This window comes from Mobula hypostoma, chromosome 4 (assembly GCF_963921235.1).
Source record: "Mobula hypostoma chromosome 4, sMobHyp1.1, whole genome shotgun sequence".
In the NCBI taxonomy this organism is placed as follows: Eukaryota; Metazoa; Chordata; class Chondrichthyes; order Myliobatiformes; family Myliobatidae; genus Mobula; species Mobula hypostoma.
In genome coordinates this window covers 177178526-177466883 of record NC_086100.1, presented here as the reverse complement: position 1 = coordinate 177466883, position 288358 = coordinate 177178526, and the positions used below count along the sequence as shown (strand labels likewise).

The 288358-nt window shown below is 41.9% G+C and overlaps 4 protein-coding genes across 13 annotated transcripts in view; 2 read left to right on the top strand and 2 right to left on the bottom strand.

The window, feature by feature from the left end:
* Nucleotides 1-4389, top strand: part of cd8a (CD8a molecule) — a 14969-nt gene extending 10580 nt beyond the window's left edge. For both annotated transcript variants that reach the window (XM_063045116.1, XM_063045117.1), the window contains one exon: nucleotides 3264-4389. In XM_063045116.1, coding sequence (XP_062901186.1) covers nucleotides 3264-3315 — 52 coding nt within the window. In that variant the 3' untranslated portion in view covers nucleotides 3316-4389. The remainder of the gene's footprint in view (nucleotides 1-3263) is intronic.
* A 41750-nt stretch (nucleotides 4390-46139) lies between these two features.
* Nucleotides 46140-116864, bottom strand: LOC134345814 (E3 ubiquitin-protein ligase RMND5A). 3 transcript variants are annotated; one of them, XM_063047074.1, is made up of 10 exons: nucleotides 116490-116858; nucleotides 97461-97603; nucleotides 81101-81196; nucleotides 77259-77393; nucleotides 70886-70986; nucleotides 70281-70447; nucleotides 68131-68296; nucleotides 60799-60901; nucleotides 59733-59887; nucleotides 46140-46969 (listed from the first exon to the last, which is right to left on the bottom strand). In XM_063047074.1, exons 1-10 carry the CDS (start codon nucleotides 116629-116631, stop codon nucleotides 46906-46908), a joined length of 1272 nt encoding a protein of 423 aa, XP_062903144.1. In that variant the 5' UTR covers nucleotides 116632-116858; the 3' UTR covers nucleotides 46140-46905. The 3 variants fall into 3 exon arrangements, with proteins under 3 accessions (XP_062903144.1, XP_062903145.1, XP_062903146.1); XM_063047075.1 differs by lacking the exon at nucleotides 81101-81196 and having other exon boundaries at nucleotides 116490-116859; XM_063047076.1 differs by lacking the exons at nucleotides 46140-46969; nucleotides 59733-59887; nucleotides 60799-60901 and adding an exon at nucleotides 60952-61386 and having other exon boundaries at nucleotides 116490-116864.
* Nucleotides 101656-190565, top strand: rnf103 (ring finger protein 103). Of its 6 annotated transcripts, XM_063047073.1 has the most exons (7): nucleotides 135632-136132; nucleotides 143574-143713; nucleotides 170377-170437; nucleotides 183966-184145; nucleotides 187862-187983; nucleotides 189027-189141; nucleotides 189657-190565. In XM_063047073.1, exons 1-7 carry the CDS (start codon nucleotides 135907-135909, stop codon nucleotides 189797-189799), a joined length of 987 nt encoding a protein of 328 aa, XP_062903143.1. In that variant the 5' UTR covers nucleotides 135632-135906; the 3' UTR covers nucleotides 189800-190565. The 6 variants fall into 6 exon arrangements, with proteins under 6 accessions (XP_062903140.1, XP_062903139.1, XP_062903138.1 ...); XM_063047071.1 differs by lacking the exons at nucleotides 135632-136132; nucleotides 143574-143713 and adding an exon at nucleotides 159056-159161 and having other exon boundaries at nucleotides 189657-190562; XM_063047069.1 differs by lacking the exons at nucleotides 135632-136132; nucleotides 170377-170437; nucleotides 183966-184145; ... (1 more) ...; nucleotides 189027-189141; nucleotides 189657-190565 and adding exons at nucleotides 102409-102770; nucleotides 127973-128112; nucleotides 145882-145997; nucleotides 148721-151126.
* A 390-nt stretch (nucleotides 190566-190955) lies between these two features.
* LOC134345811 (lysine-specific demethylase 3A-like) lies at nucleotides 190956-281338 on the bottom strand. Of its 2 annotated transcripts, none has more exons than XM_063047066.1 (25): nucleotides 281207-281338; nucleotides 274190-274333; nucleotides 266428-266541; nucleotides 262924-263029; nucleotides 258684-258808; nucleotides 256803-256899; nucleotides 254618-255156; nucleotides 242853-242989; nucleotides 239613-240328; nucleotides 237265-237466; nucleotides 233998-234212; nucleotides 231389-231541; nucleotides 229768-229860; nucleotides 227353-227486; nucleotides 224206-224401; nucleotides 215554-215735; nucleotides 211241-211507; nucleotides 206826-206997; nucleotides 202741-202831; nucleotides 201149-201279; nucleotides 200455-200574; nucleotides 199155-199294; nucleotides 198236-198412; nucleotides 195649-195783; nucleotides 190956-194339 (listed from the first exon to the last, which is right to left on the bottom strand). In XM_063047066.1, the coding sequence occupies exons 3-25, from the start codon at nucleotides 266464-266466 to the stop codon at nucleotides 194253-194255; spliced, it is 4254 nt and encodes a 1417-aa protein (XP_062903136.1). In that variant the 5' UTR covers nucleotides 266467-266541; nucleotides 274190-274333; nucleotides 281207-281338; the 3' UTR covers nucleotides 190956-194252. The 2 variants fall into 2 exon arrangements, with proteins under 2 accessions (XP_062903136.1, XP_062903135.1); XM_063047065.1 differs by lacking the exon at nucleotides 281207-281338 and adding an exon at nucleotides 280748-281111.
* Between the last annotated feature and the right edge of the window lie 7020 nt (nucleotides 281339-288358).

Below are 288358 nucleotides of genomic sequence, written 5' to 3'. Positions count from 1 at the left end.
TTTATTTATATACACACATTCTTTCTCTCTCTCTCCTTTTTCTCCCTCTGTCCCTCTGACTATACCCCTTGCCCATCCTCTGGTTTTCCCCCCCTCCACCTTTTCCTTCTCCCTGGGCCTCCTGTCCCATGATCCTCTCATATCCCTTTTGCCAATCAACTATCCAGCTCTTGGCTCCATCCCTCCCCCTCCTGTCTTCTCCTATCATTTTGGATCTCCCCCTCCCCCTCCCACTTTCAAATCTCTTACTGGCTCTTCCTTCAGTTGGTCCTGATGAAGGGTCTCGGCCTGAAACGTCGACTGTACCTCTTCCTAGAGATGCTGCCTGGCCTGCTGCGTTCACCAGCAACTTTGATGACAATGGAGTAAGGAGTTTCAGGCAGGACACTATGAAACTTCAATTAAAACTTAGAACATGTACTGGAACAGACTCTTCAGCCTCCAGTGTTGTCCTGAACTAAGCAAATTAGTAACCAAATGCCCGGCCAGTTTCTCCAATTTAACTCATTCCATGGAGAGAACTCCACTTCTCTTTCATCATCTGCTTCTCCTCCTCCAACCAACTCAAGAGTTCAGTTTACCTATTCTGTATGTCCTAACATTCTCAAATGGTTTGCAGTTCGGATATTTGTGGAAAACCCCTTGTGAAAGTCCATTTTGGCCACATCCACTGGATTTCCCCCAGTCATCATTGTCCGTCAGCTCACAGAGATTTTTAGCTGCAGCCTACCTTTCTGAGATACGCATTGTACGTTTGAAATTGTGTGCTCTTCATTCTCACATTATTTGCTGTTAATCTTTAATTAAGTATTTGAATATTTTTCCGACAATAAGATGTTTAAATAGCCTGATTGTGACCACTCATGCTTTTTTTGATGCAACAGTTGTCCTCAGTTTCTGGAGTGGAAGGTAGCAAACTAGTAGCTTCCTCGAGCTGTATTGCATTTCCCATATTTTCTTATGACGTAGAAGGTGTTTGAACCTTTACCGGCTTTGAGAAATTCCTTTAATCCCATTCCCAAACTTATTTCCCTGTCATCTACTTTTGCTTGAAACTTTTCCAGATTCTTCTATATCAGGGAAATTTTAATTAGCTAGTTTAACTACCAACCAGACTCCTTTGAGGTGTGGCAGAAAAAAAAACTGGAGCGTCCAGGCAAACCAATGTTAGTATTCATTTCAAGAGGACTGGAATACAAAAGCAAGGATGCAATGCTGAAGCTTTGTAAGGCATTGCTCAAACTGCATTTGAAGTATTGTGACCAGTTTTGGATCCTTTCCTCAGAAGGATGTGTTGGCATTGGAGAAGGTCCAGAGGAGCTTTATGAGAGTGATTCCAGTTATCCTATGAGGAGCATTTGATGGCTCTGGGCCTGTACTCTCTGGAGTTTAGAAGAATGAAGGGAGATTTAATTGAAAACCATTGAGTATTGAAAGACCAATATAGAGTTAATGTGCAGAGGATGTTTCCTATAGTGGAACAGTCTAGGACCAGATGGCACAGCCTCTGAATAGAAGGATGTACAGTTAGGACTGTGATGAGGGGGAATTTCTTTAGTCAGGGGGTAGCGAATCTGTGGAATTCACTGATACAAACAGCTGTGGAGTTCAAGCCATTGGGTATATTTAAAGTGGAGGTTCTTAGGTTTTTAATTAGTAAGGGCATCAAAGTTTATGGAGAGAATGCAGGAGAACGGGGTTGAGAGGGATAATAAATCAACTATGATTGAGTTGCGGAGAAGGCTTAATGGGCCAAATGGCCTAATTCTAGCCCTATGTCTTATGGTCCTATGATCACTGGGAGAAAAAGCAAAGCCCACAGAGTAAGCCAGCAGAAAAACCCTGGTCACTGGAGATTCAGACAATGGCACTACCTGTCGCACCACTGTTCCAGCCATCGTCTGATCTCTTTCAGAGCAGAGCAAGTTAACTTCAGTAGCAATCACCCTGATGGCCTGACTATTTGGGTTTAGAGAAGAAAGGGTCTCCAAAATAGGAAAGTAGATTCCCTTGCATCAGTGGAGTTCTAAAACAGTAGAAATCAGTAATAAAAACAATATGCTGAAACTGTGAAATAAGAAGAGAAAATGTTGGAAATGCTCAGCTAGTGGAACAGTACCTGTGGAGAGAGAATAAGGATAAATCTTTCAGATACAGGACCCACAGATGCTGCCTGAAATGTCAATTGTTTCCAGTCTTTATTCCAACAGGTGTTAGTACTTCCAAGAGTTGGTCAGGGGATGGGAGTGAATTCCATGGGAAATATTGGCTCTGAAGTTTTAAAACTTTTAACCGTCATATTATGATAACGCTAAGATTTATATTATTATGTAAGGCATTGTTATTATCATAACGCTGGTAAACATCCAAAAAATGACAATTTGGGCCAATTTTAGCAGAACTTTCATAGTATAGAACATAGAACAGCACAGGAACAGGGTCTTCGTCGATATCTGTACTTATCACGATACCAATTTAAACCAATCCCGTCCGCCAGTACGATATACCTTCATCCATGGCCTGTACAAGGCATATCTCTGTGCCGCCATTCAGCGGGGAACTAATCGGACCGGATACATAAAGGCTCCTTACGCCTGTCCGATTTTAGTCTCTGCGCAAATCAATGTTACTTATAATGTTTTAGTGTTTAATAGGAGCGTTCACCTCGGACATGTGTTTGCTTAACCAACAGTATTAATGGATGACGCGGATGCACTGATAAACTTCAAAGTGGCGGTCCCAGATTTTTGTTTGGGGGAATTTCAGTGCTGTCTCTGTTCTTGTCGTGGCATTTGTGGAATAGCAATAAAACGTACGATTATGTAAATTGGAGTGTAAACCCAGCCTTCAGTTTTGCAAATATAAATTAGTAGTAAGAATGTATGTTCGTTCCAGCAGTGTGTTGACATGGCTCTTACAATTAGGGCAAATCTGCGCCTGGTGATCATTATTTTCCGCTCTTTCTGAAAACAGCATTTTAGAATACAGTAACATAACTAATTTGAGTCATGAGGCTTAGCGGAGATAGTTGACTATGGGCCTAAGGTTTCCTTAGCCCTGTATCACTGATTACGGCGATGATTCAACCTGTTTTGCTTCTTGGGCGACCAAAATGATCAAATTCCTTTAGATGAGAACCATTTTCTAGGACATTAAAGAGACTCGATTCAGGGTCAGTCACCCTTTAGTGCGGCTCGGTCAATGTTTCTGGACGACAGTACAAATTTACAATTTTTTAAAAGATGTTATTCTCCCTGTTGAAGGTTAATTCCGGAAAATATGTGCAGCGTGGATGGAATCATCTCTCCAATTTAGTACACGGGACTGCGTTGGATTGAGCGTGCGACCGATGGAGATCTCCTCATCCGGACTTGCCATATGCACATCGTTCATTGGTTTCCCTTTTCGTTCTGTTTAAGGTTCCTCCAGCTAAAGGACACTAATGCTTGTTCCATGAATATGCCAATAAGTGGGCCAATGGTCAGTACTATTGGTTTCCCTGAAAAGTGCTTAAGAAGGAATGGTTATAGAATATGAAGCTGTATTTCCTTTCAGATTCGTTTTATTTTTTATAATTATGAGAAATCCCTGGCTAAAATGTAAATATATCATTTCAGCTATTGGCGCTGAACAAACTCTAGCATTGTATATTCTGGCACCCGGTGGGGCTGGGCATTTCATACTCAATGGACCGCGTCTTGATCATGAGGTGAGTCCGACATTGAGTCCTCAAGTAACAAAACCCTCATTTTTAAAATGAAGTTGTACTAACACGTGGCCAAAATAATTGCTCTGCGGTACTTTTTTATTTGGCACTTTAGAGAGCGGGGTCTGTGAATTGGCTCGAGGAACGGAGGGGCTGAGCACAGAGATCTGCAAAGTCGACGTTTGCTATAATTTCCCCTCTGGCCCCGAAGTTGCCTCTTGACAGTGAAGAGGTCAGTCCTGTGGAGAGTTGATGGGGGTCGGGATATCAGAACTTGTGAGTTTCTGTAGACGGGTTTCTAGTCCCAGCCATTTCGTTCACATCTTTGTAACAAACTGGATTGAATCAGTTTTGCGCGAGGGGCACCGGCCCGCTGAATAGGCTTGGATCAAACAAGATCCGGCAAAATTCAGACGGCGAGATAGCACCTGGTTGCGTCTCGATATTATTATTGTGTAATTATTTCAATACAGCATAACGCCACATTTTAGAAACCGTTCTTTTTGCCAGGGCTTGCACGTTGTTTAATAATCGTTTTGATGATTCGTTAACATGTGACCTGAGAAATCCCATTATTTCGCCGCATCCCGAGCTGTTCGTTCTCGGTGCTTGCCGATTCTTGTCTTCTGGCTAATTTGAAATGAGTTAGGATGTAGCTGTTGAGATAATAAACCGTTCAGTAAACCGCACCCTGTGTCGTCATGGTTTTTTGGCGCCTACAAACCGCACCAGGTGACTGGCAGGGCGCACGTTGCAGTAGCTCTCGCCGGCCCTGTAAACCTTTCTTTTGTTTTTGTACACTATCAGAGGTATATAAACCAGCTGGAATCGAAAACAACCGGCGCCACTGCCATTTACAACAAACACGTGGGGCAGACAAGGTTTTAATTCACCAGTTTAAAATAACCAAGGACCTTCGAGGAGCGTTTGATGGCTCTGGGCCCGTGCTCGCTGGAAGAATGATGGAGGATCACATTGAAACTTACCGAATTTTGAAATGTCCAGATAGAGTGGACGTGGAGAGGATGTTTCTTATAGTGGGGGAGTTCAGGACTTAGAGGGCAGAGCCTCGGAGCAGAAGGAAGTCCCTTTAGGACGGAGATGAGGAGGAATTTCTTTAGCCAGAGGATGGTGAATCTGTGGAATTCATCGGCACAGGTGGTTGGGTGGTTGTAGAGGGCAAGTCAATGGGTATATTTAAAGCGGAGGTTGATGAGTTCTTGATTAGTAAAGGTGCCAGAGGTTACTGAGAGAAGGCAGGAGGATAATAAATCAGCCAGGATGGGACAGCAGAGCAGAGAATGGCTTAATTCTGCTCCTATGTCTTATGGTCTTCATGCACATCCAAAAGCAGCACAAAACCACTTCTCTCTCCATATGTTACCCTCGTACCTCAACCACCAGTCAGTGAGAGGAGCTTGGTACATTCACTCACCACCGATGCCCAGCGCTACTGGGGCTCCAGACTTCATCACAGCCTTGGCCCCACACATGGACCAAACAACTGAGTTCCAGAGATAAGTGACAGTGACTGCCCTTGACATCAAGGTAGGGTTGGACCAACTGGATTCGAGTAGTTCAGTTCTTCCAAAAACAGAATATTTGAGGGGAGAACTTCAGATCAGTCAGTCTTTGGATGGTGGTAGGAAAGCAACTGGAAAAAAGATTTTGAGGGAGATCAAAAGCACCTGAACCTGGTGGTGTGGGACCTAAGGTTCAGGAACTGTTGTTATCCTACAACCATCAGGGTCCTGAACCACCAGTGATAACTTCATTCACTTCAAATATGAACTGACTCCACAACCTATGGACTCACTTTCAAGGATTCTACACAACTCACGTTATCAACATTATTTATTTACTTCTTTGTTATTTGACTTTTTTTTGCACATTGTTATTTATGATTGGAAATAGGTATTCACTCCCCTATTCCACAAATTATCCCACCAGATAGTTTCCTGTAACTTGGCAATGTCTCGTTGTAGCTTCTCATCCCTTTGCTGTAGAAGGTAGTAAAGGTTATGCACTGGTCCAATCCTCAGAAATCAGGCAGAGGTTACGGGGTATCATAATTCCTTGGTGCGTTATCCTGGTTTGTAGCATTGGGAATCACTGCATCCCATTGGAAAAAAACAGCTTTATTTGTCACATGTACATCTAAACATTGAAACGTACATTGAAATTCATCATTTGTGTCAGCGACCAACACAGTCCGAGAACGTGCTGGGGGCAGCCTGCAAGTGTTGCTATTCTTCTGGTGCCCAACATAGCATGCCTGCAACTTACTAGCCCGAACCCGTACATCATCAGAATGTGGGAGCAAACCCACACGGTCACAGGATGAACATACAGACTCTTTCCCGACAGCGGTGGAATTGAATAGGGATCTCGGGTGCTGTAAAGCATTGCACTAACCCAACATGCTACCGTACATCCTATTGCTATCTGTCCACGAATTCCAGAATCAGAATCTGGTTTATTATCTGGCGTACCCTTGAAGGAAGTATTGGGCTAAAGCACAGACTTCCAAAGGGCACTGCATCCTCACTATGCAAGAAAGGTTCAGAAGGTTATTGCACAATATCTTCCTTTCCTCACTATGCTTGTCATACTAAATCTCCATAAAGCTACAAAGAATAAGTGAGATAGCCACCTTCCCTAGACTGCACCTGCTTAATGGCATCTATAACATTATACCCCACGTATAAAGCTGAATAGACAACATGGTGCTCTTCCCTCACTGTCCCAGTATTCCCTAAGCCATTGGTGCATGGTTTAGAATGATAGGTATTGCCACTACTATCTCCATAAGAAACACTTTACATTAGCCAACATTGGTAGAGCATAATACACCAGTCCCCAGTGTTGGCAACTGATCAGACTGTTGGGGTCTGAGGTCAATCATTGCTGATCCACAAGGTAACCCCCCCCCCCCCACCTTCACAGCGGAGCAGCCTCTGGATTTTCCAAGTCTATTCAACCTTGTGAAGCAGGTATAATTTTTCGCTGTGTTTGTTCAGAAGTTATCTATTTCATGGAGTGTCCTTGCAGAATCCCCCAAAAGTCAGCAACAGCACAATCCAATTTACCCATTTCCCAGCATTCCAGGGCCCTCCTGTGGAGGCGTGACCGTTGGCCTGTTTTGGTCAGACAAACCCACCCTCACAGCGCTCGGTCCTCTCTGCTTCTGGGGCAGGAGAGCTGGAGTGGCTTCAGAAACCCAAAGGCATGTCTTAGCCATCCAGTAAGGACCAATCTGATTCCTGGCCAGCTGTTGGCTTCTTTTATATCCCTGTATTTCCTTCCATTTCCCTTCCTGCATCATCCTTTCAAAAAGGCATGAAGTTTTACCAAGTGTAAACAGGCCCTTTGGTCCAAGTCGTCTATGCTGACCAAGTTGCCAACCTGAGCTGGTCCCATTTGGCCCATCTCCGTCCAAATCAGGGGTTCCCAACTTGGGGTCCACAGACCCCTTGGTTAATGGTAGGAGTCCATGACATAAAAAAGGTTCAGGACCCCTTTCTAAATCTTTCCTATCCATCTACCTGTCTAAATGTTGCTTAAACATTCTGATTGTACCCACCTCTACCACTTCCTCTGGCAGTTCCTTCAAAATACTTGCCATCCTCTTTGTGATAAAGTTGCCCCTCGGGTCCCTTTTAAACCCTTTCCCTCTCACCTTAAACCCTGCCCTCTTATTTCAGACACCCCGGGTTGGAGGGAAGCCCCAGAAACCTTTGGGGTTCTGAAGCCACTCCAGCTCTCCTGCCCCAGAAGCAGAGAGGACCAAGCGCTGTGAGGGTGGGTTTGTTCTGCCCAGGCTGAGCTTGCTCCAGAGCTCCTCATCAGCAATGGAGGCAGGAGCTCCCTCAGCAGATCCAAAAGTAAGCCCTAGGTACCTGAGAACAATGAACAGGTGGCCTACATACACTGGCTGGGAGAAAGAGGCCCCTTCAGCCCCTGCTCTTCATTGCCGAAATATGCAGAGAATTTCAGGGCAGACGCATCCACAAGTATTGCTGGCTTCTAAGGCAGAATGTGGAACAGGAGCATAAAGGCCCTTGTTTTTTGATTAGAACCTGTTCAATATGTCTAGTTGTTTTGCTTCATTGAATATTGCTGGTTCAAACTTCTTGAGTCGCCCTTGCAGAGGTGATGGTAGAGGTAAATAGATTAGGGTTCTTAGTTAGACACATGGATGTATGAAAATGGAGAGCGACCTAAGAACGAAGGGTTAGATTGATCTTGGAGTAGGTTAAAAGATCAGCACAATATCATGGGCCAAAGGGCCTGTATTGTACAGTCCTGTTCTATGTTCTGTGTTCTGTGAAAAACGCAGAGCTGCGGACCATGTTGGGCAGGTCAGGTTGTGCTAATGGAAAAAGGGAAACTTTGCCTATTGCACAGGTGGACTGTCCAGTTCTGATACTGGCAGAGCAAGCGGGTTAGCTGAAATTGATATTGAATCCAGAAGACTGAAGTATGCCCAGATGGGTGATGAAGTTTTCCTCAAGCCTACATTTGGCTTTGTTGTAACAGGAAGCTCAGGGTCACTCCTGCACACCAAATGTAAGTGCTCTGGAAAATGGTCACCTAATATGGGTTTTATTTCTCCAGTGTAGAGGAGACCACTTTGTGAACACCAAATGCAGTACACTAGACTTGGGAGAAATGCAAGTAAATCTCCTTGTTACCTATTGTTTAATATGCTCTTGCACTCTTGAACTTATTTCTTCCTGACTTGACTCCGTTCATTCTCCGCCAGTCCAGAGTCTAAAACAGATAAACTGGGTCGTAAGGTGACTGCAGTCTGCTCCCATGAGATTGGCTCTTCTTCTGACACCCCAAACCCTTTCCAGCATCTCCAAGGAACTTGCCACCACCCACAGCAATCAGTCTTTCACCTCTACTAAACACTCACTCTTCCCACTATCTGCATGCACTTGCTGTGCAGTTACTGTCAACAAAGGGGGGGGGGGACACACAGAAGTTCTTCAAGGTTTCTTTAATAACACCTCCCAAGTGCAGGAATGACATTGCTAATCAGGGATAGCAAGCAAGAACACCTCCACTGTGAGCTCCTCTCAAGGTTCATTTTACCCAATATAGAATTGTATCATTCTGTCTCCATCATCTCTGGATCTGGTCCAGAAACTATTGATTTATCAGGGATGTGCTGGTGCTAGGGTTGTGGTAATTCAGGAAGATAGCTCATCTGCAAAGGTGCTATCAGCAAAGTCCATAAAATAAACAAAAACTTTACATTTATTTCCTTGAAGAATTACTTATACAACTACAGGTAAGAGCATCTGTTTCTTGAAACCATAATGGTGAACCCCAAGAACTGTTTTTTAAAATAGAACTACTGTTAGTCAACAGAAGGCAAGGGTGTAAGGCTCACTTGTCTGTGGGAAGACTAGCACTTTGATGTGCAAAACATTTCATTCTATAAAGCCAAGATTAGGCTAGAAATGAGTTTCTTGATCGTTAGGTACAACTCTATAGTTTGTGGTTGTGCAGCAGTGCACAATGTGTTTGCATGGAACTGAAGAGAGACCTGCAGAAAGTGTGTATTGTTTAGTCAAAGTTAGGCATTGACTGCAAAAGTTTTGTTTGAAGTATGAATTCATTTTCACAATTTATAGGGCTTGTGTGTCGCTAACCTGATACATTTTGTTTTTTGTGAGTTCGGCATGAAAAGAATTAAGTGTTAAGACTTTGTATACTTTTTCACTTCGAGCTCTCAGAAGCATTCTACATCAGTAATTTGGTACTTCTCTAGGCCATCAAAGCGACTTCCACTACACTTAGAAAAGAATTTTCTGCTAAACAAATGAATGCTATTTGCATTTCCACTCCAGCCTGTCAAGGGCTGTTTACTTCTTAAATGCATTCAAAATGTGACTTACACAGCCTTCTGTGATAGAGAATTCCAAACATTCACCACCCTCTCTCAGTGAAGAAATTGCTCCTCATTTCATCCTTAAACATCTTACCCAGTATCCTGTATTGTTAACACTCCAGCCATGGGAAAAACCTTCATCAATTATTGTCCATCTATCCCTGTCAGAATTTTGAGAGGTTCAGTGAAGTGCCTTCTCGTCCTTCTAAACTCAAGTGACTACAGGTCATCAATTTAATCTCTCCTCATACAACATTCCTGCTATCCCATAATCTGTCCAAGATATTATTGCAGTATCCCCTGTGAGAAATGCACTCATTGGCCACTTAATTAGATAGACCTGCTGGTTAAGGCAAATATTTAATTAGCCAATCATGCGGCAGCAACTCAATGCATAAAAACATGCAGACATGGTCAAGTGGTTCAGTTGTTGTTCAGACCAAACATCAGAATGGGGAAGAAATGTGACCTAAGTGACTGATGGTGGAATGGTTGTTGGTCCCAGAGTATCTCAGAAACTGCTGAGCTCCTGGGATTTTCATGCACAGCAGTCTCTAGAGCTTACAGCAAGTGGTATGAAAAGCAAAAAAAAAAAATCCATTGAGTGGCAGTTCTGTATGCAAAAATGCCTTGTTAATGAGCGAGATCAGAAGAGAATGGCCAGACTTGTTCAAGCTGACAGGAAGGTTACAGTAACTCAAATAACCTTGTGTAACAACAGTGGTGTGCAGAAGAATAGACCGCATGTTGAAGCTTGAAGCAGGTGGGCTGCAGCAGCAGAAGAGCATGTGTGTCCTCCTCTCCTCCTTTTATTTTTCGTCTTTATCCTCCTCTCTGCACACTTTCCTCCTCTTCTTCAAATATATAACAGAGAACAGTACAGCACAAGAACAAGCCCTGTGGGCACAGTGTCTGCACTAATAAGACCATAAGACATAGGAGCAGAATTAGACCATTTGGCCCATCGAGTCTGCGCTGCCATTCAATCATGAAGAAGAAGAAAAAGAAGAAAGCCCTTATCTCTGAGTGGAGTCATCGGGGTGCCGTCATGACGGCGTTTTTTTAGCAGGCTTTCTTATTTTTACGAGACTGAGTTGCTAGCTTGACATTAACCCAGCACGATGGAAAGCATGCAAGGGAGCCGGCTGGATTCGAACTCGGGAACCTTCGCTCCGATGTCCGGCGCTGATGCCACTATGCCACCAGATGGCACATTCAATCATGGCTGATCCCTTTCTTTTCTCCTCCTCAACCCCATTTCCCAGCCTTCTCCCCGTAACCTTTGATGCCATGTTCAATCAAGAACCTATCAATCTCTGCCTTAAATACACCAAACGGCCTGGCTGCCACAGCTGCATGTGGCAACGAAATCTACAAATTCGCCACCCTCTGGCTAAAGAAATTTCTCTGCATCTCTTTTTTGAAAGGGCGCCCCTCTATCCTGAGGCTGTGCCCTCTTGTCATAGACTCTCCCAGTATCTACTCTGTCTAGGCCTTTCAACATTCAAAAGGTTTCAATGAGATTCCCCCGCCCACAATCCTTCTGAATTCCAGCAAGTACAGACCCAGAGCTATCAAATGTTCCTCATACAATAACCCTTTCCTAGCTAGAATCATCCTTGTGAACCTCCTCTGGACCCTCTCCAAAGCCAGCACATCTCTTCTAAGATGAACCCAAAACTATTCATAATACTCAAGATGAGGCCTCATCAGAGCCTTATAAAGCCTCAGCGTAACATCCCTGCTCTTGTATTCTAGACCTCTTGAAATATTGCACTTCCCTTCCTCACCACTGACTCAACCTGCAAGTTAACCTTTAGGGTGTTCTGCACAAGGACTTCCAAGTCCCTTTGCACCTAAAACTTTTGGATTTTGATGCCAATTTACACTAATCACATCTGCCTGCAAAAGGTCCATATCCTTCAATTCCTTACTTTTCATGTGATATGTATCTATTTCTTAAATGTAGCTATCATTTCTGTTTCTATCCCTTTGCCCGATAGCTTGTTCCAAGCACTTACCACTTTCTGTGTAAAAACAAACTTGCATTGTAAATCTCCATTAAGCTTCCCCACTCTCTTGGGTGGTGGGGTGGAGCTACATCTCTGCCAAAGGAGGTGTAAGACGCTCCTTCCCTCCACTCGCTTGCTGGTCACCATTGGGCAAGGTGTAGCATCTGCTTAGATCATCTCCGATCAGGGTCAGAGGAAACCATGGGAGCAGGAGGTGAATGGTTGCATGAGCAGCTGGTGCATATAACAAGTCCTGGTTACATGACCACTGACGCCAGGCAGACAATCTCTGAAGAGTATTGATAATGGCTGGGGTCACCCATATTGCAAAGACACTGCCCAGAAGAAGGCAAAGGCAATTTTTTTCTGCAGAAGAAATTTGCCAGGAACAATCATGATCATGGAAAGACCTCTGTCTCTGATGCTCTAATGAAAGCAATTCAATTTTTTCCAATCTCTCCTTGTAGCTAGTGCTTTCCAATTCAGACAACATCCTGGTGGACCTCTTCTGCAGTCTTCCTGTAATCCGTCCTGTAATGTGACAACCAAGATTGCACAAAAAATTCCAAAGGTGGTATAACCAAAATGTTATGTAGCCGCAAATTGATTTGCCAACTTTTATACTCGATGCCCCTACCAAAGGTGGCAAAACTTTGCATCCCTTGTGCTGTCATTTTCAGGAAGCTCTAGACATGTAATCAAGACCTCTCTGTAAATCAATGCTCCTATGCATCCTACCATTTACTTTCTTCTTGTATTTGACCTACCAAAGTGAACCACCTTGCACTTGTGCAAATTAAACTCTATCTGCTACTTCTCCACCCATATCTGCAGCTTATCTTTATCCTACTGTATCCCCGGACAATCTCTCATATCATCTGCAATTCTGTGTCCTCTGCAAATTTGCAATTAGACCACCTTTTCATCCAAGTCATTAGAAGTTACAGAGATCCCAGCATCAATCCTTGTGAAATACCACTGGTCACAGACCTCTAGTTCGAATAACCCTCATCAAGCACCTTCACTCCATCGGCAAAAAACAGGATCTCCTGGTGGCTAACCATTTTAAGGCCAATCGCCATTCCCATTCTGACAGGTCAGTCCATGATCACAATGAGGCCATTGTCAGGTTGGAGAAGCAACACAGATTATCTTGGCTGAATAGCCTCCAACCAGATGCCATGAACAGCGACATCCCTAATTTAAGGTAACTTGCCCCTCCAGCCCCTCTTTCTTCTTTCATTCCTCATTCTTGCTTCTCTCTCATCTCTTCACTGTACCTGGCCATCGCCTCCCTCTGCCACCCCTCATCCTTCCCTTTCTCCCATGGTCCACTACCCTCTATTATCAGATTCCTTCTCCAACCCTTTACATTTTCCACCTATCACCTCCCAGATTCTCACTTCACCCCCTCCTACATCCACCCACCTTCACCTATCACCTTTCCCTCCTCACACCTTCTTATACTGGCTATGTTCCTCTTTCTTTCTAGTCCTGATGAATGGTTTCAGCCTGAAATGCTCACTCTTTAATACAATCCATAGATGCTGCCTGACCTGCAGTGCTACTCCAGCATTTTGTGTTTTATTCCTCCACACTACCTGCCGTCTTTCTTAGAGCACAGCAATTTTGAGCCCAATATAGTAAAGACACTAGATTCCATGTGACTTGATCTTCTGGATCATCCTACCATGAGAGATATTGTCAAAATCTTTACTGAAGACCATGTAGACAACATCCTCTATACTACCCTCAACAATCACTTCTGTTAGCTCCTCAAAAAAAAATCAAGATTCAATATTATTTATTGTCATTGCTTACAAGTGTAAAAGAAAACGAATAATTGTCACTCTGGAGCACCAAAAAACCCACTAAAGATATAGAACACAGTAATAATAAAATTAATAAAAACACAATAAATAGAAATACAGAACATACCTCATATACATAGATTGATTGTATATCCACAAAGTGGTAATAGGCACAGGAGTGCATGCATTTTCCCACCATTTAGAAAATAGTCAACCCTTTCATTTCTTCAGCCGATGTACATGACCATACACTTCCCAACACAAAGTTTGGCAGCTTTGGGCCTGTATTCACTAGAATTTAGAAGAATGCTTGGGGATCTCATCGAAACCTACTGAATATTGAAAGGACTAGATAGGATGGATGTGGAGAGTACGTTTCGTATGGTGGGCGTATCCAGAACTAGAGGGCATAGCTTCAAAATTGAGAGGCAACCCCTTCAAACAGAGAATGATAAGTCTGTGGAATGCTCTGCCACAGACTGCGGTGGAGGCCAAGTCTGTGTGTATATTTAAGGCAGAAGTTGATTGTTCACTGATCAGTCAGGGCATCAAAGGATCTGGTGAAAAGGCAAGTGTATGGGTTTGGCTGGGAGCCGGGATCAGCCATGATGGAATGGTGGAGCAGATTCGATGGGATGAACAGCCTAATTCTGCTCCTATATCCTATGGTCTTATCGTATTCTATCTGCCACTTCTTTGCCCATTCTCCCAATCTGTCTAAGACCTTCTGTAGCCTCTCTTAGCCCTCAAATCTACCTGCTCCTCCACACATCTTCATACCATCTGCAAAACTTTGCAACAAAGCCATCAATTCCGTCATCCAAATTATTGACATTTAAAGTAGAAAGAAGAGGTCCCAACACAGACCCTATGCAACACCTCTAGTTAGGAGGCAGCCAACCAGAAAAGGCTCCTTTTATTCTCACTCTTTGCCTCTTGTCAATCAGCCCCTGCTTTAGCCATACTAAAATGCTATAATATCATGGTCTCGTAACTTGTTAAGCAGCCTCAATTGTAGCACCTTATCAAAGGCCCTCTGAAAGTCTAAGTACACAACAACTGATTCTCCTTTGTCTACCCTGCTTGTTATTTTTTCAAAGAATTCCAACAGATTTATCAGGCAGGATTTTCCCTTGAGGAAACCATGCTGAGTACAGCTATTTTATCATGGACCTCCAAGTACCTGAAACCACATCCTTAACAATCAACTCCAACATCTTCCCAACCGCTAAGGTCAGACTATCTGGCCTATAATTTCCTTTCTTCTGCCTCTCTCCCGTCCTGAAAAGTCAAGAGGCATTTGCAATTTTCCAGTTTTCCAGAACCATTCCAGAATCTAATGATCCTTGAAAGATCACTACTAATGCCTCCACAATCTCTTCAGCCACCTCTTTCAGAACCCTGCGATGTAGTCCATCTGGTCTAGGTGACTTATCTACCTTCAAACCTTTCAGTTTCCCAAGAAATGTCTCCTAGTAATTGCAAATTCACACACTTCTGTCCACTGACTGTCTCAAACTTCGGGGATAGACAATAGACAATAGGTGCAGGAGTAGGCCATTCAGCCCTTTGAGCCAGCACCACCATTCACTGTGATCATGGCTGATCATCCCCTTTCCTGCCTTCTCCCCATATCCCTTCACTCCGCTATCTTTAAGAGCTCTATCTAACTCTTTTTTGAAAGAATCCAGAGAATTGGCCTCCTCTGCCTTCTGAGGCAGAGCATTCCACTGAACCAGAACCCTCTGTGTGAAAAAGTTTTTCCTCAACTCCGTTCTAAATTGTCTACCCCTTATTCTTAAACTGTGGCCCTGGTTCTGGAATCCCCCAACATCGGGAACATGTTTCCTGCTTCTAGCATGTCCAATCCCTTAATAATCTTATAAGCTTCAATCAGATCCCCTCTCATCCTTCTAAATTCCAGTGTATACAACCCCAGTCATTCCAATCTTTCAACATATGACAGTCCCGCCATCCCGGGAAATAACCTCGTGAACCTATGCTGCACTCCCTCAATAGCTAGAATGTCCTTCTTCACATCTGGAGACCAAAATTGTACACAATATTCCAGGTTGTTCTCACCAGGGCCCTGCACAACTGCAGAAGGACCTCTTTGCTCCTATACTCAATTCCCCTTGTTATGAAGGCCAGCACGCCATTAGCTTTCTTCACTGCCTGCTGTACCTGCATGCTTACTTTCAGTGACTGATGAACAAGGACACCGAGATCTCGTTGTACTTCCCCTTTTCCTAACTTGACACCATTCAGATAGTAATCTGCCTTCCTGTTCTTGCCACCAAAGTGGATAACCTCACATTTATCCACATTAAACTGCATCTGCCATGCATCTGCCCACTCACCCAACCTGTCCACGTCACCCTGCATTCTCATAACATCCTCCTCACATTTCACACTGCCACCCAGCTTTGTGTCCTCTGCAAATTTGCTAATACTGCTAGAGTCTTCCATAGTGAAGATAAATGCAAAATACTTACTCAGTTCATCCACCATTTCCTTGTCTCCAATTATCACCTCTCCAGCATCATTTTCCCACTCTCCAATATCCACTCTCACCTCTCTTTTACACTTTATGATTCTGAAGAAACTTCTGATATCCTGTTTAATGTTATTGGCTAGCTCACTTTTCTCTTCAATCTTTACTATATGAATTACTTTACAGTTGCCTCCTGCTGGTTTTTAAAAGCTTCCCAATCCTCTAACTTCCCACTAATTTTTGCCCTATTATATGCCCTCTTGTTGGCTTTTATGTTGACTTTGACTTCTCTTGTTAGCCATAGTTGTGCTATCTTGCTTTTAGAATAATTCTTCCTCTTTGGGATGCATGTATCCTGTGCCTTCTGAATTGCTTACAAAAATTTCAGCCATTGCTGCTCTGTCATCATCCTTGACAGCACGCTTTTCCAACCAATTCTGGCCATCTCCTCTCTCTCTCATGCCTCTGTAATTCCCTATACTTCACTGTATTACCGATATTATACATCTGAGTTTAGCTTCTCCCTCTCAATTTTCAGGGTGAATTCAATCATATGATCACTGGCCCATAAGAGTTTCTTGATCTTATCAATTCTGGTTTATTGCACAACACCCAATCCAGAATAGGTGATCCCCTAGTGGACTCAACTACAGGTTGCTCTAATAAGCCATCTCGTCAGCATTCTAGAAATTTCCGCCTCTTGGGATCCAACACCAACCCGATTTTTCCGATCTACTCGGCCTTTTTTCCTTGGAGCGACAGAGGATGAGAGGTGACCTGATAGAGGTGTATAAGATGATGAGAGGCATTGATCGTGTGGATAGTCAGAGGCTTCTTCCCAGGACTGAAGTGGCACCAGAGGGCACAGTTTTAAGGTGTTTGGAAGTAGGTACAGAGGAGATGTCAGGGGTAAGTTTTTTTACGCAGAGAGTGGCAAGTGCATGGAATGGGCTGCCAGCATCGGTGGTGGAGGCAGATACAATAGGGTCTTTTAGGGCACTCCTGGATAGGTACATAGAGCTCAGAAAAATAGAGGTCTATGAGTAACCCTAGGTAATTTCTAAGGTAAGTACATGTTCGGCACAGCTTTGTGGGCCAAAGGGCCTGTATTGTGCTGTAGGTTTTCTATGTTTCTATATTGAAGTCCCCCATGACTATTGTAACACGACCCTTTTGGCATGTATTTTCTATCTCCTGTTGTAATTTGTAAACCACATCCTTTCTACTTTTAAGGTTTGGTATACAACTCCCATCAGGTTTTTTTACCCTTGCAGTCCCTTAGCTCTATCCATAATGATTCAACACTTTCCAAACCTAACACCTCTTTCTAATGATTTGATTTCACTTTTTACCAACAGAGCAATGCCACCCCATCTGCCTTCCTGCCTGTCCTTTTGATACAGTGTGTATCCTTGGACATTAAACTACCAGCTATTATCTTCTTTTAGCCCTGATTCAGTAATGCCTACAACATCATACATGCCAATCTGTAACTATGCCAAAAGTTCATCTACATTATCCTGAATACTGTGCGCATTCAAATATAACACCTTCAGTCCTGTATTCAGACTTTTCAATTTTGTCTGTCTTTTATGATGCATTTCATCCTGTTTACTGTAATTTTGCCCTATCATCAACCTCTCCTTGCTAGGAGTCTCAGTACACATTGCCTCTGTTTGTAACCCAACCACCTCATCTTCAGCCCTATCACTCCGGTTCCAATCCCCCTGACAAATTAGTGTAAACCCACCTGAACATCTAGCGAACCTGCCCTCAAGGATATTAGACCCCCTCCAGTTCAGGTGTAACCCGTCCCTTTTGTACAAGTCATATCTTCCCCAGAAGAGATCGCAATGATCCATAAATCTAACCCCCTGTCCCCTGCACCAGTTCCTTAGCCATGCATTCACCTGCCAGATCATCGTATTCTTACCCTCACTGGCACATGGCACAGGCAGCAGTCCAGAGATTACTAACCTGAAGGTCCTGTTTATCAGCTTCATTCCTAGCTCCATAAAATCTCTCTTCAGGACCTCCTCTCCTTGTCTACCTATCTCATTGGTACCAAGATGCACCAAGACTTCTGGCTGTTCTCCCTCACTCTTGAGAAGGGCATGAACCCAGTCTGAAACATACCTGACCCTGGCACCTGGGAGGCAACATACCATCCAGGTGCCCAAGAAGAATAATGTGAGCTGCCTTAATGGCTATCGCCCGGTGGCACTCACATCTACAGTGTTGAAATACTTTGAGAGGTTGGTCATGACTAGACTGAACTCTTGTCTCAGCAAGGACCTGGACCCATTGCAATGTGCCTACCGACACAATAGGTCAATGGCAGACACAATCTCAATGGCTCTTCACACAGCCTAAGACCACCTGGAGAATACAAACACCCATGTCAGGATGCAGTTCATCGACTATAGCTCAGCATTTAACACCATCATTCCCACAATCCTGACTGAGATGTTACAGAACCTGGGCCTCTGCACCTCCCTCTGCAATTGGATCCTTGACTTCCTAACTGGAAGACCACAGTCTGTGTGGATTGGTGATAACATATCCTCCTCGCTGATGATCAACACTGGTGCACCTCAGGGGTGTGTGCTTAGCCCACTGCTCTACTCTCTATATACACATGACTCTGTGGCTGGGCATAGCTCAAATACCATCTGTAAACTTGCTGATGATACAACCATTGTTGGTAGAACTTCAGATGGTAACGAGAGGGCGTACAGGAGTGAGATATGCCAACTAATGGAATAGTGGCACAGCAACACCATGGCACTCAACATCAGTAAGGCAAAAGAGCTGATTGTAGACTTCAGGAAGGGTAAGACGAAGGAACACATACCAATCCTCAGAGAGATCAGAAGTGGAAAGAGTGAGCAGTTTCAAGTTCCTGGGTGTAAAAATCTCCGGGGACCTAACCTGGTCCCAACATATCGATGCAGTTATAAAGAAGGTAAGACAGCAACTATACGTCATTAGGAATTTGAAGAGATTTGGTATGTCAACAAATACACTCAAAAACTTCTATGGTTGTACTGAGGAGAGCATTCTGACAGGCTGCATCACCGTCTGGTATGGAGGGGCTAATGCACAGGACTGAAAGAAGCTGCAGAAGGTTGTAAATCTAATCAGCTCCATCTTGGGCACTAGTCTACAAAGTACCCAGGACATCTTCAGGGAGCGGTGTCTCAGAAAGGCAGCTTCCATTATTAAGGACCTCCAGCACCCAGGGCATGCCCTTTTCTCACTGTTACCATCGGGTAGGAGATACAGAAGCCTGAAGGCACACACTCAGTGATCAGGAACAGCTCCATCCCCTTGACCATCAGATTCCTAAATGAACATTGAACCCATGAACACTACCTCACTTTTTAATATATATTATTTCTGTTTTTTGCATGATTTTTAATCTATTCAATATACGTATACAGTAATTGATTGACTTATTTATTTATTATTATTTTTCTTCTTCTATATTATGTATTGCATTGAACTGCTGCTGCTAAGTTAACAAATTTCAGGTTGCATGCCGGTGATAATAAACCTGATTCTGACTCTGATTCTGAGGTGTCTCTATCACGCCCACAGAACCTCGTCTCTGTTCCTCTGACTAAGGAACCTCCTATTAACACTGCGGTCCTCTTCACCTCTCTTCTCTTCTGAGCCACAGCACCAGACTCAGGTGTGGCTCCCCTCTGTAGGTCATCCCCCTCAATATATTTAAGTTGTATATCTACTGTACTGGCTGTGCATTTCCTCTTCTTCTCCTGACAGTCACCCAGTCACCTAGGAAGCAAAAATGATGACTGGGTTTCATTCCCTTTTCATGGGAATGTACCTATGTTGCACATCGGAGGGAATGAAAGATTGTTCTGTTCCATATTTGACCAAGACATGGCTTATTTCCAGCATGCCAGATGCAATGATCAGACCCTATGGTTTCAGATGGACCGCACTGCTGATTCAGAAAAGGCAATAGGTGGAAGTGTGTATTTCATGAAAATCTCAGTGGCCCTCCAATGTGGTGGTTTTGTCGCACTCGTGTTCCCCTGACCTTGAACATCTAATGGTCAAATGCTGTGCATTCTATTTAGTTAGGGAGTTCTCCTCCATAATCCTGAGCACAGTTCACATACCACCAGTGGCAGACCATAATCAAGTGCTTGAAATGCTGCATGAAGCTGTCTCCAAACAAGAAACCGTCCATCCAGATGCATTTCAAATCACAGTTGGGGACTTCAGACTGGCTTGTTTGAAGAAAACGCTGCCCAATTACGATCAGAGATTCCTCAGGCAACATCTTCCAGAAGGTCAATCATTCCAGTTTTTCTATGTCTTCTACTTATTCTTTATCGGAATTTTGATTGTAGAACTGGTGAAGCCTGTGACTTGCAATTTGAGCGAATGAGCTAGCACTCTGCTGTCCCTGAGAAAACTCCAGATGAGAAATGCAAGCATGAGCTACCATGTAGAGAAGCTCAAAGATGAGATGAGGGGCAATATTCGACTACATTTTTTGCAGGTTAAAGCACTGAGGAAAATTGAAACATTGATGGAAATGCGGAAGAGAGCGAGCGGTTTTCGGAGGGGCCGCTGGGTTCGAGTCGCTGCCCTCAGAGAGGCCACTGGTTCGTGAATCACTGCCCTTGGATGGGCTGCTGGGTCCCGATGCTCTCAGATACTATCGAAATTCTGAAATTTATAGATTAGCTCTCCTATCTCATTGTCATTTTCATCAAAACAATCTTTGTTTTTCCTGGTCTTGTATCCAATGATGTTTTTACCAGTATCAAGGACAATGGTCTTCAGTGTGGTCTAGTGTGCTTCATTGTCCTCCATATACTGCATTGGAGTTAGGAGTCTTTCAGAAAGGGCAGCCTAGTGATGTTGTACCTTCGCTCTGTCTTTTAGGCTCTCGATGTTGAACCTGGGACGTCCCAGCTTCTTATGCACTGTTATGGGTCCACAGTTTTGATTCCTGTGGATGTCACGTGATATTAGTTTCATTTACTAAGTGTGATATATCTATAGTCTTGTTTTGCTGGAAGCTTGTAGTTTCAATTCCTGGGGGCACCACGTGGATTACTGGGAATCCATGACTTTGCTTCTGTGAGAGTCACGTGATGACATTTCCCGGACAGTATAAAAAGAGTTGCAGTCGTTTAGTGGGCAGTCGCTCATCAGAGAGTCACTCAGTAAGGAGTCATTAAGGAATCAACGGGAAGGGAGAGTGACAGTGAAAACTGCAGGCTTCGAACGAACCCAAAGGATTTGGTCAGCTGGCAGCACTCTGTGCATTTCGAATGTGACTGACATTTCGTATAATCCATACGTGGATTGTGGCACACACTTTTGGTAAACCCCTGCATGGTCTCGGGTGTTGTGTGGTGATCATTTTGGTGAAAGGGACATTCCCTGTCAGTTACTCTGTGAAATCTCGCTCTTCTTGGACTCTTCGAAAAAGGTACTTCACTGCTGCAAACTCTAGTAACTGTTTCTTCAAGATCGCCTCTCCACTGTATTGCAAATCTCCAAGATCGTCTCTTCATTGCATGGTGGATATACAAGTCTCTCCTCTCACTTATTTCATGAATCACCTGGACTTTCTAAACTGCCACTCTAAGACTGTGTTTGAGTAAGACTTTGTTAAGAATTGTTTCTAAGTTTGACTGTTTGGGAACTAACAGTTACTTTTACTTTTCTATATTCCTAAAAGTTCCGTTCATTTTTCTATATTTCTGCGTAAATGTTAATAAATTTGGTTGTTTTGCATTAACTCCCTGACTTCATTCTACATCTATTGTTGCTGGTCCGTAACAGCACTCTACTCTTCTACATAATTTTGATGGTCATTTGTGAGTGACTAAACCGATGGTCTGTCCAGCCAACATCAGCACTGATCACGGCTCTTGTATTCCTTATGTCTCTCCAATCCCTCCTCCGAACAACGACATAATCTATAAGATGCCAAGTCTTTGAATAGGGATGCATCCACAAAGGTTTTGCCTTATGTTTCTGGCAGAACAGGGTGTTGGTGATGGCCAGACCATGTTCAGCACACTTGGAAAGTATGAGCACTCCACTGGAGTTGATGTTGCCAACACCTTCCTTCCCAATTGTGCCTTTCCAAGAGTCGCTGTCCCTGCTAACTCTAGCATTAAAGTCTCCAAGAAGAATGACCCTAGGTTCCTTGGGAATATCTGATAGTATGCGGTCTAGGTCAGTGTAGAATCTCTCCTTAACATCGTCTGGTGAGTCTCGGGTTGGAACGTAGGCACTCGCAGCTGTAGCTGAATCTTCCTCTATAAGCTTCCGGAACCAGTTCATACGCTTGCAGTATATGCGCTTCACAATATCATAATCAAGTGCTTGTTCAGCAGTTAAAGCTGTATAAACTTGTTGTGCTTTACCTTTAGTTATGCTTTGTAACAGCACTGGCTATTTTTCTTTCAGCCACTCTGAAATCTGAGCCACTGTCTCAAAATGCTGGAAGTATTTATCAACTTCTGCCTCATTAAATGAAGGAGCCAGTTTAACTTCCTGACTAGCAACAAACAGTTTCCTAGAACCAGAAGCTTGATTCTCGGACCTTAATTTTGCTATCACTAGCTCAAATTCCCTCTGTTTACCTGCTGCTCTAGCTTCAAATTCCCTCAGTTTATCTGCTGCTCTAGCTTCAAATTCCCTCAGTTTATCTGCTGCTCTAGCTTCAAATTCCCTCCGTTTATCTGCTGTTCTTTCGGCTACCTCTGCCTTATATTGCTCTAAGTCAGCTTTGAATTGTTTTTGTTTTAACTCAGCTTCTACTCTAAGCTTCTCTCACGCTACCTGTTCCAGGTGTAAGTGGATCGCTTCTTTACTTACAGGGAACCTATTTAACTCTGCTTCATCAAAAACTCCCGAATTTATATAGTGTTCCATGATTTTCCTCTAAATTACTGGCTTAGTTGTAACCGTCGATATTCCTTTAAGGTCCAACCTTCTAGCAATCTCTAATACATCACCCTTTTTCACTTTCGCTAATGCTGCCAGGGTAGGCGATGCCAGAAAGTTGTCAATATGCATTGCTGCTGATTACCACACACACCAATCAAACAAAGAGGAATCGAGTATATCCCTTTTTCAAATCAGATCGATAATTAAACAAGCACTTCAGCTCAAAATCGGAACAAATCACAGACGAGCCCCCAATTTCTGTTACAAAGCAGCAGCAATGAATATAGAATTGAGTCAGGATTTTTATAAACAAACCACAATATTTATTAACCTCTACTCAAAACATAGAAAAGTAAACAAACAATGAACTTAACCAGAAGTTAACAGCTATATGGCAATTTAACAAACAGCCAAACTCTGGAACAGTTCTTAAAGTGGTAAATTCAAAAGTCCAAGTGATTTACGACGTATGCAAGAAGAGAGGAAGACTTCCTGAAGCAATCATTTAAGCGATTTCTTTGAAGAAATGACGTTTCTGCCGATGCAGAGTACAGCCGAGAAATACCCTCTCTGAGGCGATCACGAAGAAATAAAGTTTCTTAAAATAACTGACCATTCAAGGGAGTGATCATCGCACAAACTTCCCAGCCTTTCAGGGGTTAATTCAAACGTGTGTGCCACTATTCCCGAATGACTCCAAAATGTCAGTTATGTCAAAGATGAACCAGACATCATTGACTTTGCTCAAATCCTTTTGCCTCAGGTAATGCAGGTAATGCCTTCACTCTCCGATCCTAGACTGTAAAGGTAAAACGAAGGTGCAACAAACAAAAACCGGCAGCGATTGGCGAAACTGCTGGCAACAACGTATTTGCACCTTAAAATAGAAATTAAAACTGCGTCACACTTTGGCGGGCTTCCTTAAATACCGTAGGGAACATGCCATCACGTGACATAACATTACCCCACGGTCACAAGGCAATTACATCATCCTACTCACAAGACCATTACATCATCCCACTGACCTAAGGTCAAACTGTGAGCATGTAACATTATTTATTATTTGTCTTTCTTTATGTATTTACACAGTTTGTTCTCATTTGCTCACTGGTTGAATGCCCAAATTGGTGCAGTCTTTCATTGATTATAGACCATAAGGCACAGGAGCAGAATTAGGCCATTCAGTCCATCGAGTCTGCTCTACCATTCCATCATGGCTGATCCCGGATCCCACTCAACCCCATACACTAGCCTTCCCGCAATACCCTTTGATGCCCTGTTCAATCAGGAAGCTATCAACTTCCGCTTTAAATATATCCATGGACTTAGCCTCCACCGCAGTCTGTGAAATTTACAGAGAATGGTGCGAAAGACATCCTGTGAGTGGCAGTTCTGTGGACGAAATCACCTCTTTAATGAGAGAGGTCAGAGGAGAATGGCTAGACTGGTGCAAGCTGACAGTAATATTATAGTTATTATTCTATTATAGATTTATTGAGTATGCCCACAAGAAAATAAATCTCAAGGTTATATATGGTGATATGTATATATGTACTTTTGAACTTTAAATTTGAACTACTAATATTTTCAAAACCTGCCTTTTTTTAATATGTTATGGTTTATTTATTGTTTAACTTAGCCTGCCTAAGTTATTCATTTTGCTCTGAATTCTACTGTCTCAAAGCTAAACTTAATCTTACCAATGCATTTTCTTGACATTGCCTTCCTAAGAACTGGGTGTAGCAGTCATAAACATAAGAAATTCTGCAGATGCTGGAAATCCAGAGCAACCCACATATAATTCTGGAGGAGCTCAGGTGGTCGATAAGCATCTATGGAAATGAAGAAACAGTCAGTGTTTTAGGCCGAGACCCTTGTTCAGGAATGCTTACTTCATTGTACTTACTTACTGCCCGTTATGCCTCTGGTGTTTAGGGCAGCAATGAAGGTCTTTCATCTCTGGTGGCGTTTAGGGCTTCCTTCATTGTGCCAGTAGCTTCCTCTCAGCTTTCACTACTGTCAGCCATGTAAACCCTGGATGGAGACTCAGGAATACCATTGCACTCAGATGTAGAAGGATTCTTCATTGCTGTTACCATAACAATTTTGATTTACCAGTCAGGGTTGTTAGCCCTGAGCTGAACCCCTGAAACTGGAAGACCAGTGCACCACTCTTAGTCTAGATTCTACCTTTTAACCTGTTTGGTATGGGTGACCCTACCAAGGCATAAAGCCCTGACTCCAGCAAATGCTGCTCTCTGGCTCTTTGAGGCCCGTAAGCCTGCAAACCAAGACAAGGTTGTGATCCTCTAGTGGGTTGTTTCAAAGTATTGGGGGCATAATAACTTAAAATAAGAAACAGGAGCAGGAGTAGGCCATCAGGCCTGCTTTGCTATTTAATAAGATCATGGCTGATCTGGCCATGGACTCATCTCCACCTACCTGTAGTTTCCCCATAACCCTTAATTCTCCTTCTATGCAAAAATCTATCCAACCTTGTCTAAAGTATATTTACTGAGGTAGCCTACACTACTTCATCGGGCAGAGAATTCCACACTTTCACCACTCTCTGGGAAAAGCAGTTCCTCCCCATCTCCGTCCTAAATCTACTCCCCCAAATCTTGAGGCGATGTCCCCTAGTTCTAGTTATTATTGGGGAGAGTGCTTAGCTAGTGATTCTTTAGAAGCAGAGTCACTGATTGCATTTGAGTGAGACGTGAAGAAGGGCACTTGAATTATTGAAGCATTAAAGACTAAGGGCCCTCTGCTGAAAGGTGGGTTGGAGTAGATGTAATGGATCCAATGGCCTGTTTCCATATTGTGTGGCTCAATGACTGAGAAGTAATCTGCTTTGTTCAGTTTGTCCAAGTCACTGGAAGTGTGTAACTAAATTGATGATTATAATAAAGGTCTTATTCTGCTTCAGCTTTGGTGAAATATTTTTTGTTTGCTAACATTTAAACATTTATTGCAGAACATGCAGAGCAGGCCAGGCAAGATCCATGGCAGAGAATAAAATTCTAAAACTTGCAGACGTTGGAGATTGAAAAGCAAACAATTGTGGGCGCAAAGTGTGAAGAGACACTCAACAAGCCAGGCAGCACCTGTGGAAAGAGAAAGTCAAATTCTTGTCGAGTAATGTTTCAAGTCAAGGACCATTTTTCAGAACTGGAAATGAGAGAAAATAAGTTTTAAATTGCGGAGATGTGGAAGGAATGAAAAGGGAAGCAAAGGGTTAATGAGGACCCACATCACATGGGTCTCCGTGTTAATATTACCATCAAGAAGATACAGGAATCTGAACACCACATTGTTTTAGGACCACCACCCTTCCCCCCACCATCAGGTTTCTAAATAGTCCATGAACTCATAAACTCTATTGTCCTATTTTACTTTTGCACTATTTGTTTTTTTTTGTAACATTGTATTTTTTATTCATGCCCTGTACTGCTGCCACCAAACAACAAACTTCATGACCTATGTCCGTGGTAATAAGTCATGATGAAGGGCCTTGGCCCAAAACATCGCCTGTTTATTCCTTGCCTGCCGGACCTGCTGAGATCCTCCAGCATTTTGTGTGTGTTGTTCTGGATATCTGGCACCTGCAGAGTTGCTTGTGCCTATGATAATAAACCTGATTCTGGTTCTGACAAAAGGAATATCAGTGATAGGGTGAGACTCGGATTGCCACGGGGATAGATCATCAACCCATGGATTATTGTGGACAGTTGGAGGGAAAATTTGAATAAAAACTATGGGATGAGGGTAGTTAGAGAGTGAACTATATAGACAAAAGAACATGAAGTGCAGGGTTATCAGACATACCCAGCAGGTCAGACTGTCGAAGTGAAAGGAGATAAATGGAGCCAATATTATAGATAGCTGACTTACAGCAGGAATGAGCAACTTTGGTACACACAGAGAAAGTGTGTTACCTGAAGTAGCAGAATTTGATATTGAGTCTGGAAGACTGCAATGTGTCCATATGAGCAGCTGTCCCTCAAGCTTACACAGGGCATAGTATTAAAGTACAGAATGCATTAGCAGTTAATAGTCTGAAGGCAGACTGGGACTTTCCACTTTGGCCTGTTTTGTTGGCTCCCTGCAGCTGCAAATGAAACATGCCATCTGTGAAAGCTACTTGATTCCTTTTATTAAAAGAAATCTTTGAAAAAGCCAATGACGGGAGCATAAATATTTCTTGCTGCTAGATTTTCTTTGCAGTCCTCCACCCCTAGATTATGTTACAGATTGGCTCTATCAAGGATCAGATCTGACCGCAGAACCTAGTGCCTGGTCTTTTTAGATGCAACAGCTTTCAAGCTTGATCTTTCTGACGTGTCAGAAACCCACATACTGGCGTCCCCAGTTTAGTTCATAAACAGGTTGCACTGTCCCTTATCATTCAGAGAGCTGCAATGAAACAAAGAAATTGGCTCAAACGTGGTTATATAGTTCCTGTGCTCCGTGATCACACGAACAAAAGAATGTCAGCAGGAGTAGGTCACTAAATGAATGGTAAGAACATGGCAGAAGTAATGTGAAAATGCAAACTTAATTATTTCTAAATGGTGAGAGGTTAAGTCTTGTTGAAGCTTAACGGGTCCTTGGTGTTCTTGCAGACAAGGTCAGTGAAAGCTGAAAATTGTGAAGGCAAATAGTATGCTGGTCTTTGTTTCAGGAAGATTTGAAGTACACAAAGTGAAGATAAAAACAAGTGCTGGAAAACCCAGCTGGTCAGGCAGCATCAGCAGGAAGAATTAACGTTTCATGTGTAAGATCCTTGGAACATTCTGATGGTCCTGAAACATTTGCTCTATTCATTTTTCCAGAGCTGCAGCCTGACATCCCAAGCATTCCCAGTAGTCTCACTTTTTGTTTGAGGTTTCCAGCAATCACATTGTTTTTTCTTAATGACATTTTGATGATATTTATGGCTTCAATACAATGAAGCAACCTCCAAGAGAACCAGAACCTTGTCATGGTTTGGAGGCCTATGTGCCTCAATGACCTGGAGAGCTGTGTGAGTCAGGGCCTTGTGCTTTGGGCTCTTGGTAGGGTCATCCATCCCAAACAGGTCAAAGGGTAGAAGCCAGACTAAGAGTGGTCCACCAGCCCTCCAGGTTTGGTGGGGGGGGGGGGTTGGTGTTCAGTTTAGGACTAACAACTCTGACTGGTTACGGAAACAGCAATGAAGAATCCTTCAAAATCTAATGTGATGGTATTCCTGAGTCTCCGCCTGGAATTTGCATGACCAATAGTTGTGAAAACCAAGCTACTGACAGGATGAAAGAAGCCCTGAATACCTCCAAAGATGGAGGACCTTCATTGCTGCCTTAAACACCAGTGACCTAGCGGGCTGTAGAGAGAGATTACAGGAGTGACAACATCTTACTACAGGCCTTGGTGACACTGCACCTGGACACGTGCGTGGTTTTGGACTTCTCATCTGGAAAGGATATACCTGCTCGAGAATGAGTACAACAAAGATTCATTGATCTGGTCCAAAAATGCCAGGTTTACTATCTGAGAAGCAATCGGGTCTACTTGGCCTGTGTTCATATGTGTTTAATAAAATAAGTGGTGATCTCATTATAATTTACAAACCTCTTATGGGACTCAATAGGGTGTTTGTAGAAAGGGTGTTTCTCCTGGCTAAGGAATCTAGGACCAAGGTTTACGGTCTTAGGGTAGGAATATGATATTTGGGACTGAGAGTAAAGGACATTTCTTCATTCAAAGGGCAGATTATCTTTTCTCTGGCTGTTGAGGAATCTGAGTCATTGAGTTCATTCAAAACAAATGAATGATTTATTTCTGGAAATTTAAGAGAATCGAGGGTTAAGGAGCTAGTGCAGGAAAACAGTGACACATTAAAAGATTAGCTAGGATTTTGATGGATGGCTGAGATATCTCGAAGGGCTAAATGGCCCACTCCTGCTTCTTATATTCTTGAAGTTCCCTTTAAAGTCTATCTCATGAACAACTGGGCACAACTTGGGAGTAAGGCTGTCGTAGTTGAGTCAGTCTGACAAAGCCTTACTCATAGAATCATAAAATACAGTCTCCTCCATCACAGTCAATAAGAATGACATGTCCCACTGACAGGAAAAGCTGAATGGGGAGCTGTTGAGTGTGACAGGAAAGTGCCCCTCAAATCTGAAATATCAAAGTTCAAAGTGAATTTAGTATCAAAATATGTATATGTCAGCATATGCTACCTTGAAATTCATTTTCTTGTGGGCATTCATAGTAGAATAAACTACAATAGAGTCAATGAAAAACAACACACAAAGACTGATAAGCAACCAATATGCAAAAGACAAACTTCAAATATACATATATATATATATATATATATACATACCTATACATATACGTACACACACACACACACATATATCAAATGATAACAGATAAATAAAAAATAAATAATACTGAGAACATGAGCCCTTGCAAGTGAGTCCATAGGTGGTAGAATCAGTTTAGTGTTGAGGTGAGTGAAGGTAATCATGCTGGTTATGTATGGAGACTGATGGATAAAGGGTAAAGTAGTGCTGATAAAAAGTATTCACCCCCCCTTGGAAGTTTTCAAGTTTTATTATTTTACAACATTAAATCACAGTGGATTTAATTTGGCTTTTAGACACTGATCAACAGAAAAAGATTCTTTCATATCAAGGTGAAAACAGATCTCTACAAAGTGATCTAAAGTAATTACAAATATAAAACACAAAATAATAGATTGCATAAGTATTCACCCCTTTAATATGACACACCAAATCATCACTGGTGCAGCCAATTGGTTTCAGAAGCCACATAATTAGTTGAATGGAGTCAAGGTGTTTCAATTGATTGTAGTAAAAATACACCTGTATCTGGAAGATCCAATGTCTGGTGAGTCAGTATCCTAGCAAAAACTTACATCATGAAGACAAACAAGCACTCCAAGCAATTCTGCAGAAAGGTTATTGAAAAGCACAAGTCCAAAAATGAATACAAGAAAGTTTCCAAATCACTGAATATCCCTTGGACTACAGTTAAGTCAATCATCAAGAAATGGAAGGAATATGGCACATCTGTAAACCAGACTAGAGCAGGCTGTACTCAAGTACTGAGTGACTGTGCAAGAAGGGGATGAGTGGGGGAGACCACCAAGAGACTGATGACAACTCTGAAGGCATTACAAGCTTCAGTAGCTGAGATGGGAGAGACTGTGCTTACAACAATTGTTGCCCGAGTTCTTCACCAGTCACAGCTTTATGGGAGAGTGGTAAAGGGAAAGCCACTGTTGGGGGAAAAAAGACTCACATGAAATCTCGGCTAGAGTTTGCCAGAAGGCATGTGGGATACACTGAAGTCAGCTGGAAGAAGGTTCTTAAGCTTTTTGGCCATCAGACTAAACAATATGTTTGGCGTAAGCCAAACACTGCACATCATCAAAAACACACCGTTCCTACTGTGAAGCATGGTGCTGTGGGGATGCTTCATTGCAGTAGGCCCTTAAATGCTTGTGAAGGTAGAGGGTAAAATTAATGCAGCAAAACACAGGGAAATCCTGAAGAAAAATGCAGTCCTCAAGAGAATTGCAATTTGGGAGATTTATTTTCCAGCAAGACAATGACCCCAAGCATAAAGCCAAAGCTACACAGGAATGTCTTAAATACAACAAAGTTAATGTCCTGGAGTGGCCAAGTCAGAGTCCAGACCTCAACCCAATCGAGAATTTGTGGCTGGACTTGAAAAGGGCTGTTCGCTCATAATCCCCATGCAATCTGACAGAGCTTGAGCAGTTTTGTAAAGAAGAATGGGGGAAAAATTGCAGTGTCCAGACGTGCAAAGTTGATAGAGACCTATCCACACAGACTCAAGGCTGTAATTGCTGCCAAAGGTGCATCCACTAAATACTGACTTGGAAGGGGTGAGTAATTATGCAATCAATTATTGATTAATAATTGTAATAAATTTAGAACAATTTGTAAAAATTTCTTTTCACTTTGACCAAAAGAGTCTGTCTGTTGATCAGTGTCAAAAAAGCCAAATTAAATCCACTGTGATTAAATGTTGTAAAACAATAAAACATGAAAACTTCCAAGGGGGTGAATACTTTTTTTAAACAGGCATTGTACCTGTTCCTGAACCTGGTGCTATAGGACCAAATGCTTCAATATCTCCTTCCCGATGGCAACCATGAGAAGAGAGCATGGTGTGGATGGTGGGAGTCCTTGATAATGGATGCTGCTTTCCTTTGACAGTGCTCCTTGTAGGTGTGCCCAGTGGTGGGAAGGGCTTTCCCTGTGATAGCTTGGGCTGTATCCACCACTTTTTGTAGCCTTTTCCATTCTTATGCATTGTTGTTTCCATACCAAAGCGTGAAGCAACTAGTTAGGATACTCTTCATTGTGCATTTATAGAAGTTTGTCTAACTTTTAAATGACTTGCTGAATCTGCATGAACTTCTAAGAAAGTAGAGGCACTGCTATTCCTTCTTTGTAATGGCACTCACATGCTGGTCCCAGGAGAGGTCCTCTGAAATCATAACACCAAAGAATTTAAAATTACTGACCCTCTCCACCTCAGATCCCCTGATGATCATTGATTCTACACCTCATGTAGTCTCATGGCATCAGACCTAACATGAGTAAATTCTCCTCCTCCTGATTACTACTCCCCTCAGCTGATGAACCCGTGCTCTGCCAGGTAGAACAACAGTGAGGGAAGCACTGGAAGTAAGCACAGAGTGCACGCTGGGACAGGCTTTCGAAGCCCAGCACCAAAAAATGGCTTAGAAATGCTGACTGATGTGACTGAATCTTGAGGGACCCCAGGTTCCAGAGTGGGTCTGCAGGTAACGAATGAGCCAATGTGTGGAATAGCCCATCTGATCTGGTCCTCAACAATCTATCTGTTGCAGATGCAACTATTAGTGTTGGCAAGAGTGACCATTCATGTAAAGCAAAGTCCAATGATCACACAAAGACTGCCTCTATTGTGTTATCTAACACTTCAATCAGCTCAAAACAAATCTGGCCATCAAAGGTGCTCCAGAAGTGAAAAATCAGATTATAAATATTCTAAGCAGTAAAAACTTATTTCCATTCTTCCAAATTCAATCAAGTACAGGCCCAGAGCTATTAAACAATCTCACTTTAACAGTTTCATTCCTAGGCTCATTCTCATGAACCTTCTCTGGCCCCTCTCCAATATTAGCACATCCTTTCTTGGATATGGGACCCAAAAATGCATTATAAAACCTCAGCATTACATCCTTGCACTTGTATTCTAGCCCTCTTGAAATGAATGTCAAAACTGCATTTGCCTTCCTTACTACTGTCTCAGTATGCAAGTTAACCTTCAGGCAGTGCTACACAAAGTCTCCCAAGTCCCTTTGCCCTTCTGATTTCTGAATTTTCTTCCTGGTTGAAAAATATTCTGTCTTTATTCCTTCTACCAAAGTTTCTAACCATACAACCCCCTACACTGTATTCCATAATGAATACTGTATTTGTAATACATACAAAGTCAGGAATCTAAAGGTTGAGCATGGTGGGGTTAGTGTTCTGAGCTGTGTATATTTCAATGCAATTATTGTAGGAAAGGCAGATGAGCTTAAGGCACCTAGAATTATGACATTATAGCCATTAGTGAGACTTGGCTGCAGGAGGGGTAGAATTGGCAGCTTAATGTTCTGGAATTCTGTTGTTTTGGACATGATAGAGTGGGATGGATTTTTAAAAAAAGGAGGGGTGGAATTACTAGTCAGGGGAAAAAATCATGGCAGTGCTGAGACAGGACAGACTGGAGAGCTCGCCCACTGAGGTTTCATGGGTAGAACTGAGGAATAAGAAAGGAATGACCATGTTAATGGGATTATATTACCAAAAAATCAGGGGAATCTCGGAGCAAGTTTGTACAGACATTGCAGACTGTTGCAAGAAACATAAGGTTGTGATGGTGGGTGATTTTAACTTTCCACATATTGATTGGAATTCGCAGACTACAAAAGGGCTAAATGGAATAGAGTTTGTCAAGTGTTTCCCTTATCAGTATAGATTTCCCAAATAGAGGGAGTGCAATACTAAACCTACCATTGGGGAATGAGACTCAACTGGCAACAGAAGGGAACACTTTGAATCTAGTGATCATAATGCCATTAATTTCAATAAAATTATGGAGATTAATAGGTCTGGTCCTTAGGTTGAGATTCTAAGTTGGAGAAAGAGCAATTCTGATGGTATCAGAAAGGATCTGGCAAGTGTGAATTGGGACAGATTGGTTTCAGGAAATGGTGTACTTGGTAAGTGAGAGGTCTTGAAAAGTGAAATTTTGAGAATACAGGGTTTGTATTTTTCCTAACAGAATAGAAGGCAAGGATAATAGGTTTAGGAAACTTTGGCTTTTAGAAGATTGAGTCACTGGTTAAGAAGGGGGTACATATCAAGTGTAGGCAAGAAGGAACAAATGAAGTATTTGTGGAGTACAAGCACACTTAATAAGGAAATTAGCAGGGCTAAAAGAAGGCATGAAGTTGCTCTAGCAGACAAGGTGAAAGAATCTTAAGGGCTTCTACAGATATATTAAGAGAAAAGGACAAAATTGGTCCTCATGAAGAGTAGTGTGGTCATCTATGCACGGAGTTCAAAGAGATGGGAGAGATCTTTAATGGATTTCTTGCATCTGTTTTACTTGGGAGATGGACACAGACTCCATAGAAGTGAGGCACTACAGTAGAGAGGTCATGGATCATATACAAATTATAGAGGAGATGTTTGCTGTCTTGAAGGCAAATTAAAGTGAATAAATCTTCAGAGCCTGACAAAGTGTTCCCTTGGACCTCATGGGGAAGCTAGTGCAGAAATTGCATGGGCCCTAGCAGGGATAATAGCAACAGGTGAGGTGAGGGAAGATTGGAGGATAGCTAATATTGATCTGTTGTTTTAAGAAAGTGTCTTAAGATAAACCAGAATATTATAGGTCAGTGAGCCTGACATCAGTAATGGACAAGTTATTGGAAGGTATTTTAAGGAACTGGATATGCATGTATTTGGATAGACAGGGACTGATTAGGAATAGTCAACATAGCTTTGTGCATGGTAGGTCATTTCTAACCAAAATACAATTTTTCAAGGAAGATACCAGGAAAGTTGATGAAGGTAAGGCAATGGATGTTGACTACATGGACTTTGTCAAGGTCCCACATGGGGAGAGGGGTAGGTTGGTCAAGAAGGTTCAATTGTTTGGTATTCAGGATGAGGTAGTAATTGGACTAGGCATTGGCTCTGCTGGAGAAGTCAAAGAGTGGGAGTAAATAGTTACCTCTCAGACTGAAGCATTGGGCACATTGGTCTTCATAAATCAAAGGGATGTTATGTTGAAGTTCTATAAGATATTGGTGAGGCCTAATTTGGAGTATTGTGAGCAGTTCTGCTCACCTACCTACAGGAAAGATATCAATAAGATTGAAAAAGTACAGAGAAAATTTACAAGAATGATACCAGGACTTGAGGATCTGAGTTATAGAGAAAGGTGAATAGATTAGAACTTTATCCCCTGGAGCATAGGAGAATGAGGAGAGATTTGATAGAGCTATACAAGCTTAAGATGGGTATAGGTAGGGTAATTGCAAGCTGGCTAGTACTAGAGGTCATGGGTTAATCATGACAGCTGAAAGTTTAAGGAGAACATGAGATGGAACTTCCTCACTCAGGGTGGTAAGAATGTGGAACAAGCTGCCGGTGGAAATGGTAAATTTGGGTTTGATTTCCTTAATCTGATCTGTCAATGATATTTCATGGCCCCTCTTTAACCTCCTAGTTTGCCTTCCTTCTACTATAAAGTTCCCATAACAGGAGTCTAATAGTTTAAAGGTGATCCAAAGATATTTTTCACTCATAGGGCAGATGGAATCTGGAGCACATTGCCTGAAGGGGTGATGTAGACAGGTAATCTCACAGGATAGAAGAACTATATGGTCAAATACTTTAATTGCCTTGGTATCGACTATGGACCAATGCAGGAAAAAGGGAATAACATTAGGTACTTGATAGTAAATATAGATATGGTGGCCTGATAAGACTTTTTGTGGTATATGACTGAATATTATTAAGTGCATTTAAGTACTGCATCTACCCTGATGAAATTTGAACTCTAATATTTGAACTGTTAATTGCAGTCCTCTGCATTTGATTCTAATTTAACCACATCAATCTTAAAACAACTAGAATTAATTCTAGTATCTTTATTTAAGAAAAAACGTAAATCTACAACATAGAGGATTTGGTTAAGAAAAAGGGAAGTATATGGGAGGTATAGAGTACTGAAAATTCATTATGTTCTTCTGGTATCATGCCTCTCAAATTTTGTATACCTTTATCACGGCTGCTCATCTTCCTCCACTTCAGGGAAAACAAATCCAACCTATCAAGTCTCTCTTTATAAATTGTTTGTTCCTGGAAACACCATGATGAATTTCCTCTGCACTCTTTCCAGTGCTATAACGCCCTTACATGTGTCAATTGGAACTATACACACAATTTCAGATGTGACCTGGACCAATAATTTGTATACTTGTACCATAATCTCCTTGCTCTATACTCCAGCTATAGACTATGATTAGCGTATATGCTCCTTAACCAATTTATCTATCTGTGCTGCCACCTTCAGGAATAATTATATTTTTACACCAAAGTTCCTCCTTTCTACTGTATTCCATCAAGCTGCACCATTCATTGTGTATGCCCTACCTTTAACCTAGTCCATTCAAAGTGCATTTTATCAGGAGTAAATTACATCTCGCATTGATCTATCTTCACATATTTAAAATAATTTCCTGTAGTTTAAGACCAAACTATCAACACCACCAATTTCCATGTCATCTGCAAACTTATTCATCATGCCGCCTTTATTCACATCAAAATTGTTAGCATAAACAAAACAAACAGCAAAGGTCCCTACCACCAATTTCCAACTCCTGGAAACCACTGGCCCCTGACAGCTTAAAGTGGAAATGGTCTTGGGAATCAAGGCCACCATAGAAGTCCCATGTAACAGAGGAAGGAGCACTCCATTTTGAAAACTATTCATCACCTGACCCTTCAGTTACTTCCAGTCCCATCTGTGGGAAGAGTCTGCTATTCCAATTAGGCTTTGTTAGCCACCTCAGAAGACAGAAAACCAGAATAGAAAAAAGTTGTTGTTAATGGCAAAGAACTGCTTAATAAAGATGATTAATGCCATTGGATTGCATGGATTCATGGCAAGTTTATCACTACCCAGTTGTGTTCTAAGTGGAATGGTCACACCTTACTAAATATGCCCCGGTTATAAATCTGCATCTTAACAATAATTACCAATTCTGCACAAAGGTGATTAGTATGCCACCACCTGGATGAACTTGTCACATTTTCCTGTGGAACTATCAATTTGCAGGTATCTAATATAGATTGTGACCAATCTACAACTTAGGGTAGCATTAACTGTCCTTAATAGTTTATAAGATCTGGCATCTCTTTGTGAATTCTTTTAGAAAAGCTGTTTGAATACAGTTGAGGCACTGCAGTATGCAAATCAAAAATTAACAGGTTAGTCACAGTATCTTGGTGACACCATCTATTGGAGTGACAAAATGAAAGATCTGCTTCATCTATGTCCATACATCGATACTGTGCCTGTTATTCAATTCATTCAACATGTGAAATCACATGGATAATAGATTTCCTGTTGATAAGTTAAGGGCAAGCTTTTGACCCTGTTGCTATTGCAAATGCAACCAGTTTTGAATTTGGAAAAGAGAATGGCATATGATTTTTAAAAAAATACTCAGCTGCTATAATGAACCATGACAAAAGCATTGCCTCAAATATTGCAGCAATACTGTGATTTCAAATTTGTCATTTCTGAGAAAGTTAAGACTGGTTCAATTAAGATATTCACTGATATACTTAACTACATGCTTTAGAAATTAAGAATTTGAAAAAACTATCAATTCCGGTTGACAGCGTTGGAATGTTTTTAGTGCTGACTGTGAATCTGAATTCATTCTTATGAATTCGATAATATGTAAATCCAAAACAGACTAGAAATGGAACATTTGGATGATCTAATAAGGATTAAGATATCTTTTATCTGGATGCAAAATTAATCTGGGCAGTGTTAAGACAATGGATTTGTAATAAAGACAGATGAGAAAAAGTTTACAGAAGTGAAATATTTTCTTTGTACTGTATTTCATTACACCCTTCAATTAATATAATCAAGTGTGATTTTTCAATTTTCATTCTAAATATCCATAGTATGTGCATCACAAAAAAATCATTTGAAGTGCTGTGCAGTTTCAGGTACTGTAAAAAATTTTCTGCTCAGAGCAATGGTTGGTCTGTGCAGCTGGGTTTTTTTTAAAAAAAAGACAGAATGGTGCACACAAACCTCCTCAGCTTTACAGAAAATGTGATCTTTTTAAGATACCTTCCTTGATAAATTTAATTGAAAAGCAAACCCTTCTATTATTTATAAGCATATGAGATTGGGTACTCACTGGATATTATTTCAACACAAATGCTCACTTCTGCTAAGATTAAACAGTAGAACATTGCTGCTTTGCATATCTTTGTGAAATTTCCACTTTTGTTTTGCCTGGTACAGAAACTGTCTGCGATTACTCTATCAACAAGTAACATTATTTAAGCATTTCAAAGAAGTCAATGATGAACTTCAGAATACAAAACAAACTCAATAGTTTCTTCTGAGAATTTTGTCAGAGTTTTTAGTTTGGCATAGTACACTGCTTAAGCAATAAGACACTGTGAAAATTAGGTCCACTAAAATTTAAAACTTGATAGTTTCAGCTGGCTGCGTTATTAACACTGCATTTACATTGTAATTGTGGAGTTGTTATGAAAGCAATTTGCACTGAGGAATTGAGGAACATAAGCAGAACACTGCAAGTATTCAATAAGGTAATAGTTGATACATAACATCAACATGTAATTGCCTTTTCCTCCATATCCTTTAATAGCTTTGATCAATAAAAATCTGTAATTTCACACAGAATCTGAAATAAGTGTAAATGCATTGTAAAATCAGGTAAAAAGCAATGTGGGGAAAATCAGAGACAATACGCCCTTAGTCCATTCGATCACCTGGGCAATTAGTAAGCCTGATGAACATCAATGTAAGTGCATACGTGGTAAAATGTCTTTTCCCCTCTTGAACCTTTAAATTACTGATCTTTGGGAGAGTATACTACATAAATGTTTTTTCCAGCTTTGTGTAGCTATCCAAAAATAGTAAATGGAAACAAGAGCAAAGAATCACAAAATAGAACCTTTGTTACAGTCAAACAAATGGTGATCTTGACCTCTGTTGGTGCATCATAGCACTTACTGTATTCCATCCACAAAATAAACGGCAGTTATTCACCAGGGCTACTTCTGAATGTAAAACCATCACCAGCATCTCTTCACCCTTCAGATACACCATCCTGACTTGGAAACATATAGTCATTCTTTCATCATGACTGTGCCTAATACCCATAGTAGTTCAAAGGTTCATTTATTATCAAAGTATACAACTCTGAAATTCTTCTCCAGATAGCCATGAAACCACGAAAGAACAGCAGCACGATCATCAGCCCCCTAATCCCTCTTCCCTGCACCAAAAAAACCCAGAAATGTAACAGGCACATAGACTCCCAAATTCCCCCTCCCCTGCACATAAAAAAACTGAGAAATATCAGGCGGAAAACGCAGAATATAAAACAACTACAAGACTGAAAACAAAAGTCTATTGTCCAAGTCCATATCTGAAACACAGAAAACCTGGGTAACATTTTCCGGGCACAGCAGCAGATCTTTCCCTCTCCACAGTGAGCGATCCCACTAGCAATCAAAAAGCAATCTCACCAGTGATCAAAAGGCAGTCTCCCGTCTCTGGCAGCAGAGTGATTTCCCCCAGCGATTTTAAAAAGGCAGGCAGCCAGCGCTAACATTCCATATTAGCCTCAATATTTCTTTTTTTTTGTAATTTATTTTTTATTGAATTTCATCATCAAACATTTCCATAAGCTGTATTTCAGATATTGTACATATATCATATTTGTCACAAATCTCCACATAATATTTATCTGAGGTATACACTTATAGAAAGGAGAGGAAAGAAAGAACAATCGAAAGAAGAAAACTATGTACAGAGTAGGGAGTGATTTTTTTTTACAACATATTCATTGACTTGTGAGAATAAAATCAGGCCTGTGAGGTGTTATGTAGTTAAACCATTTTTTCCAGTATGAATAAAGTTGTTCCAACTTATGATTAACAGATGCTGTTATCTTCTCCATTTTGTAAATGTCCACTGTAATTTCCATCCATACATTTAAAGTTGGGCTCTCCTGTGATAACCATTTCCTGGTAAGGGTCTTTTTACCAGCCACCAGCAGCACATTCATTAAATATTTATCTCTTTTCAACCATTCTTGAGGTATATACCCAAAATATATGGTCTTACTCTCTAAGGGTATTTCACATTTAAAGATGTCTTGTGGGGCATTATGTATCCCACTCCAACAGACTTTGATAACTGGCCATTCCCAGAAAATATGATAATGATTTGCATTTTGATTTCCACAATTTATCCAACAAACAGGGGGGTTAGTATCATAATGGGATTTCTGAGAGGGTGTGAGAAAATATCTTATCAAGTGCTTCCACCCAAACTCCCTCCATTTCTGTGAACTGGTATACTTCCATTGATACCTCCATATTATTGTTCAGTCTTCCTCAGATATTATTATCCCTCCTTCCTTCTTCTATTTTGTTTTAATGTATGAAGTTGAATGTGTTTGAAGATTTGACAAACCCTTATACACGCTTGAAATTATTCTACTACTGTTGTCTGAATTATATGCTTTTCTAAATAGCTCTATCAGACATGTACTTGCCTTGGTTACATTTTTAACTGTCCTATTAACATACTGTCACATCTGTAAATACCGGTAAAAGTCTTGTTTCTCTAATAAGTGTTTCTCTTTGAGCATTTCAAAACAGAACAATATTCCTTCTTTCATGATATTGCAAATAGCTGTTATTCCTTTAGCTGTCCAGTCCTTAAATCTAGCATCCAGTTTATTTGGCGTAAAATCCGAGTCATATGCACACCATTTAAGAATTGCAAATTTCTCTCTAGTTTATGTTCTTTTATAATAGTTTCCCATATTTTAAGAGTCCATTTCACCCACAGGTTGTCAATATTATTTATGTAACTTTGTAGGTTGTTATCAGCCAAAATTGCCTGTATGGGGATGGAGAGTATCCTCTCCTCAATGTTTTTCCATTGAGCGCCATATGATGGGTTGCACCAGCATATCACGGCTCTCAACTGTGCTGCAAAATAATGATCTCTAAGAGAAGGAAGGCCCCATCCCCCCCTTTTCTTTGGCTAATTGCAAAGTTTTGAGATGAACCCTCGGCCTTTTACCTTGCCATATATATCATGATAGCATCTTGTTCCATTCATTGAATTGATTTTGGTTCATCTCTATTGGTAGGGTTTGAAAGAGATATAGTAGTCTGGGCAGTATATTCATTTTAATGGATTCAATCCTTGAACTGAGACCAAGAAAAGGAATTGGGTTCCATCTTGTTATATCTTAATTTTTTTATAAATAGGCTGATAATTGCATTCTGATAATTTTGCCAAATCTTTTGGCATAATGATGCCCAAATATTTGATGGACTCTGTTTGCCATGCCCAAGGATATCTACTTTCAATTTCTCTTGGTGGGCTATAGTTATATGAAAGTAGTTGGGTTTTATCTATGTTGATCTTGTATCCTGATAATTGGCCATATTGTTCAAAGGATTGCATCAATTTAGGAAAAGAGTCTGTTGGTTGCCCTAGATAGATCAAAACGTCATCCGCGTCACAGGCCAGTTTATGCTGTCCATTTAATAGTAATTCCCCTGATATCTTCATTTTGTCTGATGTATTGAGCTAATGGTTCCAGATATAATGCGAAAAGTAGTGGTGACCATGCACAACCCTGTCTGGTGCCCCTTTCTAGGGTAAAATTATTAGATAAATATCCATTGATTTTAATCCTGGCAGTAGGATTGCCCTATAGTGCCTGTATAGTTTTAATAATTGTTTCATGTAGACCAAATCTATGTAAAACTGTGTAAAGAAAATTCCAATTAACTGAATCAAATGCCTTTTCAGCATCCACACTTATCACTATTGCTTCAATTTCATTTTTTACATGATCCATAATGTGAAGTGTCCTCCTATATTGTCTTTTGTTTGGCATTGTTTATTCACAGGAAGGTGTCAATTTCGGTTATGCTTCTCCCTGGAACTTTGGAATATAGAGTTTTGTAGAACATTTCAAAGCTTCTTGAATTTCACTTAGCTTATTTTTTTTATCACTTTTGTTCTTGGATCCCTAATTCTATGAATTGTATTTTCTGCTTATCTTTTTTTCAGTTTCCACGCCAGTATTTTCATAGATTTAGATCCACTTTTATAGTATCTCTGTTTCAGAAACATTAAATTTTTTCTAATTCCTTGTGTAACCAAACTATTAATTTCATTCCTTTTTAAAAAAAATTTCCTTGTGTATCCTGTGCCAAACTCAATTTGTGTTCTTTTTCTAGTTCCTTCAGCTTATTTTGTAATTCCTCTAATGTTTTATTCCTTATTTTTTTCTTGTATAAGATATCGCTATAATTTTCCCTCTTAAGACAGCCTTCAGCATATCCCATAGAATGGGAGGTGAAACCTCTCCATTATCATTGAATTCTAAGTAAAGACCAATTTCTTTTTTAATTTGTTCCTTAAAATAGGGATCATTGAGTAGACTTGCATTTAGTTTCCAAATAGTATTCTTTGGTTGTAGGTCAAAATCAACAGAGAAATATATAGGTGCATGGTCACTTACATCTATTGTCCCAATTCCACAGGTGATTATTTTGTCTCTATCTTTTCCAAATGTTATGAAATAGTCTATTCTTGTATATACGGAATGGGGGCAGAATAATGAGTAATCCCTTCTGTCGGGGAAAAGGTCCCTCCATGTATCAATTAGACCAACATCCTCAAAAAGAGTGTTAATTTGCGTATGTAAGGACTTTGTTTCATAAGTTTTTCTATTGGAAAAGTCTAACTTTGGTTGTAATTGTAAATTAAATCTCCCCCACATATCAAGAGACTTTCTGTTTCCGTTACCATAATATTAGTAATTTTCCGGAAGAAACTAATATCACTTCCAGGGGGTGCGTATATATTCAATAAAGTAACTGGATTTCCATCTATATTCCCCCTTACCAGAATATATCTGCCCTCCTCATCTCCCATTTTGAATACTTTTTCAAAATTTAGCTTGCTTGAGATGAGAATAGCAACTCCTCTTCCATGTCCTGATTTATATGAGGAGAAAAACAAATTAGTGAAGCCCATTCTCTTTAATTTTCCATGCTCATTATCACTTAAATGAGTTTCCTGTAAATATACTACATGGGTTTGTTCTTTTTTCATTTTTGATAAAATTTTATTGCGCTTGACTGGATTCAACAGCCCATTGACATTAAAAGAAATGAATTTTACTTTGTCCTTAGCCATGTCTCTAGATGATCCTGGGTTAAGCCAGAAGGAACGTCTAGCCATGGGGGTAGCTCCTCCTACCTGCGAGTTGAGGCCCCCCGCTGCGGTACCTATAAAAGTAAGTTTAAAAAAAATCTATGTCCATTACACAGAAATGATTTCCGTGTATTCCTCCCATGAATATATTCTCATTTAGGTGGGAAAAGGAATGAATGAATGAAATTTTAAAAATTGAGTAATATAAAATCCACATTATAATACGTACTTCTCGAGATAGGTATATCACTGTCTATTTTTGCTTCCGTTTAGTTTATCGGCACTTTTAATGTTAGCCAAACCTTATAGCTCCTCTGGAGGAGGTGAGGGCTGCCCTCAGAGAACTCAGCCTCTTCCTAATATTCTTCTCTCGTCCTGCTCCCTCGGTTCTCTTACTATTTCCCAAGCAGATCGGGATAACTGCTCAGCCAGACTTTCCCTTGGTTTGACCACGCTAATGGGCAGTCCTCTGTTCTTCATGTCTGTAGTCGCCTCTTCCACCGTCTGATTAGTCGTATCCCTTCTTGGTAAAATACCCTCAGTTTAGCGGGATACGGGGTTTGGAATTTAATCTTTTCTTGCTTTAATATTCGTTTTGCTTCGGAATATTCCTTCTTTTTCTGTAGGACTGCCGAGGGGGCGGGGGGTAGTCATGTTCGAAGTATATTAACTTCCCGTTCCAAAAAACCCTCCTCTTACTCCAGGCCCTTTGTAGAATCTCTGCCTTGCTCTTGAATTGAAGGGAACTAAGTACTACTGAGCGCGGCTTACTTTCTCTGTCCCCGGGAGGCCGCCGGACAAGCGAACGATGCGCCCTCTCGATTTCAATCTCCATAGTCGAGGGAATCTCCAGCGCTTCCCGCAGCAGCTTTTCTACAAAGTCTATCATCAACAATCCCTCTGCTCCTTCGGGAACATTATAAATCCTGATATATTTCCGTCGCAATCTTCTGTCTGTCTGTATCTTGTTTTACGGCGGTTGGCATCCAGCTTAATGGTGCATTACCGCCACCCTCTGCTCCAGAATGTGCACTAGACATACATTCTAAATCCCTTCACCCAATCACACACACACACAAACCTACACTTCACCCTCCCATCTTTGACCATCCTAGTATCCTATTCCTGTTTATTCGTCATATTCTATAAAAAACCCCTGTTCCCCTTAAAAACGCCAAAAATACCCGGACTTGTGCTCTCTCACCCATGCCCAGCAACCCTTTTAATGTGAATTCCTGCATCCCCAACTCCCTTAATTTATTTCTCATCATCTCTCTCTGTATCCCATACTTCCTGCAACACAAAACTACATGTTCTACTGACTCCTCTTCCTGACATTCCTCACATAATTCCTGGGATGGCAGGTCTTTCATATGAAGAAAGACTGGATGAACTGGGCTTGTACTCGTTGGAATTTAGAAGATTGAGGGGGGATCTGATTGAAACGTATAAGATCCTAAAGGGATTGGACAGGCTAGATGCGGGAAGATTGTTCCCGATGTTGGGGAGGTCTAGAACGAGGGGTCACAGTTTGAGGATAGAGGGGAAGCCTTTTAGGACCGAGGTTAGGAAAAACTTCTTCACACAGAGAGTGGTGAATCTGTGGAATTCTCTGCCACAGCAAACTGTTGAGGCCAGTTCATTAGCTATGTTTAAAAGGAAGTTAGATATGGCCCTTGTGGCTACAGGGGTCAGGGGGTATGGAGGGAAGGCTGGGTTCTGAGTTGGATGATCAGCCATGATCATAATAAATGGCGGTGCAGGCTCGAAGGGCCGAATGGCCTACTCCTGCACCTATTTTCTATGTTTCTAAATCCTGTCTGGTGTTTCCCTATCATTTTCAATGTTTTGTTTAATGCACAATGCCCCAGCCTTAACCTAGTCCACACAATTTCCTCTCTTCTGTTTCCATTACCTACCCTAGTAACTGCAACACTCTTTTGTATTTGATATAAATGCCTCCCTTTCCCCTCCCTGTCCCATCTTTCTTGCCACATTCGGTTGACTTTTTCCCAGATTACACACTTAACCTCTGCTTTACTGATACTAATGTGCATTTCCACATTTTCTTTCTTTAATGCCCTCTTTGCCAACTAAGCAATTTATTTTCCTGTTGATTTAATATTACTTAGTATCTGTTCCACGTTTTGCACACAATCTTCCATCTTCTCAATTAGTCTCTGCCACCGCTATTTTCTGATTGACGTTGGCGAGCTCTGACTTGATATCATTGAGTTGCTGTTTTATATCTTTTTGGACTTCCCTTATCTTCTCCAAAATCCTTATCATATTTGCCGCTTCACCTGCACGAGACGAGGCCCAGCGTCAGCCTCGCCACCACGCGCACGTTTAGGAGAGCTGCTCGTTGCACCTCCCTCTCTTCTATAGGCTTCGCAGTGATGTTTTTTTAAATCTCCATTCTTTTTCCCCATTCTTGCCCCCCTTATCAATTCAGATATTTTCAAACGATCTCATATTTGATGGAGTAACGGGCCAAAATATGCGTTTTTTCCAGAGGAGCTATTGATTTAAGCTGCCATTCTGAACGATAAGGTCACTGGAACCTCTCGCCTCAATGTTTCAATCTCCCTTGTCAGTTTAATCAGTGAGCGACAGAAGCTTTAATTGACAAAATGGAGTTGAACATTGGTTTGCATCCCGTCCTGCAGCCTTCTCGCTATAAGATTGCTGCACGCTGCCTCTGCCTCCTGGAATCCTTACTGACACTGCAGAGCACTAAAAACCCGAATAATCTCCAAACTGTAACTCACAGGCTCCAACAGTTCTAGGATCACATTCAAAATTTTAAAAAAACATAAAAGAAATGAAATACATGTTTTCATGATCTATTCAGAAGATACCAACTAAAGGTGCATTGTACACAGGTGCCATCTTGACCGAAAGTCACCAATAGTTCAAGCTAGATCACCATCATCTTAAGGTCACTAAGAGAAAGGCTTGCCTTAATGAACCCATTTCCACCAAATGAAATGCATTTTTTGCCCTTCAAAACATATCTGGGAAGGATGAAGCAATCATGTCTTTTAAATCAAAGTATAGATTTGAGAATCTTGTACTAGTTATTTATCCTGAATACTGGCAAGCTGATATTCTGGAAGTTCAAGGAACAGATATGAAACAAAATTCTTGGAGTTGGATGAACTTTGCTCATAAGCTAATTCCTAGTTAACATGAAATTTATCCAGAAAGACTGGACAAAAGTAGTTTTAATTAAAATTGCACCAGTATTCTTGAGTTGTGTTCCTTTACTAATATTAAAATTACATAAATTCTATTATTGAGAAAATTGGTGATCTAAACTAAAAATGCTATTTTTGCATCCAAGATATTTGGCATTTAATGCATAATGACAATATACAACTTGAATAACAGCAGTGATCTGCAACAAGGATGATGGATCAGGAGAAAACTTGTTAAATTTCACAAGTATCAGAATTATACAAGCATTTCAGAACTCCTTTCCAAAGTGCATTCTTTAGTATTACTTTATAATGAAGCAGAATGAATATATTCAACAGTAGTAATTAAAATTAAATTTCACCCTTCATTTAATACAACACAAATTAGACAACTCTTCAACAGAAGATGGTCTTCAACTCAGTGACAAAATAAATAAATGTTTGGTATACAATTTGTGTTTAATAAGATTTTTCAATTTTATAATTATGTATTGGACATGGTACCATACATGTAACTAAATTGTCTACATGAAGCAAAAATCATACACGCCTATCCTTCATGCACCAATTCTTCCCCCATGCCAATACTTTACTAATCCACATTCTATGCAAATGCTGTTTAAATTTACAAAAAACTTAAATAAACCCTGGGAGCTTAATATATGCTCAGTCAACATTTGAGCTGAGCTTTACGTCAAATTTTGACCAAAAGAAGTGAAAATATATCAAAGCTACCTAGTCAAACCAACATAGAAAGGTATGCAAACATTACCAGTAGTTATTGTCTACTCATAGTCAGTTTTTCTATATTTTTAAAGAGTAAAAGATCACATTGATAACTTTAAAAAAAATCAAATTTAACTCATATAATGACAATATTATGAAGAGTCATATCAAATGCATTGCTCATTTGTGATTACATATTCTTTTAAGTTAAAAAAATGCTCTGCTAGTATTCTCAATATAAAATAACTGCATGAAATGGTGACTGCTGGTGTATCCACTTGATCAAATATCAAGATCAAGTTCAAAAGCCCTATTGCAACTAATTTATATCCAGTAGTTTTCCTTTTTTCTCCTTCTCAAATACACACCGGCATGTAAACACCGCTCTACAATTTAGTAAGCATTAGTCCAACAGAACAATAAACTGCTGCAGTTTGCACTGCCCGAAATTTCAAAGCCACTTCTCAAATCACAGTATCTTTAAAAGAAAATCTGCTTGGCATCTGCTGGTGCTTGCTCCATTGGACAGTATGGGCATTTTAACCTAGGAAGTAAACACATTGACAGTTCATTAGTAAAATCAGTTGAAGAAAATGTTAATCAAATTAACATGCAATAACCCAAAAAGCACAAATTTGATCATCTCACCCCATTCATATTGCAACAAACTCATTCTGAAATGAAATATTATTTATAGAGTAATATTTCATTTTCACACTAAACAGTGAAAAACTTGGGGAACAGTGCACTATGTGGTTTATCAAATGCATTGCCTTCCATCATATCTATGGCCCAAATTCAGTCAGGATCAAAGAACAGCAGTAAGCAACACTCATCTATTGATTCAGTCAGCGCTCTACAAAATTTTGATCTTGCTGCAAAAGACTGATTGCTTCAATGTTATTCCTCATCCAGAATAATGCTGAAAAATAGGATACAATTTTAGCCCTTATTCTCTAGTTTAATCCTACTATTACATGCTTAACAAAGCATAATACTCGATCATCAGAGCACAAAGCTGTCACGTAACAAAATGAAACAAAGATTAAAGCAATCAAAGATCCTTTTCATTATTCATTTTGAGATCTGGCATCACTTGCAATAGAAGTGTTATTGTCCATCCCTAATTGTTGTTAAATCAGAATTAGATTTATTATCATTGGCATGTGATGTGAAATTTGATAACTTAGCAGTGGTTCAATGCAATACATAATATAGGAGAGAAAAAAATATATCAATTACAGTATACGTATATTGAATAGATTAAAAATGTGCAAAAAACAGAAATACTGTACATTAAAAAAGTGAGGTAGTGTGCAAGGGTTCAATGTCCATTTAGGAATCCTGTGGCAGAGGGGAAGAAGTCGAGGATCCAATTGCAGAGGGAGGTACAGAGGCCCGGGTTCTGCAACTTCTCAATCAGGTTTGTGGGAATGATGGTATTAAAGGCGGGAGGAGAAGATGGCGGCGTGCCTGCGCGTGCACAACCCTCAGGTGAAAAACGATATACCTGTTAAATAGGGGCCGTGGACAATTCTGAATTGATAGAGAATAGACGTGAAAGCACAGAGGAACATCTAGAGAAATTTCTGAAACGCTCGTTTGCTGCTGTCGTTACTGTGTGGTCAGGAATCTTTCGGAGGGTAGGCCTCAAAATCCCCGGCCTTGCCTGCTTTTGGTGACCAAGAAGGAGGTCGAATCGTTCGGACAGAGATGGCGCTCAGTACTCGGTGTCGGAGAGCTGATCAGAGCTCGAAGTTTTCCGATGACTCAAGAGTCGGATTGTGGTCAGCATGGCAGGGAGAGTTTTTCTTCCTTCTCCCGTCTGCACGAGATGTGGGACATTTGAGAGACTTTGAACTTTACTGTGCTCATGGACTTCTTCATCAAGTTATAGTATTGTTGCACTGTTGTAACTATATGTTATAATTATGTGGTTTTGTCAGCTTTTTCAGTCTTGGTCTGTCCTGTGTTTTGTGCTATCACACCGGAGGAAATACTGTATAATTTCTTAATGCATGCATTACTAAATGACAATAAAAGAGGACTACGTGTCTTCATAATCTAAAATGCTGAGCTATAGTCGATGAACAGCATCCTGACATAGGTGTTTGTGTTGTCCAGGTGGTCTAAAGCCTTGTGAAGGGCCTATTATGGTGTTGACCTATTATGGTGATAGGCAATTTGCAATGGGTCCAAGTCCTTGCTGAGGCAGGAGTTCCGTCTAGTCAAGACCAACCTCTCAAAGCACTTCGTCACTATAGATGTGAGTGCTACCCGGCTATAGTCATTAAGGCAGCTCACATTATTCATCTTAGGCACTGGTATAATTGTTGCCTTTTTGAAGCAAGTGGGAACTCCCGCCCATAGCAGTGAGAGGTTGAAAATGTCCTTGAATGTTCCCGCTAGTTGGTTGACACAGGTTTCCAGAGCCTTACCAGGTACACCCATCGGGACCCTCCGCCTTGCGAGGGTTCACTCTCTTTAAAGACAGCCTAACATCGGCCTCTGAGACAGAGATCACAGGGCAGTGAGATGCTTTCTTGAACCATTGTAGCTCTTCTGAAGGTTTTCTCTCAGTGCTTCTGGGTAAAGTTACAGGATTTAAACCCAATGGCATTTTCATTCCAATGCCCACATAATGGTGGAGGAACTCAGCAGGTCAGAGAGCCCCTAGCATTTTGTGTGTTCCCCAAAATTTTCAGCATATGCAAAATATGTCTTCCTTTTGATGTCCCTTGATTAGATTAAATTATGAGGACACGCAGTCCTCTTTTATTGTCATTTAGTAATGCATGCATTAAGGAATGATACTATATTCCTCCGGTGTGATATCACTGAAATACAGGACAGACCACGACTGAAAAACTAACAAAAACCACATAACTATAACACAGTTACAACAGAGCAATAATACCATAACTTGATGAAGAACAGGCCATGGCACAATAAAAAAGTTTAAAGTCTCTCGAAAGTCCCACATCTCACACAGATGGGAGAAGGAAGAAATCTCTCCCTGCCAAGCCCCGACCACAGTCCAACTCTGAGTCATCCAAAAACTTCGAGCTCTGATCAGCCCTCCGACACTGAGTACTGAGCACCAACTCTGCCGAATGCTTTGACTTCAGCCTTGGTCGCCAGCAGCAGGCAAAGCCGGGGATTTTGGGGCCTTCCCTCTGGAGATTCTCGATTGCACAGTAGCAGCGGCAGCAAACCGGGCATTTCAGAAATTTCTCCAGATGTTCCTCTGCTTCTCACTTCTGTCTCCATCAAATCAGAATCGTGCACGGCATCCTACTTGCAAATACGATATCATTTCACCGGAGAGCTGCGCGCGCTGCCATCCTCTCCTCCTGCCTTCTTGATTTTACAAGAACCCAAGAAAGTCAGACAAGTAGACCACTCCACCATTCAGAATGATCATGGTTGATTTATGCTGGCTTAAGTTCTGTGTTAGTTCCTCATAACCCTCAATTCTTCAATCTTTCAAACATTACAAGAGCCATGTTAACAGATTCCTTGATATCACACTCTGTTAAATTCTACCTTGACCATCCAATTCAGTCACTCATCCCATTTCTGGAATTTAATTTATCTGGTCAGTGTTTGTCCATGGACTGAGCTAATAGTTCAAACAAAGTTACACTCCAGTCCCCTTCTTCAATGTTTTCTCTGGTATGTTGATTACTATTGGCACTGCTTATTGTACTCACACAGAACTTGAGAACTTAATTACATCTACTCCAACTTTGATGTTAACCTGGCCAATCTTTGGCTCTTACTTGCAACACACATCAAAGTTGCTGGTGAACGCAGCAGGCCAAGCAGCATCTGTAGGAAGAGGTGCAGTCGACGTTTCAGGCCAAGACCCTTCGTCAGGACTAACTGAAGGAAGAGTGAGTAAGGGATCTGAAAGTTGGAGGGGGAGGGGGAGATCCAAAATGATAGGAGAAGACAGGAGGGGGAGGGATAGAGCCAAGAGCTGGACAGGTGATAGGCAAAAGGGGATACGAGAGGATCATGGGACAGGAGGTCCGGGAAGAAAGACAAGGGGGGGGGGGGACCCAGAGAATGGGCAAGAGGTATATTCAGAGGGACAGAGGGAGAAAAAGGAGAGTGAGAGAAAGAATGTGTGCATAAAAATAAATAACAGATGGGGTACGAGGGGGAGGTGGGGCCTTAGCGGAAGTTAGAGAAGTCGATGTTCCCTATCACCTGTCCAGCTCTTGGCTCTATCCCTCCCCCTCCTGTCTTCTCCTATCATTTTGGATCTCCCCCTCCCCCTCCAACTTTCAAATCCCTTACTCACTCTTCCTTCAGTTAGTCCTGACGAAGGGTCTCGGCCTGAAACGTCGACTGCACCTCTTCCTACAGATGCTGCCTGGCCTGCTGCGTTCACCAGCAACTTTGATGTGTGTTGCTTGAATTTCCAGCATCTGCAGAATTCCTGTTGTTTGGCTCTTACTTCTTGGATCTTGCTGCTCTGACAAATATCTATTAAAAGCTTACACATTTACAGAATTATCCCAACTATTCCTCCTACCATCCCATCTTCAGTAAGGTCTCCAAACTATTCTCTCAGTTCACATTTGTTCCAATGACTACACTTTCTATACACAGGCCTCTGAAGTGTCTTTCTTCTTCCCAGCTTTTACTCTTCTATATTGATGACGTCCTTGACCATATTTCATCTATTTCCTATGTCTCTGTAGGCCAGACCAGGCAAGGATCAAGGTATCCTGGTCCTTATTCTCCACTTCATCAATCTCCCTCCACAGGTCATCCTTTGCAATTTATGCTATATTCAACATGATTCAACCACCAGACATTTCCCACTTCCCATCATACCCCCTACAAGTGCTTCAGAGATCAGTTAATTTGTAACACCCTAATCTGCTCTTCTGTTAGCTCACCCAAAACCACTTCCCTTCTTATGACACTCTCCCATGCCACTAAAACCTGCCTGTCACTACTTCTATCAATCTGGTACAAAACAGTTTCAATTGCACTTCTTTAAATTTAACGTCCTGTATTTTGGTACTCAGAATGTGATATCTTCTACAACAGAGAAACCAAGCACCATTTTATGAAACAAGTATGCACATTTAGTCCATAAGACCTTAAGATCATAAGATATAGGGGCAGAATTAGGCTAATTGGCCCATTGAGTCTGCTCTGCCATTTCATCATGGCTGATCCATTTTCCCTCTCAGCTCCAATCCCTGCCTTGGCTAATCAAGAATCCATCAACCTTTACCTTATACCCAATGACTTGGCCTCCACAGCCGCATGTGACAATGAATTCCACATATTCAACACTCTGCCTAATATTGACTCAAAGCTTCCTATAACATGTTATTTTAACTCTCTGACCTATCTGTGACTTGCTACATTGTTATAATGGAGCCCAATGCAAGCGTAGGGAACAGTGCTTCTCTGGACTCATTAATGAATTTTACAAATTCAGATAACTCACTTTCTCTCTATTAGAACTGGCCACTTCTATGATACCAACTCAGGTTTACTTTATTCTGTTCCCATTAATACAAGTTAATCTGCTGTGTACATCCCATAGCCCATCACTTTGCAACTTCTATGCTCCTTTGTGTTTTCATCCTGAAATGGCCCTCATTTCATAACTTGCATTGGTTTATTACTGTCATATATACTGAGGTACAGCGAAAAACTTTTCCATGTTATCCATACTGATCATTTTATTACATCAGTGCATTTGAGGTACTACAAGGGAAAACGATAACAGAATGCAAAATAGAGTGTTATAGTTACAGAGAAAGTACATTGCAGGAAGATAATAAGGTGCAAAGCCATGATGAGATGGATTGTGAGGTCAAGAGTCCATGTTATCGTACTAGGGACCACTTAATAGCCTTATAACTGTGGGATAGAAGCTTCCTTGGAGCCTGTCAGTATGTGTTTTTAGGTTTTTCTATCTTCTGCCTGAAGGGAGCGAGGAAGAAGGAGAATGTATGGGGTGGGTTAGATCTTTGTTTCTGTTGGCTGCTTTACCAAGACAGCAAGGAACATAAATGGGAGCTCACGGAGGGGAGGACAGTTTCCATGATGCGCTGAGCTGTGTCTGCCTTTCTAGAGTCGTCTTTTATTCATTTTCTCTCTCTCACTAACAACTCCCATGAACCCATAGCTTGTTACAATACATCATGGTGGCCTGTCTTAAGCTCAGAGATAGCCTTTTTGTCCTGTCTATTCCTTCCACATCCATACTTCAATTTGTTTTGTCACTTTCTCAGATCTGATGAAGGGTCCAGTACCTAAATTATTACCTCATTCTCTTTTTGCATATATCTGCATCTTGGTTTATCCTCATTTATTTTAAGAGTTAACTCAAATTTTTATGAAAAACAATTTATCAACATGTATGGTCTACAATTTTTCCTTAATTTCTTCCTTTTCCTTCTTGACCACACAGTCTAACACAGTTGACCATTTCATCCTCTGCAACTTCTCTACATCATCATTCTTCTCAGATGCCTGCTGGTTCCATTTTTGTCTATACAGTCACAGCCAGAGTAATACCTACAATGACTATTCCTCCCATTACATGCTGCCACCTATCTGATATCAATTGAAAACACAATATACATTTTCACAAAACAACAGGGCATCAAAGCTCTTAATCATTCAATCTATAGACTGTGTGGTTAGGCAGCCTATATCAGATGAGCAGAAATGATGTGAAACTGAAAACTGAGAAAATACTTGATCGATCCCTACCATGAAAGTGTGTTCAATAGATACAAACTCCATCTGAATACCTTGACGCCTTGTATAAAAATGAACAGTCTCTACATGACCTTGGTACAGTATATCTGAATATGAGCCAAATGGTTGACCATGCAATCACTAAACTAGCCCATTTCTATTTCTGTACCATTATCTAAGCCCACATTCATGCTTTTGTTACCTCCAGCCTTTGATCATCTGAGCAAAAGAATTTATGAAGATCAAGACCTAAAGCTCAGTTCTTCTAGGCAGGAATGCCTTCATATGCATTTCTAAAACTATCTACAGCAGCAAAACATTGGAGAGTTACCACTAACCTTAGCTCATCAAAATTCTCCAGCTCCACTCCAAGGCCAACATCTGCAGCAATGAAGTCCTAATTGCACTCAGTTGGCTCCAGAGCATAGGCTACATTGCTTGTATCCCCATCATCAGACTTTATAAAAGACACTATTACATGCTCCACAATATTATAAGATAGACCTGGAAACTATTCAAGGATGCACATAAAACCTCTTACAGGCAGAAAAGTTGTTTCCACCGGTAGGTGAAACTAGAACTAGGGGGGCATAGTATCAAGATTCAGAGGAGTAGATTTTGGCTGAAGATGAGGAGGAACGTCTATTTTCAGAGTGCGGTGAATATATGGAATTCTCTGCCCAGGGAAGCAGTAGCGTCTACCTCATTAAGTATATTTAAAATACAGTTGGATAGATTTTTGCATAAATAGGGACATTAAGGGTTATGGGAAAAAGGAAGGTGAAGCTGATTAGTCCTAATCTAATTGAATGGTAAAGCAGGCTTGATGGGTCAGATGGCCAGCTCCTGCTCCTATTTCTTTTAAAGCAAACCTCTCCAAATACTGCGACTCCAAATGTCATCATCACCTGAAATATAGATTGCCCCTTCGCCTTCATGAATGCTGCTCAACTAGCTGAGTTCCTCCAGCAATTTGCTTTTTGCACAACGTTCTAGCATCTGCAGTCTCTTGTCACCAGTATACTAACTACAATAACATATGGAAAGCCTCAGACCATAGGCATACAAAACACAGGAGTAGAGTTACAGCATTTAGCCATCGAGTCTAATCTGCCACTCCATTATAGCTAATTTATTATGCATCTCAACCCCATACTCCTGTTTTCTCTCAGTAACCTCTGACACCCTAACTAATCATGAACTGATCAACCACCACTCTAAATATACCCAATGACTTGGTTCTACAGGCATCTGAGGCAATGAATTCGATAATCATTACCCTCTGGCTAAAGAAATTCCTCCTCATCTCTGGTCTAAATGGATATCCCTCTATTCTGAGGCTGTGCCCTCTAGTCCTAGACTCCCTCACTATAGGAAACGCCCTCTCCACATCCACTCTAAGCCTTTCAATATTCAATAGGTTTCAATGAGATCCCCCCCCCGCCATCTTGCTCATTCTTCAAAATTCCATTATCAATTTATACACAACCTTGAGATTTGTCTTCTTGCAGGCAGCCACAAACAATAGAACCCATTAAAAAAAACTCACAACAAAGACAGTCAAACACCAAATGTGCGAAAAAAGAACAAATTGCTCAAACGATAAAGAAGGTAAACAAATAACGGTAACCACAGAGTCCCCAAAAAATGAGTTCACATCCACGCAGCCTGTTTAGTGCTGAGGCGAGTGAAGCCAGCCCAGAAGCCCTAAGGCTGCAGGCCACACCTGCAGAGTCAATTCAGCACTGAAGCCAGTAAACCTCACTGAGTAGTGAGCTAAACACCAGTTCGTCCTTCCCTCTTCGCCTTGACGCCTATATCAAGTCGCAAAAATATTACAAATAGTACACAAAATATGAACTGCAGAGTCCATGAAAGTGAGTCCAGAGCTGTAGAGCCCTTTCAGTGCTAAGGTGAGTGAACCCTGTCCGGGAGCCCAGCAACTGTTCCCAAACCTAGTGTTGTGGGATCCAAGACTCCTGTGCCTCCTGCCTGATGGTAGTAGTGAGTAGAGAGGGAGACTGATCAAACGTAGGCAGACAGCGCTGAACACCTGTTCGTTTTCCACTTTCATCCTCTGATTTTAATCATTTTTGATGCTTTAATTGACACAGAGTAATGGAGCTGACCACTGGTTGTCTTCTACCAATAGACCTTGACACAGCATGACCCCCACCCCCCCCCAGCGTCCGTACCTGCATCTCTGAAAGTCTAGTTCACCGAATTCCCCAGTTTCAATTAGATTCTCTCACTCCCCGCCCCCCCCACCCCCGGATTCTTCTAAACTCCAGCAAGTGCAGGCTAGGAACCATCAAGCGCACCTCATACATTAATCCTTTCATTCCTAGAATTCTTTGGAACCTCCATTGGATCCACTTTAATGCCAGCACATCTCTTCTTAGATAAGGGGCCCAAAACAACTCACAGTACTCCAAGTGCAGTCTGACCAATCCCTCAAAAAGCATCAGTATTACATCTTTGCATTTAATATTCTACTCCTCTCTAAATGAACACTAACATTGCATTTGTTTTCTTTACCACCAATTCAACCTTCAATTTACCCTTTTGGAAATCCTGCAAGAGAACTCCCAAGTCCCTTTGCACTTCCGAGTTTTTGAATTTTATCCTCATTTAGAAAATAGTCTATGCCTTTATTCCCCTACCAAAGTGCATGATCATACACTTCCCTATATTCCCATCTGCCACTTCCTTGCACATTCTCCCAATCTGTACAAGTCATTCTGCTTCCTTAACACTATCTGCCCCTCTACCTATCTTCGTATCATCCGCAAACTTGGCCACAAAGCCATAAATTCCATCACCAAAATCATTGACATACAACCTGAAAAGAAGTGGTCCCAATACCAAACCCTGCGGAACACTACTAGTTACCGGCAGCCAACCAGAAAAGGCGCTCTGTATTTCCACACTCTGTCTCCTGCTAATCAGCCAATCTTACATCCATGCTAATATTTTTCCTGAATACAAGAAAATCTGCCGATGCTGGAAATGCAAAGCAACACACGTACAAAATGCTGGAAGAACTCAGCAGGTCAGGCAGCGTCCATGGAAAAGAGTAAACAGTCGATGTCTCAGGCTAAGACCCTTCTTCAGAACTCCTGAAAAAGGCCCGAAGTGTCAACTGTTTACCCTTCCATCAATGCTGCCTGATCTGCTGAGTTGTTTCAACAAATTTTTTGTGTTGCTAATATTTTTCCTGTAATACCATGGGCTTTTATCTTGTTAAACAGGCTCATGTGTGGCACCACGTTAAAGGCCTTCTGAAAATGCAAATAAACAATATCCACGGACTCTCCTTTGTCTATCTGCCTGCTATTTCAAAGCATTCCAAAAGGTTTGTCATGCAAGATTTCCCCTTAAGGAAACCATGCCAACTTTGGCCTATTTTATCATGTGCCTTCAAGTACCCTGAAATCTCATACTTAAAAGTGACTTTTGCATTTTTCCACTCCTCTGGAACCATTCCAGAATCAAGTAATTCTTGAAGATCATTACAAATGCCTCTGCGATCTCTTGATCTACCTCTTTCAGAACCCTAGGGTGTAGTCCATCTGATCCAGGGAGACATATCTATCTTCAGACCTTTCAGCACCTTCTCCTTAATAATAGCAACTACACTCACTACTGCATCCTGACACTCTTGAATTTCTGGCATACTGCTAATGTCTTCCACAATTATGCAAAATACTAAAGTTCTTCCACCATTTCTCTGTCCCACATTACTAACACTCTTGTGTCATTTTCCGGCGGTCCGAAGCAACACATACAATGCACTACTTTCCAAAGGACCCACCCTCTCAGTAGCCGAGTCTGAGATCCCACATTGGTGATAAAACTCACAAGGATGAGTTTTTAGAACTCACATCATTAATCCTGTAGTACTGGGTCAGAAGCATAGAAAACCTACAGCACAATACAGGCCCTTTGGCCCACAGAGCTGTACGAACATGTCCTTACTTTAGAAATTACGTAGGGTTACCCATAGCCCTCTATTTTTCTGAGCTCCATGTACCTGTCCAGGAGTCTCTTAAAAGACCCTATCATATCCACCTCCACCACCGTTGCCAGCAGCCCATTCCACACACTCACCACTCTCTGCGTTTAAAAAAAGAGAAAAACAACAGCAACTTACCCCTGACATCTCCTGTGTACCTACTTCCAAACACCTTAAAACTGTGCCCTCTCATGCTAGCCATTTCAGCACTGGGAAAAAGCCTCTGACTATCCACATGATCAATGCCTCCATCATCTTATACACCTCTGTCAGGTCGCCTTTCATCTTCCGTCGCTCCAAGGAAAAAAGGCTGAGTTCACTCAACCTATTCTCATAAGGCATGCTCCCTAATCCAGGCAACATCCTTGTAAATCTCCTCTGCACCCTTTCTATGGTTTCCACATCCTTCCTATAGTGAGGCAACCAGAACTGAGCATAGTACTCCAAGTGGGGTCTGACCAGGGTCCTATATGGCTGCAACATTACCTCTCGGCTCCTCAATCCCACGACTGATGAGGACCAATGCACTGTATGCTTTCTTAACCACAATACTAATTTTCTTCTGGCACTCTTACACATTTTTATTTATTTAGCAATTCAGTGCAACGTAGGCCCTTCAAGCCATGCCACCCCAGCAACCACTGACAAACCAATTAACCCTGACCTGAACAGTGACAATTTACAATGACCAATTAACCTACCCAGTGAGATGTTGAAGGGTTGAAGGGGTTGGGGGTGGTTTTCGGACCCTTCTGAGGAGGGGTTGCTCGGACTTCCGTCTGGGTGGTCTGCCTGTGTTGCTTTCAGACTGACAATTTTGCAGAAGTTATGTTTTGTGAATTGGGTTCTGCTTTTCTGTCTTTGTCTTGTAAGCTAGTTCTATAAATACTCTTAAGTTGGACAAAGGTTCAATATGACCTTGAAATCCTTGTTTCACCTGCAGGATGTGGTAATGTGGCAATTTAATTATATTCTGTCTAAAAAGTGTGGAACTGTGGTTGAAAAATGAGGAACTACTTCATCGTGCACATGTCTAAGTTTGATGGCTTTTGCTTTTTAAGGTAACCAAGGGGTCTTTGTCTCAAAATACCACTATTGCTGGGCATGTGACTATGGGGGTAGTTAAAAAAAATTGTTTCCTACTATGTGACAAAAAGGGTATAAAAAGACTCCGTGTGCTTGGGGAGAGAGACCACTGGTACCGACCTCGTGTGTGCCCCAGAGGTGCTCTCTCTCCAGTAGCAAGCTACTAATAAAGAAGCAGTTGCTTTATCTTCCATAGTACTGTGTGTTCTTGCATTGGGTAACGGGTAATAATTAGAAATAAGGTTTAACACCAGTACATCTTTGGACTGTGGGAGGAAACCCAATGATCTGGAGAAAACCCACACATTTCATGGGGAGGCTATACAGAGACTCCTTATAGAACTGCGCTTGAATTGAACTCTGTAACATCCTGAGCTAAAATAGTGTGGCACTAACGGATAAGCTACTGTGGTGCACATCTAACCTCAATAAAATTCTATCTAAAATGCCTCTTCCAGTATTGAAAACTGCATTAAGTTACAGTCATTCATCAAATTTGAGCTTAGTGGTCTTCTTAAGGTCCTGGTTAAAATTCAAATTTTTAAAGAATTTTAAACTTTTCTTTCAAATCATTCCATGGCCTCATCTCCTCCAGCTCTACAACCTTCAAAATTTTTGTACTCCAACCCTAGACTCAAGATCATTCCCAAATTTAATTACTCCATTGTTGGTGGAAGAACCTTTCAATGATAAACTTTCCTTCCAAAATGTGCCATCCGTGTCCTCCTTTAAGAATACCCTTAAAATCAAGTTTTCAATCACTGCACTAATTTCATCAAGTGAGGTTCAGTATTTAAAGAAACATCTTTGAAAGCTTTACCATTTTAAATGTTGTTACATTAATGCAAGTTATTGCTAGAACACAATGCAAGTTTCCTTACAGAATTGCTATTCTTTCTGCTGTTCTTGATATGACTATAAAACAATCACCTGTCCAATGTCAGAACCAAAAAATAGCAACTGATAAGATGGAGGAAGCTGCAACTAAAACAAAATAAAATGATGGATAAACATGCAAATATTCCAAAGTGGAGAAGTATAAATTGCACATAAATGTTAAAAAAAAATTAATAGGTATCAATAGCATGAATACAAATATTTCTCCAGTGTGGGATTCACATTTGGAAGGTATGATCTTAACTTTGCAGCTAAGTCATTTAGTAAAATCAGGATTTTCTATTTTCCAGAAAAATCAAACTTTCAACCAAATATCTGAGAAGGCTTGATAACAGATTTTTTTTAAAAACCTGTGTTTAATATAGTTTTGTTCAATAAAATTATTAAATATTATAAATTAACCCAGATAAACAGAGACAATCAATAATTATCTAACATCAAAATATAAGGGACTTGAAATGCTTCCCTCCTTTACAGCAGAGATGCCTTGATAACAATTTGTTTTGGGTGTTCATTTTATTTTAAAGGTTAAACAGAACAGTTTAATGGGATTTCTACCAACACTCACTTGCTTCCATTGATCATTTTGTTTAGAGCATCTCTGGAGATTATGTGGCCACATACAAGTTTCATTGGTGGATTGGATTCTGTAGTCTGTTGTCGAAGAATTGGGCAGGCAAATATTGAGTGATACCAACATTTTTTACCAAGGTCGACTTCAATCTATAATCAGAAAAAGAAAATCATTAATATGACACTGCACAAAAGAAAAAATGTCAATAATTTAGAGTGTTTGGTAGGGTAGGATAAAATGTAAAGCCACACATTGGGCAAACATTCTAAGCAACCTTCATGCCAAACTGAATGAAAGGTAGCTGAAATCTGCTGGGGCACTGTTGTAGTGGCAACCTGTGGGGAAGGAAAACTTGTCTGTGCAAGGGATAAGGTAGCACTTCCTCCCACAAGAACTCACTTGTCTCCTGAACTCAAGCTGAACCCTGCTGGAACATGATTGCTGCGGCTACCTGAGGAGAACTACCCCAAGAAGTATAACTGGGGGCAAACACAACCACTCCACAACTTTAAGAGGGGCTTCACCACCAGACCATGTTGTAAGCAGAATCAGGACAGGAAGAGAAACTAAGGAGCTCTGCAGCAGATACGTGAGCGCCAGATTAGATAAAGTAATTACTTAGATTCCCTTGAGTACCGAATAAAATGACTAGTACACCCTCCTATTTCTCTCATCGCTGTTCTCTGAAATAGCCCAGCAAGCAACTCCATTCGAGGGAAAAAAAGGGAATGGAAAATAGATCCAGACTTGCCAGTGACATATGCATCCCGTGAATGAACATACGAAACAATAATAACAGAAAACCACTGGAGTAATTGGGGGCATGGGGGGGTGGTGGAGGGGATGTGAGGAGTGGGCATGATCAAAGAAAATGTTAAGAGAATATTTGAAAACAGGATTAAAAGGGGCCACATTATCAGGAAACTCTCCTTGTTTCTGGATATCATTTTGGCATTTGACACTAAAGTCAAAGACTTGTGATGAAATGATTATTTGTTAAAAAGCCTGTGTATATCATGGGTTTACATACAAAGTAAAAACAAATATTAGGTGTACTTACTGGCAACTCATCTTTCTGGTTCCATACTCCAGTGCACTGTCTCTGTTCAATGACCGCCTTAATGTTTATGAGAGCTGGCAAAGCAATACACCCTGCTGAAAAACTAAATAAATGATTTTTAAAAGATAAGGATACAATTTAATACAAACATTTAAAATGTACAGTTTACTGCTCATTACTGCTGAAAAAAGTGCATATCATTGATTAAGTTCAATAGTGAATTCAGAAGCAACTTCTTTATATGAAAGTGGATAAAATATAACAATAATACTTCTCAGAACAAATTAGTTCTGAGAGAATCTGAATTAATGACACAACCCTCAAGTCAATAGAAGTATTTGGGGTCCAGCTTCTGAAAGTAGGTAGACAAAGTTTGCATTTTAAACATTACAAGCTTTACTAATCATAGGACATAGAACAACAAATATTGAAAATACATTTAAAACAAGTTTTATACCGATGCTACTGAAATTTCACACATATGAACTAACTCATTTTTTGAGCATTAACATCAATCTGTATTTAGTGGATAATCCAGTCAAACTCAATCTAGGAGTCAAAAAGCCAAGAACTGCAGGTGCTGGAAATCTGAAATGAAAACAGAAAATGGTTATATATTTGATAGATCAGGTCGCATACATGGAGAAAGAAACAGTATTTTTCAGCAGGCTGCAATATGCGATGCAAGGTTTAAAAAGAGCTTGAGTGCTTTTTGTCTCTTTCTTGGCAGATTGCAAACAGCACAAGGCCAATTTTAAAAAAAGGAAGTGTAAGCGAAGCAGCCATTGTTGGAGTGGAGCAGTATTAGAGTGTGCGGCTTTGGCTCAAAAGTCTTGGGCAACAACAGGCTTGGAAAAGCACAAGTGGAGGTTCTAAGTAAGTTCTGGGTAAGTTTTTTTTCCTGTTATTCCATACCAAGTTAGTAGAGAATGGGTCGGAGGTAAATGGGATGCTCTTTGTGTGGCGTGTCAGAACTCCAGGAGACCACCAGTCTCCCTGAAAACCACATCTACACAAAGTGCATCGAGCTGCACCTCGATGATCTTCACCTCATAAGGGAAAATAGGGAGGTGATAGATACAGAGAGGTAGTCACCCCTAAGTTGCAGGAGGCAAGTATCTGGGTGACTGTCAGGACAGGGAAAGGAAATTGGCAGCCAGTGCAGAGTACCCCTGTGGCCATTCCCCTCAATATTAAGTATATCACTTTGGATATCAGACCATAAGACACAGGAGCAGAATTAGGCCATTCAACCAATTGAGTCTGTTCCACCATTTCATCATGGCTAATCTGGATCCCACTCAACCCCATATACAGTACCTGGTTTCTCGCCAAATCCTTTGATGCCCTGACCGATCAGGAAACGATCAACTTCCACCTTAAATATACCCACAGCCTTGGCTTCCACCGCAGTTTGTGGCAGAGCATTCCACAGATTTACTACTCTGGGTAAAAAAAATTCCTCCTTACTCAAAGGTTGCCCCTCAATTTTGAGACTGTGTCTTCAGGTTCTGGATACCCCACCATAGGAAACATTCTCTCCACATCCACCACGTCTAGTCCTATCAATATTCGGTAGGTTTCAATGAGATCCCCTCGCATTCTTCTAAATTCCAGTGATTACAAGCCCCCAAAGCATTATCTCCTTGCTTTTATATTCTAATCCCCTTGAATTCAATACCAACATTGCATTTATCTACTTTACTACATTCTCAATCTGTAAATTAATCTTCTGGGAGTCTTACATGAGGACTCACAAGTCTCTCTGCACCTCTGATGTTTGTATCTTCTCCCCATTTACAGATAATAGTTCACACTATTGTTCCTTTTACCAAAATGCATTATCATACATTTCCCAACACTGTACTCCATCTGCCACATTTTTGCTCTTTCTTCCAATTTGTCTAAGACCTGCTGCAATCAGATTGCTTCCTCAGCACCACCTATCTTCGTATCATCCACAAACTTTGCCACAAAGCCATCAATTCCATTATACAAATCATTGACAGACAACGTGAAAATTAGCAGTACCAATACTGACCCCAGACGAACACCACTAGTCACTTGCAGCCAAACAGAAAGGCCCCTTTTATTCCTACTCGCTGCCTCCTGCCCGTCAGCCATTCCTCTATCCATGCCAGTATCTTTCCTGTAATGCCATAGGATTTTATCTTGTTAAGCAGCCTCATGCGTGGCACCTTATCAAATGCCTTCTGAAAATCCAAGTAAATGACACCCACTGCCTCTCCTTTGTTTACCCTGCCTGTTACTTCCTCGAACTCCATTTCCCTTTACAGAAACCATGCTGACTTTGACTTATTTTTTCATTAGTCTACAAGTACCCCAAAACCTCATCCTTAATAATAGACTCCAACACGTTCTCAACCACTGAGGTTAGGCTAAATGCCCTATAATTTCCTTTCTTTTGTCTTCCTCCCTACTTAAGGAGTGGAGCGGCACTTGCAATCTTCCAGTCCTCCAAGACCATGCCAGAATCAAGTCATTCTTGAAAGATCATGATCAATGCATCCGTTATCTCTTCAGCAACCTCACTCAGGTCTCTGGGATGTTGTTCATCTGGTCCAGGTGACTATCTAGCTTAAGACCATTCAGTTTGCCTAGCACCTTTTCCTCTGTAATAGCAATGGCACTGACTCCTGCTCCCTGACTCTCACGGACCTCTCTCACACTGCTAGAGTCTTCTACAGTGAAGACAGATGCAAAGTACTCATTAAGTTCATCCACCATTTCTTTGTCCCCATTACTGCCTCACCAGCATTAGCTTCCAGTGGTCCAAAATCAACTCACACTTCCCTTTTACTCTTCATATAACTGAAAAACTTTTAGTATCCTGCTTTATATGACTGGCTAGTTTGCCCTCATAATGTAGGTCGCATCCGGAATTTTTCTTGGTAGTGGACGATTTCCTCCCATGCCGTTCTGACATAGTTGGAATTCACATATGAGGCAAGTTACAGCAGTGGTTTGCCATTGCCTTCTGCCGGGTGAGTTTTTTTTTCCCCAAAGAGATCACCAGCTCTTAACCCTGCACAGATGGAAAACGTGCCGGGGGGAGCTGGCTGGGTCTGAACTTGGGAACCTCCGTCCCGCAGTCCAGCGCTGATGCCACTATGCCACCAGCCGGCATTGCCCTCATATTTCATCTTTTCCCTTCTTATAGCTTTATAGTTGCCTTTTGTTGGATTTTAAAAGCTTCCCAGCTTCCCAACCATCCAAATTCCAACTCACTTTTGCTACCTTATGCGCCTTTTACTTGGCTTTTATGCAGTCTTTAACTTCCCTTGTCAGCCATGATTGCCCACTGTTGGTATTGTCGGTTTGGGGTGGGAGGGGTGGGGAGAAGATACCTACCAGAAACCAGGAAGGTGCAGCAACTGGGTGTCCAGCACTGCATCTGGCTCTGTGGTTCACAAGGGAAGAGGAGTGCAGTAGGGACAGGGGATTCCACAATTAAAGGAAGAACCATCCCTGCTGGGCTTTCCTAGTGATGAGCACAATGTGCTTGTTCACTTCAATGTATTGATAATGGTAGTCCCCAGGAATTTGAATGACTCAACCACAGACAGCCTGAACATTAACTTCCAGGGAGGAGGGGGACAGGCAAGGGGCTGTCGGCAGAAGTCAATCCTCATTTCCACTGTCTTGATAACATTAAGTTGTTATGAGCAGATCATACTGCAACTGTCTACTTGCCTTTGATAGCAGGTCACATCATTATTACAGATGAGACCAACTACATTGGTGTGATCTGTGACTCAACTGCTCAGTCTGGTGGATATATATATATATCACACACATATATTCACCAACCCTTTGGAAGTTTTCTTTTTATTATTTTACAACACTGAATTACAGTGGAATTAATTTGGCTTTTTTGACACCGATCAACAGAAAAAGACTCATGTCAAAGTGAAAACAGATCTCTACAAAGTGGTCTAAATTAATTACAAATATAAACACATTAATTACACATATACACACACATATGTAATGCCTTAGTTCATATTTTTTACTGTTATGCTGTATGTATTTCATTTTGTGCTGTTCTGTGCAAACTGCTAGTTTTCAGCTTATGTTTGGGTTATTGTTGAAGATAAGCTATGAGGAGACATGTCTGCCATCCAATTAGGATGGTCGAAATGAAGGGGAGATTTCTCTGGTAATTTTCTTGGGTTTTTTTTGGTTCAAGAGAGATGAAGGGAGAAGACGCCGTAGGATTCGATCCAGAGCGGAACCATGATTCAATGAATCCCAGAGTGAGATCAATTCAGGATCAGTGATTTGGGGAAACAGTGAGCTCCAACTTGTGCACATTAGGCTGTTTCATTAAGCTGGGCCCTTTTTTTTGTTTTCTTTTCTAACCCTTAAGTCAAATTAAGAATTATAAAGCTAAATCTTTTAATTGTATGTATTGTACTGTCTGTTATTTTGTGGTACTCATTTGTAACAGGGTAATGAATCACACAGCATCCACACAAACGGGGTCTGGGGTGGGCTCGCACCTCAATCACACTGTTTGGCGGGGCCGGCGATGGTCTTCCCTACACTTACGCAGCCAAGGAAACCAGAGTGTTTCATATACATTTATACATACGCACATACGTATACATATAGACACACACACACACACACACACACACACACACACACACACACACACACACACACTTCTGAGGCCGACACTGGGAACCATCCAGGTGTCTGGGGTTCAGTTCCCGGTGGCCTGGTAGGGGTCTTGGGCTGGACCCCTCACGCCTACACTACATCTGCCCACAAAAACCTTCAGATGAGAGTAACAAGAACAAGAAGAGTTATGCCAGCTCAGAGGTTGCTCAAATTAACAAGGTCCGTGCCAATGGCTGGGGAACTGGGACCATCTGCTAAGAAACTGGCTACCACAACAAATCATAAGTGTATGAGACAGGACAATATGGAATTAATGGAATGCTACTTTAACAGCAACCCACGTGAAAGAGGATACATCAAGCACATGCAAGGCCACTGGCAACAATGAAGACCGTCGTCCACGTGCACGGAAAAACAACTGGTTACCCAACGATCAAACATTGTCAACTGAGGATTGCTATTACATCTTGAATTGGAAGACATACAATCACAATGCACCGCAGCAACATCACCGTGGAACTGAGCCAATCAGGAAAAATGATTTCAAACCCACCTCCACAACTCACAGGTGGTGCAAAGATAATAGCATCACCTTGCACACGGGAAATGCAAGTTCAAATCTCACCTTGGGACATATCAATCAATGCTGGCTGCTGCAATCAGAGAGAAGATCATAGCTAAACTGCTGACCGTCAATCAAAGAACCAGGCTCCCCAGACGTAGTGATAAAATTGCATCAAACAGCATGCTTGAAGCAGCCAATGAAGCACTACTTACAATTGCAATCTCCAACATAACTGCGACCGATAATCTGATATATGCATCAGCAGTCCTAGAAATGCTGGGGTACAAAATTAAACACAGTGGAGAGTACTATTATAACCTCTGGAGATTGGAAGCCAAGATGAAAACCACAAGGGCAGAAGTCAGCAGACTAACTGAGCTGCAGAAAAATGGGAAGACCAAAGACTCATCTTGGCTACTAACAAAGTACAGAACCGGAGTCTTGGAAACTGCCAAGCAATGGCTAACAGCTCTGACTACGAGACTACAGAGGTACACTAAGGACCCAGAAGCTAGGCGAATAAATGTACTCTTCTCCAAAGAACCAAGAAAAGTACTCGCACAGTTCCAGAGTAACATGCCAGTACCTGAACCAGCCAAAACAGCAAATGAGGAGTACTGGAAGAGAATATGGGAAAAAGAAGCATCACATAACACCATTGTCCAATGGCTAAAAGACCTACAAACAAGCCTCTGCAATCTCCCGGAGGAAAAACCAGTCACCATCATAGCAGTAGATGTCCAGCAACGGGTAGCAAGTATGAAGAATTGACATGATCCACGCCTATTGGCTGAAGAAACTCACAGCATTACATACATGGCTGGCAGTTCAAATGAGCCAGCTACTTGAAGCAGGTTCACACCCTGAATGGCTAACACAAAGAAGGATAATACTCATAATGAAGGATTCTCACAAAGGAGCAACACCATCAAACTACTGGCCTGTCAATAACATGGAAGCTCCTATCAGGCATCATAGTCAGCAAACTGAAGGAATGTGTGTGTAAATTCCTGAGCCCTGCTCAGAGGGGGATTGGTAATGGAACCAGAGGCTTCAAGCACCAACTACTGATAGACAAAACAGTCATGCGAAACTCCAAGACCAGGCAAACCAACCTGAGCACAGATTGGATCAACTATGAGAAAGCACAAGGCTTCATGCCCCACACATGGGATGCCTGTCTCTGTACAAGGTCAGCAAGACACCAAGGACCTTCATCAAGAATTCAATGGGCCATTGGAGGACAATGCTCAAAGTTAACTCAAAGCCAGTAGCACAAGTGACCATCAGATGTGGAATATACCAGGGAGATGCTCTGATGCTCTATCCCCACTGCTGTGGATATGGGTAAAGGTTCAAGAGTGGAGTGACCATCAGCCACCTCCTGTACATGGATGACATCAAGATGTATGCCAGAAATGAGAGAGACATTGATTCACTAATCCACCTGACAAGGGTGTACAGCAGAGACACGGATGTCATTTGAATGGGAAAAGTGCAGCCGGATGGTAGTGAAAAGAGGCAAACTCATCAAAAGGAGTCAAGCTATCTGAAGGCCACATATCAGGACAGCTACAAATACCTGGGGATCCTGCAGCAGGTGCATAGAAGCCACAATGAGGATACAAGGAAAGCTCCAACATCCAAGTACCTCCAAAGAGTGAGACAGGTCCTAAAAAGCCAACTGAATGGGAAGAACAACATCAGAGCCATCAACATATTTGCCCTACCAGTCACAAGATACCCAGCTGCAATGGTGTATTGGCCAAGGAACGAACTGGAAGCTGCTGACATCAAGACCTGGAAACTACTAACAATACATGGAGGATTCCATCCAAAGTTCAACATCAAGCGTAAAGACCAGCATAAAGGAGGACAGGGACTTGGAAGTGTGAAGGCCACAGTCCTGGAAGAACTGCAAAACATCCATGTGTATGTCAGGAAGATGGTCCCCAAGGATGACGGATAGGGATAGGGATAGGGATAGGGATAGGGATAGGGATAGGGATAGGGATAGGGATATCACACATAAACATATACATGCATAAATGGATGAAGGAGATTCTAAATTCTGTCTTGCTTTTTTAGGAATAATCAGTTTTTACAATGTTCATTCATACCTGACACTCAGAGGCGATTCTACCGAAAGACCAAGGAGAGAACAGGCATCCCTGGTGAAGATATCACAGATATCAGCCCACTGGTTAGAATCTAAGAGGTGCACGTAGGGAGAGTTTGCTATTCCCTGCCTCAAGTAGACAAGGCTTCCCATTAACACTTGGATATCTGTAAAAAAGAAAAAAATATCAAAATATATTTCTTAAATAAAAGGGCATAGACCAAAATCAAAAATACTTTTCCAACTTTGTTTCTAATTAAACTTGTACATGCACATCAATTGATTGCAATTTTGTGAAGACACTTTCCTCATTTCTTCTCACTACTCCAATCATTTTGATTGGGGTATACACCATGACTTGAGTGTACATTGGCAATTAACTATATCCTCAGATTTCTAACATTAACAAAAAAATCAGGTGTCAGTTTTTCTTCTGATTTTTTTAAAGCTGCATTAAACTTATCAGGCACATCTGCAATTCAATTCTCAATTCTTGCCAAATTAATAGGTTTTGTCAAGAACAGTGAAACACCATTGCTTCCTTTGTCTTAAAATGGGGAAGACAAAATTATCTACATTTCCTACTGCTTAGAAAAAAATTGCATTGTGTGAAGTAAAAACAGAAAATACTGTAAGCATTGAGTAAGGGGGTGGGGGAGTGAAAGAGATGCTGTATGAAGACAAATACATAATTGGAACTGAAAGGGTGAGAAAACACGTCAATTAAGTGAAATTATGAGGGAGGAGATAGAGAAAATAAAGTCATGGCAGCAACTGGACAGCAGTTGAGAGGGTACAATAGTAAACAAATTGTGAAAGAAAGAGCAATGACAGTGAACAAAGAGGGTAAAGCTTGGTAAGGTTATTTGAAATTGTTAAATTGAATATTAAGTCTGTTATAATATGCACCAGCAGAATATGAAGTTCTGTTCCTTAACTTTCTATTGAGCCTAAGAGGCATTGGAGTGGAAGTAGGATGAAGGTTTAAAATCACAGATCAAGTTCAGGATCACCCTTGCAGACTGAACATAAAGTGATCCGCACAACAATCATCAATCTGTGTTTGGCTTCACCGAAGTAGATGAGTCTGAATTGAGTCCTGAATGCAACACACAAAACTGGAAGAGATCCTACCTGCTCTGCCGCGTAAGACTATTTGGATTGCTGGATTACCACCAGATCATCTCCATCTCCCTCTCTCTACAGATGTGCTTTATTCTTTCAATATACTTTTGTCTCTAAATGTCAGCTTTTAAAGCAATTGTTCATTTGATAACTTTTGTCTGCATCCTGACACAAATATCCCGTTTTCTGCAAACCACCTCTTCTACAATTTAAAACACACCAATTTTGCAGTTTTGAAGGACTCTCGAGATCCAAAATGACAAGGTTGTTTCTCCTCTGCTGATAGTAGTTAATTTGCTGGCTCCATCCAGCATTTTATTTTTGTTTCAGGTTTCCTCATCAGCAGTTTTTTTTTTGCCCACTTCAAGTTAAAGAGCTTGCAGGTACATACTTAAAACATATTTGTATGTTTCTATCTCAACTACAACCATTCAATATTTCCAAAGTTCTTTTGTCAATCTTAAATCTTCCAGACTTTTAAGCTTCAAATTAAGACTATGCTACTTTTATTTTAAGAGACACTAAGCCCATCTCCAAATCCTGATTTATCTACATTGGCTCCAGTTCAGGCATTGGTTGCTTTTTAATTATTCCCATTCTGTTCAATCACCTCCATTTTCAAGCTCCTCCCCTTTTCCAATCCTCCAGCCCACAAGTACTAATTTTTAATGCCTTGTTTCTTTGGCATCTGTGTACTAATACTGGCAATCACACCTTCTATGCCACGGTTTACTAGAATTCCTGCCATACACTTTGACTCACTCCCTCTCCCCCCCTTAAAACCATTTCTAAGTGTCTGGTATCTCTGCAAATGTACACTTAAATCATTCCTCAATGTAAATGTTTATCTGCTAATACCTCAAAGTAATTTAGCTCATATTTTAAATAAATGCAAACTATTGTTTCCAAATATTGTTACTTTGGGCAATTTGAGGCATGAAGAAAGCGTGAAAAAAAAACTGTATTCTCAATGCCAAGCAGTAAAACAGGGTTTTCACAATAATATTTTCTGTCTAACTTGCTTACCTTTCTGGTGATTTAAAGCAAATGGCTGAAAGTTCTTTGCGTATTGAAGTGCTTCCCTCTGATTTTCTGTACCGCCCATTAACAGACTTATAAAAAATAGTCTGTGAAGTTTGAACTCTAGAGAACTGTTCTGTGCCATCAACATCTCACGGTTTGAAACTGCCCATCTTTAAAGCAAAATAAATTTATGTTCATTAGAAATCCTGTATGTAACCATAAAATTTTAGTATTGCAATAAATAAATAAGCTAACAAGTTGCTTCTAATTCAACAGTTTGAGAAAGATTCCCATTCTAATTCTAAAAAGAATCACGAAACAAAATCAGAAAAGCTTTCCAGAAAAAAAACTTAAAAGAACTCAAATATCCTCCAATTTGATTAAATTTGTATTTCCATTTTGAAGAACACATTCAGCTTTTATAATCTCTCAATTTGCTGTGTTTGACTCAGTTACCGAAGACACATGACAATTTGAAATCATGGTCACAATCAAAACCTTACTGCCTTCTGGGAATGCAGCCCTCCACTAAAAGGAAACAGCCAATTCCAAAGACTTGCTTGTGTTCACCATCTATTATAATAATTATGAAATAAAATGAAACTTACTCTAATGCAGGCCTTAGATCTCTTATTCTGAGTGCCTCCAGAATTCGATTTAATTCCACAAAAGGTTCCTTTTGGTTTCCTTCTATACACAAGCCAGCTTCCTAATGGGCAAATAAAGACAGTGTTACTTAGGAGGTAGAATGGCTACCCTGCCACCACTGAGGTCTTGTCACTAAGACAGCAAGCTGTTTACCATACTGCTTACCTATGTTGCACACATCATACATTTTGAATATTTCATTCATCTACTTATGGTAATACTTCATTTTATGTGCTGTGTGTGATATATGCTTTGTGGGCGTACTGTGGTCCGGAGAAATAATGTTTCATTTGATGGTATACGTGTACGGTCAGATGGTAATAAAGTTGAACTTGAACTTGCCAAAAGAATTCTGCACAAATTGCTTGAAAGCAATGAAATTGATGCTAAGTGAACAAAATCTACAGATAAAATCAACTAATAAATCTGTTATGAAAAGATTTAAGAATTCAAGAGATTCTACAAATGCTGGAAATCCAGAATGGCACACACAAAATAAAGGAGGAACTCAGCAAGTCAGACAGTGTCTATAAGAGAGGAATAAAGAGTCAACATATCAGGCTGAGACCCTCCATTCAGATCTTAAAAAAATACCAATTCATCCTACATTTACCAACTACTTAGTAAAAAGACACAAGTAAAAGTGTTATTGTTAAGTGAAGGCAACAATATCCATTGATACTCATTATTTTAGCATCCTAAAGTCTCCTGCACTGCATCTAATTGTATTTGAACAGCATGGCAACTTTTGTACCTTGAATTCCACATTATAAAAATGAAAGTGTGAAAAATAAATATTTAAACAATTATTAGCTAGTTTTCAGATTCTACTGCCCTATTGTACTCTGGAACAATATCTTGAAATATAGGCCCTGCATTGCTATTTTCTTTAAGACCACAAAGGTGGAGCCTTCATAATTATTTTTTATTACCACATGCTAATTCCAATATCTTTAATAGTACTGTACTTACAAAATTGTGATTTTTTTTTTGTTCTGGCTTGATAATCAATACTGAACATAGTACTCTATTCTGAACAGTGCACAAGATATGAACTGCATTTTTGACCCAATCTTCAACATCCCATGCCAGGAACATTAAAATATAGATGACCATTTGGGGTATTTTAGATTTTAAAGCCAAGGTTGCCTCTCATCTCTTAAATGTATTCAAGAAAGCCTGTTGGAATTTTAAACAGCAGAATAAATATTCCCAGTTTCCTAGTCTTCATCACACTACTGCTTCAAGGAAAAAAGTGTTCAAACTGCTAGGGAGTTTACTTCAGTTCAAGACAGTACATTTGTAAAGCACTTAATTGGCTGCAGAGACTGGTGGGATGTCCCAAAGGGGCACCACAGAAGCATAGTGGTTAGTGCGACACTATTGCAGCTCAGGGTGTTCCTGGGTTCAATTCTGATGCTGTTCTGCAAGGAGTCTCTGTACATTCTCCCCGTGGAATGTGTGGGTTTCCTCTCGGGTGCTCCAGTTTTGTCCCCCATACTGGGTAGGTTAACTGGCCATTGTAAATAGTCTCCTAATTAAGTGAGGATTAATCAGGCAGGTTTGTGGGATTGCCAGGGCAGAATGGCTTGAATGGCCAGAAGGGCCTACTCTGTGTTGTATCACTAAATATAACAAAAGTTTAGGTTATTTCTACTTTAATTGATCTGAGAAGGTGTTGCTTAAAACGAATGTTCTTGAGAAAAGTAAGCAAATAAATTTGTTTTCTGATATTTTTATTCCCTAGGAAAGAAATAATAAGGGCGTAATTAGTTTATTACGCTATGCTGAGTGAACAAATTGAAATTTCCACAATGACTACACAAAGCCTGTAAAACAATTTGAAATAGAAGACCATAAGGCATAAGAGCAAAATTAGGCCACTCGACCCAGAGACTGTCCTGTCATTCAATCTACAAATTTGCTGACGATACAACTATTGTTGGTAGAATCTCAGGTGGTGACGAGAGGGCATACAGGGTTGAGATATGCCAACAGGTGGAATGGTCCCACAGCAACAACCTGGCACTCAACGTCAGTAAGACAAAAGAGCTGATTGTGGACTTCAAGAAGGGTAAGATGAAGGAACACGTACCAATCCTCATAAAGGGATCAGAAGTGGAGAGAGTGAGCAGCTTCAAGTTCCTGGGTGTCAAGATCTCTGAGGATCTAACCTGGTCCCAACATATTGATGTAGTCATAAAGGCAGCAAGACAGCCTTTATTAGGAGTTTGAAGCAATTTGACATGTCAACAAATACGCTCAAAAACTTCTGTAGTACCGTGGAGAGCATTCTGACAGGCTGCATCACTGTCTGGTATGGAGGGGCTCCTGTACTGTAGGGGTCCCCAAACTTTTTTGCACTGCGGACTGGTTTAATATTGACGATATTCTTGCGGACCGGCCAACCGGTGGGGGGGGGGGAAGGGTTGTTCAAGCAGGGTTAAACTCACCTCGACATGTCTTTTACAGTTAGGGTTGCCAACTTTCTCACTCCCAAATAAGAAACAAAAGAGCAGTCAAATCCTGACGAAGGGTCCCGGCCCGAAATGTCAACTGTACCTCTTCCTATAGATGCTGCCTGGCCTGCTGCATTCCACCAGCATTGTTTGTGTGTGTTGACAGGATACTTGTGTTTACCCCGAGAAAGACTACCATGACCACGAAGCCTTGCGTGGGCACCTGCGTGCGCATGCGTGACGTGCGCGTACGTGCCGATTTTTTTTCCCCACGGATTAGCTTTGGGTTAATCTTCCCGACTACACTGTACATACATTATTTCTACTTTATATAGGCTGTGTATTTATCATTTCATTACTGCTTTTACTGTATGTTGGAGTTATTTTAGGTTTTGTGTGTTATTTGGTAGGTTTTTTTTTGAGTCTGGGAACGCTCAAAAATTTTCCCGCATAAATTAATGGTAATTGCTTCTTCACTTTATGCCACTTCAACACGAAAGGTTTCATAGGAATGCTCTACCTTAGCGGGGGGGGAATACGGGACAAGGGCAGTCCCGTATGGGACAAACCAATTTAGCTCAATATACCAGATGTCCCGGCAAATACGGGACAGTTGGCAACCCTATGTTCAAGTTCAACAGTGCGTGACAGGGAATGAGGAAAGGTGCAGCTGACTTATATCGTTTCCCCGCGGCCCGGTAGCACATGCTTTGCGGCCCAGTGGTTGGGGACCGCTGCTGTACAGGACCAAAAGAAGCTGCAGAAGATTGTAAATCTAGTCAGCCCCATCTTGGGCACTAGCCTACAAAGTACCCAGGACATCTTTAGGAAGCGGTATCTCAGAAAGGTAGCATCCATTATTAAAGACCTCCAGCATCCAGGGCATGCACTTTTCTCACTGTTACCATCAGGTAGTAGGTACAGAAGCCTGAAGGCACATACTCAGCGATTCAGGAACAGCTTCTTCCCCTCTGCCATCCGATTCCTAAATGGACTTTGAAGCTTTGGACACTACCTCACTTTTTTAATATACAGTATTTCTGTTTTTGCACATTTTTTAATAAACTATTCAATATATGTAAATGACTTCCTTGTTTATTTATTGTTTTATTTTATTTATTATTGTTTTTCTTCTCTCTCTGCTAGATTCTGTACTGCATTGAACTGCTGCTGCTGCTGCTGCTAAGTTAACATGTCACATGCTGTTGGTAACAAACCTGATCCTGATTGTTCTGATGGCTGGTTTATTATCCTTCTTAACCGCATTCTCCTGCCTTTGATACTAATCAAGAACCTATCAATCTACGCTTTAAATATAGAATAGAGTTAAATGTGATTCCTCTTTGGTATATGCTATAATAAAATGGAAGCCTGTAAGACAAAATGGTGTTAGCTTGGAGTGAGGTTGTTTTGAGAAGATACAACTGAACCAGTCCACAGCAATGTTTTGAGAAATTTAAGGGAGTACAAGTCTACAGCCATAATAGTGGAAAATGGTAAAAAAAAGTTTGTTTGGGGAAGGTGAGATCATTGCGTAAGTAACAAATGTATTGGAACGCATTAGTGAAAGGGGTTTGAAGGGTTTAAAAGGGGACAATTCCTTCATGTGAGAAGTGAGAGATAGAATACCTTTAGCTCTCTTACAGCTAGGAGGGCGCTTTTGTTTAAATGGAAAGATGTTTTTTCTCCTACTCATGCTCAATGGTTATTCAACGTTATGTCATGCTTAGATTTAGAGAAGATTTGTTGTTCAATTTCTGAATCTTGTCAAGACTTTCAAACATTGTGGGGACCCTTTCTGAATTATTTTCAAAACTTTCAAAACCCTCAATTCGTTGTTTAAATTCAGATGTTGGCTATTATTAATTTTTTATTGTATGAGAAGGTATTTTACCTTTTTTCTCCTTAATAAACGGTTTCGGTCTTGGTAGGGGTTAGACTCTTTTTGGGTTACAAAATACACGTGGACTAAGATGTTAACTGTCCTGTGCTATTACCAGTGGGATCATCTGTTGATCTGCCACCTGTCTTCAGGAGTTTCGTAATAAATTAGTATATTTCAATATAACTATTGACTAACTTACATGAATACAGGGTAATCAGATTGTAATTATGAACAGATATAATGTAATTGGTAGTTCTTTAAAAATCTTTTTTTGACCTTTTATATACACTTTCTTGTACTCTGTATTCTTCTACGTAGAAACCAATAAAAATATTGAAAAGAAAAAAAAAGGAGTATTGAGAGTAGTTTTAGGCTCTTTATACAAGAAGAGATGTGCTGACAATGGAGAGGGCCCAGAGGAGGTTCACAAGAATGATTCCGCAAATGAACATTGAAAAGCCTGGATAGAATGGATGTGCAGAGGACATTTCTAATAGTGGATGAGTCTAGGACCAGAGGGGGCACACCCTCAAAAGACAGTGACGTCCATTTTGAACAGAGATAAGGAAGAATTTCTTTAGCCAAAGGGTAGTGAATCTGTGGAATTTATTGTCACAGATGGCTGTGGAGGTCAAGCCACTAGGTATATTTAAACGAGAGGTTGATAGGTTCCTGATTAGTAAGGGCAAAGTTACAGAGAGAAGGCAAGGGAATGCAGATAAGAAGGAAAATAAATCAGCCAGGATGAAATGACGGAGCAAACTCAATAGACTGAATGGCCTAATTCTACTCATACATCTTATGGTCTCATGAAAATAACCATTTAAGTCTTACCTTTTCTTTTTATGAAGAGAGAAAAAGAAAGAAGATTGGATGGGCAGGATTTTAAGTAGTAATGTTTTAGGTGGGAACTGTGTTTTGCAAAGAGGCCTTCTACTAATTTCCCCATCCGAACTATTTTGGAGGGAACATGGACATCACTGAATTACTGTGTACCTTATCTTTGCGCTCTACTCCACTAACACTTTCTATTTCTTTGGGCATCTCAGCCGTTTTACCCATCATTTAAAATCCAAATATTCCACCTCCCATTTAAACACAATGAGAATTCTCACCAAAATATCCTCAATGCTTTACACCCTTTAGACCTGGCAACTCTATGTCTTTGAATCTGATTTCCATTCTCAAAGCATTAATCTACCCACAACCCTGAACCCCTCTTTAAGCAAAGTCCAACCATCTTGCTGTTACCACCGCACTCTTAGACCTTTCTCAACGATCCCCACCTTCCTTTTGCAGTTGACAGAAATTTATTTCCACCAATCTGCTGTGACCTACAGTATATTTCTTTCGCTCAGTTATTTGGGGCTTGTGTCCAATAGAATATTATTGCCAAGAGGTCACAGAAAAAAATGGGGTAACACCCCACATCTTTTCACAGTGCTTTTTTTATATGAGGCAGCTGAGGATCTAGAAGTGTGAACAGACTGAATTGATTGATGCAAACGTTTCTGGATTCAACATTGTATATCATTTCCAGTACACAAGTATAAAGGAGAAGAAATAATTGTTACTCTGGATCCGATTCAGCACATAAAAAACATATTAAGGCAAGGAACACAATATAAATATGTAATATAGCTTATATACACAAGTCATGTACATAATTCTATATCCATAAAGCACAAGAGTGTCAGTACATAAGGTGACTGACAGGAGATGATAAAAAGTAGTGGTGGGCAGTGGGTGGAGCTGCTGGGCAGCCATACTGCTTGGGGAAAGCAGAGCATGATAATATAGTTAGCACGTAATGTGAAGGAACAAAGTGCATAGTTGTGCATTAGCTGATTTTCAGATGATTGTGGAGATAATAAAAATTGGCAAGCATAAAGTTCAACCCATTTTGAAATAATTGAATTCAAAGAGCCAATTTAGGAACAGACCCCAATTACACACAAATGCAAACTACAACAGGACCAATTACCTTACCTGACAGAGTTCCTCTGCCACATCAAGCATCCCTTGTCTGAAGAAGTGTTCCACCATCACTTCACTGAGAAGTAGCTGGCTATCAGTTTGCCAGCATCCTTCTATTGCCATTCCACTGATATCAGCTTCAAAATTCTGTTTAAAAAAGGGCAAGTGGGAAAATTAGCTTTCAAAGAGAAATTGTTACTTTACTTTCGTAATTCTGCAATTGCCAGTAAACGTAAATAAGTTCAGCAGGGCAAGTGGGCCGAAAGGCTAGTTTCTGTGCTGTATGGCTCAATGGCAGCTGAAATTACAGTAAATAAATGTAGTTGTTTTCATTTTTAAGACAAAACTCCAATATTCATTTCTACAGGACAGTGTAAGAAAGAACATTTTATGAGCGTCTCTACATCAAATTACAGCATTGTTATATTACAGGCAACAGCTATTCAACTATTGAGTGTGTCCTTATTTTTTTAATATATACATAGACAACCCAACTCAGTATCTTCACTTATACAATTTCCCTTTGAGATCCTTTCAGATGGTACTCAGTGCAAAATACATTTTTCTTCACAAAAGCCCTTGATCTTTTGCCAATTTTGTGTCTGTGTCTTCAGGTCTTACATTACTCCATTAATAGGAACAATTCCCTTTCTATTTATCATATCTAAACCAATCAAGATTTTGTTGCTCCATTGTATCTTCCATTACTTTTCTCTGCTCAAAAACAGAATTTCTAGCTTATGCTTGTAAATGAAATAATATCTAACTAGAAACATTCTAATACATGTTCTCTACACACTTTTTAGGATAGTTACATCTCCCTACAGTAATGCAATCAATTATAAACACAATTCTTCAGTTATGGGCTAATAAAGACATTCTGTTCTTCAATGCAATGTATTAGAGACTACTTTCTCATCATGCCTTCCACCTTTAAAGGATAATTTAATTGTGTGATATAGTGTGTTCGTAAACAAACAGACAGCTGACATGTCTGTACATGCTTCAAGCATATTAGCCTTGCTTTTTTTTTTGCAACTTCCAGAAGTTAACACTGAAGATGTCCAAAATGTAGGCTCCCCAAAAGTGATAATAAATACTAGAGAGATCAACAGAATATCTTTAAAGTTAAAATATTTTCATAAATCGCTATAACCAGACGATGTAAGAAAATCCAGCTTTCAAAATTGAATAAAACTAGCTCAGTATGTTTCTCCTAGTTGCAGTTGTTCTGGAGAGAAATATTTCGGTTAATACTACTGTTAAACGTGAGAAAGATGGAACAGAAATCCTGGTCAAATAAAAACAATTCCTACAAAACAATGCAGTCATATGTTGACAATTCAAAGATTAGTGTGAAAACAAGATATAAAGAGGAATGAAAGTCTGCCAAAGAATGTAGATGGAACAGAAATCTTGATCAAACAAATACAATTCCTACAAGAAAACAATGCAGTCATATATTGACAATTCAAAGACTGGTGAGAAAACAAAATATGAAGAGGAAACAAAGTCTGCAAAAGGATACAGGGTAAATGAAGTATAATGTGGGAAACATGAAGCAATCCACTTTCATAAAAAGTAGACAGTTTTAATAAACTATTAAACAGCAGTGTTCCAAGGTACCAGCGTATCCTCATCCACGGAAAAATGAAACAAGTCATTGAGTCGTTTAGTCAGAAAGTAGAGAAACAGTTCCTTCGACCCATCTCGTCCATGCCAACTAAGGTGTCTACCTGAGCTATTCCCATTGGACTGCATTTAGTCCTTATCTTTCAAAATCTTTCCTATACACAAACATATTTAATGTCTTTTAAATGCACCTGCTTCATCATAAGCTCATTCCACATACCCAGCATCCACTAAAAAACATGTCCCTCAGGTTGTCTCTAAATTTTTGTCCCCCTACCTCCAGTTATCCCTACCTTGAGATGAAGATTATGACCATCCATCTTATCCACGCCACTCATGATTTTCAATACTTATACACTGATCACTGTACTTTGCACAAAGAAAAACAGTCCCAGCCTATCTTGTTGCTTCCTGCAACTCAATGCCTTCAGTCTTGGCAACATTCCTCTGAACCTTCTCTGCACTTTCTCCAGCCCAATCACATTGGTAATTAAAATTAAAATAATCAGGTATGTTTGAGGAGAAGCTATAATTGTATTTATTATAGCCATACCCTCAAACTACTTTCCACACTTCCCAATATATAAAGTAGTCTACAAGAAAAAGTTGAATTGTCTTCAAAATTCAAAGTAAATTATCAAAGTACATATATATCACCATATACAATACTAAGATAAGTTTTCTCACAGGCATACTCAATATATCCAATAACCGTAATAGAATCAATGAGAGACTACATCCAACAGGGCAGACAACCAGTGTGTAAAAGAGAACAAACTGTGCAAATACAAAGAAAAAAAGAAATTAATAATCAATAAAGATCAAGAACATAAGGTGAAGAGTCCCTGAAAGTGAGTCCACTGGTTGTGGGAACAATTAGTTGTGGGGCAAGTGAAGTTATCCCCATTGGTTCAAAACCCCGATGGTTGAGGGATAATAACTGTCCCTGAACCTGGCTGCGTGAGTCCTTTGGCTCCTGTACCTTCTTCCTACAGGCTCAGCAAGAAGAGAGCATCACTTGTGTGGTGGAGATCCCTGATGATGGATGCTGCTTTCCTCTAACAACGCTCCATGTAGATGTGCTCAATGGTGGGGAGGTCTTTACCCATAATGGACTCAGCTGTATCCGCTACTTTTTGTTGGCTTTTCTATTCAAGGGCACTGGTGTTACCACACTAGGTTGTGATGTAGCCAGTCAATAAACTCTTCACCACACACCTATAGTTTGTCAGAGTTTTGGATATTGTGCCGCATCTTCGCAAACTTCTAAGGAAATAGAGGCGCCGCGGGGCTTCCTTTGTAAATGCTGGGCCTAGAACAAGTCCTCTGAAATTATAACACTGAGAAATTTAAAGTTGCTGACCTTCACCTCTGATGAGCACTGGCTCATAGACCTCCAGCTTCCTCCAAAATAAGTCAATAATCAGCTCCACGGTCAGTAGGTCAACAACATACTTCAAACAAACGCAGTGACTAAATAAATTGGAATGCTGGAGGTCAACACAAAAAAAGCCACTTAGCAAAACAAAGATCATTAAGGGCAGATTTTTCCTAGTCATTCCTAAACGATAGGAGGAAAATCTCTTTCAAAACCAGCTTTGCTACTCCAGCATTTTTACATTTTACATGTTAAATTTTATCACTTAAAAACTTGCCTGAATTGCCTGCATTTTAGCGGACAGCAACACCAGAAAGGATAAAGTTTAATTGATCAGACTATATCCAGTACGTACAGTTTTGTTTGTCAATGGAACATTGACAGCTTTGGCGCCAGTCAAAATTACTTGTACTTTAATGGCTGCAAAACACAAACACTGTCAAAAGTGCTAATTTTTTCCAATTAAGATGCGCTGGCTTGCGTTGCATTGGATGCAGTAAGAAATATATTTAGATCTCACACTTGTTCCGAGCATCTAACCCCCAGAAACTTCACAGGAACATGTAAAGCAGTTCAGTACTGTAAAAAAAAACCCAACAAGATTCTGGTATGAAAAATATGTCAGCAATAAAGGATACATTATGTCTGCATCACCTACTAACCTAGCGTATTACAATCTATTAATATATAGTAATTGTACAGTTAAGCAGTTTGAACTGAAAGACAGTTAAATGAACTCATTGGGCTTTAGCAAAATGCCGAACAAACCAATGACAAAATAAGATTTTACAAACTCTCCTACAGAAATAAAACATTTTGGATGGGCTGCGGATAACCAATTTACCTGATTAGTAGCAAAATTCTGTCCCATTCGTGGATAAAAGGAGCTGTATTTGGCATCAAATGTAAGTATAAAGAATGGAGAAACATGCCGAAAGACCTGGAATTAGACAAAAGTAAAAGAGACCAATAAAATGATTTAAGTAGGGTTCTTTGAGTGGGCAGAGTGTGGTAGTAGCAAAAAAAAATTCAAAATAAACATTCATTTTGCATTTAGTTTTTCAAAATATGTACAAATTTAATTCTTCCTTGAGGAATGTATTTGCAGAACTCAATATAGCCTTGTATTATATAAACAACTATCCATTCTTTTTACCAAAATCCAGTTCCTACAACATGTTGGTAAAATAAAGAGCAAGCCTAAATGGATAACCTACACAAAATACTGTGCTAAATTGGCTGATACTAGTTGCACAAGTAAAAAATATCAGACAGATGTACATGTAGATGGGGTGTGGACATTACTGACAAGGCCGATATTAACTGTCAGTCCCTAAAATTAAGACTGAATTAAGATCATGGCCTATCAATATTTTAATATTGACTTTCCTACCAACAAGAAAGTAAGGGGACTGCATAAAAAGGACAGTCAGCCCATCTTACTAACACAATAGCTATGGGGCAAATAAAATTCCAGTTATTTAAAAAAACTGGGATTTAAACAAAAAGAGTCAAGGAGGCATACAACACAGAAACTTTGATGGTAACTTTGGCCCACTGAACCAATGCTGACCATCAAATACCAAATAACACTAATGCTAGTTATTTTATTTTGTATAATAGTGACAGACTAACAATAGATCATTGTTAAAAGATTCAATTCAAATACAGAAAATGCTGTAAACATGCAGCAGGCCAGAGAACATTTGTGGAATGAGAAACATATATGACTCTTCATCAGAAATGGGAAAGAGAAAATAAGTTGTTTTATGTTGCAGGGAGGGTAATGGACATTCCCGTTAGAGCAAGGCCGGGTTGTCAAGGTGCAAGCTTTGATTACTGAACACTAGATGGAAACAGAATCCATTGAAGATGAACAAGACAAAAAAGCAAGTCTGAAATCCCTTCAGCGGAAGGAGCAGAACTTCTTCAAAGTTGGCATTCCTGACATTGAAATCAAATCTGCAGGTGCAGAAAATCTGAAATGGAAAATGATGAAAACACCATCAGCTCAAACAGCATCTGTGGAAGAGTAACAGAGTTAATACTTCTGGTCAAAGATTCTTCATCAGAATTGAAAGTGAGAAAATGAGTTTCAAAAGCTAATTCACTAATGTCCTACCTGAAGAGAAAGCTGCCAAATTTACCCGGTCATACAATGGCAGACCCATAATAATCTAGTTGACTTTCACCTCACTTCAGCAACCATGCACAATCACATGAAAATCATGATGAAACACTAAGAAGACGGGACACACCACCTGCTACTGACCTATTCACGAGATACAGCCATAGTAAAGTTACCATCAGAGCAATCAATCATACAACTTTCTCATTAACATCTGGACATCTGGGTCAAGATTAGGAAAACTATCCCATGGGATAGTCAAAGAAACAGCCAGACATAGAATCATAACTTACGGTCAATATACAGATCAGGTACATCCTGACCCATCTACAGGAGACCATTCAGAGGTCATAACACAAAGATAGATAGGAGCAAATTACACTTAGGACTCCTGAACACTGGCTCTCTAAACTCCATGCAGTTACATGGCATAAACTCAGAGTTACAAGACATGGAAATAGGCTCTTGGGCTAAGATGCTCTTGTCACTAATCGCATTTGCCTGCGTTCATCTCAACCATTCCTATCCATGTACCTGCCCAAGTGTCTTTTAAATATTGTATATATATATGTCTCTATCACCTCTATAGCAGCTCATTCTTTATATCACCTCTATTTATATGAAAAACTTACCCCTCAGATCCCCTTTAATCTTTTCCCTCTCACCTTAAACTTAGGCCTCATATTATTTATAATACGATCTCTATATTATACCTCATTTACACTCACACTAAACCTCATTTGCTCCAGAGAAAACAGTCTCAGCCTATCCAATCTCAAGCCCTCCAAGTAAGGAAAAAATTCTATGAACTTTTTTCTGCATATTAACCCCAGTAGTCTGCATACATCAACATTGCTGAGGTAGAGAACTTCAAGTTCCTGAAGTGAACATTAACAATAGCCTGCCCCAGTGCAATTACGTAGACGTCGTTTCCAGGAAAGCTCATCAGTGCCTCTACTTTCCTCGGGATCTAAAGAAATATGGCATGTCCCTGTTGACCCTTACTAATTTGTATAAATGCACCATAGAAAGCATCTCATCCAGATGCTTAATGGGTTGATATGGCAAATACTCTACACAAGACTGCAAAAAACTGCAGAGAGTTGTGCTGAGTTGTGACATGATAGAAACCAGCCTCCCCTCTATGGACTCTGTCCATAATTCTCACTGCCTCAACTTAGCCAGCATAATCAAAGACACTTCCAATCCCAGACATTCACTCTTCTCCCCTCTCTCATCGGACAGAAGATACAAAAGCCTGATATCTCAATTTAGTTTCTATCCCACTGTTGTATAGTTCCCTAGTTCGACAGGTTAGATTCTCAACATCATAATCTGCACTACTATGATCTTTTACCTTATTTTCCTGCACTGCACTCTCTGTTGCTGTTATACTTTATTCTGCATCGCTACTGTTTTACCTTGTTGTGCCTCTAAGCACTATGCAAAACAAGCTTTTCACTGTAATTTGTACATGTGACAATAATAAACAGATTTCATTTCCAACTACCTATCATTTACAGATATAAATATTGTGTCAGAATATCCTCAACCCATCAATTTGTTGCAACTACCATAATGCAATTAACAACCCACATAATCCAGGATAAAATTGATGAATTCAGTGGCATTTCACCCAGTACCTGGAATATCAACTCCCTATAAACGAGCACACTCTAGCCGCAGTGAAACATAGAAACATAGAAAACCTACAGCACAATACAGGCCCTTCGGCCCACAAAGTTGTGCCAAACATGTCCCTATAGTGTGTACAGCTTATAGCCACTCACCAAGACCACTTTCAAACCCGTGAATGGGCAGCAGTGCATGGGAATATCACTACATGATTGTTCTAATCCAAGTTATACACCATAATGACTTGGAAATATATTGCCATTCTTTTAACTTTTCAGTCCAATTCTTGGATCTCCTTATCTGACAACATTGTTGAGAGTTCCTTCACCTGAATGCTTCCTTTACTAGTTTGAGACATTGGCACATCCCACCTTTCTGGCAGGCATTTATAGATGGGAAATTCTTGTTGGATTTGTCAGCCACCCACAGATTTCTTAAAATATTTAAAAATCAAATGAATCCAAAAATATAATGAAAGCTTAATGCTCAAAAAACTTCAAAACTTCCTTTTAGGGAAAGCGCCAGAAAATAATTCAGTGCCTCTGGAATTGTACCTTAATAAAGAATGCCATCAGAAAGCAACAAAAAGGACATTCAGTGTGGCCATTTATAAATTAATATGGCATTCCTTTGCTTACATAAAATAAGAAAAGTTAGAAGCAGTTTAAAAATTGTTACAGTAGTGGGCAAAGGAATTTTTTGTTTATACGCTAAAACTGTTAACATTCCTTATATGTTCAATGTTTTAACATATTTTGGAAAACACTTCTGACAAAAATTATACCACAATCAGCAAGTTCTTTAAAATGAGTGTAAGGTCAGTGGTGAAGAGCAGCTTGTACAGGGAAAATGAAAGAGCACTTAAAATAATCCAACAATTTATAAACATTTGGAACTCATAATACATTTCTTCCAACATTAACCTAATAGTCCATTTTGACTTTAATATCAAGTTAGGTCTTGAAAGCTATTATTTATCCAGAAAGATCCTGCCTAATATTTAAAACTAATAGCCCCAGTTTAGCATTTACTTATCACCATCTAATCTCACAGGAGTTAATATTTGTTCCCATATAACCATATAACAATTACAGCACAGAAACAGGCCACCTCGGCCCTTCTAGTCCGTGCCGAACTCTTACTCTCACCTAGTCCCACCAACCTGCACTCAGCCCATAACCCTCCATTCCTTTCCTATCCATGTAGCTATCCAATTTAACTTTAAATGACAACATCCAACCTGCCTCAACCACTTCTGCTGGAAGCTCGTTCCACATAGCTACCACTCTGAGTAAAGAAGTTCCCCCTCATGTTACTCCTAAACTTTTGCCCTTTAACTCTCAACTCACGTCCTCTTGTTTGAATCTCTCCCACTCTCAATGGAAAAAGCCTATCCACATCAACTCTATCTATCCCCCTCATAATTTTAAATACCTCTATCAAGTCCCCTCTTGGAATAAAGACCCAACTTGTTCAACCTTTCTATGTAACTTAGGAGGTGAAACCCAGGTAACATGCTAGTAAATCTTCTCTGTACTCATTCAATTTTGTTGACATCTTTCTATAATTTGGTGACCAGAACTGTACACAATACTCCAAATTTGGCCTTACCAATGCCTTGTACAATTTCAACATTACATCCCAACTCCTATACTCAATGCTCTGATTTATAAAGGCCAGCATACCAAAAGCTTTCTTCACCACCCTATCCACGTGAGATTCCACCTTCAGGGAAGTATGCACCATTATTCCTAGATCCCTCTGTTCTACTACATTCTTCAATGCCCTGCCATTCACCATGTATGTCCTATTTTGATTAGTCCTACCAAAATGTAGCACCTCACATTTATCAGCATTAAACTCCACCTGCCATCTTTCAGCCCACTCTTCTAACTGGCCTAAATCTCTCTGCAAGCTTTGAAAACCTACTTCATTATCCACAACTCCACCTATCTTAGTATCATCTACATACTTACTAATCCAATTTACCACCCCATCATCTAGATCATTAATATATATGACAAACAACACTGGACCCAGTACAAATCTCTGAGGCACACCACTAGACACCGGCCTCGAATCTGGCAAACAGTTATCCACCACTACTTTCTGGCGTCTCCCATCCAGCTACTGCTGAATCCATTTTACTACTTCAATATTAATACCTAACGATTGAACCTTCCTAACCAACCTTCTGTGTGGAACCTTGTCAAAGGCCTTACTGAAATCCATATAGACCAGGGGTCCCCAACCTTTTTTGCACTGTGGACTGGTTTAATATTGACAATATTCTTGTGGACCGGCCGACCCGGGTGGGTGGGGTGGGGTGGGGTGGGGTGGGGTGGGGTGGGGTGTAGAGTTGCCAACGGACAAGAGTAGCAGTCAAATACGTTGTGTTTACACCGAAAAAGACTACAATGACCATGAAGCCTTGGCACGGGCACCGGTATGCATGCGCGTCGTCACCTGCCGATTTTCTTTCCCCTGCAAATCCTTTTTGGCGATTCTGTTTGGGGGGTGGGGGTATTAATCACGACCGGAATATAGGTGATAAGTGGCTAATACGCTCAATTTCGTTTATAAAAGGGTTTATCTAACGAAGTTAATATTAAACACACAGCGCATATTTTCCTCGCATGAATATAGTGATAAGTCAATTATCAGGGGAGCTTGAAGTAAGTGTTGAATGAACTTTCAGTAGAAGTGGCAGAAGCAGGTTCGATATTATCATTTGAAGAAAAATTGTACAGGTATATGGACAGGAAAGGAATGGAGGGTTATGGGCTGAGTGCAGGTCGGCGGGACTAGGTGAGAGTAGCGTTCAGCACAGACTAGAAGGGCAGAGATCGCCTGTTTCCGTGCTGTAATTGTTATATGGTTATATAAGTAAGTCAATAGCATCATAACATTTTAAGTAACGTTTGGATATTAAACACACAGCACATATTTTCCCCATATGAACATATAAAATCAGTGCAACACACCAATATCGCTGAATCAGTGGGAGCCCTGGGCTTGTTTCCCGGCAACGAGACGGTCCCATTGAGGGATGATGAGAAACAGCGATACTCAAAGGGGGTTCCTTATGTCCAGTCTATTCCGCAATTTAGTTTTCCTTGCATTCATTGCAGAAAACTCCGCTTCTCAGAAAAATGTTGGAAATGGAAGCAACGTTTTCAGTGCTTTTGTGGCTATCTCAGGATACTTAGCCTTGACTTTGATCCAGAATGCCAACAAAGATGTTATGTCAAACATACTTCTCAGCCTGCCGTCATTTGCAAGCTCGAGGAGTTGATCTCTTTCCCGCACTGACAAGGATGACGCGCGGGTAATGACCTTGTATGCGTAATGGCTCAACAGTGGCCGTGACTGGGAATGAGGAAAGGTCCAGCTGACTCCTATCGGCAAATCATATCATTTCCTCCCGGCCCGGTAGCACATGCTTTGCGGCCCGGTGGTTGGCGACCGCTGATATAGACAACATCCACCACTTTATCCTCGTCAACTTTCCTAGTAACCTCTTCAAAAAAATTCAATGAGATTTGTCAAACATGACCTTCCACGCACAAATCCATGTTGACTGTTCCTAATCAGACCCTGTCTATCCAGATAACTATATATACCATCTCTAAGAATACTTTCCATCAATTTACCCACCACTGACGTCAAACTCACAGGCCGATAATTGCCAGGTTTACGCTTAGAACCCTTTTTAAACAATGGAACAACATGAGCAATACACCAATCCTCCGGCACAATCCCCGTTTCTAATGACATTTGAAATATTTCTGTCACAGCCCCCGCTATTTCCACACTAACTTCCCTCAAGGTCCTAGGGAATATCCTGTCAGGACCCGGCGACTTATCCACTTTTATATTCCTTAAAAGCACCAGCACTTCCTCTTCTTTAATCGTCATAGTTTCCATAACTACCCTACTTGTTTCCCTTACCTTACACAATTCAATATCCTTCTCCTTAGTGAATACCGAAGAAAAGAAATTGTTCAAAATTTCCCCCATCTCTTTTGGTTCCGCACATAGCCATCCACTCTGATTCTCTAAGGGACCAATTTTATCCCTCACTATCCTTTTGCTATTAATATAACAGTAGAAACCCTTTGGATTTATTTTCACCTTACTTGCCAAAGCAACCTCATATCTTCTTTTAGCTTTTTTAATTTCTTTCTTAAGATTCTTTTTACATTCTTTATATTCCTCGAGCACCTCATTTACTCCAAGCTGCCTATATTTATTGTAGATCGCTCTCTTTTTCCAAACCAAGTTTCCAATATCCCTTGAAAACCACAGCTCTCTCAAACTTTTAACCTTTCCTTTCAACCTAACAGGAACATAAAGATTCTGTATCCTCAAAATTTCACCTTTACATGACCTCCATTTCTCTATTACATCCTTCCCATAAAAAAAATTGTCCCAATCCACTCCTTCTAAATCCTTTCGCATCTCCTCAAAGTTAGCCTTTCTCCAATCAAAAATCTCAACCCTGGGTCCAGTCCTATCCTTCTCCATAATTATCTTGAAACTAATGGCTTTGTGATCACTGGACCCGAAGTGCTCCCCAACACATACCTCCGTCACCTGACCTATCTCATTCCCTAATAGGAGATCCAACACTTCCCCTTCTCTAGTTGGTACCTCTATGCATTGCTGCAAAAACCAATCTTGCACGCATTTTACAAACTCCAAACCATCCAGCCCTTTTACAGAATGGGTTTCCCAGTCCATGTGTGGAAAATTAAAATCTCCCACGATCACAACCTTGTGCTTACTACAAATATCTGCTATCTCCTTACAAATTTGCTCCTTTAATTCTCGCTCCCCATTAGGTGGTCTATAATACACCCCTATAAGCGTTACTACACCTTTCCCATTTCTCAATTCCACCCAAATAGCCTCCCTAGACGAGTCCTCTAATCTATCCTGCCAAAGCACCGCTGTAATATTTTCTCTGACAAGCAATGCAACACCTCCCCCTCCTGCCCCTCCAATTTTATCACACCTGAAGCAACAAAATCCAGGAATATTTAGTTGCCAATCACACCCCTCCTGCAACCACGTTTCATTAATAGCTACAACATCATATTTCCAGGTATCAATCCATGCTCTAAGCTCATCCACCTTTCTTACAATGCTCCTACCATTAAAATAGATGCATTTAAGAAACTCTCCACCTCTGACTCTCTGTTTATCCCTGATGGTGCAAACAACTTTATCTTTTTCTTCCTTCTCCCCTACATCTTCGGTTTGAGTGCTCCCGTTCTCTGTCCCCTGCCTATCCTCCCTTACACACTGTCTACTAGCTTTCTCTATTTGTGAACCAACCTCCTCTCTCCTATTCTCTTCAATTTGATTCCCACTCCCCAACCATTCTAGTTTAAAGTCTCCCCAGTAGCCTTCGCAAATCTCCCCGCCAAGATATTGGTCCCCCTAGGATTCAAGTGCAACCCGTCCTTTTTGTACAGGTCACACCTGTGCCAAAAGAGGTCCCAATGATCCAGAAAGTTGAATCCCTGCTCCCGCTCCAATCCCTCAGCTGCGCATTTATCCTCCACCTCATTCCATTCCTACTCTCACTGTCGCATGGCACAGGCAGTAATCCCGAGATGACTACCTTTGCGGTCCTTCTTCTCAACTCCCTTCCTAACTCCCTATATTCTCCTTTCAGGACCTCTTCCCTTTTCCTACCGATGTCAATGGCACCTATATGTACCACGACCTCTGGCTCCTCACCCTTCCACTTCAGGATATCTTGGACGCGATCAGAAACATCCCAAACCCTGGCACCAGGGAGGCAAACTGTCATCCGGGTCTCCTGACTGCGTCTATAGAATTGCCTATCTGACCCCCTAACTATCGAGTCCCCTATTACTACTGCCCTCCTCTTCCTTTCCCTACCCTTCTGAGCTACAGGGCCGGACTCTATGCCAGAGGCACGGCCACTGTTGCTTCCCCCAGGTAAGCTGCCCCCCCCCCAAACAGTACTCAAACAGGAGTACTTATTGTCAAGGGGCACAGCCACTGAGGTACTCTCTAGTACCTGACACTTCCCCTTCCCCCTCCTAACCGTGGCCCCAGTGTGACCACCTGCCTGTAACTCCTCTCTATCAACTCCTCACTCTCCCTGACTAGACAAAGGTCATCGAGCTGCAGCTCCAGTTCCCTAAGACGGTCCTTTAGGAGTTGCAGCTCAGCGCACCTGATGCAGATGTGGATGTCCGGGAGGCTAGGAGACTCCAGGACCTCCCACATCTGACACAGAGAACAGCAAGCTGCCCTCACACTCATACTTCCCCCTTTCCTCAAATAACAGGGAAAATTGAAAACCAAACCTACTTTGCCTTGCCCGTTTCCACCTAAGCCCGTTGAGCCAAAGCCCTTAAGCCTTCACTCTGCTCCTGGCTCACTCCGCAGCCCGCAAAACAACGCTGCCCATTGTATACGGCTGTGTTCCTTTTAAATCTTCCGCGTTTCACTGCCCGATGTCACATGCCTGTGCAGTCCCACCTCTCTTAACTCCGATGAGAAAAAGAAAAAAATCAAAATGGCTTCCGCCGCACGCCCGCTCCGATTCTCAGACTTCCTTCTCTGAATTAAACCTGAATCAGGATTTCTGACCTTTTAAATTTTCCACACCTCACTGCCCGATGTCACACACCTGCGCAGTCCCGCCTCTCTTAACTCCGATGTGAAAAAGAAAAAATCAAAATGGCTTCTGCCATACTCCCACTCCGATTCTCAGACTTCCTTCTCCGAATTCGTTTCATGCCCTTGATAGAAACTAGGACCTCATGGGTGATGATACAACTACAGCTAATTTCAAGGTAGAAATGTCCAGCTGTGTCATTCCATTGGGCGAGCAGCCACTGCAGAAGTCATCAGAGTTCTTTTCAACAGCCAGAGCTAAAAACCTGATCCCTAAATCAGTGAGAGTGCCATCCAACTAGAGGCACAGAGGATATGAACTTAACTGCACAACTAGAATTGAACACTACATTCCAAGTGTGGTTGAACCAGAGGTTTATAGAGCTGCAATATTGAACTTGTGGCTCGTGAACTCAATTCCAACTAATTTAGGACAACATACCATACACCTTCTTGATTTTGTTATCAATTTGCATGGCAACTTTGAGGGATATATGGATGTGAACCTCAAGACCCCTCTGTTTCTCCACATTATTAAGAAACCTGCCATTAACCTTGTGCCCTGCCTTCCAAAGTGTATCACTTCACACTTTTCTGGATTGAACTCCATCTGCCACTTCTCAGCCCAGCTGTGCAACCCACCAATGTCCTGCTGTAACATACGACAGCCTTCTACATTATCCACAACACCACAACCTCCATGTAATCGGCAAACTTACTAACCTACCCTTCCCTTCCACTTACTCATCCAAGTCATTTATAAAAATTACAAAGAGCCAGCTTCCCAGAACAGATCCCTGCGGAATATCACTGGATCACATACTTTCATCCAGTACCATGCTCTGCCTTCTACAGACAAGCCAATTGTGAATCCATGCAGCCAATTTTCCATTGATCCCATGCCTCATGACACTCTGAATAAGCCCACCATAGGGAACACATTACTAAAATCCACATACACTACATCACCTGCTCGACCTTCATCAATGTGTTTTATCACTTCCTCAAAAAAAGTCAATCAGGCTCATGAGGCACGACCTGTCCCTCACAAGGTCATGCTGGCTATCCCTAACTATGCTTCTCCAAATGCTTGTTAGTCTTGTCTCTAAGAATCCTCTCCAACAGCCTTGTCCACTGCTGATGCAAGACTCACTGATCTATGATTCCCAGGATTATTCGTATTACCGCTCCTGACAAAGAAATAAAATTTGCCATTCTTTCTTGACACACTAACGAATTCTGCCCCATCTAATCCTCTTGCACCAAGGAGGTGCCAATCAGTATTAGAGAAGTTGATAACACCCATGACAACAACCCTATTACTCTATTATTTTTCCAGTTTTCCAAAATCTGCCTGCTGATCTGCTCCTCAGTTTCCCTACTGCTATTGGGGGGGGGGAAGAGGGGGGGGGGAAGAGGGGGGGGAAGAGGGGGGGGGGAAGAGGGGGGGAAGAGGGGGGGGGAAGAGGGGGGGGAAGAGGGGGGGGAAGAGGGGGGGGAAGAGGGGGGGGAAGAGGGGGGGGAAGAGGGGGGGGAAGAGGGGGGGAAGAGGGGGGCTACAGAATATTTCAGGCAAGAGTGATTGCTCCCTTCCTGTCTTTGACTTCCACCCACACTGACTCAGTAGACAATCCCTCTAGAACGCCCTCCCTTTCTGTATCTATGATATTCCTGATTAGCAATGCTACTATCTTTTACCTTGTTCCCTGTCCTTTCTGAAACTTTTGTACCCTAGTACATCCAGTAGCCATCCCTGCCCTGTGACAGCTAAGTCTCTGTAATGGCCCCAATATTGTAGGTCCATATACTGATACATGCTCTAAATTCATCACCATTGCTCCTGATATTCTTACTTTAAACACATTTCAATCTATACAACTGACTGCATTTATGCCCTACCCACTACCTACCCTTCCTCTCAGTCTCTCCAGTCTAGGGGTTCCTAATCTGGGATACACAGACCCCTCAATTAATGGTAAGGCTCCAAGAAATAAAAAAGGTTGGGAACCCCTGCTCGACCTTTACACCAACTGCTCCATCACCTGACCTATCATACAATATTAAACAATAGATCAACAAGAGAATCAATTCTAATGAAACTAGTTTCAATAAGGCTGCATCATTACCCCAAAACTTTCATTACTCATTTTCATCAAAATACTGCCAACAAATTTCAAGCAGGAATACAGCCAAATTTTAAAAATAATGGGGAATAGTTCAAACTGAAGTGACCAAAGTAACCAAAGGCACTCACAAATTTCCAAAGATGTGGAGAGTATTCTAATTGGCTGCATCACCATCTGGTATGGGGGTGGAGGGGAAGATCACTGCACAGGATCGAAATAAGCTGCAGAAAATTGTAAACTCATTCACACCGTCATGGACACTAGCCTCCCCAGTATTCAGGACACTGTAAAGCAATGATGCCTCAAAAAGGACCCCCATCACTCTTCAGAAATAGCTTCTTCCCCTCTGCGTTCAAATGGCTGAATGGATATTGAAACCATGAATACTACCTCAACTTTTTTTTCCCTCTTTTTGCAGTATGTATGTAACTATTTTATATATTTATTTCTTACTGTAATTTATAGTTTTTATGTATTGCAATGTACTGCTGCAATACATATGATAGCACGGCAGTTAGCATGCTTTACAATACAGGCGAGCCAGGTTCAATTCCTGCTGCTGCCTGTAAGGAGATTGTGTGTTCTCCCATTAACCGTGTGGGTTTTCTCCGGGTGCTATGGTTTCCTCCCACATTCTAAAGACATATTAGTTGGTCGGTTAATTGGTCATTGTAAACTCTCCTGTGATTAGGCCAAGATTAAATTGGAGGATTGCAGGGAGGCGCAGCTCAAAGGGCTGGAAGGCATAAGTCAGGTGTATCAGTATCGCAATGGAATAAAGGGAGTTACAGAGGCATGAGAGAGGAGCTTGCCTAGGTGGATTGGAGGAGGATACTGGCAGGGATGATGGCACAACAGAGATGGTTGAAGTTTCTGGAAATAGTTCAAAAGTGCATGATAGATATGTCCCACAGAGGAAGTTGTTCTCAAATGGCAGGGGTAGGCAACCATGGTTGACAAAGGAAGTTAAGGACTGCATAAAAGCCAAGTAAAGGGCGTATAAGGTAACAAAAGTGAGTGGGATTCTGGCATGGTCCCAGAGGACTGGGAGTTTGCGAATGTCACTCCACACTTTAAGAAGGGAGGAAGGCAAAAAGAGAGGAGATTACAGCCCAGTTAGTCTAACTTCAGTGGTTGGGAAAGTGTTGAACTCTGTTATTAAGGATGAAGTTTTCAGGTACTTGGAGACTAATTATAAAATAAGTCAAAGTCAACATGGTTTCTGTAAAGGTAGATCTTCCCTGACAAATCTGTTGGAGTTCTTTTTACTTACTTTACTGTCGCCAAACAATCGATACTAGAGCGTACAATCATCACAGCGATATTTGATTCCGCACTTCGTGCTCCCTTGAGCACAAGTCGATAGTAAATATTAAAAATTTAAATTACAAATCATAAATAGAAAATAGAAAAGGGAAAGTAAGGTAGTGCAAAAAACCCGAGAGGCAGGTCCGGATATTTGGAGGGTACGGCCCAGATCCAGGTCAGGATCCATTCAGCAGTCTTATCACAGTTGGAAAGAAGCTGTTCCCAAATCTGGCCATACGAGTCTTCAAGCTCCTGAGCCTTCTCCTGGAGGGAAGAGGGACGAAAAGTGTGTTGGCTGGGTGGGTCGTGTTCTTGATTATCCTGGCAGCACTGCTCCGACAGTGTGCGGTGTAAAGTGAGTTCGAGAACGGAAGATTGGTTTATGTGATGTGCTGGGCCGTGTTCACGATCTTCTTCAGCTTCTTCCGGTCTTGGACAGGACAACTTCCATACCAGATTGTGATGCACCCTAGAAGAATGCTTTCTACATCTATAAAAATTAGTGAATTTTCGAGGAAGTAACCAAGAGGGTGGACAAAGGAGAGGCAGTGGATGTCATTTACTTGGATTTTCAGAAGGCATTTGATAAGGTGCCACACAAGGCTGCTTAACAAGATAAAATCCTATGGCATTACGGGAAAGATACTGGCATGGATAGCGGAATGGCTGACAGGCAGGAGGCAGCAAGTGGGAATAAAAAGGTGGCAAATGCAATGTTGGCATTTATTTCAAGGGAAGTAGAATATAAAAGCAAAGAGATAATGCTGAGCCTTTATAAGACTCTAGTCAGGCTGCACTTGGAGTAGTGTCAACAGTTTTGGGTCCCATATCTCAGAAAGGATGTGTTGTCATTGGAAAGGGTCCAGAGGAGGTTCACAAGGATAATTACTGGGAACGAAAGAGTGAACATATGAAGAGCGTTTGGCAGCTTTGGGCGTGTACTCTCTGGAATTTAAAAGCATGCATGGAGATTTCATTGAAACCTACTGAACGCTGAAAGGACTAGATATGGTGGATGTAGAAGGGATGCTTCCTAGGGTGGGGGTATCCAGAACTAGAGGACGCAGCTTCAAAACTGAGGGGTGACCCTTTAGAACAGAGGTACGGACAATTTTTTTTAAAGACAGAGAATAGTAAATCTGTGGTATGCTCTGCCACAGACTGTGGTGAAGGCCAAGTCCATGCGTATATTTACAGTGGAAGTTGATTGTTTCCTGATCGGTCCGGGCATCAAAGGATATGGTGAGAAGGCAGGGTTGAGTGGGATCCGAGATCAGCCATGATGGAATGGTGGAGCAGGCTCGATGGGCTGAATGGCTTAATTCTGCTCCAAAGTCTTGTGGTCTTATAGTCTTATGGCTTGCTCCATGCAAATAAATAAACAACAACAAATTTCATGATATATGCTGGTGACAATAAACCTGATTCTAATTTAAAAACAATATCACCCAATCCTCAGGAGATGAAATACAATATGCAGATGATGTTTTGCACTCGTGCAAGCTCAGAGATATCACTGACTGAAGCAAAGGAGAGGATGGGCCTTATGCTTGACATCTACAGGATGAAAACATCTCATCTTGCACTCCTCAGATAATAGAAATTCACAGATTCACATGGAAAATGTAGGCAGCTACACATATCTCAAGAGCCACCTCATGACAGACGCACATATCAATGTTGAAATTGCTTTCAATGTGTCTGCAAAGCCTTTGATCAATTAAGACAGTATTTAGTACAAAAATCATTATCCGCCAGGTAGTAGTGTCATCAGCCCATCAATGCACCTTTGAGAACTTGGCTACCTACAGAAGATATTATATTTCCATCTAAAGGTTTGGCAGCAAAGCCAAATAAAGTAGTGAATGAAGCCAATATTTTCCAACTTTTGTCACACAAGGGGCCTCTATTGTATCAGGAGGTGAGGTTGATGGCAAAGTCAGCATCTCTTATCAAGCTTCCTTTACAAGGATCGTTTATTTTCTCAGACTAGCCACAGAGACATAAAAAGAAAAGCTAGCAATAGAAGGTGTCAGGTATAAAATACAGTGGATTCTGGTTAGTTTGGACACATGGGAACCAGTGCACTCTGGTCCAGTTAAGTGGCTGTCTCAGTTAGGTAAAGTTTCATGGAAATAGTTAAAACGGTACAAAAAAAAACACAAAATGAGTAAGAAATTAAATATTTAAATGAAATGCAGAACAAATTAGAACACTATCAATACTATAAAAGTGTGTATTAATTCCTAACAGTTATCAGAGGAATTCATCCAGTGTACGCTAGCTCATTCTTTTGATTTAGTGTAAATAAACAAAATCAGTGCATACACCTAGTATAAGTAATGGACTGCCTTCAAACAGAGTTTTGATGATTCCATCCTTCAAATCTTCATTTTTACTGCAACATTCAAGATAACTGTTGATACTTTCAAATTCTTTGTAGTTCCTAAATGAAGTAGTGAAACAGTTTCATTTTCACGTCAAGCATCTCCAAGCCTGAATGCTTGAAGCAGCAGTGAAGAAAGCAGTTCTGAATTGTCTTACTGCATACTTCTCACCAACTATCAATGACAAAAAAAAAATCACTTTTTGAACATAAGCACACTCAACTGAAGCTACTTAAAAACTTTGTAGTGTTTAATGGCAACACAAGTTCGCATGATTGACGTTAGTTAGAAACTATTTAGTAACAATCTCGTCTCAATTAAACAGCATAGTATTGCAGAATAAACAAAGGAAATCTCAGCTATTTTCTAAACTAGTTTTTGTTCTTTAAGAGTTGTCCCAAATAAGCCACTGCCCCAATTAACCAATGACACAAACGGAATCCACTGTATTATGCTCAAAAATAGGGAATGGCAACCTATAATGTGGCCATGGTGAGCAACACAGTGCTGGGAATCTTTAAATGCACTACAAGCAATCATTATCAGCAGTCATGCACATTCCCAGGAAAGGCTCTGCTCTCCCCAGTTCCAGATGTAGAAGGTTACATGGCGATGAAAATGAATTCAGCACATCTGTGTTTTATGAATACAGTTTCTTCTAACTTTTTATTTAAATTATCTGCACGTAATACAGAATTCTGCATAAATATGATTTCTGCTCAATAAAGCAATATAAAAGACTGAGCCAAGAAAGAAATCTTATAGGAAAGAACATTGCCAGGAAATAAATACTAAAAATATTAGAATATGATGATATTACTGGCAATGTAAAAATCAAAACACAAACTCAGCTGTTCTTAAAAACTAGTCATACAGACATAATTTCAGGTAGGTAAACTAAATTCTAACTGAAATTTCTATGACAAAACAATGAACAATCTTCACAAACCATGAACTTACCCGGTCAATGGCTTTCCCGACACGTGAAACACTGCAGTGAATGTCCTTGTGGTCAGAGGCCAGTTTTTGAACTGTGTCCTTTATTCTTTTGCAACACTGAGACAAAACAAGCGATAAGGTCCCCGATAACTCAACATCTTGACCTATACCATAAGGAAAATAAAAAAGAAACAGACATTTCAATTTTTATAAACTGGTAAGCTCATCCATTATTCTTATATTTGTAATTTAGCACTCATATATATGCACTACATATGCTTATCTTCTGAACAACTTCTGGAAGTTAGTGATCAATTATTATATCTAGTGCAAGTTATAGTTTAACAGTTATGTCCAAATTAACTAACTCAATATGCATCACTTCAGTTAATTCTCAAAATGTGAATGTTGGCAACAAAGCTATTACTACTTGTCAATTATAAACCTCTGCCTCAAAGAACCATTGGACATAGGTTTAAAGTAATAAAGTACCGGTAGCAAAAACAATACAAGGCTTTATTTTAAAAACATAGTTAAATAGTTATCTGGAAAACAATGTTTGAAAGGACAGATTTAAATCAAGCCCTTCAAAAAGGTAACTGGAGTGAAGACTAACTGGATGCCTCTTATACATAGACACAACCAGCCTAATGAGTTGAATATTTCCTCCTTTGCTGTTATAATTCTGTGATTCCAGTTGCTCAATGTGGCATTAAGTTCAGAAGCCTTCCTGAACCACTGCAGTCTGTGAAAATATTGATGTAAATGTTCCTACCAAATTGTTAGGTAGAAGTTCATCAGCAAGGCAACAGTAATTATGCAACACACACAAAATGCTGGAGGAACTGAGCAGGTCAGGCAGCATCTATGGAAATAATTACGCTGGAACCATAACCCCACCCCTTCTCCCCATACTCTCAGCCCAACCACACCCACCCCATCCCTTCTCCCCATACCCTCTCACCAACCCCACCCACCCTTTCTCACACTCGGATCTGGGCCATACCCTCCAAATATCCGGACCTGCCTCTCGGTTTTTTTGGAATACCTTACTTTCCATTTTTCTATTTTCTATTTATGATTTATAACTTAAATTTTTAATATTTACTAATTGTAATCCAGGGAGTGGGAAGCGCAGAATCAAATATCGCTGTGATGATTGTACGTTCTAGTATCAATTGTTTGGCAACAATAAAGTACAAAGTATAAAAGATGAAATAGCGGCATATTTGGATAGCAGTGGCAGGATAGGTCCGAGTCAGCATGGATTTACGAAGGGGAAATCATGCTTGACTGATCTTCTGGAATTTTCTGAGAATGTAACTATGAAAATGGACATGGGAAAGCCAGTGGATGTAGTGTACCTGGACTTTCAGAAAGCCTTTGATTAGGTCCCACATTGGAGGTTAGTGTGCAAAATTACAGCAAATGGTATTGGGGGTAGGGTACTGACATGGATAGAAAATTGCTTGGCAGACAGGAAACAAAGAGTAGAGATTAATGGGTCCTTTTCAGAATGGCAGGCAGTGACTAGTGGGGTACCGCAAGGCTCGGTGCTGGGACTGCAGCTATTTACAATATACATTAATGATTTAGATGAAGGGATTAAAAGTAACATTAGCAAATTTGCAGATGACACAAAGCTGGGTGGCAGTGTGAAATGTGAGGAGGATGGTATGAGAATGCAGGGTGACTTGGACAGGTTGGGTGAGTGGGCAGATGCATGGCAGATGCAGTTTAATGTGGATAAATGTAAGGTTATCCACTTTGGTGGCGTGAACAGGAAGGCTGATTACTATCTGAATGGTGTCAAGTTAGGAAAAGGGGAAGTACAACGAGATCTAGGTGTCCTTGTTCATCAGTCACTGAAAGTAAGCATGCAGGTACAGCAGGCAGTGAAGAAAGCTAATAGCATGTTGGCCTCCATAACAAGGGGAGTTGAGTATAGGAGCAAAGAGGTCCTTCTGCAGTTGTACAGGGCCCTGGTGAGACCACACTTGGAGTACTGTGTACAGTTTTGGTCTCCAAATTTGAGGAAGGACATTCTAGCTATTGAGGGAGTGCAGCACAGGTTCACGAGGTTAATTCCCAGGATGGCGGGACTGTCATATGTTGAAAGATTGGAGTGACTGGGGTTGTATACACTGGAATTTAGAAGGATGAGAGGGGATCTGATTGAAACATATAAGATTATTAAGGGATTGGACATGCTAGAGGCAGGAAACATGTTCCCAATGTTGGGGGAGTCCAGAACCAGAGGCCACAGTTTAAGAATAAGGGGTAGACAATTTAGAACGGAGTTCAGGAAAAACTTTTTCCAGACAGAGGGTTGTGGTTCTGTGGAATGCTCTGTCTCAGAAGGCAGTGGAGGCCAATTCTCTGGATTCTTTCAAGAAAGAGTTAGATAGAGCTCTTAAAGATAACGGAGTGAAGGGATATGGGGAGAAGGCAGGAAAAGGGTACTGATTGGGGATGATTAGCCATGATCAGTGAATGGTGGTGCTGGCTCGAAGGGCTGAATGGCCTACTCATGCACCTATTGTCTATTGTCTATTGAAATGAAGAAACAGTCGACATTTCCAGCTGAGACTCTTCTTCAGGACTCATATCCTTCATAATAGTGTGCAACTTTGCAGAGGAACTTGAAAGTGACAGTGTTCCTGTGACCAACTCTCCATATCCTCTACTAATATAGCTGTGAGCACTGTATTGTGGCTGTACGGTACAATACAATGCATGAATACCAAACTTGGATAAACTAAATTATGATATGTTGAACGGCTGGCTTGCATTTCCTTGAGCATAGATGACAGGGAAGTGATATGACTGAGGTGCTGGAGATATTTTTAAAACTTAGACATTAGGGATTTGAGCCAGAATAATCTATTCATAATTTTGTTACCAATGTCGAGGAAAGAATGGTTAAACTCTCTCGTGCTAGATAGCAGTTTTGCTTGATAAGCTTAAGTGAATATTATTGGCCACTTATCTGCTCCAAGCCAGAATGTTGTTTGTCAGTGATAATAATAAACCTGATTCCGACCCTGAAAGCACAAGACAAACCAGAAGCACATTCTGGTTCCCCTCTTAACCCCTGCTCTTCTCTCTAGCCTATCACCTCCCTCTGGTGCCCCTCCTTCCATTTCTTCCGTGATCCACTGTCCTCTCTTATTTTCAGCCCTTTACCTCTTCCATCTTTCACTCCCAGTTTCTCACTTCATCCCCTCCCCTTCCTCCACCCATCCACCTCCCCCTCACCTGGCTTCACTTATCACTTGCCGACTTGTACTGCTTGCCCTCCCTCCATTTTCTTATTCTAGATTCTTCTCTAATCCTGATTTAAGGGATTTAGCCCAAAACATCAACAGTTCATTCCCTTCCACAGATGCTGTGTGATTTGCTGGGTTCCTTCAGCACTTTGTGTATGTACACATGTATACTTTAAGAGCATTTCAGAACTAAAACCTTTATAGAACTATTTGTCTGTGCTTAGAAAATATAGAAATAGCAGTTAAAATGCATCCCAAGAAGGATTATTATAAAATCAGACAATCTTTCTCTTTTCTTCTGTAGAATGGAAATGTGCAGAAAAACTACTATAATTTGTGAACAGGTATTCTTTCAAATTCTCAAGATTTCTTTCTTCAAGACAGCTGGTGAAGCTTCCTTCCAGCTGACTGCACAACTGTGATTAAGGATTTCTTGTGATAAATACACTGTACCAACACACCTAACAAACATAGACGTTGCCTGATCTGCTGAGTTCTTCCAGCATATTGTGTATGTTACTCTGAGCTATGATGTTGTCTCCATTTGAAATAATGTCATAACCTTCCAAACTGGGGGAACTGTTTTAGAATCTAAAAAACTTTTGGTTGGTAATATCCACTGTCTACATTGACATCATCTTAAAAGCCCTATTATGCAAGGTTAGCAGCACCTGGAGGTTAACTATTTTTTAGTTCAATGATTTTCTCCAATACACCCTATCCTCGTTATATGCGTCTTCAGACAATGTGGATTCACAGTTATGCAAGGAACCTATTTCTACCAACTTCTCCTTATATGCGTTCAAGACGCAGTTATGCGAGGAGCACTGCTTTCCCGCCAATACAAGTCACGTGCACATGCCTCACAGTCTCACTGTTGAGACTAAAAGCACCGCTTTCCCACCAATACAAGTCACATGCGCACGCCTCAGTGTCACTCCTGCCAGTCTCGCATTGGTTTTGGCAATGTATGGATGTGCGATCTTGCACTCTTAAACTTTTGTTGTTTTTACCTACGGTGTAGTGATTTTGTGCTATTTAACTATGCCTCCTAAGCGTCTGATGTCAAGTCCTGGGCCATCAGTCAAGCTGCACAGAACGACTTTAACACTTGAAAAAAAGTTAGTAATTATAAACAGGGCGGCGTCAGGTGAAGATAACACAGCTCTGGGACGCCACCCTGTGCAGTTGCGGTCTGATAGCTGAGTTAGGCATCACACCAAAGCAGGTGTTTAATGCAGACGAGACAGGGCTTTTTTGGAAGCGTATGCCGAAATGCATTTTCGTAAGTAAGGATGAAAGAACTGCGTCAGGTTTCAAGGCAGTAAAGGATAGATTGACTTTGCTTTTGTGTTCCAATGCTGAAGGAGACTAAGATGAAGCCTCTCTTAGTTTACCATTCACTAAACCCCCGTGCTCTTAAGGGTTAGAGTAAGAAGCCTCTCAGTGGAGCGCGGAAATCAATTTGGGCGGAGTGTGTGCACACCCTCAAGGGGTTTCCTGCCTTCACTGCAGCTGTCCAGGATTGTGTGGCCCTGGGCTGTAAAGTTGGTGGGGAAGGATTCTCAGATCTCAAGACTGCTGATGTGGTAGAACCCCTGGGTTCTCATGAAGAATTAAGTGTGGATGACCTTCTGCGTTTAACTCAGACAGAAGGTGATAACGATGAAGAAGAAAGTGTCGAGTTGCAGGTGAAGAATTTTACGGTGAAGCAACTGGCTGAACTTAAGGCTGTGGAACACTTGGCACAAATGGTGATGGACTTGGACCCAAGTTTAAAACGGAGTCAGCATTTCAGTTGTTCCCTGCAGTCAAGCCTTCTTCCCTACAAGCAAATTTATGCTGAAAAACAAAATGCCGCCAAGCAAACAACCCTCACCACTTTCTTCAAACCGGTGTCATCTCCTGCTGCCAGCAATTCTGAGAGTTCTGAATCTTCCTTCACCCCTTGCTGTCCTTGATGATCCTGATGACCCACAACCATCCACCTCATCCATGTAAAGCTGCCCAACACCACTGCACAACCACTCATCTCCTGGAGCCAACACACCTGCCACTGTTGGTGAGTACTGTACATCCTAGTATGTTAACTTTCTATAATTTATTACATTGAATATTACCTTAAATTGATGAAATATAATACGAATGTTGCCTTGTGGTACTGCTTTTGTATCGTATTGGTATGAAAATGTGAATAAATTACAGATAAAACATACTTAGGAAGCCCTCCAGAATGCATTCCTATTTTCTCCATTTAAATAATTATTCACATTTATCTTCACACTGACTTTAGACCAGATATTCTTCACTATTTACAGGTTTTCACCTGTGAAGACTAATAATATGATTGTTTAATTTCTCTCTAACTTCTTGTTATAATTTATCCCAGCTCACATCAACTTAAAAAACATATTAAAAAGGACAATTTATGTAATGTTAAGGTGCCCTTGTGTTGAGGACAAATCATGGCGGAAGTGTTGCTGCCTATCTGTATTGATCTGTTGGTCAGGAAGTCAAGGGAGGTGCTGTCTAAGCCTATTTTTATGTTCTCATTGGATTCTACTTTCTCCTTCAGTCATTTTTTTTAAAAACAGAAATTATAGTTTATATTGGACTTCAAAAGTTACACTTGCTCAATGTTAATCATACTTAAGCTCTAAAAGACACATATAAAGGAAAACAATGAAGATCATCTTACTTTTAGAGCTGTCACTGTATATAACAAATGAGCAGCATTTCCCAACCATTAAACATATAGTGGGAAAGAGAGATTACCCTCCTTGCTAAGAGCAGAAAAATAGAGTAGAAACCGATTCAGAAAAAAAAATAAGAAAACAGTTTTTAAAAATGGTCATTAAAGGGATTAAATAGAAGGATGTTCCAGAAATAATAAATCTATTTATTCATTGCGAATCAGTCAGACTGCTATCATTCCATAGGATCTTACAGTAGTTAAGTCAGCAAATACAGAACCACAAAATCTTGCAAGCTTAATTAAGGGTTGCACTATGGTTCACGCTCACTCTTACTGAACCCACACTAGAACAATGGCTGTGTGTAATAATTGATTCGTTATTGTCATCTGTACTGAGATAGTGGAAAAACTTGATGTTGCACACCATCCATGCAGGTCACTCCAAAACATAAGTACATCAAAGTAATGCAAAAGAAAATATAACGTTACCATTACAGGGAAAATGCAGCAAGGGTGGACGAATAAGGTACAAGGGCTATGACAAGGTTGACTGACAGATGAGAGTTCATCAGGTACAAAAGGCGCCATGGTACTGTAGCGGTTAGCGCAATACTATTACAGCTCAGGACATTGGAGTTTGGAGTTCAATCCATGCATGCACAGTAAGGAGTCCCTGTACATTCTCCCAGTGGAATGCGTGGGTTTCTCCGGGCCCTCCGGTTTCTTCCCACAGTCCAAAGAAATACCAGGTAGGTTAATTAATCAATGTAAATTGCCCCGTGATTATGTTAGGGTTAAATCGGGATTGTCAGGGGTTGCTAGAAGGGCCAGAAGGGCTTATTCTGCACTGTATCTCTAAATAAATGAATAAACAGAGTCTGTTCAAGAGTCATAACAGTAAGATAGAAGACGATGTTCTTGAGCCTGGTAGTGTATGTGTGTTTAAGTTGTTTATATTCTGCTCTGGGGTGGGGGGAGGGGTGCAAGAGAGAACGGTTGAGATGGGAGGATCTTTGATTATGATAGCTGCTTTCCCTGAAGCAGTGGGGAGTGTAGATAGTCAATGGAGGGGAGACTAATTTTTGTGGCGGACTAGGCTGGGTCCACAATTTTCTGCACTTTCTTGCTATCTTGGGCAGAGCAGTTGCCTATCTGGATAGGATGCTTTTAATGGTGCATGCATAAAACTTGCTGAGGACCAACAGAAACATGCCAATTCCTTGGTCCTTCATCTTCAGAGGAAGAAGAGACACTGGTGTGCTTTCTTGGCCATAGCATCAATATGGTTGGACCAAGACAAGCCACTGGTGATAACTACTCTAGGAACTTGAAGCTCTCAATTATCTCCACCTCAGAAGCATTGAGACTAGGCCTGTACTCCAGCCTACTTCTTGCAGCCAATAACTAGCTCTTTTGTTTTGCTTACAGTGAGGAAAAGGTTGCTTTCTTGACACTATAACACTAGGCTATCTCCTTAGTGTACTCCATTTTGTGTCTGAGATCCAGCCCACCGATGTGGTGTAATCTACAAACTTATAGATGGAATTAAAACAGAATCTCACCACACAGCAATGAGCATATAGGGAATTAAGAAAGGGGGTGAGAACACAGCCCTGCAGGGTACCAGTGTTGAGGACAATCATGGCGAAGATGCTGCTATTCTTACTAATTGTCGTCTGTTGGCCAGGAAGTAAAGGATCCAGTTGCAGAGAAAGGTGCTGACTCCAAGGTCTAGGAGTTTGGAAATAAGTTTACTTGAAATTACAAAATTGAAGGCAGAGCTTTATCTATAAGAGTAATTCACTGTAGGTCTAGTGGACAGAAAGGACATTTAATAATCATAAGATCATGTAACTTGCACCAAAGTAGTCTAGATACCAGGATTAAAATACTGGAAACAGAATATTTCTCTGAATGCAATAAGTTCATAAAAGATAATTTCTTACACTAGTCCACTGCCATGTAAAAAAATCTGCAGTTCCAATGTAATTAGCATTATTAGCAGCAACCTCAATTACATGATGGCCCAAAGCAATATTATCATAAATTACCCAATCAAAACTTGGAAGTGAACACTTACGTGCACGTGTACATACAAGTTAATTCTGCAGGATGTGAGACAGGAAGAGTTAAGTGAATAAAAGAAAAGAATATTGCAATGGAAACAAGACAGACTGCAGATGTTGCAAATCTAGAGCAACACACATACACACAAAATGCTGATGGAGCTCATCAAGTGGGGCAGTTTATATGGAAATAAATAAATGGTCAACATTTCAGTCTGTTGAGTGTTCATTTCCTTCTATAAATGCTGCCTGATTAGCTGAGATCCAGCATTTCATATGTAGCTCCAGAATCAGAATCAGGTTTATTATCACCAGCATGTGACGTGAAATTTAACTTGGCAGCAGCAGTTCAATGCAATACATAATCTAGCAGAGGAAAAAAAAAATAAAATAATAACAATAAACAAGTAAATCAATTGCGTATATTGAATAGATTAAAAAACATGCAGAAACAGAAATACTTTATATTAAAAAAGTGAGGTAGTGTCCAAAGATTCAATGTCCATTTAGGAATCGGACGGCAAAGGGGAAGAAGCTGTTCCTGAATCACTGAGCATGTGCCTTTAGGCTTCTGTACCTCCTTCCTGATGGTAACAGTGAGAAAAGGGCATGCCCTAGGTGCTAGAGGTCGTTAATAATGGACACTGCCTTTCTGAGACACTGCTCCCTGAAGATGTCCTGGGTACTTTGTAAGCTTGCACCCAAGATGGAGCTGACTAGATTTAAAACCTTCTGCAGCTTCCTTCAGTCCTGCACAGTAGCCCCTCCATACCAGACAGTGATGCAGCCTGTCAGAATGCTCTCCACAGTACAACAATTGAAGTTTTTGAGCATATTTGTTGACACACTAAATTTCTTCAAACTCCTAATAAAGTATAGCCGCTGTCTTGCCTTCTTCATAATTACATCGTTTTGTTGGGACCAGATTAGATCCTCAGAGACCTTGACACCCAGGAACTTGAAGCTGCTCATTCTCTCCACTTCTGATCCCTCTATGAGGATTGGTATGTGTTCCTTCATCCTATCCTTCCTGAAGTCCACAATCAGCCCTTTCGTCTTACTGACGTTGAGTGCCAGGTTGTTGTTGCTGCGGCACCATTCCACTAGTTGGCATAACTCACTCCTGTACGCCCTCTCGTCACCACCTGAGATTCTACCAACAATGGTAGTATCGTCAGCAAATTTATAGATGGTATTTGAGCTATGCCTAGCCACACAGTCATGCGTATATAGAGGGTAGAGCAGTGGGCTAAGCACATACTCCTGAGGTGTACCAGTGTTGATCATCAGCGAGGAGGATATGTTATCACCAATCCGCACAGATTGTGGTCTTCCAGTTAGGAAGTCAAGGATCCAATTACAGAGGGAGGTACAGAGGTCCAGGTTCTGCAACTTGTCAATCAGGATTGTGGGAATGATGGTATTATATGTTGAGCTATAGTCGGAAGAACAGTAGGTGTTTGTGTTGTCCAGGTGGTCTAAAGCCGTGTGGAGAGCCATTGAGAATACATCTGCCGTTGACCTATTGTGGCAATCACAAATTGCAATGGGTCCAGAATCTTGCTGAGGCAGGAGTTTAGTCTGGTCATCACCAACCTCTCAAAGCATTTCATCACTGTCGATGTGAGTGCTACCGGGCGATAGTCATTAAGGCAGCCCAGTTCTTCTTTGGCACTGGTATAATTGTTGCCTTTTTGAAGCAAGTGGGAACTTCTACCCGTAGCAGTGAGAGGTTGAAAATGTCCTTGAATACTCCTGCTAGTTGGTTGGCACAGGTTTTCAGAGCCTTACCAGGTACTCCAACAGGACCTTCCACCTTACAAGTGTTCACTCTCTTTAAAGACAGCCTAACATCAGCCTCTGAGACAAAGATCACAGAGTCATCAGGTGCAGCAGGGATCTTCACAGCTGTAGTTGTGTTCTCTCTTTCAAAGTGTGCACAGAAGGCTTTGAGTTCATCTGGTAGTGAAGCATCACTGCCATTCATGCTACTGGGTTTCGCTTTGTAGGAAGTAATGTCTTGCAGACCCTGCCAGAATTGTCGTGCATCCAATGTTACCTCCAATCTCATTCGAAATTGTCTCTTTGCCCTTGAAATAACCTTCGCAAATCATACCTGGTTTTCTGGTACAGGCCTGGGTTGCCAGACTTGGATACACAAAAAGTTACGATGCTGATCGATCCTATTAAAAGGAGACATTTATGTGGCTGCTTTTTAGTATCATATATCAATGTTACATCAGATATTAAGCCTATCTAATCTCACAGATGAATACAAAGGATCACAATGAAATATTTTGTTGACCTGGGAAGTTTTGCTCTTCAGAAGAATGTTTCTCCCTGAAACATTACTAAAAATGGATATTATCACAATCATATTGTGGTGAATGCAAAAATTGCCACCTGGGTTTTTCACATTATCACAGTGACAACACTTCCAAAGTGCTTCATCAGCTGTGAGAAAGTTTGAAATTTCCAAAAGCTAATGTGTTAAAAGACCAAGTGTTTACAGGTTTCTTTACATTTATAACATTTTCAATCAAATATACCTCAAATTTTTATGTGCTACAATGCAACTGTAGTCATGTTTGGAAAGTCAAACTAGAAGGCAGAGTACAAGGTCAGAGGGAGGTGAATCTGTGGAATATGTTGCCATAGGTAGCTGTGGTGGCCAGGTCATTTGGGTGTATTTAAGGTGGAGGTTGATAGGTTCTTTATTAGTCAGGGCATGAAAGGTTATGGGGAGAAGGTAGGAGAAAGAGATTGACAGAGAAAAGGGATTAACCATAATGTGCAACACACACAAAATGCTGGTGGAACGCAGCAGGCCAGGCAGCATCCACTGGAAGAGGTACAGTCGACGTTTCGGGCGAGACCCTGCGTCAGGACTAACTTAAAGAAGAGATAGTAAGAGAAATGTCGACTGTACCTCTTCCAATGGATGCTGCCTGGCCTGCTGCGTTCCACCAGCATTTTGTGTGTGTTGCTTGAATTTCCAGCATCTGCAGATTTCCTCGTTTGCGTTTTTAAATTCAACCATAATGAAATGGCAGAGCAAACTTGATGGACCAAATGGCCTAATTCTGCTCCTATGTCTTATGGTCCAAGGTTAATAGTAGGATTCTTAACAGTGCAGAAGAACAGAAGGATCTTGAGATCCAAAACCATAGATTCTCCCAAAGCTGCCACACAAGTTCATTTGGGTGATCAAGAGAGCAAATGGGGTACTGGTCTTTATTAGTCAGGAGATTGAGTTCAAGAGACATGAAGTAATGTCAGAATCAGATTTATTAACACTGATGTGCTGTGAAATTTGTTTTGCGGCAGCAGTAGAATGCAAAGCATAAAAAATTTATTAAAAGTTTAACAATAAATATATCAAAAATATATAGTGAAAAAAGACAGCAAAATTATGAGGAAGTGTTCACAGATCATTCAGAAATGTGATGAAGGGGAAGAAGCTGTTCCTAATATTTTGTGTGCATCTTCAGGCTCCTGTACCCCCTCACTGAAGGTAATAATGAGAAAGCATGTCCTGGATGGTGAGTGTCCATAAAGATGAATGATTCTTCCCGAGGAATCACCTCTTGAAGATGTCCTCGATAATGGGGAGGCTACTGCTCATGAAGGAGCTGGTAGAGTCTATAATCCTCTTGCAGCTTTATAAAGCTCTGGATGAACCTGATTTGGAGTACTGTGTTCAGTCCTGTTTGCCTCATTATTGGAAGGATGTGGAAGCCTTAGAGAGGGTGCAGAGGAGATTTACCAGGATAGGTTGAGTGAGCTGAGGCTTTCTCTTTGGAGCAAAGGACGATGAGAGGCATCTGAAGAGACTCGTACGGCCAGATTTGGGAATAGCTTCTTTCCAACTGTGATAAGATTTGTAATCCAGGGAGTGTGAAAGCGCAGAATCAAATATCGCTGTGATGGTTGTACGTTCTAGTACCAATTGTTTGGCGACAATAAAGTATAAAGTATAAGTATATGAGATAAGGGACAGAGTAGACAGCCATCATCTTTCTCCCAGAGCAACAATGGCTAATGTGAGTGACCATACTTTTAAGGTATTTAGAAAGAAGTATGGGGGGGGGGGGGGAATAAATTATCAGAGGTATTTTTATTATATATGAACACAAAGAATGGAAAGTGCATAGCATGCACTGCCGGGCTGGTGGTAGCAGTAGATGCATTAGGGACATGGATAAAAGAAAGATAGGAGGGCTAGGAGGGCTATGTAGGAGGGAAGGATCTTGAAGTAGGTTGAAAGGTCAGCACAAAATTGTGGGCCAAAGGGCTTGTACTGTTTTATGTTCAATGTTGTCAGACACTTACCAATCACAATTTTACACCCATTATACTATGTGTAACTCTGCCATGGATGGTCCCAGGCCCAGCTGTGAAAGGAGGAGGGTTGGGCATGGGGCTAGCAACACCATCCCATAAAAACCCAGAGCTACAAAAACACCAACAGAAGCTCCAAAGACATGAGAGACGAAGGATAGCAAGATGATGTGCTATACCTGGGGATGACTTGAAAGACTAGCGCAGGACAGAGGATTCCTGTGAGCTGCTATCAGTGACCTATGCCCCAGAAGGGGTAATGAGCTTAAGCACGTACACTGTGTCTGAATACAAGGGGTATGGCTATTGTAAACAATGTGACCATGTTGGTAAATAAATTAATTCTACTTCTTACTGGTAATTATGTTCTACCACAGTGCCAAACCTACAGCCCATGAGACCCAACTATGCCATAGAAATCTGACCCTCAAGGGCCAAGTCAGAGTCTCATTTAATCCATATGATCTATAATGGAACATGAAAAACATGAATCACTCTCCAAATTCTAGAAGTCATCTCTCAACAGTGCTTTTTATATTTTCAAAGATGCTGAACCACTTAATAATTTTCCTTATTTAATATTTCACACACTTTCTCCTGAGAAACATCTATTAGCCCCCAATTTTTTTTATTATAAGTAAAGTCAGTTGAAAATAGAATTGTACAGCATAAAATAGGCTCCTTGGCCCACTGCATTTATTCTGACCCCCATGCTTGTCCATAATAATCTGATTTTTCTGCATTAATTCTACAACAAAACTTGTCAACATCCTACATCTCCACATTTAAAATTTGCGTTTAGGTCCCCAAGAGCAACTCTTGCCTTCACAATTCCCCCCACTTTATCTTTATTTACATAAAACGATCTTTGGGTTTTGAACTATTACCCAATACATTTTTCATACTCCTTTAGATTTCCAAATACCATTTATTTTCACTCATATACCTTATATACATTTTGAGCTTTATCTTGTCTTTCATTTTTTTTGCTTTAGCAAAACTATTTGCAGTTTGCCATCAGGGTTTGTCTGACATAGTTGTGCCACTTTTTTATTACTGTGAGGACAAAACCGTTCTGCATTGCTTCAAGACTCAATGACATTAAGTCACATTTTCAACGTTCATTTATTTATTTTCAGCTTCCCATTTCAAAACCTTTATAAGAACATAAGATATAGGAGGAGCAGTAGGCCACCTGGCCTGTCGAACCTGCTCCACCATTCAATAAGATCATGGCTGATCTGGCCATGGACTCATCTCCACCTACCTGCCTTTTCCCCATAACCCTTAGTTCTCCTACTATGCAAAAATCTATCCAACCTTGTCTTAAATATTTTTACTAAGGTAGCCTCCACTGTTTCATTGGGCAGAGTATTCCACAGATTCACCACGCTCTGGAGAAAGCAGTTCCTCTTCATCTCCATCCTAATTCTACTCCCTGAATCTTGAGGCTATGTCCCCTAGTTCTAGTCTCACCTACAAGTGGAAACAACCTTCCTGCCTCTATCTTATCTATCCCCTTCATAATTTTATGTTTCTGCAAGATCTCCTCTCATTCTTCTGAATTCCAGCGAGTACAGTCCCTGGCAACTCAATCTCTCCTCACAGTCTAACCCCCTCATTTCTGGAATCAACCTGGTGAACCTCCTCTGTACTGCCTCCAAAGCCAATATATCCTTCCTTAACTGATACTATAATGTTATGTGAATTGAATTATAATCACTACCACAAAAATGCCCATTCAGTGATGCTCCTTCCATCTGCTTCATTCACCAAAATTAATACCAGAATTACCACCCCCTGTGAATCTTCCACTTCAAGTGTCCCAGTGCTTTGGCATCTGTCATATACACTCAGTAGCCACCTTATTGGGTGCAGCAGAGGAACCCAGTGTGATCATCTGTTGCTGTAGCCAATCCACTTCGAGGTTTGATGTGTTGTGTGTTCAGAGTTTTTAAAAAAAAAGTTAAAAGTCTGTCCCGAGCCTTGTGGCCCATCATGGCCCCTTATGCCTGTTCCTGTGGTGTGAAGCGACTGAGAGTACAAGACTCCCCCCCCAGATAGGATGCCAGTCTATCGCCAGGTTAACCCCCAGCATTGTGACGGTACCCATGGACTGGAGCAGTGTGTGGTTAAGTGCCTTGCTCAAAGACACAATATGCTGCCTTGGCCAAGACTCGAACTCATGACCTTCAGATCGTGTGTTCAGAGATGCTCTTTTTCATACCACTGTTATAATGTGTGGTTATTTGAGTTACTGTCACATTCCTGTCAGTTTGAACCAGCCTGGCCATTCTTCTCTGACCTCTCTCATTAACAAGACCTTTTTTCCCCACTGGATTTTTTTTGTATCTCGCATCATTCTCTGTAAACTCTAGAGACTGCTGTGCATGAAAATGCCGGGAGATCAGCAGTTTCTGAGATAATCAAATCACCCCATCTGGCATTCATTCCACGGTCAAAATCACTTGGATCACATTCTTCTATATTCTGATGCATGGTCTGAACAACCATGTCTACATGCGTTTATTCATTGAGATAGAACATAGAATATTACAGCATAGTACAGGCCCTTCGCCCACAATGTTGTGCCGACCCTCAAACTCTGCCTCCCATATAACCCCCCACCTTAAATTCCTCCATATATCTGTCTAGTAGTCTCTTAAACTTCACTGGTGTATCTGCCTCCACCACTGACTCAGGCAGTGCATTCCACTCACCAACCACTCTCTGAGTAAAAAACCTTCCTTTAATATCCCCCTTGAACTTCCCACCTCTTACCTTAAAGCCATGCCCACTTGTATTGAGCAGTGGTGCTCTGGGGAAGAGGCGCTGGCTATCCACTCTATCTATTCCTCTTATTAGCTTGTACACCTCTATCATGTCTCCTCTCATCCTCCTTCTCTCCAAAGAGTAAAGCCCTAGCTCCCTTAATCTCTGATCATAATGCATACTCTCTAAACCAGGCAGCATCCTGGTAAATCTCCTCTGTACCCTTTCCAATGCTTCCACATCCTTCCTATAGTGAGGTGACCAGAACTGGACACAGTACTCCAAGTGTGGCCTAACCAGAGTTTTATAGAGCTGCATCATTACATCGCGACTCTTAAACTCTATCCCTCGACTTATGAAAGCTAACACCCCATAAGCTTTCTTAACTACCCTATCCACCTGTGAGGCAACTTTCAGGGATCTGTGGACATGTACCCCCAGATCCCTCTGCTCCTCCACACTACTAAGTATCCTGCCATTTACTTTGCACTCTGCCTTGGAGTTTGTCCTTCCAAAGTGTACCACCTCACATTTCTCCGCGTTGAACTCCAACTGCCACTTCTCAGCCCACTTCTGCATCCTATCAATATCTCTCTGCAATCTTCGACAATCCTCTACACTATCTACACCACCACCAACCTTTGTGTCATCTGCAAACTTGCCAACCCAGCCTTCTACCCCTACATCCAGGTCGTTAATAAAAATCACGAAAAGTAGAGGTCCCAGAACAGATCCTTGTGGGACACTAGTCACAACCCTCCAATCTGAATGTACTCCCTCCACCATGACCCTCTGCCTTCTGCAGGCAAGCCAATTCTGAATCCACCTGGCCAAATTTCCCTGGATCCCATGCCTTCTGACTTTCTGAATAAGCCTACCATGTGGAACCTTGTCAAATGCCTTACTAAAATCATGTAGATCACATCCACTGCACTACCCTCATCTATATGCCTGGTCACCTCCTCAAAGAACTCTTATCAATGTTAGACACGATCTTCCCTTCACAAAGCCATGCTGACTGTCCCTGATCAGACCATGATTCTCTAAATGCCCAGAGATCCTATCTCTAAGAATCTTTTCCAACAGCTTTCCCACCACAGACGCAAGGCTCACTGGTCTATAATTACCCGGGCTATCCCGACTACCGTTTTTGAACAAGGGGACAACATTCGCCTCCCTCCAATCCTCCGGTATCATTCCCGTGGACAACGAGGACATAAAGACCCTAGCCAGAGGCTCAGCAATCTCTTCACTCACCGCATGGAGCAGCCTGGGGATATTCAGTCAGGCCCCAGGGACTTATCCATCTTAATGTATTTTATCAACATGCTCCAGAACATTCACCTCACTCATATTGTCCTCACCAACAAGTTCCCTCTCATTGGTGAATATCGAAGAGAAGTATTCATTGAGGACCTCGCTCACTTCCACAGCCTCCAGGCACACCTTCCCACCTTTATCTCTAATCGGTCCTACCTTCACTCCTGTCATCCTTTTCTTCTTCACATAATTGAAGAATGCCTTGGGGTTTTCCTTTACCCTACTCACGCCCCCTTCTTGCTCTTCTCAGCCCCTTCTAGCTGCCACATGATTGGCTGATTAAATATTTACATTAACAAGGAGTACAGGTATACCTAATAAAGTGGCCACCGAGTGTAAATCTATCTCACAAAAGCATAAGGAGTGGGAGTATTTTAGGATCAGCAAAGAATGAAATAAAGGAAAAACAGAAGGTAAAGTTAAAGTAACAAGATCTACTTAAAATGCAGTAAGTCTTTTTAATGCATTCTTTATCGATTATATATTTTGCTGACACTCCAGAAACACCAGTGATGTTGTGGGAATGGAACTAGACTCTCTGACGGTGGTGTCTGAAAGGAGGATGGTCTAAGTTGCATGCCATCTTGGACAATGTCTCCCATCCACTACATAATGTACTGGGTGGGCACAGCAGCACATTCAGCCAGAGACTCATTCCTCCAAGATGCAACACAGAGTGTCATAGGAAGTCATTCCTGCCTGTGGCCATCAAACTTTACAACTCCTCCCTTGGAGGGTCAGACACCCGGAGCCAACAGGCTGGTCCTGGACTTATTTCTTGGCATGATTTACATATTACTATTTAACTATTTATGGTTTTATTACTATTTATTACTTATGGTGCAACTGTAATGAAACCCAATTTCCCCCGGGATCAATAAAGTATGACTATTACTATGACTATGATTATTTTCTTTCTGGATATAAATTACTGATTTAGAATCTCAGTCGCCATGAATAAGCTTCCTTTTCATTCTTTGATCAGTTCCATTCCTCTTCAGTACATCTTTCTTCCCGTTTATAATACTGCCCATGTAGCAGGCTCCCCACGCAGCTGATAAATCCAAAGGAATAGCAGAGACTGATACAGTTTGGTATCACAGGGGGTTGCCAGTCAACGTTGAACTCAATGCAGGACTGCGTTAGGGACTCCAGCTCCAGATTTTTCCCTCAGGTTTTACTCCCAAAGCCTTCACCGTGAGAGGGTATAGCCGCAAGGCAGCAGAGGTTGTCCTTCTCCGAGATGAGGTGAAAACCACAGCTAACGAGATCCATCTGCTCTAAGGTGCCAGTAACCTGCCTTTCTCCTTCTGTCAGTAGAAAAGGTTCCACCAGGCTTAGTAGCTAATGCACATGTGAAGACCAAGAACTGAACTTGGTTGTCAGAGGCTATTTGAGACACATGCCATTTGCAGCATTTAACAGGCAGTGGGAGCTTTCTTATAATATAGTTTTGAAAACATAGTACAATAGGATTGCAAAATCTTAACTCAAATCACTAGACTTTGTATCAAGAAGGTGGCAATCATCATTAAAGAACATCATCATCTGGGGCATATCCTCTTCTCATTGCTACCATCAGCAAGGTGGTACAGGAGTCTGAAGACTCTCACTCAAACTTTTAGGAACAGCTTCTTTCCCTCCACCATCAGATTTTGAAATGGTCCATTCACACTATCTCATTATTTGATTTCTGAACTACTTATTTATTCTTGTAACTTACAGTAATTGTATGCCTGGCACAGTACTGCTGCTGCAAATCAACACATTTTGCAAAATATGAGTGATAATAACCCTGATTCTGATGTCTAAAATCAAAATGTCTAAAAAAATGTCAGTGTAAAGTTAACTACATACTATAAAAAATTCACACTCAGTATGCTATTTCAAAGTGAAAACATTTTAGCAGGTATGAAAAATTATAATCAGTTATACTTCCTATGAAGATCTTAACACTGTTATTGCAGAGATTAAAATTACAATTCAAGTTTTTACAACCTGTAGACTAGTCTCCACATTGGAACAGATGACTTGTCAAGCCTGTAAATGTCATCTTGTAATAAACACACCTTTTCCAATAGGTGCGCCAACGTATAATCAGTGTGCACACATGGGACCACACACACCCTCGCATGAGTGAAATTTTAGATCAGATAATGTGCACGGTAACACCAATAAAACTACAGTATCACTTCAATGGAATATGATGTAAAGTAGCTGTATTACACTCTGTTAAGGTGTGCTATTTGGTCTGCGGATAGTGCCCAGTAAAAAACACAGGCGCGTAAAGGTCTGATGTTCGTGTTTATAACATCACGCACTTATCTCCAGCTGTAGTCGTTAGTCCAGCCATTAAACCTCGTACTGTATTGTAGGGTAATACACATCACGTAGTGTAAAGTTCACACATTGAGCGAAGCTCTGATGAGCTGCCAGCGGTAATGCAATGGGGTCAAGTATACATCGTGGAGCCGAGGTCCCAGCACTATGTTCCTCAGAGTAATGCCAAAGTAAACAGACAGTATATGCATATTACATGTACAGGCCCGTGCTCCGTAAGGTTATCGCCGTGGCGACGTTCACTCACCACCGGTCTGGCTCAGCTCTTGCCTCAGACCGCTCGTGTATTCGATCAGCTCCTCCAGAGTCCGGTCGCAATGTTGCCCGTACGAGGTGAATTTCTGCAGAACTTTATCCAGCTCCCTCTCCACGTTGAGACATTGCTCCATTATAAGGCGACCAAAAGGGAAGGGAGGAAGGAGGGAGGGAGGGAGGGAGGGAGGAGAAAACGGGAGGCGATCGAAGCTCGTCGCCCGACCGGTCACTGGGTCCCAGCCCTGGCTACACCCCCTCCCCCGCCCCGGCCCGGCCTGGCTGCGCCTGCGCCGTTACCGCGATCCGGTCCGAGCGGCGCCGCGCGCCCCGACGCTCGCGACTGTTTTTGTTTTTCTCGAAGCGGCAGCGGCGACTCGCGCAACAGGTGGAACCCAGCAACAGCGCCAAACCGGAGGGGTGGGGGTATGTGCAAGGAACAAAGAAAACCCCTAAACTCCGCTGAATATGGGACAGGTTACCAACAACCTTTGTTTTAAATATTCTTGTACGTGTGAATAACATACTAAGGAGCTACTGTAGACCTAATAACACGTTTCAATTTATAACCGCCCACTGAACCTCCCCCTAGTTTTCCCCCTCCACTAGTGGATAGGACCGGAAATTGCGTACAACATTGGCCAGTGATTAGGGTTATTGAGGAGAAGATAAAACACTAAATTAACAGCGAACCGAGGGTCGATTAGATTGTTTTAGTCTGTTATAGATTTTAGAATATTCATTTAAAGCAGCACTGGCGCTTGTTTAGGTGGCAGGACTCCTTTAACCTTTGACCTGGTCTCACTGATTAATCTCTGTGGGGACGTTTGTTGCAGTTTGGGTCAGTGCTCTTGGTGTCTGGTGCTATATGTTATTAAATTCTGTCTCAAATTATTCCTTCACGTTCGGACTGGCAATGCTAGGAGTGTCCCTGAACTAAAGAGGTCAGTTAGTGAACCACGTTGGGAGGTCAGACAAAAATACAGATCGCTGGAAGAGGTTATCGGGTTAGTCGGCATCCGTGGAGGCAAAAGGGCTGAGAGGGGAAAACGAAAGATTGCCAGGCTTGGGGGGCAAGGATGGGTATGTGGAATAGAGGCTGGTAGGCAATGTACGAGTGATACGCCTCTCGTTGACTCGATAAGCGTGGCAGGTGTCTTTCCACGTAGGACATCAGTGAAGCAGCAAAAGTTTTGCATCAGTGCTATTTTCGTAGTAGCTGTTAAAAAGCGGTACTTTTAAAATCCCCAGTATATTTGCATTTTAGTTCCTCCGCTGCTACAATAGGTTTCAAACTCGTGTATCAAAATCAGTAGTCCAAAACTACAGGTGCTGGTTCACCGTGCTTTTGTACAGCTTGAAAGAAAGAAAAATGTAAATGACAAGCATTGGAAGCAAATCTGTCAAAACTCTAGATTTAATAAAATTTGACTATTTAATTGTATTAATTGATAAGGATAGCTCCGTTTTCATTATGAAATGTCACTTAATTTATAATTAATTTTGCAATGTGGTAAAAGAATAGAAGCAGTTTATCAATTATTGTTTTGCAAGCTGCAATTCAGTTTCTTTCATAGAAAGATGCCAGCATCTTAAATATTAAATTTTGCCAATCTTGGTCCACCAACTAGGCAGATGATTTTGTGTTAGTCCTGGCATGGTCAGTGATGATCCAATTCTCCTGTTATGTCGATGTGGTTTTCTTATATACAGCTGTATTTAATGTATGGTTATGCATTTTGGTAGAAGAAATGAAAGGGTTGACTTTGTACTAAATGGAGAGAAAATGCAAAAATCTGAACCACAAAGGGACTCAGGAGTCCTTGTGCAGGATTCCCTAAAGGTTAATTTGCAGGTTGAGTCTGTGGTGAGGAAGGCAAATGCAATGTTAGCGTTCATTTCAAAAGGACTAGAATATAAAAGCAGGGATGTAATGTTGAGTCGTAATAAAGCAGTGATGAGAACTCACTTGCCCCTTATCATAGAAAGGATGTGCTGAAACTGGAGGCTGAAGTGGTGATAGATTGGACGTATAGAGGTACTTAGACCTAAGGAGCAGGACACAGGAAAATGGTTGACAGTTAGGAAGGGGAAAGAGGTTAAAGAGCCAGTGCAGAGTACCCCTGTGGCATCCCCCTGGACAGCAGGTATATCACTTTGAATGAAGTCACAGTGGTCGGGTCTCTGGCATTGAGTCTGCCTGTGTGACTCCGAAGGGAAGGGGGAGAAGAGGCACACTATAATGATAGGGGATTTGTTGGTTAGGGGAAAGGACAGAAGGTTCTGTGGCTGGGAACAAGATTTTCCAGATGATAGGTTGCCTCCTGGGTGCCAGGGTCCAGGATATCTCGGATTGAGTCCTCGACATTCTTGTGTGGAAGGGTGATCAGCCAGAAGTTGTGGTCCATGTAGATACCAATAACGAGGGTAGGATGAGTGACAAGGTTCTACGTAGGGTGTTAAAAGGCAGAACCTCCAGGGTTGTGAGCTCAGGATTGCTACCCTGGCCATGTGCTAGTGAGGCCAGAACTATGCAGATTATACAGTTTAATATGTGATTAAAGAGTTGGTTTAGGAGGGAGGGCATAAAATTTTTGGATCAGTGGGCTCTCTTCCAGGGAAGGTGGGACCCGTATAGAAGGGATGGTTTACACCTGAACTGGAGGGGTACTAATATCCTAGTAGGAAGGTTTGTTAATGCTGCACAGTGGGGTTTAAACTAGATTTGCAGGGGGATGGAAACTAGAGTGCCAGAACAGGTTGTAGAGAGATTGTGGAGGCAGATGTTGGTAAGACTTCAGACAAAGTTAAGAATCAAAAGGTTGATCTTGGTGTGACTAGTGTCCTGAGCTGCCCATAGTTAAGTGCAAGAAGTATTGTAGGAAAGGTGGATAACAGTGCTGAAGATGAGGTAGCTGGTTTACGAACAGAGACAATGTATAGTGTGGAGAGGATGTTGATAGGGCAAAATTAAAGTCAACAGGATGAGTTGCAACGTAAAAGGTGGACAAAATCAAAAAGGGTGAATACAGGACTGAAGGGATGTATCGGAATGTGCACAGTATACAGAATAAGGTAGATAAACGTGTAGCACAGTTGCAGATTGATAGGTATGATGTTGTAAGCATCACTGAATCATGGCTGAAAGATTATAGCTGGGAGCTTAATGTCCAAGGATACACATTGTATCGAAAGGATAAGCGGGAAGGTAGAGGGGATGGCTTTGCTCTGCTGATTTATAAAAAAATTAACTCAAATCATTAGAAATGGGTGACATGAGGTTGGAAGTTATCATTGTGGATAGAGGTAAGCAACTGCAAGGGTAAAAAGACCCTGACGGGAGTTGTATACAGACCCCCAAACAGTAGTAAGGATGTGTACTCTCCACACGTCAGCCTCTCCACACTACACGTTGTCTCACAGATCTGGATTTTTGCAGATGACATTGTCCTGCTCTCTGACCAGATGGAGGAAGCACAGCAGCTACTGACAAAAGTGGAAATTGAGTGCAATAAAGTTGGACTTCACCTAAATGCTAAAAAGACAGAGTACATGGTGTTTAACTGCGACAAAGGTACTCTCAAGACCGTAAAGAATGTTACCATTAAGAAAGTCTTTGACTACAAGTACCTCGGGTCAAGAATGTTGAGTTCGGAGAAGGACATAGAGATACGGAAGGCGCTGGTGTGGAGGGCTATGAACAACATGAAGGAAATATGGAAGTCAAACCTGACCAGAGGGCTTAAAAAGAGGATCTTCGTAAAGTCCATTCTCGCGTACGTATGTGAGAGGTGGACTCTCATCAAGACTATGTGAAAGTCCCTAGATGGTTGCTGTACACGATTGCTCCAGATGGGTCTTGACGTGAGTTGGCAACAGCACATGATGAATGTCGAGCTCTATGATGACCTACCGATGCTCACCACTAAAATCGAGGCGAGAAGACTGCAACTAGTGGGGCACTGTCTACACCACCCTGAGCTACCTGCCAGCCTAATCATCATATGGGAGCCCAAGCATGGGAGGATGAACCCTGGGCACCCTCCCAAGACTATGGTCAACACGCTCCTAGAAGACAGCGGTGCGGCTAATGTAGATGAACTGAATACACTGATAAGGGAGAGGGAGAAGTGGAGAGTCCGTCATCGTGCCCAACGCCAGCCCCCTAGGCCTGAGTCGACATAGTAAGAGTAGTAGACAATATGCAGGTAGATTGGTGCTGGATTCCAAGAGGAGAAATTTCAATAGTGCCTAGGACAGGGGTAGGCAACCTTAAGCACAAATGATTTTCTAGTATATGTTATTCATTAATTTGAGGCAAAACATGACTAGATGTATTTAAATAGATAATTCCCATATTTTAAGTTTTTATGGCATTTATCTGGCCACTGTCCGCTCATTAATACGTAATCCGGCCCACAGAGGCAAAAAGGTTGCCGACCCCTGGCCTAAGAGAGAGTTTTTTAGAGGAGCTGATGTTGAGCCCACTGGAGGATCAGCTATTCTGGATTCGGTGTTGTGCAATGAACTGGAATTGATTAGAGAGCTCAAGGTAAAAGAACCCCTAGGGCCAAGTGATCATAATATGATTGAATTCACTCTGAAATTTGAGAAGGAGAACCTAAAGTCAGATGGCTCTAGTCCGATATTGACTGGACTTCAGAAGAATGAGGGGTGACCTCATTGAAACCTATCGACTGGTGAAAACCCTTGATAGAGTGGATGTGGGAGAGGATGTTTCCTGTTCTGGGTGAGTCTAAGACCAGAGGACAGAGCTTCAGAATAGAGGGGTATCCTTTGAGAATGGAGATGAGGGGGAATTTCTTTAGCCAGATGATGATGAATCTGGAATTCTGTGCCACAGGCAACTGTTGAGGCCAAGTCTTTATGTATATTTAAGGCAGAAGTTGATAGATTCTTGATTGGTCAGGGCAAGAAGGGATATGGAGAGAAGGCAGGACATGGGGGCGAAGAGGAAAATTGAATTAGCCATGACGAAATAGTGGAGCAGGCTCGATGAGCCAAATGCCTAATTCTGCTCCTGTATCTTACAGTCTAAATGCCAGTTTTTATTTATGCTGTTTTAAAGCTGAACCCTCAAGCCTACCCCCACTATTCAGTATAACCAGCCCCAGCCCTTAATTTACTGTGCTAGTTCCTCATTAGCCCTCAATTCCCTAATCTTTTAGAAGTTTACCTCTTTATCTAGCCTCCATAACTACCCATGGTAGAGAATAATAGATATTCTCTGTGCGCTAGGAAAAGAAATTCCCACGTATATCAGCTATAAATGACCGCTTCCTTCTCTTGTAACTATGTTCTCTTATTCAAGACTCTGCCACTAGTGAGATTCACCTGTCATACCCCCTTAAAGTCTCATATATTTCATTAAGATCACACTGCATTGTTTTAATCTCCAAACAGTAGAAATCCAATTTAGCCGTTTGTAACAAGACCCCCCTCTCACTGTAAGGAAAATAGCCTGGTGAATCTCTTCTAGATTGCCTGCAATGCTGCTAATATTTTCTCAAATAAAACTATCCAGTACAGTACTCCACATAGGTGTAGCCTCAGCAACAGGCTGTGCAATTGTAACAATATTTCTCTATATTTAAACTTGACCCCCCTTGCAATCCAAATTACTTATTCACCTACTTGCTATCGTTTTGTGATACTGACACAAGACCACCTGGGTGCCTCTGTACTTCATCATTTAACGATCAATCCACATTTAAACAATAATAGCTTTTCCACTGACTGAAGTGCATGAACTTGAAAATTTCCCTTTTGTGCCAGGTTTTCACCCACCTGATCAACTTTGATCTATTCCATGGAGCCTAACTATTCTCACTTCCTTTTGGCTTACTTTACTATTGCTGAAACTCTTGGATACAGTTGGTCAGTTGTATAAATAAATAACAGACACAAGACCTAATGCAGATGCTGAAAATCTAGAGCAGTACACACAATGTGCTGGAGGAGCTCAGTAGGTCAGGCAGCAGCTTTGCATAGGAATAAGCATTCGACGTTTCGGGCTGAGACCCTTTAATCAGGACTGGAAAGGAAGCGGGGGTGTAGAAGTGAGAATAAGAAGATGTGGGAGGGAGGAAGAAGTACAAGGTGGCAGGTGATAGGTGAAACTGGGGGGGGGTTGAAGTAAAGAGCTGAGAAATTGATTGGTGGAAGAGTGAAAGGGCTTGAGAAGGGCTAATCTGATAGGAGAGGACAGAAGACCATGGAAGAAAAGAAAGGGGAGAAGCACCAAAGGAAGGTGATGGGCAGGTAAAAAGAGAAGGTGTGAGAGGGAAACAAGAATGGGAAATGGTGAAAGAAAGCGGGGGGGCAATTACATCAGATTGGAGGCTACTGGATGACATATAAGGTGTTGCTCCTCCAACCTAAGTGTGGCCTCATCGTGGCAGTAGAGGAGGCCATAGACTGGCATGTCAGAATGGGAATGGGAAATAGAACTGAAGTAGGGTGGCCACCAGGAAATCCTGTTTTTGTGGCAGACTGAGTGAAAGTGCTCGATGCAACAGTCTCCCAATCTATGTCGGGAGGAGGCCACACCAGGAACACCAGATATAGTAGATGACCCCAACATGCTCATTGGTGGAGTGTTGCCTCACCTGGGAGGACTGTTTGGGGCCTTGAATGGTAGTGAGGGAGGGGGGGTGCAGGCACAGGTGTAAGTGCCAGGAGGAAGATCAGTGGGGAAGGCCAAGTGGACAAGGGAATCATGTAGGGAGCGATCCCTGCGGAAAGCAGAAAGTTGAAAGGAAGGGAAGATGCGCTTGGTGGTGGGATCCCACTGGAGATGGCAGAAATTATGGAGAATTATTTCACGTCACGTGCTAGTGATAATAAACCTGATTCTGGATGCTGAGGCTTATGGGGTGGTAGGTGAGGTCCAGAGGAACCCTATCCCTGGTGTGGTGGGATAAGGGCATATGTATGCGAAATGGGAGAGATGCGGGTGAGGGCACTGTTGATGGTGGAGGAAGGGAAGCCCCTTTCTTTGACAGTGTTTGCAGGTATCTTCGCATTGCAGCAAGGGTGATGCGTAAATCCAGAGGGAGCAGTGGCAGGAGAAAGTCAATCAAATGCAGGTACCTGGGATCCTCATTGGGTTCAAACTGGGAAGCGTGGGTGGCCGTGATAGCAAGTCGGTGTGTGAGCAAATGGTTGAAGAGTCCGAGAGCAGCAGAGACCACAGTGAGGAAGCAGTGAGAAACTGTCTCACTGAACCCCCATTGAAGAGAAGATTTAAACTTCTTTAAGGGTAGGCATGACTCGAAGAGGCCACAGTGGAGCAGTGAATCAGACACAGGGTACTGTGGATACTGGAAATCTAGAGCAATACACACAGTGTGCTGGAGGAGCTCAGCAGGTCAGGCAGGATCTATGAACGGGAGTAAGCAGTTGACATTTTGGGCTGAGACCCTTCATCAGGACTGGGAAGGAAGGAGGAAGAAGTCAGAATTAGAAGGTGGGGGGAGCAGAGGAAGAAGAACAAGGTGGCAGGAGATTGGTGAAATGGGGAGGGGTGAAGTACAGAGCTGGGAAGTTGATTGGTGGAAGAGATAAAGGACTGGAGAAGGGGAAATCCTATAGGAGAGGACAGAAGACCATGGAAGAAAGGGAAGGGGTGGAGCACCAAAGGGAGGTGATGGGCAGGTAAAAAGAGAAGGTGTGAGAAGAAAGCAAAAATGGGGAATGATGGAGAAGGGGGGAGGGCAATTACCAGAAGTTTGAGAAATCGATGTTCGTGCCATCGGGTTGGAGGCTACCCAGACAGAATATAAGGTGTTGGTCCTCCAACCTGAGTATGGTCTCATCGGGGCAGTAAAGGAGGCCATAGACTGACATGTCAGAATGGGAATGGGAAGTAGAACTGAAATGGGTGGCCATCGGGAAATCCTGTTTTTTGTGGTGGACGGAGTGAAGGTGCTCAACAAAATGGTCTCCCAATCTATATGGGGTCTCACCAGTATACAGGAGGCCACACCGGATGCACTGGGTACAGTAGGTGACCCTAACAGACTCACAGATGAAGTGTCGCCTCACCTAGAAGGACTGTTTGGGGCCCTAAGTTATTATTTGGACACTCCATTAATTACATTCTTTCAGCCCGAAAAAGACCCCTGTATTCAGACTATATCTTTGTGGAAAGCAGTCCATAGAACATACAACAGTACAGCCAAACTAATCCCAGCTTCCTTCACGTGATCCTTATTCCGTCAGTTCTTGCATTTTCATGCCTAGCTAAATGTATCAAAGCTATGTGTTAAAACCTTGAAGAATTCCAGCCATGTTGACAGCTCGATTACATAAAGTTTTTATGAATGACTAGCTATTTCTTCCTTGATATATACACTTGATTCTTGCCATTAACTGACATTAAGCTGGGTGCCGGCAATTTCCCACTTATTGTCTCTCTTTCTCTTGAACAAGGAGTCATGATTTGCAATTTTCCAGTCTAACGGTATCCTCCTAGAGCTCGACGAATTCGGAAAAACTTCAATTAATGGCTTTACCATCTCTTATCCATACTGGGTTGGGGGCTAGCCTCTGCAGGCTGGCTCTCCCATTGGTTCTGCTTTCTAGTGTTCACTCCCTGGAAGATAAACTGGATTGTCTTCATCTGCGGCTGCAGGACAAGAGCAACTGCTACATGCTTGTTCTTGCAGAAACATGGCTCCAGGACAACATCCCATGCACCATCAAGCTTCAGGCCATGCCACTCAGGATCTTGTGCTAATGTTATTTGTGACTATCTGTGCTATGGTAACTATATGTGCTAAGTCTGACTGTATCTACCATCTAGGTAGTCTCCAGCCCCTTGGTATGAACATTGAATTCTCCAAGTTCGAGTAATTCCCTCCCCCTCCCTTCCCCTATCCCAGTTTCACTCTGCCCCCTCCCCCAGCTGCCTACTACCTCCCTCATGGTTCCGCCTCCTTCTACTACCCATTGTGTTTTCCCCTATTCCTTCTTCACCTTTCCTGCCTATCACCTCCCTGCTTCCCCTCCCCCACCCCTTTATCTTTCCTCTTACTGGTTTTTCACCTGGAACCTTCCCACCTTCTTTATAGGGCCTCTGCCCCTTCCCCCTTCAGTCCTGACGAAGGGTTCTGGCCCGAAACGTTGACTGATTGTTTCCACGGATGCTGCAGACCTGCTGAGTTCCTCCAGCGTGTTGTGAGTGGTGCTTTGACCCCAGCATCTGCAGAGTATTTTGTGTGTATGTACTGTGTCTTGCAGCTTGGCCCTGAAGGGATGATGTTTTGATTAGCTGTATACACGTGAATGGTCAAATGACAATTCAACTTGAACTAAGGGATTCATGTCTTGTAAAACCCTTGGATACCGGCTGTCAGGTGGCAACTTATCTGCACTTCATCCCACTCTTTTATTTTCCAAAGCTTTGTCCCTCATATTACAAGTTCTCAGTGCTGATTAAAACAAGCCCACCTATCAGCGTCTGGATATTTTCCGTGTTCTTTCTCCATCAATCACTTGATAATTTCATGTTAATTAAGGTTTCTGAAGTTTTCCTTACTATGAGGTATGAAATTAACTTGGTTCTATCTTTTTGCTTATTCTTTCGTGTTGTCTTTGCACACTGATTATTTGCCCTGTTGGTGCAATCTTTCATGGATTCAATTACGCTTATTGGATGTATTGATACCCGCAAGAAGGTGAATCTCAGGGTTTATAAATGGTGACATACATGTACTTTGATAGTAAATTTACTTTGAACTGTCCTATATTTTACTCCACACCCATCCTCATTTAAACCTTAAAAGGGATTAATATACAAAACTTTGTGATTTTCTTGCATTTATTCTGTGATCATCTGATGTGCTCCATTTCTTCACATTTTCCCTTCTATACTAACTTCTCAAACACTACATTTACTACATAACCAATATAAATTATGACACTTCTTAGTAATCTTAACATGTAAACTCTTAGTTACACCTTGCAATCTTTATTCACCCTTTATCTTTTCCCTCATTTTGTTATTCTTCCAGTCCTGTATTCATCACCCTTTCAATTTTGGCCCACTGTCACACTTTAACTCATCCTACTGACTCCATTTGGTCCATTGAGTCTGCTCTGCCATTTCATCATGGCCGAATTCCTTTCCCCTTTCAGCCCCAATCCCCTGCCTTCTCTACCACATCCCTTCATGCCCTGACTAATCAAGAATCTATCAACCTCTGCCTTAAATACTCCAAATGACTTGGCCTCCACAGCTGCCTGTAGCAATGAATTCCACAGATTCACCACTCTCTGGCTAATTAAATTCCTCCTCATCTTCATTACAAATGGACATTCCTGTATTTTGAGGCTGTGCCCTCTGGTCCTAGACTTCCTCATCATAGGAAACATCCTGTCTAAATCCACTCTATCGAGGCCTTTCGATATTCGATTAGGCAAAATGAGGGGAGTTTTACTAAAACCTATCATCTGCCTGTCCTTCCTCACAGTCTCACTACACAATGCATCTTGTTGTATTCCAACTCCCCATCCTTAGCTCTGTCACTCTGGTTCCCATTCCCCACCAAATTAGTTTAAACCCTCCCCAACAGCTCTAGCAAACATATCCAGAAGGATATTGGGCCCCTTATGTTCAGGTGTAACCCATCATTTTTGTTCAGTTTATACCTTCCCCAGAAGAGATCCCAATGATCCAGAAATCTGAAACCTTGCCCTCTGCAACAATTCCCATCAGGCCCTGGCTTGTGTCCCAGCAGCATTGGTCCACAGGTCACGCCTCTTGATCCATAGCCATCTGGAGGCTTGCTCAGCAGCCTCTGACAATCCTAATAGCTCTTTTCTTTGCAAGCCCCTGTAATGCCCTGGAGAGAGTAGGTTCTACACTATGAGCAGCCAGCAACAATATTGGTACATTCAAAAGAAATTAATGTTATAACACAGGAGAAGGATAATTCTGTACAATAATAATATAAGAACAGAAAATATTGGAAACATTCAGCAAGTTCCAACCATTCATTTTCACCACTAATATACCAATCCCTCTGCCTGACCTGGCATGTTTCTAACATTTCCGGTATCTGCAGGTTTTCTGATTTTCATTTACTCCATGCATTGTCTCCTCCCCTTTTAAATGTAGGAAAGATAATTTGCACACATTCAAGTACTACCAGAGGATAACTAGAGAATCTATTTTTTGATGATGTTAATGTGAATAAACAAGGTGTCACTCTTTCAAATGGATGTAAAAGATCTCATTATACTTTTGGAAGAAATGCATGGAAGTTTCTCTTGTATCCTGAATTATATCTCAGAGCTAACACCAATGAAACATATTATTTAGCCATTAGCTCAGTGCTGTGGGATCTTACTAAGTTTATGTAAGAAGAAGAAGAAAGCCCTTAACTCTGAGTGGAGTCATTGGGACACCGCCGTGACGGCGTTTTTTTAAGCAGACTTTCTTATTTTTACGAGGCCGAGTTGCTAGCCCGACGCTCAATCCAGCACGGATGGAAAGTGTGGAAGGGAGCCGGCTGGATTCGAACTTGGGAGCCTTCGCTCCGAAGTCCGGCGCTGATGCCACTATGTCACCAGCCAGCTAAGTTTATGTAAAGGTAGGTGAAATTCTGATAATCTGCTGTTGGAATGCTCAGTAATTAAGGTTTGGCATTTGACTCACCCAGTGCTGATGCCTCAACACCTGGTTCCTGCACTCACTTTAAACTTATAAGTTGTCATCTTTTTTTTTCCAGTCCTGATGAGGGGTCTCGGACTGAAACATCGACTGTTTACTCTTTTTCATGGCCTGCTGAGTTCCTGCAGCATTTTGTGTGTGCTGCTTGGATTTCCAGCATCTGCAGATTTTCTCCTCTAAGTTGAAACCTACCTGGTTCTATTTCTCTGTCTCCCTTTAAATTTACCAGATTTGATTTATTTTGTAAAACTTATATAATACCTTAAAATATGTTGCAGTACTAATTGGAGTAGTCCCAAGGTATCAGGATAACTTTTATTTTATCTGTCCCCCAATTTTAAAAGACAGCACTTCAAAAGCTGGTATTAAATGCTATGGTGCATCCGGAAGCAGTGAAAGCCACTATGTAAAGGCATAAAATATTTATAACCAGTCCCTAGTTTCTCACAGTTATATGAACTATTTCTCATTCCTCCCTGCTTCCTGTAAAGGACTTACACTTGCTAAGAATCCTTTATTCTGATGGTGACACTTCTCAGAAGAGTACTTCTGAGATGACTTTCATTTTCTTTTACAGGTTTCTCTCTTCTTTTGTTGACAGGCTTCTGAACTACCTCGATTTCACACACCTGCTCTTGCCCATCTTCTCCCCACTCAGAGCAAATATAGGGTTCCCCTTGCTCTCAACTTCTACCCCAGTGGCCTTCACAATCCTTGTAAATTTCTGCCCCCTTCAATATGATGCCACCATATTTTACCCTCATCTCCCATTTCAGCATTCCAAAGCACCTATCCCTTCCATGACTCTTTGACTCTGTCTCAGCTATCACCCACTCCCCACTGCACAGGCCTCTACCTCTTCCCTTCCCACCAAACACCCAGCAGTGATTCATTTTAGCGTACTCCATTCAGTGCTGCCATTGCGACTTCTGCATTGGAGAAACGGATGCAGACTAGGTGACTGCCTTACGGAACACTGTCATTCTGTCTGCAGAGTTATCCTGAGCATAATTCTGTCATTTTCATTCTATATCCTACACCACTCTGACCAATTTGTCTTTGGGCTTTTACATCATTTCAGCAAAGTCCAACATAAGCTCAATAAGCAGCATTTGACTTTTTGGGCAGGCATATTAACAGCCCTCCAGGCTCAACACAGAATTCAACAATATCTGATAGCCATTTTGTACCAGATGGTGTTGTGTAGCAGCAAAACCAAGCCAAAGTAATTGCCACTGCTGGCGGATTTGTTATACTTGCATGACATACCCTCACTCCTGTAATGATTGCTCCAAAAGTCAAGGATATGTATTCTGATCCTTTATTAGCAATTAGCAAATGTACAATCTTGAGGTGATGAAAATTAAGTGTACCCAAGTGTAAGCTAAGTATAATTAAGCATAGTTGAGCGGTCAGCAAAAGATATGACATCCGCCAGTCCCCAGCTACTACAAGTTGCCATGAACAAAGCATGAAGACGTAACATATTTCCTTTGCTTTTAGCACGTCCCCACTCGTGACTAATTAATATAATAAACATGCAACACAGAATTTAATGTAGATAGGGAACAAGTACCTAATTATTATACAAGAATAATTACAACTACATGCTACCGGGACACAGGAGACATGAAATCTCAACATTTACACAAATGTCCTCTTTTGGTAAGTGGTCTTCCTTAGATTGCGATCTTCTCCTGACAAATCACCTGGTTCCTCTTCACTGCATTCATGCAAATCTGCCTTGAATTGCTGCTGCCAAAGCTCATCCAAGCACAAAACTGAAGTCTCATTAACTGTCAGCTCTGGCTGAGCCTAGTCTCTTCACCATCATGGTCTCCTTTCAATGGTCCATTAACAGTCCAACCCAGCACTGTTCTGATTGCTTAGGGTATATCATTAACACTGCAAATCACTTGCAATGGCCCCAAGGCCTTAGACACATTCACCCCTATCAGCAGCTCAATTTCTGGCAAATGAATATGCTTCAGGTGAGACCATTCCTAAAAACCTCGAACAAGGAATGTTCCTTTTGTAGACAGGTTTACTCTACTGCATGTAGATGTTAGGCAGTTCACAATAGTTTTCACTATCAAAGCTAGCCACTTCCAATCCTGGAGCAACATAGCTACTCACAACCATAGTGCATGAGAGTATGCATGTTCTTTTTCCTGTCATGTTGAGCTTGTTCATAAGGCTCACAATGCAGAACACTGCTGTAAAGCCTTGATCTACGAAAGCATAAGTAACCACTAACAACAGGAATTCTGCAGATGCTGGAAATTCAAGCAACACACATCAAAGTTGCTGGTGAACGCAGCAGGCCAGGCAGCATCTGTAGGAAGAGGTGCAGTTGACGTTTCAGGCCGAGACCCTTCGTCAGGACTAACTGTAACCACTGTCTTGTTACTCTTCTTAAACTTCACCTGAACTGGAATTACCAGAAGTTTACAATCATGATCACTGGTGAGCCCCATAAGGCTATTAGTTACCAGAGAAGTACTCGTTTGCTTCATTCATGGTTTGTTTCGAATCTGCACCCTTTTCATCAATTCTGGTCTCAATTTTAGCTTCTCTTTCCACAGTAGCCACAGCAGAGGCAAAGTGCTTCCTTTAGCTTGAAGACAAATTTGTGATCTAGTTGTGTTCATACCTTAACTTACTGTTGGTGTTGTAGTATTGTATTTTTTTCCCCAAACACTGGGTATGTAGCAATCTTTACTTGCCTTTCAATAAAATTAGTGACAGTGAAAGTAACCTTATGGTTGTGCCTTTTTTGCAGTTTATAGAACACTGATCTCCATTTTCCCAAAGTTTATCAGGCAATTTATTTACGACAATCCTCATATTAGCTGGCATGTCCAACTCACACACATCCTGTATGTTTTCCATGTCTTCAACAGCCTCTAAGAAAAAGACTGTAATCTCAAAGAGTTGATGTGTGGCCAAGAAAGAGCCTTCATCATTTAGGCTGCAACAGTTTTGTACTCAGCACCAAAATGTTCCTGTAGTAAAGCTTGGGCCTTTAGATATCCTTGCTCTGGGCTGGCCCACCGGCAACTTTTGACAAGCTCTTTAGGGTAACCTCCAGTGAACTGTTCAAGAAAATAGAGACAGTCACCATAATTCATACACTCATCATATATACTCAGAATACATACTCATCATATATATACTGATCCTATATCACATCATATATACTCAGAAGCACCTTGTGCTATTGTATAAGGAGAGTGCCTCCATGGTGCAGGCTGAGAGTGTCATAGGGAACGGACCCAAGTGCAAGACACAGACACTGAAGTACTAGGGACAGGACTAGGATACAGGGCGAGGGCTAGGCCATGGACATGAAAACTGGGAACCCGGAACAGGAGCCCGGAAACCCGGAACCCGGAACAAAAGAGCTAGGAGCCCGGGCTTGGATTCTGAGCCAGAGACTGAACAAGGACCCAGAACCTGGGTCTTGCCTCTGGCTCGGATTCCAGAACTAGGCAAGGACGTGACTTGGCTGGCAGGCAGGACAAGGCCGGAGTCTTCAGACTTGAGGCGAGGCTGGAGACCAGAGACTTGAGGCTTGGGGTCTTAAAGCTTGGCTTGGGGCAAGGCTCAGCTGGAGACTTGGGGTCCTGAAGCTCCTCCTGGGCAGGTCATGGATCTCTACCCGATGGAGGCAAGGGACAGAATCCACCGCAGGGTAATGGCAATCTGTCCTGGCTTACCCAACGGAGGCAAGGAACAGGAAGGGACAGAACCAACTGCAGGGTAACAGCAATCTGGCTTGACTTACCCGACGGAGGCAAGGGACAGGATGGGACAGGACCCACCGCAGGGTAACAGCAATCTGGCCTGGCTTACCCGACGGAGGCAAGGGACAGACCCACCACAGTGTAACGGCAATCTGTCCTGGCTTACCCGACAGAGACAAGGGACAGAACCAACCACAGGGTAACCGCAATCTGGCCTGACTTACCCAACAGAGGCAAGGGGCAGGAAGGGACATAGATACAGGGTGGCTCCAAGACAAGACTTCAGGCGAGGTGAGGTGAGGTGAGAGTTACCAGCAAGACAGAGCAAGGCTTCAGGCGAGGAAACAGAAGGCAGGGGAAGGAAACGAGGAGTAAGGACAAGAACAATCCAGCAGCCACGCCCTGGTCTCTGGAGGTATTTGTGCAGCCAGCCCCAACGAGAATCAGCTGCCTCAATTAGTGCTCAACAGGAACAGAAACATGGTAGACAGGAAAACCTGGAGCAAGGGTCGATGGACCGGACCATGAACCGGAAAGCAGACTTCATGGACCAAACCGTGACAGGGAGTGAACATGCTGAACTACCCCTTGGGGTTCAGACTCATAGCTCATAGACATTTGTTCCTCAAATGTATCCACATAGATATTGAGTACACTGTACTTTTCATGTTCCATCTCAACATAAGAACTCTCACCAGAGAACCATTCAGCTGGAGCAAGTTTAGCAGCCACTGGACTTTAACTTGGGCCATCTTGGCTGCAATTTCTTCCTCCATCTTTGCCCAAAGTTGCTCTTCCTGTTCTTCCAATACGTGTTTCTCCCTCAATATTTGTTGTCTTGCATATAATTCAGCTAAATCAGCCTTCTTTCTAATGTATGGGTCACTCTGCTAGCAATAGAATGTGCTCCACACAAATTAGACAAGCCTGTTCTATGGCTTAACAAATATTTTAATTTCCTCCAGCAATCTGACCTTCAATATTGCATGATAATGAGCAGAATTAGGCCTCTTGGCCCATCAAGTCTGCTCCGCCATTCAATCATAGCTGATCCTTTTCTCCCCCTCCTCAGCCCCATTCCGGGGCCTTCTCCCCGTAACCTTTGATGTCATGTCCAATCAAGAACCTATCAATCGCTGCCTTAAATACAACCAATGACCTGGCCTCTACAGCTGCCTGCAGTAATAAATTCCTCAAGTTCATCACACTCAGGCTAAATAAACTTCTCTTCATCTTTAAATGATGCCCCTCTATCCTGAGGTTGTGCCCTCTTGACCTAGACTCACCCACCATGGGAAACATCCTTTCCATATCTACCTTTCTAGGCCTTTCAACATTCAAAAGGTTTCAACGAGATCCCCCCGATCCTTCTAAATTCCAGCGAGTACAGACCCAGAGCTATCAAATGTTCCTCATATAATAACTCTTTAATTCCCAGAATCATCTTTGTGGACCTCCTCTAAACCCTAACCAATGTCAGCAAAGACTTGAAAAAGCTTTGCTATCTACTTTGATATTGTTTGCTAGATTATGTATTGCATTGAACTACTGCTGCTAAGTTGACAAATTTCACGTCACATGCCGGTGATAATAAAGCTGATTCTGATTCTGATGCTGCTTTCATATTTCATCTTTTCCCTCCTAATGATTCCTTTAGTTGCTCTCTGTAAGTTTTTTTTAAAGCTTCCCAATCCTCTGTCTTCCTGCTAAATTTTGCTTTGTTGTATGCCCTCTCTTGCTTTTACAATAGCTTTGACTTCCCTTGTCGGCCACGGTTGTACTATTCTGCTATTTCAGTATTTCTTTGTTTTTGGAATGCAGCTATCCTCACCTTCCACATTTTTTCAACTCAGCATTTCAACAGAACCAAAGGTTGAACTACTCGGGTAAACACCACTATGCAGCTTTCGGTCCCCAATTGGACAGGCAGTGCCGGCCATTCAAAACTGAGTTTCTAACCCAAACACACAGCATGAACAACAAAAAGTTGTTACTTGCTACAGCTGCTCTAGGCTGCAGTGCATTTAATGTCACAGACACTCCATTTGCTGATGTTCTTTTGGTATAACCGTTCAAAAGGTTTGCTGATGGAATTTAGTGACAAAACCAAACCAAAACAATTGCCCTGCCGGTGACCCTATGGATTTGTTATACGTGCATTATGCACCCTCACTCCTGTAAAGATTGCTCCAAAAGTCGTGGATGTGTATTCCGATCCTTTATTAGCAATTAGCATACATACAATCTTGAAGCAATAACTTTTATGCGTATTGAAGTGTAAGCTAAGTGGAATTAAGTGGTCAGCAAAAGATATGACCTCCGTCGGCCCCCAGCTACTACAAATTGCAATGAACAAAACATGAAGACGTAACTTATTCCTTTTGCTTTTACCACACCCCCATTTGTGTGACTAGTTACCATAATAAACATGCGACCCAGAATAGAAAACAGATAGAGAACAAATGCATGGCTCCTACAAGCAACACACATAAAATGCCTACAGCAGGCCGGACAGCATCCACAGGAAGAAGTACAGTCGACGTTTCGGGCCAAGACCTTTCGTCAGTACTAACTGAAAGAAGAGATAGTAAGAGATTTGAAAGTGGGAGGGGGAGGGGGAGATCTGAAATGATAGGAGAAGACAGGAGGGGGAGGGTTAGAGCTAAGAGCTGGAAAGTTGATTGGCAAAAGGGATACAAGGCTGGAGAAGGGAGAGGATCATGGGACGGGAGGCCTAGAGAGAAAGAAAGGGAGAGGGGAGTGCCAGAGGAAGATGGAGAGCAGGCAAGGAGTTGTTGTGAAAGGGGCAGAGAGAGAAAAAAAAAGGAAAACATAATAGATAAATAAATAAACAAACAAACAAACAAACAAGGGATGGGGTAAGAATGGGAGGAAGAGCATTAACGGAAGTTAGAGAAGTCAATGTTCATGCCATCAGGTTGGAGGCTACCCAGATGGAATATAAGGTGTTGCTCCTCCAACCTGAGTGTGGCTTCATCTTGACAGTAGAGGAGGCCATGGATAAATGTCCTATTCCCATTCCGATATTTCTATCCATGGCCTGCTCTACTGTCAAGATGAAGCCACACTCATGTAATGACCACTATTTCCTCAGTCACCAGAAAATCTGCAGATGCTGGAAATCCAAAACAACAGACGCAGAAATTTCTCTAGTAATAGCATTGAAAGCCAACAGGATGACAGGTTTATGAAATGTGATTCCAGGGCACAAGATGGGTCAAGTGCACTATGTTTCAGTAGGGGATTATTGAGGAAATAGTCACACACACAAAATGCTGGAGGAACTCTGCAGGCCAGGCAGCATCTATGGAAAAGAGCAAGCAGTCGATGTTTCGGGCCGAGCCCCTTCATCGGGTCTGGAATTAAGTCTTGATGAAGGGTCTTGGCCCGAAATGTCGACTGCTTGCTCTTTTCCATAGATGTTGCCTGGCCTGCTGAGTTCCTCCAGCATGTTATGTGTGTTGCAACACTTTCTATTTTATTTAGGTGAATATACAGCTGCGCTGTTGTTCTGTAAACCAGCGTTGAAGGAGTACAATGAGCGTTGCAGCATTGCTCATTGCAGTTGCCCACATCTCCGGTTCTGTCAGCTTCGCTGCGCGTCAGGATTATTATTAACATTTCGTGCAAATGAGCTGGTCACGCATTGTCCGATTAGAGGAGTTGTGCGCAGGCGCCAACTCTTAGGGTGCCGGCGCTGTGTCGATCGCGGCCGCGGAAAATGGTGCTGCGCCGTGGCGAAGGGCGGGCCTGAGCCTTGAGGTGATAAACATCGGCCTGACAACAATAACAAAAGCGAGCGGCGGTCTCCCTTGCTGACAAATTGGAGGGAGAGATACATTATAATTTGGATTGTGACGACGGAAGTATTTCAGATCAGGCTGCAGTCGGACTGAGATGCCGGAGTGCCCCGTTTAACAGCGCAGTCCGTTTCTCCCCGCCCCAAGATGTGGCTCAAGCTGTTCTTCTTGCTCCTCTACTTCCTGGTCCTCTTTGTGCTGGCCCGGTTTTTCGAAGCCATCGTCTGGTACGAGACCGGAGTCTTCGCCACGAAGTTGGTAGACCCTGTGGCGTTGAGCTTCAAGAAGCTGCGGACGATCCTAGAGTGTAGAGGCATCTGCTACGCCGGCCTGCCCGAGAAGAAAGATGTCAGGGAGCTGGTGCAGAAATCAGGTATAAAATATATTCGCCTCCAAAGAGTGTTGATGCAATACCACCCACACGAAAACCTGAGATGTTTTCTTCACAGACACTGACTGACCTGTTTTCAATTATTTTGTTTGTATTAATAATCAGGTGATGGGGTGGGGACAAGTGTATTTTTTAAATCAGTTATACATTCTATCTCCAAGGTATCCATCCACTAGGAATTGATATTTCAAAGACACTTATCATTGGGGGACTTCTATATTATGTCACCTTATTCTGAATTTTTTTTGCTTTATTTCTTAGATTAATGTTGCGACTTGAGGAGTTGCAGGATTTCCAAACCCCTCATGCAGTAGGTTATTTGCAAATTGTTAAAGAGAGGTTATTTTGAAAGTATTTTGCAAATTTGCCTCTGTTTTATAGGAGGAGGAGTTTTGACGTTTCATCCATAGTGACATTCTTGGTTTTAATATATCAATATTTCCCTGTGTTTTTATTAAACATACACTCAGTAGCCACTTTATTAGATACACCTGTATACCTCGTTAATTCAATATCTAATCAGCCAATCCTGTGGCAGCAGCTCAGTGGATAAAAGCTTGCAGACATGGTCAGGAGGGTCTTTTGTTCAGGCCAAACGTCAGAATTGGGAAGAAATGTGATCTAAGTGACTTTGTCTGCGGAATGATTGTTGATGCCAGACAGGGTGGCTTGAGTATCTCCGAGAACAATGGTCTTTAGAGTTTACAGAGAATGGTGCAGAAAGCAAAAATCATCCAGTGAGCAGCACTTCTGTGGGCAAAAATGTCTTGTTAATGAGAATGGCCAGACTGGATCAAGCTGACAGGAAGGCGACAACAACTCAGGTATCCACATGCTGCAGCAGTGGTGTGCAGAAGAGCATCTCTGAACTATCAACGTGTCGAACCTTGAAGTGGATGGGCTGCAGCAGCAGAAGACCATGAACACGCTCTCAGTGGCCACTTTATTAGGTACAGGATGTACTGAATGAAGTGATCACTGAGTGTATATATCAACAACTTTAGAAGAGTCAGACTTAATGGGTGAACTTGAATGTTGATTCACAGAGTAATGTAGAAAGGATATAGGAAGGCCTTTTGGTCAAACTTGACTATGCTGACCATGTTGCCCCACCAAGCCAGAACCATTTGCCTGCATTTGGCCCATATCCCTCTCAACCTTTCCTATCCATGTACTTATGCAATTGTTGCTATTGTACCTGTCTTGACTCCTTCTGGCAGCTTACTGCATACACACACTATCCTCTGCATGAAGAAGTTGCCCCTCAGGTCCCTTCTAAATATTTAATCTTTTATGTTGAACATGACATGATTGCCTTGAAAAATGCACCAATGTTGTGCAGTTAAGAGAAAGTGAACTTCTAATCTGTTTGTCGTATTAAATCAGAAACAGTATAATGTATAATCTATTCAAATACTAGAATGTTTGCATCTGTTACTTATTTAAAGTGCCTTTTTCAGTTTTTCCAAATTTTAAAACATTTAACAGCTAATTTGTGAGCATTCAAACTTGGTTTTCTCATTATTAGTTCCAGGCCTCCAAATTACCTCCACACTAACAGCTGCACAATCACTGTTCCCTAAAGGAAACCATATTGTCTATTTAAATGATAACCTGGTCAAGCAGCTTGTATATAAAAAATGGACAATCAGAAAGGTTATGTTAAAAAATAAAAATGAGAGTAATAGAATAAATATGTTCATATGATTCCTGTATTGGAGTAGACACATTGTCTGCTGGATCTCTATTCTTGGGGAGAACTTTTACTACTTCTAAACAATTAAATTTATTTGAAACATGTGAAAAAGGCAATATCAGATCAGTGTGAATGCAAAGGTTCTGATCAAAATACATTTGAATTTGATAATTGGGAAAGAGTGTTGGCTGAAATCAGGTCTTCTATTGTTGTGCATATTTAGCAATAAAGCATATGGCTAACTCAGTGGGAGTGGATTTAGTCTGATTTCAGCAGGAGTGTACAAGCTTTGCAATGTTGATTTTGAGGGGAAAAAAGTACTTGCATTCACTTTGTGTTTTGCTATATCAGTATACCCAAAGAGCTTTTGGATTGAAGTCACTTTAGTAACAGAAGAAACTCTGCAAGTAACTGTACACAATGAGATCCCATTATTAATAATATCATGATCGACTCTACTGTTGATGATGAATAAATATTAACACACTAGAGATGAAGCTCATTGTAATGTGAGCAGGTGGAAAATTGTAGCAAAATAGGGCAAAACATTGGTGCATTTGTTGATACTGGGATGTGCCACTCTTCTAAAGAGACTTACTTTCAACTATGCAGAACTCCCTTAGAGTGCAGAATGCCGAACCCCTAGACTTCCGTCGTATCTCAGAAGTTGGTCTTTAACCCATAACATTCGGACAAAAGTGCTACACCTAAGTTACTGTTGACAGTTACAAAGTAGCTGTAATGTTTCCAATATTTTTCCTGCAATCCTGTAATCCCTTTTCCCTAGCACCTGTTCAAAATCATATTCCAAATAATTGATATGTATTTTACTTCTAAGGTAATGTTTTGTCAGAAGGAAATAGTTAGGTTACTTAAACTTTTCTATGGGGAAAATATAGTCTTGTGTATAAAAGAAAATTTAAGACCATAAGACGTGGGAACAAATTGGGCTATTCGACCCATCAAGTCTGCTCCTTCATTCCATCCATCATGGCTGATTTATTATCCCTGTCAACCCCATTTTCTCCATAACTTTTGAAGTCTTTGCTAATCAAAAACCTATAAGCCTCTGCTTTAAATATGCCCAGGCAATTGTAACTAGAAATAATGACGAGTTTAGGTTCAGATTGGTTTATTGTTGTATACATGAGGGTACAATTAAATGACTTGCTCCATGAAGGTCACAGTAAACAGTATACATGGTAATAATAAGCACAGTGAGCAGGGCACAGAGAATGAAATGGTGCAAAGTATAGTATTGCAGACTGAGGTGGTGCAAAAAGAAGTACTGTTTTCTTTAGCCTTTTCCTTGCATTTTGAGTACCCTGAAAATGTTTTAAAATTTCAACAATTCTTTCTCAAAATGCAATATTATTGAAACATCCCTTAATGATACTACACCCTATCCTCGTTATATGCAAGGGATATGATCCTCGAAGTTGGCGTATAATGTGAAATTGCATACTGTAATGTGAATAATTATTTAAATGGAGAAAATAGGGATGCGTTCCAGAGGGCTTCCTAAATATGTTTTATCTGTAATTTATTCACATTTTATTCCAATACGACACAAAAGCAGTACTACAAGACAACATTTATATTATATTTAATCCATTTAAGGTAATATTCAATGTAATAGATCATAGAAAGTTAACATCCTAGGGTGTACAGTACTCACCAACAGTGGCAGGTGTGTTCGCTCCAGGAGATGAGTGGTTGTGGTGGTGTCGGGCAGCTTTACACGGATAAGGTGGATGGTTGTGGTCGTCAGGATAATATCAAGCACAGCAAGGGGTGAAGGAAGGCTCACAGAACTCTTAGAATTGCCGGCAGCAGAAGATTACAGTGATTTGCATAAAATGGTGAGGGTTGTTTGCTTGGCAGCATTTTGTTTTAAGTTTGCTTGTAGGGAAGAAGGGTTGATGGCAGGGAACGACTGAAATGCTGACTCCGTTCTAAACTTGGGTCCATGTCCATCGCCATTTGTGCCAAGTGTTCTGACTTCCACCATTCCCTCACCGTTGGTAAACTCCCGGGATTTTCAAAATCGTCTGTTGCTTGCAGCATCTGAGAGATAGTTCGCCGTAAAAAAAAAATGTACGTCTTGAATGTGGATCACACCGGTCGAGTGGTTGAATCAGCGATGTTGTGTTAAGCGGCAGGAAATGCACTGTTATGTTAGGATGAATGCTGGCCAAATGTTTAGGATGGGCTGGCGCATTGTCAAGCAACAAAAAAAACTTTAAAGGGAAGATTCTGTTCTGGGCGGTCGCGTCCCAGAGCTGTGTTACCTTCAGCTGATGCCGCGCTGTTTATAATTTCCAACTTTTTTTCAAGTGTTGAAGCAGTTCTCTGCTGCTCGGCTGACGGCCCAAGACATGACATCGGATACTTAGGAGGCATAGTTAAATATTTCAAGCGCAAAATCACTGCACCGTAGGTAAAACCAACAAAAGTTTAAGATCGTGTATCCACACCTTGCCAAAACCAATGTGAGAGTGGCGGGAGTGAGATTGTGAGGCGCGCGCACCTGACTCGTATTGGCAGGAAGGCAGTGCTCCTCGCATAACTGTGAATTTTGGATGCATATAACGAGGCTTTGGTAGAAATAGGTTCCTTGCATAACTGTGAATCCACATAGTCTGAAGACACATATAACGAGGATAGGGTGTATTCCAAAATTCCTTTTATTGTCATAATAACCATTTGGGTGGGATTTTAGTCCCCGTGTGTTCTTGGTTTTTTCTCTTTGGTGTATTATCGTTGCATTACATTCCATACAAGATTAATTTAAATAATTTGCCTGCTCAAGCTCTACATTCTGAGGAGTGAAAAACTATAAACAGGTTTTCCCATGGCACTCAAGATTCCCAGATATTGGAGGAAATGAACAAGAACATTTTGATTTCCATCTCCATATTAGAATGTGGGAACTGGAAAGAGGTAAATACTGTATTAATCTTGGAAAATGCTGGAATATGCTCACAAAATGAGGCTGAGTATCAAGGGAAACAGTCTCTGACATGACTTGACCTGAAAAACTTTCAGTATTTTCTGTTCAGATTTGCAGAATCTGCATTTTTAAGGGTTAATGTTTGTAGGAGGTATAGTCTAAGGATCGTCATCTTTTCATGGTGGAAAGGGCTGTGAGTTCTGGAGATCTTGAGAGCGATGCCTTCTGAAGTTTATTCATTTGGTGCTTAGCTCTTGGTAGGGTCACCCACAGCAGGAAAGTTGAGGGGGAGGTTCAAAACAAATATTGTTCCAACCAAGACCTCAATAGTGGAGCTGGCGGAAGATGATCCATCACAATGGCAGAGAAGGCAAAGAAAGCCTGCATTATCGTCATGCACTCCATGCCACTGGACCCTTCCCCGATCGGTCAAGGACCGCGTGGTGGCTGCACATGCATCAGCCTCCCCATGTTAAACAAGGTCACTTACAGGTCTTCTCCATTAAGGGAATCTACTCTAACATCCCAGTTATGTAGATCCGGATCAGCATCTACAACCACCTGAGGACCCACTAATAGGCAAACCCTCTGAAGAACATCATACTCAACTAAACTGATTGTATTACTAGTGTGGTAGGGTTTAAAGGTATGGATAGGTAATTCTCTTCATAACATAGTTTGAGGAGCAGGAGTACTTCTCCCTCCCCCATTTGTTAAACCTTGCAGCACCATTACCATATGGTTTCCAAGCCAAAAAGTCATAGAACTGGAATCAGGAAATCCAAGTCAGGATATTTGACTTTCTGCCAAATCACGTTCAGGAAAGTGAAAGAAGAATTTAGACAGGGTAGGAGAGAAAAGGATTATTTACAACATCCTTAAGGGTTAAATGTTCGAAACTCGCCAAAATAATTGTGAGAGATTTGGAATTAAGATTTAAAATACTGTTCACTTGAACAGCGATATAAGCTCTAAATGGACACAAAATGAACTAATTCTCTCCCGCATCTTTAGTGTGTATCTGTAACACCAGCACTAAACCTTTTGCCTTTATATTTACATATGTTAACGTTCTTGCCAGGATACTACAGAGGTGATTTGTGAATGGGCAGAGCAATTCCAAGGGTATCAAGTATTTAATTAGACAGGTACATTCACAGATGTTGCTGTTGAAATTACTGTTTTAATAATTACAAAACTTGTTGGGCACTTGTCTGTGTGTATTTTTTTCAGTGTTTTCCTTTTCAATATTCACATTTATATTTAGAATATCGCAAGAAATTTCTATACTATCAATGGTTATGTAGATACTGCAAACTAGTGACAAGAAAGATTAATTACAGGAAAATGGTTCTCTATAATATATACAATATTTATAAAGATAGACAAGAACAAAGATACACTTTCTATTGAAGATAGCCCAAGATTCATTTTGACATAACAAGGCATCATGATTTCCACTGTTCTCTTTCAGTAACGGTTAAACCATCGACCATCCCTTTGCCTCCACAAATGCTGTGTGACCAACTGAGTTTTTTCAGCAGTGTTTTTCTTTCCACTCCAGATTCTAGCATCTGCAGTCTCTTGTGTCTCCAGTGGTCCTGTAATGTCTTGCAAAGCAAAAGCAAAAATATTAATTTAAATAAAAATCCTAAGCAACTTGAGAACTGATATTGAATGAGTACTGCAGTTTTCCTTTTCTAAAAGTCTTTAGTGATCAGGTGGGTTTTTTATGTTTGCCTATTTGAATCTGGTTACTTTTATTTCACCTATTTTCTCCATTTAAAAAAAAAATTAAGTCCAGCACCTTTAGCAGTTTAGCCAAGTTGTAACATGGAAGTGCTTAGAAATATCTGTTGAATTATTCAAATATTATGATAACTTTGAGTAATGTACAATGTATTAAGCATTAGAAAGATAAAAGGGTGTATGATTTAAACTTTTCATAGACTATCATTCAAATTTCTGTATTCTGTTAATGTATTCAAAATGCAATATTGATAGAAAATTTTGACTGTTTTCATTGATTGTCAGATGACATCTGATGCAAAAAAACAGGGATAGCATGCTTAATGGAAGTTAAATATGAATGTTTTAAATTCAAAAGTTGGAGGTCACAAGGATTCAACTACATAGTTCCTTAAAAGTAGCAGTTTATTAAACAAGAGTTTGAGGCGCTTAGTTTTCTAAGGGAAAGAAAAATTCTAAATGATTTGGCCTAATCAAATTATTTTCTAATTCTGGGTACCCTTCTTTTGGAAGACATTTTAAGCCACCGGAATAATGAAGAAATTTACCACAATAATGCCTCATTGGTAGGAGTATAGAGTCCTGCAGGTAGATAAAACGTTAACCGGACTGCACTCGGAGTATTGTCTACGGTTTTGGTCGCCCCATTTTAGGAGGGATGTGCAGAGTGTGCAGAGAGGTTTACCAGGATGCTGCCAGTATTAGAAAGTATAAGCTATAAGGAAAGGTTGGACAAACTGGATTGTTCTCCCTAGAGTGTCAGAGCCTGTGGGGAAACCTGATAGTTTTTTTTTGGAAGTTGAGAAGCATAGAAACTATAACCAGTCAGAATCTTTTCCTTAGGGTAGAAATATCAAAAGTCAGAAGACATTTTGTTCAGGTTAGAGGGAGAAGTTTAAAGATGATGTGACTGGAAACGATTATGACTGACCTTTCACCTTGATATCACTTTACCATGTTCTGTTATTTCCTTAAAATTTTAAATATTGGTGCTTCTGTACTATTTTCAGTGTATTTTTATTCAGGTGATTTGATGGAGGGCGAGCTTTATTCTGCACTTCGTGAAGAGGAAGCATCAGAATCTACTGCCAGCACTAACTTCAATGGCGAGATGCATTTCTATGAGCAGGTGGAAGACACTAAAGATGGAATATGGCTGGTCCAAGTAATTATTTCTGTATTTTTTTTTCAAAATGCTTTAAGACCTCAATAATATTTTAAACTAGTTATTCTTTTAAAATGTCTGTAATGAAATTTGTAGGAGGGAGATATTTTAACAACAGTAATGATTGCTACTTTAAAAATTATAGTCACAGAACCTGTATGTTCTGTTTTAGTCATAAATGACAGTCATTTTTGCGGCTGAGTTGTCAATGTTAATTGTTCGACAGCATTAAACTCACTACTATATTTGTTGATCTACTTACCTTTTGGAGTTTGTTGTAGTAAGTAGTAAATGCTAACAGCATTTAAGGTATTTTTAGACTATAATTAACACAAATCTAACATTGAGAACTAGTGATAATTGTATTGTAAGGTTCATTTGTTGCTTATCTATTAAAATTCTATTTGGGCTTGAAAAGTGAATATTGATTTCCTGCTGAAAAGGGGGCATGGGAGTCTCTGGTGACATCCAAACCCCAAGCTGTTGATAAATGTTGTGGGATGATTCCTCCCTAGCACTGAGGACATCTTCAAAAGATGATACCTCAAAAAAGCTTCATCCATCATTAAGAATCTCCTTCACCCAGGCCATGCTCTCTTATTACTACCACTTGAGAGGAGTTACAGGACCCTGAAGAGACGCACTTGATGTTTTAGACACAGCTTCTTCCCCACCACTCAGATTTCTGAATGGACAATGAACCAACTCACAAACACTACCTCACTATTTTTGTTGCACTACTTTATTGATTTTAAAATATATTATTGTAGTTTATATTATTTTTCATGTATTTCATTGTACTGCTCCCACAAAACGACAACATTCATGACATAATGTGCTTTGAAAATGTATTCAGCCCCCACCCTTTGTTCACATAAATGAGTATTACAATCTGGGATCTTGTTCAGTTCAATTGAGAATTTTTATTTGTGAATCACATGCTCCTTTTTCCCCCCACAGTAGAGTCCCAAGAAACAAGGAAAAATTGTAAAGAATGAAAATCTAAATGCAAAAACTGACACGTCAGCATTTCAGAAGTACTCACCCTGCCCCCCCTTTGCTCAGTACTTAGTTGAACCACCTCTGCAGCTATTATAGCCAGTAGTCTTTTTGGAGAAGTCTCCATCAGCTTTGCACAATGTGATTTGTCTATTCCTCCTTGCAAAATTGCTGAAGCTCTGCCGAGTTAGTTAGAGAGTGGCAGTCTTGAGGTCTTGCTAGAGCTGTTCGATCTGGTTAAGGTCAGGACTGTGACTGGGCCATCAACTTTTTCATTTGAAGCCACTCCATGGTTGCTCTGGCAGTGTGCTTTGGGTCATTATCCTGCTGAAAGATTAACTTCCTCCCCAGTTTAAGCTTTCTGGCAGATGCTAGCAGGTTTTTGTCCAAGATCTCTGTATTTAGCAGCATTCATCTTCCCATCAATCCTGACCAGGTATCCAGTCCCTGCTGCTGAAAAGCATCCCCACAGCATGATGCAACCTCCATTATACTTTAGGGAGGGTGTTACCTGGCTGATGCACTGTATTAGATTTACACCACACGTTCCACTTGGTGTTGAGGCCAAAATGTTCCACTTTCGTCTCTTTTGACTGCAAGACCTCCTTCCACATCTTTACTGTATCTTTTAAGTGACACTTTGCAAAGTCTTAACGGGCAAGGATATGTTTTTTTTCTTGGTGTGGCATAAATCTTCATACTGTGCATCAGCCAGGTAACACCATCCCTGTTGTAAAGTATGATGGAGGTAGCATCATGCTATGGGGATGCTTTTCAGCAACAGGGACTTGAAATCTGGTCAAGATTAATTGGAAGATGAATGCTACTAAATATGGAGAGGTTCTGGAAAAATGCAGATTGCAGATTTACAGACAATGTTGGAAGTTAGGGTTAAATTGAGAAGATTTTTTGGTTTACAGAAGCACATTGGGCATACTGTTTATAAACTTAATTTGGGTCATAAATCATTTAGCTTGGTGTTTAAAGTCAAGGCATGATCAGGATTACAAACACAATACTGGAAATACTTAGCAGGTCAGGCAGCTTTTGTGGGGAGAGAAACAACCTAAAACATTCCAGGTTCATTAACTTTTGTCAGGGCCGAGAATAATTATTATTCTGAATAATAACTTACTTGTTTTCAAATAACCACTGACATTATTTCACAGGTTGTGGCTAAAGATAAGGATCCTTTATTGGGCAAGGATCAATGGCACAAGATGGTGAAGAAAGTGTCGCAGTTTGGTATACGTACAGGAGCTTTCAATTGTTCCAGTGACCCCAGGTAAGCTTTTTAGAGTACTTTTATTCTAAAACACTTCACAGTATGTGTAGTTAAACTGCAGAAATTGTTCGCTATTGTAGATGGCCTGACCAAACATTTTTTGCGGAATTAGACAGAAACAAATGCTTTTAGTGTATATGCATTATGATATTTACGCAATGATTAAGACCTTTAATAACGAAGAAGGGAAAGTCTTGTATAGAGAGTAAATATTTAAAAGCAGCTCTTTAGTAATAAGCTGTTAGAGGGACCATCTGTCTTGTGAATTTTTTAAAATGATGGACATGTCACAATGCTAGTAATGCCTTTGTTTCTCCCCCACAGAAAGAGCTGTGGCAGCAGCTAAATCATCTTTCACCTCAGCGCACACCTTAGTGTTTGAATAATAGGAACTAATGAATAAAAATTTAATTTTCAGTGCAGTTTAGATGTGTAAACTGTATATACAAGGCATATTCAGCATATCCTTCCATTTTTGTATTATAGCTACAGTTTTAATTATAGATCAAGAGCAAAAGAAATACTGATCAATAGAAGCATTAAATCTAACTCATTTGAAAACTAGAATATGGCTGCTGGCCAGATAAAACATTTTGCATGGTTGTCAAAAGTAAGCAGCATACTTAATAACAAATGGGCACACATCAACATAAATTGCATTCTTCAAGATTGTGGCTTTGCCTTGTAGTACTCTAAGTGTATGAAATAATCAACCTGCTTTTACTAGTCTAGATCTTTGGGTTTATCCCAAGGGGCACTGTTCCTGCATAGTTGAATAAGGGCACCTCACCTCCAGCAGTAGCTTCCCTTCCTTGCCTTTAAGGCAGTAACCTCACAGAGCCAGCTCATCCACATGCACAGCTTGAAGTTTTGTCTCAGTTACAAACACCCTCACTGTCATTGTTCTTCCAGTTTTTGGGTTCACGGTTTGAAATTTGATAAACTTAACGGTAATGTAGGAATAGCATCACCAGTGGGGCTGCAGTGGTTCAGGAAAGTGCCCAAATCACCTTGTGCAGTAGGGGTTAGATTATAAGCTTCACCTAGCCAGTGGCTTCCATCTTCTGAGCAAACACCACTACCTGGCACTTGTCCTGTGGACCACACCAACCTGACTTCACTGAGTCAAAATCCTGGAACTCTGTCCCTGGCAGCATTCTGGGTATGCCCACGTCTTAAAAACCATAGCAGTAAATGAGGGCAGCTCATCATCACCTTCTCAAGGCCATCAGGGATGGGTAATTAAAAGCTGACTCAACATACACAATGCTGGAGGAACTCATCATCTATGAATAGGAATATGTTTTGGGCTGAAATCATCAAGAATCAAAGCACCTGGGCCTTGAATAATTAATAAAAGACGATATTTTCCAAAAAGTATTGTGAAAGTGATTGGATGTGAGGTCAGAGTTAAATGTTAAAAAGAAATTTAAAGATGCCTGTGAAGGGGAGACTTGGAGTGAAATCTGCTGAGGAAGCATAATTGCCAAAAGTAGAGAGATTTAAAATGGGGACTGCACAAGAGGCCAGAATTGGGTGAGTGCCAAAATCTGTGAGGGTGAAAAGAAATTAGGGGTAGTGATACTGCAGTACTTTGAATCATGTGGAGGACTCTGTCAAAGTTCAAGACCATTGGAGGGGCTTAAAATCAAAAGGAAAATATTTGAATTTGTTATCCAAGAGGGAGTCTGTTTTTAGGCTGGAATCGCAAGTGTAAGGGTGAATAAATCCTGGAATTAAATAAGATGCTGAACTAAAGTTTTAATGAGCATGAGTTTCTGCAGGTTTGTCAGTAGGGTGCTGGAATAGTCCTGTTTGATACTGATGAGAGAAAACTGGCTTTTGTCAGCGTACTAGTGGAACCCGTTGTTTCTTTAAGTAATGTCATAGAAAAATCACCCATTTGCTCTCCAGCTCACACATCAGTATGAACTAGTTATTTTGTATCAGCTCTCCATCAGAATGTGTCTCTTTTACTTCCCAAAAGTTTCATCGGATTCTGTCTTTAGTCCAATTTATGTGATAATTTCACTGCTGAACCAACCTTCTACACTCAGTGGCCACTTTATTAGGTACCTCCTGTACCTATTAAAGTAGCTACTGAGTGTATCTTCATGGTCTTCTGTTGTAGCCTTTCTGCTTCAAGGTTTGACGTGTTGTGCATTCACAGGTGCTCTTCTGTACACCACTGTTGTAACACACGGTTATTTGAGTTACTGTTGCCTTCTTGTGAGCCTAACCCAGTCTGGTCATTTGCCTCTGATCTTTTTCATTAACAAGGTGTATTTGCCTACAAAACTGCCACTCACTTTTTAATGTTGTTTTCGTACCATTCTCTCAAAACTCAAGAGATTGTTACGTGGGGAAAATCCCAGGGGATCAGCAGTTTCTGAGATACTCACACCAACAATCATTCCATGGTCAAACTCACTTAGATCACATTTCTTCCCCATTCTAGTGTTCGGTCTGAATAACAAATGAACCTTGAGTATGTCTGCATGCTTTTATGCATTAAGTTGTTGCCACCTGATTGGATATTTGCATTAATAAGCGCGTGTACAGGAGGACCAAATAAAGTGGCCACTGAGTGTAAATATGCAGTGTGGTTCCTGGAAGGGTGTGGCATTTACAGACAACTTGGCTGATAACTTGATGTTTCTCTGTGTGAGGTGTACAGATAATTACAACATGTATTTATATTTAATCTGCATTTTTTCCTACAGATACTGTAGCAAACGAGATTGGTTGAAATCTACACTCATAATGTCCATTCCACAAACCAACACCTCAAAAGGGAAAGTAATGCTTAAAGAGTATCATGGACGAAGGATTGAAGTTGAGCACATTTTTAAATGGATAAACACCCATGTGGCATCTCGGATTAAAACAATCAGAAGTCCCGATCAGTTAATGGAAGAATGGAATAAAAGTGATCGATACCATGTAAAGATATATTTGTTTGCAAGCCTCGACCAGCCACCTGCTTTCTACTCTGTTCTCAGTGTAAAATTTACAGGACGTGTGGAATTCATTTTTGTTGATGTTCAGAAGTGGAACAGTGACAGGCACATGAAGGAGATTGGTATTGATCAATTCCCAGCATATATCGTGAAAACTCCTGAAGGTATCTATAAATATGGAAACAAGACAGGGGAGTTTATATCACATCATGCAATGGATGTATTTCTTCGATCGTTACAGCCTGAAGTAAATGATCTCTTTGTCTTGAGTCTAGTTCTTGTTAATTTAATGGCATGGATGGACTTATTTATAACACAAGGTGCCACAATAAAGCGATTTGTGGTTCTTATAAGCACACTAGGTACTTATAACTCCTTATTAATAATGTCCTGGCTACCCATAATAGGATTTTTGCAGTTACCATATTTGGAAAGCTTTTATGAATATAGTTTAAAGTTTCTGCGGTATGCCAACACAACCACTTTGGCTTCTTGGGTTCGAGCTGATTGGACTTTCTATTCATCTCATCCTGCTCTATTTCTCAGCACATACCTGGGCCATGGTTTGTTAATAGATTACTTTGAGAAAAAGCGAAGACGTAATAATAATGAAGATGAGGTAAATGTGAATAACCTTGAATGGCTGTCAAGCCTGTGGGACTGGTATACAAGCTACTTGTTCCATCCAATTGCTTCATTTCAGCACTATCCTCATAATTTAGATTGGGAGGAAGATCCCGATTTGTTGTTGGAGAGACTCGCATTCCCGGATCTGTGGCTGCATCCATTAATACCAACAGATTACATAAAGAACCTACCAACATGGCGATTTAAAACGATTGCAGGGCATTCTGAAGATGAAGTAAGTGAAAGCTGGCATGAGACTGACAGTGATTCTGAAAGTGAAAGCCATGATGTGTGCAATAAATCAAGGGTAAATGATAGTGAAGAGGCAAGTAGGCTCCAGACACTTGCAGAAGGAAAGGTGCAAACTAGTGAAGAAACTAATACCTGTGAAGTAAATTCTGGCAATGCATGTCGGTGCACACCAAAATCACACAGAAACACAAACATCACTGAAGGTGATGAACCAGATTGGTCTACCTGGCCCAGTAACATGCTCCATTGCTCAGAATGTGTGGTGTGCCTGGAGAATTTTCAGAATGGTTGCTTAATAATGGGACTACCCTGTGGTCATGTGTTCCATCAGCAATGTATTGTGGTCTGGCTGGCAGGAGGACGACACTGTTGCCCTGTATGCAGATGGGCTTCATACAAAAAGAAGCATTGTTTCGTCAGATAAGAACAGTGGCTCAGCGATGTTTTCAACCAATATTTCAGGCTCTTAAATATCTAATACTTAAATATGCATTGTGATGTTTGTTGTTCATGTTTGTGCTTTTATGTGATTTGAATTTAGGTTTTATGTAGAATTTATTTTGAGCTGATCCACAATATAACTACACTACATTTATTAATGAGTCTACTACCAGTCTTGTTAATTTCTGGATGCTTTACAACAATAGCACAATAAATCTTGTTAATTCTGTTTTGGTATGTTCAACCATTAAACTATCACCAAACAGTGAATGTAGAAGACCTCCTGATTTGAGATTTTGTTAGAAGAATATTAAATTTAAAATATTTGTCTTGTTCTAAATAATTTCTTTATCTGGTTGCAGAACATTGGGCGGTATTTCATTACCTAGATCTGGGAACAGCTCATAGCTATTTTGAAGTGCAAATCTTATTCTAAAAGGGCGTCAATAAAAAGATGTATAATCATTCATATTGAAGCATTTTTGCAGACATTTTGAATAGCATTCAAGACATCATTTGAAAATGGAAGAAAAACATGGTTCAATAAAACCATTTCACGCACACAACCATTACTAAGATGCTTAGCACTTTATTCCCAACTTTATTGGATAGTTCATAAACTGAATGTACCTTAAATAGATGTAGCTTGCTGAATCACTGTATTTTGTGCTAGGGAATAATTTTTTTATTCAGATTTTTTTAAATGAAGGCCAAAGTCTCAATACATATAGCACTGAGGTTAAAACAACGAAGTTCATGTAGCAATTGTGTTAGCCATTGAAAAAGCCAAGATTGTCAAAGTGAGATGAAGAAGTAAATATATATTATAGTGTGTATGTATATACAGATATATAGAAATAAAATAAGGACTCGGGGGGGGGGGGGGGGAATAATTGGCCTATGGTGCTGATTTGGATTTGGCAGGAACAGCAATTTCCATAAATAGATCCTTTGGTCCTTGCAGTCTGGAAGTACTTCTACTGCATATTATATTAAACAATAGCAAAATCCCTGGTACTGGATTTGATGATGTTATGTGCAGTGATGTATACTTCTGTCTTTAAAATGGTGAAATTATGCTGTAAGGTCAAAGGGTGAATTATAAGGCAATGAATTGGCTTTTGTATGGAATGCTAATAGCAAACCATTTTCACAACAAGCTGTATTTATTTTCTTTTATTCCTTGTAACAACTGAACAATAAACATTTTCCTTTGAAGGTCTACCTTTTTTGCAAGTTGGCAATGTTTTAAAAGAAAATGAGACTAATAGATCTTTGTTTTAGGCTCAGTCCTTTTGCAAAGAGACTAATTGACTTCCAGTAGACACTCGCCATCATCATCATCATCATCACCAGTATTTGTTGTAACATGGTCCGTGACCACAGCCTTCTCGGTGGTGTCTTTACAAGATGGGTGACCCCTTGTGACATGCACCAGCTGCTCGTAGGACCATCCACCACCTGCTCCCATGGCTTCACATGACCCTGATCAGTGGGCTAAGCAGGTGCTACACCTTACCTAAGGGTGACCAGTAAGCTAGCAGAGGGAAGGAGCGCCTTGCATCTCCTTTGGTAGAGACATATCTCCACATCACCAGCTGTTGTTTCCATTTAAGTGACTATTGATTAAAATTTTAAAACTTGAAAGCTACTTATTAACCCAATTACATTAGGGTAAGCAGTACAAAAAATCTTTAGATGATAAGAAACTACAATTATTCGCAAGGTTTCTGAGTAACAATTGAGGAATCACAATGCAGATAGTAACATATTAACTGGTATTAAGGAACCACTTCACTAAAAGTGCAAATTTTGTGAACTTTCACACAAAAGCAGTAAGTGCAAAGTACCCAGCTCCTTCTCGCCATTGTGTGTCATGTCTAATTTTAAAATCAACAATCTGAAAATATTAATATGGTTTCTTTCTCCTCAGCCTCTAACTGACCTATTCTGTATCACTTTTCTTGGTTTTAATCTCTTCATTGTCTTAAACTTTTAGCTCAGTTTCTCCTTGTCCCTCCATGTCCTTTCACATGAACTGTCTGCCTCTCTAGATCCTTCGAAGTTGCTCCTTGAAACCTACCCTATTTTTTTACCGAACTTTCACACACCTGCAGATTTGGTGAATTTGAGACCTTAAGATCAGAGCACACACTCCCAATGGTGGAATAATTCAAATTGGGGATGACTGAGAGTCTAGAAATGGAGGAACACAGCTATTTCAAGATTGAAGCAATCGGTAAATTCCAATAATATCAAATAGCAAAGTCACGGAAAGAGAATTAAAATACAAAGTTTACAATTTAGACATTGTGACCACTATAGTTCTGTAAACGCAAAGATAATTGAATAGGATTTAGTGCAAGTTGAAGCACGAGTTGGAAGTTGGACAGAAGAGTGTTGGAATGGTTGCTTTGTGATGAGGATTTCAATTGACAGGAAAAGACTTATGAAAATAGAAGTAGGGTTTCCGGAGATTAGTGGTTGCAAGCTTATCCAGTTGTATATGATAGAAAAGCACCAAACTAACCTTTGTTTAAATGTTTCAAGGTCAGGAATGTAGTTGATAATCAGAGAACTAAATTAACAGCAGGGATTGAAAACAGTAGTCTTGGATTGTTTAATGGGGAAAATTTCTGGTTGAAGGAATATTGATGACAAAGTAAAGATAATGGAAAAGAAATGACTGAGATAGATGCAGCATGTATACATATGGATACTGATTGTTTTCAGAGAATGAATGAGCATATGTAAATGAGAAATAGTGTGTGGAGATTGGCTTAACAAATCCTTGGGATGCTGGAGATAATGCATGTTATTGCAGGTAATTATTGATGACATGAGGTATCAGACGTTGGTCTGGTCAGTGGTGAGAGGCTGAATGTGTTTCTCAGTATTTGGGAAGTCAGTATAGCTTTGTCACTGTCATCTGTGATTTGATAACAGCTATTTCTTTGCTCAATTTCAAAGTAAAAACTTGATAATAGTGTAGCAGCTGAAAATAAAACTAAATGATTACCTCTGCTTTTGTGTATACTGTTTGACAGCTGAAGAATTCAGTGAGTCAAAATGCAATGGAATTTCAGGGTTGACTAGAATATAAAAGCAAGGCTGTAATGTTCAGACTTTAAAGCACTGGTGAGGCCTCACTTGGAGTATTTTGAGCAGTTTTGGGCCTCTTATCTTGGAAAGGATGTGCTGAAACTGGAGAGTGTTCAATGGAGGTTCACAAAAATGATTCCAGGATTGAATGGCTTGTCATATGAAGAGTGTTTGATGGCTGTGGGCCTGGATTTACTGGAATTCAAATGAATAAGGGGTGACCTCATTGAAACCTATTGAATAGTGAAAGGCCTTGATAGAGTAGGTGTGGAGAGAACATTTGCTGTGGTGAAAGAATCTAAGATCAGAGAACACAGCCTCAGAATAGAGGGGCATTCTTTTAGAATGGAGATAAGGAGGAATTTCTTTAGCCAGAGAGTGATAATTCTGTAGAATTCTTTGCCACAGGCATTTGTAGAGGCCAAGTCTTTACGCATATTTAAGGCAGAGGTTGATAGATTCTTGATTGGTCAGGGCAGGATGGGATATGGGGAGAAGGCAGGAGGTAGGGGCTGAGAAGAAATGTGGATCAGCCATGGTGAAATGGCACTGAAGTCCTCAACCTTTAACTCTTTGCCTCTGGTGAGACTGTTGCCACTGAGTTCTGGATGATAGGAAGCACAATGGTTGTTTTAGAGTTCCAGAATTTTGACCCAGTAAGGGTGAAGAAATAGCAATATATTTCCAAGTCAGAGTAGTTTGTGGCAACTTTCCAGTTGCTGGTGTTTCCATGCTTTTGCTGACATGCTCTTCTAGCCAGTAGAGGCATTATGGGTTTGGAAAGTGCTGTCTAAGGAGTCTTGCTTGGTTGTTGCAATGCATTCTGTAGGTGGTACACATAGCTGCTACTGTGCATCAATTCTGTATCAAGCAAGCTGCTATATCCTGCATGGTGTCAAACTTCTTGAGAGCTGAAGGTTTACTCATCCAGTTTTGTCATGAAAAATGCAAAATACAGTAAATGCAAGTTTTTTTTACTGAAATAGGTGAAGCTGGGTCCTTAATGTAGAAGTTATTGAACAGAACTTGGATATAAACAAACTAAAGAACAAATATTAAGTGCACTGTGAAGCTAGCAATAGGTTATGCAAGGTAAAAAACTTAAGAAAGCCACTGGGCCTTTCTAGGGTATGGATCAAAGAATATTGAAGAATATGAAAATGGGATGCTTACAAAAATTTCAATGCAACAATGGTTGTAGTTTAATGGCATTATAATGAACAATATTGTATAAATGAAGGTTCTATGAACTCTGTCTTTTTGAATCATTTTAAATGTTAAGATGGATAAGGCTTCAACTCTGTTTTGGACGTCATTTATATGACATCACCTTGACTTCCTATTTCTAGCCAGATTCTGTGCCTGTCTTAATTATTCACTGCTGAAACTAATCTGTGCCTTTGCATATATACCTTGATGATTCTGATAAGCTTACGTTTAATAAGCGTCTGAAAACTTGAGCTCATTCAAGACTTTGCTGCCTAGGTCTTAGCCTACACAAACCCTGTTCATCTATCACTATAACGGTTTATAATGGTGGCAGTGTTGATCTACACTTTCTGCTAATTAAACATCAACTTAGAATCATAGAACACTATAGCACAGAAACAGAACCTAGTTTGTGCCAAACTCTCAATCTGTCCAGTCCCATCAACCTGCTCTGTACCCCTCCCATCATGTACCTATCCAAATTTCTCTTAAATGTTGAAATTAAACCTGCATCTACCACCTCTGTTGGTAGGTAATTTATTTATATCCACTCTCTCACCATCCTCTGATCGAAGAATTTCTCTCAGGTTACCCCGATAAACATTTCATCTTTACTTAAACATTACCCCTCATAATTTTAGGTACCTCTTTCAAATCTCCCCTCATTCTCCTATGCTGTAGGAATTAACTCTTAATTTATTCAATCTATCCCTATAACTCAGATCCTCAAGTCCTGGCAACATCCTTGTAAATTTTCTCTGCGCTCTTTCTATCTTGTTATCTTTCCTGTAGTTAGGAGACTAGAACTGCACACAATACTCCAACTTAGGTCTCACCAATGTCTTATCGTCAGTTTCTAAAGAGTTTGTACATTCTCCCCATGACTGCATTGGTTTCCTCCCGCATCCAGTTTGGTAGGTTGTAAATTGTCCCGTGATTAGGCTACAGGTAAATCAGGGATTGCTGGGTGGCGCTGCTGGAAGATCCTACTTTGTGCTGTAATCAATAAATAAAAATAAAGACTTTAACATACGAGGGGTGATTGATAAGTTCATGGCCTAAGGTAGAAGGAGCCAATTTTAGAAAACCTAGCATATTTATTTTTCAATATAGTCCCCTCCTTCATGTACACACTTAGTCTAGCGGTCGTGGAGCATACAGGTCCCTTCTTAGTAGAAGTGGTCCACAGCAGGGGTGATTGATAAGTTTGTGGCCTTTAACTTCAAACTTTCTGCATTATCACTCAAAGAGTTGAACTGCACATGCGTGTAATGACAGGGTCTTGGACCTCCAGGTCGTCCACAGCAGGGATAATAGATAAGTTCGTGGCCTAAGGTAGAAGGAGATGAGTTATACCGCTCGTTACATGCACGTGCAGTTCAACTCTTTGAGTAAAAATGCAGAAAGTTTGAAGTTTCTCCTCATCTCCTTCCACATTAGGCCACGAACTTACCAATCACCACTGCTGTGGACCACTTCCGGAGGTGCAAGACTCCGACTTCTACAAAGAAGGGACCCGTATGCTCCATGACCACTGGACTAAGTGTGTAAATGTAGGAAAAATAAATGTGCTAGGTTTTGTAAAATTGACACCTTCTACCTCAGGCCACGAACTTATCAATCACTCCTCATAACATCCTCATCCAGTGACACCAGATTGTATGTAGATTGGATCTGTTGTGTACCCAGTGGTCAAGCCATTGTGAAACAGACAGCACAATGACACAACTTCAAGAGTTGCTGCTGCAGAACAACCGAAACCTGGCTTCAATTCTGACCTCTGATGCAGTCTGTGTGGAGTTTGCATACTCTCCTTGGATGGTCTTGTTTCCTCTCACATACCAAGGATGTATGAGGTGTAAATTGCCCCTGGTGTGTCCGTGACTTGTCAAATGGAGAAGTTGATGAGATTGTGAAGAGAATAATGGGTTAGCATAGAATTATAGATGTGTGTTTGAAGGTCAGCACAAACTTAGTGTGCTGAAGAGCCTATTCTGTATCTCTATGATTCAAAGACATAACCTGGAGACATGTTTGGAAACACGGGAGACTACAGATGCTGCAAACTGGAGCAACAGACTCCAGTGGTTGAGTAGCATCTGTGGGGGGAAAGGAACTCTCAGTGTTTTGGGGTCAAAATCCTACATCAGGACTGGGTTGCAGATGCTGCCTGAATTGCTGAGTTCCTCCAGCAAACAATTGTTGCTTTGGAGATGAAGTTTGTGGGCAACCAGTTTATAGAAGGATAACAACCACAAGGATCACAACCCTTTTATGTGGTCAAAACTGCCCTGGGCTGACATTGCTTCCCAAGCAGTAAGAATGATCAACACAGCACCCACTAATTCCACCACTATTTTATTATTTCCCATAGGTCACCTACAATCAACCTATGTATATAAGTTATCTTATGTATTTATATTGTGTGATTATTATTGTGTTTTCTATATTTTTTGATTTTTTTTTGTACTGCATTGGATCTGGAGTAACAAGTATCTCGTTCTCTTTAGGACAGGGGTCCCCAACCTTTTTTGCACTGCGGACCAGTTTATTATTGACAATGTTCTTGCAGACCGGCCGACCCGGCGGAGGTAGGGTTGCCAACGGACAAGAGTAGCAGTCAGATACGTTGTGTTTACCCCGAGAAAGACTACAATGACCATCAAGCGTTGCGCGGGCACCAGTGCGCATGTGTATACGTGCCGATTTTTCCCCTACAAATGGTTCTTGGCGATTCTGTTCGGAGGATGGGGATGGGTGTTAATCACGACCGGAATATAGGTGATAAGTGGCTAGTACACTCAATTTTGTTTCTAAAAGGGTTTATCTAACCAATTTAATAGTAAACACACAGCGCATATTTTTCTCGCGTGAATATAGTGATGTCAATTATCAGGGGAGGACAGGGGAGTATTGAACGAACTTCCAGTAGAAGTGGTAGAGGCAGGTTCGATATTGCCACTTAAAGAAAAATTGGATAGGTATATGGACAGGAAAGGAATGAAAGGTTATGGGCTGAGTGCAGGTCGGTGGGACTAGGTGAGAGTAGCGTTTGGCACGGACTAGAAGGGCAGAGATGGCCCGTTTCCGTGCTGTAATGGTTATGTGGTTATATAACTCACTTATAAGTCAATAACATCATAACATTTTAAGTAACGTTTGGATATTAAACACACAGCACATATTTTCCCTGTATGAACATATAAAATCATTGCAACACACCAATATCACTGAATCAGTGGGAGCCCTGGGCTGAATACTTGTTTCCCTGCAACAAGACGGTGCATCGAAGGGTGATGGGAGACAGCAATACTCGAAGGGGGTTCCTTATGTCCAGTCTATTCAGCAATTTAGTTTTCGTCGCATTCATTGCAGAGATATGTTGGAAATGGAAGCAACATTTTCAGTGCTTTCATGGCTGTCTCAGGATATTTAGCCTTGACTTTGATCCAGAATGCCGGTAGAGATGTTATGTCAAATATACTTTTCAACCCGCCATCATTTGCAAGCTGGAGGAGTTGATCTCTTTCCCGTGCTGACATGGATGACGCGCGGGTAATGACCTTGTGTGCATTCAAGCTCAACAGTGCGCGTGACAGGGAATGAGGAAGGGTGCAGCTGACTCATATTGCCAAATCATATGGTTTCCTCGTGGCCCAGTAGCACATGCTTTGCGGCCTGGTGGTTGGGGACTGCTGCTTTAGGAGGTAAACAATCTTGAATCTTGTATTTCTTTTGGCATTTCCACATGGCCATTGTAACTTTCCACCCTGAGACTTGAGCAGAAGCAGCAACAAACTGCTTGAAGAACTTAGTGGGTGGAGCAGCATCTGTTTGGGGTGAAGGGGAGAAAAGGAACCGTCAATGTTTGGGTCATAAACACAAAATACTCTGCAGATACTGGGGTCAAAGCAACACTCACAACACGCTGGAGGAACTCAGCAGGTCGGGCAGCATCGGTGGAAATGATCAGTCAATGTTTCGGGCCGGAACCCTTCGTCAGGACTGACGAGGGAAGGGGCAGAGGCCCTATAAAGAAGGTCGGGGGAGGGTGGGAAGGAGAAGGCTGGTAGGTTCCAGGTGAAAAACCAGTAAGGGGAAAGATAAAGGGGTGGGGGAGGGTATAGGCAGGAAAGGTGAAGGAAGTATAGGGGAAAACACAATGGGTAGTAGAAGGAGGCGGAACCATGAGGGAGGTGATAGGCAGGTTTGGGTCAAGCCTCTGCATTAGGTATTGCTGATGCTACCCGACCCGTTGAGTTCTTCCCAGCAGAAAGTTTATTGTTCCGATTCCTACCCTTGTATCGCTGTCTGCAGCATCTTCACTAGGAGGAGATGTTAGGAAGGGCCGAGGCAGACAGCGTGATTGGAACCGCAAACACTTCTCTCCCCAAGTCGGCCAGCAGCGCCTCTTGCGGCAGCGGAGCGGAGTGCCAAAGGCGCGGTGAGCTGACGTAACTGCACTGAGAGCCAAGAGGCGGGACGGGGTGGGGCGACAGCGAGCACCTCGGTGACGGCAGCGTCGGCAATGGGGCTGTTCGGTAAATCACAGGAGCGGCCGCCCAAGGATTTGGTAACCAGCGCGCATTTTCCTTTTTAAATATCCGACTGCTGCGCGAGTAATGTACAGCCGACAGTCCATGGGGTTGAGGCAGCGTTTACCAGCCTCGGTTATGCGCCGCACAGCCGCCTTCGGCGAACCGGCGCCCGCCTTCCGCTGTCGCCTATTGGTCCCTTGGAGCAAGGGCTCCTTAGTGATTGGATCACTGGCCTGCCACACGGCGCAGGGAAGGGTGATCTGCCTGCCACACGGCGCCAGTGCTTTAATGTTACTGAAAGTCGGGCCTTCCTTGAGATGCGCTGTGTTGTGCCAGGGCCTTAAGAAATTGGGTTATTATTGTTACATGTACCAGTATTGTATAGTGACAAAACGTCTTTATACTGATCATTTGATTATACAGTACATTGAAGTAGAACAAGGTAAAATAATAGCAGAAGGTAGAATAAAGTACTGTATAACAACTACGAAGAAAATGCAGTGTAGGTAAACAATAAGGTGTGAGGTCATAACCAGATAGATTGTGAAGTCAAGAGTCCATTTTGACGTATCAGAAAATCATTCACTAACTTTATAATAGCAAGGTAGAAGCTGTACTTGAGTCTGTGGTACGCCCGATAAAGGCGGGGGGGGGGGGCGAGGAGAAGAGAGAATATCTGGGTGAGTGGGTTCTATGAATATGCTGGCAGCAAGAATTATAGACAGAGCCCATAAAGGGGAGGCTGCTTTCCCTGATATATTGAGCTGTGTCCATAACTCTGCAGTGTCTTGTGATCACATTCAAGATTGCTTAATGTCGGTAAAATGAGAAACACAATATAATACAATTTAATTTTTTTTAAAAAACCCCAGTGTGCAAAAGTCTTGGGTACATATGTCTCGCTAGGATGCCTAAACTTTTGCACAGAACTGTCTTTCCAGTTACCAGATAGCACTTAATACTACTGAGCAAGCTAAGTATTGATCAGAATCTGATGAAATATCACCAGCATATGTCATGAAATTTGTTAACTTTACATCAGCAGTAAAATGAAATACGTGATAAATAGAGGAAAAAACCTGAGTTATATAGTTAAGTTAAAATAAGTAGGTGCAAAAAAACTAAATAAAATAGTGAGGTCCAATGCCCATTTGTGTTTGTGTGTTTATGTGTGATGTCCCTTGCTCGTGATGAGGACCTCTGACGTCCTTTGGATGTTGTGACTTGCATGTAAGTTTGATTAAAGTGAGGGAGAGTTCCATAGGTCGTCAATCTCACTCTCTCGTCCTAGTCTGTCTGGATCCAGTGGCAAGATGAGAGTCAAGACGACTAGAGATTCCATTTAGGAGTCGGATGGCAGAGGGGAAGCAGCTGTTCCTGAATCTCTGAGTGTGAGCCTTCAGGCTTCTGTACCTTCCTGACGAAAGCAGTGTGAAGAAGGCATGCCCTGGGTTGTGGGGATCCTTAATGATGGACGCTGCCTTCCTAAGGCACTGCTCCTTGAAGATGTCTTGGATACTACGGAAACTAGTACCCATGATTGAGCTGTCTAATTTTACAACTTTCTGCAACTTATTTTGATCTTGTACTGTAGTTCCCCCCCCCCATAACAGATGGTGAGGCCTGTCCGAATGTTTTCAATGGTACATCTGTAGAAGTTTTTTAATGTTTTAGTTAATCTCCTCAAACTTCTAATGAAATATAGCTTCTGTCTTTGAAACTTCCATTTCAGAGGAAGAAATAATAACTGCAATCTCATCATTGAATTCCGGTAAAGCACCCGGTCCGGATGGGTTTACAGTGGAGTTAAAAAATTTTTTTTCCTCCATTCTTTCTTCTAAGTTGTCTAGAATATTCAAGGAAGCAATCAGCTTAGGTAAATTACCACAATCGTTTTATGAAGCCTCTATTTCCTTAATTCTTAAAAAGAATAAAGATCCTACTGATTGTGCATCATACAGACCGATATCTCTTCTGAATGTAGACTCTAAAATTTTTTCAAAAATTCTAGCAACTAGACTGGAGAAGGTGTTACCTCAAATTATTTCTATGGATCAAACCGGATTTATTAAAAATCGCTATTCATCCTTTAATATTAGGAGGTTAATGAATATTGTTTATACCCTCTCACTTACTACCCCGGAATATATTATCTCATTAGATGCCGAGAAAGCCTTTGACAGAGTTGAATGGCCTTATCTATTTAATGTTCTTGAGAAATTTAATTTTAATTTGACATTTATATCTTGGATTAAATTGTTACATTACTCCCCGGTAGCCTCGCTTTGTACAAATAATTATAGATCTCCTTTTTTTCCTCTTTTTCGTGGTACTAGGCAAGGTTGCCCTCTTAGTCCTTTACTAATTAATATTGCTCTTGAACCTTTAGCAATTGCTATTCGTGACTCGCCAAATATTGTTGGTATTACCCGTGGAAACGAAATACATAAATTATCATTATATGCAGATGATTTGTTGTTATACATCTCTAACCCGGAGAAGTCAATTCCTGCTATCCTAGATCTGTTAGCTCAATTTAGTGACTTCTCTGGTTACAAATTGAATCTTAGAGTGAATTATTCCCTTTAAATAAGCATGTACCTATTTATGGACGTTTACCATTTAAATTGGTTACTGATTCATTTATATATTTAGGGATAACAATTACGAAAAAGTATAAAGATTTATTTAAAGCTAATTTTTTACCTTTAATTGATCAGATTAAACTTTTATTTACCAAATGGTCCCCAATCTCTTTGTCTTTGATTGGTCGGATTAATGCTATTAAGATGATCATTTTGCCTAAATTTTTGTATATATTCCAATCGGTTCCAATTTTTATCCCAAAATCTTTTTTTGATAACATAGATTCAAAAATTTCCTCTTATATTTGGCAGAGTAAAAATCCTAGGTTAGATAAAAGGTATCTACAGAAATCTAAAAAGGAGGGGGGGCTTGCCCTCCCGAATTTTAGATTCTATTATTGGGCAATTAATATTCGATACTTAAAATTTTGGTTACAAGATTTGGACGCATCTTTAAACCCTCATTGGGTAAATCTTGAATCTAATTCATTACAAGGGTTCTCCTTGGGTTCGGTTTTAGGAACTTTACTTCCTTTTACTTCTTTTAAATCATATAAACAAATGAACAACCCAATAGTTAAGCATACTTTACGTATATGGTTTCAATTCCGAAGATTTTTTGGGTTTAATCAATTTATTCTAGCAAGTCCTATTATATCAAATTTTCTTTTTCAACCTTCTACGATGGATCAAGCTTACTTTGATTGGAAAACCAAAGGTATAATATCTTTTCGCGATTTATTCTTGGATAACTGTTTTATGTCTTTTGATCAACTCTCTAATAAATATAACTTACCCAGATCTCACTTTTTTAGATATCTACAGATTAGAAACTTTTTAATTACTGTCTCTCCTAATTTTCCACATCCATATCCAATGGACACTTTGGAAAAAATCTTAGATTTAAATCTCTCTCAGAAAAGTGTAGTAGCAATTATATATAATATAATTATGAATCTATGTCCTGATGCTTCTAATAAAATCAAAGCTGACTGGGAAAGAGAACTCGAGATTAATATACCGACTGAAAAATGGGGGAAAATTTCTTCAGTTGGTGAATTCATCCTCTGTATGTGCTAAACACAGGTTGATACAGTTTAAAGTAGTGCACAGGGCTCACATGTCCAAAGATAAATTATCTCGTTATTACTCATATTAATCCAATACGTGACAGATGTCATTCCGAGATAGCTTCTTTAACCCACATGTTCTGGTCATGTCCCTTGTTGGAGAAATATTGGAAAGATATTTTCGATATTATTTCAACGGTCCTAAATATAGACTTACAACCTCATCCAATTACTGCTATCTTTGGACTACCAATGATAGACTTAAATAATTTAACCTCTTCATCACGAAGGATGATTGCATTTCTTACTTTAATAGCTAGAAGGTCCATTTTGTTGAATTGGAAAGAGATCAACCTTCCTACTGTATTTCATTGATTTTCACAAACTATGGTGTGTTTGAATTTGGAGAAAATTAGAAGTGCAGTTTATGACCCTTCTATTAAGTTTGAAAAAACTTGGAGGCCATTCATTCAGCATTTTCATTTGATGTAATTTGATCATTTCCAAACTTGTTTTATCTCCCTGTACTGTTGTTGGAGGGGATTGGAGTCGTCGACACTCAGGTTTTCTTCTTTTCCATTTTTAAGTTGTTAGTTTTGCCCAAGTCTTTTAGGTTAGTTGATTAATTTTGTTTTTCTTTGGGGATGGGGTTTGTTTTTTTTTGTTTTGTTTTTTTTTCTTTTTCATTTTTTTTTCCAGTTTTTTTTTATTTTGTATTATCCATGGTTAGTTCTACATGTTTGGGAGCTTTGTTAATTTCCACTACTTGGTTTTGCAATTAATTTTTTTAAGTGTAACATTACATCTCCTTCTATTTGTATTATGGCTGTGTTCTGTTTCTGTATTTTGAAATTAATAAAAAGATTGAAAAAGAAAGAAAGCTTCTGTCTTGCTGCCGTTATAGTTGCATCAATATGCGGGTCCAGGGTAGGTCCTCAGAGATATTGACACCCAGGAACTTGAAATTGCTCACCCTCTCCACTTCTGATCCTTTTATGATGACGGATCTCTGCCCAAAACTTTTTTTCCATGGATGCTGCCTGGCCTGCTGAGTTTCTCCAGCATTTTGTGTGTTACTTTGGATTTACAGCATCTGCAGATTTTCTTGTGTTTGTTAAGTACTCTTATTTCTATTTCCCAACCACCTTGCTATTTTAATCTATATATAGTCCCGTGCAGAATTCTTAGCCACCGCTATATATATGTGCCTAAGACTTTGAACAGCTCTGTATAAATATGTAAATTAGCGTACATTCATTGTATGTCCGTTAAGTAGTGCTAGGCACAGGAGTGTCAGTACATAAGGTGACTTGTAGGAAATAATAAAGTGGTGGTGGGTCAGTGGGGAGAGGTGTTGATCAGCCTTACTGCTTGGAGAAAGTTACTGTTTTGAGTCTGATGGTCTTGGTCTGGATGACATTTATCCTCTGCCCTGATGGAAGTGGGACAAACAGTCCATGAGCAGGGTGGGGGTGGGAGGATCCTTTATGATGTTACTGGACCTTTTCCGGCACCTTTCCGTATATACGTCCTTGATGGCGGGTAGACCGGTGCCAGTGATGCGTTGAGTAGTTTTGACTACCCGTTGTAGTGCCTTACTGTCCTCCACAGTGCAGTTTCCGTACCGAGCAGTGACACAGCTTGTTAGAATGCTCGCTACTGCGCCTCTGTAGAATGATGTGAGTATAGATGTGCATTGTCTCGAGCAGTTCCCACACCAAGCCATGATGCTTTCAGATAGAATGCTTCCTGTAGTGCAGCTATAAAAGTTGTTAAGGTCTTTTAGAGACATGCCAAATATTTTTAACCTTTTGAGGAAGTAGAGGCATTGGTAAACTTCCTTGGCTGTTTCATCAATGTTGTTGGACCAGGGCAGGCTGTAGGTGATAATTCACTTCTAGGAATGTGAAGCTCTTGACCTCGGCAGTGTTGATGTCAACAGAACACTGGGGTTTATTGTAAAGTAAAATCAAAACTCTAGGTCAAGCAGCATCTGTAGAGGATAAAACAGAATGTTCAGTAAGTGTTTAATATATTTACCAGGTTTGTCATGCATTGGTGTTTAACCTACTGTTGCAGATCTGTGGCATTTTAATGTATTGATTGGTTAATTCCTTTTGGTTGGGAATCAGTTGCAGGACTTCAGTTAGTCCTGATGAAGGATCTCGGCCTGATACGTCGACTGTACCTCTTCCTAGAGATGCTGCCTGGCCTGCTGCGTTCACCAGCAACTTTGATGTGTGTTGCTTCTGTTTAACTGTCAGTTTAGTAATAAATCAGACTGCTTTAGTTTCCATTTTGTTTGTTTTCAATGGTAATGGTGGAACAATCTCACTTGGGTCCTGTATGTTGTTTGCCCTCTTAACAGGATCAGTACAAGTAATGGAAGACTGAGGACAGATTATCTAAAGTTGAATACTGAGGTGTAATAGTTAATGACATCCGAGGAGAGTGAATTGATTGCTTCAGGCATCCCCATCACTATAATAACCATGGCAGCATGGGTTCATGACGGATCAAACCAAGCTAACCTCTTTTTAATAGCAGATGATTCAAAGACTAAGGGACAAAATCGTAAAATTATACAGCATGGAAATGAGTCATTTGGCCCAACTCATCCACGCCAGTCAGCATCCTTCCATTTGGTCTGTATCCTTCTCTGCCTAATTGATTCAAGTGTTTGTTGAAACCAACAACCAAGCTTCAACCTTTCTCTTAGGAGCTTACTGCTCTCTGGGTGAAGAAGGTCCACCATGCATTACCTCTGAAGCTCTTTCTCCTCCCCCCCCCCGCCACCTTGTTCTAAACCTGTGTTCTCTAGTTTTATCTACCTCCGATATAGGGAGAAGTTTAGTATAGTCTACTCCAACTATTACCCTCATAAATTTATATACCTCAGTTGTGTTCCTTCTTACTCTCTTCCACTCAGGGAGAAAAGACCGTCATCTGCAATTTCTCCTCATAACTGAACAGCTCCATCCCAGATAACATCCTGGTGAATCACCTCTCCACTGCCATCATATTCCTCCTATGCACAGTACTCCAGCTGAGGTTTTATAAAGTTGAAGCAGAGCCTCCTTCCTTGTATATTTAATGTCCTAATTAACAGAAGCCAATATCCTGTGTGCCTTTCTAACCGCTTTTTTTCTCCTGCATTGCTGTGCTCAAGCATTTATGGATTTGTACAGCAAGGTCCCTCTGTTCCTTGATCCATCCTGCCATTTATAGTATTCAAGCAACACACATCAAAGTTGCTGGTGAACGCAGCAGGCCAGGCAGCATCTATAGGAAGAGGCGCAGTCGACGTTTCAGGCCGAGACCCTTCGTCAGGACTAACTGAAGGAAGAGTGAGTAAGGGATTTGAAAGCTGGAGGGGGAGGGGGAGATGCAAAATGATAGGAGAAGACAGGAGGGGGAGGGATAGAGCCGAGAGCTGGACAGGTGATAGGCAAAAGGGGATACGAGAGGATCATGGGACAGGAATGCTCCCAAAATATGTTCCTTCACATTGGTCTGTATTGAGCTCCATCTCCATCTCCTCAAAACATTGATATCTCTCTTCAGCATGTGCCTTCTACAATATAAACAAGTCTTTATCATTTGTGCCATCTACTAACTTGCCTCCCACATCCACATTCGAATATTACAAGCAAGAAATCCCAGCATCTATTCCTGTGAGTCACTACTAGTGACAGGCATGCCGTTACATAATCAGCCCTGTACCATCATCGATTACCTCCTCTTGCCAAGCCCATTTTGGATTCGGTATTCCAGTTTGCCCTGGATCCCATGAGCCCTAACCTTTTGAAGCAGTCTCCTATGTGGAATCTGGTGAAGGCCGTGTAAATTTCATCCACTGCTGTGCCTTCACAAAACACCTTGATACCGCTTCACACAATTCAATCAAATAGTCCGACAGGATTTGCCCATGGCAAAAACCTATTGGCTATCTCTGATTAGTCCATGCCTTCACAGATCTGAATCAGGTGCATTATCACTATCTGAGACGACTTGAATTTGTTGTTGTGGTGCTCATTACAGTCATCGTTAGTTGTCCCCCCAGAACTTTTTTCCACTGGTGTTAGATTTACAGATCTATAGTTACAGGCTTTTCTCAGGTGCCTTTGTTGAAAAGAAGTGTGATCCTCCTGTTAATGGTATCTCGGATCCAGTGAAGATTTAAAAAAACTCAGCCAGACCCCCTGCAAGCTCTTTTCTACCCTCCTGCAGCACCTGGGAAAATCTCTTCTAGCTCTGGGTTTCTCTTTCCACAGAGGCTGCGCAACTGACTGGCTGAGATTTTCCAGCGTTTCTGTTTTTGTATCCAGGGCCCTGGCTGCTTTTGGGAGTTAATATAAATTACAGCCCCCGCCCCCCCCGGCACTTCTTGAAGAAGAATGGGAATGTTCTTCTATTTCCTGGCCAATATTTATTGTCCAATTGACATCAAACTTAAAAAAAAGATCTGACATAATTATTTGTACGACTTTGCCATGTTTCACCTGAAAACTGGATCTATTGTTCATAAAACACTTTGGCTTGTAAGTGTTGAGGATTCTGAGGTTGGTAGCTGTGTGCTAGAAATGCAAGTCCGTACTACATGTCTTTCTTCTTGTAAATTCACTAAATAACTTCAAGTAAAGATGAAATGGAGCTTTAAAATAATCTGTTATTTGATGTCATTCCTTGTGATAGAAAGGCTCGACTGGGCTTCAGCTGTTCTGACCTCTGACAGTAGTGGAGCAGTATTCCTGTTACCATCTGTCTAGAATCTGGGTCAGCAATTGTTTCCATTTTGACAGAGTAGCTCATTCTGTCTAGAGTTCCACTAAAAGAGGTCAAATCCTTGGACTTAAACTGCTGTGTTTGGTAACAGAGCATCTCAACGGACATGGCGTGAATTCCTTTCTGGGGCAGAGTACTGTGCAGCCATTTTGCAGTAACACTGTCCCATAAAGGAGGCCTGAAACAGGGAAACAAAATACACTAGCTGATATGGGATCTGGTGACAGAAGGGACTGCAGAGTTAGACAGAACTCAGGCCTGACTCCTCGGTAAGGATATCAGATTGTAGCGATGTTTATCAACCAGAGAAAGTTCATTACCTTGCTTTGAAATGAGGGGATTTAAGAAAAGTTTCAGTGGGTTGGGCCTATATTGTTGGAGGAGTGAGAGGTGTGAAGGTAAGATGCAAGGATACAGACAGATAGCAGAGTTTTTGTTGAGGTGAATGGGCAAAATATTGACTAATGCAGTATAACACAGGAAAATTTGATGTTTATTTTGGAGGGAAAACATTATTTAAATGTAGAAACAAAGGGATTTGGAAGACCTTGTTCATTAAATGCAGGAAGCCGGAACATAAGTGTAGTGTGATGGCGAAGACTAATGGGATGTCAGCTCTTGGGTAGTATTGAAATCTCACTCCAGTTACATAAGGTGTTAGGCCACCTACAGCTCTGCCATTTTCATCACTCTTTTTAAGGAAAGTTGTATTTCATTGGAGTTGGTTCAGAGAAGGTTTACAGCTGTGGGGGGGGCAGTCCCTTAACATTCAGGTCCAGAACCTAATCATTGGATTCTGGAAGAATGAAAGGGGATTTTATTGAAATGTATAATGTTCTTAGGAGGGTAGTTGGGTAAACGCTGAGCTTGGAGAAGTCCAGAACAGAAACCGTGGTCTCAGAATAAGGGTTACCCATTTTAGACTGATGTGAAGGATTTCTTCCCTCTGAGAGAGACAGATGTGAAAAGCTGTTTTGGGGGGTGGGTAATGAGGGCGTAAATATTCAAGATTCTGATTGATTCTTAATCAGTAAGGGAATGGGAATCTATGAAGAACAGCTAAGAAATTGAACTTGTTAGATGAGTTGTCATCCTTTTGAATCATACATTAGCCTGTTTTCTTGTGGCCTTTGCTCTCAATTCATCCATTACAGATGTGTTAAGAGCAGTGACTTGAAATATGAAAATGGTGTGGGAAAAGTCATAGAAATTATCAAGTATGTTTGTTTAAGCAGGAAGAACCATTGACAGTTCAAAATGTTAATTACTGGAATTTGAAGACTAGTCTGGTTATGCATAACTATTGTACTGGGGGTTATTATTAGCTTGAATAGCTTAAAATAGGCTTGTAGAAAAGCCAAAACCTTTCATTCCTTTTCTTACACAAAGCAGATGAAATTTAACACAGGAAGTGTAACGTTGCAGTAACAAGGATGAGAAATCTATTGTTTTTGGGAAGTTTTCTGGGTCTTCTGTGAAGCCAAACTCAAAATAGTGTTTAATTTCTTTGTCACTTCGTTATCCCGCAATATATTTTCTCTTTTTGATGATCTTCATAGAGTGTATTTTCACACAGTTTCATCGCTGTGTTATTGTTGCAAAATATTTACAGATTGGCTGGATCCTCATTAAAACAAAAATCATTCTGGCTGCCCAATATTGCCTAAAAATAGGCTTGTTGATTGAAGTCTTTGGAATAGCAATAAAATAAATATGGAAAAAATAAACATGGATCATGTTTGGGTGAGTGGGCAAACTCATGGCAGATGCAATTTAATGTGGATAAATGTGAAGTTATCCACTTTGGTGGCAAAAATAGGAAAACAGATTATTATCTGAATGGTGGCCGATTAGGAAAAGGGGAGGTGCAACGAGACCTGGGTGTCATTATACACCAGTCATTGAAAGTGGGCATGCAGGTACAGCAGGCGGTGAAAAAGGCGAACGGTATGCTGGCATTTATAGCGAGAGGATTCGAGTACAGGAGCAGGGAGGTACTACTGCAGTTGTACAAGGCCTTGGTGAGACCACACCTGGAGTATTGTGTGCAGTTTTGGTCCCCTAATCTGAGGAAAGACATCTTTGCCATAGAGGGAGTACAAAGAAGGTTCACCAGATTGATTCCTGGGATGGCAGGTCTTTCATATGAAGAAAGACTGGATGAACTGGGCTTGTACTCGTTGGAATTTAGAAGATTGAGGGGGGATCTGATTGAAACGTATAAGATCCTAAAGGGATTGGACAGGCTAGATGCGGGAAGATTGTTCCCGATGTTGGGGAGGTCCAGAACGAGGGGTCACAGTTTGAGGATAGAGGGGAAGCCTTTTAGGACCGAGATTAGGAAAAACTTCTTCACACAGAGAGTGGTGAATCTGTGGAATTCTCTGCCACAGCAAACTGTTGAGGCCAGTTCATTAGCTATGTTTAAAAGGAAGTTAGATATGGCCCTTGTGGCTACAGGGGTCAGGGGGTATGGAGGGAAGGCTGGGTTCTGAGTTGGATGATCAGCCATGATCATAATAAATGGCGGTGCAGGCTCGAAGGGCCGAATGGCCTACTCCTGCACCTATTTTCTATGTTTCTATGTTTCTATGAAGCAAATGGGAAGATACTGGGAAAGGCGTTGAAAAATTTACACTAGTTTTTATGAATTGGAACTTACATGCTAATCTTAATTTTCCACGATTCTGGTGAAGAGTTCTGAAATGTATCAGTTTATTTTTATTTATGTGTTTAAAAATGGATTCTCCATCCCATTAATGCAATATCTGAAACGTGTTAATAATGTTCCAACTTGTTTTTATTATTAGGTCTCAGAATGGTCAATAAAAATAAGAAAGGAAATGAGAGTGATTGACAGACAGATTCGGGGTGAGTAAAAGATTTTTCTGTTTATGCAACAGTGTGGAAATATTTGACGGTATACTACAGAAACCCTGAATAACATTGTGAAAATCCAGGTGTACTTGAGCTGTTTTTCACAGCGATAAGAGTTGGTTAATTAAGAAAGCAGGCAAAATATTATTGCTTATTATAAACACGAGATTCTTCAGATGCTGGAAATCCAGAGCAACACACACAACATACTGGAGGAACTCAGCAGGTCAGGCAGCAGCTATGGAAATGAATAAACAGTTGATGTTTCAGACTTAGACCCTTCTTAAGGAAAGAAGGTGATAGTTGGAAAAGGTAAAGGGCTGGAGAAGTAGGAATCTGATATGAGAGGACAGTGGACCATGGAGAAAGGAAAGAAGGAGGGGCACCAGGGCAGGTGAGGAAATAAGGTAAGAGGCCAGAGTGCAGAATAGAAGAAGAGAGAAGGGAGAGGGGTAAAATTACCAGAAGTTGGAGAAATCAATGTTCATGCCATCAGGTTGGAGGCTACCTGGATGGAATACGAAGTGATGCTTCTCCTTCCTGAGAGTGGCCTCATTGTGGTAAAAGAGGAGCCTGTGGACCGTCATGTCGTAATGGGAATGGGGATAGTAATTAAAATGGCTGGCCACTGGGAAAGTCTGCTTTTTGTGGATGGAGCAGAGCTGCTTGTCAAAGTGGTCTCCTATTTTATGTTGGATGTCACCAATATAGCAGAGGCCACATCAGGAGCACCGGATAAATAGACAACCCCAGCAGGTTCACAGGTGAACACCTGAAGGACTGTTTGAGGCCCTAAATGGAGGTAAGGGAGGAGGTAAATAGGCAAATGTAGCTTAGCTGTCACTTGCAGGAGGAAGGTTGGGTGAGGAGGAACAAATAGACAAGGGAATCACAGAGGGAGCAAACCCTGCTGTAAGAGAGAGTGGGGGAGGAGTTAAAGACGTGTTCAGTGGTAGGATCCCATTGAAGATGGCAGTAGTTGCAGAGAATGATGTGTTGGATGTAGAGACTCATGGGGTGGTAGGTGAGAACAAGAGGAACTCTATCTCTATTAAGGCAATGGGAAGATTCAGTGAGTGTGGATGTCTGGGAAATGGAGGAGATGCGGTTGGGCGCATCATCAATGGTAAATCAATGCTTTTGTTTTTTTTTGCTCGTAGAAGTTAATACAAGATTAGTGAGGTTATGCTTCAGTTGTATAGGTCATTGGTGAGAGCATATCTGGAGTGCTGTCTGTAGTACTGATCTCCTTACTTATTGAAAGTAGTTCAGAGAAAGTTTTATTAAATTGGAAGGTTCTCTTTAGAGGAAGGATTGGATAGAGCATGTTTGTATCCAGGAGTTTAGAAGAGTGAGGGGAATGATTGATATACACAAGATCTTTGACAGGATGGATATGGAAGAGATGTCTGCTGTTGTGGGAGAACCTAGGAGATCGTTTTTTAAAATTAAGTGATCAGTTTTTTTTTGATCAAAGTAATTTTATTAACAGAGAAAAATAGCAGGAACATGTGTTATTATACTACCAACCATTTTATACCAGTTACAAAAAGAAATCCCCACCCCTCAGTAAACAAGAACAAATAGAACCAGCCAGACCAGTCAAAAATAGATACAAAGGCCTAGTGTACATACAAAGATAGAGCACCTTACACATTCAAATAATTTTTTCAGCATATCCAAAGCTTAAAAAAGGTTGCCAAGTGGTGTTAAATCTTGCAGAATGCCTCCTGATCGAATAGCGGATCTTCTCAAATTTTATAAAGTACATGATATTTTTGATCCAATGTCCATATGTTGGAGGGGAAGAGTCTTTCCATTTGCACAAGATGAGCCTTCTGGCAAGAAGTGAACAAAAAATGATGAGATCGGTTTGGAATTTGCTGAGGTTAATATTCTGAGAAGGCACTCCAAATAGTGCTATTGACCAAGATGGGGTAATTAATTGTACAAGAATTTTTGGAAAAGTTCCAAAAATCAAACCCCAGAAATTTACCAGTTTTGGACATGACCAAAACATATGGCAGAGTGTAGCTGGGAATTGTTTACATCTCTCACACATTGGGTCAAGATCTTTATTAACCTTAGCCAATCTAACTTTAGACCAATGACAACGGTGTACAATTTTAAACTGAACAACAACATCTCCCAGACACAGAGGATGAAAAAATTCTATAAATTGTTTTTTGCCATATGTCATCTGGAATTTGTTCCTCAATATCCTCTTCCCATTTATGTTTTAATAAATCCTAATTCTCAGGATTAACTACATTAAGTAGCTCATAGATTTTGCTTACAGATTGTTTCACATCAATTTTGCATTTAAGGACTGAATCTAAGAGCGATGAAGTGGGGGCAGTAGGGAAAGCACTCAAGATAAGAGGCCATAAAACTTCTGAGTTGTAAATATCTATAGAAGTGTGTCCTAGGGATATCAAATTTCTTAACTAGCTGTTCAAAAGGGGCTAAATTGCTGTCAATGTAGAGATTATACAATGAAGTGATACCATGTTTAGACCAAATATCAAACACTGCATCCATTATTGCTGGGGTGAACATGTAATTTTTTGCTACTGGTGCAGCGAGTGAGAGGTTATTAAGTGAAAAATGACGTCTAAATTGGAACCAAATTTTAATGGAGCACATTGCAACTGGATTCAGTGTGAAACTAGATACAAGTTGTGACAGTGGTAGTTTAGCATATATTACCGACGAAGAGGTAAATTGTAAGGATGACTTCTCCATAATCACCCAGCTAGGAGCAGCAATATCATCTCTTGTCCAATATGAAATTGTTCTTATGTTAGCTGACCAGTAGTAAGATAGAAAATTTGGAAGTGCCACCCCCTGTCTCCCCCCCCCCCCATCTTACGAGGCCTCTGTAGTATTTTTTCCTTTACTCTGGGCTGTTCTTTATTCCAAATAAAACTTGAAATTTGACTATTTAGGGTATTGAAGAAAGTCTTTGTTAGAAAAATTGGGAGGCTTTGGGACATGTATAAGAATCTGGGCAGGACAGTCATTTTAATTGTATTAATCCTCCCACTAAAGGAAAGAGATAAAGAATTCCAACGTTCAAATTCCTGTTTAAGATTGGAAAGGAGATGTTGATAGTTGGCTTTATAAAGGTTCTTGTAATTATGTGTTATCCAGACCCCCAAGTATTTAAATTTCCTATAGCTGATTCTAAAGGGGGTCACGGAAAAAGAAATATCCAAACATGTGGTCCCAATTGGCATTAGTTCACTCTTTTGAAAGTTAACTTTATAACCAGATTTTTGACCGAATTTAGTGAGCAATATTGATAGATTTGGGAGACTTTGAGTTGGATCTGAGATATACAATATCATATCATCCGCGTACAGAGACACTCTATGTTCCAAAGCTCCCCTGTGGATGCCTTTGATACTAACCGATGTTCTCAGGGCTACAGCGAGTGGCTCAATTGCCACAGGAAAAAGGAGTGGAGATAAAGGGCATCCCTGTCTTGTGCCACACTGAAGTTCAAAAAAGGACGATATACAGTTATTAGTACGCACTGCTGCCAGTGGGGACGAGTAAAGTACTTCAATCCATGAGGTGAATGTAGAACCAAAACCACATTTTTGGAGAGTATAGAAAAGAAAGTCCCATTTCACCCGGTCAAATGCTTTTTCAGCATCAAGTGAGAGAATAATCTCTGGGGTACTACATGCAGAGGAATCACATAGTATATTTAGAAGACGTCTTATATTAAAAAAAGAGTACCAATTTCTTATAAAAACCTGTTTGATCAGGTGAGATAATTATGGTGGAATCTTCTCCATTCGGTGTGCCAGAACTTTTGCAAGGATTTTGGTATCCGTATTTGAAAGGGAGATTGGTTGGTAGGAACTACATTCAAAGGGGTCTTTGCCCTTTTTCAAAATTAATGAAATAACTGCTTGACGCATTGTGGGAGGTAGGGAGTGGGATAAAGAAGGCTCTTCAAAAACAGATAATAGTAATGGGGAAAGTTGAGTGGAAAACTTTTTTAAAAATGCAGAAGGATATCCATCTGGGTCTGGAGATTTTCCACTCTGCATACTCCTAATTGCTGAGTCTATCTCCAGAGTCGTGATTGCCTTCTTCAGATCAGCAGCTACATATGGATCTATATGTGGAATGTTTAGTTTTTTAACAAAATCATCTAGATCTGATGGGGTGGTGGATGAATCGGAGGAGTACAATGATTGGTAAAAGCTATGGAAGCATGAGTTAATTTCTACATTATCTGTTTGTTTTATGCTCTGTACATCCCATATCTCAGGTATACCGTGACTGGCCGTTTTTTGACGCAGTTGATGGGCTAGCAGCCTCCCTGTTTTTTCTCCATGTTCATAAAACTCACATTGCAACTTGGAGATAAGATATTCAGCCTCTTGAGTTGTTAATAGATTGTATTCGGCCTGAGGCAATAAACGCTGATTGAGCAAAGCAGGTGAGGGCGCTTGGCTATACAGTATCTGATCTGTCAGTTGTTCAATACGTTCAGTCCTTATTTTTCTCCCATGTGCACAGAATGAGGTTATTTGGCCTCTTAAATATGCCTTTAGCGCCTCCCACACAATTGATGGAGACATCCCTGGTGTTTGATTAATTCTCAGAAAAGATTCTATTTCGGAGTAAATATACTTCACAAAACATTCATCTGAAAGGACAGTAGGATTTAGCCTCCAAGGACGGTAACCTGGTTGTGTAGTAGGGATACGTAATATTAAGGTCAGCTGACGATGATGAGATATAACTATGGCTTCATAATCACACTCTGTTACAGAAGAGAGAAGGCTGGTGTCCATAGAAAAAACCTATAGGCGAATAGGAACCGTATACTGGGGAGAAAAAAGAGTAACTCCGAGAGGTAGGGTTACAAAACCGCCATACATCAGGCACTCCATGTGTTTTAAGGAAATGTCTGATAGACTGTGCTGACCTAGAGGCAGGGACATTCCTCGCAGCACTGTGGTCCAAAATTGGAGAGAGGACAATTAAAATCGCCTCCGGGGATGAGCTTATGTGTGACCATGTTTGGCAACTTGGAGAAGAAATCACTAAAAAACATATGGTCATCCCAGTTCGGTGCATAAACATTGGCAAGAATAACGGGCAGCCCATATAGCCGCCCAGTTACAATTAAAAACCGTCCAGCTGGATCAGATTCAACACTCGTTGCCACGGACTGCGTATTTTTACTAAATATTATAGCTGCTCCTCTGGCCTTTGAATTAAAATTAGAGTGAAATACTTGACCAACCCCATCCCCCCTTAGTCAACAATGATCAGAGATATGCAAGTGGGTCTCCTGTAGGAATGCTATATTAGTCTTAAGGTGTTTCAAATGAGTAAATACCTTTTTACTTTTTACAGGGTGATTAAGAGATTTAACATTCCAACTCACTAATTTAACAGAGCAACCGTTTGTCTGAGATGAAATGTTATTATTAACCATATGGAACTGAAGGAATTAGAACATCACATAGGTATCTCCCAATATACATAGATAGAAACAACGATAGGCCTGAGTATGAAACAAAAAGAAATAGTCTGGCAATTTACCTACCTTTATCACCTATACAAACACGGTGAACCCAAAACCCTTTATTACCATATCCACACATTAAGTGTTGACTTGGGTGCCTTCTGAGCTAACTCAGGTTGAGCTCCTGCCCAACCCACTCTAAAATAAGAAACCAGAAAAAAAAGAATATTAACATAGTATGTGTGTATAATATATATATATGTGTGTGTGTATATATATACACACACACACACACACACACACACACACACACACAGCTGGTATTATGAATTTGCTAATTAACGAGAAATGAATCCAATTTGGTTTAAGCATATTGAAGGATTCAAAATTAAACCTAATCTTGAAAAGATTCCCCCCCCCCAAAAAAAAGCTTTAACATCTTGACAGTGACCACAAAGAAAACATATTTCCATGACAAAAAACTCCATGACAAATGACAAAAGACTGGGACAATAATAATACTTTTCCTGGGCACTGCAGAAAACTATCGATTCTGCAACTGTTTATGAATAGCCCATTGGAGTCCCACATGTGAAAAAATGCATTACTGGTCCGTAATCATGTTCTGTGTTTTGCAGCCGTGACGATATACTTTGTTACATAGACCATGGGTTTCTCCAGATCCAGAAATTCTTTCTTCATCCTGTTGTGTGTAATGCAGAGTCGAGCAGGGCAGAGTATACCATATTGGATATCCGGCTGGTCATGCAGCAGTTTCCTGACGTCTGTGAATGCAGCTCGAGCTTTGGCGACCCTTGTGGTGTAGACTGGAAAAATAGCGATGGGTTTCCCATTGTAGTTAAGCGGAGCCTGGTTTCAAGCTCAATGTAAAACATCAACACAGTCCTGATAATAATGTAGTTTAACTATAATTGCACGTGGTTTACCGCTAGATTTTTCTGGTGTGAGACTCCAATTGGAGCGGACGATAAGAATGTTTTTGTCCAGTTTAAGCACCTCTGACAGTAATTTAGAAATGGACTCCGCGGAACTTGACCCGGGCCCCTCAGCTCTGCGGAACTTGACCCGGGTCCCTCAGCAACCTCCAAAATACGGATGTTGTACTTCCGCATTTTTCCCTCCATGTCTTCACATTTATCACTTAAGTCCTTCAGCTCTGACTTCAGGGCGTTTACGATGGTTTGAAGCGATACCATTTCATCTGACCACGAGGATATGCCGTTTTCCATGTCTTTAACATTAGCCTTTACTTGGTCAATCTCAACTTGGGTCCGTGCCTCGTTGTTTGCCAACTCGGTTCTTACTACCTACAACTTGTTTTTCAGGTAGTTTAAATTTTCGGCTAGGGCATTCCCCATTTCGTTTTTCAGGTAGTTGAACTCTTCAGCGAGGGCGTTTTTCAGCTCTGCTCTTATCACCACAGAGATGGCCGTTTTTAGCTCCGAGAGGAGCTGCATCTTTAGGTCTTCCGTATCCATTTCGCCTGAGTTCGTGTGGGGTAGGGTACTTGCGCGGTCAGGGTCAGCACTTAAACGCTGCGCCGGCGAGTCGGTCGTCTTGGTGTTAGTGAGCCCAGTGTATTTATATTTTCAAAGCTTAGATACCATTACCACATGTCAGAGAACAAAGTAACTCTCGCTATATGTACTTAATGACTTACTTACTTATTTTGATAAGATTTGAAAGAAAGCGCTGTTCTAAATATATAACAAAGGTTAGGCAGGAGTCCGGCCAAACACGCCTTGCTCACGTTGTCCCCCGATCAGTCATTTAAGAGTAAAATTAGGTGGGGTTTTTGGAATTCTTTCACCATGGTGTATTCTTATGGCAGATTGCACTTTGATAAACACACGGAAGATAGAAAAATGGAGGGTTATGAGGGGAGGAAGGGTTAGATTGATCATAGAGTAGGTTAAAAGGTTGGCACAATGTTGTGGGCTGAAGGTCCTGTACTGTGCTGTAATCTTTGATATCCAGAAGTACATAGGTACTAAATAAGCAAGGGTGAAAGGTTACCAAGGGTACAAAGAAATGCCGATTGAGATGATCTTATTAAATGGTGGAGGAGAGCTGAGAGGCTGATGAGCCTGTATTTGTCCCTAATTCATGATTATATATGTTAAGTAGAAGCTTGTGCTCTAAAGAGAATTAGCAGTTTCCTTTTCTTCAAAGTGATGCTCTGAAGAAGCCAGCAATCAGAATGTAAGCACAAGAAATAGGAGAGACAGTAGGTGGAACAAACACAAAGTTTACTTTGCCTTGAGCATTTTTCTAATTAATCCTCATACTACATCAGTGCCAGAAATACTAGTTCTGAGTATTCTCAGCAGCTGAGCATTCACAAATTCAAGGTCAAGTTCAATTGTTATTCAAACATACATATGAAACAGGCAGACAAAACAAGAAGGGTGGGTAATGTAGCAGGATCCTCTTTTCAGTCAGTATGGGTGGAAGTCAGGAACAGGAAGGGAGCAGTTACTCTATTGGGAGTATTCTATAGGCTCTCTGGTAGCAGCAGAGATACAGAGGAGCAGATTGGGAGGCAGATTTTGGAAAGGTGCAAAAATAACAGAATTGTTATCATGGGTGACTCTAACTTCCCTAATATTGATTGGCACCTGATTAGTTCCAAAGGCTTAGATGAGGCAAAGTTTGTTAAGTGTGTCCAGGACGGATTCCTGTCACAGTATGTGGACAGGCCGACCGGGGGAATGCCATACTAGATCTAGTACTAGGTAATGAACCAGGTCAGGGCACAGATCTCTCAGTGGGTGAGCATCTGGGGGACAGTCACCACCGCTCCCTGGCCTTTAGCATTATCATCGAAAAGGATAGAATCAGAGAGGACAGGACCATTTTTAATTGGGGAAGGGCAAATTATGAGGCTATAAGGCTAGAACTTGCAGGTGTGAATAGGGATGATGTTTTTGCAGGGAAATGTACTATGGACATGTGGTCGATGTTTAGAGATCTCTTGCAGCAGCGGTCCCCAACCACTGGGACGTGGACTGGTACCGGGCCGCAAAGCATGTGCTACCAGACCGCGAGGAAACGATATGATTTGGTGATATGAGTCAGCTGCACCTTTGCTCATTCCCTGTCACGCACTGTGGAGCTTGAACGCATGCGAGGTCATTACCTGCACATCATCCATGTCAGCATGGGAAGGAGATCAGCTCCTTGAGCTTGCAAATGACGGTGGGCTGAAAAGTATGCTTGACATAACATCTCTGCCGGCATTCTGGATCAAAGTCAAGGCTGAATACCCTGAGATAGCCACAAAAGCACTGAAAACATTGCTTCCATTTCCAACATCGTATCTCTGCAATGAATGCAACAAAAACTAAATCGCTGAATAGACTGGACACAAGGAACCCCCTTCGAGTATTGCTGTCTCCCATCACCCCTCAATGCACTGTCTTGTTGCCGGGGAACAATCCCACTGATTCAGCGATATTGGTGCGTTGCAATGATTTTATATGTTCATACGGGGAAAATATGCACTGTGTGTTTAATATCCAAATGTTACTTAAAATGTTATGATGCTATTGACTTATAAGTGACTTACATAACCATATAACAATTACAGCACGGAAACAGGCCATCTCGGCCCTTCTAGTCTGTGCCGAATGCAACTCTCACCTAGTCTCACCGACCTGCACTCAACCCATAACCCTCCATTCCTTTCCTGTCCATATACCTGTACAATTTTTCTTAAAATGATAATATCGAACCTGCCCCTACCACTTCTACTGGAAGTTCATTCAACACTTACTTCAAGCTCCCCTGTCCTCCCTTGATAATTGACTTATCACTATATTCATGCGAGGAAAATATGCGCTGTGTGTTTAATATTAAACTCGTTAGATAAGCCCTTTTAGAAACGAAATTGAGTGTATTAGTCATTTATCACCTATATTCCGGTCGTGATAAATTTGTCCTGGTGAGGAAGATAAAGAATGGTAGGGTGAAGGAACCATGGGTGACAAGTGAGGTGGAAAATCTAGTCAGGTGGAAGAAGGCAGCATACATGAGGTTTAGGAAGCAAGGATCAGATGGATCTATTGAGGAATATAGGGAAGCAAGAAAGGAGCTTAAGGGGCTGAGAAGAGCAAGAGGGGGCATGAGAAGGCCTTGGCGATTAGGGTAAAGGAAAACCCCAAGGCATTCTTCACTTATGTGAAGAACAAAAGGATGACAGGAGTGAAGGTAGGACCGATTAGAGATAAAGGTGGGAAGATGTGCCTGGAGGCTGTGGAAGTGAGCGAGGTCCTCAATGAATACTTCTCTTCAGTATTCACCAATGAGAGGGAACGATGACGGTGAGGACAATATGAGTGAGGTTGATGTTCTGGAGCATGTTGATATTAAGGGAGAGGAGGGGTTGGAGTTGTTAAAATACATTAGGACGGGTAAGTCCCCTGGGCCTGACGCAATATTTCCTAGGCTGCTCCACGAGGCGAGAGAAGAGATTGCTGAACCTCTGGCTGGGATCTTTATGTCCTTGTTGTCCACGGGAATGGTACCGGAGGATTGGAGGGAGGCGAATGTTATCCCCTTGTTTAAAAAAGGTAGTAGGGATAGTCCGGGTAATTATAGACCAGTGAGCCTTACGTCTGTGGTGGGAAAGCTGTTGGAAAAGATTCTTAGAGATAGGATCTCTGGGCATTTAGAGAATCATGGTCTGATCAGGGAAAGTCAGCATGGCTTTGTGAAGGGCAGATCGTGTCTAAGAAGCCTGATAGAGTTTTTTGAGGAGGTGACCAGGCATATAGATGAGGGTAGTGCAGTGGATGTGATCTACATGGATTTTAGTAAGGCATTTGACAAGGTTCCACACAGTAGGCTTATTGAGAAAGTCAGAAGACTTGGGATCCAGGGAAGTTTGGCCAGGTGGATTCAGAATTGGCTTGCCTGCAGAAGGCAGAGGGTCATCGTGGGGGGAGTACATTCAGATTGGAGGGTTGTGACTAGTGGTGTCCCACAAGGATCTGTTCTGGGACCTCTACTTTTTGTGATTTTTATTAACGACCTGGATGTGGGGGTAGAAGGGTGGGTCGGCAAGTTTGCAGACAACACAAAGGTTGGTGGTGTTGTAGATAGTGTAGAGGATTGTCAAAGATTGCAGAAAGACATTGATAGGATGCACAAGTGGGCTGAGAAGTGGCAGATAGAGTTCAACCCGGAGAAGGGTTTGTAAGGACAAACTCCAAGGCAGAGTACAAAGTAAGTGGCAGGTTACTTGGTAGTGTGGAGGAGCAGAGGGATGTGGGGGTACATGTCCACAGATCCCTGAAAGTTGCCTTACAAGTAGATAGGGTTGCTAAGAAAGCTTATGGGGTGTTAGCTTTCATAAGTCGAGGGATAGAGTTTAAGAGTCGCGATGTAATGATGCAGCTCTGTAAAACTCTGGTTAGGCCACACTTGGAGTACTGTGTCCAGTTCTGGTCGCCTCACTATAGGAAGGATGTGGAAGCATTGGAAAGGGTACAGAGGAGATTTACCAGGATGCTGCCTGGTTTAGAGAGTATGCATTATGATCAGAGATTAAGGGAGCTAGGGCTTTACTCTTTGGAGAGAAGGAGGATGAGAGGAGACATGATAGAGGTGTACAAGATAATAAGAGGAACAGATAGAGTGGATAGCCAGCACCTCGTCCCCAGGGCACCACTGCTCAATACAAGAGGACATGGCTTTAAGGTAAGGGGTGGGAAGTTCAAGGGGGATATTAGAGGAAGGTTTTTTACTCAGAGAGTGGTTGGTGCGTGGAATGCACTGCCTGAATCAGTGGTGGAGGCAGATACACTGGTGAAGTTTAAGAGACTACTAGACAGGTATATGGAGGAATTTAAGGTGGGGCGTTATATGGGAGGCAGGGTTTGAGGGTCAGCACAACATTGTGGGCCAAAGGGCCAGTACTGTGCTGTACTATTCTATGTTCTAAAACAGTATTCCTCCAGAGCCAAGGTGCAAAGTACAGCACCAATAGTCACATACAGCATAGAGCAGGTATAGTAATGACAGCAGAAAAAACATAGTCCAGAATATAGCCCAAGTTCCTGAGTGGCATTGCCTGTAGATTGATGGTGCATGGGATATTGTCCTGGAGCTAAGTTTCTGTAAGAACCAAGTACACAGCAGTTCCTCATCACGCACTGGTGCAGCCACAGACAAACGTAATCCAGCTTGTCTTCCACAGAGTGAACACTAGATGGCAACAGCAACAGGAGAGGCCAGCCTCCAACCTGGCACGGACTCCAGCATGCCTGCCGTGCCTCTGCTCTCTCCCACACCACCTCTGGTGTCTCTTCCCCTGGGCAGCTGCAGCACACCACACCACAGCACGAGGATCTGGTCTGTGCAATGACCGGGGCCACATAGCTCCCCTGATGTCAGTATCGCCGGAGAACTGGACTTGCAGAATTCTGCATTACCAATGTCCAACAGGGTCTTGTAAACACAAGAAAAACGTCCAAGACAATAATTTGCACCATTTGTTGGATCATACACTGCCTCAGCTGTAGCAAGCACAACTCACTGGTAAACATTTCTGAAGACTTGTAATGATGTCAATGCATAAACTCATCGGTCCTGAATGCTTGACCCTTATTCTGAGACTCCCCGGAGGGCATGGTGCTGAGTGTAAAGGAAACACTCAACCAGTCAGCTGTTGGTTTGTACCTATCTCAGGCTAGCACACACAGCCTTCAGTTAGAAAGTGTCACTCTTGGCAATATAACCTAAACAAACAACATTATGATGGTTGTTGTCCTGTCAAGCTTCAGCCATACTTAAGCCGATATTAAGTATAACACAAAGAACAAGAACTTTAGAAGCCGGATCATTGACAGCATTTAAGATGCATTTAGACAAACGTTTGGTTTAGGGCGTCATGAGAGCGTAGTGGTTAGCATGATGCTTTACAGTGCCAGTGACCAGAAAATCTCGGGGTTCAATTCTGGCCACTGTCTTTAAGGAGTTCATACTTCATACATTGTCCATCACTATGTGCGTTTCCTCCAGGTGCTCCAGTTTCCAAAGACGTGTGGTTGGGGTTAGTAAGTTGTAGCATGCTCCGTTGGTGCCAGATGTGTGGCAACACTTGTGGGCTGCACCCAGCCTGTCCTCAGCCTGAGTTGGTTGTTGATGCAAATGGCGCATTTCTCTGTACATTACGATGTCCATGTGACAAATAGAGCATATCTTTATCTTTGGTTTGCCTTGGCACAGAAGGCTATGGGCCAAATGCTGGAGGTGGGATGAACAATGGATGGGTCCCCACTGGTCACTATAAGATGATGGGGCTGAGTGATCTGTTGCCACACTGCAAATTCTGGACAACACAACACCCTCATTAAAACTAGACAATTATCTCTGTTGTTTAAGGGATCCTGTGTGTAAAAATGCTCATTTTGCTTCAGTATATCCACACAAGTTTCATTTCCATCTGGTATGGGAGCAGCCGAGCATCGGACTAGAAATCCTACAAGGGACTGAGAACAGCTAAGAGGATCATAGGGACCTCCCTACCATCCATTGGCGACATTTTTCAGGAGCACTGTGTACGCAGGGCCCTTAATATTATTAAGGATCCCACCCATCCATCCAGCATCCTCTTTGACTTAACACTGTCCAATGTGTAAAAACAAGAACGGTCAGGATGAGAAACAGTTTCTTCCCGCAGGCCAATAGGCTTCTGAACTTCCTGCTGCATTGCATTAAAAGTGTCACCAGTTAATCTGTTCTGTACCTGACAATATTTAATTTATGTGCTTTACTTTGTTTATTTATGCATAATTCATCTGCAGGTTTTATCCTTACTTCCTTAGATATTGTGTTATATTTACTACTGTGCTTTACACCCTGGCTTGGAGAAACTTTGTCTTGTTTGACAGTATAGGTGTAAACATTTAAATGACAACAAACTTGACTTCAGTGTGAATGAAGCCTACAGAGACATTAGGAAAGACAGCAGTTGGTAATAACACTTTCTATTTCCAATAGATATTGGAAGAGAAGAGGAGAAAGTAAAGAGGTCTGTGAAAGATGCTGCAAAGAAGGGTCAAAAGGATGTTTGCATCATATTAGCAAAAGAAATCGTACGGTCAAAGAAGGCTGTAAGCAAATTGTATGCATCAAAAGCACAAATGAACTCTGTCCTTATGAGTATGAAGAACCAACTAGGTAAGGTGTTTATGCTGTCCATGAATTACGGTAATATGCCATGACTCCTCCGTAAAATATTGTTTTCTGATGCTATTCTTTGACTAGGAGCCATAGCTAAACTGAGGTGAGATTACACCATCAATGATTCCATTGCCCCTGTCATTTGGGTGGTGATTTGGATTCTGAGCATTAGGGGGTAGTTTACTCTCCTTGCTCCCACTCTGCATCCTTCCTTTACTTGGAGGGTAGAAAGGGGTAGTGCAACACCTTCAAATATGGGGGTTAGTGAGAACGACCTCTGAAGCAGGTGGGTGATTAATTCATTTTCAACAGTATAGCATAGTACAGGAGATTCGGCCCATAACGTTGTGCCAACCCTTTAGCCCACTCCAAGATCAATGCTTCTCTCCTTCCCACATATCCCTCCATTTCTCTTTTATCGTTGTGCTTATCTAAGATCTCTTAAAATATCCCTGATATTTTCTACCACCACCCCTGGCAGCATGCTTCACGCAGCAACCACTGTATAAGTAAGTCTACCTGCCATCCCTCCAATCACGTTAAAATTATGCCCTCTCATCTTAGCCATTTCTGCCCTGGGGCACAGGCACTGGTTGTATATTCAGTCAATGCCCCTTATCATCTAGTACACCTATTGAGTTGAATTGAATTGTATTGAATTAAATTGACTTTATTCTTTACATCCTTCACATACACGAGAAGTAAAATCTTATATATTACAACTCTGTCTAAATGTGCAATCATAGTAATTTATAATAAATTGAACAGTCAATGTAATATAGAGTACGCGCAAATCAGAGTGAGTTAATCAGTCTGATGGCCTGGTGGAAGAAGCAGTCCCGGAGCCTGTTGGTCCTGGCTTCTTTGCTGTGGTACCATTTCCTGGATGGTAGCAGCTGGAATAGATTGTGTTTGGGGTGATTCATGTTCCTGCTGATCCTATGGGCCCTTTTAACACACCTGTCCTTGAAAATGTCCTGAATTGTGGGAAGTTCACAACTACAGATGCGCTGGGCTGTCCGCACCACTCTCTGCAGAGTTCTGTGATTAAGGGAGGTACCGTTCCCATACCAGGCAGTGATGCAGCCACTCAGGAGGCTCTCAATTGTGCCTCTGTAGAAAGTTAGGATTTTGGGGCCCATACCAAACCCCCTCAACTGTCTGAGGTGAAAGAGACTCTGTTGTGCCTTTTTCATCACACAGCTGGTGTGTGCAGACCATGTGAGGTCCTCAGTGATGTGGATGCCGAGGAACTTAACCCTCTGTTTACCCTCTTAACCACAGATCCATTATAGGAAGGATGTGGAAGGATGTCAATAGGGGTAAGCCCATCTCCATTCCTCCTGTAGTTCACAACCAGCTCCTTTGTTTTTGCGACATTGAGGGAGAGGTTGTTTTCTTGACACCACTGTGTCAGAGAGATGACTTCTTCTCTGTAGGCTGCCTCGTTATTGTTTGAGATAAGGCCAATCAATGTAGTGTCATCAGCAAATTTAATTAGCAGATTGGAGCTGTGGGTGGCAACAGAGTCATGGGTATACAGAGAGTAAAGGAGGTGGCTAAGGACACAGCCCTGAGGGGCTCCTGTATTGAGAGTCAGAAGGTGAGGGAGCCCACTCTTACGACCTGCTGGCGATCTGACAGGAAGTCCAGGATCCAGCTGCACAAGGCAGGGTCAAGGCCGAGGTCTCAGGTCTTCTTGTCGAGCCTGGATGGAATTATGGTGTTGAATGCTGAACTGTAGTCCAAGAACAGCACTCTCACATGAGCATCCTTCTTCTCCAGGTGTGTGAGGACGTTATGTAGAGCTGTGGCTATTGCATCGTCGATTGACACAAGTCGATCAGCTGTGTCGGCAGGCGAATTATAGGGGTCCAGTTTTGGTGGTAGCAAGCTGCAGATGTAATCCTTGACCAGCCTCTTAAAGCATTTGCTTATTATTGAGATTGAGTGCAACCACCTCTTATCCCCCGTTGCTCCAAAGAGAAAACCCCTAGCTCACTCAACCTTTCCTCGTAAGACATGTTCTCCAATCCAGACAGCATCCTGGTAAATCTGCTCTGCATCCTTTCTAAAGCTTCCACATCCTTCCTATAAGGCAACTAGAACTGAACACAATAATCACAAGTGTGATCTAATCAGAGTTTTATAGAGCTGCACCTATTACCTCAGCTTTTGAACTCAATCTCCCAACCAAAAAAGGCCAAATATTGCGACATTTTATTGGAACAAAATAAAAATATTTAACCAGAATAAACAGCAATGTAAAAATGAAATCATACATTCCAGATATTCTCCAGAAATACAAGTGCCATTGGACGAGGTTGTGATATTGGTGAACAGTTTGTAATATTGTGCACCATTTCAGATGTGCTGCAGAAAGCACAGGCTGTAAGATCTGTGTTATTTGTGGCCTGCTTCTTAAACAAAACAGCAATGTTATGATGGACTATATGGAAATGCAGTAGTGTATTGGCTTGATTTTATTGGATAGGAAGATTTTCTGTTCCCCTTGACAAAATTCTGTACAAAATTTCTAACTGAATCAACTGCATACACATACATATAGGAACAGGTCAGAGACAGTATCTTGTAGTGATTAACTTGCCTTCAAGTCTTTCCAATGTCTGCAAGACAGGGTCAGAAGTGTGACAAAGTACTCCCCATGTGCTTGGATGTGTCCAGCTTGAACAACATTCAGAAATTTCAGCACCATCCAGTCCAAAATGGCTCATTTAATTGTTTAATCTGGGAGCTGAGGTGCCATTTTCCCCCTTCACAAATACACCTTGCTGTTGTGCGCATGTTGACTCCCTAAAGTGATTTTTGACATCACCACCATGCTCAAGGACAAAGATGAGGTAATGGACACAATGAAACATCAATTTCACCACCTAAATCATTCACCATCCAATGTTGTTGGATCAAACTTCCACAGCTCTCTGACTGCAGTGTGGTTTCTCATCACACACACGCGCAGGTCAAAGTAGTGGTTCAAAATCATTTTCCAAGGGTAGTCAGGGTGAATGGTAACTGTTAAACTTGCCAACAACATTCACATTCACCAATATAAACAGTTGTGCACAAAGGACAGTTTACTTAATAATCAGTATTGAGGTAAACAAGTGTACAACTTCCTCACTTCAAAGTTTTGCCTGATTTTTTAAAGCCCTCTTGACCCAGGAGCAGGGACCACCACATTATTTCCCTTCAGTAATAATTCAGGATTATTACCTGTACATTTACTTTGGCCAAGTTCTCCAAACACTTTTGGAATTGTACTGCATATACCTTTGAAGGGTAATCCATTTCTTGGCTCTATCAGAGCTAACTGATTGAATTACATTCACAACACGCTGGAGGAACTCAGCAGGTCAGGCAGCATCCGTGGAAAAGATAGGTTGACGTTTTGGGCGGTTCCGGCCCGAAACGTCGACCGATCTTTTCCACGGATGCTGCCTGACCTGCTGAGTTCATCCAGCGTGTTGTGAGTGTTGCTTTGACCCCAGCATCCGCAGGTTATTTTGTGTTTATGATTGAATTATGTTGAGCTGCCACGGATTTATTGCTCTTTCCTTTATTTTAACAAAGCCAATGAAGCTTAATCTACAGCTGAGGTTTTGTGCGGCAGCCTTTGCAGTGCTGTGTAAGTCAAAATGAAATGGTCATATGTTTTCTGCTTTTAATTTACTATTTTTCCTTCCCTTCCACAGCTGTAGCGAAAGTCACTGGTGCCTTAGAGAAGAGCACTGAAGTGATGAAAGCCATGCAGAATTTAGTAAAAATTCCTGAAATTCAAGCCACCATGAGAGAACTGTCTAAAGAAATGATGAAGGTGTGACATTACTGTTCTTGTGGCTGGAGCCTACTTAAGTTGTAGATGTTTGCTTTAATCTGTCATGAGAACAAATCTCTAACTTGTCAAATTTAATGAACTGGAGAAACCAAATGTTTAGGAAAGGGCTGCTAATAGTTATGCCTTAAATTGTCAAACAATGAACATCACCCACAGAAGGAATCTAATCATCTCACCCTTAATATTCAATGACATTGCTATTAAGTTCCCCGCCACGAGTATCATAGGGATCACCACAAAACACATATGCCAGCAGGTCAGAGGCTGGATATGCTGCATTGAGTGATTCACCTCTTGAACCTGCTGTCCCACTAACTACAAGTCAAAATTGCTGAGATATATAACTCTACAGCCTGAATCATGGTAAATAGGATTAATGTAGTTGGACATGGTGGAATGATGGGCCTATATGTGTGTTCTCCAATTCTGGCAGGAGTCTAATGGAACTGTTTCTCAATTGCCTGGACGAATTAGTGTCAAGCTTGTTGTCATTCAGGATGGAACAGGCTGCCTGACTGGCACATCAACCTCCAGAAGCAGTCGTTCTCTCCACCATGGGCAGCACCTACAAAATACATTGCAATTACTCACCAAGGCTGCTTGACCATTAAGGTCAAGGGCAGCAGGTGGATAGGAATACCACCACCTCTACGTTCCCTTCCGTCTTGAACTGGAAACATAGCCGGTCCTTAATCTGAATTCTGGAATTTCCTGCCCAGCAGAATGTGGTAACTCAAGGAGGCAGTTTACCATACGCCTTTCCAACTGATTTACGGGTGGGTTATAAATGGCAGCCTTGTAAGCAAGGCCAAAATCCCAAAAAATTAAAGCATGAGAAATCTGAAACCATTATACATTGTTGGAGATAAATCAACATCCTTACTGAACACCTGACAGTATTTCAGATGTACATTTTATAGAAACCGCCGGAAATTAGGGCAGTCTTGGGTCGTTAACTAAAGTAGTTACGTACTGTGTTGATAATTTTAAATTATTTTTTAACATGTACTTTCTATATGCAGGCAGGGATTATTGATGAGATGCTGGAGGATACTTTTGAAAGTATGGAAGATGAAGAAGAAATGGAAGAGGCAGCAGAGATGGAAATCGACAAAATACTATTTGAGGTTACTGCAGGTAAATTAAATCGTGTTTTTAATTATCTTTAGATTTTTATAATGTCTAAAATTTTTAATAGCACAGAATCTCCTATTGATCCTTTTTGCAAGTGGTATTCTCAGAAATGTCCTCTTTAAAATGAAAATGAAAGATTCATTTCATTTTGAAAGTTAATGTTCTGAGGAAATGATTTTAAAGAAAATTCTGTGCTCACATAGCCAGTATATTAGCGACTGAGATAGCCCGTATATCATAGATTGCTCATAGCGCTGGCTTGCTGTGGCTAAATACCTTTGTGATTAATAATTGTTTTATTGTGGACAAATGCATGAGTGGTAATTCTTGTAACTTGCATTCTACATGTGCTTCTGGGAAAGGTTGCTGATAGCCTTGGACAGTGTTGTTGCATTCTCAGATCGCTGCAGAAACACAATCAGATCAATATTGGAAAAGACAGTTTGTATTTGTGCCTTCTGCTTTAGCACCAAATATTGCCAAGTCACAAAAGCTATTTGGCTATTTTTATTTTTCAGGTGCTCTGGGGAAAGCTCCCAGCAAAGTCACGGATGCTCTCCCAGAGCCAGAACTTGCAGGGGCCACAGCTGCATCAGATGAAGGTGAGGCAGAGGAAGATATTGAAGAAATGCAGTCACGGCTAGCCGCACTCAGGAGTTAATCTGTGTAAATAAATTGGATATATAGTTCCCACTTGAGTTTATAAAAGAATTATCTTGCTGTGGTGTTCCTATACTCCTTTACCCTCACCCCATGCAAATACCAAAGTATATACTTTCTGTGTTAGAGATGGGTACTGCTAAATTGTACAAAGTAAACTTCCCAAAACAATAAGATTATAGTTACAAGTTATTTCTCCCATTGTACTAAACTGACATATCTAGTTTGTTAATATAATTCAGCACCGCTGTCGTACTTACAGTAAATCCCTGTATGTAATAGGGATTCCAGTTCTTGTAGTTACAATTGAAATTTTTTATATATAATATGAAGCTGTTAAGAGAATGTAAAAATAACTTTTTTTAAAGTGGCCTTGTTATAGTGACAGGATCTTCCACAAACTTTGGTAAGACCTTATAATAAACAGCCAATTCTAAGAAAATATTCAAACTATCCTTTATATTACCTAACAAATGTATATTTGAGTTATAAATGTTTTGGTCAGTGCAAAAAAAAAATTGTCTATTTAAGTGGTGACTGCCTCTGCTTTGTAATATGGCTATTTTTGGCTTTAACGGCACGTATGGATGGGTAGGTATTGGGTTTTCATTATCCGAGACATACTGTCTCAGATAAAAGCAACAGGAATTCTGCAGATGCAGGAAATTCAAGCAACACACATCAAAGTTGCTGGTGAACGCAGCAGGCCAGGCAGCATCTCTAGGAGGAGGTACAGTCGACGTTTTGGGCCGAGACCCTTCGTCAGGACTAACTGATGGAAGAGCTAGTAAGAGATTTGAGAGGGGGAGGGGGAGGGATGGAGCCAAGAGCTGGACAGGTGATTGGCAAAGGGGATATGAGCGGATCATGGGACAGGAGGTCCGGGAGAAAGACAAGGGGGGGGGAACCCAGAGGATGGGTAAGGGGTATAGTAGTATTTTTATTCACACATTCTCCTTTTTCTCCCTCTGTCCCTCTGACTATACCCCTTGCCCATCCTCTGGATTCCCCCCCGCCCCCTTGTCTTTCTCCCCGGGCCTCCTGTCCCATGATCCTCTCATATCCCCTTTGCCAATCACCTGTCCAGCTCTTTGCTCCATCCCTCCCCCTCCCACTTTCAAATCTCTTACTAACTCTTTCTTCAGTGAGTCCTGACAAAGGGTCTTGGCCTGAAACGTCGACTGTACCTCTTCCTAGAGATGCTGCCTGGCCAGCTGCGTTCACCAGCAACTTTGTTATGTGTTGCCTGTCTCAGATAAAGGTTATTTGCCTTGTTCTTTAATAACTGCAGTCCATTCAAGCTCTTCAGACTGAAATAATCCCATTTTAGTATTGTCTTTGGGTTGGATTTGAAATTGGAGATGCATCACATACTGTATTAGTCTTCATTTACAACCATCTTATTTAAACACTTTTCAAATGTTTGTTCACTACTAGCACTTGAGTTTTTTGTACATATGGATAACTGAGCTCCTTAGCATCATTCAAGTATAGCTGTGATTGTTGCTTACCTTCAGTAATAAAAATGAATAAGACATGACTTGAATTGTCCTAGAATGCTTTCTAACCAGGTAAATACTATTTTGCAACCACCTCATTGCAGAAAATAAGTCTTATTCTTCACTAGTTTCTTAGAAGCATCTTGGTACTTTTTTTTAAGTGGACTACCAGTCAATTCTGGATCATTTTAATTATTAGTTACCAGTGAAATAGAAATTATCAGAAGGATTCTCAGCAGAACAAACCTATAATCTAGTGTTTTTTTCATGTAAAACAATAGGATTAGTGGAGAGATTTTGACAGCTATTTTAAGTGCCAGTTGACTTACCAATATAATATTAATATCCATGTTAAACATATATTTGACTCACAATACAGGTACAGAGGAGATGTCAGGGGTAAGTTGATCTTATTTAAAAATGCAGAGTAGTGAATGCATGGAATGGGTTGCTGGCGACAGTAGAGGAGGCAGATACGATAGGGTCTTTTACTTTTAAGAGATTCTTGGCTAAATACATGGAGCTTAGAAAAACGGAGGGCTATGGGTAACCCTAGGTAATTTCTAAGGCTAGGACATGCCGGCACAGCTTTGTGGGCCGCAGGGTCTGTAGTGTGCTGCAGGTTTTCTATGTTTCTATTAATATTTAAATAGGGATGCAAAGAAAACACCCCAACTTGGTTTCTCTATCCAAATGGTTTTGCATCATACTGGAACTGTACAGTCTGTTTCATGTACCTTCAGATGTACTTATTACACCAAAACTGAAATGTTGCAATGTTTAATGAGTTGCCTAGCTTTCACTTTTATTCAACAGCTTACTGCTTCAAGAACAAGTAGGAATATAAATGTGACCAATATATTCTGAAAGGATTAAATTGGGATCCAAAATGGATTTGCAAGGATATGATGAAAGAAATTAAGGGAAAGCGCTGTGAATGAGCTCACTTACCAAAGCTTTACCTGTAACTCTCTTGCTCAAGAACAAGGCTTTATTAGTCTCCTGTTACTTTCTGAACCTGTGAACAGACTTTGAGAAATAAAAGATTCTGGGTATCTACAAGAACAAAGCGTCAACCACTCATGACTAAAATATTATTTAATATCTTAGTGGATGACCTCATCCTCCACACATCACTTGCCATAGTTGTTATTCGAACTTCAAAATCAATGGAGCTTTCATCAAGTGCCAAAACAGTGAGCACAGACAATGGATCAAATAGTCTCCTTGTATTATGGTTTGGAATAGATCAGCCTAAATCATGTTTTTGTTTATTGCATCTGCTTCGCTTGCGATTTCGGAAGAACTTTCTAACCGACCACTTGAAATCACTCATCCAAAACGGCATCTAGAACCAGGGACCTCGGCTGGAATGAAATGCATTTAAAGGCACAACCATGTTTTTTTTTAAAACAGCATGTTGATATATTGTGTAAAAATCACATTGTACAAATATTGCCCAACCATTTGAACAATTCTATTAACTTGTCATTTTCAGACTTCAACTTTGATGCTCTGCATTTAAACCACAGAACTAGTAAAATGTACAAAGCAAACAAAACCCACACAAACATTCAACATAGCAGTTATGTCCTGAGTAATCAAAGTTACTGAAATACCAACAATTGGGATTTCATTTACTTTGAAAGTTTTATAGTAGTTCTACAAAATAGTTCTACTAGAATAGTCTTCAAATTTTACAGCCAAAGAAACAAGGCCATTCTCCACTGATACACCAACCAAAAAACTTGCACTCAATTTCAGCAACATTTTAAAACAAAAAGTGGATGAAAATTAGTCAAGCTGAACCGAATAACACAGGATGGGGATGATTCTGAACTTGCAATCAACTGTGTAATAACAGAAAAAAGTTTCTCTAATAATGCAATTTGTTTGCATAGTGTATTGCCTACATTGTTAAGGAAACCCACACATCAGAAGCTGTAGTACAGCACAGTGAATGCCAATTAGAATTCTTATCCATGCACTTGTGTATTTCCCAACAAACTTTTCTTGCAGCATAATGGCAAAAAAATCAATTAGGAAGTACTTTGCTCACAGGAGTCCTGGGTTTGTAAATGTGCTGGACAAGTTAATAGCTCAAGACTAGGAGATGATTTTTTTTACCAGCTCAAATAGAAAATTTACAGCAGCAGTATGTGAAATGTGCCTCAGTCTGTAAATAATTGGTTCTGTGAATCTGATTCCTGGTGGGGTTTCGACTCATCTGTGTTTCAGATCATTAACTCCTGCTAAACGCAAAACATTTCTCCAAATGATAAGTACAAAATTAACACAATTCACATTAACAGAATCATCAAATATCATGAACTGTTGGATGTCTTCCATTTAGAACTCTGTAGATATCCAGGTACAGACAAACATGGAAACTATATTAATGGTGAAGTGCTGTAGAAGAGCTAAATCCACTATGACAATGAAGATCAAAACCTCTGATCTCAGGCTTGAGTTTATCTTGTTTTAGCACTATAAATATCTGGATATTTTGTTTTCCAACTAGACATGAAACACCTAAGATGTTGCCAACTATGCCAGGCTACAGCTAATGATCTTCAATAGGGAAGATTAGACTTTCTTTATTGCTTCCCTGGTCTTCTGTGGGAAACCACAAACAAGTATTCCTCACACAATTCCAAGATAGACTAAGAATCATGAGAATAAATATAGGGTGGGCAGAGCAAAACTAGTTTGGAATTGTTTAACTGGGAGCCTAAAATTATGTTTGCTTGTTAGCATTATTAGATATAATTTGAGACATCCTTGCTGCGCAGTTTTACAAATTATACCAGATGAAGTACAGGTTCACATCTCCTAATTTAGCCAGTGGAACAAGGATGCTGTATGGCCTCCTCAAATAAATCAGTTTCTGGAAGTCTGTGTCAGCAAAGTCCGGATTTACCACGAGAAGTCAGCCTTAAGAGGGAATTCCGGACATCACCCTTGGGTTTTCAGCAGGCTGGATTCATGAGCTCTTAACATCGCAACAGCATCTTTCACTGCATGGTAGATAATATTCTTCACCTGTGTATGAAAAATAAATCAACACAGTATTGTGATTGGGAACAAGTTATACTGCTCCTCAAAGCAAAAAAACATTGCAAGTAATAAATGAGTTGGCATCAACCCTTGTCCATCACAGGCCAAGCTCTCCCCACCATTGAGCACATCTACAAGGAATGCTGCCATTAGAAAGCAGCAGCCATCATCAGGGACCTTCCAACACCCAGGCCATGCTCTCATCTTGCTTCTGCCATTGGGAAGGAGGTACAGGAGCCTTAGGACCTGCACCACCAGGTTCAGGAACAGTTATTTCCCCTCAACATCAGGTTTTTGAACCAGAGATAACTTCACCCATACCACTGAAATGGTTCCACAACCTATGGACTCACTTTCACTACAACTCATGTTCTTGATATTTATTGCTTATTTTTTGTTTCTATTTGCATAGTTTGTTGTCTTTCGCATACGATTGTCTTTGTTGTGTGCATTTTTACATTGCCTCTACTGGGTTTCTGTGTAGTTACTGTGAATGCCCACAAGAAAATGAATCTCAGGGTAGTGTATAGTGAAGTACATGTACTCTGATCTTTGAACTAAGATTTTCATTGACTATCGACTTTCTTTATTCTACTGTGAATGCTTGCAATAAAATGAATCACAGGGCAGTAAATGGTGATCTATGTACTTTGAAGTATCATTTGTTCAAATTGCTTAAAAGATGGAATCTTAAGACATTACTGACCAAAACTTGTAAGTTGAAAGGGTGTAGCCACATTCATTTAAGTACCAGTCTTTACATTGCAAAGTGTTTTTCTTAATGATTTTTGAATATAAATGTCTTCACAACATTACTCACCAGTAATGCAGTGGCTGAGATTCATACAATACTGTTTGATTGCCATTACTGCTGACTAGTATCCCCTGTAATTTCCAGTCTAGGGGAGTTGTGATAATGGGTGAGAGGGTGACAGAGTTAGGAGTTTCCATTGTGATGGTGAAGTGTTTGGGATTATTATCCATGTCCATATCTAACGCAATTTCCTCATAGGAGGATTACATACATACTATTCACTTTGTTTTCCCACCCCAAATATTTTCCTTATCCATTTATTTTATTTCTGCAAAAGACTGAACTTTATCAACAATGCATGACGCAAGTTCACATGACTCTCCTCTTTCCCATCTACAACAACTTGAAAGTATATTATTCAATTACACAATTAACTATGAATGAGCTATATTTCATTGTAGTACAGAAACTAAGAGTGGTTCCCAGAAAGCATCAACCTGAACAGTAAAATCACAATGTGGATAGAGTGAATTCAGATACCTGGAGTTTATCTTCATGATTGGTGTGCGTGTTAGACAGGTGTCGAAATTCCTGCGTGAGCCGGAAGCAGTGTTTGACGTGCTCAGTGGAAACAAAATCCTCTGCAACTTTGATACAGCTGTACAAGTTGTGAACCTGTAGCAAGCATCAGAATACTTAGTTAGCCTATTAAGAACAGAAAAGTATGGGCCCTTTGGCTCATGATGTCGTGCCCACCTTTTAAAGTGTTCCATGATCAAGCTAACCCTTCCCTCCCACGCAGAGTGGACCACACTTGGAGATCTACCAGATTTACTAGAATGTTACCTGGGTTTCATCTCCTAAGTTACAGAGAAAGGTTGAACAAGTTGGGTCTTTATTCTTTGGAGCGTAGAAGGTTGAGGGGGGGACTTGATAGAGGTATTAAAAATTATGAGGGGGATAGATAGAGTTGACGTGGATAGGCTTTTTCCATTGAGAGTGGGGGAGATTCAAACAAGAGGACATGAGTTGAGAGTTAAAGGGCAAAAGTTTAGGGGTAACATGAGGGGGAACTCAGAGTGGTAGGTGTGTGGAACGAGCTTCCAGCAGAAGTGGTTGAGGCAGGTTTGATGTTGTCGTTTAAAGTTAAATTGGACAGCTATATGGACAGGAAAGGATTGGAGGGTTATGGGCTGAGTGCAGGTCGGTGGGACTAGCTGAGAGTAAGAGTTCGGCACGAAAGAGAAGGGCCGAGATGGCCTGTTTCCGTGCTGTAATTGTGATATGGTTATATCTCGCTGTTCCACCACATAACAATCCTGCTTAGTACTCTACCTTCATGTTCAACCTTCCATCACTTCACACTTGATTGAACTCTGCCAGCTCTGCATCCTATCAAAATCCTGTTGACAACCTTTTATACTATCCACAGTACCCCAACCTTTGTGTCATCCTCAAACTTACTACTCCACCCTTGTACTTCCTCATCCAACTTAATTGTAGAAATCACAACAGAGCAGTGGTCCCAGAACAGATCCCTGCAGAAAACCACTGGTCACAGACCTCTAGGTAGAACACGCTCCACCTACTACCGCCATCTTTCTTCTGTGTACAAGCCAGTTCTGAATCCATACAGCCAAGTTTCCCTGGATCTCATGCCTCCTGACTTTTTGAATGAGGCTACCATGGGGAATCTTGTCAAACACCTTAAAACATATACACCACATCTACCACTCTACCTTCAAATTATTTTGTCACTTCCTTGAAAAAGCCAAGCAGACCTACCCCTCACAACACCATGCTGATCCCTAATCAGACACTGTTTCTCCAAATCCTGTCTCTAAGCATCCTCCCCAATAGTTTGCCCATCACTGATGTGCCCACTATGGGGAAACTTGTCAAATGCCTTACTAAAACCATATACACCACATTCAATATATTTTGTCATATCTTCAAATAATTCAATCAGGCTCGTGAGGCATGACCTGCCCCACACAAAGCCATGCATACAATCCCCATTAATAAACACTGAAAAATACAAACCTCAATCCAGAAAGTCCACAGGAATGGAATGACAGATACCACATCTTTCTTTCTCCACTCGACTGTACTCCCTCCCACCCTACTCATCCTGAAGGCAGCAATCCCAGAGGATCTGTTTCCTACAGAGAGGACAACTACTTTCTACATCGACAACCTCTACCAGCTAGAAGGGCTCAGAGTGTCTATTTCAGCTAAAAATAGTACAACACTTTACATACAGGCAAGCCGAGTTCAATTTGTGCATGCAAGAGGTTGTACGTTCTCCCCCTGATAGCATAAGTTTCCTCCGGGTGTTCCAGTTTCCTCCCAGTCTAAAGACGTACTGGTTGGTTGGTTAATCGGCAATTGTAAAGTGTCCCAAGATTCGGCTAGGATTAAATCAGGGGCATTGCTGGGCGACGTGGCTCGAAAGGCTGGAAGGGCCTGTGCCACATTATATCTCAATATAAACTAGTCCCTGCTTTTCCCCCAATGTCCACATCTTAAGGTTGGACCACTCTACATGGTAAGGGCAGTAAAACAGGATTGTAAACGTATGGCACTGCTGAGACATTCCTTTCAAATCTCAGGTACAGGGTGACGTACACAAAGGAAACCAATGCCCATGTTGTTTTATTTTCTTGCCGGGTTGGGGTGGGGGTTCTACTTCAGGGGGACTATTGCAGCCAAACCAGGCATGCTGCTTCACCTCAGAAGATAGATGTTCAGCCAGCAGACCCAGGTCCCTGATCACTCATCCTCAAGTTACAGCCATCTCCCAAACACACTGCAGCATCACACACATTACAGGATCTGCCAAGAGAGGCCTGAAAACGATAACCATTTCATCTGCCATTCCCATTCACACACAAATATGCTGCAGACATAGATCAGGCCTCATATCAGAGTGTTGAGAGAAATAGAAAAGACATTTACACAGCTTACTTTGTTCATTTCCCGGTGCCTAGACCCACAGGGGTTTCATAATAGTTCAACATACCGATCCAAGTAATGGAAATAAGCACCGAATTACCCGGTATTCTACGTATTAACGGAGTGATGCATAAATACATTTCGCCACGGATCAGACGCACTGAACACTAACCTGGTGAGGAGCACCGGCGGGTATGAAGACCACATCACCGAGGTACTGCACAATAGCCCAACCCTGAACTCCATATTCCTGATAGAGCCTCTTGCGCAGGGTCCTATCCAGGTACCAGCTTTGGTCATGAATGGGATCGTGGTCCAGAGGATTTTCCTGACCTTGCTCTTCTCCAACCTGAAAATGTTGCGCACAGTGTAAATAACATTCAGAGCTTGGATTATTCACAACTAGGTTTATCTGCTACAAAGAGTGCGTGTAAATAATTTTATTTCCAAACATCAGATACAACTAATCCAGTGTAATAATTTAATCTCTTCAATTATTTTTATCTAGTTCAATAATCCTGTTCAATACAGGGGATTCTACTAGCAAGTCAATTCTGAAGTAATAACCATAAGTTCAAGAATGATTTTAAGCATCCTCAAGCTGTAGGGAAGTTAGGAATGGGGGAGGGAGGGAGAACTGTGAAAGATTGTCGGATCTGTGATTCCTCTGGTATTGTGCAGATCAGGACATTGAGTGGAATAGTATTATTTTGTTTTCTATCATCTGTTTTTATTTCTGCATTGTAAACTTCATATAATTCTAATAAAATGATTTCTTGTGGCCTTTAACCCATGTACAATGCCTCCTTTGAAAAAAACTTGTCCCGCTGAATCAGAAAAGAACACTGAATGAATTTTAAGATGTTTTTGGTTCAAGGCGGCTGGATAAAATGAAGAGCTTTGAAACATCCTGCGGTCAGGTTTTAAATGCAATGTCTGGTAAACTGTCTAAAATGGTAAACTGTAAATGCAAAGAAGCAGGTGATCGGTGTTTGGCAGGACTGGAGAAGACTGAACAGCAAGAGAGGAGAAAGAAGAAAATAAAGCAACGTCAAACCACACAGAACAGTAGGTACTGTGATCCCAGTTACCTTCTTCAGCAGATCTCGGATCTTCTCTGCATCCTTGGCGGAGTAAATGTGCCACAGAGCACCGGGCCTTTCACTGGATTCCGTGAAGCGTTTTATTGTTAACTCATCCGCATCCCCCTCCTCCATGGTCTTCAGAATTTCTGTGAAAAGATAAATAATCAAAGTGGGGCAAGAGAATGACCAGAGGCAATGCACAGCATTTCTATTTTAGTTTTATTCAGTTATGAAATGAAAATAGCACTCAAAACACATCACCCAATCAGACATCCTTATACATGTCACAACTATGCAAGTCTGATGTGATAGGTTTGCCCCAAGAACAGGACAGCTGAAGGGTTTTGGCCCAAAACATCGACTATACTCTTTTCCTAGATGCTGCCTGGCCTGCTGAGTTCACTTTCTGTGTCCGCTGCTCGGATTTCCAGCATCTGCAGATTATCTCTTGTTTGAGCTTGACCTAATATCAGATTCACTGGTTCTTCCCGAATTTTAAACTAAAGCAAAAAAAATTGCACAGCAGCATTTGAAAGCAAATTATTACTACAGTCTGCATTTTTTTTAAAAAGATGGCACCAGGCTGCAATGCCCACCGGGTTCATGGCTCAGGCTTAGCTTTTTAAGGTTCATAAGGATGGTTTTTGGGGACAATGTGGGAAGTTAGGGGTAGGGATACGGATGAGGATGAGGGGAATGCTAGGTCAGAAGTAGTAAATGAAGAGTACGGGGAAGGAGGTCAGAGCGCTCTGAGATCTGTGGGGTCACAAGACTGAGGGTTGGCAATCCACAAGGTCGACGAGTCTTGGGAACTGAGGTCCAAGGTAGGCTAGTCTTGAGGTTGGAGGCCCTGATAGGTGAGCCTTGGGGTTGAGGCCCTGATAGGTGAGCCTTGGGGTTGAGGCCCAGATGTTAGCGAGTCCAGATATCAAAGACTGGAAGTCCAAGCCCCAAGGTCGGAGGGGGTTCCAGGTCACAAACTGGAAGGTGAAGGTGGCCTGCCCTAGGTCAGAGGCCCAGCTGCCTGTGCCGGTGGGTGTTTGTTAGGCTGTTGCTGTTTGTTACATGTTGGCTGCGGGTTATTTCTGCTGAACATTGTGAGCAGGTTATGTTGGTGCCGGAATGTGTGATGACACTTGCCTAGCTCTTCCCAGAATGTGTTGGTTGTTAATGCACTTTACTGTGTTTATTTTGGGAGTGGGGATGCTACAAGTGAGATGAATGTTAAAAACCATGCAGCCTCAGACTAATACAGTACTGAACTTTAAAGCACTAGCTTAGGAGTACTGAATCACCAGGTACTCACCCTCTTCATGATTTGGTTGGCCGCTGGGGATCCCAACATAGACCATAACATTAGCAGCATCGGAGACATCCAGGTGAAGGTTTGTCGTCCCAACCTTTCTGTCCTCTGCTGATAACAGACCTAAACAACACACAACAGAACTACTTGCAGCAGGAACTTCCAACGTTTGCAAATCCTTCCGCACTCCAGGCAAATATTTTGGGACAAAAGGTTTTGGGTAGCACAGCAGTGTGTGCCTCGAGCTGTGTGTATACACATATGTATAAATACACATACATACAGTTACAAGTGTATACACCTTTATAGACTTTTGCACAATATTGTATTTGCCACAGAGCAGCCAGCAAGCTTTGAAAATCAGACAGAAGTATAGGATGTTGGGTATGGCGAACGAGTTGCGGGCGGGGTATGGGACAGGTGGCAGAGAAGGAGTGCCAGGGGTGGGGTGTTGCATGGGTGCAGACACGCCATACTCAGACCCCAGGCAAGATCATTTGATTCCAAAACAATTGATTTATCGATCATTACAGAATGTCTCTCTGGTGTTTCCCGCTCCCTCCCCTCTTCCCCAAACATGATTCCCCTCTCCCTGCACCCTTCCCACTTGCACTTCACAATAGAGACCCATATCAGAATCAGGTTTATCATCACTCACACACAGAATGTCTAAATAAATAAAACACAGTACACTTACCATAAGCATTGTACATCTTTGGTCCCAAATCAGGTCTCACAAAGAAGTCTGGCAGCCTGGAAGCCAGGTTCAACTTGCCGTCTCTCTTGGTGTATTCAGGCAGAGGTAGGTTATTCATCAGGTCCTCAAACCTGAAGGAGTAGTGCAGAGCAGAAGAGACCATTGATTGATCTTGCTCCCATGCTCAAAGCTACATCAGATCTTGAGAGTTCTTAGTGGCTTCACTACATCCAATATCAAAATTTCAACAGTAACATACCTGCAGTACAGTATAACCAATTCTTTGACAAGCAACCCACATAAAATACTGGAGGAACTCAGCAGCTCAGGGAGCATGTATGGATGGAAATTCATGAGCACTGGCCCAAAATATCAGGCCATACTCCCACACCATCAGTTTCAGGAACAGTTATTACCCTACAACCATCAGGTTCCTGAACCAGTGTGGATAACTTTACTCACCTCAACACTGGATTGATTTCACAACCTACAGACTCACTTCAAAGGATGCAACAACTCATTCTCAGTAATATTTATCTTTACTTGCACTTGCCTTACGCCCTTAACTCCTGGTGGAGTCGTCGGGGCACTGTCATGACAAGCTTTGCACCAGTCTGTTCCATCTGTTGCGGTTGTGTGCCAGAGCCTGGGTCACCGCAAATGTTCTCCCTGTTCATTCTTTAATGTTGTCCATCCATCTTTTTCTCTGTCTACCTCTCCTCCTTTTCCCCTCCACAGTTCCTTGTAGAACAGTCTTTGCAAGGCCACTGGAACTTGTTATGCGGCCATACCATCTCAGCTTTCTTTTCTTCACCGTTGTGAGAAGGTCTTCATGGGGGCCAATGTGGTGCTGGACGGTCTTGCGGATCTGCTCGTTTGTGATGTGGTCCAAGTATGAGATGCCCAAGATGTTGCGATAGCATCTCATTTCCAATGCCTGTATCCTCCTCTGTAGCTCTGCTGTGAGGGTCTATGTCTCACATGCGTAGAGAAAGATGGAGAATACCAATGCACGCAGGAGTCTGATCTTGTACTTCATGGTGATGTTGCTGTCCCTCCATATTGTCTTGAGTTTGGATAGTGCAGTCATTGTCTGTGTGGTTCTTGCCAGGACTTCTGGTCTTGATCCTTCATCACTGATGATTGCCCCCAGGTACTTGAACTGCTGCACTGTCTCAAGTTTCTGACCATGGACTGAGATGTCTGTTGTGATGTCACTGTTGGCATTTGCCATGAGTTTGGTTTTCTTGGCACTTATTTCCATTCCAAACTTTGTGGAGGCTTTATTTGCACTGTGTCTTCTTTTGCTCATTGGATGTTTGTCAGACTTTGTTATGTATAGTTTTCATAAATTCTATTGCATTTCTTTATTTTCCTTAAATGCCTACAATAAAACGAATCTCAAGGTAGTATATGGTGACATATACTTTGATAATAAACTTACTGTGAACTTTGGACTATTTATTCCCCTTCATAGATGCTGCCAGATGTGCTGAGTTCCTCCAGCATTTTGCGTGGGTTGCTGAAGATTTCCAGCATCTGCAGAATCTGTGTCTTTGGCAAGCACACCTTTAGCTGACGGAAGTGCATACCTCGAAAGCATCATATCTCTGAAGTCCTCTCCTGGAGGCCAGTCCTTCAGTTTCAAAGCCATTGGCACCCTCTCTTTTGTTGCAAGCCGACCTTAAAAAGAGAAAAAAAAAGTTACGGTTAAACATCTGAAATAAAGACCTTAAATGTGAAAGGTGCAGCCAGCCTTACGTTACAAACACCCAGTGGCCACTTTATTAGGTAGACCCGCTCATTTAATGTAAATATTTAACCAGCCAATCATCTGGCAGCAACTCAGTGCATAAAAGCATGCAGACATGGTTCAGCAGTTCAGTTGTTGTTCAGACCAAACATCAGAATGGGGAAGAAAAGTGATCTAAATGATTATGACCATGGAACGACTATTGGTGCAGACAGGGTAGTTTGAGTATCTCAGACTCCGCTGATTTCCTGACAATTATTATTATTTATTTATACACAGCAGTCAATAGAATTTACAGAAAATGGTGTGAAACACAAAAATGAAACATCCAGTGAGCAGCAGTTCTGTGGGTGAAAACACCTTGTTAATGAGAGAGGTCAGAGGAGAATGGCCAGACTGATTCTAGTAGATAGGAAAGCGACAGTAACCCAAATAACCACACGTTACAACAGTGGTGTGCAGAAGTGCATCTCTGAATCCACAAGTCGAATCTTGAAGTGGGTGGGCTACAGCAGAAGACCACCAACATGTACTCAGAGGCCACTTTATTAGATACACAAGGTACCTAATAAAGTGTCCATTGAGTATAGAATGCAATAATCTTCATTCTGTTGTGAACAACTCACTAGCCACTGATGATTCTCTCCAAGTTAAGAAGCATCCCAAGGCAACTTGCTAACAGGTACAAGGTGATGGGAAAGGATGCCAGCAATGAAAGCAAGAGTCCTGATCCAGCAACAGGATATTCCAGGCATCCACTTGCCCATCAAAAGCAATACCGCTGATCAAGAAAAGCTGAAGCGAATCAGAAAATGCCGGAGAAACTCAGCAAGTCCAGCATCTGCAGAATCTTTGGTGTTCAGAAATTGCTGGAAATACTTTATAGCTTCAGAAGGAGGAAAAGTTAACGTTACTTTGTTTTTCTGATCTCTCTCTCTCTCTGCAGTAATTTTTATTCCTGTTCACTTACTTCACTCACGCAAATTTGCAGCATCCACACAGAAAGTTATCTGATGGAACACAGGTGGGGAGCAAAGAGTCGCCAGAACCCAGCTCTCATCACCACCTCCTCAACCAGCACCTTTTACCACTTCTCTACTGCATAGCTAACCACCTGGGGTTTTAATTTTATCTGGAGAAACAGCACAGTAACTGGTGCTTCTGGCCCTACAAACCTGCGCTGACCAATTAACCTATGAACTTGTACGTCTTTGGAATGTGGGAAGCTAACTGGAGGAAACCCATGCGGTTACGGAGAGCATGTACAAACTCCTTGCAGACAGCCGTGGGATGTGGGACAGGTAGCAGAAATGTGCCAGGGCGGCGGGGTGACACGGGTGCAGACACACCCTGCCCTGAGTCACCCAGCAAGATCATTTGATTCTAATTAATTAGTTTTTGATCATTACAGAAAGTCTCCCTGATGCTTCATGCTTCCTGCTCTCTCCCCTCTTCCTGCACCTCTCCCACTCTCAGTCCACAACAGAGACCCATTATCAGAATCAGGCTTGTCATCACTCACATATGTCATAGAACATAGAATAGTACAGCACAGTACAGGCCCTTCGGCCCACAATGTTGTGCCGACCCTCAAACCCTGTCTCCCATATAACCTCCCACCTTAAATTCCTCCATATACCTGTCCAGTAGTCTCTTAAATTTCACTAGTGTATCTGCCTCCACCACTGACTCAGGCAGTGCATTCCATGCACCAACCACTCTCTGAGTAAAAAAACTTCCTCTAATATCCCCCTTGAACTTCCCACCCCTTACCTTAAAGCCATGTCCTCTTGTATTGAGCAGTGGTGCCCTGGGGAAGAGGTGCTGGCTATCCACTCTATCTGTTCCTCTTAATATCTTGTACACCTCTATCATGTCTCCTCTCATCCTCCTTTTCTCCAAAGAGTAAAGCCCTAGCTCCCTTAATCTCTGATCATAATGCATACTCTCTAAACCAGGCAGCATCCTGGTAAATCTCCGCTGTACCCTTTCCAATGCTTCCACATCCTTCCTATAGTGAGGCGACCAGAACTGGACACAGTACTCCAAGTGTGACCTAACCAGAGTTTTATAGAGCTGCATCATTACCTCACGACTCTTAAACTCTATCCCTTGACTTATGAAAGCTAACACCCCATAAGCTTTCCCCATAGGCTAACTACCCTATCTGCCTGTGAGGCAACTAAAAGGGATCTGTGGACATGTACCCCCAGATCCCTCTGCTCCTCCACACTTCCAAGTATCCTGCCATTTACTTTGTACTCTGCCTTGGAGTTCGTCCTTCCAAAGTGTACCACCTCACACTTTTCCGGGTTGAACTCCATCTGCCACTTCTCAGCCCACTTCTGCATCCTATCAATGTCTCTCTGCAATCTTCGACAATCCTCTACACTACCTACACCACCAACCTTTGTGTCGTCTGCAAACTTGCCAACCCACCCTTCTACCCCCACAAAATTTGTTTGAAATTCATGAAATTTGTTTTTTGTGGCAGCAGTCGAGTGCAATACATAAAATTACTGCAGCACTGTGCAAAGGTCTGAGGGACTATATCTAGAAGGGCCTAAGACTTTTGTATAGGAAATGAGCTGCCAGAGGACGTGGCTGAGACAGGTATAACAGTATGATTTAAGCTGCACTGGATAAACACATGGAGGAGTTTTGAGGGATACAGTCTGAATGAAGAGGACTGGGACTAGTTTGGTGGCCAACATGGTCAGCGTAGCCTAGTTGGGTCAAAGGGCACTGAGGCAGAGGCAGCAAATACAGGAAAATATAAAATATTCAGGGTAACACACATCAAAGTTGCTGGTGAACGCAGCAGGCCAGCAGCATCTCTAGGAAGAGGTACAGTCGAAGTATTGGGCTGAGACCCTTCGGCCTGCTGCGTTCACCAGCAACTTTGATGTGTGTTGCTTGAATTTCCAGCATCTGCAGAATTCCTCGTGTTTACGTTTTTAAATATTCAGGGTAATTACCACTGTGGCAGTGCAGGTGTATGGCTGGATGCCAACCTCATTACTGCATGAGTATGCATATACATTACCAACACGACTGGACCCCACTTTCCTCAAGCATCCAAAGATGTGCTGAGAGAGAACCCATCACAGGGAATTTACAACGCCAGTGACCCGGCTACATTTCCTGCTGCTGTCTGTAAGGAGTTTGTACGTTCTCCCTTGCCACGTGGGTTTCCTCCAGGTGCTCTGCTTTCCCGAGACAAAAAGGTCAATTGGTCACATGGGCGTAATTGGGCGGCACGGGCTCGTTGGGCCAGAAGTGCTGTATCTCTCAATGAAAATAAATGAATTGTACACTGGTTTGCATGGCTTTAGGTCAAAGGCTCTGCTTTCCATGCTCAAGATAGATGGGTTACTCTGAGAGCTATCGTAGAGCTTGATAGGTCGAGTGGACCTCCTCTACGTCGTATCAAAACATTCCCAGATGATAATCCTCCCACTGCACAACCCATCATCACAGATTGTGAACAGTTAATACACTTTCTTGGAGAATCCAGGTGACCTGCTGGTTACCTCCAGGTTAAATGGTTCAATTTAATGTCAGCGAATGTGTGCAGTATTCAACCTGAAATCCTTACTCTTCATCTTGGGTTTCCAAGTGCTTGCTCCACAACATGGTACCAGGCGAGAATCTACCAGCAACTCTTGGCCAAGCTCTCTTCTACATCACCACAGAGTTTTCAGCTAGGACTGAACAGACTGGCCATTCAGATGAAGTTCGGCCCGAAACAAATGACTGACCCATTTCTCTCTGCAGGATCTCCTCTGTCAAAGTCAAAGAACTGTTTACCTGGCTATGGTTTCAATGCTGTTTTTATATCATCAGCCTGTCACAATGCAGAGACTATCTCAAATGCACTTGGTCAGCTGGAAAGGGCCTTTCAGAAAATATGAGGAAACTTACGCGAGAGGTCTTCAAATCCGTCCCAGAAGTCTCGGATTTTTGCACCAGCGATAATAGTGTTGGTTCTACAGTCGACCAGGTCTGCATCTTGCTCCCCGAACTCTTCCCCAAAGGCCTCAGGCTTCCACAGCTCCTCTCGGAGCTTTGTGTGGACACCGGATACAATTACTGGCTAAACAAGGGCAAGAAATAAAGACAAAGGAATAAGAAGCTGTTCAAAGGAATAAAGTCAGTGGAGTGGTGATCAGAGCAAATAATTCATAGCAGAGTTGGTACTCCCACTGCCACTACAACAAACTGTGCTTATATAACACCTTTAACAAACTTCTAACATTTGCTTCACAGGAGAATTATAAGACAGGGAGCTTTAGGGCAAGTGATGAAATGCCTGCTCAAAGAGGAGTTAATCAAGAACACAAAGATTAAAATGCCCAAGCAGCTAGGCAAAACCGTGGCAACTACATTTCAGCAGGGGTTGGCCACACAACAGGACAGATTCAAGAATTTTACTGATGATGCACTCAGACGTATAAATTGAATCATTAAAATGAAATCAGGCTGACAATGTTAAGAATTTGACAGTGAGGGTGGTAGCAGAAGCAGCATTGAGTACAAGAGTCAGGAAGTCATGAATCAGCTGTACCAAACTGAAGTACATGCACAGCTCTGGTCATGCCATTACAGGACGGATTTGGAGATCCTGAGGTGCAGAACAGGTCCACCAGGATTGTGCCTGGAATAGTGTTTAACGAGAAGTTGGACAACCTTTGGTTGCTTTCTCCGGAGTGTCCGAGGCAGAAGGGAGACTTGATAAAACCACAGCAATTGGCAAGTGGTTTTACATTGTTACATGTACCAAGGTGCTGTGAAAAACTATTTGGCATGCACATGCCATCCATACAGATCATTTCACAGTACAGGACATGGAGGCAGTACAATTACTGGAGTACAGCACAGGGGGTGGTACAATGACTGAATACAGAATGAGGCAGAGACAGGGTAGAGCAGGGGTTCCTAACCTTTTTTATGTAAAGGATCCCAGGTGGGGAACCCCTGGTCAGAGCGTGAGAATCATCTTTCTTGGTGTAGATATGTCAAATGCTAGAGGATAAGCAATACAGGTGAGAGGGGGAATGTTTAAAGGAGACGTACCGGGGAGGTGTTTTAAAAATGTATACACAGTTATAGGTACTTGGAACATACTACCAGGGGCTGTGGTGGAAGCAGGTACAGTAGTGGCATTTCAGAGGCATTCAGACAGGTCAACGTGGGGAATGGAGGGATGTGGATCACGTGTAAGCAGATGCAGGAGGTTTAGTTCAATTTGGCATGCCAGTCTGCACATACATGGTGGGCTGAAGGGCCCACTCCTGAGCTGTGTATTCTGTGCACAAAGGCTTGCAAAGTGGTGGTGAATTGGCTAGAACCCTAAAAAGCACAACACATTCGCCTATAAAAGAGCACAATGCAGAATTTAGCTGAAACACATCATAGCACCAATGATAGCTGTATGCAGAGAGATATCAAGATAATGCTTGCTCCCAGAAACAGAAAGGGAAAACTGATTGTGGGGTTGAAGAATTTAAAGAAATGAAAGAGGTACATATTCCTCTGGAGAGCGAATCAAGGAAAACAAAAATATCAGAGAGGTGTTACTGTCTCCTTCCTGTCAGTTTGAACCAGTCTGGCCATTTTCCTCTGACCTCTCATTAACAAGGCATTTACAACTACCAAACTGCTGCTGACTGGATGTTTTATAAACTTCTATCAAGGCTCTGCAGCAAGATAATAGGCTCACTTTAAGCAAAGGATCGTCTAATTAAGGCTGATGGATTCCTACCAGAAAATACTGCACCAAGGCAGGTGGCTGCTTCTGGTGACGCACAGCAAGTTACGAGTTGCAAATTTAAAAACCACTTCACCTTTCAGCAAGAACTATTGGGGGGGGGGAGAAAGAGGTGCTCAGATTGTGTAATGAGAGGTCTATGGGCAAAGTTGGCACTCTGAATGATCATTAAATGGTTCCATAGGTGACTCATAAAATTGATACAAGTGCAACTCTGCACCAGGTTCACCAAGTCAGCAATCCGGAGCTGAAAACAACACACTCCCTGGCCACTTTGTTAGGTACAGCTGCTTGTTAATGCAAATATCTATTCAGCCGATCATCTGGCAGCAAATTGATGCATAAAAATATGCAGACATGGCAAGAGGTTCAGTTGTTGTTCAGACCAAATATCAAAATGGGGAAGAAATGTGATCTAAGTGACTTCAACTGTGGAATGACTGTTGGTGCCTCAGAAACTGTAATCTCCTGGGATTTTCACGCACGACCGTCTCTAGCTTACAAAGAATTGGGTGAAAAACAAAGAAAAACATCCAGTGAGCAGCAGTTCTGTAGGTGAAGACACCATGTTAATGAGGGAGGTCACAGGAGAATGGCCAGACTGATTCTAGCTGACAGGAAGGCAACAGTAACTCAACTAACCAGGTTACAATAGTGGTGTGCAGAAGAGCAACTCTGAATGTACAACACATCAAATCTTAAAGTGGATGGGCTACGGGAGCAGACCACCACAAACATACACTCAGTGGCTACTGTATTAGGTACAGGAGGTACACAATAAAGTGGCCACTGCGTACTGAAAATACAAGAGGTAGAGCTTATGACGGTGGCTGAAGGAAGACAATCAGGAGGAACTTGATTGAGGTTCTACAGAGGGGCTGGTTAAACACAGCCAGCCCCCCTGTACAGATTGATAAGCTAGATATATGCGTGTATGTATATATACACACACACACACACACACATTTAACAACATAGCACAGAGTCAGCCCTTGGAGCCACACCGTCCCAGCAACCCGCAACAATCCCGATTCCCCCTAACTTAATCCTGGGACATTTACAATGACCAATGAACCTCCCTGGTATGTCTCTGGACAGTGGGAAGAAACGGGAAAACCCAGGCATCTCACAGGGAGGATGTACAGAGACTCCTTACACAGGATGCCAGGAATGAACTCTGACACCCTGAGCTGGATTAGCGTGGCGCTAACTGCTACGCTACCGTGGCAATGTCAGCTGCATTATTCCTTTGCAAAATTGAATCACAGGAGGCCATTCGGCTTAGCTAATCGATGCTGGCTTCTCACACAGAAGTCCCACTCCTCACCCACTGCTCTGCAGAATACCTTACTTCGAGTGTCTGCCCAATTCTCCTTTGAAGGTCCTTGTTTACTCCATTTCCACAACCCATATAAGCAGCGAAGTCCTCTTCATCAACACTTCTCCCTTGTAGTCCTGCTCTGCCCCACTCTTTGAACCACCTGTTAATGGGAGCAACCTCCCTCCATAACTCTAAATCTCTCCATCTCATACAGCTCTCTATCACATCTTTCAACCTTTTACACATCGTAACTATCTATCCTCTTCCCAGGGACCAACCTAGAACACAAAGCATAGAGCACAGTACAATCCCTTCAGCCCATAATGTGCCGAGCTTTTAACCTAATCAATCTATGATCAATCTACCCCTTCCCTCCACATCGGCACACAGACAATAGTAAAGTGGAGGGCTATCTCTGAGTTTCTCAAATACCCCTAGTGTATCTGCCCTCCACCACCACCCCTGGCAGGACGTTCAAAGCATTCATCACTCCGTGTAAAAAAAATTTAACTCTGGTATCCCCCTACACCTTCCTCCGCTCCCCTTAAAATTATGCCCCTTCATACTAACCATTTCTACCCTAGGAAAAAAGCCTTTGGCTATCTACTTGATCTATGCCTCTTATTATCTTAGACACCTCTACCAAGTCATCCCTCATACTTCTCTGCTTTGAAGAGAAAAGCCCCAATTTGCTCAACCTCTCCTCATAAGACATGATCTCCAATCCAGACAGCATCCAGGTAAATCTCCTCTGCATCCCCTCTAAAGCTTCAACATCCTTCCGACAATGAGGCAACCAGAACCGAACACAATTTTCGAAGTGTGAGTCTAGTAATTCATAGTAAATTCGAATAAATCCATTCATTGCTCAGAACTCTCTAGAGGCTCCATTCAAATTCTGAGTCAATCAAAAACCAAAGTCACAGGTTCCCCCCCTCCAGAGCTTACACTGTCCTCTGATTAGATTTAATGCATCTTCTGCGTAAACAACCAACACAACCTGAGGAAGAGCTGGGGGCAGCCTGCAAATGTTGCCACCCATTCTGGCGCCAACAGAGCATGCCCATAATGTTCAGCAGAATACACAGCCAACATGCAATAAGCAGCAATAGTGAAAAAAAAACACTTTTCCTCGTCACACCTACACACAGAGACAAGCCTCCAAGTCCAGGGCAGGCCCTCTCCATTCTCCAACCTCCAGGCCACGGCCATGGAGTTTCCCTGTGAGGTGTTCTCCTCCACACTTACATGTCCTTGCTTCCAGCATTCTCGGAAAATATTCCAGTTATTCTTGTTTCTGGGATCTTGCAAGCACAGAACACGACCACCGCAGTACCAGGTGTGAGGAGTGTCCGAGCCCAAAATGGTCCCCTTCCCCGACGAGGCCTTCAACAGCTCCTTGGAATCGCTCACCATGCCTGGCGGCTTTGAGCCATCGCTGGGCAGTTTGCTCTGCACCAGGGAGGCAAAGATGTCATCCAACAGGTTGGAAGTGCTTTTTGTTCCTGTTTCAGACTGGGGGAGGAAATGGGGACATTTTAAAACCCAGGTCTTCCAAGTTATCTTAGAGGATCCAACACTGTCATTAAAAATATCCATAATGTAACACAGTTAGAACCATAGAGGATTTACAAGTGGCACATGGATAAACTTCTCACCAACACAACAGAATTTCACTGACGAATAATCTCTTCTCAAGCTTCCAGCCAGGTACAGGTATTGATTATAACTGATGTTTTCATTGCCTTTACTGGTTTATTCTAACGATCAGAGTACTGACTGCCCAACCCCCTCCCAGGCTTTTGCAAGTATTGGAAAACCCCAAGGCATTCTTCAATTATGTGAAGAACAAAAGGATGGCAGGAGTGAAGGTATCACCGATTAGAGATAAAGGTATCACCGATTAGAGATAAAGGTGGGAAGATGTGCCTGGAGGCTGTGGAAGTGAGCGAGGTCCTCAATGAATACTTTTCTTCGGTATTCACCAATGAGAGGGAACTTGATGATGGTGAGGACAATATGAGTGAGGTTGATGTTCTGGAGCATGTTGATATTAAGGGAGAGGAGGGGTTGGAGTTGTTAAAATACATTAGGACGGGTAAGTCCCCGGGGCCTGACGCAATATTCCCCAGGCTGCTCCACGAGGCGAGGGAAGAGATTGCTGAGCCTCTGGCTAGGATCTTTATGTCCTCGTTGCCCATGGGAATGGTACCAGAGGATTGGAGGGAGGCGAATGCTGTTCCCTTGTTCTAAAAAGGTAGTAGGGGTAGTCTGGGTAATTATAGACCAGTGAGCCTTAGGTCTGTGGTGGGAAAGCTGTTGGAAAAGATTCTTAGAGATAGTATCTATGGGCATTTAGAGAATCATGGTCTGATCAGGGACAGTCAGCATGGCTTTGTGCAGGGCAGATCGTGTCTAACAAGCCTGATAGAGTTCTTTGAGGTGGTGACCAGGCATATAGATGAGGGTAGTGCGGTGGAAGTGATTTACGTGGATTTTAGTAAGGCATTTGACAAAGTTCCACACAGTAGGCTTATTCAGAAAGTCAGAAGGCATGGGATCCAGGGAAGTTTGGCCAGGTGGATTCAGAATTGGTTTGCCTGCAGAAGGCAGAGGGTCGTGGTGGAGGGAGTACATTCAGATTGGAGGATTGTGACTAGTGGTGTCCCACAAGGATCTGTTCTGGGACCTCTACTTTCCGTGATTTTTATTAACGACCTGGAAGTGGGGGTAGAAGGCTGGGTTGGCAAGTTTGCAGACAACACAAAGGTTGGTGGTATTGTAGATAGTGTAGAGGATTGTCGAAGGTTGCAGAGAGACATTGATAGGATGCAGAAGTGGGCTGAGAAGTGGCAGATGGAGTTCAACCCGGAGAAGTGTGAGGTGGTACACTTTGGAAGGACAAACTCCAAGGCAGAGTACAAAGTAAATGGCAGGATACTTAATAGTGTGGAGGAGCAGAGGGATCTGGGGGTACATGTCCACAGATCCCTGAAAGTTGCCTCACAGGTAGATAGGGTAGTTAAGGCGGCTTATGGGGTGTTAGCTTTCATAAGTCGAGGAACAGAGTATAAGAGTCGCGATGTAATGATGCAGCTCTATAAAACTCTGGTTAGGCCACACTTGGAGTACTGTGTCCAGTTCTGGTCGCCTCACTATAGGAAGGATGTGGAAGCATTGGAAAGGGTACAGAGGAGATTTACCAGGATGCTGCCTGGTTTAGAGAGTATGCATTATGATCAGAGATTAAGGGAGCTAGAGCTTTACTCTTTGGAGAGAAGGAGGATGAGAGGAGACACGATAGAGGTGTACAAGATAATAAGAGGAATAGATAGAGTGGATAGCCAGCACCTCTTCCCCAGGGCACCACTGCTCAATACAAGAGGACATGGCTTTAAGGTAAGGGGTGGGAAGTTCAAGGGGGATATTAGAGGAAGGTTTTTTACTCAGAGAGTGGTTGGTGCGTGGAATGCACTGCCTGAGTCAGTGGTGGAGGAAAATACACTAGTGAAGTTTAAGAGACTACTTGAAGGTATATGGAGGAATTTAAGGTGGGGGCTTATATGGGAGGCAGGGTTTGAGGGTTGGCACAATATTGTGGGCCGAAGGGCCTGTAATGTGCTGTACTATTCTATGTTCTATGTGACAGACAGCTTGGTTTACCAGATCTCTCTCCCCCAATGGAAATTCAAGCCTTCAAGATAGGATCAGTAAAATGTGCAGGGAGACAACAAGCTGGGGTGGCTTCCTGAATAACTTGCAAACAATGGTCAATACCCAATGCCTGATTTCAGCTGATGTACAGGGAGCACTCTAACTAGTTACATCACAGCCTGTTAAGGAGGCTCTGATACACAGACTGCAATAGGCTATGGCCAGCCTCCATTGCGGGTACAACTCAATAGCTATCAGCTGATGACGTCTCAAGAAGGAGGCGTCCATCATTAAGGACATGCCCTCTTCTCATTACTACCCTCAGGGAAGAGGTACAGCAGCCTGAAGGCCCACACTCAACATTTCAGGCACGACTTCTACTCCTTTGCCATCAGATATCTGAACGATCTATGGACACTACCTCACTATTCCTCTTTCACACTATTCACTTATTCATTGCAACTTACTGTACTTTGTATGTCTCGCACTGAACCACTGCCACAAAGTAACAAATGTCACAAATGAGTGAACTCACCTTTTCTCCTTGGAGCGACGGAAGATGAGAGGTGACCTGATAGAGGTGTATAAGATGATGAGAGGCACTGATTGTGTGGATAGTCAGAGGCTTTTTCCCAGGGCTGAAATGGTTAATACTAGAGGGCACAGTTTAAAGGTGCTTGGAAGTAGGTCCAGAGGAGATGTCAGGGGTAAGTTTGTTTGTTTGTTTGTTTTTTTACTCAGAGAGTGGCGAGTGCGTGAAATGGGCTGCTGGCTACAGTGGTGGAGGGAGATACAATACAGTCTTTTAAGGGACTCTTGGATAGGTACATGGAGCTTAGAAAAAGAGAGGGCTATGGTAACCCTAGGTAATTTCTAAAGTAAGTACATGTTTGGCACAACATCGTGGACCAAAGGGCCTGTATTGTGCTGTAGGTTTTCTATGTTTTTACGACATCCGTAAATGATAACAATCCTGATTCTGAGAAATGCTTATTGCAATATTACTCGTCAGACAAATATTGTTGAGCTGTTGTGCACGGATTGCGACATTGTGCAATCAGCAGCGACGTCGTCACTTCAGTCCGTACAATGGAAGGTCAGCCATGGAAGTAGTAGTGGTTGGGCCTCCAAGGACACTGTCCTGAGTTACTCCTAGAGTGACACCATGTGGGTGGGATGACTGACCTTCAACAATACACCGCCAATTAAATTCTGCCTGGGCATTGGTAAGGAAGGCTGGTGAACAAACTGTGTGGTTTGGCACTGCTCTTGACAAGTTCACTGGTTTGCTACTGCTTGGAAGTAGTCTGATTGGACAGTAATTTGCCAGTTTGGATTTATTCTGCTTTATTGCACCCAACTTGTATCAGGCACCAGGTGGAGGCTTGTGCAACCAATTACAGCCACACTTGGACAGCAAGATGTTTCTTACACGTTTTAATACACATACAAACAAGACAATCAGAATGAGGTTTAACATCAATATCTTTTGTGAAACTTGTTGTTTTGCAGCAGCAGTAGAGTGCAATACATAAAAAATTATGAATTACAATATGCAAAAAATATATAATAAACAATTAAGTACTGCAATAAAAAAGCCAAAAAATAGTGAGGTAGTGCTTGTGGGTCGATTCAGAAATCTGACTGTGGAGGAGAAGAAAGCTGTTCCTAAAATATTGTGTGTACACCTTCAGGCTCCTGTACCTCCTCCCTGATGAGAAGATGAACAATGAAAAGGGGTCATGTCCTGGGTGGTGGGGGTTCTTAATGATAGATGCATCGTTTTGAAGCATTACTTTTTGAAGATGTCCTCGTCAGTGGGTAGGCTGGTGTCTATCTGAGTTTACAACCCTCTACAGCTTTTCCCAACCCAAAACGGACTGTACAGTGAATGAGGCAAGGCTCACCTTCCCTGAGTTGGAGCTCAGCAGGTTTCTCAGCGAGCTGGGGGCATTGGAACTGCTCGGCGTCAGAGTTAACAAACTGTTGAAAGTTTGCAGGGATGATGAAGACTTCGACAACATGCTCAGGGAATTACACAACCCAGCTGGTTTAGTCTCTTTATTCAAGGCAGGCATCTGTGAGCTTCCTAGTAGAAACGTTTAGTAGGGAAATAAAATATTAAGGCAACCACTGAGCAAAAAGAAAATTCGGATTTTATCATACCACCAAACAATTTTGAATCTATTCTGAGAATAAAGATTTTGATACTGAAGTACCAATTTAACAACTGCAGTTGTTGGAAATCAGAAACAAAAATAAAAAAATTCTCCCCACATTTTCACAAACTTCCCCGATTCCACCACTCCCCTACAAACTACTGGTAATTCAGCATTGTCCCTTCTCCCCACCTCCCTTTCCATCAGGCAGAAAATACAATAACCCAAGAACACATAACACCAGGCTCAAGAACAGAGTCTATCCCACTGTTATAAGACTTTTGAAAAGAACTCTTACACAAGAAAGATGAACTCTCACTCCCTCAATCTATCTCATCATGGCCTTCACACCTTAATTACCTACCCGCACTTTCTCTGCAACGCTGAAGACAATGTTCTGCAATTTGTTACGGGTATTTTCCTTTTGGTACTACCTCAGAGTGCTGATGCTTGGAATAATTTGTCTGGATCAAATAAATCTGAGTGGTGCCACCAACAACCTCTCAGTCAATGTCAGCAAAAGCAAAGAGTGAATCACTGACTTCAGGAAGGGGAAACTGGAAGTTCATCAGCCAGTGCTCATCAGGGAATCAGAGGTGGAGAGGGTCAGCAACTTCAAGTTCCTCAATGTTATCATTTTAGAACAGTGGTTCCCAACCTGGCGTCCCAGGGACCCCTTGCTTAATGGCTTTGGCTCACAGTATAAAAAAGGTTTAGAACCTGATTTAGATGATCTGTCCTGGGTCCAGCATACCTCCTTAGACGTTTATGAAGATTCAGCATGTCATGTAAAACGCTGACAAAATTCTATAGATGTGTGGTGGAGAGTGTATTGACTGGCTGCATCACAGCCTGGTAGGGAAACACCAATACCCTTGTAGTGAAAAGCCCAGTCAAGGGCCTCCTGCCACTGAGCACCTCTACACAGAGTGCTGTCTTGGGGAAAGTAGCGTCCATCAAGGACTTCCACCATCCAGTCCATGGTTTCTTCTAGCTGCTGCCATCAGGAATCTCAGAACCCATACCACCAGATTCAGGACCAGTTATTACCCCTCTTAAACCAGAGGGGATAACTTCACTTCATCACTGAACCAATTCCACAACCAATGGACTCACTTTCAAGGACTGATGCATTATTTATATTACTTTTCCTCTTTCTTTTTGTATTTGCACAGTTTGTTCTTTTCTTTTTGCACATTGATTGTTGATCGTATCCAACAGTACAGACTTTCTTTGATTCTGTTGTGCTTCCTGTACTTGCCCACAAGAAAAGGAATCTCAGGGGCATATATGTACTTCGAAAATAAAATTACTTTGAACTTTCCATGAATGTAATAGTACACGTGACAATAATAAACCAATTACCAAGTCACACCAGCCAATCAACCTACCAATCTATACATCTTTGGGGTGTGGGAGGCAATGCATGTGGTCACAAGGAGACCCTACAAACTCCACACAGACAGCACGAGGTCAGGACTAAACCTGGGTTGCTGACTCTGAGACAACGCCCCTACTAACTCAACCACTCTCCTGTCTCTTTTTCTGCTCAACACAAGGCATAGGAGCAGAATTCAATCATTTGGCCCAAAGTCTGCTCTGTCGTTGGATCATGGCTGATTTATTATCCCTCTCAACCCCATTCTCCTGCCTTCTTTTTCAAGTTGTTCAAATTATGAGAAGCATTTCTTTTTACATCACCATTTTCTTCAAGCCCTAGGAGGCCACTTTGAGTTAGTCCCACTTTCCCAGTTAATTTCCCCCCGACATTCCTATGACCTGCCTCCATATTCTACCACTCATCTACACATTAGGATATCCCACACATCTTGTTTGGGATGAGGTGTGAAACTAGAGCACCCAGAGGAAATACATGCAGTCACAGGGAGAACATGCAAACTCCACATGGACAGCAGAGGTCAGGATTGAGAACACTGTCACTGTGCTCCAGTTGACTTATGGATAACCCCACACACTACACAGCTGCTCCAGGTCCAATCTGATACAGTGCTTAAACTCTAGGCCAATCCTGAAGTACTTTAATTGTGTCACTGTTGTTCAAATGTCTTAAAGTGACTCCTCTCTAGGTCTTGGTTATCTCAGATCTGCAGCTGGGCGTATTCAAGTTAGATTGTCATTTAACTATATACATGTACAGTCAAAAGAGACAATGTTTCTCTGAACCAGTGTGTAAAGCACAGCAGAACATATAACACTGTCCTGTGGGGGCATGAATGTTGAATATTCTGAATGTTGAAAGTTGCTTCCATTGTGACTGGTTAGTTTCAAAACTGCAGCTGCTTTTCCCATTGGATAGCTGCCTGGTGTCCAGTTTCAAATATCCCAGGTATATAAAATAGCATGTGGAAGGGGCTTGCCCTCTTCTTCCTTTGTAGTAGGCAGGATGATTGGGAAAGGATGCTCTGCGCACACCTTTAACTAAGTATGTTTATTGAATATTCAGCTTTGTATTGTCTGTAACTTGGGGAACATGAATGTTCGGTCGAATTTTTACTGTTTGCAAATAAATGGTTAATATACCTTTTCAAAGTCAGTGCATTTCCTGTCTTACTTGCCAGACAGCAAACTTGATTCAACATTTCAAACACACTTTACAGACGATAACTTAGGAAAGTAAGGATAAAATCTACAGATGAATTACATAAATAAAGTAAAATGCATAAATTAAATATTGTAAGCTACAGAACAGATTAGCTGGTAACATTTCGAATGTGAAGCGGCAGGGAATTCAGAAGCCAAATGGCCCGAAGGAAGAGACCGCTTCCCATCCTGACCATTCTTTTATTTTGTGCACTGGAGTCTCCTGACTGATGGCATTCATGGGGAGTGGCTCCAACGAAATTTCACATCATTACTATGGACAGACCCAGCACCTTCTAAACAAGATCCTGTTTAGACTTAGCATTCAGCTGAAATTCAAAGGAATACCCAATCTTCCCGAAAGCTTTGATATCACAGACAGTATTGTGGCTGCCGCTGCATCGTACCTCCAGCGACACAGGTTCCATCACGACCTTCAGTACCATCTGTGAGGAGTTTGACAATACCCCTGTGATGCCATGGGTTTCCTCCAGTTACACTCCTGTTTCCTCCCATATTCCAAAGGCTACTGACCACAGTAAATTGCCCCGAGAATGACAGAATCACAAGGAATATGAAGTTAATGGAATAGGACAGGTGTAAATGTTCGACAATGGTCCTACTGAACCGTGCAGCTCCAGAAAAAAGTTGGACTGTAGCATTGGGAAATTAGTAAAGATACAAGAACTCTGGTGGAAAATACTAACATCCAAAGAACACTGCCACACGGGAATTAGATTACAGAAGAATAAAAGCATTGAAGTGCAAACAGTTCCTAACCTGGCAAAGCCTTCCCCACCACCGAGCACATCTGCAAGGAGCGCTGCCACAAGAAAGCAGCGCGCGTCACCAAGGTCCCCCACCACCCAAGCCCTGCTCTCTTCTCACTGCTACCTCGAGTTCCACGCCACCAGATTCAGGAGCAGTTATCACCCTTCAACCACCAGGCTCCTGAATCAGAGCGGATAGCTTCACTCACCACAACACTGACTGACTCCACAACCTACAGACCACCTTCAAAGACTCTACAACTCAGTACATTAATTTTTTTTTAATTACTTGCACGATTTGTCTTCTTTGTCAGTCTTTATTTACAGGTTTTCATAAATTCAGTTGTATTTCTTTATTGTCCTGTAAATGCCTGTAAGTCAACAAATTTCAAGGTACTATATGGTGACATACATCTACTGTTGATAACACATTTATCTAGAACTTTGGACAGAAGTTTGATTTCCTAATGAACACATACCACATCCTCACCACCAGAGGCCCCCGGCGAGCAGTGAAATCTCCCACTAAATATTTTACCCTCCAAAAGGTGCACTGTCAACTCTTCTACAATTGAGAGCTGATACAATTAATTGTAATGCATTGGTGAAACAAACACATCAAATCTGAAATTAATTGTAATGCATTGGTGAAACAAACACATCAGTGCATTAAACCAGACAGTGACAGCAAGTACTGGGCTTCCAGTGGGGATTCTGTTTTTTTAACCTCACTGTTCTATAAACACTAAACAACTTCTTATAATACTGTTTACATTGTAAATGCATGCTGGTATTTACAATGCCTATAAAAAGTAATCATCACCATTGGAATCATATGGTTAACACTGAATCATAGTGGACTTAATTTGGCTGGTTTTTTTTACACTGATCAACAGAAAAAGATTCTTTTCACATTGACACAAAACAGATTTCTACAAAGTGATCTAAATTAATTAGAAATATGAAACACAAAATAATTGATTGCATAAGTATTCACTCCCTTCAATATGACACACCAAATCATCACTGGTGCAGCCAATTGGTTTCAGAAGTCACATCATTAGCTAAATGGAGATCCCCTGTGTGCAGTCAAGGTGTTTCAATTGATTGTAGTAAAAATACACCCGTATCTGGAAGGTCCAACTGCCGGTGAGTCAGTATCTTGGCAAAAACTACACCATGAAGACAGAACACTCCAAGCAACTCCGCAAAAAGGTTATTGAAAAGCACAAGTCAGGAGATAGATACAAGAAAATTTCCAAGTCACTGAATATCCCTTGGAGTACAGTTAAGTCAATCCTCAAGAAATGGAAAGAATATGGCACAGTTGTAAATCTGCCTAGAAGAAGTATCCTCAAAAACTGAATGATCATGGAAGAAGGGAACGAGTGAGGGAGGCCACCAAGAGACTTATGACAACTCTGGAGAAGTTACAAGCTTCAGTGGCTGAGATGGGAGAGACTGCACATACAACAACTGTTGCCCGGGTGCTTCACCAGTCAGTTTTATGGGAGAGTGACAAAGACAAAGCCACTGTTGAAAAAAACTCACATGTGGGAGACTCTGAAGTCAGCTGGAAGGTTTATGGTCTGATTCAAAATTGAGCTTTCTAGCCATCAGACTAAACACTACGTTTGGCTCAAGTCAAACATCGCATATCACAAAAATCACACCATCCTGGTGGTGTGGTGGTAGCTGCATCATGCTGTGGGGATGCTTCACTGCAGCAGGCCCTGGAAGGCTTGTGAAGGTAGAGGGTAAAACGAATGCAACGAAATACAGGAAAATCCTGGAGGAAAACCTGATGCAGTTTGCAAAATAACTGCGACTTGGGAGATTTGTTTTCCAGCAAGACAATGACCCCAAGCATAGTGCCAAAGCTGCACAGGAATGGCTTAAAAATGAAGTTCATGTCCTGGAGTGGCCAAGTCAGAGGCCAGACCTCCATTCAACTGAGAATTTGTGGCCGGACTTGAAAAGGGCTGTTCACTCATGATCCTCATACAATCTAACAGAGTTTGAACAGTTTTGTAAAGAAGAATGGAGAAAAATTGCAGTGTCCAGATGTGCAAAGCTGATACAGACCCATCCACAGGCTGTAATTGCTGCCAAAGGTACGTCTACTAAATACTAACTTGAAGGGGGTGAGTGATTATGCAATCAATTATTTTGCATTTGATAACTGTAATAAATTTAGACCATTTGTAGAAATGTGTTTTCGCTTTGACACGAGTCTGTTGATCTGTGTCAAAAAAGCCCAATTAACTCCATTGTGATCAAATGTTAAACAATAAAACAGGAAAACTTCGGGGGGGGGGGGAGAGATACCTTTTATAGGCACTGTATATAATTATACACTTTTTATTTCATATCTGTACTTCTAACTGTTTTTATAAAATCCTCTATAATTGTTGGAAGATATAGGTTTTTGTTGCAAGTCACGCCAACACACCACAGCAAATTCCCAATACGTTTGTACATGTCAATGTGTTTGGCAAATAAAGCTGAGCTCAAGGCTGCAGTCCTAGTGGTGGGCTCCTGTGTAAAGTATTCGTCTGTGAACACAGCTCAAAGAAGCCAGTGGTGATATAGAAGATAGTTTATTATATAGAGCTTGAATATTGGGGTCATAACCAGAGTTGTACTCTATAGAATACAGCCACTCAGAGCACCTTATCAAAGCTGTCCTATACTAATCCGGACTGCCTGCATTAATTCCATAGCCCTCTACGCCTTGCATATTCAGTTACCTGTCCAGGTGCCATTTAAATGTTCTTTCTGTTCCTTCCTACACAACCTCCTCTGGCAGCTCACTCCACACACCAACTGTCCTTTGTGTGAAATATTTAACCTCAAATCCTCTTTAAACCGCCACATTCTCACCTTGTACTTCTGCCCCCTGACTTTAGATACCCTCCCACGGGAAACAGAATGGCTACATCAATCTCTCAATTTTACATACCCTTATCATGTCACCTCTCAAGGAGAGATGGGACAGGTGAAGTCAGTTTTCCCTATGACCCCAATGCAGGCAATACCCTTGTAAATCTTTTCTGCACCCTCTTCCATTTAACGACATTGTTCCTGCAGTCAGCGACCAGAATGATACTCAATACTCCAAGTGCAGCCTACCCAGTGTTGAATACATCAGTAACAGTGTGTTCTGACCTTTTGGTCAATGAAGATAGGCACGCTATACAGCTCCCTCACCACCATGCTCAAGTGTCATCACTTCCAGCTACGGCCAAGAAAGCTCACCTAAACCTGTTTCCCCAGGCAGCTAAAGAAATCCAGTGCACCCCCGTCGACTCTTACCAATTTTTAACTGATGCACCATAGAAAGCATCCCATCTGGATGCAAAACTGCTCTGCACGTGGCTGCAACGGAGGAGAATTGTGGAGATAACTCAGCACATCATGGAAACTTGCCTCCCTTTGGTGGACTGCCTACACTTCACGCTGCCTCAGCAAGGCAGCCAGCACCAAAGACCCCAACCAACCCAAACATTCTGTCAGCTCCCCTCGTCCATTGGGCAGAAGGTACAAAAGCTTGAAAGCAGGCACCACCAGACTCAAGGACAGCTTCTACCCTGCTGTTACAGTCTAGAATGATCAGGTACTCGACCTCATAATTTACCTCATTATGACCTCGCACTCTGTTACGATAAACAATATACAAATGAATAAAATCAGCACTGTACTTTCTCTAACTGTTACACTTTATTGTGCATTCAAAATCATTTATCATTGATATATATTGTGCAATTTGTTGCACGTCAGTACAGGACAATACATAAAATATTACTACAACTTACAAAAAGAAATAAACAATAATAGTGCAAAAGGAGACCAAAATATTTAGGTAGTATTCATGGACCATTCTGAAATCCAATGGCCAAGGAGAAGAAGCTGTTCTTAAAAGGTTAAATGTATTGCCTTCAGGGTCCTCAGAGCATTGCAAACTCCATCATTGGGCACTAGCCCCCCCACCCCCCACCATCAAGAACATATTCAAAAGGCAGTGCCTCAAGATAGTGGTATCCATTACGGACCCCCACTATCTGGGACACAACCTCTTCTCATTACTACCACCTGGGGAGGTACAGGAGTCTGAGTATGCATACACCATTTTAGGAACACTTTCTTCTCCTCTGCCATCAGATTTTTGAACGGTCCATGAACACCTTTTGTATTATTTATTGTAACACAGTATTTCTTTTTACACTGTCTTACACTGTACTGTTGTCACAAAACAACAAATTTCACGACAAGTCAGTGATAATAAACCTGACTCTGCATGGAGATGAAGGCAAGGAAAGTACAGGCAGAACACCAGCAAGAAGCAGAACATGGCAGCATCACAAAAGGAAGAGGGGATTTGAAATAAGGAAATTATTAATGCAAACCCCAAACTCATCCGTAATTACCATTACCAATTTCAATTTACCAGCACAGAGACTGAAAGTTAATATACTTTTGTGAATTTTATGAAAATACTTTCCCCAAAGGAAAACCTCTACACTAAAATTGGGCTTAAAAGCAATACTCAGCAGGTCATAAAATCACAGAGCACTACAGAACACAACCAGGTCCTTCAGCCCATCTAGTCTGTGCTGAACTTATTCTGCCTAGTCCCACTGACCTGCATCTATACTTCAGCCCTCCGTACCCCTCCATCCCTGTACTTATCCAATAACCCTACCTATACACCTCAAATCTGTATACCTCTAAGATCTCCCCTCATTCTCACTGGCTCCAGGGGGTAACTCTATTCAACCTTCCCCTGTAACTCAGGTCTTCAAGTCCCAACAACATCCTTGTAAATTTCTGAAATGGACAGTCAACATTTTGGGTCAAGTCCCTTCTACTTCTCTCCACAGATGCTGCCTGACCCGCTGAGTTTCTCGAGCATTTTTATCTTTCCCCCTAGATTTCAGCACCTGCAGTCTCCTGTTTCTCTACAACTGGACTTGAAACATTTGAACTGCTGTTATACATACAAGCACATCTCAGGGGAAGTAAAGGTTACCTGGACTTTCTTCTTTGCTTTTGGTCAGGCCCATCATCCAACCAAAGGGAGAATCCTCTTTCTTCCAGACTGGCGGAGCAGGGATGGGAGATGCGTCCGTCTTGGTGGCATGCACATTCACCGTTGAACTACCTTCAGAGTCTGCTGGCCTGTTACAGCTCTGCGCCTGGCTGGAGGATGGACTATTACTTTGCTGCTGCAACACAAATTTACAGCACAAGGCACTTAAGTACCGACATTAGCAATATTGTTCCAAAGCAACACCGCAAGGGAGATGAGACTTCAGCACTGGAGGTGTTGGATTTGAAATATGGAAGAAAATGTCAAACTCAAATGGGTCAAGGATAGTGGGATGGAGACATCCATTTTGTGGGGAGCTTCCCACCCATCCTCTGGACTCTGAACTGATTCTTCCTCTGGGACAATCTAATCAGAGCAAATGATTGTGGTCACAAGGAGCTTCAGGTAATGTCCTGAGACCATTCTCAGATGGGTGGCTGTTTATTATGTAAAGTTGCAGACTTACCAGAGAAGTGATCTGCAATCTCGTTACACTCAGTGCCTGGGTCACCTAGTTTTGACACAGCAGGCCATTCAGCCCAACTCATCCATGCTGATCAAGTTGCCTTCCTGAGCTACTCCCATCAGATCCACATCCCAGTGGTTTCCAGCCTGGGGTCCACTGACCCCTTGCTTCATGGTACTGGTCCATGGCATTAAAAAAAAAAGCTTGGGAACCCCTGTTCTAGGCCTTTCCTACCTACATACTTGTTTAAATATCTTTTAAATGCAATTGTACCAGTCTCTACCACTTCATCAGTTCATTCTGCACACTCACCAGCTCCTGTGTGGAAAAATTTGCCCCTCATGCCCTCTTTCAAATCTTCCCCTCCTCACTTAAAACCTATGCAATCTAATTTTAGGTTCCCCTCTCCTGGGCAGAAAGGCCTGTCACCTTATTTCTGCCCCATTCATCATGTCTGTGCATGAAAAATTACATCATGAATTTTACCAAGACTTGAGCTGGCCAAGAGGACTGACATGGGGAGGGCAGTCGATGTTATGTACATGGATTCTACCAAGGCCTTTGACAACGCCTTGCACAGCAAGCTGATACGGTAAACAACGAGGATAAAGGAAGTGCTGCAGGAGTTGTTCAATAAAAACTAGCTCGAGCATCTCAGTCAGAGTGTTGCACGTCTGCTGGTGCCTTGAGGTAGAGCAGGATGAAGCAAGGGAGTATTGTCCACACGCGCCCCCCCCCCCCACCAGCGAGCAAACACATCTTCAAATGGTGGTACCTCAGGAAGGCAGCATCCATCATTGGAGACCCTCACCATCCAGGACCTGTCCTCTTCTCATTACTGCCATCAGGGAGAGGGCACAGGAGTGTGAAGATGCACACCCAACATCTTAAGAACTGCACCTTCCCCTCCATCATCAGATTTCTGAATGGTCCATGAACACTACCTCAATATTTCCCTCTCTTCTTGCACTATTCTGTATTTCCTATTGAAACTTAAATTGCTTATGCACTGTACTTTTGCCGTAAAACAACATTTCACCGCATACAATAGATCAGTGATAATACACCTGATTCTGATTAGATTCCATCCTTTAACTAACCAGTGATATACTACCTCTCACCTGAAAGACAAGTGGTTTAAAACCTCAACTGAAATGTGATGCCTCTGTTGCCATGAGGGGAGGGGCCTTCAGCCAGTCGAAGATTAACTTTGGTGGAATCCCACAGTGCCAGCTGTGCTTCTGTATTACCAACCATGCTTTGGGATCAGAACGCTTGACACACCAACCATGGACCCAAGTACAAGCCAAGGCTGCCCTCCAGCACAACACTGAGGACATGATCACTCCCAGAGGCTTCCCCTTTCAGCAGGAGAGCATGGACTTTCTGTACACTCGCTGCTGTGATATGAGAAAGCAAGAAGCCAATTTACCCACAGCAAGATCCCATTGGCAGCTTGCAACTGGCAAACTGGCTTGGTGCTGTTAATTGAGGGATAAAAGCAGTTAAGACACTGAATAGTTCTATTCCAAAGCACAGCCACAGAACATAATATACAGCTTTGACCTGATGTTGTACCCAACAAAGAGCAACTATTTGCCACTGGAGTGATCATGTGATCAACAGCCAGGTCCCGAATGGGTATTAAACCCCCAACCTCCAGGCCTGTGATGGAGACTGCACCTACTGAAATATCAGAGCAACACCAGAACAAAAAACAAAAAGGTATTATAGAAGAAACATTTCTTAAGCGTGACGGGGACGAATCTGGGGAATTTGTTGCCACAGAGGCCCGTGGAGGCCAGGTCACGGTGTGTAGTTAAGGCAGAAACTGACAGGTTCTTGATTGGTAAAGGGGGTAAAGGAGATAAGATGGGACAAAGGGGTTAAAAAAAGTCACCCCCATTTTTCCCCTTCGATGAAATAGCTAATAAAAAGGAGCATAATTTTAAGGTGATTGGAAGGAAGTATAGGGCAGACATCAGAGGTAACTTTTTTAAAAAAATACAGAGTGGTAGGTACATTGAGTACATTGCCAGGGATTGTAGTAGAGGCAAATACATTAGGGGTTGTAAGAAACTCTTTGATAGACACATGGATGACAGAACAATGGAGGGGTATGTAGGAGGAAGGGATTAGATTGATCTTAAAGTTAAAAGGTGGGCACAACATCGTGGGTCGAGGAGCCTGTTCCATGACTGAATGGCAGAGCAGACACAATGAACTGAATGGCCTAATTCTGCTCCTATGGCATTATTTAATAATATTTAATGGGTGCCACACTCAGCATGATGCTTTTACAGCTCCGGCCAGAGTTCAAAGTTCAATTTCAACGTCATCCGTAAGGAGTCTGCACATTCTCCTCATGGAGTGTATGGATTTTCTCTAGATGCTCCGGTTTCCTCCCACAGTCCAAAGACCTACCAGTTATTAAGTTAATCAGCCATTGTAAATTGCACTATTAGGCTAGGGTTAAATCGGGGTCGCTGGCCAGTGCAGTTCAGAGGACGAGAAGGGCCTGTTCTGCTCAGTATCTCAAACTATTAGAAGTTACTCTCAACACAGATGATTCAAATTTTTTTAAAATATCTGCAACTTTGATGAACTGGTATGTTACATACCTGAGTTGCCTCACTGGCAACGGATACCTGCCGATGGGGCAAGGGCTTGCTTTTCCTCGTTGTACAAGGACAGTTGGCTTTGATTCCCCATTTTCCCCTTGCAGAATGCACAATACTTCCAATTTGATACAGAGCTGGACCGAAAGGAAAGAACAAGCAGTACCTTAAATGAATTGGTACAATATCATTGCCGAATTCATTCCTCCTCCCCCCCCCTCCCCCCCCCTCCCCCCCCGGTGCCCCCAAGTGAACATGGGCAGGAGATTGTTTGTGACAGGCAGGTAGTGGACAGGAGGGCACGGCAGTCCTACTGGACATTTCCTACTGTTAGATGTTTTAGAAATGCTCGCCTCCTGTTAGAAACACAGACTGCAAAGAGGTGGCAAATTCTCTGCTCATCTAGCAGTCCATACAGTCAGCAAACCTAGAACTCATAGATGATAGGCTGAAGGGCCTGTTCCTGTGCTTTACTGGTCTATGTTTCTATGAAATGCTGGAGCAGAACACATGAAAACAAAATCCACACATCATCATTACTAGGAAAGCTTATTACCCCAATATCATTCACAGTAATCTAATGCAGCTCTTCAGAGTATGTTTATGTCACTATTTCATACCTTGAGATTCATTTTCTTGCAAACATTCAGGCAAACGAAGAAATACAACAGCATTTATGAAAACCCATACAAGAACAAGGTGGCACAGAGGCACCTCCACTTCCTAAGGAGATCGAGACAAGATTCCACCCCCACCCCCCCCATAACAGAATTTTACGGGAGCACGACAGAGTGTTCTGAAAAACTACATCCCTATCTGGTATGGGAGCAGCCAAGCAATTGGACCGAAGGACTGCGAGAATGGCTGAGGATCACAGGGGTCTCTTGACCATCTATCGGGGGACATTTATCAGGAGCACTGTGCACAGGGACCTCGGTATTATCAAGGATCCCACCCACCCATCCAGCGTCCTCTTTGACCTTCTACCATCAGACAGGAGACTATGATACATAAAAACAAGAACGTCAGGATGAGAAACCGTTTCTTCTCTCACGCTTTTGAATTCCCTGCCATATCACATTCAAAATGCCATCAGTTAATCTGACAATATTTAATTTATGTTCTTTACTTTGTTTATTTATGCATAATTCATCTGTAAGTTTTATCCTTACTTCCTAAGTTATTGCGTGTTTTGTGTGGCCCAGAGAAGCTTTGTCTTGTTTGATGGTATACATATAGACACATACAAAGAACACCAGTTATAGAATCCTTGACAGTGAGTCTGTAGGTTGTGGAATCTGTTCAGAACTGAGGTGGTTCAGGAGCCTGATGGTTGTAGGCAATAACTATTCCTGAACCTGATGATGTGGGACCCAAGGCTCCTATACCTCCCCCTGATGGTCATAGTGAGACGAAGGCATGGCCTCTTCTGTTTATTGCACACACTGAACTGTGTATTAGAGGCAGGGTAAAACAGAGAGAGGGATTAACAGTATGCACATTTGGAAACACCTGCGCAGGGTAGATCATGCCTTACTAACTTGAGGTGAAAACAGGAATCCAAGTACAAGAGAAGGTTATGGGTGATACATAATGTTAAGGCTTGTGCAAATACTGTAGTGTTCCAAATATTGTTTCTTAACCAAGGAAATCCTCTCATGTTAAAGAAGCCTCACCAAACTGATTCATGAGGAGAGTCTCTGTAGAAGGTTCTATCCCTGGATCTTAGAATGAGAGCAGATCTCAGGAAAAAAACCTTGACAGAGAGATCTGCTCAGGTTTATAACTAACACACAGACCTGCCTGCGGTTATAAGTGTTTGAGACCTGGCTTGAACCTAACATCAAGTCAGGGGCCCCATCGAGCTCAGATCAAATGACCCAGCTCCAACTCTACGAGGCTTTGGCCAGTTGGATGCCAAAAAGCTATCACCCCCAGTAGGAGGCTTGAGGAGATGAGGAATTAGAATTGGTTTATGATTGTCACATGTACCAAGACACAGTGAAATGCCTGTTCATACAGATCAGATCATTACACAATGGGTTGAGTGGTAAAAGGTAAAACAATAAATGCAGAATGAAGTGCAACAAGCTACAGAGACCTTTCTTGTTAACTAACAACCAGGTGAAAGATCAAACAAGGTAGATTGTGAGGTCAAGAGCCCAATTTCAGGATCCTAGAGATGGACCACGTTCTGCCTGAAAGCAGAAGAAACCAGTTTCCACAGCTGGGATCTCTCCAGAGATCTGCACAACCTGGTTCTTAAAAATATGCAAGACTGCAAATGTGCAAATTACTCAAAGCAATGGTAAACTTACTTACATCAATCATAAAGATAGTACTTCAACCTCATGAATTTCCTAACAGACTGAATCACACATGCAGTTGTGCAAGGTTCATGAGCAATCATGTGCTTACCTGAACCAGGGATAATCTGGGTTGGCATCAACTTGTCCAGTTCGTGGGTCAGCCCATTAGCACACTTAAACCAAGAAAAGATCTCTTTGCCATCTGTGCAACAGTGAGAGGGGAAATAGAATCAGAGTTGTTCAGCACAGAAACAGGCCATTCAGCCCAGTGTGCCCATGCTAGCCTTTCTGCCCATCTACACCAATCCCACTTGCCTGCACTAGATCCATGTTTTTCTATGCCCCAACTATGCAGGAGCTCAAGTGAGTTCAACACCTCCTATGCAACATCCGAGTTCAACACCTCCTATGCAAAAAGTTCCAGATATCACCCACTCTCTGTGTAGAAAAACTTTCCCCTGAAATCTCCTTCCTCTCACCTTAAACCTCTGCTTTATTCATTTTTGGGACCCCCCCCCACCCCCAGCATTGAAAAAAGGATCCTTACTACCTACGATATCAAATGACACATATTTGTAGTATCTCTGTCAGGTCACCCTCAACCTCCTCTGCTTGTGAACGACCAGCCCAGCCTATCCAACCTTTCCCAATAAACAAAGTCCTCCAATCCAGACAACATCCTGGTGAAGCTCCTCTGTACTCTGCAGTGCAACAACAGTCATCCTCATAAACAGCTGCATACATTACAATAAAGACATTTTTGTAATAACACACCAACAAAGTCACTAGTTCTCCAATGGTGCTACTATCCATAAGCCATTGAGCGCAGTAAGTTTGCCCTGCTTTTCAATTGCAGTTGATTTTTGTACCCCCAACCATGTTCAAGTTAGTACATATGTATGTGTGTGTGTGGTGAATAACTAACTTGAACATGGTTCGGGGAACAAAAATCAGCCACAATTGATTAGCAGAGCAATTATGGATGGTGGCACCATTAGAAAACTAGTGACTATATATATGAGTGAATGTCTCTCTGGTGTTTCCCGCTCCCTAACCCCCTCTGTTCCCATTTTCCGAACCATGATTCCCCTCTCCTTCCTCCCTTCCCACTCTCAGTATATGCCATGAAATTCAATTTTTTTTGTGGCAGCAGTATAGTGCAATACATAAAATTACTACAGCACTGTGCAAAAGTCTTGTGCATCCTAGCTATATACATGTGCCTAGGACTTTACACAGTACTGTACACACACACATACTGTTTGCAGAAAACACAAAAACTACAGCCTGCCCTGGATCATAAGGGAGCTACACCTCCCACTCCACTAGATCTGCGCCTGTCTGGGATTTGCCTGCTCTGCTAGGACTGAGCCCACTATACTCTCTTGACCTAGAGCAGGAGTTCCCAACCCTTTTTTATGCCATGGAGATGTACTGAGGGGTCAGTGGACCCCAGGTTGGGAACCCCTGCTGTCGATAACACAAGAGTATTTGATTATGATTGGGAGTGATCCCAGCAGCCAGAACATAAAGCAGTTTCAATTAGTGTAGTGTTCAGCAGTTTTACACTGGGACCACAGCTGCCTGATCCAACATGGTGTGAACACTGCAAGCTGCAACCTTTGACCAAGTCCTTGACCACCACGGTAAGAATCTTGCAACTGCAAGAAAAAGAGTAGAAGACTTTGTCTGTTGAAACTCTACGACTCGATTCGGTTTGGCCGCCTTACCTTGGTGAGGATTGTTTTTTTTCATCTTGTAGCAATCGAGACACACCCCAAACCCGCACTTGGGGCACACCCAATGGAAGTTGAAGAGGGTCGTCTCACAGGCGTCACACATTTCCCGAATGCCTCGAACTGCCCGCTTCCAGGCTATTTTTTCTGTGGAGGAGAAACGGCAGGTTGGGGTTTACAGCATGGAAACAGGCCATTTGGCCCATCACATCCACAACTGCACACCCATCTGTACGAATCCCATCTTCTGAAACTAGCAAATCCTTAAATGCTTCTGACGTATCTGTCTCTACCACTACATCTGGCAGGTCACTCACTTCTCTCTATGAAAAAAGAATTACCTCCAACATCTTCCCTATACTTTCTTCCAATTACCTTGAAATTATTTATTTATTGAGATACAGCATAGCACAGGTCATTTGAGCCACGCCACCCAGCAATCCCCAATTTAATCCTAGCTTAATCACAGGACAATTTACAATGACTACCAACCAGTACCTCTTTGGACTGAGAGAGGAAAGCAGAGCACCTGGAGGAAATCCATACAGTAATGGGGAGTATACACAAGCTCTTTATCCCAGGTTGCTGGTACTGTAAAGCATTATGCTAACCATGATGCCACCGTGCCACCCAGGTATTATCTGTTATGCCCCTGGTATTATCCATTTCCACCCTGGGAGAATGTCTCTGGCTGTGTACTCTACCTATGCCCCTATTGCCTTGTATGCCTCTATCAAGTCACCTCTCATCCCCCTTCACTCCAAAGAGAAAAGCTCTGGCTCCTATTTTGTCAATCAGCAAGTGGGAAATGGTGTCTAGAATATTGAGGTGCAGGAATAGGTAAATGGGTGGCTTACAACATATTAAAAGATGTTAAACAGAGAGAGTAACAATTTGCTGGGGGAGCTCAGTCGGTCAAGCAGCATCTGGGGTGGGGGATAGGAAATGTTAATGTTTCTGGTTGAAATCCTGCAGCACAGTTAAACTCAGAGCGCAGATGGCCATTAGTAAAGTGGAGAGAGGGGAACGGAGAGACAAGGGCCAGTGGGTGATAGGTACGCAGATGTGAGGTGATGGATAATAGGTGGAGGCAGGCAAAAGAAAGAGGGACAAGGAAGGAGGATGGAGCCAGCTAGGGAAGTGGATTCCAGCACCTGAAGACTACCACAGCCAGAATAAGGCTTAATATCACAGGCATATGTATTGTCTTTGTGCAACAGTACAATGCAATACATAATAGAAAAAAACCAAACTACAGTAAACATATATAGTAAATAAGTAGTGCAAAATAGAAATATAAAAGTAGAGGTAGTGAGTGGAGGAAAAAAGTTGTGAGGTAGTGTTCACGGGTACAATGTCCATTCAGAAAACAGATGGCCGAGGGGAAGAAGCTGTTTCTGAATAGCTGTTCCTATCCATTGCCCTCCCCCACCCACCCACATGTAGGAGGGCAGTGGAGGGGAAACATGGAGAAATTAAAATGGGATCAGAATACTTTTAGGGCAATGCAGAAATGGAGGCTCAAAGGACTTGCTTCAATGCTGTATGACTCGAAAACTCCAATGATTACAAGTGTACTTAAGAACTTAAGAAATCACCACGTGTTGCATGAGCTGCTAACAATTTGAAAAAGGAGCAGGGAAAAGGCCTCTGAGCGAGTCAAGGCTGCTGAGAAAGCCGGTAATCAGAGTTAAACGTATCGGTGGATATAGGAAGCAGGGTGGAGAAGAGGAGACAGGAACATGGATTCAGGGTGGTGAGGTGGTAAATGTTTGGATGGACAGGTTACAGAATGGTCCAATATTAGTGATGTAGCTTCTGAACACTTCTATTAAATGCCTTGATTAAAGATCTTGGCTCATGAGGATGGGTTGAGCAAGCTAAGGCTTTTCTCTTTGGAGACAAGGGTGAGAGGTGACTTGATACAGGTGATAGAGAAACAACATTGATAGGGTGGAGAGCCAGAGACTTTTTCCCAGGGTGGAAATGGCTAATATGAGAGGGTATAACTAAGGTGTTTGGAGGAAAGTATGGAGGGGTGGGGGAAAATGTGAAAGGTAGTTATTTTTATTCCTTCACAGAGTGTGGTAGGTGTGTGGAACACACTGCCAGGGATGGTGGTAGAGGCAGGTAGATTAGAGAGATTTAAGAAACTCTTGGGCATATGGATGACAGAAAAATCAGAGGGCTATGCAGGAGGGAAAGGTTACATTGATCTTAGAGTAGGTTAAAAGATTGACACAACATCGTGGGCTGAAGGACCCGCACTGTGCTGTTTTCTTCGATGTTTTATTCTCTAAATGGAAGTTTACTCTTCATGATAAAACATCGTGTCGTCTCAAAGCCAAACAGCCGACACAATGACCGATGCAAATACAGACACGTTGATTTACAAACCTTATAGCAAGTAATGGAATCCAAATCAGGTTGTCACGTCGTGCAATCTGTTTCTTTTGTAGCAGCAGTGCAGTGCAATACACAAAAACTATAAATTACAAAGAAATTAAACAGACAGTGCAAAAGAGGGTTTCGAAAGGTCTTGGGTTTAAAAGAAATCCAGCTTCAAATGAGCAATGCGATAGTCAAAGGACCGAAACACTTACTGCAAGGGTCCACTAACTTCAGTGCTTCTTTCTCAGACATGACCAGCTGGCAAAACTGATCACCAACATTAGCCAAGATATACTTGGAGGTATCGAGGTCCAAGCCTTCCACATCGGTGTCAGAGGGCATCCACAGCCGCATGGCCTCGGGGTCGCACTGGTTTGGTGAGAGGAACCCTTCTGCCCTCAGGACTCCATGTTTGTTAAAGTACAGTCTAGAATGACAAACTGTGCAGTGTTAGTCAGCTGCATGACTGCAGCAAGCAGCAATGCTTTCAATGCAAGTCTTCTGCCAAGGTATTTAGTCATAGAGCACAGCAGCACAGAAATAGGCCCTTTGGTCCATCTAGTACATGCTGGCCTGGTCTGCCTAGTCCCCTTTACAAGCACACAGACATTTCCTTCCAAACCCTTCCCATCCAAGTACAATTAAACTTGCATCTACCATTCCCGTGAGCAGCTCATTACACACTCTTGCCACCCTCTAAGCTTCCCTTAAACATTTCACCTTTCACCCTTAACCTATCATCTCTAGTTCTAGGCTCACCCAACCATTTTTGGGAACTACTACTTGGAAGAAAATGTACACTTAGCCAGAAACTGCGGGGATCACAAGCACTGCACCTGTGGTAATCTTTGAAAAAGTGACTTGTTAGTCTGACTTACCAGCTATTTCGTACTTACCTTATTTAGTTATTTAGAGATAGAGCATGGAACAGGGTCTTCTAGCCCAATGAGCCACACCACCCAGTAACCCACCTATTAAACACTGGCCTAATCACAGGGCAATTTACAATGACCGTTTAACCCGCTAACCAGAACATCTTTGGACCATGGAAGGAAACTGGAGCACCCAAAGGAAACTCACACGCTCACGGAGAAAACGCACACATTCCTTACAGGTGATGCCGGAAATGAACGCCAAGCTGAAACATCGTTGTGCTAACTGCTACCCCACTGTGGTGCACATTCTCATTCAAAGGTTAATCGTGCATTACCCCAGTCATCTTTTTAGATCACAACTCACTAACTTGATTCATTTCTCTTCACCCATCTAATTCCCAATATTTTCCAAAAGGTTGAGATGAAATTTATTTCTAAATGTGGACCAAAAAAATATATAATTTTACACGTGAAAGATCTAATTACTGTTTCAGAAATACTGACTTGCACTTGGAAGTATTTTGAGCCTAAAATTGTAATTGAGGAATCTTTCTCTTTCCAAAAAACATCCTACAGATCCAGTGCAGTAGTACCTGCCTCATCTAATGATATTGTAAAATGAACTTTGTTTCTCACATGCAGTTTGAAACAGTGAAATGAGTTGTTTGCATCAACAACCGTCTGATGATATGCTAGGGGCAGCCCACAAGCACCAACACACCTCTGCCATCAACATACAGTGCCCACAACTCACTAACCCTAACCTGCACGTCTTCGGAATGCGGGAAGAAACCAGAGCACCAGGAGAAAATTCATGTGGTTACAGGGAGAATGTACGAACTCTTTACAGACAGTGGTGGGAATCCAACCCTCACTGGTGATTGCTGGTGCTGTAATGCATTGCATGAAGCACTATGCTACAGTGCTGCCTGTATTCTTAGGATCAAACAAAAGTCTGGCCAACATCATTAATTCCAGCACCCACTGCAGCCTTTCCTCTAAATGTGGTCATACGATGATAAGAAATGCTCATCTATAAAGACATACACCGTGGAAACACCAAAGCCCTTGAACAGAAAATCCCACAGAAAAGTAATGGATACGTCCCAGTGCATCATGGGCAAAGCTCTCCCCACCACTGGAGCACACCTACATGAATCTCTGTCACAGGAAAGAAGCAACCATCATCAGGGACCCCCACCACCCAGGACATGCTCTTTTCTCACTGTTCCCATCAAGGTGATACAGCAGCCTCAGGATTCACACCATCTGGAACAGTTATTACCCCTCAACCATCAGGCTGGAGTCAAAAGGCACAAAACTTCACTTGCCCCATCACTGAAATGCTCCCACAACCTATGGACTCAGTTTCAAGGACACTTCATTTCATGTTCTCGATATTTATTATTGTTATTTTCTTTTTGTATTTGCACAATTTGTTGTCTTTTGCACATTGATTGAACGCACAAGCTGGTGAGGCCTTTCGCTGATTCCTTTATAATTATTATTCTATCATGGACGTATTAAGTATGCCTGCAAGAAAATGAATCGTAGGGTTGTCTATAGTGACATAAGTACTGAGATAATAAATTTACTTTAAACTTTGAACCCACAGAGTATCTGGGTGAAGACAGCTCTGCAGTCAGGAAGCACCTTCATGCCAATGAAAGACGATAATCAGTGCCATGGCTCCCTCTGGAACTAGTCATTCAGGACAGGGATGAGAAGAGGTCACTTCACCCAAAGCAAATGTTTGAGAATTCCCTGTCCAATAAGGGCAGCAGAGGTTCAACCACCAAGTATATTTGGGAGGCTCTGCAGTAAGGCTTTACTGTACCAGCGATTAGGGCTCAATTGCCATTGCTGTCTCTAAGGAGTTTGTACAATCTCCCCGTGACTGCATGGGTTTCCTCCCACGTTCCAAAGAACTCCAGGCCAGCGTTAGCCAACCAGCTGCGGACACAACTCCGGGCCAGCGAGCTGTGGATACCATTTTGGTGCTGGTGTGCAGCAATGCTCGCTGGCAGTCCCCAGCACAATCCTCAGACGGCGTTGGTTGTTGATGCAAATGACACATTTCACCATAGGTATCGATATACATGTGACACAGAAAGCTAATCTAATCGGCGGAAGAATTTGATAGATTGAGTCAATAATAGGCTTGACGCAGAGAAGTGGAACTGAAGGAAAGAATTTGCTGTTAAGACTCCTGAATGCTGGAGTCCGCACTTGGAGGATTGACCAACTCCTGCTCCTTGCCCGTTTTCAGGGAAGACAAGGCGTGATCATTGGATCTTGCTGCCTGTATTCCCCACCATTGTATATAATTCCCTCCTTTAACGCGCCCTCTGGCCAGGGTTTCGGTCCTTTTGCCAGACATGTCTTTTCGTAACTTGGAACTGAACTGCTCCATAACACCCCCTTGAAGTTTTATGACGTTTTATAACTTTAGAGGCACTGCTGCTGTACAGGTCATTGTGATACGTGAGAGCAAGTTTCAGTGGTGGGCTGGCGGAAAGGAGAATAAGCTGGAGCAGGTTAATGAATGACACACCACGGCAATAAAATAGAACGTTAAGGCACACACGTGAAGGCACAGCTCACCTTCTGAAGTGGAAGAATCTGCAGAAGACAGTCGTGTCGTTCTCATCCCTGTAGCGGTGGTAGCTGGCCAAGCGGCACTCCCTGCACTTGCGCAGGTGGGGAGCAACACTTAAACAGGAGCCGTCCTGCAGGAAGGACTCGCCACTCTGCTGCAACGCACGGACCTTGTGGATGTCACTCAGCACCGACTGGGAGCCACTGGCTACAAAACACAACGACATTCACAAACAGTGATGCTCCCCGTACAGAGGCACATAAAGAACAATCCAGAATCAGAATAGGGTTATTGTTACTAACATACAAGACCACAAGACACAGGAGGAGAATTACGCTATTCGGCCCACTGAGTTTGCTCTGTCATTCCATCATGGTTGATTTATTACTCCTCTCAACCCCATTTTCCTTTCTTCTCCCTGTAACCTTTGACACCCTTACTAATCAAAAACCGATCAAACTCCGCTTCAAATATACTCAATGTCTTGGCCTCCACAGCTGTCTGTAGAAATAAATTCCACAGATTTATCCTTTGGCTAAAGAAATTCCTCCTCACCTCTTTGCTAAAGGGGCATCCTCGTATTCTGAAACTGTGCCCTCTGGTCCTAGAGAAAATAGCTCTCCACATCCACTATGTAGACCTTCCAATATTTGATAGGATACAGTGAGATCCCCCCACAACCCCGCCCTTCTAAACTCCATCAAAGACTCCTCATACATTAACCCTTTTACTCCTGGGTTCATTCTCATAAACCTTCTCTGGACTCTCTCCAAAGCCAGCACATCCTTTCTTAGATAAGGGCTCAAAACTGCTCACCATATGTAATGAAATTTACTGTTTTGCAGTAGCAGTTGAGTGCAAGACATGAAAAATACCTATAGTTAACAATAAGAGTTATGAAAATAAATAATTGTGCAAATGAAAGCTAAATAGTAAAGTACCATTCATGGAACCATTCAGAAGTCTGATGGCGGAGGCGAAGAAGCTGTTCCTGAATCACTGAGTCTGCATTTACAGGTTCCTGACTGTAGCAATGAGAAGAGGGCATGTCCCAGATGGCGAGGGTCCTTAATGGTAGATGCCAGCAACATGAGACACCACCTTTTGAAGGTGTTCTTGATGGATCCAGTGACAACAATCAGATTTGACTGCAAGACTTTTTATTGTGGCCAAGATCAGAGTGACCTAACGTGTCAGTAGGGTGGGCATAGCCTTGAGGCAGGAGGAGGGAAAAGGAGACTTACAAGGCAAGTTGTATTGTATTACATTTACAGAATGAGGGGGAGGGAATCTCACTGAAACCCATTGAGACTTAGAAGGCCTAGGGCCTGAGGGTACAGCCTCAAAATTCAAGGATATCCCTTTAAAACAGAGATGAGGAAGAGTTTATTTAGCCAGAAGGTGTGAGGGTGGCAAACCTATGGAATTTATTGCCACCAACAGCTCTGGTGGCCAAGTCATTGAGTATATTTAAAGATTCTTGATTAGTAAGGGAGTCAAAGGTCACAGAGAAAGCAAAAGAATGGTGTTGGGGGGGCGGGGGTGAGCACGGTAGCATAGTGGTTAGCACAATGCTTCACAGTACCACGGCCCAGGTTCAATTCCCACTGCCATCTGTAAGGAGTTTGTACATTCTCCCCGTGACTACATGCGTGGGTTTCCTCTGGGTGCTCTGGTTACCTCCCACCGTCCAAAGATGTACCAGTTGATAGGTTAATTGGTCACTGTAAGCTGTCCCATGATTAGGTCAGGATTACATCTGGGGATTGCTGGGCAGTATGGCCCAAAGGGCTGATTCTACGCTGTAGCTCCATAAATAACTCGACCATGATGAAATGGTAGAAAAGACGCAAAGGGCTGAGTGGCCAAGCTCTGCTCTAGAGTTGTTAACATCTCAAGTCAAAAACCTGCATCAGTCCTGCTGTTTATCGCTTCAGACAATGCCAGGATCTCTGTCCAAGCTCTAAGTATATATCGGCTGCCTCTCCCCCACAGGACAGTCATTATTCTGAGAGGCATTTCCTGATGGTGCTCCCACATTAGTATAAAGCAGTGCAACAGTCAGCAGATAGCTAAAAGCACACAGCTGTTTGCTTGGCCCGGCTTAAATCTGGAGCCATACATGTCAGGAAAGAGTCCCCAAGTAACCTGAAATTAAGGGAATGGAAAAAAAGTACAAAACTGCTTTGACTTGCACAGGGCTTTGCTCACAAGCAGGGAAGCATTGTAATATTAATTAGAAGCAAGTTACGCCAGCTGTCTCTCATGCTGAGCTGCTAAAATAAAATTCCTGGTATTTTCAATTCCCAGGACTGCTAATTAATAATTTTCCCAGACTAAACAGCACACTCACCTCTGCCTCTTCCTGCTTTCAACAGCGCATTCCTCAGCCGATCGCCTCCTTCCCCTTTAAGGCTTGGAGTGGAGGCCCAGATCTTTGGGATATCAGGGCCCAGTTCAGAACTCAGTCCGGAAGAGCAGCTCAAGTCACTGGTGGTACTTTCCGCATCACTATCATTCTCGTCAGCCTGCTGCTCAGGAGCAGACAGCACAGCCCGGTTGTTACCCCCCTCTGCAGGTCTGGGGAAGTCTAAAGGCATGGCAGGATGTCGACCCTTGGCATCAATGCCAAGGTCACTGGATGGGCTGAACGCCCGGGGTAAAGGCAATGGGGCGGCACTCGTCACAGCGGCCTTGCAGCTCGGAGTGGGAAGCGACGTACCACAGGCTGACAGACTGGTCAATGGAACAATCCTCACACTCTCTTGAAGGGATTTCCTTTCCTCGGCCTTTTCCAACAGCCCATTTCTGGAGGTCTGCAGTAACACTGCCGACTGGGAAGACAACTCGGAATGAGAGGCACAGCTAGTGGAAACTCCGGACCACATCTCCTGTGTGTTATAACCACCTGCACCTGAGAAGTTTCCCTCCGAGGGTGCTTTACATGAAACTTCCACAGGTAACTTCAAACTGCTGAAACCCGGCCAAACAGTGTTAGCATTACCCCTGCTTGCTGGAATATCACGACATTCACCCAGTGACTCTACCATTCTTGTCTGCTCCACAGTCCTAAACATTGAAACAGAAATTTTAAAAGTAAACTTTATTTTCCGCAGTGAAATAAATTGCCAGCCAAATGGAAATCACAAGGGCTGCACCCACAATCTCAACTCTCTTCTAAAAGAAGGAAATGGATGATAGAAAAGTGGAGGGTCATTTGGGGAGGGGGGGGGATTAGATTGATCTTAGAGTGGGTCCCAACTGTCCGAACACATCTTTGACCTCCTACCATCAGACAAAAGATATCGCAGTTTAAGAATAAGAACTGATAGATTAGGCAGCTGCTTCTTCCAGGCTGAGAAGCTGCTGACCGCTCTGCTACCACCCAGTACACATAGCTTATGACAGAGCCAGTAGCACTGTACTACTAAGGGCAGCACAGTAGCTAGTGGTTAACATAATGCTTCACAGTATAGGTGACCTGGGTTCAATTCCTGCCACTGTCTGTACGGAGTTTATAGATTCTCCAGGTGACGGCGTGGGTTTCCTTCCACAGTCCAAAGATGACTGGTTGGTAGATTAATTGGTCGTTGTAAATTGTCCCATGATTAGGCTAGGATTAAATCAGGGTTGCTGGGCGGCGCGGCTCAAAAGGCCTGTTCCGCACACTATCTCAATAAATATACATAAATAAGTCAATGTGTACATCTGCAGAATATTTTTTTAATGTTATTATTGTGTTAGTTTTATTTTAAGTGCTGTGTTTTGCACCTTGGTCCCAGAGGAACATTGCTTCATTCAGATGTATACATGTGTACGATTCACAATAAACTTGAGTTTAAAAGGTCAGCACAACGACGAATGGCCTGTACGTAACTATAACGTTCTATGTTCTGGAACAAAGAGGAGAGTTGTGTTACTGACAACAATTGGAGAATCGGAGATGCAAGGCCGTGCTGCAGACAGAGCCCCAAACTCACACCTCTGCCACCCAGGGTCAACCCTGGCCGTGTGGAATTTGTAGTACTTTATCGTTCTGACTGATATGGGTCTCCCCAGGTACTCCAATTCCCTCCCACATCCCAAAGACCTCTACTGTGGACTGAGAGTGGGAGGAGGGCAGGGAGAGGAGAACAATAGTTGGGAAATGGGGAAGGGAGCGAGAAGCACCAGAGACATTCTGTAATGATGAATAAACCAATAGTTTGGAATCAAATGGGCTGGACATGTCTGCGCCTGTGCCACCGCCCCACTTCTCTGCCACCTGTCCCACACTCCTCCCATGGCACTCCACCCTCGCCATTCCCAACATCTTTGCTCCCACCAGATTTACAAACTCACTCTCCACTTCATGTTGACAAATACAGTACTGTGCAGTAGTGTTAGACACCAAAGTTATATAGAAGAAGAAAGTCCTTAACTCCAAGTGCAGTCATCAGGATGCCGTCATTTTTTACCGTGGTTTTTTAGCAGGCTTTCTTATTTTTACGAGGCCGAGTTGCTAGCCCAACGCTCAACCCAGCACCGATGGAAAGTGTGCAAGGGGAACGGCTGGATTCGAACCCAAGAGCCTTCATTCCGAAGACCAGCGCTGATGCCACTAGCTGGAAACCAAAGTTATATATCTGTGCCCAAGACTTTTGCAAAGTACTGTATGTCGTAAAATTTGTTGTTTTGTGGCAGAGTTGGTGAGGGACAGACAAGGGGCTGAGTCTCTCCACCATTTTGTGCATTGCCTCAGATTTATAGCCTTTCTCATGTCTTACACAGAAACACAGAAAACCTATAGCACAATACAGGCCCTTCGGCCCACAAAGCTGTGCAGAACATGTCCTTACCTTGAACTACCTAGGCTTACCCATAACCCTCTATTTTTCTAAGCTCCATGTATCCATCCAGGAGTCCTTTAAAAGACCCTATCATTTCCGCCTCCACCACCACTGACGGCAGCCCATTCCACGCACTCACCCACTCTCTGCATAAAAAAGCCTACCCCTGACATCTCCTCTGTACCTAATTCCAAGCACCTTAAAACTACGCCCTCTTGTGCTAGTCATTTCAGCCCTGGGAAAAAGCCTCTGACTATCCACATGATCAATGCCTCTCATTATCTTGTACACCTTGCTTCTATGCTTACAATTCTGTTTGCCTACATTCAAAATTTTAAAAAAATCAATTAAAATAAAATTTTCAGCTCCTTTCCTGTCATCTTATAGAAAGTTTCTTCTGAAATAATAATCAACACACACAAAATGCTGGAGGAACTCAGCAGGACATGATTGTCCACAGCCCCAGAGCATCACCCTGCTTTATTGTCACCATCTTTAACGGATGAAGGGTCTCAGCCCAAAACACTGACAACTCATTTCCCTCCTTAGATGCTGTCTGACCTGCTGAGCTCCTCCAGCATTGTGTGTGTGTTGGTCAAGATTTGTAGCATTTGTAGAATCTCCTGTCTCTCAGAAATAACTATGTTCAGTTTAAAGCTGCAAACTACTGGATGAAATTTGAGAAGGATTACTCTTGAATACTCATCTTCATTGCGAAATAAATTTAACTCCAGAAGCTAATGAAGCCCCACAGAACCACTTACCCTGAGGGTGCCACAGCGGTGATGGCTGGAGGGGAGTTTGCAGGCGGAGGTGTGGTGCGTCTCAGATCTTTGCTCCCAGGGGTTGTGGCAGTACTACCAAGCAACATGTCTCCCAGGGCTGAGTGAACAAACTGAGCCTGCAACAGGAACATAACAATGGATCAGCATTGGCCTGAGGGAAGACAACGAAGACACATCCTCACCATCGGCGTGGTAAACCTTTGCAGTTGGAAGGATTTCTGATCATCTGCGGAGCACCGCACAAAGACAGCATGTATCACCACCCTCAACACCCACGAGAAACAGTTCACATTCTTGGTAGTCTCCCGCCTGACAGCATGAACATCAATTTCTCAAACTTCCAGTAATTTTCCCCCCTTCCCTTCTCTCTTTATTATCTTCCTCCATTGTTTCCCTGCTTGCCTTTATCAAGTCACCTTTATTCATCTTTTGCTCCGAAGAGAAAATCCATAGCTTGCCCAACCTTTCCTCATAACACTTGCTCTCTAATACACACAGCAGCCTAGTAAATCTCTGCACCCTCTCAAGCTTCTACATTCTTCCTATAATGAATGAGGCAACCAGAACTGGACAATGACACTACACTCTATACAAGAACAACACTCTGTACCAAAACCTGTAAGCATGCAATTAAAAACAAAGGGGATTCTGCAGGTACTGGAAATCCAGAGCAACACACAAAATGCTGGAGGGATCAAGATTCAATGTTTCGGAGCTGTATAATTAAACAACAATCTTAATATTTTACTTCACAACTTTAATGATACTCTTAGTACCACTTTGATCTCAAACTCAGCCCAACAACTTTTCCCCCCCCCATGTTAATCAGTTTCCAAGAGAAAATCCACTATTAAAATACCAGACAGTGGATGTTCACACTTGTACCTATGGGTCAAAGCCTGACATCCGATTTTGTGAAGCAGTTTAAGTGCAGCTGCTTTCAAGCACTTGTTCCTTTTACCATCGGGGTACTTTGGCCAGGCAGCAGGCTGACATCAACAAACCAAATCCCGTAAACCTGCACAACTATGCCTGTGACCAAGTAGTTCTCCCAGCAAACAGGGAGATGCCTACATAAGCACATTTCATAGTTATCATCCTCTGCCAATGTACAACACAGGCTTTTTCCATCTTTGTCTCCTCCCACTTCACTTGCAATGTTTTCCAACTTTAATTTTTTTTATATATCCTTTTAGCAGAACTTGTTCCTTTATCTCATAACACTATCAATGCTCTTCACTTCATCCTCCCTCCCCACCCACCTTCCCCCTCACCTGGCGTCACCCATCACCTGCCAGCTTGTACTCCTTCCCCTGCCCCACTTTATTACTCTGGCTACTTCCCCCTTCCTTTTCAGCCCTTGATGAAGGCTCTCGGCCCGGAATTTCGATTGCTTATTCCCTTCCATAGATGCTGCTGACCTGTTAAGTTGCTTACTCAGCAATTCAGCATGAAACAGGCCCTTCCAGGCACTTGAGTCATGTCGCCCCGGCAACCCCTATCCTAACCTCAGGACAATTTACAATCACCAATAAACCTACCCAGACTTTAGACTGTGGGATGAAACAGGAGCCCCCAGAGAAAACCCACACATTCCATGGGGAGGATGTACACAGACTCCTTACAGAATTGAACTTCCAACTCTGGAAAGCCCCAAGCTGTAAGTGTCTCACTTTGTGAGTTGTTCTGGACTCCAGCATCTGCAAATTCTCCTTTTTACCAGTGCTACTCCATTGAATTCTACCCTTGTGAAAGCAAGTTCTAAACTCTTACCACTCTTCAATTAGCAAGCTTGCAGAATTCACAAAAAATTATGAATTGTGGATAGTGAAGAAGGTTGCCAAAGTAAAGAGCTAGGCACTGTGGGGTGGGCTGAAGGGCCTGTTTCTGTGCTGTAGTGCTCTGTGACTCGATAGATGAGTTGCAGGTACGGGTGGAGAAAAAGCAGATGGAGTGTAAACCAGGCAAATGTGAGATGTTGCACTTTGAGAGGGTCAGATGTAAAGGGGAAGATCCACGTAATGGCAGGACTCTTCAGGACATTTCACATACAGTAGAATCCTGGGTCTAAATCCGCGGCTCCCTGAAAGTGGCAACACAGATAAATAGGATAGTTAAGGTGGTGTATGGCATGATCAGGACATCGAGTGTAAGAGTCAAGTATTGGTGGCGTTGTGAGATAAAGGAACAGATCCTGCTAAAAGGAGAGCGAGTGCGCGCGCTTGGGTACGTTTGTCTAACTTTGCACAACTTGGGATTATTTTGTCTGGAGTATTGGAGGCTGAGGAGCAACTTGACTTGATACAAGTGTATAAAATTGTACAAGGCATAGACAAGGTAAATAGAGTCTTTTTCTCCAGACTAAAAATGTCAACTACTAGATGCCATAACCAAGTTGAGAACAGGGAAGTTTAAAAGGAGATGCGCAGGACAAGTTTATTTATGTGCCAGGAGTGCCAGTGGAAGCAGACAAGATGGTGGCATTTCAGAGCAATTTAGACAGGCACAATGTGCACGCAGAGAATGAAGAGATAGGGATCAGATGCAGGCAGATACAATTCTGATTATCATGGCTGGCAACGACACCTGTTCCTGTGCTGCACTCTCCTATATTTACAAATAAATACCTTACACTAAAGGCCCTCAGCTTTGGCCTTGCTCAGAGGTGGAAAGAGCTCTAGATCTTTTTGAACTCATCATTGTTTTAAAGATTCCCTCAGTCTTAGCTCTCAAGGCAAAAAGCCCCAGGGCTGTTTTAAGTACTGATATTTTAATCTTTCTTTCTCTCCACTGCACCATCTCCAATGCCTCCACACCCTTAAGATCTAGAGACTAGAAGTTTTCGAAGTATTTTAGATTTCCCAATTATTGCAATATTATGCAGTTCAGCTGTGCGAAGGCTGCAACTAATTAGAGAGCTAACAGAATCATAATTCGTAGCCAGGAGAATGAAATATAGAAGCAGGGAAATTACACTCTGTGGCTACTTTGAGGTACACCTGCTCATTAATGCCAGTATCTAATCACCCAATCAAGTGGCAGCAACTCAATACAAAAGCATGCACTCAAGGTCAAGAGGTTCAACTGTGTTCAGAGCAAACACCAGGATAGGGAAGATATGTGACCTTAGTGACTGACTGTGGAAAGATTGTTTATGCCAGATGAGGTGGTCTGATTAGCTCAGAAATCGCTGATGATCTCGGATTTTCATGCAGTCCCCAGAGTTTATACAGAATGGTGCGATAAACAAAAAACAACATCCAGTGAGTGGCAGTTCTGTGGGTGAAAACAGCTTGTTAATGAGAGGTCAGATGGAAATGGCCAGAATGGTTCAAGTTGACAAGAAGGTAACAATGACTCAAAAAAAACTACACATTACTACAATGGTGTGCAGAAGAGCATCTCTGACACACATGTTGAACCTTGAAGTGGATGGGCTACGGCAGAAGACAACACCAAGTTCCACTTCTGTACCTTGCACAGTGGCCACTCAAGGTACAGGAGGTACTTAGCTACTCGTGAGCCCGTATCTGGAATACCATGTATAGTATTGATCCTCCAGGCTTGACAAGAAGCTCAGAGACCTTGGCCTTCACCTTGCCTTGTGCAGCTGGATCCTGGACTTCCTGTCAGATTGCCAGCAGGAGATAAGAGTGGGCTCCCTCACTTCTGCCCCTCAGGGCTGTGTCCTAAGTCACCTCCTTTACTCTCTGTATACCCATGTCTGTGTCGCCACCCACAACTCCAATCTGCTAATTAAATTTGCCAAAAACACTACATTGATTGGCCTATCTCAAACAATAATGAGGTGGCCTACAGAGAAGAAATCATCACCCTGACACTATGTCAAGAAAACAACCTCTCCCTCAATGTCACAAAAAACAAAGGAGCTGGATATGGACTAGAGGAATGGAGACAGGCTAACCACTATTAACATCAATGGATCTGGGGTTGAGAGGGTAAACAGCTTTAAGTTCCTTGGCATACACATCACTGAAGATCTCAAGTGCTCTGTATATACCGGCTGCGTGGTTAAAAAAAAAGTACAATAGTTCCTCTCACCTCAGATGGTTGAAGTAGTTTTGTATGGGCCCTCAAATCTTATGAACTTTCTATAGGGGCACAACTGACAGCATCCTGACTGGCTGCATCACTGCCTGGTATGGGAACTGTACTTCCCTCAACTGTAGGACTCTGCAGAGAGTGGTGCGGACAGCCCAGCACATCTGTAGATGTGAACTTCCACTATTCAAGACATTTACAAAGACAGTTGCATAAAAAGGGCCGGTAGGATCATTGGGGACCCGAGTCACCCCAACCATAAATTGTTCCAGCTGCTACCATCGGGGAAACAGTACCGCAGCAGAAAAGCCAAGATCGATCGGACTTCCGGGTCATCAAGGGAATGGCGACGTAAGGAAAAGGTCTCTTGGCCAAAAAGAAGGTAAACTGCCCCAAAATCCAATTTAGACAAATACTTAATATTGTATAACTATATTAATAAAAGGGGCAAGGATGATGTCTAAGAACAAGATTAAAAAGTCTGCTCCGAAGGCTGATAAACATAAAGAGATGCAGCAAGGCGACGGGCCTAGCTCCCCCACGGCAAGCCAGGACGGAAATAATGAGCAGGAATCGGTGACTCTGTCTTTGATTCTCGAAGAGATTCGCGAGTTCCGACAAGGTAACACTAAACAGCTGGAGGATATTAAAGGAGAAATAGTAAAAACTAACTCAAGGATAGATGAAGCCGAAGCGAGGTTTGTTGGAATTGAAGAGAAGCTACAAAACGCCGAGGAAGTGATAGCAGAAATGCTAAAGCTACAAGAGCAGCTCCAGTGGAAACTAGTAGATCAAGAAGGCCGCTCAAGAAGGGAAAATGTGAGCATTTACGAAGTTCCCAAAGGAACTGAAGGTAAACCCGGATTGATGATTCCCTTCGTGGAGAAGCTGCTTAGAGAGAACCTTGATATACCGGCCGCAAAAGACCTACAGATAGAAAGGGCTCACTGCGCATTGGCACCACAGCCTCCTGCAGGCGCCCAGCCCAGATTGATTCTGGTCAGATTTCTCAGTTACAGAACGAAGGAAGAGGTGCTTAAACGGGCATGGCAAAAGAAAGGTTTCATGTGGAGCAACTATAATATCAGTTTAGACCACGACTACGCACTGGGGATTCTTGCCAGACGGAAGGAATATACGGAAACATGGAGAGTCCTGAAGGAAAACAACATCAGATTTCAGACCCTGTATCCAGCTCGGCTGGAAGTCTTTTACGACAAAGGGACAAAAATTTACGCTACGGTGGAGGAGGCAACGTTGGACCTGGCGGACCGGGGACTACCTATTAAAGTTATCACCCAACCGGAGTCGCTACTAGAGAGGATTTGGCAGAAGTCCTGGCAGTCAGTGGGGCAAGGACGCTCCACACGAACCAGAGTGTCAAACTACAAGGAAAAGCTGCAAATATTCAGACACGAATGTACAGAGAATACAGACTAATTAAGAGAAATGACTGAAAAGAGCAATTCTGACTTAAGGTAAAATGAAAGCTGGTATCTGAAAATAAACTAGACGGAATAACTTGAATGATAGCAATATGGTCAAGACATAAATAGGAGAAAATTCTCTATGATTATTCAAACTGCTGAGGGCCCTCTAACACAGGGTGAAGATAGAGGTTATCCCTCTGAACTGAGGCGGGTCGGTGCTCAGGCCTCACTGTGGGAAGTCTGGAAAAACTTTCAAATGTTATACGTTCAAAAATGTCTAGGGTGTGGTTATATGTTTTGGTTTACTGTTGAGAAGGGATTGCTTACTGTTTGGTTAGAAAAGGAGAATGTTTTTTTTCTACTAGAGAAAAATGCAAATGGAATTGGTAAAAATAATTTCCTATAATATTAATGGGGTTTTGAATCCAATTAAAAGAAATAAGATTATGTCTAAATTGAAAAAAGAGAGGGCACAAATAGCTTTCTTCCAGGAAACACATGAGCCAATCTGAACATGGAAAATTAAAAAGAATGGGCTTTAAGCATGTATTTTATTCATCATATAAATTGAGCCGCAAAAGAGGGGTAGCTACTTTAATATCAAGTACTCTTAATTATGAACATATTTCAGAGACTAAAGACAAAGATGGAAGATTTGTAAAAATTACAGGAAGAATAGAAGGTACAGAAATAACACTGCTGAATGTTTATGCTCCTCCAGGTAGTGAATGGTCATTTTATAGAAACATTTTTGACCTAATGGTCAGTTCTCAAGGGGTAGTAATTTGTGGAGGGGATTTTAATATTAGATTAAATCCTGTATTAGATTCTTCAAGAATAGTTACTCAGAATAAACCTCTGACTCGGAAAATGAATTTATTGATGGAGAAGTTGGGAATTATAGATGTGTGGAGGGAATTACACCCCACTAGTAAAGATTATACACATTACTCTTTCCCTCATTCAGCCTATTCAAGGATAGACTATTTCTTTATCTTTAATACAGATAGACTCAGGATAAAAAACTGTAATATTGCAACAATTGATCTGTCGGATCATAGCCCAGTCTCTATGTCTCTAATCCTGGAAAGGAAAATGAGGAAAACACTATGGAGGCTAAACTCACATATACTCAATAACCCGAAAGTAATGGAGAGATTAAGGGGAGAAATCAAAGAATATCTAGACCTTAATGACATGGGAGAAACATCACCAGTGATCTTATGGGATACATTGAAAGCTGTACTGAGAGGGAAAATTATTTCCATTACCACTCACATGAAAAAAATCAATGCACAAAAATTAGCAGACCTTCAAGGAAAATTAAAACAACTTCAAGTTGTAGATAGCAACAAAAGTAATTCAAATTTAAAAGAGGAAATTAGGAAATTGCAAAGTGAAATTGACGATATCTATACGTTGGAAACTCAAAGAAATTTTCTTTACCCGAGACAAAAGAATTATGAAGTAGGAGGTAAATCAGCTAGATTACTAGCATATAAATTATGAAAACAACAAGCAGACAATACAATTCATAAAATAAAGAATCCAAAGACAAAGCTTGTGGAGAGTACAATAGGGAAAATTCAAGAGAGTCTTGAAACATATTATCGAGAGCTGTACTCCCAACCCCGGGCCTCCAATGAACCCTATATAGATAGTTTATTGAATTCTTTAGATCTACCTAAACTTCCAGATTTACAAAATGAAACTCTATTAGAACCAGTAACTGCCAAAGAACTGAATGTGGCCATCTCTAGGTTAAAGGCTGGGAAGTCCCCGGGTTCAGATGGGTTTACCTCAGAGTGGTACAAATCCCTGAAGTCACAGTTAGCCCCATTACTACTTAACACCTTTAATTGGATCTTACAGAGAAGAGAAACTCCACCTTCCTGGAGAGAAGCGATTATTTCAGTTATTCCTAAAGAGGGTAAAGATAAACTGGAAGGTGGCAATTATCGGCCAATTAGTGTTCTTAATTTAGATTACAAACTACTTACATCTATATTAGCATGCAGATTGGAAAAGCTCTTACCTGGCCTAATCCATTTAGACCAGACTGGATTTATTCAACAAAGACAAACACAGGACAACATAAGGAGAACTCTACATATATTAGAACAGGTTAATAAGAATGAGACAGAGACAATGGTAGTAGGATTAGACGCTGAGAAAGCTTTTGATTCGGTTAGTTGGGCATTCCTATACAGTGTTAGGAAGATTCGGCTTTTAAGAAAAGTTTATTAAAGTAATCCAGACTCTATATGACAGCCCTATAGCTCGAATTAAGATAAATGGGGACCTCTCTGACTCCTTTATTTTAGAGAGAGGCACTGGACAGGGATGCCCAATTTCTCCTCTCCTTTTTGGGCTATATATTGAACCGCTTGCCCAACTAATAAGACAAAGCGAAATTGTAAGAGGTATCAAGGTGGCAGGGATTGAACAGAAAGTGGCGTTATTCGCAGATGATGTTTCAGTCTATCTGAGTGAACCAGAAAAAGCATTTATAGGATTGTTTACATTGTTGGATGACTTTGGGATAATATCAGGTTATAAAATAAATGTAAAGAAAACGCAGGTTATGTCCCTAAATTATACACCATCCAAAAAATTGCAGAATACATATGATCTTAAGTGGGAAGCTAAATCATTAAAATATTGAGGAATAACCCTGCCGAAGGATCTTTCAACGCTGTCACAGGTAAATTATGGGCCATTAATCTCAGAGATAAAAGCAGATATGCATAGATGGAATCTTATCCCCTTTTTAAGTTTAAATTCAAGGATAAATACTATAAAAATGAATATTCTTCCTCGGTTACTGTATCTTTTCCGTACTTTACCTGTGGAGGTGGATGATAATCAATTCAGGGAATGGGACAAATGGATTTCCCGCTTCATTTGGCAAGGAAAGAAACCTAGAATTCAATATAACACCTTACAGTTAGGGAAGGAAGGAGGAGGTATGGTTCTTCCTTGTCTGAGAAATTATTTTTATGCCTCACAGATAACCCCTCTGTTATATTGGTGTAATAGGGAATATAAGGCTAGATGGAAGGAAATAGAATTTAGATTGGTTGACAGTTTTCCTCTACAGGCCTCAATAGCTGACAAAGGATTGATGGCCCAATTGGAAAAATTTAAAAACAGTTGGATAAATCTTACATTAAAAATATGGCAGAAGGTGGTTAATTCATGTGGAATTAATAACATGCTAAAACTCTTCAGATGGTGTGCATATGATACCGAATTCCTTCCCAACAGAGGAGATAAAAGATTCAAACTATGGATAAAGAAAGGTCTTATAACCTACCTCTCATTTATACTTAAAAGAGTATTACAAAGTTTCCAAATCCTGCAGGACAAACATGGCCTAGGACACAATGACTTTTTTTTTTAGGTACCTTCAAGTACGAAACTATGTTAACCAGAGTTGTAGATATACAGACCTATCAACAGTAGAATTAGAATTTTTCAAGATTCTTAATTCGGCTTGCGGTTCAATACCTAGTAAATCAGTTTCTCGATTATATAATGCACTCTCCCATGCTAAAAATGTAAACACATTGTATATTAAGGAGAAGTGGGAGAAAGAAGCAGGGTTGGTACTTTCAGAGGAGGCTTGGGGGAAAATATGCAGCTTTCAGTGGTCTTCGACTAATTCTTTGACTTGGAGAGAACATTGTTGGAAAAAATATTATAAGATACTTTAAGACCCCATATCAGGAAAAATATAAAGATACAAACGTGACGTGTTGGAGAAGATGTGGCTCCAAGGAGGCAAATCATTTGCATGTTTTCTGGGATTGTCTTAAATTAAGTCTATATTGGTAAGGTATTCATAGAACATTGGTTAAGGTACTTAGGACCCAGATACCTCTGAACTTCGAGACGCTCTATTTGGGGCATGTATTGTTTCTTGAACAGAAGGAAGACATAAAGTTGCTGCAGGCCCTTTTAGCGGCAAGTAAGAAATACAAACTAGAAAGCGGCTAAATCCAATACCACCTACATTAGAAGATTGGCACAAAATTATCTTGGAAATATTTAAAATGGAAAAGTTGACTTACTCCCTGAGAATTCAAAAAGAAAAATTTTATCAAATCTGGAATAAATGGATTGAATATATAACCCCAATGCGAGCAGACTTTAGATGACTCTCCTAATGATTTATACTGCCCTTCTCATCAACACAGTAATATTGCTAATGTAAGCACCCCTAGTCTAAATGTTTATTGTTTTTGTCTTTTTTTTGTTTGGAAAATAGAGAATACAAGTAAAGGAAAAGATTTGGATAAGGGATAAAAAACGATCACATTAAGTAAATAAGTACATAGGGATCGGATAATTATGATTGGGGGCAGGAGCAAGCATGAACAAGTTAGGATATAAACACCTATAATGGTTGTTACATAGGTTTACACACAACATTTTGGACCAGAAGAAGTGATCCAGAAGAGATGTATGGAAACTATTACTAATCCACTATTATTACTACTTTCCTTAACAATTAACACCATTACTTAGCCTAATAGATTAGAATTTCTACTGTACATAATTATCTAAGTGTCTAATTTCTTTTTATATCATCTCAATGTGTACTTAAGAACGTATAAATAATTACAGTTTTATACATATAAAAAATGGAAAAGGTTATACATGTGAAAAAAAATACATGATACTTGTGAATTCCTTATCCAAATAAAAATAAAATTAAAAAAAAAGAAAAGCTAGGATCAACAGGCTCCAGGAAACTTCCACCAGGCCATCAAACTGATTAATTGACACTGATACAATTGTATTTCTATGTTATATTGACTGTCCTGTTGTACATACTATTTATTATCAATTACTATAATTGCATATTGCCATGTGAAAGATTTTTACTTCTCATGTATATGAAGGATGCAAATACTGAAGTAAATTCAATTCCTTATTCAAGGGAAGATGTTAATGTGTTGGAAACAGCTCGTAAGTGGTTAACTACAGTAATATCAGAAATCAGGTTCTATTATGAGGCACGATCATCCAGTTTTGGTTTGTATCTGCTGGAGTTTAGTAAGTGTACATTTCCTCCTGTGGGAGATTTTAGTACTGTTTGAAGAGGATGTCCAATGAATACAGAGACAAGACAGTTTTCTTCTCAGGGAGTCACGAGTCTTCAAAACTCTTTACTCAAAGTCAATACTTGGAATATTTCAAAGATGGGAACTGGAAAAGTGAGGCGGTGAAAGGTTACTACAGACAGACAGAACAAAGGAGCTGAGATTCCGATCAGATCAGCTGCCTGTAACTGAATGCATTTCCTCCGGGTGCTCCGGTTTCTTCCCATGTTCTAAAGACATACAGGTCAGTTGATTAATTGGCCACAGGGGTGTAACTGGGTGGCATCGGGTTGTTGGGCCAAAGGACCTGTTACCGTGCTGTATTTAAATGTCTAACTGAAAGGCCACCATTTTATTAGTTGGCAAAGCTAAGTAGCAACTTGCTCCAAAATCATAAAAATGTTCATAGATTTTTTCCATTAATTTGCAGTTACAGGATGCGGACATTCCTAGCATCATCTATTGTCTGTGGAAAGTCGGCCACACCAATGGGTCCTGCAGGTGTGGCCAAGAGCACCTTGGGCATTCGAGTACAGAGTTCGCATGTTTCCCGTGACCACACTGGCTCTCTCCACTTTCTGTCCGCAGCCTAAAGATGAGCGGGTAGATGAATAGGCAACTGGAAATTACCCTTTGTGTAGGTGGACAGCAGAAGAAAATGGGAGGAATCGATCGCCACGTGAAAGAGAATAGATAACAAGGAAGTCGAGGGAGGTGGGTAATGGAGCAAGTGGAAATATTCTGAGGGTTAGTATAGATGTAATGGTCCAAATGGCCTCTTTCTAGTCAAAAGAATATGAAGGTACCACAGATTTCTTTCCTTGGATATCCATGCCCCATGCCTCACAACCAAGCTCAACAGAAATTGTGCTAAGCACCAGACGTCTCCCACATGATCACCAACCTCATTGACTGGAGATCTCCCATCCACTGCCACCAACCCAGTTCCCATATACTGCACGGTGTGCTTCCACCTCCTCCCTTCAACAATGCTGCCCAACCTGCTGCGTTTCTCCAGCATTTTGTGTCTGTGTGTTCCTCAAAATTCCCAGCATCTGCAGTCTCTTGTGCTCAAAATAAATTGATATTATGCGCACTGACTGTTAGCAAGAAAAGAACAGATCTGAAATAAGATATGCCTTACTTCGAAAGGAGAGCAGATCGTTGTTTCTTTACTTGAAAGTGTGAAGACAGACCGAGGTTTCTGAAGGTTTGAGGCCCCAGGAGCTGCATTCACTGATGGAACAGCATCTCGAAGGGTTGTGCGAAGGCTACTCCTGGGCTGGACTTTATCCTCCACCACTACCGTCCGCCCGTTATCCAGAGTCGAGAAAGCCAGATTAAAGCTACTCCAGCTATTGTTAAACCCAGACGAAGGCCTTGGCTTCTGAGGAGCTGGAACATTTGTATCTTCAGGGACTTCCTTTGCAAGGAGGTCATTTTTAGGGCAAGCTCCCGATTCCAGAGATTGTTGCACCTCCTTGCCCTGCTGCTCCGTTAGTGCTGCCAGATCAGAGAGGGCCAACTGACCACTGCTGTGCCGAGCAGCATTCGCTGCAGGGATGTGCTCCTTCCTGCAGTACTCGTTCTTGGCCTCTGGCACACTCTTCACCCTTTTGGTTAGATTGTCTTCCTGGACCTTAGTAGACTTCCTTTTTGTACAATGTGCTTTTGTGGATGTATCTGCATTTAAGACACATGAAATTAGTGCACAGAGCCAAACACTAAAGAATCCAACTCTGAGAACATGCTTCTTTGCTGTTTAACAGCACAGACTCGGGAACAGTTGATGACCTTAGGCCTGTACTCAGTAGAGTTCAAAAGAATGGAGGGAGGGTTGGTAATTTTCTTAAAGCCTGCTGAATACTGAAAGGCCCAGGATAAAATGGATATGAAGGGATATTCTTTTAGAACTGAGATGAGGAAGACATTTTTCAGCCAGATGCTGGTGAATCTGTGGAATTTGCTGCTACAGAGGACAGCGGATGTACTCAAGGCAGGAATTGAGGGGTTTTTGATTGGTTGGGGGAGACGGCAGGAGAATGAGATTGAATGTGAAGAAAATAAATTAGCCATGAATGATTGGTAGTGCAGAATCAATAGGCCAAATGACCTGATTTTGCTCCCATATCTTATGGACATGAACTAAGGTCACTGGTTAACCCCACAAACTAGGAGCTGTGCCTGCCTCAAGGCAAATATAAAGATTTAATCAAAATATCCACCTTCATCTGCAACTTTTAGTGCTTTTTCTTTGGAAGTCTAGAAAATGTATTCAGCACTGAAATCAGAGACTTGGATTCAACCCCACTAAGTTATTATGGGTTGCACAACTCTGCATTAGTTGGCTCACAGAATATGCTGCTTGATACCTGATGGATTCCTTTTCTTAAAGGTGGCGGGTTTTAAGAGGAGGGGGTTGAGGAGGACAGGGGTGCACCTTTCAACCCACCAAGTCAGCCACTGGCCTCCCAACCTCTGCACCTGGCTCAGTCTGTTCCTTAACCACAAGCCTTTCCACATGAAAGACAATTACAGACTACTTAACCCTTTCTGAAGTAAGTTAGATCTCTAGATTGAATAGGTTACGTCTTTATTTCATGGAGCGTAGAAGATTGAGAGGAGATTTGATATGGCTATATAAAATTATGAGGGTTATGGTAAATGCAAGCAGGCTTTTTCCACTGAGGTTGAATGGGACTACCAAAGGTCACAGGGTAAGGGTGAAAGGTGAAAAGTTTAAGGGAACGAGGGGAAATTTCTTCACTCAGAGGGTTGAGAGAGTCTGTTGCACGCGAGCTCAATTTCAACATTTAAGAGAAGTTTGGATAGGTACAAGGGTATGGAGGGCTATGGTCCTGGTGCAAGTCGATGGGAGTAGGCAGTTTCAATGTCTTGCCACAGACAAGATGGGCAGAAGGGCCTGTTTCTGTGCTATACTTTTCTATGACTCTAGTAAGATCTTAACAGTCTGATTACCTTTAAGTGACCTTGAACTTGCAATGCCAACTTTCGAGGGAAACACAAGAGGTAGGACTGTAGGGTAACACTACAAGTTGGCTGCTAATTAAAATTGAACAAACACTTCCAAAAACATAAAAATGCCGGAAACACTGCACAGGAGAATCAGGGATCATGTTTCAGCTCGAGACCGTCCGTTAGTTTGTTCCCTGTTAACTTTCACAACTGTGCTCATCCCCTAAAACCTTTATTTATGCCATGCACCCTTACCATTAACCAAGAGGTCCAATTCTCTGCCCTAAGATAATCCAGCTCCCTAGAGATTGGTTAGGAGAAAAACAGGTAGTGAGAAGATGACTGAAACTCACCAGATTCTATTTCTACCTTGGTCAGCGCCTCAACATCCTCTTCATTAAGGAACGCCATGTGAATCAGAGCTGGGTCAACAACTTGCGTCTCCTGCAACTGCAACAGTCAAACAAAAACAAAAGTTCTGCAACTTCAGTATTGTCTGCACTTCTGGCTGCCTCAATAAAGCAGCAGGTACAATGAAAGGTCCCACCCGCTCCATACACTCTCTCTTCACCCTGTTCCCGTCGGACAGACGCTGCAAAAGCTTGAAAACACAGGACCAGCATGCTCAAGGAGGTTCCACTCTTTGGAATCAGAATCTGCTACTACTGAACTGTTCATAATATTTTCAATCAGTCAACCAGATCACAACGTCTAATAAGTATCCATCTGGACGCCGGAGGAGTACATGAGCCAGCATTCTAATGAGACAGCACCAACAGCGCACTAATGATGGCTTCTTGACCACAGCTGAAACTTCTGCAAACATTTTGCCAAGCTTGGCAACCAACCAAACTTCCAAATAGCCAACCTGAGCTACCAATGTTGCAAAAAGTTTACTCTGCTGTGATAAGATGACTGAATAGCTCCCTAGTATGAATGGACATTGACCTCACAATCTACCTCACTGTGACCTTGCACCTTGCTATCTATCTGCACTGTACCACTTCATTACACACTCTCATGGTTTTACCTTGCACCAGCTGAATGCATTGTTGTAATGAATTGTTCTGTTTGGCTGCAAGACAAGTTTTTCACTGCATCTGAGTGCACGTGACAATAATAAAACAATTCACCAGTTTACTCCAGGGCAAAGCTCAAGGAAGATTTGCACAAAGCAGGTTGCCACTGAAGAAGAAAATAAGTTAAAAGACTTCAGTTTGAGCATCTGTTAAAGGGTCAGTCCTGCAGGGCATGGAGAATGAATTAACAAGAAGGTTCAGGGACGACTATACAGCTTCATTAGCACACAGGTTAGTTTAAAGACAGTGGAGTACAACTACAGAGTTAAGCCAGGAATGATCCATATTTTACTATCAGACACCTTCTACTTCAGCCCTTTACCTTTTCCACCTATCACCTCCTGGCTTCTCACTTCATTCCCCTCCCCCCTCCCCGCCATCTCCTTATACTGACTTCTTTCCACTTCCTTTCCAGTCCTGATGAGGGAAGCTGGCCAGACACACCAGCTCTTTATTCTCCTCCATAGATGCAGCCTGACCTGCCGAGTTCCTCCAGCATTTTGGGTGTGCCAAGTCAAATGAAGGCATTTCTGCACACAATTACCAACCTGGATAACTTTCAACTCCTGGGAGTTCATCTTTTCTTGGACTAAACATGCAATTTATAGAATTGTGCTTCCTTGACTGTTCTGGAAGTGCATTTCAAGAAGGAATACAGCATGCAATCTTACTGGAATATGTACCTAATACTAACTAGCCACCAACACTCTCCGAAAAAAATTAACAGAGCACCATACTTTTGTTATATTTCTTCACAGGAGGCCATTCAACTCTCTCACTATGCTAGCTAGCTCAGAGCATTCCAATCAGTTCTATTCACTCAATATCTCTAAAGTGCCCACCTCTTCCTCCAGGTCTCCGGCCACCATCAACACTGGAGTCAGTTTTTACAACAGCCAACTAACCAGACCGCACATCTGTAGGAAGTATGAGGGAACAGGAGTGCCAGGGAAACCCACCCGCTCACAGGGAGATCATGCAAACTGCATTCAAATACCATCTGAAGTCAGGATATGGTTTGGCTTGGTGGTGATGTTCAACAGTCTTAAATGCATGCCAATTTGTTTCAGGAGCCTAAATTTTAAATTCAACCATCTTTAGAGGACAAATAAAACTGTCGCTCAAATTTTAGAGGGCAGTAAAGATCTTTATTACCTGCTCATTTCTGATCTGCACCAAACCAGTTGTTAAATTGTGATGAGTCACTGTGGCTGGACACCAATGGGTAGAAGTTTTCAAGTCATACACCTTAACTTTATAGCCAGTCAGGTTGCTTGTACCTGGTGAACAGACGAACACAGGTCAAACGTAAGCACTGTAAAATGGCAACCAATGAGGTTCAGAGCTCCACTTTGCAGATCCACATTCTGAGACTTCATTTACTCTTTCTATTTCAAAAGTTTAAAGTTAATTTATTATCAAAGTACATTTATGACACCATATTCAACAGAGATTTGTTTTCTTGCAGCGGTTCATTGTAGAACAGAGAAAGACAATAAAATCAATGAAAAACGAGAAACAGCCTATATGCAGAAGATAAAATTGTACAAAATAAGTAAATACTGAGAACATCAGTTGATGAAACTTTGAAAGTGAGCCCACAGGTTGTGCAATCAGTTTGGTGTTGAAGTGAGTGAAGATATCCACGCTGGTTGAAGAGCCTGATTGTTGAAGGGTAATAGCAGTTCCTGAACCTGGTGGTGTGGGGTCTAAGGCCCCACCCCAATAAGAGCAATGAGAAAAGAGCATGACCTGGCTGGTGGGGGTCCTTGATGATGCATGCTGCTTCCTTATGGCAGTGCACCTTGTTAATGGGCTCAATGATTAGGAGGGTTTTTCCTGTGACAGACTGGGCTGTATCCACTTTTCTGTTCGTGGTTCCATACTAGGTTGTGATGTAATCAGTTAGGATGCTCCTCACTGTGCATATAGAATGTCTGTTTCTGTGATCTTGAGGACATTGCAGTGAGGCAAAAGTTAAGATAATGTGGAGGCAAAAATATTCTACAGATAGCATGCACTCGAAGTTTTAGATGACGTGCCAAATCTGTGCAAATTTCTAAGATAGTAGAGTGTGGTCGTGCCTTCTTTGTAATGGCACTTTATGTGCTGTTCTTGAGGCAGATCCCCCGATATGATAACATTAAGGAGTTTCACGTTATTGACGCTCTCCACTTCCCATCCCCTAATGCGGACTGGCTCACCGACCTTCGGTTTCTTCCTCCCATAGTCAATCAGCTCCTTGATTTTGCTGATGTTGAGAGGTTGTGATACAACTCAACCAGATTTTCAATCTCTCTCCTATGTAGTGATTTGTCACCACCTTTGACTCAGCCAACGAACTACGTGTTCAAGATTACTTTCATACCTTCATCAACATTGTGTATACAAGAACCACAGGCTAGGATACATCAAGATACCTGCCTCATCTAACTCTTAAGCAGATCAGAAACCCTCAAACTTGTGCCAAGGCAGAGAAATAAATGTTCCAAATGCTGGAGATACAAGTTCAGGTCAATTGTCAATCCATTCCTGGACTTAACGGCAATTTGTTCTATCAAATTAAATGAGTAGCAGGTCAGGGAACTCATTCACAATGATTGATATATTCAAGTACAATTGCATAAACCATAATAACAGCACTGTCTTATCAAAAGAACATAAGACTTCCTATTTCACAAGTGTTGCTTCAATCTCAAATATGTTCGAAGTAAGCACTCAAAAAAATTGATGTGAATGTAGATTTATTGAATTCGAAGTACATTTATTATCGAAGTATGTATACATTATAAAACCTTGAGATTTGTCTCCTTACAAGCAGCCACAAAAAAAAACCAACACCCAATGTGCAGAGAGGAAAACACAAATAGTGCATATATTAAAAGCAAATAGCAGAATGAAAGTGAGTCCTCAGACAGGAAACCTGGAGCAGGCCATAGCCTCAGTTCAGCACGTAGCGGAGTAAATGTCGCAGAACCTACAGGCACGACACTTCACCGATAATAAGATGCATTTCAAGCTGGAAGTGTGAAGTGGGTCACACAAGAAAGAGAAGCAGGACTTTCACCACTAGCCTGTTTTGTTATTCAGCAAAGATCACAGGTAATCTTCTAGTCAGCATCATTTTCCTGTATCATCTCTATATTCTTCAATTCCCCTAATCTCCAAAAATCAAACATGGAACCCCAGATCAGAGAGTACAGAATCCCAATTATTCACCAGCTTTCATGTGAAGTAACATCTCCACAACTCAGTAATAAACATACTATCCCCTACATTTATGATACGTATACTATGTTTTGCATCTTGGTTCCAGAACACTTTCATTTAGCTATCTATGTGTGTACAGTTGAATGTCAATAAACTTGAACTTACTGTGAGCTTTCCTTCCAAACCTCTCTGCTAAGATTAGCATCCTCCCAGTTGCAAGTTTCAGTCTAGGGAATTATGGACCTAGCCTACATCACCTCTGCCCAGAAGGAAAATCCACATCCCTAGGAACAGTCCAGTGAAACCTCACTGGACTCCTCCCCACGGCAAGTATATTCTTTCTTAGCCAAGTTCAAAGTAAATTTTATTATCACAGTACTACATACAACCCTGAGATTCACTTTACTCGGTAAATCTACAGAATAGTAACTATAACAGGATCAAATGAAAGATCAACCAGAGTGCAGAAGACAAAGTGTGCAAATATAAATAAATAGCAATAAATGAGAATATGAAATAACAAGAGTTCTTAAAGCGAGATCATTGGTTGTGGGAACATCTCAATGGATGGGCAAATGAATGTAGTTAACCTCTTCTGTTCAAGAGCCTGATGGTTGAGGGGAGTAATTGTTCTTGGACCTGATGGTGCAAGTCCTGAGGCACCTGTACCTTCTACCTGATGGCAGCAGCAAGAAAAGAGCACGGCTTGGGTGGTGAGGATCTCTGATGATTTTCTACAACAGCATTTCACGTAGATGTTAAAACTGTATACAATACTCCTAGTGTGGTACATCAAGAGCCTACAGAATTACAGTATGGCATTTTCACTCCACGCACAATAACCCAAGGACAACAGACTAATTGCCTTCTTAATCTCTTGCTGTATCTTAATGTTGTTTCAGTGACCTGCGTACAACAAGAAAAAGATTTACTTTGGTCCTTTCAACATTACGCACTCTCTCATCATTTAACAAACACTATTTATACAAGAGATTCAACAGATGCTGGAAACCCAGAGCAACAAACACAAAATACTGGAGGAACTCAAACAGGCTAGGCAACATCCATAGAGAAAAATGAGCAGTTGACATTTCAGGCCAAGCCCCTTCATCAGGATTGGAAAAGAAGGGGGAAGAAAAAGTGGGGGTAGGGGAAGGATTATAAGCTGGCAGATGATAGGTGAAACCACATGAGGGGGAGGGAGATGAAGTAAGAAGTTGGAGGTGATAGGTGGAAAGAGGTAAAAGGCTGTAGTAGTAATAATCTGATTGGAGGAGAATGGACAATGGGAGAAAGGTGGTGGGGCATCAGAGGGAGGTGAGAAGAGACGGGGTTGGAGGAGAGCCAGAATGGGAACAGGAGGCAGGGAGTAGAAATGACCAGAAGTTGGCATCTTAAACATACACACCTGCTTGTTACTACAAATATCAATTCAGACCAAACTTCAGAATGAGGAAAAAATGTCATCTAAGTGACTTTGTGGAATGATTGTTGTGCCAGACTGGGTGGTTTATGTGTCTCAGAAGCTGATCTCCAACAGTCTCTGGAGTTTACAGAGAATGGTGTGAAAACAAAAGGCAGCCAGTGAATACACCTTATTTATGAGAGACTGGCTCAAGCTGACAGGAAGGCAACAGTAACTCAAATAACCTCGCAATACCCCAGTGGTGTACAGAAGAGCATCTGAACCTATAACATGTTGAACCTTGAAATGGATGGGCTACAACAGAAAGCCACACCAGGTTCCACTCCTGTACCTAATAAAAGTGGCCACTAATATTTGAGATCAAGTCCCTCTCCCTGACCCACACAACCCATAATCCTGTAACATAATAGTCAGAATTACACAGAAAACCAGAACCATTAACTTGCAGAACCTCCCTGCAGAGCTCATCAGGGTTTGGCTGACTGGCTTTAACCTTTCTGTTTCCGATGGTGTATGAACAATTGTGCTTTTTTTAAAAAACTGATTTCAGATTTCTAGCGTTAACATTCCCTTTCTGTGATTCCCCTTACAACCCAGTCTGCGTGACAACAGTAATGGCCACTCCCATTCCAAAGAAAACCTTAAACACAAATGAACTGAAAATCAGCCACAATACAAATCAGGTAACTGAGTTGTCAAATTTTAATACTTAAATTATGGAGGTAAATAAAATCTTACTAATGGTAAGTAAAGACTTACCGCAGAGGAAGAGCTCTTGAGATGATTGCTTGATGAACCAGCTCTTAATCATTGCACTGACTTCTTTGTTATCCCGAAGAGGTTGGTCCCAACAGTCCGTGTTCTTCTATTCATAGTTACCGTGGGAATTTTATAAAGAAATCAAACTTATCAATTTCATTTTCAATGCATGAATATTATACACAATTTTCTATTATTAGTCAAATTACACAGTACTAGTCAAACACATTTTGTAGGAAGGAGTTAGCTTTGTGATAGCAAATTTAAAAAAAAGAATCACGTTTGAGAGAGGAAGGGAGATGCCACAGGCTCTTGCACAGTGTTTTGTTAGGCCATTTCAAACAGATTAGACTTGTTTGTCACAGGTACATTGAAACTAGTGAAGTTTGCATCAATAGCCAACACAGTCCAAGGATTGTGCTAGATAGAGGCAGCCTGCAAAATGTTGCTTCTGGCACCAACACAGCAACATCCACAATTTACAAACCCTGGTTTGTAGGTCTTTGGAACGTGGGAGGAAACCGGAGCACTCAGAAGCCCACATAGTTATGCAGATAACATATGAACTCCTGACAGTGGCAGAAATTGAACCGATCTTAACGGTTGTGCTGTAAAGTGATTATGCTACTGTGCCACTTGAACGGAGGAAGGTCAAGACATAACTGGTACCATGCAGTGTTAAACTGGAATTAATTTGTATTTGTGATTTGTTCAGGATGTTGCTGGCATTGCCCGTGAATCAAGGAGGACATGCAAAAGTCAACGACCATGTTAAAGGATCTGGAGTCACACATCAGACCAAGGCTGGCAAATTTCATACCCAGAGAGACATGGGTAAAGTAATTGGGATTTTACTCGTTTTAACAATCCACTAGTCACCATTACAGAACAATCTGTTATCACAAGATTAATTTTAATCACCTAAATTTAAGGTTGCCAGCTACCACTATGAGAACAAGACTCACATCGTTAAATTGTCTAGGCCTCTGAAGAGTAACCCACTAGTTTACAGCCACTGCACCGCACGTTGCAATTGAATCATCACTTTCAGAAAACTAGTAATAAATTCAAGTCTCAACGCAGAAATCACCAATACAAAGGCAAGTTTCAGTGGCAACCCAATAGGATGGTGGGTAAGGGCCTGGACTGGCATTCAAGGGGAGTGGACTATGATCGAGAGAAACAAGTTCAAATCTCAGCCTGGTAATTAAGAAATGTAGTTGAATGAACCGAATTACACCAATAACAAAAACAAATTAAACTCTTGCAGAAATCACATTTTTGTTTAAAGATAAATTTTGTTTAGAAAAAAACATCTCTTCCATATCTGTAAACACGAGGAATTCTGCAGATGCTTGTCAGACTCAGTCCTGACAGAGCCTCGGCCCGAAACGTCCACTGTACCTCTTCCTAGAGATGCTGCCTGGCTGGCTGCGTTCATCAGCAACTTTAATGTGTCTTCCATATCTGAGCTATTTATCCGTGACCCACAGCAACGTGCCTAACTCATTTCGAATGTGATCAATGCTCAGTCCAAAGACATTTCAAGGTTCAAATTAAAAGAATCCAAGTGGACATATGAATGTCATCCTCTCTTTGTCAGCTTTATTCATGGGTATCTGAAAATACCCACTCTATAGGCTCAACACACTGAACCAATTTGCTCCCCTCAAGCAAACCAGTACATCCTCGAAATGTAGAACAGTATCTTGGTCAAGGACTGTACGTCGGTTCAGTGTCCGATAGTTAACACACATTTGTACCTCCCCATTCTTCCTCCTCACCACCACTATGGGTGGCGTACAGGAGCTCTCTGACTCTGTGATAATCCCAGCTTCCTTCAGTTTCTGCAGATGCTGCCGAACCTCCTCCACCCCCGCTGGCGCTAACCCTCAAGACCTTTCTCTGAAAGGGGTGTCCTGTCACTCAGATGGTATGGCAAGTACTCTTAGAACAACCCAGATCAAACTAGTCAGTAGAAAAGACATCTTCGAACTTTAACATCTTCTGTCAGTCTCCTTTTCCAAACCTTAGGAACTGGGGAATCACCAAAGGTGAATGACTTGGCTGTCAGCTGTCCAGATCCAGGAGATTGTCTCTCCTGGTTTTCTCACAGGGAAACTCGACATTACAGTCACTGGAGAAGGATGCGTCATCAGCATCCCCTGCCTACAATGCCCTCTTCTCTACATGTATGGATGGCCAGCGGTCCCACTGCTCCAGATGCCTCAATCGTACCCGGCAGATCCACTCCCATCACATCATTGCTAGTCTGAACCAAAATGACATCTTTGCCCGCTGTTTGGTAAAAATGCCGTTCCTGAGTGAAACTTTCTCCGATACTGAAACCAAACTTAAAACTCTAATCAGCATTTCATCTGGGCTGCAGACACCCACCCTGCCCAGAACACCACACTGAATCATACATTCCAGTTGGCTCAAATCCTGCAGCCGGTTCTCTCAATTTTCTTCTCCTGGTAAAAAGGCCACGACCCACCCCAGTGTCCGTCACAAAAACCTCTCCACCCAGCTTTCTCTAGGCCGTCTCCCAATTCCACCATCCTATCTGGCTGATCAGACATTGCTAAACTGAACATTACAACCCCTCACCTTTAATGGGTAACCCAAACACTACCAGCAGAACACACTGCTTCTACAGAAAGCCATTAAATGAACTACCCCATGGCAGTAAAATCTTAACCAGGGTGTTATACTTATCACATGTACATCAAAAGATACAATGCAATGCGTCATCTGTGCCAACAATCAACACTCCTAAGGGTGTACTGCCCGCAAGTGCCACCACGCAATTTGGTGCCAACACAGCATGCCCACAATGCTCAGCAGAACAACACAGAACACAAGGAACAGTAGGAAAACAAGACCCATTGCTCCTCCCATACTCCCCCTCCCCACACACGCAAAGTCCTCTAACGCCCCCAAGACAGGCCATATTGTTTAGCCTCCAGCAGACTCAGACTGGGATATGGATGCAGGCATGCAGACACTGGCCTTTCGATACCCCAGCAGAATTGCAAAGATTCCTGGGCCCAGGGTTCCGGCCAACAGGGATGAGCAAGGTCAGAAATAACCTTCTCCCCAGGGTTTACCACCAGTGAAAAGAGAACGTTAAAACACAATCGATCCCAACACGAGGAAATCTGCAGATGCTGGAATTTCAATAGGGATGGGGAGCAACACACATAAAAGTTGCTGGTGAACGCAGCAGGCTAGGTAGCATCTATAGGAAGAGGTACAGTCGACGTTTCGGGCCGAGACCCTTCTTCAGGAACAGTCCTAACAAAGGGTCTCGGCCTGAAACGTCGACTGTACCTCTTCCTACAGATGCCGCCTCACCTATCAATCCCAACACTGCCAGCGAGTGAACAAGAAACTCAACAGGCCCCATGTTCCGCTAAGGTTTGTGAAGGAGGCCATGATAGAGACAGTTTGTGAACTGGGCCAAATGGACTCCTGCTTCCTACGGTATATAGAATCAGTTACCTTCAAGGGCTGAAGAGGAACATCCTTTTGCAGAAACATTCGGCGCTTGTTGGCAAGAAATTCCACAGGAGTTAGTGATCCAATCCCAACCTTGTCGGTCAAGCATTTAAATGTCTGGAATAAACACAGAAGAAAACCATTTTCTTTTTTTTCTTTTTAAATCTTTTTATTGAGTAAGTATACAAAAAAGGTAAGCCATATAAACATTAATACAATGTTAAAGTATAATAAAATTCCAAAAGGTAACAATACCAAAAAGAAAATACTACAAACAATGTAATTTAAGCATAAGAAACCAAGATAACATAATAGTATACTAGATTTTATATATATCAATGGAAAAAAAGAAAAAAAAAACCCCCAAAAAAAACCCACCGTGCAACTAACTAAAAGCAAAGCAAAGCAATGGGCTAACTTGAAACCAAACAGAGTTAAACTTAAAATCACGTCCTCAATCCCGACCTCCATTAAAACAGTGAAAAAAAACAAGAAGGGTAAATATTACATTAAATGAAAATATCGAATAAAAGGTCCCCAAATCTGTTCAAATTTAAATGAAGAATCATAAAGGTTACTTCTAATTTTCTCCAGATTCAAACATAAAATCGTCTGAGAAAACCAAAAAAAGGTAGTTGGAGCATTAAGCTCTTTCCAATGTTGTAAAATACATCTTTTCGCCATTAAAGTAAGAAATGCAATCATTCTACGGGCTGAAGGGGAAAGATTACTAGAAATTTTAGGTAGTCCAAAGATAGCAGTAATAGGGTGAGGAGAGATATCTATATTTAATACCTTAGAAATAATATTGAAAATATCTCTCCAAAAAGTTTCCAAAGTAGGGCAAGACCAAAACATATGAGTTAAAGAGGCTATCTGCCCCGAACATCTATCACAGAAAGGATTAATATGCGAGTAAAAACGCGCTAACTTATCTTTGGACATATGTGCTCTATGCACCACTTTAAATTGAATTAGGGAATGTTTAGCACAAATAGAGGAAGTATTAACTAATTGTAAAATCTGCCCCCAATCATCCACAGAAATGGTAAGCCCCAATTCCTGTTCCCAATCTACCCTAATCTTATCAAATGGAGCTTTCCTGAGTTTCATAATAATATTATAAATCATAGCCGATGCACCTTTCTGACATGGATTAAGGTTAATTATCGAATCTAAAATATATATAGGAGGAAGCATTGGAAAGGAAGGAAGTATAGTACTTAGAAAATTTCTAACTTGTAAATATCTAAAAAAATGTATTCTTGATAGGTTATATTTATTAGATAATTGTTCAAAAGACATAAGGGAACCATCTAAAAATAAATCCAAAAACCGTAAAATACCCTTAGTCTTCCAAGTTTGAAAAGCGCGATCCGTAAAAGAGGGAGGAAAAAATATGTTACCTAAAATAGGAATCGCTAACCCGAATTGATTAAGATCAAAAAATTTTCTGAATTGAAACCAAATACGCAAAGCATATTTAACGATCGGGTTAGAGACCTGCTTAAGGCGTTTCGAATCAAAAGGAAGAGATGAACCTAAAATAGAACCAAGTGTATAACCCTGAACAGATTGTAATTCCAATGCTACCCATTTAGGAATAGATAGTATATCCCGGTCAAGTAACCAAAATTTCATATGTCGAATATTAATAGCCCCCAATAATAAAATCTAAAGTTAGGTAATGCTAAACCTCCATCTCTCTTAGCTTTCTGTAAATGTATTTTACCCAGTCTCGGATTCTTATTCTGCCAAATAAATGAAGAAATTTTAGAGTCGACTTTATCAAAAAAAGATTTAGGAACGAAAATTGGTAATGCCTGAAACACATATAAAAATTTTGGCAAAAAAAACATCTTAACTGCATTAATACGACCAATCAAAGTTAAATATAAAGGAAACCATTTAGATGAAAGTTGAGTAATATGGTCTATTAATGGTAAAAAGTTAGTCTTAAATAAATCTTTATGTTTACAAGTAATTTTAATCCCAAGATATGAAAGGTAATTATTAATCAATTTAAATGGAAATTTATAATATAAGGGAAGATGTTTATTAATCGGAAAAAGTTCACTCTTACTAAGATTTAATTTATAACCTGAGAAAAGACCAAATTGTGCTAATAACTCTAAAACAGCAGGAATAGATCTCTCAGGATTAGAAATATATAAAAGTAAATCATCAGCATAGAGTGATAATTTATGGGACTTTAATCCCCGAGTTATCCCAGTAATATTTGAAGATTCTCGAATAGCAATTGCAAGAGGTTCTAATGCAATATCAAATAATAGGGGACTAAGAGGACAGCCTTGTCGAGTACCACGAAAGAGAGGAAAAAAAGGTGAGTTTAAAGAGTTAGTACGAACCGAGGCTACAGGGGAGTGATATAACAGTTTAATCCAGGATATAAATTTCAGGCTAAAATTAAACATTTCAAGCACCTTAAATAAATAAGGCCATTCTACTCTATCAAAAGCTTTCTCGGCATCTAAAGAAATAACACACTCAGGAACATTTTGTGAGGGAGTATAAACGATATTTAACAATGTACGAATATTATAAAAAGAGTAACGACCTTTAATAAAACCCGTTTGGTCTTCCGAAATAATAGAAGGAAGTACTTTTTCTAGTCTATTTGCTAATAACTTAGAAAAAACTTTAGAATCAACATTTAATAAAGATATTGGTCTATAAGATGCACATTGAGCAGGGTCTTTATCCTTCTTTAGTATTAAAGAAATTGATGCTCTATTAAAAGATTCCGGAAGTTTACCAAGTTTCAAAGAAGCCTCAAAAACCTTATAGAGCCAAGGAATCAATAAAGAAGCAAAACATTTATAAAATTCAACGGTAAACCCATCAGGGCCAGGAGCTTTCCCCAGATTCATAGAAAAAATAACATTCTTAATCTCATCCATTGTAATGGAAGTATCTAATAAAGAAGACATATCCTGTGAAATCTGAGGAAAGTCTAACTTATCTAAAAAATCATTCATATATTTAGAATCTCGAGGAGACTCCGATTGATATAAAGAAGAATAAAAATCACAAAAGGTTTGATTAATCCCCACATGATCCAATATCAATCGATCATTTTGGTTATAAATCTGATTGATTTGAGATTTAACATAATTAGATTTCAATTGATTAGCCAGCAACTTGCCAATTTTATCACTGTGAACATAAAAATCACTTCTTGTTTTCTTTAATTGGTTTACAATCGAGGACGAGAGTAGTAAACTGTGTTCCATTTGGAGTTCAGTTCTTTGTTTGTATAGCTCCTCAGAAGGAGCCATAACATATTTCTTATCAATTTCTTTAATCTTGTCCACAATTGCCATCTCCTCCTGCTTCTGTTTCTTCCTCAAAGCAACGGAATACGAAATAATCTGACCCCGAATATAGGCTTTAAAAGTGTCCCAAAGAGTGTTAACCGAAATATCTTCTGTATGGTTAATTATAAAAAAAAGCTCAATCTGTTCATTCATAAAATTAACAAAGTCCGAGTCCTGAAGCAACAGCGAATTAAAACGCCATTGTCTATTGTTTGGTATATTGGCCATAATTTTAATAGAAAGCTTAAGTGGAGCATGATCCGAAATGGTTATAGAATCATAATCACATTTAATCACTGAAGGAATGAGACGAGAATCAATAAAAAAATAATCAATTCTTGAATAGGAATGATGAACATGTGAAAAAAAGGAAAAATCTTTTTCCTGAGGATGCAGAAAACGCCAAATATCCGTCGACCCAGAATCAGAAAGGAAAAAATTAATCAAATTTGCAGATTTATTAGGTAAAGTCCGTAAAGGAGCCGAACGGTCCAAAGCTGGAAATAAACAGGTATTAAGATCTCCGCCCCAAATCAATGAAAACTCGTTCAAATTCGGAAACTGATCAAACAATGATTTATAAAATTCCGGACAATCCATATTAGGAGCATAAACATTAACCAAAACTACTTTTTTATTAAATAGTAAACCACTAACCAATAAAAATCTACCATTCGGATCAGAGATAATATCCTGTTGTATAAAAGTAACTGAGGAATCTATAAAAATAGAGACGCCTCGAATCTTAGCATTGGAGTTCGAATGAAATTGTTGGCCCTTCCAGAATTTGAAAAAACGTAGTCTGTCCCCCCTCCGTACATGGGTCTCTTGTAAAAATAAAATTTGTGCTTTAAGTCTCCGGAACACTTTAAAAACTTTTTTTCTTTTAATAGGATGATTAAGACCATTAGTATTCCAGGAGACAAAATTAATAATAGACTCCATAAATCCTAAAGTCAACCCACAACAAGGAGGATTGACAATAGGCGCGACCCACAAACCCGGAGAGGAAACAGAACATACAAAAGATACCGGGGAAAAGGACGCAACCAGTACTTCAATAATGTATATAGCCCAAAGAAAAACAAACTAAAACGTGAAGCCCCTCCCGCCACCCCCCAACCCAAGATCCCAAGGCAAAATCTAAAGCAGACCCGCCAGAAAGAAGCAAGCGCTAAAACTACCCCCATGACTTCCGGTATACGCTCCCTAAAAAAAAGGTATAAATATGAAAAGGATCAGCTAATTGTAAAACAGTAAAAAAATAAGTAAAAAAAAGTTAGCTCAATTAGAATACACACAGAACAGAACAAAAGCCGGAAAATATATATTAAAAAAAAACCACAATAAACCTCAAACTCATGAATAGACACAGCAACAAAAAAAAATAGGATTATTAACATAAAGTGATTATAAAAAGCAAAACAGAATAAAATTTAAACAAAAACTACAAAATTTAAGGCCGCACAGGAAATACGTAAGATGACAAAAGGGAAGTAACCACCCAGAATCCCCTGGGAAAAGAAAGAAATGACGCAGTTAAAAAGAAAGTTTAGTAGCCATATTAAGAAATCGAAAGTAAACTTTTCTGCCCAAATAGGGCACAGAAAAGTTAAAACCAACCAATTCACAGCCTCCGATCGACGGAGAAAATTAAAAAGAAAGCAATTAAGATGTTGGAGATGAAAGTTGATCCAGATAACTCTGGGCATCCGATGGAGAATCAAAAAAACGAAGGGCTCCATCTGACATGCGAATCCTTAGACGTGCAGGGTACAGCAGCGCTGGTCTTAAATCCCTCTTATAGAATTCCGACATCACGGATCTGTAACGGACCCGTTGGTCCCAGATTGGTTTACTGAAATCTTCCACGAATCGGAACTTAAGATCCGAAAAATCAATGAAACCTTTAGATCGAGCGAATCGAAACAGTCTCTCCTTGTCTTGAAAGTAATGAAAACGTAAGATAACATGCCTAGGTCTATCTGACCTAGACGAGTATGATGGGATTCTGTGAACACGATCCAGTAGCGGTGGTTGGTCAGGAAATACAGTAGGGAATGCATCTTTTAAAAGTTGGGAGAAATATTTCATGGGGTTGTTACCTTCAACGGCTTCCCTCACGCCAATCATTCGTAAATTCTGCCGTCGCATTCTAGATTCCAAGTCAGAGTTTTTAAAAGTCAAAAAGTCAAGTTTCTTCTTCATTACATTAATTGTTTCTTCGATTTTCCCCATCTTAAGCTCACTTTGTTGCGCGAATTTTTGAAGATCAGATATAGCCGACTGATGTTCCGCAATACATGTTTGCATCTTATCAATTAAATCGGCAATTTTCTGGAAATTAGTTGAGATTTCCGTATGAATCAGGTCTTTAACAAAGCCTGCAATTTCCGTACGAATCATCTCCCTAACAGAGGTTGAAATTTCCCTCTGAATTAACTCCGATATCGCTTTCAAAGTCACCGGTGATTCAGTCGGAGGGAGATCCGTAGCTTTCGGTTTAACCGGAGGTTTACCATCCTTGCCGTCTTTCTCGTTCTTAGACATAGCAGATCTAAGTTCCATCCAGTTGTCGGAGAATTCAGTTTAATTCAAAGTATTGTAAGAGTTGATGCCTTAATGGTTAATTAAAGTATAGCTGACCATAGAGAAAAAAAACTCAGAGGTAATGGAGCGAGTCAAGAACGCGACTTCACTCCATGAGCGCTACCGGAAGTCCCCGAAAACCATTTTCATATGAGTGCTTAGAAAGCTTGAAGTGTATACCTCCACATACAAACACAGGTATAGAGCAACATTGCATGGATACAGGCCCTTCAGCCCACTGAGTCCGTGGTGTCTCAATTTCCTGCATTTGGTCCATACCCAAGTACCTCTCCAAGCGCTCAGAACATAGAACAGGACTTACGGCCCACAATGTTGTTCCAAACCAATTAAATTAGTAATCAATTGGCCAACTAAACTAATCCCTTCCGCCTACACTATGTCCATATCCTTCCATTTTCCTCACATTCATATGCCTATCTAAACGTCTCTTAAAACTCTAATAAAACCTCTACAACAGTCCCAGGCAGCGCATTCAGGTGTAAAAAAACCTGCCCCACACATCCCCTTTGAAATTATTCTCTCTCATCTCATGCTCAGATATTAGACATTTCAACCAAGGGAAAAAAAGATACTGTCTGTCTACTCTATGCCTCTCATAATCTTATAAACCTCTATCGGATCGCTCTTCAACCTCCCACTGCAGAGGAACACAATACGAGCCTGTCTCATCTTCATTATGGCACATGGCCTCTAATCCAGGCAGCATCCTGGTAAAGCTGTTACACCTCATTTTGCACTGTTATTCTTTTACCTTGTTCTACCTTAACATTCTGTGTAATGATCTGGTCTGAACAAACAGTATGCAAGAAAACATTTTCCCTGTGTATCAGTACACGTGATAATAAAAAACTACTGATAAAAAGTCCCAGCCCGCAATGTCAACTCCTCTCCACAGATGCTGCTTGACTTGCTGAGTTCCTCCAGCATCTTCTGTGTGCTCCAAGAATGAACCAATTCCAATTAATCTGAAAGGAGCCAGTTTGAAGTCCTTTGAGCCTTCAAGCCACAAACTTATCCAAACATCCAGCCCCATCCACCCTTCCTTCCTCCTTCCCCACCAGATGGGGATTCTACTGCTTGTGGAAACTAAACAAATACTGCAGGAAAAGACCCCTCTCTTTGGCTTTATTTCTGGCCTCCTCAGAAGTTACTTTCTCTGATTTCCACTAGCTCACACAGCGGGCTAGATCATTTGGATACTGTGAAGTATCCCTATGAATAAATCAGTAACTTATCCTAGCTCTGTATCAGCAGAATGCTAAAGGGAAAAGTAAGCTGTGTGGTTGATGCAAAGAGCTTGCAGGTTAAATATGCACGCAAAATAAATGCAGGATGGAGTATAATGCAGGAAAATAAGATCTTGCACTTCCATCAGAAGAATAGCAAAATATTTATTTAGAGATACAGTGCAGAACAAGCCCTTCCAGCCCAACAAACATCTTCATTTATGCATTAACCTCATTATTTTAATACTGCAAATCTCAAGAAGATGCCACCTCAGGGCACAGCAGATATTCAAGATTGAGGCCAACAGATTTTGAACACGATTGAAGAGCGAGGGTGTAAAGCTAAAGGAATAGTGATGATCTTAATGAAGGGTAGAGAATACCAGAGCCACTGTATGGCCTGATTCTGTCCTGACAAAGCATCTCGGCCCAAAACACTGACACTTTATTCCTCTCCCTAGCTTCTGCCTGACCTGCTGAGTTCCTCTAGCATGTTTCTGGATTCTGGATTCCCAGCATCTGCAGAATCTCTTGTGCTTCCGTTTCTACACTCTTACCAGATAACAAACACAAAAGAAGAGTCCTTCATACCAGTACAGGCCACTGCAAAGCATCTGCGAGTTCTTCGGGCTTCCTCTCAGCCACAGCTAAGTGGTCTTCGACCAGGAAGACTCTCAGCTCCTCGTTGTTCAGCTTTATCCACTGACACCAACCATCATCAAACTCCAAAAAGATCTGCAGTAGGGCAAGAACAGATAGAACTTACTAATCCGTCTCGACACGAAGCTTTACACATTGTGAACTTTACATGCAAGTTGTTTCCGTACAAAAAGTGAAAAGAAATGGGAAGGGGGAAAGAAAAGAATGTTCAATATTTACTTCTGCAACATTGACTCTTTGCATTGACTGAGAATTCTACATACAGCATAATCATAGAGCACCTCAGCCCAGAAACAGGCCCTTCAGCCCATCTAGTCCATGCCAAACTGTCATGTTGCTTAGTCCCATCGACTTGCACCACCACCCCGAGTGAAAAAGAGATCTCCCTCAGGTTCCCCTTAAACATTTCACCTTTAAGGCATGGCTTGAGTTCTAGTCTCATCCAATCTCAGTGGACACATTCTACTCGCATCTAGCCTATTTATACTCCTCAATTTTGCATACCCCTATCAAAGTTGCAGAAACTGGACAAACTTTTTTGCCAATTTCTACAACTTTTGCTATAAAATATTTGCAGCAGATTCCAGCAACAGAAGCACTTAATGTTTTTAAATCTTTGGAATAAAATGCAAACTCCATCCATTGACTTGTCTCCATACAGCTTATTTCTCGACTAGTAGATACAAATCATTTACATATAACCAAACATGTCCCAGGATGGTTTGCACATTACCATTACTTGAAGTTTATGATTTGTGGACCTTTGCCCAGAGTCTTGCCCTATATGCATTAGATTAGATTATGTGGACACTCAGTCCTCGTTTATTGTCATTTAGAAATGCATGCATTAAAAAATGATACAATGTTCCTCCAGAATGATATCACAAGAAACACAGGACAAACCAAGACTAAAACTGACAAAACCACATAATTATAACATACAGTTACAACAGTGCAAAGCAATACCGTAATTTGATAAAGAGCAGACCATGGGCACGATAAAAAATAAAGTCTCAAAGTCCCGATAGCCCCATCATCTCACGCAGGCGGTAGAAGGGAGAAACTCTCCCTGCCATGAACCTCCAAGCGCCGCAAACTTGTCAATGCAGCACCATTGGAAGCACCCGACTGCAGTGGACTCTGAGTCCGTCCGAAAACTTCGAGCCCCCGACCAGCCTCTCCGAGCACCATCCTCTGCCGAGCGCTTCGACCCCCGTCCCAGCTGCCGAGCCACAAGCAAAGCCGAGGACTCGGGGCCTTCCCCTCCGGAGATTCTGGATCACACAGTTACAGCGGCAGTGAAGCAGGCATTTCAGAAGTTTCACCAGATGTTCCTCTGTGCTCTCACGTCCGTCTCCATCAAATCAGGATTGTGCACGGCACCCTACTTGACAGATAACAGATATCACCGCCGGAATGGCCGCTGCGAGCTGCGTCGCACCACCATCTCCTCCCGCCTCTCATTAGCTTTTTGATCAAAAATATTTTTGGAGCTGATGTGGTTAACTTGGTGGCACAGTGTTGGAGTAGCTAGCGTTTTCGAATAAGAATCACATCAGGTGACACCGTGAAATTTGCTTTTCAATTCCCACTGCTGTTGGTAAGGAGTGTGCAAGTTCATCCTGTGAACGCGTGGGTCGCCTCTGGGTGCTCCAGTTTCGTCCCACGCAAGGGCAAGTCGAGTTGTGGGCATACAACGTTGGTGCTGGGAGCGTGACAGCACTTGCGGGCTGCCCCCAGCACAATCCTCGGACTGTGTTGGTTGTTGACGCAAACGACGCATTTACTGTATGTTAGATGCACGTGACAAATAAAAGCTAACCTTTAAGCAGGCAAACTTCATGAAGTAGTCCAACACACTCAATGGCCGCTTTATGGGGTACACCTGTCATTAACGGAAATATCTAATCAGCCAATCATCTGAAAGCAGCTCTATATATAAAACCATGGAAACATAGTCAAGATTCAGTTGTTGTTCAGACCAATTATCAGGACGGAGAAGAAATGTGATCTAAGTGACTTTGAATGTAGAATGATGGCTGGTGACTCAGGCACCTCAGGAACTGTTGATAGGATTTTTACATACAACAGCCTCTAGTGTTTACAGAGAATGGTGCGAAAAACACACAGAAGATAGTCAGCTGCAGTTCTGTGGGTGAAAACACCTTGTTAATGAGAGTTCAGAGGAGAATGGCCAGAGTGGTTCAAGCTGACACTCCTCCAGCACTTTGCATGCATTGCTCTACAATCTACAATCAGTATGTGGGTATTTAAAGTATATTCGTTACACTGTCTTCCCCTAGAGAAGAAAACCACCCTTCTCTGCGCTGATTGAACGAATCTAAAGTGGAGCCTATACAAAGCAGACGTTTTCTTCCCCCCCAAACACCAGTTAGAATGCAAATCGTGCTTGGCAGACTTCAGCAGAGGCTAAAAATAGATGGTGAGCATCTTTCTCACCTGCAGGAACAGACCTCAGGAATAAGTGATCTGTGAAAGAGCCATTAGAGAAATTAATAACTTGTATTCAAGAACGCAGTGAATGCCACTAACCAAGTGGAAATTTAATGATTACTTAACTCTTTGGTCAGCGCACAGCAGCGTGCTTGATCAGCAAAAGAGAATCTCAGAGGCAAAACAAAAGCTTTCTGCAGAAATGGTTAGACAGCCTGTGGACAGAACGGAAGTGCAAGTGTTTTATGGAATACTTTTTATCAAGAGAAACGGCACAGAACAGTCCTTGCTAGCCCACAGCCATGTCGCCCAGCAACGCACCAACCCCAGCCTAATCACAGGATAATTTACATTGACCAATTAACCTACTAACCCGTAGGTCTTTGGACCGGAGCAGCCGGAGGAGGCACACAGTCAAAGGGAGAAGGTACAAACTCCTGACAGATGGCACTGGAATCGAACTCTGAAGCCCCAAGCTGTAACAGCGTTGCACTGACTACCACCCCACCGTGCCACTCTTCGCGATCGCAATGAGCTCGAAGAGGGGCAATGGACGGCAAGCACACTTTAACCAGGACAAGTGCGATGTGATGAAATTTGGTAAGCAGTGTTAACAATGTCCCAGGGAGTGCTGTAGAGACGTGGGGATTCAAGTACACAATTCCCTGTAAGTGAAGTTGTACGTCATGCTTGCTTCAGCGGATGGGGCATTGAGTACAAGATCTGGGACATCATTTTACAGTTTTACAAGACTTCAGTAAAGCTACGCCTGGAACACTGTGTGTCTTTCTGGCCGCCACCCTCTATGAAGAATGCGATTCGGCCAGAGCATGCGCAGAGACAATCTACTAGAATCCTGCTGGGACTGCAAGGTGGAATAGACTGGGATTGTTTACACTGGAGCAGAGGAGGAAGAGGGGTGACCTTACTGAGGTTTACAACGTCAAGAGGGACAGAGGTAAGATGGGTAGTCACAAACTATTTTCTCAGAGCAATGGAGTATAGTTTTAGACACAAGTTTACAGTGAGAGGGGAGCAATTTAAAGTGGATCCTAGGTGACGGTTTCACCCCCACACAGAGGGTATATGGAAGGAGCTACCCAGAAATGGTAGAGCCTGATACTAATTATACATATAAAATGCATTTGAACAAGTATATGAATAGGGAAGGTTTAGAGAGAAATGGGACTAGCCCATGGAGGAGTTGGGTTGAAGAGCCCATACAACTGTAAGGAAACAAAATGCCTGCTTAGTAATATCCGTGGTGAGGTGACTTCCAATGTACTACACGTTTTTCAGGGTTTCAATGTGGATCTTCAATGTCCATAAGCATTGCTGTGTAGGTGAGGGCAGTCCATAAAAGACCTTGGTTTGCAGGTGTGATGTCCATAGTTTCAGTGAATGAATCAATGGTATGACTCGGTGACTGAGATTACAGTAACCATGATACTACATTGGAAGTGATGCAGATTGTATCGTTTCCCCACTAGTCTGACAGCAAGTTCCTCTCCAGCAGGGAGCCTGCTGGAGGGGTATTCCAGCAAAACAGAGAAAAAGTTCGAGGAAAGTGTCAGAGCAGTGTCACAATTTTTCCCAGCCTGTAGCAAATTGGACTCATCAGCTCTGGACACTGTATGCAGAGCATCCCGAGTGGCAGAGCAGTTAGTGGGACACTGTTACAACTCAGGGCACTGCAGAGCTCTATTTCGCCGGCATCTGTAAGGAGATTGAGCATTCTTCCTGCGAACTGTGTTTGTTTCCTCCCACAGTCCAAAGACACACCGGTTCGAAGGTTCATTGGTCATTGTAAATTGCCCTGTGATTAGGCTAGTGTTAAAGGGGTGGTTTCTGGGGCTCATGGGGCTTGTTCCATGCTGTATCTCTTAAAAAAAAAGCGAAGCAGGCACCCCACAGATTCACTTCAGCATTTGGGAAGGATGCTCCAAGGTCCTCCCTGGATAAATCTCCAGGCAAGCTGATGATTAAGACCAAATTGCATTGAGTGCACCTTTAGTTGCCAGAGGAACAGAACACACAGATCACAACCAGTCAGGCTGTGGTGATCCCTCGTGTTGAAACCTGGATGACCCAAGCAGGCATTTCTGGAGAGATACCACCAACACGGTCTCCGCACAAACCTCCAAATCTACCTGCCAGATAATTAACTGTCTTTGCCTCCCACACCGACGTCCTTAACTTGAAGAGAACATGGGCAGGAGATAAATAAGAACCCTAAAATGCATCACTAATCACGTCGCAAATGTGTTATATTGACAAGGTAATAAAATCGGAAGGTGGGGCCAATCGGAACCTGGTGGGAAATGCGACGGCCAAGCAGCTCTCCTGAAAGAGCTGAGTGAGGGTCTTCCAGGCTCCTGTACTCCTCCCTGGGGGTAATGATGACAATTCTGGAACGGTCGAGTTTGTCACTTAGAATGCAGAGGAAGCCGTTGCAACAGCAAGCTACAGAGGTCACTGGATCTCCATCTAATACAGGCAGGTTGTAGGGAAAGCAGGGTTGCTTCTGAGAGTCTGTACAACCCCTGCCATTCAGTGGTGCCGAGCTCTCTAAACCAGACACAGTGCAAAGGGTCTCGGCCCGAAGTGTCGACTGGTTTATTCTTTTCCACAGATGCTGAGTTCCCCCAGCATTCTGTGCACACAGTTAATTTCTAGCTACAGTCTCTAGGAAGCAAGTTAACGCAGCTTGCGGGAACACGCACTAGAAAACAAAGCCAATCTGCTGAAAGTTAGTTGTCTGGGTCCGCTGCAGTACCAGTGTAAGTCAAGGCCAATGCATTGTCAGCCAACAGAATCAAGGAGATAAAACTCAGCAAAATAGAAAATGTCTCCAACCTCACTCTACTGATTAGCAAATTAAAACTTTTTTTAAAAAAATGAACTGGATAACAACAAAAAAAGAAATCACTCAACCAGTAAAGATTTCTGTTCTACAGTTACTCCCCAAGTCCCAGTGCCTGTCACAACCTTTAAATAACCCAGCACTCAGCCGACCTTTCACTCACCTCTCTGGGCAGCCCAAAGCCTGCCAATCTTTGCCGGAAAACATCCTCTCAATTAAAAGGGTGCCGCATACCTGCGAGCTCCTGGATGTCTGGGTTAGTTATTAAGCCCTAAACATTTCTGTGGCAGAACCATTTACAATCTTGTGTAAATTACGTTAGATTACACCATCTCTGGGGAAAACTTTAATTCATTAGGAATTGCACACTTTGTAAGGGTACGATAGTGATAGCGGTACTCTCTGATTACATTATTTCCTCTTTTTTTATCGCTAAGATATCTTCACAGGCAGATGGTGTGTTTTTTTTGGTATGGGCACCGATTTAATTCCCGACATTTTCTTATTCTCAAAGCAGCACCAAGTAGATCCTGAAAGGGGTTGACACTAACGTCTCCACAACACTGCGGGTCAAGTTATTGAAAACCAGCTGCACGCAAACCGAATCACTGTCGGGGTTTGTTTTCTCCTGCGAAGTTCACCTCGGTGAAACGATTAGAAATGTATCTACTGAAAAACGAGTTAATTTTGCAAACTGCTGATTTTGCAACCAGCAGGCGACAAAATATAAATTGCAAATCAGATTCGAGGTCTCGAAAGAAAATAGCAGCAGCATAATAACACTGACATCAGTGGGAAGAAGTGGGAGGGGGGAGAGAGAGAAGAGGGCGTACAGGAGAGGAAGTTGTATCAATGTATTTTTACTCCCAATGACTTTGTAATAACCCAAACACCTGCTTTTCTTGAAAGTAACGGCCTGTTGCTTAGAAACTATGCATTACGTGTACCACATCACGAAATTATATTCCATGCAGACAAAGTGCATATTCCCCATTAATTCCCGGGATGTTTCTATTGTCGGTCGGATCAGTACTTCGCCCGTTACCACAGTGCACATTTACATTACCCTTCTCCGCCCACCCCCCCAAAAAATGCAGTTAACGCTTCACATTCGATTTCACACGCGTTTCATCCGACTACTGTCCAGCAAATTGGCGGCTGGCTTCACTCACCACCAAATCCGGGTTGGCAGGATCTCTGTGGGAAATGGCTCTGACGGTGCCCGCTCTCCAGCCCCATTGTGACACCGGCCCGAGCTCGGGTGCCTGAGCGAAGCCGGACAGCACGCAGAGGAAGCGGCTGCCCGCCAGGGGCAGTGGCCGTGGCCGCGGCTGCGCTGCCAGCGGCGACATGCTCCGACATCCGATGCCCCGAACGCTCGCTCGCCCGCCGCCTTCCACTCGCCCGCGCCACAACTCGCATCTCGTGCTGCCCGCACACACAGTTGCAACAGTCTCGCTCCCCTCGCGCTCAACGCCCATTGGCTGCCCCGCGCCTCGTCAACCGACGGCTCGGCCCCCACGTCAATCACCGTCCTCCCCGCTTCCTCCTCCGCGCTCCGCGAGGAGGTGGCCTCCCGTAGCCCTCCGCGCACCGGGGTGGTGGGTGAGGGGGGGGGCCTCCGGCCTCACCTCCAGTCAGGAAATAGCTCCGCTGGCTGGACACCTCTAACCGCACCGGCACGGCCGGTGTAAGCGGGCGCCGGGCACGGCTGCGGCCGACACGCTATTGGCTGTTTACTGCGGGCGAACTCATTGCAGTGGAAGCCTCCGAAGTTATTCCGACCGGCGCGTGTAGACGGCAGGTGACAATGTTTTGGTGGGGAGTGAGCCGGCTCATGTACGTGCCGGTTTGTGCGTAGACACCGAGAGCGAGAACAGGTGGCGGTGGGCCCTCTGCTGGCCGCTGTGAGCACTGCAGCCTCCAGGTGCAGAGCCCCGAACTCGCCGTATTTCCCAGCTGAGCCGAGTTTTCCCTCCTGGGCAGCCTCGGGACTTTCCAGTGCAATCGCATGGGCTCTGACGAGGCCAATACAGAGCGGGATAGGAGGTACTTGGTGGGGCAGGTTACTTGAAATGCACCAATGCCCCCATCATCCGGGAGATGTCCTCTTTTAACTACCATCAGGGAGGAGGGATGGGAGTCTTAATGACTCACACTCACTTCTTGCCCTCTGCCGTCAGATTCCTGAATTGCCCGTGAACTTTACCTCATTACTTTGTAATTTATAATAACTTTATGTCTTGCAACGTACTTCTGTCTCAAAGCAACAAAGAAACAGGAGCTTCTGCAGATGCTGGAAATCAAGAGTAACACACAAAATGCTGGAGGAACTCAGCAGGTAAGGCAGCATCAGTGGAGAGGAATAAACAGTTGACATTCTGAGATGAGACCCTTCACTTAATATAAATATAACAGACATCCCACCTCTCCCGGAAGTTCCGGGAGTCTCCCGCATATCGATAGTGGCTCCCTGACGCCCGGAAATTATATACAATATCCCGGAAATAGACTTTTTTGAGAGGGAGAGCGAAAGCGAGCATCCTGATTGGTCTCTCTTCGTGCTAAGAGTGGTCCCCAACCACCAGGCCGTGAGGAAACAATACGATTTGGCGATATGAAACAATATGAGTCAGCTGCACCTTTCCTCATTCCCTGTCACGCACTGTTGAATTTTAACACACGCGAGGTCATCAGTGACCCAAGACGTGCAAAGGAATGGGTCCGTGACCCATTTGTGAATGCCCCCAGTGAATCATCTATGTCAGCGCAGGAAGAAGATCAACTCCTCAAGCTTGCAAATGACGGTGGGCTGAAAAGTATGTTTGACATAACATCTCTGCCAGCATTCTGGATCAAAGGCAAGCCTGAATATCCTGAGATAGCCACTAAAGCACTGAAAACGTTGCTTCCATTTCCAACATCATACCACTGTGAAGCGGGGTTTTCTGCAATGAATGCAATGAAAACTAAATTGCGTAATAGACTGGACATAAGGAACCACCTTCGAGTATCGCTGTCTCCCATCACCCCTCGATGGCACCGTCTTGTTGCAGGAAAACAAGCCCAGGGCTCCCACTGATTCAGCGATATTGGTGTGTTGCAATGATTTTATATGTTCATACGAGGAAAATATGTGCTGTGTGTTTAATATCCAAACATTACTTAAAATGTTATGATGCTATTGACTTATAAGTGACCTATAATTCAGTGGTCCCCCAGCGTCCGGGCTGCAAAGAATACAGCGGTGGCCAGAACGCACCCAGCATATCTTTAAGAAAAAAGCCAAAATAAACAAGCTAATTGATTAGGTGCCGCCCAGCACGTAAATATCGGCCCAGATCAGAGGCGATTGCCGATTGCGTCGCCGCTGTTCTGGGCCAATATTTATGTGCTGGGCGGCACCTAATCAATTAGCTTGTTTATTTCGGCTTTTTTCTTAAAGATGTGCTGGGTACATTCTGGCCACCGCTGTACTGCTGCATTCTTCACGGCCCGGAGAGGAAAATATGTGCTGTGTGTTTAATATTAAATTCGTTAGATAAACCCCTTTAGAAACGAAATTGAGTGTAATTAGCCACTAAAAAGTGACTTATAGTTGACTTAGCACCTATATCCAGTAGTGTTTAACACCCAACCCCCACCCCCCCCAGGTCAGCCAGTCCGCAAGAATATTGTCAATATTAAACCGGTGCGCGGTGCAAAAAATGTTGGACACCCCTGATTTAAACTAGCTGGCTAGCTGCCAAGGAGCTACGCTATTGATGTCCTACGTGATGAGGCCAAACTCCCTGTAGACTTGCTTAAAGTTGTAATAGAATAAACATGATAATATAATATAAGTACATACTTTAATGTCACATTTGCTGCAAATACCCAACTTGGTTTAGAGATTAGACAAAATCACTGAACAAAGTATTACATACACCCTTGGAGGTCGCCCGGGGGGGGGGGGGTGCTACCTCCCTGAAGTGAGTTTTTGCCGGGTGGGATGTCTGATATAAACATAATTAATTTCACTTAATATAAGACAGTGATAATAATTCTGATTCTAATCTCTGCCCTCCTACATGTTTCTGAACCCTGAAAACTGTACATGTCTCAAGGTACTGGAAAAATACCTCCAATCAAGAGCAATGTGAGGAATTGCAGAGGTGGGAAGGGACTGAATCAAAGGGGCCTCCTCTACTTTAGTGATATGCGACATAGATTGGGGGACCACATTGTTGAACACCTTCATTTCATCCACAAAAAGCAGGATTTCCAGTGGCCAAGCATTTTAATTCCAGTTCCCATTCCAATTCCCATTCCCATTCCAACATGCAGTCCACGCCCTCATTTTCTTCCACAATGGGGCCACTCTCAAGTTGGAGGAGCAACATTTCGTATTCCATCTACGTAGCCTCCAAACTGACGTCATGAACATTGATATCTCCAACATCTAGTAATTTTTCCCCCGCCTTTTCCTTCTTCAATTCTCCATTCTGGCCTCCCTCTTACCTCTTCTCCTCACCTGCCTATCACCTCCCTTTGGTGCCCCTTCTCCTTCCCTTTCTCCCATGGTTCAATCTCCAGACCTATCAGATTCCTTCTTCGCCAGCCATTTACCTTTTCCACCTATCACCTCCCTGCTTCTTACTTCATCCTCCCTCCCTCATGCACCTGGTTTCACCTATCACCTTCCAGCTTGTTCTCCTTCTGCCCTCCCCACCACCACCCTCTTATTCTTTCTTCTTCCACCTTCTTTTCCTGTCCTGATGAAGGGTCTTGGCCGAAAATGTCGACTATCTATTAATTTTCATGGCTGCTGCCTGACCTACTAGTTTCCTTGAATGAATGTCTAGTTTCAATTCAGCAGTGCAGGAGGCTATGGATAGACATGTTGGTTCAGGAATGGAAAATGGAATTAAAACGGCTAACACTGGGATCAATGCAGAGGAGGCCACACTGAGAGTGCCCGATGCAATCAATAACAGCAATGGATTCATATGGGAAGGACTACCTCACCTGGAAGGACTGTTTAGACTCTGAATAGTGTGAGATTCAAGGTGTAGAGGCAGGTGTAACACTTGGCACAGTTACAGGAATAAATGTTGGGAGGGGCTCTTGCTCCACCCCTTCCACCCTTACTGGCTATCTCCCCTCGTATTTCCCCATCCCTGGCATTGGCCCCTAGTTCTCTCAGTTGGGGCCACCTTAGGCTGGTGGCATCATACCCATGCCCGGTACTTTCCTCACAACATAGACACTTGATTTTGAGTTCTGTATCGGAGAATTCAAGGATGGTGCACAAACCTTACTCACAAAAACGTTGCGTCCCCACTGGCTCCTGAAAACTCACAGGAAACGGTTGTTCAAAGTGGAGAAGCTGGCATTCAGAATATTAAGGTATCAGGAGCTCACCAAAGCCCAAAGTTAACTCCTGCCTGGCACCTGGTGCAGGAATCTCTGGTTCCTACTTTGGCCTCATCAGTCATCTCACATCCCATCTTCATACCTGAGGGGACTACCCCAGCAGCAGAGTTTGAGCATTGGTTCATTATATCCACTAGTTCTTCTGGGCTTCTGTGTGTTCAGAACAAATGGACCCAAAGTTCACAATGCCAAATCAAATATTCCTTTTCCATTTTAAAGAAAGTTTAGCTCTATTTGACTGTCCTTCAAGATGGTGCCAGCAACCAGTGCAACCAATGGCAATGTCCTTCTGACAGTTCATGAAACTACTTCTTCTGCTTTCAAAGATGACAGTGCTACTAAGCTGCGTGCAACTGCAACCTGTGAGTTATATTTTGATGCTATGTTTTTTGGGCCGATTGAGTGATTTGGTTCTTTGCTCTTTCTGAGGGAGTTTGGCGAGGTTTGGAGCAGAGTTTTACATCCCCACTTAGAAGCCAGGAAGTTTGGGGATGGGCCATGAATGTATAATCAAGTCCCAGCGCTTCTCTCCGATTGGGGCACCAAGCAAGGTTGATGAGAACAAGAGCAGAAGAGGAGTAGGGGTTCGGTGCCGTCTGCCTGCGTTTGACCAGTCTCCCTCTCCCTCTGGCTAGCTGCCATCAGAGCAAAGTGCAGGAGTCTTGGGACCATGTTGCAAGGATTGATCGGCAAGGCTGTGCACTCATTTTGGTGGACTTGGAGGTTCATGTTGCATGTGTTCCTGGATTCTGTTTTTTTTTAATGCTTTTGAGCGGTTTGTTCGGGGCGATCAATGTGGACTGGGGTGCTTCAGGGAAGAATGGTTCTGCGGCTTGCAGTGGGCCAGCGGCTCAGCACTGAAATGAACTAAACTTAGTACTTCTGGACTTCTGGTTTGATTTTTGATATTTTAAGTGTTGTTCACTTGCTCTTTGCCCATTGCACAATTTGTTCTTTGTTTCGCGTGTTGGGTGTTTGATGTTTTCTTGAACGGCTTCTATGGTGTTTCTTTGTTTCATGGCTGCCTGTGGGGGAATGAATCCCAGAGTTGCATTCTGAGTACGTGCTTTGGTAATAAATGTACTTTGAACCTTTACCTTGAAACATACAGTGAAATGTACCATTTGCGCCGAGAGTGTGCTGGGGGAGTCCCACACTTCCGGCACCGAACATTGTGCGGCCACAGTGCACTAACCCTAACCGTGCGTCGCAGGAACGCAGGAGGAAGCTGGAGCGCCCAGAGGAAACCCACGTGGTTACAGGGAAAACTTACAAACAGTGGCGGGAGTACAACTCTCGAACTGGTGATCGCTGGTACTGTAGGGTGATGCGCTAGCCCTTGGCTACCGTGCCGCCCACAGTTGGTCAGGGATCCCTGTGAGTGGGTGGGGATGTAAAATTTTCTTAAGAAGGGTTCAACAACACCGCAGAATCATTACTGTATCTTTCTGGTGATGTTGTGTCATGATGGAGCTCAGAGTAGAGAGTTCGATGTTGAGCTTCGTGAGATGATTCAATGGAATTTTATACAACAGGTCAAGGGTTAAAAAGGTTAAGATTTCCTTCTCAAAAACAAGTTACCTGAATGGATCAATGGGAGTTCTGAACCCCCATGAGCCAAGGAAACATGAGCCAATAGAGTTCAAAGGTCAACTGAAGGGTAGCCAATCAGGACCGAAGCAAGTGAACAGGGGCCTATATAAACACAGGCACTACCAAAGAGAAACACCAATGACTGAACACCGAGGATGTCATCTTGGCTGGTGATGAAACATCTGTAAGCTAGTTGCCAAGCTCGTCAAACACCGCAGCATCAAAGAGGTTTAAGAGGAATATGAGGGGCAACTTCTTCACAATGATTGTGGTAAATATACGAAACAAGCTACCAGAGGAAGTGGTTGAGACAGGTACAAAACAACATTTAACAAAGATTTGGGCAGGTACATTGTTAGGAAAAGAGGGATATGGACCAAATGTAGGTAAATAGGACCGACTTAGGTGGCCATCTTTGTTGCTATGCAACAGTTAGGCTGAAGGGCCTATTTCTATGCCATATGATTCTACTTCCTTGACAATATTCTATGAGAAGCAGAAGTTACTTGTGGAGTGAAATCTTTGACAAGTTCAGAGTCTCAGTACAACCACAGGGAAAAGAAATATGCCTGGATTCATTTCACACATATATTCCAAAATCTTTTTCTAAGTGTATTTTCACAATATAGACAGTTAGCATTATTTACTCAGAAGATGTTCTCAACAGGCATGAGAAGATGTCATCTAAAACTTTGACAAACTTCTATAGATTTACATTGGAGAGTGTCCTGACTGGTTGTATTACAGCCTGGTATGGAAACAGCAATGCCCAAGAAAGGAAAACCCTACAAAAAGTGGTGGGTATAGCCCAGCCCATCACAGTAAAAGCTCTCCCCACCATTGAGCACACCTACAAGGAACACTGCCACAAGAAAGCGACATCCACCAGCAAAGATCCCTACCATCCAGTCCATGCTCTCTTCTCATTGCTGTTATCAGGAAGGAGGTACAGGAGCCTTAGGTCCCACACCAACAGGTTCAGGAACAGTTATTATCCTTAAACCATTCGGCTCCTGAAACAGCGTAGATAACTTCACTCTCCTCAACACTGAACACAATATATAGACTCACTTTTGAGGATTCTACAGCTCACTTCTCAGTATTAATTAATTATTAATATTATCATTTGTTTTTCACTTCCACAGATTGTCTTCTTTTGCACCTTGATTGCTTATCAGTCTTTGTGTACAGGTTTTTCATTCATTCTATTGTATTTCTTCGATCTTCACTGAATGCCTACGTTGGGGAGGGTTCAAAGGAGGTTCATAAAAATGGTTCCTGGATGGAAAGGCTTGTCATATGAGGAGTGTGTGAGGGCTCTGGGCTTCTACTCATTGGAATTCAGAAGAATGACAGGTCATCTCATTGAAACCTAGTGAATGTTGAAAGGCCTTGATAGGGTTGATGTGGCGATGATGTTTCCTGTGGTGGGGGAGTCTGACACCAGAGGACACACACTCAGAATAGAGGGGAACTCTTCTGGGGGTATCCCCGCTCATGTGGTTCCCTTGTCCTTGGTGGCAGAAGTCACACAATTGGGAGGTGCTGTTGAAAGCTAATGAGTACAAGCTACTTTTCTTGCCAATTTTCACAATTCAATGCCAAATAGCTATCGTACAAATGATTGAGAGCGTACTGCACTGTAAGTACTGTACCTATGTACACCATAAAAACTTTAGACTTAGAACAGATCCACATTAAACAGAAGTCAAGGAAGTGTGGATGAGCCTACTTTGAAACATTTCTTTTCAACTGCTGAAGGTTAATAAGAATAT

Bases quoted from the DNA above. Each gene is read 5' to 3' on its own strand.
- LOC134345814 (XM_063047074.1), bottom strand. From the start codon at position 116,631: ATGGAGCAATGTCTCAACGTGGAGAGGGAGCTGGATAAAGTTCTGCAG. The intron at 97,604-116,489 runs GTGAGTGAACGT...CTTATGGTATAG, and splicing joins AGAGCTGAGCCAGACCGGTG to GTCAAGATGTTGAGTTATCG. The intron at 81,197-97,460 runs GTAAGTTCATGG...GTCTAATTCCAG, and splicing joins TCGGGAAAGCCATTGACCGG to GTCTTTCGGCATGTTTCTCC.
- LOC134345811 (XM_063047065.1), bottom strand. From the start codon at position 281,056: ATGGGCGTTGAGCGCGAGGGGAGCGAGACTGTTGCAACTGTGTGTGCG. The intron at 255,157-256,802 runs GTGAGTTTCAGT...TCTTAAATGCAG, and splicing joins CAAGGTAGAAATAGAATCTG to ATACATCCACAAAAGCACAT. The intron at 234,213-237,264 runs GTGAGCTGTGCC...TTGTCATTCTAG, and splicing joins AGATTCTTCCACTTCAGAAG to ACTGTACTTTAACAAACATG.
- rnf103 (XM_063047067.1), top strand. From the start codon at position 135,907: ATGTGGCTCAAGCTGTTCTTCTTGCTCCTCTACTTCCTGGTCCTCTTT. The intron at 136,133-143,573 runs GTATAAAATATA...ATTTTTATTCAG, and splicing joins GGAGCTGGTGCAGAAATCAG to GTGATTTGATGGAGGGCGAG. The intron at 145,998-148,720 runs GTAAGCTTTTTA...TTTTTCCTACAG, and splicing joins AATTGTTCCAGTGACCCCAG to ATACTGTAGCAAACGAGATT.